At 50.1% G+C, this 222,661-nt stretch overlaps 10 protein-coding genes and 1 non-coding gene across 20 annotated transcripts; 5 read left to right on the forward strand and 6 right to left on the reverse strand.

Annotated features, from left to right (window-relative positions):
* Positions 1 to 862: 862 nt before the first annotated feature.
* On the reverse strand, positions 863 to 11,840 carry MRPL4 (mitochondrial ribosomal protein L4). Of its 2 annotated transcripts, none has more exons than XM_033134043.1 (9): positions 11,700 to 11,840; positions 11,550 to 11,616; positions 11,318 to 11,468; positions 9,607 to 9,658; positions 8,521 to 8,638; positions 7,551 to 7,657; positions 7,336 to 7,445; positions 7,184 to 7,260; positions 863 to 3,106 (listed from the first exon to the last, which is right to left on the reverse strand). In XM_033134043.1, exons 1-9 carry the CDS (start codon positions 11,754 to 11,756, stop codon positions 3,090 to 3,092), a joined length of 756 nt encoding a protein of 251 aa, XP_032989934.1. In that variant the 5' UTR covers positions 11,757 to 11,840; the 3' UTR covers positions 863 to 3,089. The 2 variants fall into 2 exon arrangements, with proteins under 2 accessions (XP_032989934.1, XP_032989933.1); XM_033134042.1 differs by lacking the exon at positions 863 to 3,106 and adding an exon at positions 4,746 to 5,614.
* Positions 11,841 to 11,887: 47 nt separating this feature from the next.
* S1PR2 (sphingosine-1-phosphate receptor 2) lies at positions 11,888 to 29,622 on the forward strand. 3 transcript variants are annotated; one of them, XM_033134040.1, is made up of 4 exons: positions 11,888 to 12,025; positions 17,191 to 17,409; positions 17,960 to 18,038; positions 27,135 to 29,622. In XM_033134040.1, exon 4 carries the CDS (start codon positions 27,177 to 27,179, stop codon positions 28,233 to 28,235), a length of 1,059 nt encoding a protein of 352 aa, XP_032989931.1. In that variant the 5' UTR covers positions 11,888 to 12,025; positions 17,191 to 17,409; positions 17,960 to 18,038; positions 27,135 to 27,176; the 3' UTR covers positions 28,236 to 29,622. The 3 variants fall into 3 exon arrangements, with proteins under 3 accessions (XP_032989931.1, XP_032989929.1, XP_032989932.1); XM_033134038.1 differs by lacking the exons at positions 11,888 to 12,025; positions 17,191 to 17,409; positions 17,960 to 18,038 and adding an exon at positions 20,994 to 22,374; XM_033134041.1 differs by lacking the exons at positions 11,888 to 12,025; positions 17,191 to 17,409; positions 17,960 to 18,038 and adding an exon at positions 22,876 to 22,989.
* A 14,356-nt stretch (positions 29,623 to 43,978) lies between these two features.
* On the forward strand, positions 43,979 to 83,482 carry DNMT1 (DNA methyltransferase 1). The gene is given in 46 exon segments (XM_033134571.1): positions 43,979 to 44,132; positions 50,562 to 50,598; positions 51,144 to 51,251; positions 51,443 to 51,662; positions 52,341 to 52,416; positions 53,513 to 53,591; positions 56,344 to 56,378; positions 56,776 to 56,860; positions 58,560 to 58,591; positions 59,548 to 59,632; positions 61,253 to 61,287; positions 61,761 to 61,842; positions 63,383 to 63,417; positions 63,734 to 63,779; positions 63,873 to 63,953; positions 64,029 to 64,138; positions 66,823 to 66,941; positions 67,223 to 67,315; positions 67,791 to 67,942; positions 68,064 to 68,251; positions 68,337 to 68,520; positions 69,708 to 69,805; positions 70,023 to 70,170; positions 71,233 to 71,348; positions 71,505 to 71,709; positions 71,786 to 71,919; positions 72,929 to 73,102; positions 74,783 to 74,960; positions 74,962 to 75,005; positions 76,022 to 76,214; positions 76,958 to 76,995; positions 76,997 to 77,040; positions 77,239 to 77,367; positions 77,519 to 77,801; positions 78,118 to 78,263; positions 79,302 to 79,387; positions 79,389 to 79,468; positions 79,813 to 79,912; positions 79,914 to 79,991; positions 80,641 to 80,803; positions 80,806 to 80,835; positions 81,187 to 81,350; positions 81,526 to 81,642; positions 82,594 to 82,684; positions 82,939 to 83,037; positions 83,125 to 83,482. Coding segments are annotated over 46 exon segments (4,935 nt in total). The 5' UTR covers positions 43,979 to 44,052; the 3' UTR covers positions 83,160 to 83,482.
* Positions 83,483 to 90,781: 7,299 nt separating this feature from the next.
* On the forward strand, positions 90,782 to 95,117 carry EIF3G (eukaryotic translation initiation factor 3 subunit G). Its single transcript, XM_033133983.1, has 11 exons — positions 90,782 to 90,885; positions 91,034 to 91,080; positions 91,591 to 91,674; positions 91,785 to 91,873; positions 91,975 to 92,034; positions 92,851 to 92,955; positions 93,051 to 93,240; positions 94,124 to 94,231; positions 94,357 to 94,493; positions 94,573 to 94,679; positions 94,987 to 95,117. Exons 1-11 carry the CDS (start codon positions 90,866 to 90,868, stop codon positions 95,000 to 95,002), a joined length of 963 nt encoding a protein of 320 aa, XP_032989874.1. The 5' UTR covers positions 90,782 to 90,865; the 3' UTR covers positions 95,003 to 95,117.
* A 113-nt stretch (positions 95,118 to 95,230) lies between these two features.
* On the reverse strand, positions 95,231 to 102,678 carry P2RY11 (purinergic receptor P2Y11). Of its 2 annotated transcripts, XM_033133982.1 has the most exons (13): positions 102,587 to 102,678; positions 102,330 to 102,500; positions 101,713 to 101,814; positions 101,467 to 101,517; positions 101,178 to 101,348; positions 100,511 to 100,587; positions 100,230 to 100,337; positions 100,005 to 100,128; positions 99,843 to 99,921; positions 99,622 to 99,751; positions 99,388 to 99,548; positions 99,224 to 99,307; positions 95,231 to 96,448 (listed from the first exon to the last, which is right to left on the reverse strand). In XM_033133982.1, the coding sequence occupies exons 1-13, from the start codon at positions 102,602 to 102,604 to the stop codon at positions 95,382 to 95,384; spliced, it is 2,343 nt and encodes a 780-aa protein (XP_032989873.1). In that variant the 5' UTR covers positions 102,605 to 102,678; the 3' UTR covers positions 95,231 to 95,381. The 2 variants fall into 2 exon arrangements, with proteins under 2 accessions (XP_032989873.1, XP_032989872.1); XM_033133981.1 differs by lacking the exons at positions 99,224 to 99,307; positions 99,388 to 99,548; positions 99,622 to 99,751; ... (7 more) ...; positions 102,330 to 102,500; positions 102,587 to 102,678 and adding an exon at positions 97,751 to 98,632 and having other exon boundaries at positions 95,263 to 96,448.
* Positions 101,581 to 101,667, reverse strand: LOC117038611 (small nucleolar RNA SNORD105). The gene has a single exon (XR_004425701.1). It is a non-coding gene; the product is annotated as a small nucleolar RNA SNORD105 (small nucleolar RNA).
* On the forward strand, positions 102,560 to 110,985 carry ANGPTL6 (angiopoietin like 6). Of its 5 annotated transcripts, none has more exons than XM_033133977.1 (8): positions 102,560 to 102,687; positions 103,780 to 103,859; positions 105,006 to 105,111; positions 107,739 to 108,321; positions 109,004 to 109,166; positions 109,718 to 109,905; positions 109,979 to 110,249; positions 110,759 to 110,985. In XM_033133977.1, exons 4-8 carry the CDS (start codon positions 107,746 to 107,748, stop codon positions 110,947 to 110,949), a joined length of 1,389 nt encoding a protein of 462 aa, XP_032989868.1. In that variant the 5' UTR covers positions 102,560 to 102,687; positions 103,780 to 103,859; positions 105,006 to 105,111; positions 107,739 to 107,745; the 3' UTR covers positions 110,950 to 110,985. The 5 variants fall into 5 exon arrangements, with proteins under 5 accessions (XP_032989868.1, XP_032989869.1, XP_032989866.1 ...); XM_033133978.1 differs by lacking the exon at positions 102,560 to 102,687 and adding an exon at positions 102,700 to 103,027; XM_033133975.1 differs by lacking the exon at positions 102,560 to 102,687 and adding an exon at positions 102,700 to 103,003.
* Positions 110,986 to 111,204: 219 nt separating this feature from the next.
* SHFL (shiftless antiviral inhibitor of ribosomal frameshifting) lies at positions 111,205 to 115,698 on the reverse strand. 2 transcript variants are annotated; one of them, XM_033133986.1, is made up of 8 exons: positions 115,380 to 115,698; positions 114,797 to 114,920; positions 114,564 to 114,613; positions 113,107 to 113,145; positions 112,787 to 112,936; positions 112,217 to 112,320; positions 111,960 to 112,114; positions 111,205 to 111,464 (listed from the first exon to the last, which is right to left on the reverse strand). In XM_033133986.1, the coding sequence occupies exons 2-8, from the start codon at positions 114,846 to 114,848 to the stop codon at positions 111,238 to 111,240; spliced, it is 777 nt and encodes a 258-aa protein (XP_032989877.1). In that variant the 5' UTR covers positions 114,849 to 114,920; positions 115,380 to 115,698; the 3' UTR covers positions 111,205 to 111,237. The 2 variants fall into 2 exon arrangements, with proteins under 2 accessions (XP_032989877.1, XP_032989875.1); XM_033133984.1 differs by having other exon boundaries at positions 115,372 to 115,697.
* Positions 115,699 to 128,074: 12,376 nt separating this feature from the next.
* On the reverse strand, positions 128,075 to 153,608 carry LOC117038318 (complement C3-like). Its single transcript, XM_033135216.1, is given in 43 exon segments — positions 128,075 to 128,295; positions 128,720 to 128,855; positions 128,963 to 129,052; positions 129,140 to 129,226; positions 129,504 to 129,593; positions 130,045 to 130,150; positions 130,374 to 130,460; positions 130,761 to 130,848; positions 131,852 to 131,897; positions 133,330 to 133,420; positions 134,338 to 134,397; positions 135,531 to 135,689; positions 135,853 to 136,022; positions 136,852 to 136,968; positions 136,971 to 137,004; positions 137,165 to 137,260; positions 140,145 to 140,313; positions 140,550 to 140,625; positions 141,859 to 142,062; positions 142,231 to 142,317; positions 142,490 to 142,541; positions 143,226 to 143,432; positions 143,838 to 143,977; positions 144,073 to 144,161; positions 144,470 to 144,512; positions 144,515 to 144,580; positions 144,766 to 144,963; positions 146,378 to 146,455; positions 147,519 to 147,648; positions 147,892 to 148,050; positions 148,349 to 148,558; positions 148,764 to 148,973; positions 149,054 to 149,194; positions 149,847 to 149,962; positions 150,232 to 150,352; positions 150,451 to 150,553; positions 151,404 to 151,491; positions 151,724 to 151,806; positions 151,886 to 151,974; positions 152,072 to 152,142; positions 152,308 to 152,482; positions 152,932 to 153,139; positions 153,281 to 153,608. Coding segments are annotated over 43 exon segments (4,974 nt in total). The 5' UTR covers positions 153,352 to 153,608; the 3' UTR covers positions 128,075 to 128,162.
* A 9,657-nt stretch (positions 153,609 to 163,265) lies between these two features.
* RDH8 (retinol dehydrogenase 8) lies at positions 163,266 to 169,127 on the reverse strand. Its single transcript, XM_033134950.1, has 6 exons — positions 169,016 to 169,127; positions 166,498 to 166,659; positions 165,711 to 165,890; positions 164,459 to 164,552; positions 164,045 to 164,228; positions 163,266 to 163,938 (listed from the first exon to the last, which is right to left on the reverse strand). The coding sequence occupies exons 1-6, from the start codon at positions 169,116 to 169,118 to the stop codon at positions 163,717 to 163,719; spliced, it is 945 nt and encodes a 314-aa protein (XP_032990841.1). The 5' UTR covers positions 169,119 to 169,127; the 3' UTR covers positions 163,266 to 163,716.
* A 1,790-nt stretch (positions 169,128 to 170,917) lies between these two features.
* Positions 170,918 to 206,697, forward strand: COL5A3 (collagen type V alpha 3 chain). The gene is made up of 67 exons (XM_033135043.1): positions 170,918 to 170,987; positions 174,817 to 174,975; positions 175,072 to 175,261; positions 175,336 to 175,492; positions 176,220 to 176,324; positions 176,658 to 176,810; positions 178,526 to 178,639; positions 178,746 to 178,889; positions 180,095 to 180,142; positions 180,215 to 180,256; positions 180,573 to 180,635; positions 181,129 to 181,203; positions 181,283 to 181,366; positions 181,539 to 181,595; positions 181,684 to 181,737; positions 181,934 to 181,987; positions 182,545 to 182,598; positions 182,680 to 182,733; positions 182,932 to 182,985; positions 183,353 to 183,397; positions 183,506 to 183,559; positions 183,741 to 183,785; positions 183,927 to 183,980; positions 184,124 to 184,168; positions 185,113 to 185,166; positions 185,269 to 185,313; positions 185,457 to 185,510; positions 186,801 to 186,845; positions 186,960 to 187,013; positions 187,142 to 187,249; positions 187,672 to 187,725; positions 189,908 to 189,961; positions 190,830 to 190,874; positions 191,098 to 191,151; positions 191,279 to 191,323; positions 191,750 to 191,803; positions 191,904 to 191,957; positions 192,042 to 192,095; positions 192,221 to 192,328; positions 192,501 to 192,590; positions 192,858 to 192,911; positions 193,783 to 193,890; positions 194,004 to 194,111; positions 194,196 to 194,249; positions 194,806 to 194,859; positions 195,440 to 195,547; positions 195,623 to 195,676; positions 195,875 to 195,928; positions 196,042 to 196,095; positions 196,233 to 196,286; positions 196,823 to 196,930; positions 197,566 to 197,619; positions 197,800 to 197,853; positions 198,144 to 198,197; positions 198,522 to 198,575; positions 198,769 to 198,876; positions 199,053 to 199,106; positions 199,855 to 199,908; positions 200,086 to 200,193; positions 200,446 to 200,499; positions 200,587 to 200,622; positions 201,052 to 201,105; positions 201,722 to 201,938; positions 202,020 to 202,132; positions 203,690 to 203,758; positions 205,410 to 205,649; positions 205,736 to 206,697. Exons 1-67 carry the CDS (start codon positions 170,918 to 170,920, stop codon positions 205,880 to 205,882), a joined length of 5,226 nt encoding a protein of 1,741 aa, XP_032990934.1. The 3' UTR covers positions 205,883 to 206,697.
* Positions 206,698 to 222,661: the final 15,964 nt, after the last annotated feature.

Below are 222,661 nucleotides of genomic sequence, written 5' to 3' on the forward strand. Positions count from 1 at the left end.
AAATTTGGTGTGCAGGTAGTTTATCTGGGAGGTGATCCCAGGAAACATCTGGGGTGGGGGAAGTCAGGGAATGGAGCCAGCAAAGGTGAGCATTAGTGGGTTTCCCCTTTTGGGGCATCTGGGGTTCATCTCACTGGGAAACTCTTGGAGATGGGTAGACTCTATGCTAATCCTATCCCTCATTGGGTAAAGGCTGCTCCAGGAAGTCAACTCCCCAATACCATATATATATATATATATATATATATATATATATATATATATATATATATATAATTTTTAGTTCACCATGTTGTGCATAACACCCCCAGGATTTGTTTAATATTCCATTTTGTATATATGAACCACATCTTTATCCATTCATCCATCCATGGACACTTAGGTTGGTTCCATATCTTGGTTACTGTGAATAATGCTGTAGGCGACATGAAGGTGAAGATATCTCTTCCAGATAGTGGTATCATTTTCTTCAGATAAATACCCAAAAGTGGAATTGCTGGATCATATGATAGTTCAGTTTTTAATTTTTTGAGGAACCTTCATACTGCTTTCCATGGTGGCTGTACCAATTTCATATATATATGAATATATGTATATATATGAATATATATATGAATAAGAGAAATTCACATAACATTACATTTTTGCCTTTAAAGGGTTATCTAGTATATTCACTATCTTGTACAACTGTCACCGCTATTTTATTCCAGAATATTTCCATCACCCCAAAAAGAAACCTGGTACCTCTCCATACCCTTACTCCCCAGCCCCTGGCAACCAGTAACATACTTTCTTTTTCTATAGATTTGCATATTCTAGATATTTCATATAAATGGAATTGAACAATATGTGGCTTCTTTCACTCAGCGTGATGTTTATAATGTTTAGCATAAAGATTCATCCATGTCAGAGCATGCATCAGTATTTATTTCCTTTTTTTGCTGAGTAATATTCCATTATGAGGATATATGACATTGTGTTTATCCATTTATCTGTAGATGGTTGCTTAGGCTGTCTCCACCTTTGGCTATTGTGATAATGCTGCATTGTTCCTGTTTTCAGTTCTTCTGGGTATACTTCTTTGCTTTTGATAGTTGAATAATATTCCATTGCAAGGATATATCACAGTTTGTCCATTCATCAGTCGATAGACATTTGTGTTGTTCCTACCTTTTGGCTGTCGTGAATCATGCTGCTGTGAGCATTCATGTATGAGTTTTTGTATGAACGTGTTTTCAGTTCTTTTGGGTACATATGTGGAAGTGGAATTGTTGGGTCACATGGTAATTCCACGTTTAACTTTTTGAGGGCCTGCCAGACTGTTTTCCACAGTGACTGCACCATTTTACATTCCCACCAGCAATGGACAAGGGTTCAAGAGCTCCCATTTTCCACATCATTGACAATACTTATTTTCTGTTATTATTATTATTGCTATCCTAATGGGTGGGAAGTGGTATCTCATTGTGGTTCCCCAGTTTCTTTTGGGTAAATATGTGGAAGTGGAATTGTTGGGTCACATGGTAATTCCACGTTTAACTTTTTGAGGGCCTGCCAGACTGTTTTCCACAGTGACTGCACCATTTTACATTCCTACCAGCAATGGAGACAAGGGTTCAAGAGCTCCCATTTTCCACATCATTGACAATACTTATTTTCTGTTGTTATTATTATTATTGCTATCCTAATGGGTGGGAAGTGGTATCTCACTGTGGTTCCCCAGTCCTTCTGACTTGTCCACTGGGCGAGCCCAGCATGGTCCTGCAGTATAGGAAGCTGGGGTATGCCTGGGACAGCGAGTGCTGAGAGGATGTGGCCCGTCGGGGTGCTGACAGCACCTGCCACAAGCTGTGACCTTGAGCAAGCCACTTCCCCTGCTTGCACTGGACCAGCCTCAGTTGTAGAATTGGGATGATAACATATACCTCAAAGGGTGGATGCGAGATTTCAATAAGACTATTGTGTAGCACTTGGCATAGCCAAGTGCGGCATGAGAACAGGCAGTATTTACTATTTGTTTCCTTAGCACTCAGCTATGAGAATCTCCCCCACACTTCCTAGGCAGAAATATATGCTTCCTCTTCTGGGTTTCCACAGATCTTGTTTATTCTGGCATTACAGCTCTCCCTAGAGGCTATAGCATGTAAAGGAAAAATTCGTGGTGTTTGGATGTCATCAAAACACAACTTTGCTTGCTTCTCCCTCCACCACTTTATTCTGTGGTGGAATCTTTCCCTGCTCTGGCTGAGAATTTTGTCGGGGGACTTAGGCCCAGATCAGCCTGACATTCAAATCTTTGGAACTTGACTTGGTGTCATATGGGAGTCCCGAATCAGGCCCCTCCAGACCAGAGGCCTCAGTAGGGAGAAGGTCCCTATGCCATTCACCTTCTTCGTGTCCACCTCGCCCCCTTTCACCAGCTTTGGGTCCCTCCTGCCCAGGTGCTGGGAGGAGGGGACAGGAGAGAGGGAGGCAGTTTCTCCTTGGCTGATGGCTTTACCCTCTTCGGATGACGCAGCAGAGTGTTAAAGTGGTGCCCCTCCGTGGATTTAGTGGCTATGTTTTGGGGGGCTCTTTGGAACTCCTTCTCTGGGGTGGTGCATCTGTAAGCTGGGTTTGGCTCTTTCTTCAGTCCCTGGGGTCTGGGCCTATCCTCTCGTCTCTCCCAGGGGGCCTCCAGGTCGACCACCAATAAGCAGACCTGGCTCCACCATCAGAGTCTCTTGCCTCTCGCCCTCTGGGTTTTCTGGGAGTCAGATCCCAACGCCATCCGCTCACTATACCTTTCCCAGCCTGAATCAGCATGGGTGGCCTTTAAAAAGGGCACTTTTCAAAGGCAGCGAAGTCCCCTCCATCTCTGGGTTAGCCCCTGTCCCAAGAGGGGGACATGGGGACTTGCAGGTAGCAACAACTCCCCCTGAAAAACTGTGTTCACCTATCTCTTAAAAAAAAAAAAAAAGGCTTTTTACTACAGCGAAAGCTCTCAACAGCAAAGAGGGCATATGCTGAAGCCACATGTGACAGCTTCCACAGTTCTCACGGCCAGTCTTGTTCTATCTCTCTCCCCTTACATATATCCTGTCATGGGTTCAACTGTTTCTTCTCCCTGCAAAAAAAGAAGTCTTAACCCTCAGTACTTGTGTATGTACACTTATTTAGAAATAGGGTCTCCACTAGGGTTTCCGGGCAGGAATTCCCACCCGTTCTCGGGAATTTTTTTTCGCTTTTCTGTTCCTGAATCCCGAGAAAAGTTGGTCGGGAAATCGGGAAAATCGGCTCCTTGAACCCAGGTGGTTGGTAGTATCGGCTGTCACTTTGTAGAAACGATTCATCGCGGAGAACAGAAAAGTTTACATCTCGGGATTTGGGAATGAGAAAGTGAAAAAAATTCCTGAGAAAGGGTGAGAATTCCTGCCCGGAAACCTTAACAGATGATCAAGTTAAGATGAGGTCATTAGGGTGGCCTTAACCCTAATGGGTATGTTTAAAGACATCGTGACCAGTGTCCTTATAAAAAGGAGAAATTTGGACAGAGACGTGCACACACAGCACACCGTGTGAAGATGAGGCAGAGTTTGGAGTGAGGCTGCCAGAAGCCAGGGATCACCAAAGATTGCCAGCAAACTGCCAGAAGCTGGGAGAGAGGCCTGGGACAGATTCTCCAACACAGCCTCAGGAGCCAACCCTGATGACAACTTCATCTGGGACTTCTGGCTTCCAGCACTGAGCTGATACATTTCTGTTGGTGAAGCCCCTCCTGCCCTTCTCCCCTCCCCCAACTGTGATACTTTGTTATGGCAGCTTGAGCACATACTCTCCCATCCCCCTATTATTTAAAAGCCCGTTAGGGACATTGGATTTTTTCTTTTTCTTTTTAATGCTTTTCTCCATCCTGATCTGGCTGAGGGAGAACGAGGGTTCTGGTCTATTTTTTGAAAAGCCATATGGGCAAGGGTTGGTCTCAGTTTCTGATGGCTGTGATGTAGACAACTGAGCCATATTACTCCTAGTTACAACTATTTAGACTAGGCTGGGCCTTGTCAGGACAACAGCTGGGTCTTACTTTAGGACTTGATGCCCCATGGGGCTGGCCAGAGGCACAGGAAGAGGCAGGTAACAGTTTGGCTCAAGCATACACAGCATTTCTTGCTCAGCCTCTGCACCCTTTCTCACTGCTGGCTCCAAATGGCTTTTTCTTTTTTACTTAAGTCAAATCTGGTACTTTAAGGATCAAAATTTATTTTCATTGAGGATTTTCAAAGAATGTCTTGGGAGCTCTGAAGCACTCCCAAAAGAGGCATTTCAGATCTTTGCGGCAAGGCACAGCCCAGCTGATAGGTGGTCACTGTGGCCGCCTGGCCTAGCCAGCACATGCAGACGGCAGTTCTGGCCAACTTTAAAGAGATCGACCACATTATTTTATAGTCTGTGTTGTAACTATTAAAAAAATTAACTTGGGAGCAGCTGGATGGCTCAGTTGGTTAGAGCGCAAGCTCTCAACGAAAGGTTGCCGGTTCAATTCCCACATAGGATGGAGGGCTGTGCCCCCTACAACTAAGATTGAAAATGGCAACTGGACTTGGAGCTGAGCTGTGCCCTCCACAACTAGATTGAAGGACAAATACTTGGAGCTGATGGACCCTGGAGAAAACACAGTTCCCCAATATTCCCCAATAGATTTTTTTTTTAAATTAACTTTGGGGGGGGGCAAATGGTATCAGCAGACTCAAGAATTAAGGTACCGGTTGGTGTTTTAAAAAACGTTTCTTCACTCGTTTATTGACCACATTGATTCTGACTGTGCTCAAAGGAAATCACTGTGATGGAAGCTCAGGTCTACATATGGGACCTACTTGTGGAATCAAGCCTGCACGTCGGACTGAAGGACCATAAGAAGTGGGACCACAGAGCCCGTCAGGGATGTGAGTACATGATGACGTGCCCAGGAGCCAGGAGGTGCCAGGAGCAGATTCCTAGGGATGGGCTGCACCCACGCTCCTCTGCGAGCTCCTGGAGCCTGCCTCACCCTGGGGAAGCTGATGCTGGGTCATTTCTATACACAGCGCTAAGGTCGCCCCTTGAGGAGAGGTGCTGGCGGTGCTCATCACTGGGGAGAAAACTCGACTTGCCAGACGGAATTATTCACAACATCGCAAAAAGCTTTTCTATTCCTCCTCTGTGATTAAAAAATAACATTTATCTTAAAAACAGAAAAGAGAATTGGGACAGGAGCTTGGTCAGGCTCTCCGCCAAGTTTCCCCTTTTCAGTCATGACACCTGCCGGGCCACTCTTCGTGGGCTCAGCCTCCTACTGGCAAAGAGGGGGTCTGGGCAGTGCTACTCTTGCAGGGTGGGTGCAAGGCCCCCAAACCACTGGGAGTTTGGCCTGGCTCAAAGCAGGCACCTGGCATGGAGAGCAGTGCAGGAAGGAGGGCAGCTGATGGGCCCTGGGGGTGCAGGGTGGGGGTTCAGGGGAAGTCACAGTAGGGCAGATGGAAGGGGTAGAGGGGTGTATAGCGTGAATCGTGCCAGAGCAGCTTCTCCTCCAGGAAAGCGACAGTCTGCAGGGTTAGGATCAGCGTCTGGTGCTTCAGCATGCTGTGCACATTCAGGCCTGAGGGGCAGGGTGGGGGGTGTAGTCAGCGGGGCTGCACCCCACATCTGCAGCCCCTTTCCCTACTCCGGGAAGCACTCCCCCTTACAGAGACACCATGGGCTGGCGTGGAGTCATGAGCCCCACGGCCTGGGTTCAAACCCTGCCTCAGCCGCTCACCGCCCGGAAGACCCTGGGCAAAGGACTGTCCTCAGCCTGGCAATTTCTGACTGAGAGCCTCCCACGTACGCTCTGCATTCTGCCCTCTGCTCAGCCATGATTCCCACCTCACACTCCAGTGGGGGGACACAGACTATAGACAGAACAGATGAATAAACACAAGGTACTGAGGGTGGCCAGTGTGGCTGCCGTTAGTGAGCAAGGGGCAGAGAGGGAGAAGGGAAGGGTAAGGAGAGAACAGGGAGGTCATCTGGTGGGAGGATCTGGTGGGCCTCAGGGAGGACCTGGGCTTTTCCCCAGTGCAGTGGGAGCCACGGATGGCTGTGGGTAGAGGGATGTGCACCAAGCTGTGTTCATGGGCGCCCTCTGGCTGCCGTGGGGGGAACAGACTATGGGGATGAGGCCAGAGGCATCTGCACTGGTCCAGGCAGGAAGGGGCGGGGGCTGGCCCAGGGTGCTAAGAGGTGGCAGGATTCTGGGTATGTTTAAAGACAGAGTTGATTGGGTGAGACTTGGTGAACTGACCGAGGAGTGGAGGGTGATGGCATGCTATGGGGCCTGAGCCACTGGAAGGAAGGAGATACAGAGATGCCTATGAGACCCCCATGTACAGCTGTCCAGGAGGCAGCTAGACATGCAGTGAGGAGGCCAGGAGAGAGCTCTGGGGATCAGTCAATGCGATGACGGGTGTGACATGTCCAGGACAGGCCTGATCTTATCTTTCCGCCTCTCTGAGTGAGGAGCCAGGCAGGGACAAGCCTATGGGCCCTCACATTCACTCCTGCCCCACACTGGGACCTGAGTGAGCTTGGACAGATGCAATCTCAGAGCATTTAAGAAAGATATCAGGGGCTGGCCCGGTGGCTCAGGTGGTTGGAGCTCCTAACGCCGAGGTCTCCGGTTCAATTCCCACATGGGCCAGTGAGCTGCGCCCTCTACTAAGATTGTGAACGGCTCTCTCTGGAGCTGGGCTGCCATGAGCAGCCAGAGGTTGGCATAAGCTGCCGTGGGATGCTATGGGCTGCTGTGAGCGGCCAGTGCCAGCGTGAGTGGCTGGCAGCCAGCAAGAGCTCGCCCACTGATGACCGGTGACCAACTGCCTCAGCGAGGGAGAGCACAAGGCTCATAACACCAGCATGGGCCAGGGAGCTGTGTCCTATACAACTAGACTAAGAAACAACACTTGAACCGGAGTGGGGTGGGGAGGTGTAAGAAGGGGAGAAAAATGAAAGAAAGATATCATTCTTCTGATGCTGTTTGGGCCAGTTAAGGGTCGGGGGTGGGGGTGGGGTGTGATCATTGCCCAAGGCCAGTGACTGTGGGCGTGACTGAGAGGCAGATACAGGATTTGAACTGGCCCGTGCACTCTCTATCTAGGGACCTGGGGATGGACCGGCGCCCTTCACTCACCGACAGCTGGGATCAGGTTGAAGGTCTTGAGCCTGGAGGTGGCTGCCACGATGTTCTGAGGCATGTCCTCATGTGCTCTGAAACAGAGGCCAGGAGGTGAGCCCTGTAGAGGATGGAGCCCAGCCCCTCCCCCATCTACCCTACACCCTCACAAGTCCACCAGCAGCACGGAATCCCCCCAGCGGCGGTAGCGGGCCAGCTCCGTCAGGTACTGGGGGTCTTCAGTCGGCAGCTGCAGGGAGTCCACAATGTGCAGGTCGTCCTGGTGGGAGGACAGGACAGGTGGTCTGAGACCCTCTCCTCCATCCCCATAGCTCCCAGCCCACACCCCAGGACCCTAGTGGCGACTGGTGGGTCGGGGCTTTACCTGGGCCAGCTTGATGGTCAGGGCCACCTTGAGGCCCTGCACCCGCAATTTCATGGGCAGCATGTAGTAGTAGCTTGTGGGGCCCCGGGGGCCGTGGGCAACGCCTCCTGCAGGGACAGAGGTGTGTGAATAGGTGAGAGCCCCAGCTGGGCTTGGAGGTCAGAAATTTGCCTCAGTGGCTGGTGTGGGGGTGGGGGTAGGGAGGCTGCCAGCAGCCAGGCTGAACTCCATCAAAGAGGGCAGTCTCAGGTAGGGCTGTATAGGGAAGGCTGGATTGAGCATCACCTGGCACAGGTGACTTCACCTCCCTGAGTCTCCATTTCCTCAGCCATCAAACCCTGAGTGACGACTGTCTACTTGTGTGTTCAACCTCTGCTAGGCCCTGGAAGTGCAGCAGGGAACAAGATGGACAAGATCCCTGCCTCATGCTGTTCATATTCAGACAGAGGCTTGCATGCAGAGGGAATCAGAGCTAGGAAGGACAGCACAGGGGTCGTGGGGGGCGGAGGATCCAAAGAAGGTCAGGGAGGGCTTCTTGGAGAAGATGTGGCCCAAACACATCAGAAAGATGACAGGAGTTGGCCAGGCAAATGGGAGTCAGTGCTACTTGGTCACAGAGGGTGTGAAGAGGACCAAGAGGAGGGGTCTGCAACCACCAGTGCCTGGAATGCCAAGGTAAGAAGCTCAGACTTCTTTAAAAAGCTGCAGGAGCTGGGAAGCAGTCTGAGGAGAGAGGCCAAGACCAGAACTGGTGGGGTGGTGGGTGGGGGAAATGGGGAAAAGTGGACGACTCTCAGATCTCCGCCCGCACCTGGGCAGTGAGGTCTATAGCGGCCTAAGTCCTGCTGCCCCTGCCCAGGAAGGCTGATAAGGTGGAGGGAATGGGACCAAAGAGACAACACGCCTCGTGTGTGAAGAAACACCAGATCCTGTGTTTACCCACAGCCCCCTCCCTGCCCTGCTCGCTTACCTCCTCGCCAGATCGGGGAGCGGATACTGCCATGTCTTGCACGCCCACTGCCTTTCTGTGGCCAGGGCTTCCGGCCACCACCCCGCACCTCAGCCCTAGTCTTGGTCTTGGCATAGCTCTGTGGGCGCAAAGTGAGGGTGGGGTCAAGTTCATAAGGCAGATACCATCGCAGCCAAAAGGCACCTGACCCAAGGATATAGCAGCAACCTGGGTGGACTTGGCCTGCTGCTAGGGAGCCCGACAGGAGGCACAGAGATTGGGGTTCCATTGTGACAAGCACAGATCACTTCTGGAGGGCAGGAAGGATAAAGAAATCAAGAGTTCCCTCCTCCACTCCAGAATGTCAGCCTCAGAAAGTGAGCGGCTCTGCTGCCTGGCATATCATAGCTGCTCAGTATTTTGGGAATGATTTTAATGCGGCTGCACCTAAAAGGAAGGTGGGGCATGGGGAAAGACATGGCGAGAATTCGGGAGAGGTGCAGGTGGGGGATCATGAGGGACTTCCAATGCCAGGCTGATGACTTCATTCCCAGAACAACCAGGAGCCAGGGTGTGGGCAGAGGGGAGGGCTCGCTGGACTTCTGAGGTGGGCAGATGGAAGGCAGAGAGACCCTGATTGATAACGGCTTCTTCGATGCTCTTGGCATAAAATCCAAAGTCCTCACCACTGTTCCTGCTGACCTCTATGGTCACACTGGGCTGTTTTTGGTCCTTGCCACGGGGCCTTTGCATGTGCTGTTGCTACTACCTCCACTCCAGCCCCACTACTCCCTTTATCGAGTTAGCTCCTGCTGCACACCTGAGGTTGAATGCCCCTTTCTTTGGGACAACTTCCCTCATTATACTTTTATTTATAGATATGACTACTTGATTCACATTTACCTCTCCAACAAGATAGCTTCATGAGGGCAGGGATCTTGCCTGTCTCGTCCACTAGCACAATGCCCAGTGCACAGAGGATGTGCAGAAAATGCCTGGCAAATGACCCATCAGTGAATGGTTCGGGAGAGAGAAGAGGGCCTGAGCCCAGCACACCAAGCTTCCTCTGCCTCTTTCTCCCCACCTCATCCCTCTCAGGACACTCACAATTCTCCTGAAGTTCTTCTGCCAGATAGCAACCTGGTGCAGGATATCCAACCTGTGGAGGAAGCAGACATGAGAGGTCTGCCTCCACGTAAAACCCTCCGATGGCCTCCACCACGCTAGGTGAAAACCCAGGCTCCTGCCTTCCACGTCCAGGGTCCTGTGTGATGTGCACCTGCCCCTCTCCGAACCCAGCTAACAGCACTCTGGCTCCAATCCATTCCATTCTGTGAAATGGAGTCTGGCCTCCACACCGTTGCACTTGCTGTTCCCTCTGCCTGAAATGCTCTTTCCCTGGCTGGTTCCTTCTCAGCCTACAGGTCTCAGCCCAAACAGTATCTCCCAGAGCAGTGCCCTTGCGAAAGAGAGAGCCGCCCCTTCCTCCTTCTCACCTTACTTTTTTCCTACCATTACTTACTTAATGCCACCTTCTTTACGAAGTAGTTTGCCTCTCTAGCCCTTCACTGCCCCATATGGTAGACACTGGGCACATGTGTAGCTACTTAACACCTAAAATGTGGCCAGTGGTGGCTACCAGAAGAAACTTAAGTTACATATTATGTGGCTACTCACACTATGTGCCTGCCTACATTGGACATGGCTGCCACGGCAGTCTGCCAGGGGTTGGCAAACTATGGGTAGTAGGCCAAATCCGGCCTGCTGCCTCTTTTTGTAAATGTTTTATTGGAACACAGCCATGCTCATTTGTTTACATACTATCTATGGCTGCTTTTGCACTACATTGCCAGAGATGAAGAGTTGCCATGGAGACATTATAGTCTGCAAAGCCTAAAATATTTACTATCTGGTCCTTTACAGAAAAAGTTTGCTGACCCCTGCTCTAGACTGTAAGCGATATCAGTGCTCATTCACTACACCTAGAATGGAATCTGGCACATAGTAAGTGCTTCAGATATTAAAAAAAAAAATATATATATATATATATATATATATATATACACACACACACACACACACATATATATATATATATATAGTGTTTTAATTTTTTTGTCACCCTCTACTACATTGGTGCTCTGTAATGGCAGGGGCAAACCACACAAATAACTGCAATGAATTAATAGCACTTATTATTTGCCAGACACCATGCACATACGAGGCATCATACACATTGGCAAGCAATAACCCAGTCCTGGGAGTTGGCCACAAAGATTGAGATCCTGGCTGTAAAGCTTAGCAGCTGTGTGACCTTGGACAAATTTCTTAACCTGTCTGTGTTCAGTTTCCTTATCTGCAAGATAAGGATAACAGAACCTCTTCTTCCTAGGGTTGCTATGAGACCTAGTTCACCAAAATGCAAATAGGCTGTGTCAGGCACATAGCAATATTTAGGCATTGTTAATGACAGTTTTTGCAAAAACCAATCACAACAACAATAATCAACATTTCTATAGAATTTATTATGTGCCATAATTAACTCATTTAATCATCACAGCAACCTCTCAAAGTTTGACAGAATGGAGATGGTAAACCACAAAGGGAGAAGGCAGGACTGGAACCCAGAAGTTTTGCATCCTTAACCCCGAGAGAATGCTACCTCTCAGCTCTCAACCTCACACAATTCTACAGCAGGAAAACCATCATCCCCTTTGACAGGTAGAGAAACTGAGTCTCAAGCCCAGGTCATCCTGATTCCTAAACCCGCGTTTCTCGTCCCTCTGCCACCCATTTCACCATTTCAACTCCCCTTCACCTGGGCGCCGTGGAGAAAACGTCAGGGTGCAGCTCGGCCAGACCCACACGCTCCTGCTCATAACCCCGCAGGGACTCGACCCAGGCCTGCACTGGACGCCGGTGCACGGGTACCGGGAAGTCGCTCTTATGCAGCACCGGTACCTGGGGACCTGAGCGATTGGGAGGTCAGCGACAAGGGTCAGAACTCCCGGTCGCTGACCCACCTGAGGCGTCGTCCCCGGCAACCTCACCCGCTCTAGCCAACGACTCTGGCTTCTCCAGATGCTGCCCTGCCTCTTCGGCCAGCGCGTTCAGGCCCTGCAATGGTGGACAAGAGTGAGAGACGACCCTGGACCAACCAACCTTTGTCCTCTGACCCTACCCCCAGTTCCCGGCCTCACCCGGCCGCCGGTGGGCCGAAGGCAGGCCCGCGCCCCCGCCCGGAGTAGCTGCAGCATTGGGGCGCAGCTCCGCACGCGGAGAGGTCAAGGCTCCCTCTAGACTCGCTCGGCGCCTCGCGATGACGTCACGCGCGCTATGCTGCCCGCTGCGCTCGGATTCAGGGCCAGACAGGGGAGATTGCAAGAGCGATGACGACGGGACCCGGCCCATCGTGCCCGCACCACCATCCAAAGGCTCACCCCCAGACCTCAATTTCCACTTCTGGCCTAACGGACCCTCGGAGACACCTGGCAATGCGATCCTACAACAAGAAGCCCGCCCTCCGGTAAGTTTTGCCCTATTGGGTCCCAGAGCCTGTGTAGGAATCCAGCCAAGAAGACCTTCCCTGCCCAAAGGGCACGCCCCTCAGTCAGCAACGAGCGTTAAGTCTGGAAAAATGGCCCGCCCATGGCTGGGCGGTTCTGAGGCGGACACCAAGGGAATATGACCAATAAGTGGTACGCTTTTTGTTTCAGCCTCGCCCTCCTGGTCTCGCTCCCATCTAGCCTACAAGACTCTCCAAGGCGGCTTTTCTCTATCCAATAAAGTGGTTTTGTTTGTTGAAGTGCAGGGCCCTATCTCACACAGAACGCTCTCAGGTTTGGGCCTGCCGGACCGTGGCTATCCGCTTAGATCCCCCAGGGCAAGGCTATGTCCCCCTTAATCCCCTCAGATTAGGTCTGTGTCTCCCTCATTCCCCAGGCCAGGATTCTGCCAGGGCTCTCCGAGGACAGAGCACAGTGGAGAGTCCACAGATCCTGGATTGCACTCTTGTTGCCCACCTCCTCAATAGAAATCCAAATGCTAAAAAAAAAAAAAAAAAAAAAAAGAAATCCAAATGCTCATTTTTAGGTCTTTGCCACGTTCACTGCATGACCTCCAGGGGGCGCCACGCGCCCATAGCAGCCTTCCTCGCCTGGTCAGTCTTGATCACCTGGAGGTATGTTCTGTCTGGCCAGAGCTCAGGGGCCAGAGGTTGGTCTGGAGCCAACCTCAGTTTTCATATCTGGAAAATGGGGTGGTTATGAGACTTCGATGAAATACTGAAGACGAAGCGTGCCATGCCTGCACAAGGTTAAAACTTATACCTAACATCATCATCATCATTATTATTATTATTATTATTAAATGTGAGTTTTGTCATCAAAGCGAGTCAAGAGCCAAGGTAGGGATAGGGGTGGCCCCTGGAGGATTTGAATGAAATGCTAAAGATACGGTGTTTGTTTTTTTTTTTTTGCCATCTGATATATAATATATGGATTATTTATAAAAACTGTTACCGAAAATTTACAATGTATTTCATTGTGTATTCTATCCCTGCAAGAATAACTGTGGATGTGTGTTTAAAATTCCACACTCTTTGCAATTTAAAAAGGTCTTTTAATCCTTTATTCTGTAGAATTTTATTTATTCATTTTATGTTTGCATAGATAATTCACACACCTGGTAAAGAAATTTTCAAAAACGACAAAAAGATAACTAGAGTGAAAAACCTGCATTCTCCAACCTCTGTCCCCTACACCCCCCAGTTCCCCCTCTCTGCAACCCCATCCCTGTTCCCCTTCCAGAAGCCACCACTACAACCAGCGGTGTGTCTCCTCTCAAAACCAGTTTATGATTTTATAGGCAGATTTAGAAATCTGTCCTGTGCCAGGGAGTTCATATTTTATGTGGTGAATGAGGGAACAGCATTTTAGTTGCTTAATAACTTATTAGGTACCTACTGTGTACCGCTGGGGTAAATCCAGTAGATACCCTTGAGATACAGTCCAGTGAAGAAGGCTGAGGGATCAGAATAGGGAAGGTCTTCAGGGTCTGTGGGAACCCAGAGGAAGAACTCATAATGGTTGGGGACGAGAGCCTGAGAGTTGGCTTCCCTGAAGCTGTAACCTGAAAGCTAAGGATTGAGGGTCCATCAGGACTTTGTCCAGAGAAGAAAATGTGTTCCAGGCTGAGGGAACAAGTCGCAAAGGCCAGACGTGGGGAGAGTGTAGCGGGGCCCGGGGTGGCTGGACTTTTCTGACGGCCACATGCTTTATTCGTTAACTCATTCATTTATGTTGAACCCACCTCAGAGCCTTTGCAAGAATATCCCTGCAATAATAATTGTGGATGTGTGTTTAAAATTCCATGCTGTTGTTCCTTGAGCCTGGAACATACTTTTCCCAGAGCTCCACATGACTTCATCCCTCTCCTCCTTTAATTCTTTGCTCAAACATCATCTCCTCCAATGATGTTTATATGGGATATGATTTAATATAATTTCCCATTTTTCCCCCATTTAATTTCCCATATAATAATTTCCCATTTTTTAATGCTTTTTGTCTATCTCATTCATTAGAATGTAGAAATTTTGCTCCTGTTTGTTCTCTGCTGTAGTCCCAGCTCCCAGTCTAGTGCTTGTAACACAGTAGGGGCTCAATACATGTTTCTTTTTTTCCTTTTTTTCTTTTTTAAGAGTTTATTGGGGAAGGGGAACAGGACTTTATTGGGGAACAGTGTGTACTTCCAGGACTTTTTCCAAGTCAAGTTGTTGTCCTTTCAATCTTAGTTGTGGAGGGCGCCATTCAGCTCCAGGTCCAGTTGCCAGTTGTTAGTCGCAGGGGGCGCAGCCCACCATCCCTTGGAGGGAATTGAACCTGCAACCTTGTGGTTGAGAGGACACACTCCAACCAACTGAGCCACCTGGGAGCTCAGGGGCAGCTCAGCTCCAGTCGCCGTATCCAATCTTAGTTGCGGGGGATGGAGCCCACTATCCCTTGCAGGATTTGAGGAGTCCAACCAGCAAACCTTGTGGTTGAGAACCTGCGCTCCAACCAACTGAGCCACCTTGCCGGCTCCAATACATGTTTCTTGAGTCATTTCATTCACTCATCGCTCTGTTGCAGTAGTATTACCAGAAGCAGAGAAAGCCCTCCTTTTGTCTTCTGGGTCTTAAAGTCTCTATCACCCAGAAGTCATGGGCACATAAGGTACCCAAGAAACGATTATTTATCCAATGGTGCTGGAGTCACATAGAAGCAGGTTCAAATCCAGACGATGCTGTTAATTGGCTGTGTGTCTGTGGGCAAGTGGTTAGCTCTCAGAATTTGGTCTATGAACTGTTAAACGGGACACACACAAACCCTCCCCTACTGAGCTGTGTAGTAGATCAGAGTTCTCTTTCCTTTCGTCCTCACTCCCTACTGTCCTTTTCCTCCCACAGAGGGAGCTTATAAACAGGAGTTAGATAACATCCCTTATCTGCTCAGAACTCTCCATACCTCCCATTTCATTTAGCGCAAAAGCCAGAGTCTTCACTACAGCCCACAAGTCCTGCAGCCCACCTGCCCTCACCTCCTCCCACCTGTCATTCTGTGGTTTCTGCCACAGTAGACTTCTCACCAGGCCTGTCAATCCCATGCCAGCCTCAGGGCCTTTGCACGTGTCATTCCTTCTGCCTGGACCACTCCCTGACCTCTTTCAGGTCTTTGCTCAAATGTGACCTCTGGTGACCCTGGGTCTAAAATCACTGTTCTCTTGGTACCCCCACTTTCCTCATCTGCCTTCCTGGTGTCATTAGTTTCCAGAACTTTCACCACCTTCTAACAGATGACATTATGTTCTTATTTTCCTGATGCTTGTCTGTCTCCCTCAATAGAACATCAGTTCCTGGATGACAGTGTTCTTTGTTTCTTTCACTGCTGGCCCCCCTTGCTAAGGGTCCCAATAGGTTCTCATACACAGTAATTGAACACATGGAATGTAGAGAAAGTACTTTGCACAGAGTTCCCCCTCTCCCAGCATATCGATTATGAGCTTTAATGAAAGAGAGGTGATGACCTCAAGATCTGCACACTGCAAGGCTCAAAGTTTGACCATTTTGGCCCATGCCTAGGTGAAGGTCAAAGGTTGATGTGTCCAGCCTACTCCTTAGATCAACTGCAGGTGACCTCTGTCCCCGGTGGCATAGGGCCAGCATCAGCTTTTGGGCCCACAGAGGATCTCTGCTGGCCACAGGCATGATAGCAATTTAGGGCACACACTTTAGAAGCTGGAAGCCCCCAGCATCTAACCTTTCCTAGTCCCTCATCACTGTGCAAATGTTTTCACAAAGGCCAGAGGTCAGGGTTGGAATATTCGGGGCAGCCCTCAGATAGGAGGAGCCAAGTGTGAGTGCAGGCTTAATGGGGGGTCTCTGACCTGTCTGAAGTGCTCCTATCAACTGCCAAAACATCTGCTGTGTGTTTGCAGCTCAGTTTGTGGGCAATTGCCAAGCAGGGGAGGAAAAAGAGTCTTCCATTGAGGCATCCCTCCCCCTAGCCCCTGGGGATGGGCCTAATTTGCATAGCCGTTTCCATTCCCTTTTAGTTCCCTTTGGTTCAGCTGCATTGGGGGCTTGGAGCAAAAAAAGGCACAGAATCAGCCCTCCAGCCAGATCTTGGCAGAGATTCAGACCTTCTTCCTCAGGGCTTGAACCCCTGGGCAAGGCACATGGGTTTGCTGGGCCTCAGTTTCCTCCTCTGTAAAATGGGGTAAAATTGCCCCTACCTCACGTCGTTTGTACTGGCTTAAGTCTTTGTGTCCTTAGATCACCCATTCCCTGCCCTGCCCCTGCCTCATGGATACAGGCTGACCCCTGCACAAAATATTTCCATTGTCCACTGGCTTCTGCCCACACTTCACCAATGGTAGGCCAAGGGTAGATTGGAAGGCAGGAGGATAAGAGAAGCCAGGATATTTCTTCCCAACTGCTCCTGGTGGCATCTCCCATTGGACACAGACTCCCTATGTGCTAATAATTTCTAAATTATTAAATCCCCTCCATTTGAGGTACTTCTATTTTCCTGATGTAAGACAGTTGTGAGGGATTTTGTTTGTTTTTGTTTCAAGATACAATAAAGTCTTCTCTTTTCAGTGTATAGTTCTACAAGTTTGTACAAACATATGTAGTTGCATAACCACCACCACGATCAAGATATAAAATGGTTCCATTACCCAAAAATTCCCCCATGCTCTTCTGTAGTCAAATCCTTCCCCAACCCAAGGCCCTGCCAACCACTGGTCTGTTCACCATCCCTATAGTTTGGCCTTTTCTAGAACGTCATAGAAATGGAATCATACACCATGTAGCCCTTTGTGTCTGGCTTCTTTCCCTCGTTATAATGCATTTGATATTCATCCGTGTTGTTATATCTGACTAGTCCTTTCCTTTTGGAACTAGTGGTTCCAAATAGATTCCTGAGTGGTCTTCTGTGTAAGAATAGACTGCAGTTTGTCTATTCATTCCCTGGTTGAGGCAACCACTATGAGCTTTTCATGAGTTGATATTTGCAAAGCTTTTAGACAGTAACTGGCACGGTGTATATGTGTCAGCTGTTTCTATTATGCTGGGTTGGGAAGCTTGCTGAGAACTGGGCCTCTGGTCTTCCCCTCTTCTCTAACTGTGCGTATCTCTCTTGTCTGGAACAGAGAGCCTACCCTTCCCAGGATGGAAGGGCCAAGACCGCATCTGGTGCAGACGTGGCAGGGGATGGTCTCCACTGGGGGCCTCCCCAGCCCATCTTTGAAGCTGAAAGTGGGCCCCGAGCCCATGGACGGAGGAGACAAGGCGGCTGCAGCTCCACCGCCTGCCAAGATCAGCATCTGGAAAGCTTCTCTGCAGCTGGGGCCCCTTCCCCCAGTGCCGGGGTGATGATCAGAAAGTTGGGACCTGTCTCAGACACTTCTTTTTATGCAGTTTCTCCTGCCAAAAGCCAAGAGCTGTGGGGTGGGAGGAAAGTGGAGGCCCAGGGAGAATGAAGGATAGGCCTGGGCCTCATTGATTTGGGGGAGTTCACAAAATTTGGGGTGGGGTAAGATCAGAGATCAGAGAGCAGAGGGTTCCCCTCACCTGGATTATAGAGAATGTTCCACGTCTCACCAATGACCCATGTGGTCCTGAGTTGTAACCATCACCCTTCTATCCTGACCTGCTGGAGTAGGGAAGGGGGTCACTGCATCTGGACTGGGTTGAGGATGGGATGAACAAGTTCAAATCCCACACTACTGTGTGTCTCAGTTTCTTCATCTTCAACATAGATTGGTGAGAAAAGGCAGAACTGTGGAGATGGTAACAAGATCAGGGGTTGCCAGGTATTCAGGGTGAGGGAGGGATGAATAGGTGGAGCACAGAGAATTTTTAGGGCAGTGAAACTACTCTGTTATGAGACTATAATGGTGGATACATGTCATTCTACAGTTGTCCAAACCTGCAGAATGTACAACACCAAGAATGACCTGCTATGACTCTGGACTTGGGGTGACGGTGATCTGTCAATGTAAGTTCATCAAGTATAACAAATGCACGTCTCTGATGCTATGTTGATAGTGGGGGAAGGCTGTGCTTGTGTGAGGGCAGAGGGGATATGGGAGGGAAATCACTGTACTTTCTGCTTAGTTTTGCTGTGAACCTAAAGTTGTCCTAAAAATAAAATCTATTTAAAACAATGGGATGATGATGATAATATTCCCCACCTCCTAGGGCTGTGAGGATTCGGAGAGCCGCACCCCGTGCAGTGAGTCGCGTGAGCGTTAGCCATTATTGTCAGTAGCCCTATAATTAGTGAAGGCTAGTCCGAGCCTCTTCTGTCATCTCTCTTTCCTCTTCCTGGGAGCTCCCCAAGAGAAGGGCCCTGTTTCCTTCTTCTTCCACTGTTTTCTCACTCAGGGGTCCCCCTAGAGCAGGGCCCAGCTTTCCCCTTAACGCCCCCAGACTATCAGGAAGTCGAGGCCTCTAGTATTTTCCAGTTCTCCAGCCCATTCCCTCAGCTGACCTGGCAGAGACTTCAGTTTGCCCCAGAAGTAGGGGGGAGGGGAGAAGAGGGGGGCGGAAGTTGCTTGTGGGTGTATCTGTGTGTCCCTGAGGACATCACCAGGCCTAGGAGCCAGGGTCCCCCTAACAGACGCCGGATATGTCTGTGGCCTTGACATCACCCCCACCCCCAGGTCCCTGGGGGGATGGCAAACTGCTGAGCCAGCCCAGGCAAGTTGGGGGGGGCACTTCCTCCCCAGGCTTCAGGTCTCTACGGAAGGCTGAGATTTCCGCTCGATAGCAAGGAGAAGACCCAGTTTTTTCTGTGCCTTGTCCCCTGTGGGTTGAACACCTGGTTTCTAGAGGCTGCACAGGCAACACAGTTCACTTGGCAGAAGATTCAGTGCGATTTTGCCAAGGTCCGAGTGGACCCCAAGAGCTGGCCTGGAACTGAATGGACACTGAAATCTGGCTCTGGAAAAGGAGCAAAGTGGCTGTCTGACATTTCTTTTATCTCTGCATCAAAGCCCTACTGCCCTCTGTTAGAACTCTCTGGTTTCTTCACTGTCTCCTTTATCAGACTGTCAGCTTTGCATGGCTGAAACCAACGAGGCGTCACGAGAGCCAGCACTGAGCATTATACGTTGTGCATTAGATGAATATATATGCTGCATACATAAGTGTAGCATTAATCTATTGATTTTAATATACATTTCTTTATTAATAATGTAAAGGTATTTATTCTTAATATAAATTTGTTAATATTGGTATGTTGAATAATAATATTGATATCTTTATTAACAATGTTATTGTTTTTTATATTATTGATATTACTGACTACTATTATTACAGAAATGATTTTACAACTAGAAGTCTAGTGATTTATTACCTTTTATTTCATTTTTCATGTCTTTGCAAATTTTTTTTTTTTTTAAAGATTTTATTGGGGAAGGGGAACAGGACTTTATTGGGGAACAGTGTGTATTTCCAGGCCTGTTTTCCAAGTCAAGTTGTTGTCCTTTCAATCTTAGTTGTGGAGGGTGCCATTCAGCTTCAAGTTGTTGTCCTTTCAGTCTTAGTTGTGGAGGGCGCAGCTCAGCTCCAGGTCCAGTTGCCATTGCTAGTTGCAGGGGGCGCAGCCCACCATCCCTTGCGGGAGTTGAACCGGCAACCTTGTGGTTGAGAGGATGCACTCCAACCAACTGAGCCATCCGGGAGCTCAGCGGCAGCTCAGCTCAAGGTGCTGTGTTCAATCTTATTGCAGGGGGCGGAGCCCACCATCCCTTGCGGGACTTGAGGCATTGAACTGGCAACCTTGTGGTTGAGAGCCCACTGGCCCATCTGGGAATCGAACCGGCAGCCTTCGGAGTTAGGAGCATGGAGCTCTAACCGCCTGAGCCACCGGGCCGGCCCTGCAAATTTTTTGAATTGGTAATGTGAGCTAAAAATTTCAAAGTCCCCACCACGGTAACCCATGAAAAGTCTGGTGACTTCTCACCTGTTCCCCTGCCCCCCCAGTTCCCCTTCCTGAGGGTAACCACTGTGACTGGTGTCTCATGCCATCTCCCAGAGATGGCCTGTAAGCCCCCAGGCAAATGTGTGTGTATTTATACAGCCCTTATAAATACACCCAGAAGTGCAGGCAAACAATGCAAACTGGTCTGTATTGTGCTTTTTTTCAATTTAAAAAAATGTTGAAGACAGTTTCACATTCGTACATACAAGACTACTCCATTTTAATTTTTTAATAGGCATAATGGGATCCATTTTAATTCCCTTTTTCATCATTTTGCTTTTCAACACTATGAAGTGTAATATATATTCAGAAGAGTATACCTACCTTCTCTCTTCTTTTTATTGGTTGCATTGTCTGGGTATCAAGCAGCCTTAAATTTTTGTTTGTTTAATTTCAGCTTTATTGAGGTATCATTAACATATAAAATTGTGTTATTTAAAGTGCACTTTGTGATGATTCGATATACATATACATTCTAAAAGATTCCTCCCATTGAGTTCATTAACACATCCATCACCTCACATATTTATCTGTGGGGGTTTGTGTGTGAGAACATTTAAGTTCTACTCTCAGCAAATTTCAATTATATCATACAGTATTATAAACCATAGTCACCATGTTTCACATTAGATTCTCAGACCTTATCCATCTGATTGCTGAAAGCTTGTACCATTTTACCACCCTCTCCCTGTTTCCCCCACCTCAGCCTCTGGCAAACACTTTCCTGCTCTGTTTCTGTGAGTTTGATTTTCTTTTTTAGATTGCACATACAAGTGACACTATGCATTATTTGTCTTTCTCTGTGGCTTATTTCACTTAGCATAATGCCCTCAAGGTCCACCCATGTTTTCACAAATGACAGGATTGCCTTCTTTTTTAAGGCTGACTGGTATTCCATTATTATATTTTTTGGATATATGGAAAAATATACATATATATCACATCTTCTTTATCCATTCATCCATTAAGGAATACTTAGGTTGTTTCCATATCTTGTCTGTTATGAATAATGCCGCAGTGAACATGGGGGGTACAGGTACCATTTTTCATCGGTTTGCTTTTTTGAAGTATAGTAAACATACAGAAGAGTGCACCTACCCTCTCCCTCCTTTTTATTGCACTGTCTGGGCATGGAGCAGGCCTAATTTTAAATTTAATTTATTGTTGGAATATGGCACGTACGCACATGTTACAAAAGTCAAAAGGTACAAAGGATTCATAGAGTGAAAGCGGCCTCCGTCCCATGCCTTTTCCCCTATCTATCTTTCAGTTCCTCTCCCAGGAAATTTACCAATTTCTTCTTCCTGCAATATTCTGGATATTCTGTGCACATCCAGTAGAACATTAGCTCTACAGCAGACAAGGTATTTTACCTGTTTTCTTCCCTGATGTGTCTCCAGCCTTTAGAACAGTGTCTGGCACATAGCAGATACTTCATGTATTTGGTAAATAAACATATAAGCGGATTATGTATGTGTTTTCACAAATAGTTCCCTCCTCAAAGGCTGAATGAGGGAAAGAGGGGGAAACTGAAGAACCCCATAGCAAATTGGTCCCACCTAGGAAGGCAGGGTGCAACCTGGGCCTGCAGGGCCACCGCAGAGTGGGCGGGACAGCCACTGGCAATGGCAGGATAGGATGTTGGGTGCGCCCAATCTTCTAGAAGAGAGGAGGCAGCCCTTGAATTCTGGGATACTATCGAAGCAAAAACCAGTTCTGTCTTTGGGGCAGGGCCTGGCACATGGTTGGTACTTTGTTTTTTAAACGAACACAACAGTAGATAGTTAATGCCTATTTGCTGCGTTGACACATAGTAGATGCTTCATGGCTCCTTGTTGAGTAAATAAAGGGGATCCCGTGCTCTCCTCCAATTCTAGGGTCTCAGGGATGGGCCAGGACGATATCTGTACTTGGAGACAGCTGTTTCAGGTTCAGGCCACCTGGTCAGGAGCGACGTAAAGTCACGGGGCTGCGTGATGTCATGCGCCAGCCGGTTCTCACGGGAGGCGGCTGGGAGGGGCAGGGCGGAAGGTGGGGGGGGTGGACAAAGGGACCCGAGAACCTCCCCCGCCGGCCCCCAAGCACGCCGGGGCAAGCAGGCCACATCTGGAATTCATTGCCTCTGCAGCCGGAAAGGGGAGGAGAGGAGGGCGGGGCGAGTGGGGGGCCGAGGCGGCGCCTCTCTCCACCCCCCCGCCCCCCCCCCCCCCCCCCCCGCGTACCGGGTCCTGAGCCCCGGGACGCTGCCGAGCCCGGCGGGCAGCCCCAGCCCTAGCCGCGGCCGTCCCGGGGGCGCAGACGCCAAAGCCCCTCTGGTCAGGGCAGGGACCCGGGCCAGCCAAACCAGGTGAGCGTGCGTGGCGAGTGGGAGACAGAAAGGGCGGGCCAGGTCCTCCGAGGTCCCCGTGTCGGAGCTGGGGGGGGCCCTGGCTGAGGGTCCGGGCACACCCGGGCGCGCAAGCGCTGCCGTGCTCCTGCTGCACTGAGGGAGTGGTCACCGTGCGCCCTCTCCACGACTCCAGGCGATCTTCACTTCCTCGGCCGGCCGCGAACCCCCAGACTGCGCTCCCCGCCTTCCCCAGCGGCAGGAAGTTGGCGCCGAGGAGAAGGCGGAATCCGAGCGTTTTCGGCCGGAGACTGGGAGGCCGGACGGCGTGCCTGGGGTCCCGGGTTTGGAGAGTGTGGGGAGGGGGTAGGGCGCCCCTCCTAGCTGACTCCAGTTGGACGTGGGCAAAAGGTGCCGCGCGCCGCGGAGCCTCCAAGCCAAGGGGCGGGGCCCCGAGAAGGGCAATCGCCCACTACCTGCCTGTCTGGGCCTCTGCCTCAGTTTCCTCGAGTAGTTCGTCTTCTTCAGTCCCCCCATGGGGGCGTGGCTTTGTTCTGGAAGGAAAGGGAATAGGACTGCGTGGCTGCGGCGCCTCCTCTTTACTCTGGGGCCCGGGGATGCGGCGTGGGTGCCGACGTGCGTGGCACGGACCCCGTTGGGTCACGGACTCAGCAGAGCGTTGGGACCTCGCCCCCATCTCCGGCACGAGTTGACTCACCCGGGGATTTCCACCCCTTCCCCCCGACTTTACCCTAGTCAGGTGCTCCTGGGTACCCTGCTTGGCGCGCGGGGCATTCGCGTTGTGGCTGCGGCTGGAATCTCCCCCACCACACTCCTCAAATCCTCTGGGAATATCCAGGCGGTGTCCTGGGTGGGACAGAGAGGAATCCCCCAACCCCGCTTGGAGATGTGGAGGTTCCTAGCTTACGGCTGTCGCGGGAGAGAGGAGGCCCGGGCTCAACTCTTTGGAGTGTGGATACGGGCCCAGCGGCCTGGAGTGTGGATACCGCGCATTCCACGGCCAGATAAGGAGACCGAGACTGTGCCCCGAGGGTGGGGGCGGGTTCTGTCTCCAGGATGTGTTGGGCTCCCCCTGGTAGGGGGGCCTGCCATCAGACCAAAGGTGCCTCCAGCCTCCTTCAGGTTGATTGGGGCTGGGCTAAGTTTAGAAGCCGCCCCCTTCGGAGGCCCACTGAGGCCTCATTCATTCATATATGCATGCATTCATTCATTCATTCATCCGTCCGTCCATCCATCCATCCATCCATACATCCATCCATACATACATCCATCCATTCATCCATCCCACATGTTTTCTGAGCATCTTCTGTATGCTAGGCATCATTCCAAAGGGGCTGAAAATGGAGTTGGTTGCTGGCCTCCAACACTTACATTCTACTGTGGAAGCCAGACAGAAAACTAGAAATATTGTACAATGTAATTTTCAAAATTGCCAAGCGCTGTGAAGGTAACAAATCAAGATGCTGTGATAGAAAGGGCATGGAGAAGGCAGCTATGGTAGACTGGTGATCAGAGCAAGTGACCTTAAAACTGAAGCTTGAAAGATGAGGAGGCAGTCATTTAAGGATTTGGGGGAAGGGCATGCTAGGTAGAGGAACAACAGGGGCAAAGACTGAGGTGTCCAGTGTGTTTGGAGTGGAGTGACCCTTGGGGAGAGCTGGAGGAGGCTAAATGGGTAGGGCTGGGCCATTTGGGGCAGTGGGGAGCCATGGAAGAATTTAGAGCTGAAGAGTGACACATTGGAGCTTTAAAAAAGCACCCCCCCTGGCTGCTGTGTGGAGAATGGCAGTGTACAGGGGGGCCTGAAGGGAAACCAAAAGAAAGGGTGGGGGGCTGCCTTAGGCCAAGTAGCATGGGATCAGTGTGTGACTAGTGGGAACCCTAGCCACAGCTCAGTGGAGCTTGGGGGTGGAGCTCTTGGAAGCCACTGAGCTTCCTCCTGTCTTCCTCTCTCCTAATCTCCCCCTAAACAGTCTTGATCCGTCTCTCTTCCCTTCCCTCAAAACCCTGTCACTTGACCCTCTCTCTCCATTTCAGGCCTGACAATTCCTGGTTCTGAGTCCAGTGACCTCTCCTAAGCCTTTGGGGAGGAGTCAGGACTGCCTTGGTGAAGGTGAACAGGAGACAGGCTCTGTGTGTAGCCAGGCCTGGGAGCCTGACACAGGGAGGGGAAGCAAGCAAGGCCTGCATTTGCCTGGGGGTGACTCTGCCAGCCCCAACCTTTAGGCCGGCTTCCTCTTTCTGGGAAGTACCAACCTGCCTCAAGCTCCCACTTTAGCAATGTCCTAGTGGAGAAGATGAGAGTGTGGGCCTGTTTTTCCTTCTCCAACTAGTAGAGCCACCCCTCCTTCTGAGGATGCCTTGACAGCCTCCTGGGCTGCAGAAAGTGAGGGTGCTTTGCCCCAGTCTTACTCCCCCAGGGAAGAAGACAGACTTTTTGGTCCGTCCCTGGGGTTTGAAGGCTGAATCCACTTCTTATTTCTCCAGGAAGCAGCCATAAATCTTTTTCTTGGCCGCCAGACTGGAGAGGGTGGTGGCCCCTCGTCAGAGAGGGAGGTGGTGGCGGCGGCCATGGTACACGCCCTGGGCTTCTTGCTCCACTAACAAGGGTGCTTTCCAGGCCTGTGATGGTCCTTGATTCTCAATTTTAAACCCCAGGAGGGGCCCAGTAGGCCAGGGCAGCATGGGGGTGTTTGGTCCGGTGTGAGGTCAGGCCGTGGTTCAAATTCTCCTCTGGGACATCTGCACAGTCTTAATTCTCCAGAAGCGAGCTCCAGAAGCCTAGACAGGGCCAGATTAGCAGTACTAGCGTTAGAGCACCCCCAAATGGGTCAATCAAACACCAAAAATTGAAAGGTCAGCCCAATAGGCGAATTGCTCGATGCTCTGGGATTGAAAATGAGCCAATCAGGGTACGGACTGTTTCTGGCCGGAGGCCTTTCTGGTACGGCCACGCCTGGGCCAAGCCAGCTCCCGGTGGCTGCAGCAGGCAGAGGGCATCAGGGCGCCCGAGGCCCTGTCTGTCCAGCAGGGGAACAAAAGGGGCCTCTGTGTGGTGATTTGGGCGGGGCGGCAGCCCTTGGGGATGCGCACAAGCCCTTCTCTGTTCCTTAACTAGGACGGATGCCCCTTCATCCAGGGGGAGCAGCTGCCTCGATTAGGCCAGGGGACAGAGATGGCTGAGCGAGCCCGGAAGCCCCCCATCACTTCGGGGCTCACTAGGAACCGGCCTAACCAGCCTTGTCTGGAAAGCGGCTCATGGTGCACAGTGCACACATGGTCCTTGCAAGGCTGGTTTCCAGGAGCCTGGGGAAGTCTCTTCCCGTGGCTCCCCTCCCCCATTTAGCTAATGGCTGGAACTTCCACCTAGCTCCCCTCCTGAAAAGCAGATACTGCACTAGTTCTTCTGAGAACACCCCCTCCAAGCTGGAGGGAGGCCATGATGTCGGCCTCTCATCCTCTCTGCCCACGCGCCTCTTCCCGCCCCCTCCCCCCACGGCTCAATTTTCCTTGGGGGGGGGTGACTCAGGCTTAGTGGAAACAAATACCGGCCCTCCCCCCTGCGGGGCTGCACACCCCCTCATAGCTCACATGATTTCAGCGCAGCTGCCCCTTCCTCCCAGCCAGGACCTCCCAGACCTCCCAGACGGGTCTCCTGTGGCTCCCCCATCCCATCACCCCCTCCTAGCCTTCCCCACACCGGATGTGACTAGGGAGCAAGGACTCCACCCTGTTTGTTCCAGGGGCCTCACATCTGGATTTCATCCTGGTTGGGGAGGGGGTGCCAGCGCCTGCCCATCCCGCTGGGACCCTCTGTCCAAGGGCAGGCCTAGATGGTGCTGATGAGAACAGGCTGTTGGGAATCTTGCCTGGCTCAGTCAACATCGCCTCCCAAAAGACTGGGTGGAGGTCACTAGTCCCAAGCAGTGTGTGGCAGTAAGAGGGGAGGTAATAATATTTATTGAGAGCTTGCTATGTGCTAAGGGTACCTCATCCATCATTCAACAGGATTCTCCATCACGCCTAGGAAGTGGGCTTTCTTCTCCCCATTGCACAGATGAGGACGTTAAGCCTGCATGTCAAATGACTTGACCAAGGTCCCACAGCATGTCAGAGGTAGAGTGAGGTTGAATCCTGGATTGCCTTCAAGGTCTAGGCCCTTGAAGATGATATGACCTCTAGGATGCTCAAACCTTAGGGCCACCCTGGTGTCTCCCCAAGACCTTATCTTGGGAGCACCCATGTCTTCAAGGCTTAGATCCAGCCTGATATCTAGGACAGTGGGTGTTAATGAGCCGGAGATGGTGCTATCAGCAATGAGCACCTTGCTGACCCAGGTTGGCAGGCAGCTTGCTGCCCAAGGCTCCAGTGTATTCAAGAAGAGGCAAGCCCACCAGTTTCTGCCCACAGCTCGCTCTCTGGGTAGGTGGGCAAGGTTTCTAAAGTCCACTTTGTATCCTTCATGCTATTTGGGGGAGCTTCTGAGAGATAGTGTAGCCTGGAGGTTATAGAGACTTTGGAGTGGATCTCTTTGGCTCTGCCACTTATTAGCTTTGAGATTTTGGGAAAGTGAATTGACTTCCCTGGGTTTCCCATCTGTAAAGCAGAGATCATGCTAATTCTGACTTCCTGTGGCCATTCGGTGAGGAGTGATGGAGCTGGGACTTGAAACACAGCTGTCCATAGTCAGAGCCCAGGCAGCAGCCACAGCACTGACTTATCTGTCTGTCTGTCTATCTGTCTGTCTTTTCTCCCTGCAGATCTGACAGCCCCATGGCCCCGGCCGGCCACTGAGCCCCACCATGGGCAGCCTGTACTCGGAGTACCTAAACCCCAACAAGGTTCAAGAGCACTATAATTACACCAAGGAGGTGCTGAGCACAGAGGACCCACCCTCCCGCCAGGTGGCCTCGGCCCTCATCATCATCCTGTGCTGTGCCATCGTGGTGGAGAACCTGCTGGTGCTTATCGCAGTGGCCCGCAACAGCAAGTTCCACTCGGCCATGTACCTGTTCCTGGGCAATCTGGCTGCTTCGGACCTGCTGGCGGGTGTGGCTTTCATAGCCAATACCTCGCTCTCAGGCTCTATCACATTAACACTGACCCCTGTGCAGTGGTTCGCCCGTGAGGGCTCAGCCTTCATCACGCTCTCTGCCTCTGTCTTCAGCCTCCTGGCCATTGCCATTGAGCGGCATGTGGCCATTGCCAAGGTCAAGCTCTACGGCAGCGACAAGAGCTGCCGCATGCTGTTGCTCATCGCGGCCTCATGGCTCATCTCACTGACTCTCGGTGGCCTGCCCATCCTTGGCTGGAACTGCCTGGGCAACCTCGAGGCCTGCTCCACTGTTTTGCCCCTCTATGCCAAGCACTACGTGCTCTGTGTGGTAACCATCTTCTCCGTCATCCTGTTGGCCATCGTAGCTCTGTATGTCCGCATTTACTGTGTGGTCCGCTCCAGTCAAGCCGATGTGACTGGCCCGCAGACACTGGCCCTGCTCAAGACGGTCACCATTGTGTTAGGTGTCTTTATTGTCTGCTGGCTGCCCGCCTTTAGCATCCTCCTCCTGGACTATGCCTGTCCCGTGCGCTCCTGCCCTATCCTCTATAAGGCCCAGTACTTCTTTGCCTTCGCCACCCTCAATTCGCTGCTCAACCCTGTCATCTACACGTGGCGTAGCCGGGACCTGCGGCGCGAGGTACTGAGGCCACTGCAGTGCTGGCGGCGGGCAGCAGGGGTGCAAGGACGGCGGGGCGGGACCCCGGGCCGCCGCCTCCTGCCCCTACGCAGCTCTAGCTCACTGGAGAGGGGCACCCACATGCCCACGTCACCCACAATTCTGGAGGGCAACACAATGGTTTGAAGGACAAGTGGGCTGACAACCAGGCCACGGCAGAGGGCTCCGTGGAGAGGCGCCGGGTGACCTTGGACAGAGATGTGAGGCTCCCAAGCAAGAGGACCCACTCCACAGACCTGGGTGATACTGAAAATATTTCACACCTGGGATGGCCGGCTGAGGCACCGACCAGTCGGATGGCAGAACTGCAGCAGGGTCCTGGAGGCCAGTGCAGTGACGTGTGTGACTCCTTCAGAACTGGATCACGGAAGGTCTGGGGGACCTGGAAAGGGCCCGGGTGACAGCAGGCAGGCACTCAAGAGGAGCTCAGGGCAGGAGCAATTTACAACCTGGTACAAAGAATTTCATTTCACAACTGTCCACTCTGTGCCAAACTCCCCTCTTTGAATTTAACCTCCTTGCCACCTTTTCCCGCCAACCTCAGTCCACTTCCCTAGACCCACTGTCCTCAGGGGCTGGAGGCCTCCTCCCTGACCATCTGGGCAGTCCCAGCTAATGGTTCCCTGGGCCCAAATCCACAGCTTCCCCAAATTTTACCAGCTGCCACTTTGGTTATTTCTTCCCTTTCCTCTTACTCCACAAGATACCAGGAAACCACGAGGTGGATGTGGGGTGGGGTGGGGCTGAATCCGTTCTCAGACCTCATTGGCCAATTGCATTATTTGGGGTGCAGAGGAATCACCAAGGGCTAGAAAAACCAGTCTGGGGCGCTGAGGAGGCCTCTGGGTGTCTCAGTGGCACAGGGTAGAACTTGAGAAAGTTCTGGGGGAACTGTTAGTCCAGGAAGCTCTCACCCACCAAAAACAACCACCCCCAAGTTATACTCACCTCCAGCCCGAGCCGAGGTACCAGATCTCCTAAGGCAGGGCAGCCTTGAGCCCACCGTGCCTCATTTCACGTTGAATTGAATGGAGCAGGTAGTGGGGGTGCCGAGGACATTTGTAGGGGTCTCTCCCTTAACTTGCCCCAGAAGGACTTGGCTAAATCCTGTGGATACGTGGAAGGGTCATTGCGGTACAAATGTATATTTATGTGTGTCTGTCAGTGTCCATGTGTGTCTGAGTGTGCACATGTGTGGTGTCTGTGACCCCCTGCTCTTACCACTTTTCCCCAGAATGGATGTTATTTTGTCTCATGTCTGTGTTGAAGCTGCCAAAGAGGGGTCCGGTCCCTTAGTAATCTCTAGCTCATCTCCTCACTTGAGAGCTGGGCTGCAGCTCACCTCGTGGAAAGAAACCTCATGTGTCAAAATGATTTCTTGTGAATGCAAAGGCTGGGGGTACTATCTGGGGGGCAAGTAGCCAGTTGGGGGCTTGTCTCCCCTCATTTGGCTCCCCAGATAACCCCCCTCCCATGACAGACCAGGCCCAGGCCAATAAATTGTTCAATTCTCTGTCTGATTTCTCTTTTTGTTTTGTTTTTTCAGGCTTAAGGTGGCAGTTCCCCCATTAGTGCCTTATGACTGAGGGCAGATGGGACAGGGGGGGTGGCCACTGCCCAGGCAACTCACCTTTTGTCAGCGTTCCCATTCTGTACCCCCCAGCTGTGCCCAGGCCAAGACTGCAGTGGCTTCTGAGAAAATGGGGTCAACGCTGGCCTTTCCCCAGGGCAGTTGTGCCAGGCCTCCCTGCTTTCCTTCAAAGAGAGCTGGCGGGTGGTGGGGGCCTCCTCCTCCATCCCAAGTACATGTCCCTCCCCAGGAGCTGGAGAGATCTTGGGGAACATGGGTCCAGATGGCCCTCCAAAGCTCAGTATTCCCCAAAGGAATGGCTGACCTTCATCAAGCACTTTCTAGGCATGAAGATGTGAATCCTCAGGAGGTGAGAGTTACTATTACTCTCATGGAGATGTGGGTTCAGAGAAGTTAAGTGAGCTGCTCAGAGTCACACAGCCCTTTAGGGCAGCACCTGTTTGGATTTGAACTCAGGTGGGCTGACTCAGGAACCTGCCAGCTGCACCACTGGGCCAGAGAAAGGATCCTCAACCCCCCTTTTTGCCATGGAAGTGTGGGCTGCCAGCCCCACCCAGAACCAGGAGAAGCCCAGATGGGATGAAGCTGGGGGGTGGGTCCAGGGTAACACCCCACTCCTTTTCCCAGAGGCACAGGGCCCAGTGGCTCCTTTGAAGACCTGGAACCCAGGTCTTCCTTTGGGAACCCAGGGCCCCAAGCTGAAGTCTCACCCAGCAAGACCAGCACAAATATGAGGGCAGCCAATGTAAGAGGAGTGAGGGAGACAGGCCACAACCATGAGGCTGAGAAGCCTGCACCCCCATTGGAATTCCCCTTCCTTCAGCAGTTCAGAGACAAACTCTGTTTGGAAACCTGAGCCCTAGCTGAGATTGGGAGGAGGAAGAGGCATAGGCCAGGCCAGAGTTGGTAAATTTCCCCCAAATACCTTCGTGCTTCCTCTGTCCTCCTTTAGGCCTCTGCTCAAATGCCAGCTTCTCAGAGAAGCCTGTCATGACCACTTTCTTCCGTCTCTATCTAGCCCCATTCCTGCTTATCACCTGGCGGTGTATCATATATCAGTTTTTCCGTCTCTCCCTATTATAATATGAGCACCTTGAAGATAGTACTGCATCCATCTTATTCACCACTGGGTGTCTAGCATCTTAAACAGCACTTGGCACATTCCCACCGCAGGGCCTTTGCACCTGCTGTTTCCTCTGCCTGGAATGATCTTTCCCCAGACATCTTTGTGACTCCTCTCCTCCTTCAGGTCTATATTCAAATATCACACCGTGGGTGAGGCTTCTGGCCACGCCATGCACGTGTTCCTTATTCTATTTACCTCCCTTGCTACTCTAACATGCAACACACTTTTTTTCATCCCATTTATTTTCTATCTCCCCCTTTTAGAGTGCCAGTTCCACAACAGCAGGGGTTGGTGTCTATTTTCACTGCTGGGCCCCAGAACAGTGTCTAGCACACAGTAGGTGTTCAATAAATGTTTGTCGAAAGAAAGCAAAAGCAAATAATGATCATTTCAGTGAAAGTTAAATGCTGTGAAGAAAATAGAATAGGGGAAGCAACAGTTTTGGGATACTCTACTCCGTAGAATAGGCACTACTGTCAGCACTCTGACAGTAAGGAAATTGATGCACAAAGGTCTCTGGCCAAGGTCATACAGCATGTGAATGGAGGGATTGGGATTTGAACCCAGGCAGTTATGACTGAAGATCACAGTCACATCTGATCTTCCTCAATATCCTGAAGATCGACTTTGCTGATATCTCTCAAATCTTGGAGCCTAGACCAGAAGAAACCAACCCGCAGGGATGCAAGATGACTTTCCCCTCCTTTTCCCCTACTAGCTGTTGTTGGATATTAGGAAGCATCAGAATCACCTGGAAGAACCTTTTTAAAATGCAGGTTCTTAGGCTCTGCAGTGAGAGATGCTGATTGAGTAGGTCTGAAGTGACCTACTCAATGCACATTTTCCATCAAGCACTGCCAGGCATTGACTTGGGACCATATTCTGAGAAAGTTCTAGACTCCAGAATCTCAGTAGAATTTTTTGCACTGATGGAACTATGCCATATCTGCCCTGCCCACTTGTGGGCTATGTAGCACTTGAAATGTGGCTAGAGTGAAGCAGGAACTAAATATTAACTTTAATTAATTTAAATGCAAATAGCCACGTGTGGCTGTTAACAATTCTACCTTGTGCATCTCTGCTTTCTGCAGCCTCTGGGCAGCTGAACTCTCTTGGCATTATGCTGCCAATACAACAAAAAATCCTGTCTCACCATCATGATGATGATGATGACGTGGTAGCTTCCACATGTCACTTCATGATTTTGGGAACATTTAATAATGATACCAGCTGCAAATGACAGCACAAAATATTAGTAACTTAAGAAAGAGAAATGGATTTCACATATAAAAGGGTTTCAGAGGAAATTGGTCCTGGGTAAGAAGGACAGATGCCTATTGACTAGGAGTCCAGGCTCCTGTCCGTCTGTCCGTCCATCCATCCACCCATCCATCCATCCACCTACCTAAATACTTTCTGTGTTTCCTAAGAACAAGGCATCCTCCTGTATAACTTCAGTAAAATTATCAAAATCAGGAAATCTATAAACTTGAATCAGATTTCACCAATTATTCCATTACTGACCTTCACAGCAGAAGAAAATCCCAGACCACGTGTTGCATTCAGTTATCTTTTCAGTCACCTTCACTCAGAAAAATTTCTGAAACTTTATCTTTCATGACCTTGATATTTTTGAAAAATATTGATCAGTTACTTGGTAGAATGTCTTTCAATTTGGATTTGTCTGATGTTTCATCATGATTACATTCAGGCTATGCATTTTTGGGCAGAAATACTACGAAGTGATGTTTTTGTCAGTCCCATCACTAGCCATGTTAACTTTGATCACTTGGTGGTATCTGTCAAGTTTTTCCACTTTAAGTAGTTCCCCTTTTGTAATTATTAAGTACCTTGTGGGGTGGTACTTTGAGATACTGTAAATATCCTATTACGAATCAAACTTTTACTCTTTTAGCATCCATTCTTGTCCGAATCAATTATTACTCATTGGATGTCTTTAAGAAAATTGGAGGACATCACATTTCATTTGTAGATATGCCACTTTTTATCTTTAAAACTACAGTATCATGATTATACTTATCAAAAGTAACAGTGTTAAGTTTTCCCCATCTGTTTCAGTTTTAACATTTCATTTATTTGAATCAGAATTCAAACAAGGTCCCCATTTAGTAAATGGATTTCTGAAGCATTGTTTCAAAGTGGCAATTGTGGTATAAGTATTGAGTGCATTCTTTAAAGTAAAGAAAAACATGAAACGGGTTAATACTGTCACCACTTTGGTGGAGAACAAGAATGCTCACCTGGTTTCATCGCCTGTAAAATATCCGGATGTGTTAATAATCCCAACCTGGAATGCAAAACAGTACTACCACTTTGGAAAACTGTTTGGCATTTTCTTACAAAGGCAAACACAAACTTACTATATGACCCAGAAATTTGACTCCAGGTATCTACCCAAGAGAAACGAACATGTATGTCCACAATAAAAATTTTATGCAAATGCTCAGAGCAGCATTTTCCATAATAGCCCCAAAGTGGAAACAACTCAAATGTCCATCAACTGTGAATGGATAAACAAATGTGGTTCATCCATACAGTGGAATAAGACTCAGTAATGAAAAGGAACACAATATTGATACACCCAATAACATGGATGAAACTTAATTATGCTGGGTGAAAGCAGACAGACACAAAAGATCACATATGGTTCCATTACGTGAAATGTCCATAAGAGGCAAATCTGTAGAGACAGAAAGTAGATTAGTGGTTGCCTGGGGCTGGAGGTAGGAACAGGGATTAACTATAAACAGGCATGAGGGCTTTTGGGGTGATGAAAATATTCTAACACTGAATTGTGGCGATAGTTGCACAACCTAGCAAATTTACTAAAAACTTAATTTCTACACTTAAAAGGGGTGAAATTTTTGTGGTATGTAAACTTTACTTCAATAAGCTTGTTAAAAAAGAATTAGGACCTCTCAAAATACATACATATTGAATGGTCTATTTTATTCCTACCCTCAGAGATCTCACATTCTAGCAGGAGAGACAGTCTGTAAAAATAAATATATAATACAATGTTAGAAAGTTTCCATTATGGAAAACAGTATGGAGGTTCCTCAAAAGATTAAAAATAGAGTGCTTGCTTCGGCAGCACATATACTAAAACAGATTAAAAATAGAACTACCATATGATCCAGCAATCCCACTTCTGAGTATATATCCAAAGGAAATGAAAACAATGTCTTTAAGAGATATCTGCACCCCCATGTTCATTGCAGCATTATTCATAGTAGCCAAGATATGGAAACAACCTAAGTATCTGTCAATAAGTAAATAAATAAAGAAAATGTGATACACACACACACAACGGAATATTATTCAGCCACAACAATCCTGCCATTTGCAACCATATGGATGAACTTGGGGGACAATAAGTGAAATAAGCCAGACACAGAAAGGCAAATACTGTATGAGCTCATTTATATGTGGAATCTGAAAAAATCGAACTCAGCAAATCAGAGAGTAGAATGGTGGTTGCCAGGGGCTGGGGGATGGAGGGATTGGAGAGATGTTAGTCAGAAGGCACTCCCAGTCATAAGATGCATAAGTTCTGAGGATCTAATGTATAGCATGGTGATTATAGTTAATAATACTGTATTGCATAATTGGAATTTGCTAAGACAGAAGTGTTCTCACTACACACAGAAAATAGTAACTAAGTGAGGTGATGGATGTGTTAATTACAGGGATCGTGGTAAACATTTCACAATGTATACATATAACAAATCGTCATTTGGTATACCTTAAATATATGCAAGTTTTATTTGTCCATTATACCTCAGTAAAGCTGGGGGAAAATGCTTCTTAAATTTTCACAAGTGGGGAGCTTGTGAGAAAATGCAGCTTCCTGGGTCCTACCACCCCAGAGAATCTGATTCCAGCGCCCAGGACTCTGCATTTTTACTCTGCGCCACTTCTGATGCGAACCATCCATGACTTACAGCTTTTTTGTTTGTTTGTTTTTAATTTTTATTAGGGAATATTGGGGAACTGTGTGTTTTTCCAGGACCCATCAGCTCCAAGTCAAGTCGTTGTTTTCAATCTAGTTGTGGAGGGCGTAGCTCACCGGCCCATGTGGGAATCGAATTGGCGACCTTGGTGTTATGAGCACTGTGCTCTAACCAACTGAGCCAACTGGCTGCCCATGACTTACAGTTTTTAAAATACTGGTTTGAGGCTGTCTTAGGGCTGTAAGATATTGCCTAGAGGAAATAAAAGACAAGGTCATTGCTTTGTCATTTCCTTTTGGCTAAATCAGTCATTCTTATCCAGGGTGATTCCACACCCCCAAGGGGAACATCTGGCAGTGTCTGGGGACATTTTTGGTTGTCCCACCTGAGGGTGGGGGTGCTACTGGCATCTAGTGTATAGAGGTCAGGAATGTTGCTAAGCTCCGCAATGTCCAGTAAGGACAGTCTCCCCTGACAATGCATTATTCGGCCCCAAATGTCAGTAGTGCTCAGATGGAGGAACAGCGTGTGCCCTTCTGGCTCCTTCCACCTGGTCAGCTGGTTCAGGACTGCTAGGCCACAGCTGGGAGACTGAGGAAACTTCTAGAGATGTCCTGAGTGCACTGGTTGGAGACACTCTCTGTCCACGTCTGTTTGCCAGGTAGCTTTAATAACTTGGTGATTGTTTTTGGAGAGGCAGTTGTGGTTAATTTGTGGTTATTTCCCGAGAAAAGATGTTTCACGTGAAGTCCCTCAGATTTAAAGGCTGGGGCAGGCCCAGTTCTCATCCCTGCTCAGTGTGGCGTGGACGATTTTCTTTGCAGCTCAGGAGCGGATGCGGTTGTGTTTTTCACTTCTTGTTCCAGGAGGTGGGTGACTCACCCAGGTCTCCCTACTGATTTTTGTCTAGGGCCTGGTGACTATAACAGGCTATGCCATGGGACTCAGGGAGGCTGATGAGGGCTGGCTAGGCTGAGGGAGGCAAAGTGGGATATACATAAATGTCTTGGAAGGAAGAGAGAAAGGAAGCCCCAGCTTGAAGTGGGTGAGAGAAGTGGGGTGAATTTACATAAACAAAATCAGGCAGTATGTACTTTTTTATGCCTGGTTTCTTTCACGCAGTGTAATGTTTTTGAGATTTGTTTGTAGTTTTGCATGGAGTTGTAGAGTGTTCATTCTTGATGCTAAATAGCAGGATTCTGCAAACTACGGTCTGTGGGCCTAATTCACCCCACAGCCTGTCTTTGTATGGACTGAGGTAAAAATAGTTTTCACATTTTTAAGTGGTTGGGAAAAAAATTAAAAGAAAACTATATTTTGTGACATGTGGAAATAGCATGAAATTCTAATTTCAGTGTCAAAGTTTTATTGGAGCACAGCTATGCCCACTCATTTACAAAATTATCTGTGGCTGCTTTCACACTACCATAGCAGCGATGAGTTGTGACAGAGAGTATGGCCCACAAAGCCTAAAATATTTACTATCTGACCTTTTACAGAAAAGGTGTATGGCCCCAGTGTGTCGTATTCCACTGTATGAAATAGTTAACTGCTTATTGCTCTATTGGTATTGGATGTTTACGTGGTCTTCAGTTTTTGGCTACTGTGAATAAAGCTGCTATGAACATTTTTGTACGTGTCATTTGGTGGATATGAGCACTTATTCCAGAAGTGGTGCTGGGTCAGAGGGCAGGTATGTGTTTACCTTTAGTAGATGAGCCCAAATTGTTTTCCAAAGTGACGATACAATTTTGGATTCCCCCGCAATACAGGAGAGTTCTGGTATTGCTAACATTTGCCAATTTTTCTTTTCTTGTTTAAGCCATCATGGTGTGGGTGGAAACTGACATTGCATTGAGGTTTCATTTTGCATTTTCCTGATGACTAATGCAGTTAAGCAGCTTTCTGTGTGGGTCTTGGACATTTGGATTATTCTCTTTGGTGACATGCCTGTTCAACTTTTGTCTACTTAATAAAAAGGGGATTGTCTGTCTTTTTCTTATTAATTTGAAGGAGTTCTATGTGTATTGTAGATACGAGTCCTTGGTTGATAACAGATATCTGTGGCTTGTCTTTGAGTAGTATCTTTTGATGAACAAATTCATTTTAATACAGCCTACTATATTTTCCTTGATGCTTAATGTGCTTTGTGTCCTGTTAAAGAAACACTTGCTTACCCCAAACTCACAAAGGTGTTTTATGTCTTATTTAAAAAGCTGTCTTGACTTTGCTTTCCCATTAAGATCTACAAGACATTTGTAATTAAGTTTTGTATATGGTGTGAGGTAAGGATCAAGGTTCACTTTCTTCCATATGAGCATCCAACAGACCCAGCATCATTTATTGAAAAGAGCATCCTTTCCCCACTGCTCTGCCAGTTGTTTTTGTTTGACATAAATAACACAGCCATATGGTCCGGCATTCCAAAAGGGCAAAAAGATATTCAGAAAAATTCTTCCTGCCCACAGCTCTCACCCTGCTAGTTAACATTCCTTATCTCCAGGAAGTTATCCATTTCTGGTTTCTTTCCCAAGGTTTTATGTATAGAGGAGTAAATACACATAATCCCCCCCTTTTTTATATATAAACAGTAGCACACTATGCATTCTGTTCTACATCTTGCATTTTATTTTCATTTACAGATAGGAAACAATTTCTAATATTATATGGATAAATATCCTTTTGGGTTTTTTTGTTGTTGTTGTTGTGGCATCTATCACTATGCAAATGGACCACAATTTCTTTAGCTTATCACTGGAGAACTAGGTTCTTTCCTCTTTTGCTATAGTCAAGTCTCAGTGAATAGCTGTGTCGACTTCTCATTTTGCACATGTGGGTGAGTGAACCTTAGCAGAGATTCTTGGAAGTAGAATAGCTGAATAAAAGGATATGTGCATTGGTTTTTTGATGGATATTTGCAGACTGAGCATTTAATGTGGGGGAACAGGCATTGCATCCTCATCCTTGAATGCTCCCTAAGTCTTTATTACATGCCAACTATATCCTGGGCAGTTTGCTGGGCATAGGTGGGGGTATGACTGACATAAACCATCTCCCTAAAATATGTGATTGTCAGTTGGAGTAAAGACTCTGGAAGAAAGAGCTGTGGAGGAGGAAAGGGAAGGCTCCTTGGAGGAGGTGATGGTTGAGCCACAATAGGAAGAATGGTTAGATTCTCCAAGCAGGGGAAGTGGGCACGTGGAGCAGCCGGGCTTTCCAGGCTAAGGGTACAGCAAGTACAGAAGTCTTGCAAAACTTATCTAGGGCTGCATAACAAAAAGCCCCAAAGTCTAGTGGCTTAGAACAACACCCGTGTATTATCCCTCAGGGTTTCTGTGGGTGGGAATGTGGGAGTGGCAGAACTGAGTAGCTCCAGGTTGAGGCCTCTCATGAAGGTAGAGTCAGATATTAGCTGCGGCTGAGTAATTGAAAGCTTGACTGGGGCTGGAGGAATCACTTCCAAAGTGGTTCACTCACCTGGCAGACAAATTGGTTCCTCTTCCCGTGGGCTTCCCTGCAGGGCTGCTTGAGCATCCTTATAACGTGGTGGCTGTATTCCCCCATGAGAACAAGCTGGTGTTGTAATGGCTTTTATGACCTAGTCTCAAGTACCTTTGCTTCTACCATATGCTCTTGGCCGCACAGACTGGCCTTGGTTCTGTAGGAGAGGGACTCCACAAAGGCATGAATCCCGGAGGTGGGGAGTGTTAGGGGTCCACTTGGAGGCTGGCTACCACAAGTCTTAGGCAGGAAGAGGCTGGGAGTATCCAGGACGGCGTTCAGCTGGGGTGAGCAAAGGAGTGAGTGGCAAAAGCTGATGAGGACAGGGCTAGGAGCGTAGGGGTGAAGTTTATCCTGAGAGCACTGAGAAGCCATTCAGATGTGTGCGATAAGGTGTGGAGGAGGTCAGAGGATCAGATTTGGATTCCAAGAAGATCCTTCCCACTGCTGTGTAGAGAATAGGAGGGGAGAGGGCTGAGTGGCAGCCCAGGAAGGGGGCTGGGCAGCTGTCCAGGAGAGAGGTGGAGGTGACCTGCCCAGAGCAGATCAGCTAACTGAATTAAGGGTTGTTTGAGGGAAAAACCCACCAAGCTTGGCATCATGCCCTCTGTGACCTCAAACAGAAAGCCATCAGCTTGCTCAAGGGCCTCGCAAGTTGCTGGCAGGTCTACCCATCACACTCCAGTGTTGGTTTCCCCAGATCAATTCCTGGTCCCTCAAGCCCAGAGAGAGAGTTTGCAAGGCCTGTGCTTGTGTTCTTCCGGGCTGGACTCCGGTCTGGGGTAAGAGTGGCAAAGTATCTCCATTAAACCCTCGAGTGCTGCTGCTACCGCTGGGGGCCTCTGCTGGGCCTGGCCCCAGGAGAGCTGGGTGGCCGTGACTAATTCCCCAGCATGTGGTGTGACTCAGCACTGGCCCTCTGACTGACCATAGCTCAGGACACGTGGCCACCCCTCCACTAGCCCTGGTGCTTTGAGCTGCCTGGACCTTGGTTAGGCTGACACTGGCCTCTCCTGGACTCTGGAGTAGGGCTCTCCAGCCTCTGTGAAGTGTTCCCTCTCCTGGCCTCTGGCCTCTGTGTTCTCTCTCCTGGCCTGTGGAGTGTGGCCCTCCAGCTGGAGGGGGGAATGTGGCCTGGGAAGCAGGGAACTCGAGCCTACCAAATCTTTTCTCGTGAGAGGTTTGTGAACACTGCACTCTAGACTAAAGAGGTAAGGTGGAGTGAATGCCCACAAGAGCTGAACCTGGTTTTCTGGAAGTTCCAGTCCCTTTGATCAAGGAATGAGTCTATTTCTAGGTAGGGGAGGGCTTCTCTGGTGGTCCAGCCAGTCACTGTGGAGGTTCCCAAAGCTGTAAGTATCCTTTCCCCCATTGATTTGGCTGACATTTGTCATGGTCACCTGACCACTAAAAAACCACCAAAAGCTCTCTGGAATGAAGCAGGTGACTCAGGGACTACAGACAAACCTGGCTTTGCAAACTGAGCTGGTTTGGGCCTCAGTTTCCCTGTTTGTAAAATGGAAATTACATTGTTGTGGGGACAAAACAGCTTTATACCTACCAACATTTGTCTTCACTTTGTATTAGGCATCTCCCATGTGCCACCTCCTACATCCTACATATTAATTGAACCGATATTTGGATTCCCACAGAGTGAGCCCTTGGAACATCAGCTGTGAAAGAGGCAGACCAGGTACTTGCCCTCTGGGACTCATAGCCTTTGCAGAGATCAGCACTCTTAAGGCTCACGGGCTAAATATGGCCCGCTCTCTGTTTTTGGTAAATAAAGTTTTATTGGAACACAGCCATACCTATTCTACAGCTGTTTTGTCTACAGCTGTTTTCAAGCTGTAATGGCAGTGTTGAGTAGCAGCAACAGAGACATAGGGCCCACAAAACCTGAAATATTTACTCCCTGATCCTTTACAGAAAAATGTGCTGATCTCTGCTCAGTTCTAGTAGAACAGACAGACTACAATATAGAGGTAAATAAGAGAATCTCAGACAGTGGTAAATGCTACAAAGGAACAAGGTAATAGGATACAATGACGGGGGCTTCCAGGTGGTCAGGGAAAGCTTCTGGGTAACAGCAAACTTTGAGCTGTGTGAATCTCCCGGAAGAGGGGCTGGTCAGAAGTAGCAGAAAAAGCAAAGGTCCTGGGGCATGGAAGAGCTTGAAAGACTAAAAGTGGGTCAAAAAAGCTAGAGCACAGTGAGGGGGAATGAGACGCATCCAGGCAGGGCCCTGTAAATGGAGTAAAATGCTTAGATGTTTAGTTCAAGGGCAATGGGAAGTTTTAGTGCGGAAGAGGAAAATGGCATGTTCTGATTTTTTGTTTTCTTTTCCCTTTCCTTTCTCTTTCTCTCTTCCTCCCTCCCTCCTTCCCTTCCTTCCTTTCTTCTCTCTGGATGCAGTGGTCTGGGCGGTTAGAGAGGAGGCTGCTAGAATAGTCCAGGTGAGTGATGATGGCAGTCTGGGTTGGAATGGTGGCAGAGTGGATAAGCAGAAAGTCCTGGGTTGTATTTCGGAAGAACCAGTGGAGATTCCTCATGTTTTGCATGTGAGGAGAGGAGAGGAATTAGAGATGGTACCTGGCTTTTTCGTCCTGAGCAATTTGAGAGCAGATCCAGCTGTGCTGGAAGGCCTGTTTTGGCACCAACTTGCTGGGGGCCCTTGGGCAAATCTTTATGTCCCTGAGCCCTTGCTCCACCTGTAAAATGGGTCTATCATCCCTTGGCAAAGGGGTTATAAAGATAATTCACCTGCTGGAGAACCTCCAATAAACACAATGCTCTCCCATGAGCTGAAGCCTCTGAACAGCAGGTCTGCCCCTCTGTCTCTCCACCCTCCACTGTCCTATGAGCACCCCTTTTCCTAAGGTGGGTTAGGGGCCCACATGCTGGCTTCTGACAGGTCTATGGGACTGGAGTCAGACTATCTTCTATCTGCCACCCCTTTTCTGCCACCATAGCCCTCAGTCCAGTTCCTCCAATGCTGTCTTTGGCTTCCTGGGGCCTTGACAGCTCACCCACCTGGAGTCACTGTTTTGCATTCAGGCTCTGGAGCTAAAGACACCTGGATTAATGGTCCCTGCTGCTTCTGAGTCTGTGATCTTGGGTAAGAAGTCTCTGAGTAAGGCTCCTTTGTAACAAATATTCTAGGCCACAGGAAATGGGGATATCTCCCTTCATGCTTGTTAAGGATTAAATTAAGTAATTCCTCTAAAGAGCCTGGTAAGTACATAAGTGCTGATTAAATATTAAATTAATAGCTATTAACTTTAATCCTATTAATATTTCAGTCCTTCTGGATCTTGCAATGTGTATGTAACCCATAGCAACCAGAGGGTCTGAGGTCCAATTCTGGCCAGGCCAACCCCTCCCCACCAGCTACTGGGGAACCGAGTTTATACAGGTGTTTACAAACACATTCACTTGTAAATTTCATAATATAAAAATGTAAAAATATACCATAAATTGTAACTATGTTCTGGTTTTTTTGTTTTTGTGACAAACTCTTTTTTTTCTTTTTCTAAACTCAGCTCTACCTTGTTAATGGTTTATTTTTTATTGTGGTAAAGAATACCCAGCATTTACCATCTTAGCCATTTTGAGGTGGACACGAACAGTAGTGTTAACTACATGTACTTTGTTGTGCAACAGATCTCTGGCAACTTTTCATCCTGTAAAACTGAAACTCTATTTCAATTAAACAACTTCCCTTTCCCCACTTTTCTCCCCTTCCGCTAGCCCAATAACCACCATCGTTCTTTCTAAGAGACTGACTACCTTAGCTACCTCAGAGAAGTGGAATCATGAAATACTTGTACTTTTGTGACTGGCTTATTTCATTTACCATAATGACCTCATGGTTCACTAGGTTGTTGCAAAGGTAGGATTTCCTTTTTTTTTTTTAAAGATGTTTATTTATTTATTTATTTTTATCGGGGAACCGTCATGTGTTTTTCCCAGGACTCATCAGCTCCATCAAGTTGTTGTCCTTTCGATCTTAGTTGTGGAGGGCACAGCTCCAGGTCCAGTCGCCGTTGTTAGTTGCAGGGGGCGCAGCCCACCATCCCTTGCGGGAGTTGAATTGGCAACCTTATGGTTGAGAGTCCGTGCTCCAACCAACTGAGCCATCTGGCCACCCTGGAGCTCAGCGGCAGCTCATTGACTTCATTCTGGTTGCAGAGGGCACAGCTTGCTGGTCCATGTGGGAATGGAACTGGCAGGCTTGTTGCCCAGAGCTCATGCTCTAACGAACTGAGCCACCCGTCCGCCCCAGGATTTCCTTTTTTTAAGGCTGACTAATATTCCATTGTGCATTTGCCACATTTTCTTTACTCATCCATCAAAGGACATTTGGGTTGCTTTCACCTGTTGGCTATTACAAGTAATGCTTCAATGAAACTGGGTGCGCAAACATTTCTTTGAGATCCTGTTTTCAACTCTTCTGACTGTATACCCAGAAGTGGGATTGCTGGATCATATGGTAGTTCTATTTTTATTTTTTTGAGGAACCTCCACACTTTTCTAAAACAGCTGCAACATTTTACATCGCTACCAACAGTGCACATGGGTTGCAATCTTCACATCTCTGCCAAACTTCGTATTGTTTTTGGGCTAATGGCCATCCTAATGGATGTGAGATGATAGCTCATTGTGGTTTTGATTTGCATTTCACTGATGTTCAGCATATTTCCATATGCTTGTTGGCCATTTGTGTATCTTTGGGGAAACTTGTATTCAAATCCTTTGCCCATTTTTTAATCGGGTTATCTGAATAGTAGGTCTTTATATATTCTGGATGTTAACTCCTTATCGCTTATATGGCTTGCAAATATTTTTTCCCACCATATTGGTTGCCTTTCCACTTTATCGATTGATTCCTTTGTTGTGCATAAGTTAAGTTTGATGTATTCTCATTTATCTATCTTAGCCTTTGTTGTGCTTTTGGTGTTATATCCAAGAAGTCATTGCCAAGTCCAATGTTGTGAAGCTTACCCCCACGTTTTCTTCTAGTTCTATAATTTTGGGCCTTATGTTTAGGTCTTTAATCCATCTTGAGTTAATTTTTATATATGATGTAAGAAAAGGGTCCAACTTCTTTTTTTTTTCGCATGTGGATATCCAGTTTTCCCAACACTATCTGAAGACTATATCCTTTCCCCAATTTCTAGTGTTTTTATAAAAACACAGGCTGTGGAAGTGGCCTGGGCATCCCTACACTGAGGTTCTTGGTGCTAGCTGTATATTTTGTGCATCCTGAAATTTTTCTGGAGTAGGAGCTATTAGCCTCTTTTTACAGATGAGGAAACTGAGGCTGGGTCCAAATGACCTGCCCAAGGTCGTTATAATGAGCAAATGGGTGGAGGTGGGCTTGGCACTGAGAACTTGAACTCAAGAGCTCACAGGCGTAAACCACCTGGGAGATGTTCCCTGTTTTATCCCCAGCATGCTAAAAGAAAGAATGAATGACTGTTTCAGGCAAGGCTCCCAGCAACCGGTGGAGCTTGGGTAAGCCCACTGCTCTGCATGGGGGTGTACGCCCGCTTTGCGCATGCACACCCCCGGCGTATGGCCAGCTCTACTCCTTTTAGTACGGGCTCTCTCAGTATGGTACGTCCCGCCTTCCCCCATAAACGGGACAGGATGGTACGGCCCACCTCTGCTCACCGCCCCTCCCCATCGGTTTCCGCGCGAAAAGCCAGAGCTGCCTGTGCTGCCGACGCCTCTGCTGCAGCTTCGGAGATGCCTGCCCGTACAGCCCCGGCCCGGGTGCCCACGCTGGCCTCCCGGGCCATCTCACTGCCCGACGATGTCCGCAGGCGGTAGGTGCCGCAGGGGACGGTGAACTCGGTGGAGTGGCATGGTGTTGAGGGTGGGGGGGTTGTTTCCCCTCTGGGTAGCCCTTGGCGGCCGCTGACAGACGGGCGCGCATGCGTGCAATGGTACGGTGGCAGTTGGCGCGGGCGGGATGGGACTTCCGGTCGCGCGCCCCGGGCCGTTTGGCGCCAAAATGGGCCCAAGCCCCTCACAGCTCCTTCATGACTAGAAACTTGGGGTCTTCTCTTCTCTCAAAGTAGAGCAAGTTCATAGTTCGTTTCAGGGATCCCTTTCCCAGAACAGCTGCGGGCCCGGCTCCTGCCGCCAGCCTGGTCGCACAGGAAGTGGGCAGCCCGTTGCCTTAGGACACCTCTCGGCCTGGCACTTCGGCCTCCACTTCCGGTGCCCGGCTCGCTGAGGGGCCTGATTCACAGGGGTGTTTCGGGAGACCCCCTTGGCGTCCCTGTGCCAACATCCCGATGGCGGCAACCAGAGATGAATGTCGCCAGTCAGGGCCCAGGCACTGCCGGTTCAGGTTTGCGAGCCCTGTCTTCCTTGGGGGGCTCCTTCCGTCATCAATGCTGGGGAAGTCACATTCTGGAAGAAACCTACCATGCAGCGAGGCCGAGAGCTCGGGCAGTGTGAAGGCTGAATGGGCTTTGCTAGTAAATGTGTGCCTTTGATTGAGGCTTGGGCATCAATCAAGGAAGCCTTGCTAGGAAGAATTGGCTGCAGTTTCCAGCATGTGTGTCTATGGCAGAGTGAGGTGTGGTGGCTAGTATTGGGGACCCGCTATAGCAATTCTGTGTGCACGGGTGGGTGGCAAGATCATTGGGCCCCCGCTTCTTGTTCGTGAAGGGCACCAATTTCACTCCTGAAAACCTGAACAGGAGTCACAGGACCCTTGACCTGGCCTGAACACTTCCAATCAGAAGTGACCCTGACTTTGCCATTTTCCTGTGCTTGTTTCCTATGGTTGTGCCAGGCCAGTTCTGATTTGGGCCTCTGGGGGTGGAGAGTGTGTTTTGGGGGTACTTCGGTCTCCTTATCAGGTGTTTAAGATTCCAGCCACTTTTAAGCAGTTGAAGGGGGTGTGTTTTTGAAGAATCTAACTCTGTTGCCCCAAGATATAACTTGACTTAAAATGGAATTATGAAAGTCTCTGGTTTCAGGGTGTTAGACCCAATACAGAGACATTGGGGCCCAGCCTTCTTTACTCTGATGGTGAGAACTCTACCTCCACTGGCTTGTTTATGATTTGGGGCAAGTGTCATAAGCAAGCTGTAGACTAGGATTATTAACATGCATTATAAAGTGGTATTGGAGTAAATGAGAATATGTCTGAAACATAAAGACCCAAATATTAGCATCGTATTGGCTAATCTACCTTGCTTTTTTCAGTCTTGCTAATCAATCACTAATTGTATAAAATACTTTTCATTTAATCCTCAAGAATTCTTAAGAGGGTGCCGCAGGAGTTCACCTGGAAGGAGCAAGAATTCCTGCTGAGGTCCACTTCTTGCCAGAACCTTTCCCTTCAGCTAGGGGTTTCAGACAGGCCACTGACTCAGGGGTTTTATTGGGCCAGACCAAGTGATTTGTTTGGTTGAATTTGAATGTTAGGTGAGTGTTAACAATTCGCCAGTTACTCTAGGTTCCATATTTGTTTGAATTCGAATTGCCTACCGTAGGTATAGAGTTTTGGATTTCTGCCTGAGACCAAGTGGTAGACATTGAAATTGTCAGCTTATGAGACCCTCTTAACAGCTTTTCTTACATTTTGAATTTCAGTGTACAAAGTATACACATAAGCATGGCATTCAACACTCCCTTAAACTTAGATTTGTAAATGGAGATGTAATTCTTGGTTTACAAAAATTGGAAACGTGTAATCTATAATGTAGCAGATACTTAAGTCCATTAGAATACTCTAGGAACAAAATTTAGGCCTGGTCCTTAGGCATATCTATCACACTTCTGCTAACTTGTGTTTATGTGACATCTTCTTTTAAAACTCATGTGTAGTTCCACTAGCTATATATAATGATACTAGAAAGTATTTTCTGTTTTTTTATTGGGTGCAGCTCAGCTCCAAATCTAGTCGCCGTTTTCAATCTTAGTTGCAGAGGGCGCAGCCCACCATCCCATGTGAGAATTGAACTGGCAACCTTGTTGTTGAGAGCTTGCGCTCTAACCAACTGAGCCATCCGGCCGCCCACTAGAATATTTTCAATATTTGGGTTTTTAAGTCTTTAACTTCTTTTTGGAAGTAGCATTATTTTCCCTAAGTCTTTTGAAAAGTGTGCCTTTCAGGATAAGCCGTATTTTCTACTTGATTTTTCTTTCTCTGCCCAAACCGCCATCATTTGTACAGCAAGAGTGGTAGTGTCCCACTTTTCTTCCTGTTACCACTCAGGTCTGTTTTCTATAAGTGGAAACTGTGATCCTCTTACAACTTAAGTCGGTTTCAATGGTTTTCCTGCCCCCAACACTGCCTGGGTACAGTTGGCCTGAAATCCAGAAGCCCTATCCACTTGACTGAGTCCTCTTATGCTATTCTCACAATCTATGCAGGCCTTCTTTTAGGTTCTCAGGACCTGAGACCATGTAGAGTGACCAGTGTAAGGCTGTTCCACCTACCCTCTCCCCAAGGGGGTTTCTGTCCCTTCGTCCTTAAGCTTTCACTCAGAAAGACAGCCCCCTTCCCCCACATTGAGAAGGGTGTTGAATTCAGTTAGTGCCTCCTGCATGTTGCCTTGCACTCCTGGGGTTGATGATTTGTTGTCCGAGCATGTTTCTCTCATTCATTGTATCCACGGCTTGGTGTATAGTAGACTCTCAAATGTTTGCATGCCAGACTTTCTCCTTTGATGAAGCCTGGGTTTACACACTGATTCTAGCAACCTCCTTTGCGCAACTAATGAGTTTTTGTAATTATGGCAGCTTTCTTATCTGCTAGTCATTCTATGATTATATTAAGATGGATCTTGAATTTCTTAACTAGTTTCATGGCTCCTACTGAATAGATACTGAATAGGGCAAAACTGACTTACCTTTTCTAGTTCTCTCCTGCAGTGGGATTCTAGAGGTGCAGACCATTGGGATTCAGAGCCCACCTGCCACTTGCCAGCTGTTTGGCTAAGTTGTCTAACATCTTGGTGCTTTATCTGTAAAATTGGATGAAGGTGCCCATTCCACCAAAGCGTTATGAAGACTACCTGAGCTGATCGGTGTAAATATGGTAGAGCAGCACCTGCACAGAAACCTATGTGGTCGGCTGGATATTTCACTTCCATAAGGGAAGCATAGTTTTAAGTACTGGCACGCAGATCTTATCCTGAGGCAGGTATTAATGTAGCCTTGTATCTCGTGTTGAGATGAGGTATATGCTGGCTGATTCCAGCCTTCCTCTTTGCCTGGCTTCTTGTAGGACGTACTCTTTCTGCTGCCACCTTAGCTTCTGTGCCAGCTGTGCACTCCTACTCTTGATTAGGCATTCCTCTCTGAAGGGTTGAGGTGGCTTTCTATCTTCTTTCAACTCTCAGTATCTTGTTTCTTAATTCTTTAGATCCTTGGCTTTTGTGATGCTCTACTACCATGGAGCTTCTTTCTTCCTTGTTCCCCCCCCCCACTCCATCCCCTTTCTTTTATTCTTTGACCCTTATCTCTTCTAGTTATGGGACTTCTATTTTCAGCAATTGGGTTGCCCACTGCAGATAGAAACCTCCAGTTATTTTTTCTTTTAAAAAGATTTTATTAAAACATAGCTAACATACAATATTATGTTAGTTTCAGGGGTACACCGTAGTTATTCAACATTTATATACCTGAAGAAATGATCACCATAAGCCTAGTAACCATCTGACACTGCACAATGTTATTATAATATTAATGACTATATTCCCTGTGCTGTACATTATATCCCCATGACTTATTTATTTTATAACCGGAAATCTGAACCTCTTATTCCCCTTCACCTTTGCCCCCCTTTTAAAAAACTTTTCAATTACGGTTGACGTTCAATATTATTTTATATTAGTGTCAAGTGTACAGCATAGTAGTTAGACATCTATATACTTTGTGAAGTGATCCCACTGACTAGTACCTACCTGGCGTTATATAGATATTACAATATTATTGACTATATCATCTATCCTGTACTTGACATCCCCGTGACTATTTTGTAACTACCAATTGTGTTTCTTAATCTCTTCACCTTTTTTTCACCCAGTCCCCCAATCCCCGTTCTGTCAACCATCAATTTGTTCCCTGTATCTGTGAATCTGTTTCTGTCTCGTTTATTTTGTTCTTTAGAGTCCACATCTAAGTGAGATCATAGTGATAATTTGTCTTTCTCTGTCTGACTTATTTCACTGAGCATAATACCTTCCAGTTCCATCAATGTTGTCGCATAGATACCTCCAGTTTTAACGTCTCTCTGGAGAGCCAGTTCTGATTTCTAACTGCCGAATAGCCATCTGGACAGCTGCTGTTCACTGAAACATCACTCCTAAAACTCATGGCCTGGTTATTCTCCTTTCTTCCACCAAAAAGTTCTGAATTTCTAATACTGGACTCATTTTTAATTGCTGCCATAACAAATTACTACAATTTTAGTGGCTTAAATAAAACCACATAAATTTATTATCTTATAGTTCTGTAGTCAGAAATTTGGTATGGGTCTTACTGGATTAAAATCAAAGTGTCAGCAGGCTGTATTCCTTTCTGGAGGCCTTAGGGGAGACCCTGCCGCCTACTCTTTCGGGTTGTTGGCTGCACTCAGTTCCTTGTGGTAAGACTGAGGTCCCTCTTTTGCTGGCTGTAAGCTGAGGGCCTTTCCCAGCTCCTGGACGTGATGTATACAGTTGATCCTTAAACAAGGTGGGAGTTAGGGGCGCTAACCCCTGCACTGTCGAAATTCAGGTGTAACTTTTGACTCCCCCAAAGTTAAGCGCTGATAGCCTACTGTTGACTGGAAGCTATATGGATAACAGTCGATTGACGCATATTTTGTATGTTATGTACTGTATTATGAGAAAGTCAACTAGAGAAAAGAAAATGTTACTAAGAAAATCATAAGGAAGAGAAAATATATTTACAGTACTTATTGAAAACAATCCACGTGTAAGTGGACCCACGTAGTTGAAACCCACGTCGTTCAGGGGTCAGCTCTACTACCACGCTATGTGCAGTCTGCTGAATGTCTTTTCTACAGAAAAACCTTTCCTGACCACCCAAGTTGGGAAGTACCCGCCTGGCAATGCCTGTGTCCAGTCACCCAGCGCATTGCCTGGAACAAGGCCTGGCATGCAGTAGGTACCCACAGATGTGAGTGGCGAGCGAAGCTAGAAGCAGGTCCAGCAGCCACTGTCCAGCAAAGCCCGCCACTCACATTCCTGACTTTGCTGCTAAGGCCTGCCCTCTGGAAAAGCTCTGGTCCTGCCCTTCGGGCAAGTGATAACTGAGTACCTAGGCTGTGTGGGTGCTGGGGGGGAGGATCCACTCCCTGCCCGCTGTGCTCCCCTCCACTGACACTCACCTGACTGGTTAGACCTGTTCTCACCCCGCAGTCAGCCCCCAGGCTAGGAACAGCCTCTCCACTCACTTCCCTTTCCTCGGTGCTTTCTATTCTCGTTCCTTTATTTTTTCCTCCCTTCTCCAAAAGAGGCAAGACACTAATCTTCAATAATGAAGCCAGAGCATGATTTTTCCAGCCAAACTCATAACAGTTCTGCACTTCTGAATGATCAGGTGCAAACATTCCAAAGAAAAAAATAAAATAAATAAAAAACAAAACAAACAAACAAACAGACAAAAAAACATTCCAAAGGATAAGCCCTTGGGTGAGGCGCCGGCCAACTCTTCTAGCTCCTCCATCTTCCCTGCCACCCAGATGCCTTTTTTCCCCCATCTCATACATGGCTCATTAGAATGCTGCCAGCCCGACCTCCCCAAGCCCTGCCCTGGCCTTTGGGGAATGTTAGCGGCCTGTTCCCCACAGCATCCCCTGGCCCTGCTCCACTCATTCGAACACCAACCGTGCTATGCTCTACCTTCTTATGGGCTCTTCTCAGATCCAACTGGGGGAACACTACCTGTGGGTCACTTACAGAAGGGCACCAACTCTGACCTGCTTCCTTTCCCAGTCCCTTTGAAAATAATAGATATTGTTATAGAACACTCCTCTGTTATCTCTCACCATCATCAGAAAAACTACCCTTCACCCCCCCAAAAAAGGGACCTCATTTCGATCACAAATGACTTCTAGGCATTACAGTTGGCATTCTAGACATGGGTGGAGGGGAAACTACTGTATTTTTTTCTAACACTCATATATGTAAAATTTACTTCCAAAGTTCTTTAAAACTGGTACAATTTTTTTTAGGTAAACAAAGTTGCTTAACAAGTGTTTCTCCCTTATTTTCTTCCCCCAGGCTCAAAGATTTGGAAAGAGATAGTTTAACAGAAAAGGTAATTCCACCTTAAAAATTTTTTATTACCAAATGTGACTGTTAGATATTTCATGGCTTGTAAAAAGTTCAAGTGGAAACAGCTTTTTTATAATGCCGTTTTATAATGCTGTTTTGAGGACAACTTGGAAATATTGCTTAATGTGCTGCATTAATATGCAGCTAATATTAGTTGACTTTTGGTAACTCCTTGATGAGTTTCCCAATCTAGGTTGTAAACCATCAATTTTGAATTGTAACTTTTCCTGGTCACACTGTTTTAAAAAGCATAGTTTTGTTCTAATACACTATGGTGTGTCTTCATCCCACCTCTGATTTTTTTCCATTTTTTTACTACTCGGGAGATGGTGTAATGTGACCTTAATGGAAACATGAACGTGTCTTGTGAATACTGGTTTTTTTGGCCAAGTCAGCATTGCCTGCTATTCGTTCATCCCGTGACCAGTTATGTGACCAGGCAGTGTAATTATTTGTGTATTAGTCCATTAGTTAGAAGCATGCGAGTTTGCTTATAGGTATAGTTCTAAACCTATATCCTTTCCTTAGGAGTGTGTGAAGGAGAAATTGAATCTCTTGCATGAATTTCTGCAAACAGAAATAAAGAATCAGTTATGTGACTTGGAAACAAAATTACATAAAGAAGAATTATCAGAGGTAAGTCATTTCTCAGCATCCTGGCATCTAGAAAACTTCTCTTGTGTAGCTTGTCTGTGACCAGCGAGGCAGAATAATCCCTAGCTCTCCTTGTTACCTGATAGTTATAAAGGAAATGTGTGTGGGTCCTTATTCTCTTACTTCCACTTGTTTACATTCACTGCTACTTAAATTATCCTTTCCTGCTGTAGGAGGGCTACCTGGCTAAAGTCAAATCCCTTCTAAATAAAGATTTGTCCTTGGAGAACGGAGCTCATGCTTTCAGTCGGGAAGTGAATGGATGTCTAGAAAACGGGAGCCATTCACGTGGTAAGGACCGCAGAGTGGGAATGGCAGAGGAAAACAAGTCCTCCAAACCTGTGTCCAAACCTTGCATGCCCAGGAGAAGCAAGTCCGATGGAGAAACGAAGTGTAAGAACCCTTGACTTGTTTAACCTTGATGGAGACTGGTACCACATAAAGAGACAGTCAGATTTGGAGCCATAGGTCCCTCCAGGCAGTAGGTCCTGCTTTGTTTTCTTGTGTATACGTCTAACTAGTAAGAACTGCATACTTCCTAATTAGCTTAGGTGTATACTACTCTAAATTTTGTCTTTGACCAAGTCTAGAGCGTTAGATCTCAAAACATGGCTAAGTTTATGAGGTTGAAGATAACAGGAGCTACTAATACTTATTATTTCTAAGTTATATGCCTATTTAAGCTAAACATTTATTCTTAGACTCTTTCCCAGTTTGTAGTCAAAGTAACTCTTTTGGAATCTTTACAAACAAAAGAGCATGGACTTGAGCCCAGATCTGGTTCTTGGCCACTTCACCTTTTGACGATAGAAGGGGAGGTTCTGTTTCCTTGTCTGATTCGGGGTTGGCCCCTCAAATATTAGCTTGTGTAAAATGGCTCAGCATACTGGCAGGTGCTAACTGCAGACTTCATCAAGACAGTTGTTGATCAGAATAAGAGGGGACAGACACTTAAATCCTCAGAACCTGGTTCTCTGCACGAGCTTAGTGATGCTGAAGAACTGCTCCTTCGCTGTGAACTTTTTTATTTATAGTGGCTTTTTTTTCTTGTTTCTTTTTTTCTTTAAACAGCTGATGTCTCACCTAGCCCCAGGATTACAAGGCAAACTACCAGGCAGACTACTATCACCTCTCATTTTGCAAGGGGGTCAGTATATAATGAATTGACAGCCGCCTTTTCCAGGGGCCAATTGTTTTTGGTAAAACATGTATGGAATTAGCAATTCTGACTTCCACATTGCATAGGTTTTCATTTTGCAGTTTTGTTCATTAGACATTCATGAATGGCATTTCTGACGATCTCATCTATTTTTAACCTTACTGTAGGAAACTTCAAATATGTACAGAATAGGCGAGGATAGTAAAACGAACCCCCAAGTTCATTTCATCTACACCTCCATACACTCTAACTGGATTACTCCCAAGTATATAGCGACTCCATATATCCTCATGTCCCCCCAACTGGATTACTTTGACACAAATCTCAGACATGGTATCTTATCCATAAATATTTCAGTAGATTTCTAGACGATGAGTTGTCTTTTTCTCTGATGAATTTTTTATTCATGTTTTGCTATAATTGCTAATATTTAGTAAACAGTCTTTTTTAAAAAAAGACAAAACATAATGACTTGTAAAGTGTAATAATTGTAAAGTTAATAATTCTTTACTATCAAACATATAGCCACTGTTCACATTTCCCCATGTGTAGCAAGCAAACTGCGTTTGGTTGATTTATTCCTTAAGCCTTTCAAGTTATAGATTCCTTTTCTTATTTTCTTGCCATTTATTTGAAAAAACTAGGTCATTTGTCCAATAGAGTTTCTAGACCTTGCTGGCTGCGTCCTTATGGTGGTCAGTGTGTGCCCATGTCTCCATTTTCTGTAAACTGGTAGTTAGGTCTGATGCCTTGATTAGATTCCAGCTTTATTTTTTTGAGACTTCATAGATGGCTCTGTGGCCTTCCATCAGTCATGCAGTGTCTCTTCTGTGATACTAGCAGCCACGGATCAACGTCTAGATCCACGATTTCTTAGGGTTTGCAAAATGGTGATATTCTAAACTTGTCACTCAGGGAAACATTAGACTCGAAGCTTCTTTCAGTCCGCTAGCAGTGCGGGCTTCTTGGCGTCCGTGCCCTGAGTCTGCCCTAAGCGGGTGGGAGACGTGTAGGTAGGTCATTCCACACCCGCCGGAGGTCTGCGGTCTGCTGAGCTAATGGTCGGCTTGACTGTGTTCGACAGCCCTGCCAAACGGAAACCCGACGAAGACCCTGAAAGAGCCAAAGTGGACGACTCCGCTCATGAAGAAGAGAAAGACCAGGTGGGTCTGGCTCTTTCAAATTTCTTCACTTTGCCTTTTTTGATCCATTTGCTGATAATTGTGACTTTATACTTGCTCTGTCCAAGTGGACTGAAAGCGACTGAGGAGGTGTTAGAACGTGTCCCTGGACCCAGGGCAGTACGAGTTTATCACATTAAACCTGAGGGCTCAGCAGGCCCTGCCACTCGGGGCAGCTTCGCAGTGTCAGAGTCTGTGCCCTCCTCTGTCTTCCCACCTCTCTAGCTGGTAGAGTTACGACAATCAACCCAGCAGATGTGACATATTTAAAGCATTTGCTTCTGATGTCAGATAAGCACCTTTCCCACATCTAATTTCTACCTTTGGTAGGGAAAATGTCGATCTCTGGTTCTGTCCCCTGTGACTTAAGGAGGTCCAAACCTATACAATAAGCAGATGATCACATGCTATCAATTTTCATTTCAATTTTGCCACAGGGTTAGCTATGGAAGTTGAAGGGAAGTCTATATAGGTTTACGTGTGAGTGGTAATGCCTAACTGCTACCTAGTAAAGATGAATCTCCATGGTTTGCTCTAAGGCAGGGTTTCTCAACCATGGCATTATTGATTTGGGGGGCTGGGTAATCCTTTGTTGTGGGGAGTGGTCCTATGTGCTGTACAGTTTAGCATCATCCTAGACCTCTACCAACTAGATACCGGTAGCATTCCCCCTCTCCCCTCCCAGTTGTCACAATCAAAATCATCTTCAGATTTTGCCAGATGTCCCCTGGGGGGCAAAATTGCCCTGGGTGAGAAGCACTGGACTTAAGGGGTCACTGGGATGGATACCAGTATTATTGATAGACTTTGACATCTTTTTGTGGCACACGCTAATTCTTATGTCACTTTATTCTTGAAAATTAGATGTCACTATTCATGATCTTTATTCAGATATCTGTAGTCAGATTTAGTCAGACTACCTACTCAAGTGGAAAACTGAGGCACAGAGGGAAACAGCTTGTCCAAGTCGTGTGGCCATGTCTCTTGCCTCCTAGAAAGAGTTATTACAGGTGAAAGCAAGCTGGTTCCTGTAATACTGGTAACTCTTTTTACGAAGGCACCAACTTTAGAGTTTCTTGCACTCTGACCTTTTGGAGGGCTTACATAGTCTGTTCATCCGGCTTCTCAAACACACCAGAGGCCAGTTTATTGGCAGTATTTGGGAGGCTTTCGCGGCTTCATGGATGAACGCTTGTGAGAACTATCTATTCCAATATGCTAAAGTCCTAGTATACTAAACCGGTGTTATCAGACGGCATTAGTCAAATAAATGGTAATACAGAGAATCTTACTTAAAGTCTTGAGAATTTATGTTTTAAAAACAGGTATTACATATATCTGGTAAAACTTGAACAGTACAAAAGGACGTGCAGCATACAGATCTCCCCGTTGCCCTTTCCTCTTGAACCTTTAGTTTGCCTTTCTTAAAGGCAAGCATTTATCAATTTCTTTTATGTTGTTTCAGGTTACATATGTGCATATATATATTAGTACAGTATATTGGTATAAAATCTATATTAGGATTCTACAGAGAAATGGAACCAATAGGATGAAAGAATGTGTGTGTATATATATATATATATATAATTGGTTTTAAGTAATTGGTTTACATCATTATGAGGCTAGCAAGTCTGAAATACGCAGACAGGAAGGACTACAGGCTGGAGACCCAGAAAAGAGTTGATGTTGCAGCTGGAGTCTGGAGGCAGAATTTTATATACCGGGGCTGCCCAAAAATGTCTACAAGAGGACACTTTGGTCAACGTTGCTCGCTTAAGCAGTAGTTCACCGTAGTCAGAAGTGTCTTCTGGACACTGATGATAACCCCCCCGCCTTTCTTTTTTATGGTAACCACTTTGAGCACCTCTTGTAATTGCAGAAGTCAAACGTGACTTGTATTCATCTTTTGTTATCAGTATATATTGAGTATTACAATTTTTTACAGTTTTCCTTTCTTAAAATGTATATACATTTTTTTGGCACTCTGTGTGTGTGTGTGTGTTCAGATTTTTAAAAATATCTGTTCTGTGTAGTACAGAGAAGTCCCGTGTGGCTTACCCAAGTTTCCCCAGTGATAACATGTCACATAACTGCAATAACAATAGTCAAACCAAAAAACTGACATTGGTACAATCTGCAGACTTGATTCAGACTTCATCGGTTTTCATATGTATGTGTGTATAGTCACTTGTATCCGTGTATGAAATTTTGTAATTTCCACCTCAAATAAGATACAGATTTGTTTCATTACCACAATATTTTTATCCCTTTTAAATATGTAAATACAGCTGTCCTGCAGATGGCAAATATTGTTGATTTAGGGAATTAGTGTACTAGGATATTCATCTGAGAAGAAGAGCTTGTGTCCAGTTTCGGTTGTCATCGTCACTTCCTGATGTGAATCCCAAATTATCATTTTGTTTTTTTTCTAATATTAAAGAATTCCTGACACAGGGTAGAAGATCTCTGATCTTTTATGCAACCACACTAGGCGATCTGTAGCACGCAGACATGTGCTGGGCTGCCCCCTGGGCCTGTTTTGTTGTGAGGGGTGGTGGGACATCATACCAGACTGATAGTTGCCCAGATCATCACCCCAAACCCAGACCCCGCCCCCCTTTACCACCCTCTTTTTAATCATATCAAATGTTTTAATACTTGGACTTAATGTTTTTGGTTTTGATCTTCTCTTGAAATATTCTTCTTTTTTTTTTCTTGCTTTCTCTCCACATAGGAGGAAAAGAGACGTCGAGTTATATCCAGAGACCCGTAAGAATAATTAATATACCTTTTTGTTCTGTGCAATGTATAATCTTGATTACGGTAGTGACTTTTCAGAAATGTTTTGAAAAGGACTTTATAGTACTAGTATAGTGAGTTGCCATGGTGACCATACATGAGTTAAGGATGCTGAGTTTGAGGTCAGATTATAACCTTTGATTCTGGTAGAATTTTCATTACAGAGAATGAAGTGAGGACAACTGGCAGTTGTTATCAGAACCAGATCTAAAGGTCATTTACATATTAAATGTTAAAGTAGCATGTGCCTTTCAGGGTTCTTGAGATGATGAGCACTTGTGGGGACAGGAAGGAGGACCTTATGAAAACTGCTTCCAGGGGAGGAGTCTGTGAAAGTCATTCTTAGGTGTGTTATTTTGCTTGACAGAGTTGCTAGACCGCTCCCTGCAGAAGAACCGGAAAGAGTGAAACCGGGAACACACACGGAAGAGGAAGAAGAAAGAGATGAAAAAGTAAAATCTGGTCACCTCCAAGTTTGTCACTTCTACATTAATCTCAGTCCCCATTTAGTTCTAGAAAAGGGGTGTAGGGGTGGGGAGTGTATAGGAGCAGAATGACTTTCACTAATGATCAAAATGACCCGACTTTGACTAAAACGCTTTTCGAACTCATTTTTCTGGTGTTTCTCTCCTTTTCTGGTGGGTTATACAGCTGTGATGATAGTAAATACGTCAGTGTAGGCCTGGGGTCAGCTGGACCTTTGCTGTCTCATCAGTCAGTCATAGAGCTTCCGTCTGCGCCTCTTCCCGCCTGCCTGTCTTGCTCACAGGGTCTTTGTGAAGATTGCATTTTCCAACATGTGAGGTGCTAAGATTCTGTAGCATCATCCAGATGTAAAGTTCTATTCTTTTTTTTTTTTCAACTTTTGTCCTCAATTTAGTTGTATTGTAATTATATGTTATAATTTTAATGTCATCAACACAAGTTATTTTTTTCTCTTTGTTATGCAAGTGTCACAAAATGTCTTCAATTTTGCCCCTTGGCCCACAAAACCTAAAATGTTTATCATCTGCCCTTTACAGAAAAAGTTGCCCACACACGATTTATTAGATGGTATAAAGTTGTATTCTTAACTGAGATCAGACGAATAGACCCCCAGCTCCTTTGTCAAATCAGTGTTCACGGTTCTCTGAAACACAGATGTACCACCTGAACTCCCTTGGAGAGGGGGTGGGAGAGGAAATGAGGGTCTAACACTGGAAGCTTTACCATTAGACAGCACTGTCTCATACGACAAAGGGCTGACATGGAGGTCACAGGTGATGAAGCAATATCGGGTCCCATTTTAGTTTTCATGTTAAGACATGGATTAGAAGTTTCTTACAATTCTTCTAATGGGTGGTTAGTACCTGTGTTGGGAGGCTTTTGAAGGATGGGTGTCTGTTATTTTGCTGTAATGGAGGATCAACTAAGATGTATACTAATTCTTGAACCATTTGGTACATGAAGCTAGTCTTTAGTTACCTCTCCTTCCCTGATACTGGTTAAAATTAGACAGCAGTCACAGTTGGGACACACGTCAAGTTTCTTTTAGAGTAGGCAGTTCTAGTGGGCTTGCTGGACCACCCTCCAAAGAAGGAGCTTTGGGCAAGACTACAGTCACTTACTGGGGGGTCAGACTCCCAGGATCTCTTGCAGTAGGAAGATCTGCAGCGTGTTTCTTCTCTTAATACCACTGACCTGTGTGGTCTTTTTACAAAATGTGTGGAATTTTTGGGGCCAAATTTGACTTGAGCAGTTTTCTGGAGAGGTGTGTTTAGCTCTTTAAACGTGGGCTCAAAGCAATGTATTGTCCATGTTTGAGAAGGAGCTCTTGTCCAGATTGTGTCATCCTACTTCATTCCTTCATTATAGATTCCTAGTTGGGATATAAAGTTATTATCTGTGAAGTTGTCAACACTTACTCATGACAGGTGATGGGGGTGTTGAGGATAAATACTTCAACTGCAAGATCAGTCCTCTAAGAGTTTAATTTCCTGCCTACTTATCCCACCAAAAAAAATTTGCTGTCTTGAAGATAGACAATTTTTACTCTCACCAACTAGACTGTTGGATGAGTTTAGATATTTTATTTCCATAGAACCCTCTAATAGAAAGAGCAGGACCAAATGGGGAAAAATTAACTAGTCTTTTTTTTTCCTCTGCACTTAGGAAAAGAGACTCAGAAGTCAAACCAAAGAACCGTAAGTATAGTTAACATGCCTTTGTAGTTTATATTGTGAAACTTAGTTGTTAAAATAAGTGTTCCGGTAAAAATAAGGGATTGGACAGACTAGGTAGTATGTGGGTGAGTTCAGACTACCATAGTGAAGGCTGAGGTCAGCTGAAGATTCAGCTGACCTTGACCCCAGGCCTTTCCTCAGTGGTTGTCATGTAGCAAGCAGTTGTCTAGTGGTGGTTAAAGGGCACTGAATGTCCATTACTCATAGCTGTGGAGACACTGGAACAAATAGCCCCAAAGTTCAGTGGCTTAAGACAGTAAGCGTTTATTGAGCTTACGTGTCTACAGCTCGGTGGCTGTCGGCTGATCTTAGCCAGGCTTGATGAGGACGAGCTGCTTCTGCCGTATGATTTGGCCAACCTGAGTGTGATCCATGGCAGTGACAGAGCATGAGAAGTGAAAAGCAGCACTTTTTTAAGCCTCTTGACATCCAGTTGGCTGAAACATGTTGAGACTGAGCCTAAGTCTGGGGGTGGGCAGAACCTGGAACCAAGTGGCAGGGCCCTGGCAGAGGGAGAAGTGAAGATGCCATGTGTGCAGACTGCTTATCAGACTGGCTCTTGCTGACCTCCACAGTGTCGGCCTCGGGGGCAGGGGAGGGCCAGACACTTGCCGTGCAGGTAGGATTCCCATCAGGTCACAAGAAATCAGTGGAGTCTCGTTATCTGTTTTTGTTTTAAACTGCTGGCATCTCATCAACATTTGTAAGAAGTGTTGATGGCATTTCTGATATCATAAGTTCTGAGGTGATAAATGCCTTTCGGGTTTCTTACAGCAAAGGCTTGCCCTTCAGATGGGAAAGGCGATTCATGCTTTAACTCGGGGAAGAGACCATGTAAAGGTCCTCACTGGGCTGTTTGCAATGGCGTCTGGCTCCCTGAGCTGACTGGGGTGTGTGTGTCTATTGGTTTGTGACAGAACACCTAAACAGAAATCTAAGGAGGAGCCGGACAGAGAAGCAAGACCAGGACTTCAGGCTGAAGTGGATGAAGGAGACGAGAAAGTAATAACTAAATCATTGTTACTGAATTTCATTCTTATGTTCCCGTTTGGTTGGGAGAAATGGTGTGGGCAGGGCCCTGGGTTCAAATCCAGCCCCACCTACCTGTGGGGTGACTCTGGGCAAATTCCCTCATCACCTTCTTGGGGACTGGTTATCACTGCAGGTCAGTGCCTGCTACGTAGTGAGTGTTCAGTTGTCTGTTTACCCATAACGGTGAAGAGGCCCTGAGTGCGGCATGACTAAGATGTATTTGGAGCCAGCTTCTCTTAAGATCCTCTCAACTGAGAAGGCCTAACATGTGTCACCCCAGACACGTGTGTCAGCCATGCCAGTGCTGCTTTGCCCTGCTGAGTCTAGCTCCCTCCATTCCCACCAGCCTCCTCACCTCCAGTTCAGCTAAGTAAGCATGTTTTGAGGGTTTAAACATTATACATTGAGACAGGGTTGGGCCTATGTAAAAGTACAAGGATACATCTGCTGGGGGCTGCAGCACGGGAACGCAAGCTCTTTATGCAGTTTCATCCTGTCTGACTAAGGGGCCGAACTAGGACAATCCCAGGACTGGATTGTCTCTGTGGTCTTCTTTCTGTTGAGATCTAGAGCGTGGAGCCCAAGGTCACAGACTTACTGCGTTGTGAACATCCTCATGTGCAGCCTGGTTGGTGATGGGTGTCCCTTCTCATCCTATAGCACATGACTCTTGGTGTCCCCTCCAACTTGCTCGAACATCTTGCCTCTCACCTCCTCTGTGCAGATGTTGGGTGCCTTCCTGTCTGCACTTGCCCTTCCGGTCTAGAGAGACCTTAGCGGTGTCGGCAGGCCACCCATTCTCCTCAGACTGGCAGATGCTTTATATCACACAGCCAGCACTTTTGCCTTTTAGATATGGACTCTTCTAGTTTAATAGATATTTGTTGCTTTATGAAGATGAGCTGTGTTATCAGAAAGGTATTTTTTGTCTGCAGGTTCAGAAGATACTAGATTGTCCATATAAAAAGTAATTGTAACAGAGTTGGGAATTCTTATTTTTATTTTTTAATTTTCCATTTTGGATTCTAAGTCGTGTCATTGTTTCCCCGCTTCATTAGCCCAATGTCTGTCTGTGAAGTCTTCACCTCGGACCAGATAACACATGGAGCTATAAGGCATTTTGCCCATTTTGCCAAAAGTGCTATAATAATTCACTTGTACACTGAGCTTTCCTGGGACAGGGGTTGGCAGAGTATGACCCACAGGCCAAATCCAGCCCTCTGCCTATCATAAAGTTTTATTGGAACACAGCTGTCTTTTCATTTACATATTGTCTCTGGTTGCTTTTCTGCTGCAGTGGCAGATTTGAGTAGTTATGACACAAACCATGTGGTTTGCAAATCTGTAAGTGTTTGTTTTCTGGCCCTTTACAGAAATTTTGCCAACTCCTGGTCAAGTCTTGTTTGTAGGGGGTAGGGAGCTGAGTTAACAATTTGGAGCCTCGTCTCTACCCTGTGAATCTGCCCAGATTTTCCTGTTCTCTAGTTCCACAATGTTGCGATCACTAACTGATGCTTTGCGTTTGGTCTAGCTCTTTCTCAGAGGCTAATTTTCCCCCTTTATGTCTCCACCCCTGCTCCCCCATCTCAGGATGAAAAGAGGCACAGAAGTCAACCCAAAGATCTGTAAGTAGTTAAAATGCTTGCACATTTGGGCTGTGCTTTGTGTGACTGCAATGACGGAAATAAGTGTGCTCGAGACCTGTGATGACGTGGGGCTTTACAGGGAGTGGCTGCTGTTACTGGAAGATGGGCTCAGTGGGGGCCCCTGACCTTCCCTTCTACCCGCTGCCACATAGCAGCGCCACCATCACTACAGGCCACGTGTGTCCCTTAGCATCTAGCACTTCTCATCAGGCCGCCCCACGTCTGAGGGGTCACGTGGGCCTTCTGAAAGCCTTGTTTCGGGATTTTGAGTTAGCAACATGCCTTTAGAGCCACCTTGACAAGGGGACTCTTTTGGATGAAAGAATCTGTTCCCCAGATGTATTCTGAATATTTTGCTTTTTGGTAGGTTTTAGTTGTTGTTTTTGATGCAAGGTGGTGATAACGGTTAGTTTTCTGAGCTAATATTTGGTGTATATTTGTTTACCCATCAGAGCTGCCAAACGGAGACCCGAAGAAAAAGAGCCTGAAAGAGTAAAACCACAAGTTTCTGATGAAAAAGATGAGGATGAAAAGGTAAGGCCTTGTTTTTTCAATTTTACTGTATTTCATACATCCCACTGGCTGGAATGTTAAAGTAACTTTTTAAAAATTAACCTTTTGTTTTGGAAATATTCAAACATACTCAAAAGTAGGCAGAATAGGGTAGCAAACTGTCACATTCTTATCAACCTTCAACAATGATCAACTTGTGACCAAACATGTTTTAGCCAAGCCCCGCTCATTCTCCTTACCCTCCCTTCACCCCTGATAATGAATAAATCCTAGGCTTATTACTAAAATATTTACCAAAGAACTGCTTATAAAAGGAAAGGGCTCTTTAAACAGTACTGCAATCCCATCAACCTAACACACTAATATTGAGATCTAGTCTGTTCAAACTTCCCTGATTGTCTCCCTCCATTGTGTTCTGATAGTTTATTTGTTTGTTTGAATCAGAACCCTGACAAGGTCTATAGAGTATATTTGCTTGATATTTGTCCTAAATGTCTCACTGCAGTTTCAACCTTGTCTTATTTGCAATGTGTGGAAAGAACCAGTTTATCTGTAGAGTTTGCGGATTCTGCCATTTGCACTCCTGTTGTGTTTAGCATCCCCCTCCAGCCCTGTCTTCTGCAGACTTAGGTCCAGAGCCTTAACCAGATGCAGGCCTTCTGTTGTTTTCCAGAGGACTTGGGAGGTAGTGCCATATGCTGCCCGTTGCATCACACCAGAAGGCTCAATTGTCTTTCTGTGGTGTTAAGATTGATCACTGGGCTCAGGTGCTGTCCGCCCGCTGCATCCATTAGAAAGTCTCCCTCAGTTTTTCAACTAATGTTTGTAACAGTCTTTGCTTAATTCCATTATTTCACCAGGAGTTACAAAGTGGTGATCGTCTAGTTCTATCATTCCTTCATTTATCCAAAACCGTTCTAGAAATAAGTTCCCCTTATATTAGTCTGCTCCGGCTGCTGTAACCAAAGACGACAGTCTGGTTGGTTTAAACAACAGACATTTATTTTTTTCCATAATTCTGGAGATTGGAAGTCCAAGATCCAAGTGCCAGCAGGGTTAGTTTCTGGTGAGGGCTTCCTTCCTGGCTTGCCAACCACCACCTTCTCACGGGGTCCTCGTGGGCCTTTCTCTTGTGAGCTCTGGTGTCACTAGTCCTATTGGATTAGGGTGCCACCCTTATGACCTCATTACCTTAGTCACCTCCTTGAAAGCTCCATTTCCAAATACAGTCACATTTGTGGTTAGAGCTTCAACATAGGAATGGCGGGGGGGCACAATTCAGCCCTTGGCACCCCTCATCGGTTATGTACTTGAGGTACCACTTGGAAAGCCAAGGGGATTTTTTTGCTGTCTCTTGTGAGTCTTCTAAGGAGGTTTTTGGTTATAAGAATTTTGATTTAAGACTTTACACACAGGAGGTGGCTCAGGTCTCACTGGTCTTTTGCCTTCTTCCCTACCTCTGACTAGGTTTTGTGATAAGCACATACATTAAATTCTTAATTCTGAAGCATTGTCCAGAAATACATTTTCACTCTTCACTCTTTTTGGTTTCTACATTTAGGAGGAGAAGAGGCGCAAAACTACATCCAAAGAACCGTAAGAACTTATTTTTATCTTTCTACATAGCAGATAATAAGGTAATTGTTCTTGAAAGGAAAAAGGGTTTGTCGTGAATTGCCAGACAGCCTTAGCTTTGAATCTGGTCAGGTCCATGAGCGCAGGACCAAGGCGCTCCAGTTCTGCCATGTGAGGCAGGATCCCTCGTGTGGTGAAGAGACACCCTTGACCTAGCACCTTGCCCCTTCTGCAGCACCTGGTGCTCATCTGGGTCGAGGGGTTTAGGTATAACTTGGACAGTGGATTCTGATATGTTCTGAAATGATTAAAAAGCTATCTTGTGCTTTGTTCCCAGAACGGAGAAAAAAATGGCTCGAACCAAAACAGTAATGTCTTCCAAGGTAAATGTGGATCTGGGGGTGAAGCTGGTGGTATGACACTAATGGCATTGCTTGGAGCCGGCTCTGAGCGCCCTTTGTGTCACGTCCCTACAGACTCATCCTCCGAGGTGCATTCAGTGTGGACAGTACCTGGATGACCCCGAACTAAAGTATGAACATCACCCCCCTGATGCAGTAAGTTCCAGCTCTGTCTTCAGCCTTTTGTTTCCTGTCTCTTGTGCCTTGGCTTAACAGTCCGATGTGTCTCAGGTAGATGAGCCACAGTTGTTGACAAACGAGAGACTGTCCATCTTCGATGCCAATGAATCTGGCTTTGAGAGTTACGAGGCTCTTCCCCAGCACAAACTGACATGTTTCAGGTACTGATACGCTTCTTCCTGTGACAGGGCACTTCCCCTAAGACCCCTATGTTCTTCACATCTGTAGCTCCTAATGTAGCATTTCTTGTACTGCTAACACTTGATGGATGAAAGCCACACAGCTGGTGGAAGCTTAGTAGGTCTTTGCTGGATTTTGTTTTTCCTTCTGTTGTTAATACTATACATGTTAAACCTTCAGTCTGTATACACACCTAGAAGGTCATTCATTCAAATGAGCGCCAGCTTTGTGCTAGGTCCTGCACTAGGTGTTATGGACATAGCACCTCAGGTCCCTGCTTTGACAGAGGCAGAACCAAAGTTGTGTTTGTCAGGTAGTAATGACTATGACAGATGTAGAAAGTACGGAAAGCAGAGAGTGGTAGGAGAAAGAAGTTGTGGTTAGAGTGGCAGGAAAGTGACTTGAGCAAAGACCTTGGTGGCGTAAGGGAACAAGCTGAGGCGTTAGCTAGGGAAAGACATCCCAGGAGCAGGAAGTAGCGTGTACAAAGGCTGAGAGGTGGGCCCACGTTGGCTGTGGACGACTCAGTGATGGGGCTGGGGTCGCTGGCAGGGCTAGGGAAGAGGAACGGGGTACATTCAGGGAGGGGGCTAGATCCTGCAGGGCTTTGCAGGCCGCGGCAATCACTCCAGAATTTTCTGAGTGAAGGTCCGTGCATCTGAACTGTCCCTTTGGCAAGGCCTCACCCTTGAGTGAGCAGCGTCGCCACGCTCTTCAGTGCCTTCCGTGTAGTCCGCTCCCTGTCCTGGAGGTGGAGTTACTCTCAGAGGCTCCGCTTTGTTTCTTTGTGGGAAATGGCTTGACTCTGTAGGACCAGCCCATGTCTCCTTTCAGGCCCAGGCTCATGCTGTTTCTTTCCCCAGAGAAGGAGTCATGGGGGCAGGTGCATCACGTCAGTAACCCCTGTTGTAAGCCTCAGGCGGGCATCACTTCTAGGCAGCCCTTTCTGACACCCGTGCCTCACAGCAGGTTGGGGGTTCTTGTGCCCTGGGACAAGACCCCAGGGGATTTCTTCTGCTAGCACTCTTCACACTCCCTGTGTTTGGGTTGGTTGTGTTTCCCTGTCCAACACAATCAGGATTCTGATCTGTTCATCTACCAGTGACCCCAGGGCCTGGCCCTAACCTCTGCCTGATGACACAAGCGAAACATGCTGTGTTGAGGTAGTTGTGGTTCATGCCCTCATGCCTCTCTGTGGCTTTCCTCAGGACAGAGGCTCGGCAGAGGACCGGAGCTGGAGCCAGGGCTGCTGTGGGCAGGAATGTCAGGGCTGGAGTCCCTCAGCTTCTTCCCCACGATGGGGTCTGCTGTCGACTCATTCCTGTAGGGTGGGAAGATCGTAGTAAGGACACACTACAGTAATAATATGCCTTTTAGCATCAGGCCATGGGAGCAGACTGCCTGGGTTATTTAGGGACTCTATTTACCTCTAATTCTTGGGCTGAATGTGGCCGGTGGAAACAAGTCTCAGGTGCGGTCCATCCTGTGAACGAGTCGAGTGGGTCCTGTCCCTGCCTGGGACTTAGAACTTCTCCTTGTCACCTCCACTGAGGTAGCTTGGCCCCTGGATCCTCATCTTCTGTGGGTTTGCGGTGTCCTACTCTCCTGTGGTATGTGTCCATCTTTGGTCCCTGGACTTTAAGTCCCAAGGGCAGGGCTGTGACCTATGTCCTGTTTACCATGCCTGGCACATAGTAGGGCAGCTCAACTCAAGGAGCTCATTTTCATTTTTTAAAAAGCTTCGTAAGATAAGATGAGGATTGCTGGCTTCCAGGGCCCTTGGCCAAGTGAGTGTGGTGGGAGATGCTCTCAGGAGACCTGCCCAGATCCCACGTGGCCCACGTGGTCTCTGAGGCATGGCACGGGGTCTCCGGTGCAGGAGGATAGTCCTGGAGGCCAGCACAAGCAGGTCTGTAAGCAGAACCCCCAATTCACGTTGTTCTTAAGTTTGGCATCCTGCGTAACGAGGAACAACCTCCCAGGGTCCGTGTCGAGGCGGTGGGACCGAGGACGTTCTCAAACCTGAGCTGTTCCCCTAGAGGGAGGCCAAAGTCGTTCCTTCCCATATCCCCGATGTACCTCACATTTTATGCTGTTCTACAATATGCTTTATTTTTTTAAGTTTTTAATTGAGGTGAAACTCACATAACAAAACTTAACCATATGAGAAATGTTATGAAGAGGTAAATCCATAGAAACAGAGCAGATGAGTGGTTGCCGGGGATGGGGAGGGAATGAGGAGAGACTGCTTAGTGGGTACGAGTTTTTATTTTGGGCGATGGAAAGGTTTTGGAGCTAGATAGAGATGAGGATTGCACACCTGAGTAGAATGTGTTTAAGAGCCGGCATTTCTCCATTAGCAACATGCCGAGGGAGGATGTAGCGAGTCAGTCGCTCGTGAGATTTCCCCTCATCCCGCTGTAAGTCTCACTGATCTGTTGGTGTTGCCTTTGCAGACACTTGTACTCTTGATGTGCAGGTGGGAGGATCAGGTAGAAGCTGTTTGAGTGAGGAAACACTGTATGATCTAGTGTTCTGGCAACCAGAGAGGTAACAGAGTCTAGGAACAGCAGGTAGTTCTGTCACCTCGTGTCTGGACTTGACTCTGTGCTGCAACTTGCCTTTACTGACCAGCTGGTGACCACACTCTTTGTTGCCTGTCCAGCGTGTACTGTAAACGTGGTCACCTGTGCCCAATCGACACCGGCCTCATTGAGAAGAACGTTGAACTCTTCTTTTCTGGTTCGGCAAAACCAATATATGATGATGACCCATCTCTTGAAGGTAAGTGGAATGTTCCAGGTTGTATTTGGGACAGATATTTCAAAAACCAACAACTTGCCTGCAAAGCAATATTCAGCAGGAACTACTGCCTCTTTAAGTGAGGTCGTGAGACTTTGTGCTGCGAACAGCTCTGAGCAAGCAGAGTCTGCGCTCTGATAAGGAGTGCCTGGTTCAGCTGATAAGACATGTCAGCCCAGGTGGGCACTTCGTTTTTGATGTGCGTCATAACTCTGAGTCCATTTCCTTTCAAGAAAATGTTTTTCTTCTTTTCCCTCTCTTAGGTGGTGTTAATGGCAAAAATCTCGGCCCCATAAATGAATGGTGGATCACTGGCTTTGATGGAGGTGAAAAGGCTCTCATTGGCTTCAGCACCTGTAAGTATGTGGCCAACTGTGGACTGTTCTGGGATCTGAAAGGAGCCTTTGCTCCTGTCCTTCCTGGGGCTTGCTCGGGCTCTGGGGAGTCTCAGCAGGCTCACGTGAACACCACTGACTGTGGGAACCATGTGAGCTTCGATTGGGATGGCCTCCTATTAGTTACAAGTGGCCTTGGAACTGACCCTCCAGTTAGACAAGTAGCTCATATTCTTGCAACTCAAACCCAGACCAAATTCCACAAACCAGAGATGAACCAAATGAAAGTCCCTCAGCCGGTTTCCATTCTCTAGTCGACTCAGACAGGGCACTTCTGAATTTGGTAACTGATCGTACTTTATTTACGTTTCTGACATTTGGGTGTGGGGTAACTTTTAGACTCTCCGTAAGCTTCCCAGACTCATCTCTGGCCTTTGGCCACCACAGCTGCCTTCAGGTTCCAACTGCTTTTTAAAAACTCTTCTGTTTACTCCAGCCTTTGCCGAATACATCCTGATGGATCCCAACCCGGAGTACGCGCCAATGTTCAGCGTGATGCAGGAGAAGATCTACATAAGTAAGATCGTCGTCGAGTTCCTGCAGAACAACCCAGACTCGACCTATGAAGACTTGATCAATAAGATCGAGGTACAGGGGTTGGGTTCTTTGTAATCTGGGATCCACACGTGTTTGCATGCGATAGAGTTATTGCTGGAAAACTCACGTTCTTCAGTTAGGCCTAAGAAAGTTCTGATCTTTTTTCTTAAAGACCACTGTTCCTCCTTCGGTGCTCAACCTGAATCGATTCACCGAGGATTCTCTCCTGCGACATGCGCAGTTCGTGGTGGAACAGGTGGAGAGTTATGATGAGGCTGGGGACAGCGACGAGCAGCCCATCTTCCTGACCCCCTGCATGCGAGACCTGATCAAATTGGCGGGGGTCACCCTGGGAAAAAGGTGAGGCCGCAGCGGTAGGAAAACTGAACACCTGAGAGCCGCGCGCTCTTCCAGGCCACTCACACAGCGGGGACCTGTCTCCCAGGCGCGCCGAAAGACGTCAGACCATCAGTCATTCCGCCAAGGAGAAGGACCGAGGCCCCACGAAAGCCACCACCACCAAGCTGGTCTACCAGATCTTCGACACGTTCTTCGCAGAGCAAATCGAAAAGGATGACCGAGAAGACAAGGAGAATGCCTTCAAACGCCGGCGCTGTGGCGTCTGCGAGGTGACCTCCCGGCCAGGCGCCTCACGTCACCTGAGCAACTTCTTTCCCTTGCTGGCTTGAGACACTCACTGTTCAGATGTGACCCCTAAAACGAAAGCTGGGAGAAAGTTGGTGATGTGGGGGGAAGTGCGTGCCCCGTGGGACACATTGGGAGGACAGCTGTTGAAATAGGCGTCCTTGGGCACTTCGCTGTGAATGCCACTGTCACAAAGGAGCCTGGCCTTCTGGGTGGCATTTGATCTGCCTGCATCTCATTGTATAAAGGCTGAGGGAGTGACTACCCCACAGAGACACTGTGTCCTCCAAGGGGAGGACACCCTCTCAGGAGCCCACCTGTCTTATGCTGTCTTTCCTGGGAAAGCGGGGACTCTGTCCAATTTAGATTTGAGGCCTTTCTGTGGATTTTTAATACATTTTTACTTCACTCTGGAGGACTTAATCCCCTAATCCTATGACCCAGAGACCGGATATATTTTGGTGTCTATTATTTGGCTTATTTTGAATGAGAACTTAAATGCAAAAATACCGCAGCTGCTTTCAGAACCGCCCTGTCCACTGTCCACTGGATTCAGAGCTTTTCCTTTTGTCTTCAGTGGTAACCCTTAATAGGAATTTGTATGTCCTCACCATTCTTGTTTTGGTTTTACTTTTTTTTTTAATCTAGCACATGTGTATCCAAGCTTAAAAAACAATGTTTGTAAACATACATAACTGATATCTTTCATAATCGGATTATGTGTTGACATAGGTAGATCTAGTTCATTCACTTTGACTGTTCCATAGTACTTCGTTATACGACAGTCCCAGCTTAACTCTCGGTGATGGGCGACTTCCAACCTTATGAGGCATGCTGCGGCAGCATCCTTGAATGAGGCTTCTGTGACTGCCTCTACTTAGAAGTGCAGTTGTCGGGGTGTGGGTTATATACTTTAATTTAGAAAACTGCTCTCCAAAGTGGTTCACCCACCGAAACCCTTTGGGCAGTGCGAGTTTCCCACATCACATGTCCAACTTTTTAACCTTTGCCAATCGGGAGGGTATGAGTGGTATCTATATATTCCTGACTCTCATTTCCTATACTTCTAATGGGGCTAAATATACAATTTCTAAAAATTGTAATTTGCCAAAAAACTGGTTACCGACTGTTACTAATGGCCATTTGATTTTCCTTTTTGAATATCCTTCAGGTTTGCCAGCAGCCCGAGTGTGGAAAGTGTAAAGCCTGTAAGGATATGGTTAAATTTGGTGGTAGCGGACGGAGCAAACAGGCTTGCCAAGAGAGGAGGTAGGCTTGGCTGACACTTCTTCTGGTAGCACGGGACAATGCCAGGCGATGGCTGGTACGCTCTGTGTGGGACGGCTGGTTTGAAATGTGCAGAGCAGGCAGGATTGCTTTGTCTTTATCTAGCGTAGTCACCAGGCCTGTCCCTGTTATCTTACTCCAACAACCCCATTCAGTTTTACTTACAAAAGGTGACTCGCTTATGTAAGTGACTTTGTAGGTGTCCCAATATGGCCATGAAGGAGGCAGATGACGACGAAGAAGTGGATGACAATATCCCAGAGGTGCCATCACCCAAAAAAATGCATCAGGGAAAGAAAAAGAAACAGAACAAGAACCGGATCTCTTGGATTGGAGAAGCCGTTAAGGTAATCTGGAGCGGGCTCCGTCACTTCTGCTGCCCTCCTGAGAAGCGAGTTGTCTCCTGCTCTCGCCACCCAGCCTCTTTAGCAGCCTGAATCCCGCTCGCTTGTCTCTTGAAAGGAGCAGGGTTGGCTGTGAGGCCAAGGCTCGTGGCCACACACCAGAAATGTGTTTTTGCTTGTGTGCTGAAAGACTCGGTTTCTCTAAGGTTCCAAGATAGGTATTTGACACAGTTCTAAGGGTGTCAGGCTGCTTCCTCTCCAAGCTTGTTTGAAGAGAGTTGTCGACATCCCCTCTGGCCTGGGAGTGGGTGTCTTTGAGGCACTAGCAGATTGCCTCCTGGTCATTCTGTCTAAGAATGACCTCCCCGCCTAAGGCTCAGTTCCTTTCCTAAAGCTGGAGAGGGAATGTCCTCAGCGCTGCTTCCTTGACGTCCAGAGCCAAGGGCATGGTCAGTTCATTGAGCAAGTGTGAGGCCTCCCTGCCCTGCCGTTTGCTGCTCCAGGCCTGGGCATGACTCAGCCCCTGCCCTGTGCTGCTGATGGTAGGGGCAGGAGGGCAGGCCTCCCACTTCTGAGCAGGCAGGGGGCGAGCTGCAGGGGCGCTGGGGCTGCGGAGGCTTTCCCGAGGAGGCGACGTCTAAGCCGAGGCCCAGAAGGCAGGAGAGGAGCTACCCCACGAAGATCTGGTGCAGAAGCAGGGCAGAAGGCCTGGGGTGGGAGAAGAGAGGCCTGTGGCTGCGGGAGGAGCCGGGGGTGGGATGCAGCTTTAGGACCACGGTGAAGAGCTAGCAGCGGTGCTGGAACCTCAAATGCTGGAAGCGGATTCGCTGCGGACACGTAAGGGTGCAGCTGACAGGAGAGGAACATGCGTGTCCTTTGCTACAGGCTTCCAGCCTGGGGAGGTGGATGTTCTCTGTAGGAGCCAGGCTGGAATGGCTCGTGACTTCTTCACGAAATCATTATGGCTTATACCTTTGTATAAAGTAACAAGGACACCATGCAGGTCAAGCCTAGTGTGCACCCTCAGACCCATCCCCACCTGAAATCCACTGTCTTTGTTTTCAGACTGATGGCAAGAAGACTTTCTATAAGAAGGTATGCATTGACTCGGAAACCCTGGAAGTGGGGGACTGTGTCTCTGTTATTCCAGATGACTCCTCAAAACCACTGTACTTGGCAAGGTTTGTATCTTTCCCTTTGCTGGACTTCAGCACACACTTCCTCTTGAACAGCAGCAGCAACTCTGTCCTAGACGGAAATGAAAAAAAAAAAAGTCCCTAAGTAGACGTGGAGCAGATCAAGTTGGAACTTTCTTCCTCCTGCTCTTTTGATTCCAGGGTCACGGCGTTGTGGGAAGATAACAGCCAAGGGCAAATGTTTCATGCCCATTGGTTCTGTGCCGGCACAGACACTGTTCTTGGGGCCACATCAGACCCCCTGGAGCTGTTCCTGGTAGACGAATGTGAGGACATGCAGCTGTCATACATTCATAGCAAGGTGACGGTCGTCTATAAAGCTCCATCGGAAAACTGGGCCTTGGAGGTGAGTGCCCAGCGCCTGTCGCGTGCCGCTCTCTCAGTGGGTGGGCTCATGCCTGATAGCGTCCCTGTCCCCAAAGGGAGGCATGGACCCCGAGGCCCTGATGGCGGAGGACGATGGGAAGACCTATTTCTACCAGCTGTGGTACGACCAAGACTACGCAAGATTTGAGTCCCCTCCAAACACCCAGCCGACAGAGGACAACAAGTACAAGTGAGTGTAGGGGCTGGGCCCTGGCGCTGTCCCTTCTCGGGGAGGACAACGTGCTTTTGTGTGAGTCCCTCTAGCTTTTTACAAACTTCTGTCTGCTGGGTTTGTTTCCCTGGTACCGTCTGGTTGTTTCTTTGCTAACTGCAGACCAGTCTGGCTGTGTGGCGATGGTTTTAGGTGTATGGACAGCCTGGTGCTGAGTTACCTTGACGAGAAGCTCTTGTGTCCAGGAGCAGGGTTTATGATTCCATTTCCAACCCTTTTGAATGTTCCTCAGCGTCTGGACCACAGATTTCACATGTTTTCTTTCATTTCTTAGGTATCTTCTCTCATAAGTGAGATCTTTGGTTCCATTTTATTCTAACTGGTAGGTGACTACCCTTAGGGAGTCTTGGCTTTTTTTTTTTTTAAATGTTAAGTGCCTACACCTTCCTTTCTAACCTCTGTGCCTCCCTTGTTTTGACTGAAAGTGGCGCTGGTGCCTCCATAGCAACGGTGGGATAAAGCCTGGGAGGGCTCTCTAGATGCTTCTGGTGTTTTCCAATCGGCCTGCTCTGCCTTTTGACTTGATCTCCATGTTGAAAGTGGTCTCCAATCCTCCTTTAAGGAATAATACTGAACTTTACCTAATACCTCTTTAGCCTTTATAGAGATAATAGTATGCGCCTCCTCTGATATTTTGAGTTCCTACCTGAACCACTGACTGTACTCTTGCTCCTGGCACATTCCTCACCATACTCTAGATTCTGTTTGTTGATGTCTTAGGTTTTTACAGCGAATACTCAAAAGTGGGATTGGCTTGGCATTTTCTTGTGTTGTATATATCTCTGGGCTTTGGTCCCAAATAAGAGTTTTCAAAGTGTGAACATAAAGTACAGGAAAGCCAGTTCCTTTAAACATCTGCAGATGTTTTTTCTTGGTCATCAGAGTCTCTGGGTTAAGCCAGCAACTGCTGCTGCAGTCACCACCTGCCACCTCAGGGCCTTTGGTTGTTTGTCCCTTTCCCCTTCAGGTTCTGCGCATGCTGTGCCCGTCTGGCTGAAATAAGGCAAAAGGAATTTCCCAGGGTCATGGAGCAGCTCGAGGACCTGGACGGCCGGGTTCTGTACAGCTCGGCCACCAAGGATGGCAGCCAGTATCGAGTGGGTGACGGCGTGTACCTCCTTCCCGAGGCCTTCACATTCAAGTGAGTGCCCCCGTGGCTCAGTACAGGGTTGGCTTTGGAATGTCCCCGACCCTGCACTCCAGTACCAGCTGCTGCCTGAGCCAGCACACTGGCTGGCATCTGTGGTGATCAGACAGTATCCAGCTGTCCAGTGCAGAGCGACTGCAGTTCCGTTGCAGAGTGAAGCTGTGAGTCTGTGAAAGAAGTCAGAGAGAGCACCAGAGTCAGTGGTAAGCCCACCCAGCTCGGCCTCTGACCAGCTTGTGAGGCTTGGGCCGGAGACCCCCTCCTCTCAGTCCCCACTGGTCTGATGGGGACAGAGAGGAGGGTCTCGCCTGCCAGGCCCGTAGGATTGAGTGAGTTGAAAGAGGTGCTTAGCGTGTTTCCCTGAAAAGAAGACCGGGTCTTATATTAATTTTTGCTCCAAAAGATGCATTCGGGCTTATGTTCAGGGGATGTATCCTGAAAAATCACGCTAGGGCTTGTTTTCCAGTTAGGTCTTGTTTTTGGGGAAACACGGTAGCACAGTGCCTGGCTTAGAGTAAAGACTGAATGAATGTGACCTAATTCCTGATAACGGGAAATGCATCAAAAGACTTCTTTGCGTATCAGAGGGCTGAGGCTCTTCAGAGAAAAATCAAAGCCACAGATATTTTCCACACTTTATCCATTCTAAGAACTGGTACATGGTTGGCGTAACAACCAACATTTTCCCAATTTAGTTCGGTTTCTCGGCTTGCAATTCCGTTTTCCTGGAGTCCCAGTTGGAACCCAGCCCCCAACCGCAGTTCAGTTATGATGAATTACAAACACGGAGAGCAGGGTCCTTTCAGCCTGGCTGTCTGTACGTCACCCCCCCTAGCACTGATTGTCCTTGGCATGAAGTGGGGGCTGCCTGGAATGCTGTTTCCCAGGTGCTCCCGGTGTAGCAGGAGCGTCAGCACAGGTGCTCAGTCGCCTTATGAGCCCGTCAGACCCTGAAGGGGGGGCCTGGTGGGAAGGAAGTGCGGCTGCCGCCTTCCTAGTGGCAGTCGTCAGAGAATGCAGCCCAGCCACCTTGGCAGCTAATCAGATGACTGACTTCATCACAGTGGGGCCAAATTCGGCTCGCCCAGACTGCCAGTCTCTTGTCCCTGCCTTCTCCAGTATCACCTCTAGGTCAGGAGACTGTGGGTTATACCATGGTAATAACCCCAACTGCAGAAGTTCGCTTCTTTCCTGTACTGTGTCCGTCACGGTTCAGTAGGGAACTTGGCCTGTTATGTCACTCAGGAACCTGGGCTGGCAGAGTTGCCACCTTCTCAAAAGCTGTCAGTCTCTGAGGCAAGGGAAAGCACGCTAGAGGCTCTCCTGGCAGTAACCCGCTCCCCCCCCCCCCAGAAGTCCTGTGGGTCACTTCTCTCACTCAGTGAGCAGAACGAGTCATATCCTAGGAAGCTCACTCCTGCCATGTAGCGGGGAGCTGGGAGTATTCGAACAACCCAGCACCTACCATGGCCAGCAGTGCACAGACGGGACAATGCTCGTTTTAAACAGTGGGCGAGATTTAATCTTTGTCTAAATCTTTTCTAAGGGTACTTAGCTGCACTAATTTGTGAGGTGTTTGAATTTAAATGGCATTGTCACTGGTTGGTCGTGCTGAACTACCCACCTATTTTAAGGTTTAATGTTGAGTTACATGTAACGTATGCTTCTGTGCAGCATCAAGCTGTCTAGTCCTGTGAAACGCCCACGGAAGGAGCCTGTGGATGAAGATCTGTACCCGGAACACTACCGGAAATACTCTGACTACATCAAAGGCAGCAACCTGGACGCCCCTGAGCCATACCGAATTGGCCGCATCAAAGAGATCTTCTGTGTCAAGAAGTGCAACGGCAGGCCCCAATGAGACGGACATCAAGATCAGAGTGAACAAGTTCTACAGGTCAGTGAGGGCTCTGCTCCTCCCGGAGACTGCAGACTCTTCCTGAAGGCTCTGCCTCAAAGGGGGTTGTAACATAGCACACCCAGTGATGTTTAAGAGTTAGGTAGAGGTAGCTGTTTTTCGAGTTTCTGATTACCTGGTGAGTGCTGACAGTGAGTCAGATATTTCATAGGCTTGCTTTTAAAGCGACTGAGTTCTCTCTCGCATAGAAATCTTTCAGCTGTGACAAAGGGCAGTGTGACAAAGGCGGGGGGAGTGTCCTGGGCTCTTTGTGAGGCACCCACAGAGAACCTCGAGTTCTATTTATGACTGTCTGCGTTCGCCCTTCCCCCTCAGCCCTCCCTGCTTTCATCTTCCTGTTTCTCCCAGCCCTGCCTTGTGTCCTGGGGTTTCTCTCTGTCTACACTTCTCCCCAGGTCTTGGCTGTACCTAGTCTTTTTTTGGGACCCTAGTCACTGGTAGTGGTTAGGAGCTAACCTGAAACTAAGCCATACAGATAGTTATGACATTGCTTCACTTCTTGACTAATGTGTATCAGAGAATTTCTTGAAGTTTCGTAATAATCAGTTGTAACAATGGGAAAGAAAGGAGAAGTCTGGCTGGCATAGGCGAGAGAAGGAAGGTCTAGACATGCTTCCTCACAGGAGGCAGGCAGCTGCTGTCTGGACACAGGGCCGGTTTGTTTGGGCTGCAGTGGGGGCACAAAGAGCAAGCAAACCATTTAACAAACTATAAGGTCTCATGTTCAGTTATGTGTGACGTTTTGCTTCTCTGCGGCATCAAGCTGTCTAGTCCTGTGAGATGCCCACAGAAGGAGCATTTGTTGCAAAGAACCCTACTCAGTTATAGTGTGTAGTGCCAGCTAAGGGGGGGGACAGTAATGAAGCTGAGCTAATTGAGGGGGGGGTCAAGGTCTTTACCCACGGATTCTGAGCACCTCCAGGAATGCGGTGCCCTTGAATCCTTGCCTGCTTATGGCAAGAGAGAAATGCTAACACAGACACCTCTGCGCACAGGCCAGAGAACACGCACAAGTCCACGCCGGCCAGTTACCACGCAGACATCAACCTGCTGTACTGGAGCGACGAGGAGGCCGTGGTGGACTTCAAGGCTGTGCAGGGCCGCTGCACCGTGGAGTACGGGGAGGACCTGCCCGGGTGCCTGCAGGACTTCTCAGCCGGAGGCCCGGACCGCTTCTACTTCCTCGAGGTGGTGCTCTGGGCTCCCTGGAGGGTGGGGCTCGGTCCACTCGCAGCCCCTGAAAAAGCAGAGTGTCATTATCTAGAGTACAAATCTATGACATTCAAGTCTGGAACTTAATCCTTTTGCTTTTTAAAAAGCACAGATAAGAAGTGTAATAGTTGAGTGTCCGAAGGTAACTAAAATTTATTAAAGACTAGACCGACTGGTGCCTTAGTTAGGGAGAGGGGCTCCTTCCCCAGGGAAACAGCCCTGCCTCTCGGTCCCGCCAGCCCAGGTTGTCTGCGTCCAGGCGGGGCCACACACCATGCAGGGGCCCTGGTTATCAAGAGAAGATCTAACACTCTGTTGACTAAGCTAATAATTGCTTTCACATTGTCTGCTTGTGGCCTTTCTGATTGGTTTGTCTCTTAGAATGAGACGTGCCTGTGTTTCCCTGGTTCTCGTGTGGAGAGCCTCATCAGACCGTGTGGTCTGTCGGTGTAACACTTTGCCTATTTTTAGAATGAGTAGTTCAGGCACTTATAATAGCAGGAATCTCAATGTCAGTCACATAAAATATTTGTATTAATAGAATGCTTTTTGCTTTTTATTTTTCGTTTGAAGTATAGTAAAATCCAAGTACTTTTATTGGTGGCTAATTGCTTATGACCATAATCAGGGAGAAATGAAGTGGATCTTATCAAATTAACTTGTTAGAGAGGGGGCCAGTGTATTTCTCTGCCAGACTGTTGTGGTTCTTCCCTTCTCAGGCCTATAATGCCAAGAGTAAAAGCTTGAAGATCCTCCCACCATGCCCGTAGCCCTGGAAATAAAGGGAAAGGGAAGGGAAAAGGTATGTCATTACTCCATGGGGTTCTTTTCAAGTCCATCTTCTATAACTCGGGATACTTAAGATCAGTATAAAGAACAGCCTCTAATGTTACTTCATTCTCTGTGTTAACAACTCAAAAGGAGGCCGTCTCTGAATCAGTAAGGTATTTGAAGAAAGCAAGTCATGGCTGTGATTTGATTTGTGGCCTGTCTCCTCCAGGGAAAGGCAGGGCAAAGTCTCAGACACGTGAGCAAGCGAAACCTGAGGCGGAAATTCCGCTCCCGAAACTGCGGACCCTGGATGTGTTTTCTGGCTGCGGGGGGTTGTCGGAAGGATTCCACCAAGCAGGTAAAGGCCAGGAGGTTTTCTGTCTGCCCAGCTAGTAAAACCAGACCAGGCCCGTTCTGTCTGGAAGGGCTTTCTGGTTCTGGTCACTTTTCTGACTCGGAAGTCTCATTCCACAAGGTTCAAAGCCCGTCTTTGTCTCTGTATCCTCCAGGCATCTCAGAAACGCTGTGGGCCATTGAGATGTGGGACCCCGCAGCCCAGGCATTTCGGCTGAACAATCCTGGGTCCACGGTGTTCACAGAGGACTGCAACGTCCTGCTGAAGCTGGTCATGGCCGGGGAGGTGACCAACTCCCGTGGCCAGAAGCTGCCTCAAAAAGGAGATGTGGAGATGCTGTGCGGCGGGCCGCCCTGCCAAGGCTTCAGCGGCATGAACCGCTTCAATTCTCGTACCTACTCCAAGTTCAAGAACTCTCTGGTGGTCTCCTTCCTCAGGTGAATGGAGCAGAGGCCCCTCTGTGTTCAGTGCTGCCTGTGGGTGACTGGACAGCCATCCCTGGGGCTGCTGCACTAGCCGTGCTGGGGAGCAGTAAGTGCTTAGCTTCGCTGCTGCTGGAGGCCATCTGCTGAGGTGAGACCCGGCCTTTGCCTTCAGGAAGTTCGCGGCTCACTTTCCACTGGGGAGAAACCTCAAGAGTTGGGAGGTGCAACTTCTCCACAGCCAAACGTCAAGCATTCAGGAATGGCTTTTGGTAGAGTAGGTCTTCTCTTACCGCACGCTTATTCTTATGGTCTCTTCCACCTCCCACAGCTACTGTGACTACTACCGGCCGCGGTACTTCCTCCTGGAGAATGTCAGAAACTTTGTCTCCTTCAAGCGTTCCATGGTCCTGAAGCTCACGCTCCGCTGCCTGGTCCGCATGGGCTATCAGTGCACCTTTGGCGTGTTGCAGGTGGGTCCCCCAGGGAACGGGGCGGAGCTGGGAGGATGGACATGGACCAGAGGGGTCAGTGGTGCCCTGCAGTGCTGGTGAGGGTGGGGAGACGGCCTCTGTGAAGCTCTCTGCATTTAGATCTGAAAGCTCAGAGCCGGTGTTCCAGCAAGTCCACCTTCTACAGAGCTGTACCTCGTGTGCCTGAGGAAGGGCCAAGTGCAAGGGGGTTCTTGGCCACATTGTTTCCCTCGACAGGAATGGTGGTGGCCAAGTAGATGCTCTAGGCAGAGGTTAGATCTCCACGGAGGGGTGAGTGAGGCCCGGTTGGCAGAACGACACATAGACCAAACTGTTACAGGATAAAAAGCAAGTGTGTCCTCTGTGTGAATGTACGTGCATACAGACACCTAGAGAAGGTAGGGGCGGGGGGGGGGGTGTCGCACTGCAGGTGGCTACCAGGGTCTTTATCTGCAGGGACAGCTATTTGGGGTGGCCCCAGGGTAGTCGGCCTTACCTGTAAACAGCCACACTGTGTGTGCCCATTCAGGAATTGCTGGCATAACTAACACTGAAACAACTATTAAATGGGAGGGGAGGTTGGCTGCAAAGCCGTCTGTGAGTGAGCGAGCGCTGAGCCGCATGGCTCCCCAGTTCAGCCTCTGCTATCTCAGGCTCACTGCTCAAGCCTGCTTGGCTGCTGTGTTCTCTGTCCCTGTGAACACGGGCTGCCAGCTCAGCGCTGGGCTCCCTGGCGTCTCCTCTGGCCTCCTCCCCGTGCATGCTGAGACACAGGGCCCCTTGCAGTGCTCTCTAAAGAGCTGGCTGGATCCCCAGTAGGGTTCACTCCATTTTCTCCACTGGCTGCCACATGGAATCTGTGTTCTTCCATCTGGTCCCACTTGGTCTCGTCAGGAGTAAACCTGCTGGGTTAATTAAGGGCTCTCCAGGTGAGCTCTACACCAGCCAGCCCCTCCATAAAGTGGGGTGCCACTTACCCTGGTCCTTGATTCCTCAGTCGGAGGTGCCCGTTGACCCGTGTGTGTGACTCTTCCTTGCACAGGTGGTCAGTATGGCGTGGCCCAGACACGGCGGCGGGCCATTATCCTGGCCGCGGCCCCTGGGGAGAAGCTGCCCCTGTTCCCAGAGGCCACTGCATGTATTTGCGCCCCGGGCCTGCCAGCTGAGTGTCGTCGTGGATGACAAGAAGTTTGTCAGCAACATCACCAGGTAGGAGCCCCTGCTCACCCTGCTGTTCACGGGCTTGTGAGCGTTACCCTGGGAGGTTTGGCATTGGCCACTGCCACCTCCGGCCTTGAGTTGTGACCGCCGAGTAAGCACTGCATACAGAGTAGTGGCCGGATGCTTGCTGTATCACGAGCAAAACCCACACAGGCCCATCCCCTTCCCTGACGGAGTCTCAGAAGAACGCTGCCCGTGTGGCCTCAGATGGCCCTTTGACCTCTGATTTGTGTGGTCCTCTGGAGAGGACAGTACAGCAGTCAGGAGATGGCAGCTATGACTCAAGAACAGTATGCGTTCCCCGAGGTGTGACTGTGCCATGCTCCATGCAGGCTGAGCTCAGGCCCGTTCCGAACCATCACTGTGCGTGACACCATGTCCGACCTCCCTGAGATCCGGAATGGAGCTTCAGCGCTGGAGATCTCGTACAACGGGGGAGCCTCAGTCCTGGTTCCAGAGGCAGCTCCGGGGCTCGCAGTACCAGCCCATCCTCAGGGACCACATCTGTAAGGTAACACTCGCCGTCGGAGGGGCCTCCTTCCAGCTGCCTCATGGGAACACGGACCTACAGAAAGCCCAGCTGGGCTCAGGGTGGGAAGCAGGATCTGCCCCAGCCTCCCTCCAGCTCTTCTGCTCTTGGCCCCTGACCGAAACCACTGTCATCTTGACTGGCTCCCAGCCTTGCCCCCTCACTGCCTCCTGCTTCTCTTCTTGCCCCAATACCCATGCCCTCCACAGTGGTCTGCAGTCGTGTAAAGCATCGATCAGAGTGTCTGCTCTTCCTGGAATAGGCCTGGAGTGGTGTGTGTGCTCACTGCCCCCTCGGCCTGACCTCTGTCGCCACTCCTGTTTTCTGCGTGTTGTCCCAAATATGCCAAACCTGGCCCTTTGTACCCCCAGCTCCCCACTCCTCACACTGCAGGCTCAGCTCAGATGTCCTCCCACGCTGGCCCTGAGCCATCCTTCACCTGTTCCCCCCACATTATTCTGCATCCCTACTCTGTCTTCATGGCACCTGTTTAACCCCTGAGTTGTCCATTTGGGTGATTGTCAGCCCCAATGGGAGTCAGCCCCTTGGGGGTTCTTGGTCGTTGTCCCACAGCAGATGCTCAGATGTTCCCTGAGTTTGGTGACAGCTGGGCCCTGCTGCCCTCTTTCAGGACATGAGCGCGTTGGTGGCTGCCCGCATGCGGCACATCCCCCTGGCGCCGGGCTCAGACTGGCGCGACCTGCCCAACATTGAGGTGCGGCTGTCCGATGGCACCATGACCAGAAAGCTGCGGTACACCTACCACGACAAGAAGAACGGCTGCAGTAGCACTGGGGCCTCCGTGGGGTCTGCTCCTGTGTGGAAGGTGGGACCCGTTTGTGCCCTCGGTGTGGCTTCCCTCCAGTTTATGGGAAGCGCCTGCCCCCTCAGGTTCTAATCCTCCCATAGCTGTCCAGGGGGCTCAGGGACGGGGCACTGCTTCTTGGGGTCTCCCACCAGGAGCTACTGGGTGCTGCCACTCAGGACCCAGAAGCCCTGGGCAGGGCACACATGCCGAGCCTGGGTGACTGCAGTAAATAGTGTGAAAGCACGAGTGGTAAAAGTGGTGCCTGCAGACTGTCAGCTGCTGTCGCTGGGTGGGCTCCGCACGCTGTGGGTACCTTCCCGGGCTGCCCTGTTCTGTGACGGCGGCCTCACTGCAGCCCTCTCCCAGCAGGCAAAGCCTGTGACTCCACAGCCAGACAGTTCAACACACTCATCCCCTGGTGCTTGCCCCACACCGGGAACAGGCACAACCACTGGGCTGGCCTCTACGGACGGCTCGAGTGGGACGGCTTCTTCAGCACGACCGTCACCAACCCTGAGCCCATGGGCAAGCAGGTAGGTCAGAGGACCGGGGGCAGGCCTAGGAGGGGGCGAAGGCACGGCTGCCCCTGCTCACCTCCTGCCTCAGTGCTGATGGACACAGGCCCACAGAACGGCTGAGTCCTAAGGCCAGACCTGCCCACGGCGCAGTTTTCATCCCTGCCCCACCCATCTTGCCTCTTGCCCACAGGGTCGCGTGCTCCACCCTGAGCAGCACCGTGTGGTGAGCGTGCGGGAGTGCGCCCGCTCCCAGGGCTTCCCGGACACCTACAGGCTGTTCGGCAACATCCTGGACAAGCACCGGCAGGTCAGTGGAGTGGAGCCGGCCTGGTTCTCCTCTGGCCTTGAGGAGGGGCTGGTGGAGGGAGGCTCCTCTGCCCTTGACCTGGGTGGAGCGTCGTTCAGCAGGGAGCACAGCTCATATGGTCACTTCTGAGGGGATCTGATTGGCTTCAGCACTACCCCAGAGGGACGGCCAGGAAGGAGGGTCCCTGTCTCTCGGCCCAGAGTGCGTAAGGGTCAGGATGAGTCACTAAGCCTGTTGGCTGCCAGTTACAGCGCTGAGGCAGATTTATCCCTCAGAGGGATAAAGCTTCCAACGCAGTGCATTTCAGAGAGGGAGCAGACTACCATGTTTCCCCGAAAATAAGACCTAACCGGAAAATAAGCCCTAGCATGATTTTTCAGGATGACATCTGATCATAAGCCCTAATGCGTATTTTGGAGCAAAAATTAATATAAGACCCGGTGTTATTTTCGGGGAAACATGGTAAATACACAGTGGTGAAAATTCACTGTTGCTGAGGATAGAGGTGAATCGACAATTCCTCACTGATTCTCAGGGTGTTGCGTTGGCTTCTTAAATGAATGTATTTCTATCCCAGCAATGCACGCATATGGCTTAAAACGCCCACAGTGCCTGGGGTTGTATCAGCAGCCTCGTGTTTCACGCTTTCCCCCCAATCCTGTTCTCTAGAAGCAGCCTCTCTCAGCTGGAAGAGAAGCATGGTGGCTTCTGGATCTTAGAGTTTTTCTAAAGCCCTGAAAGGCCCCTTCTCTGTGGGTGGTTCTTGACACCGTGGTGTTTGGAGTGGGAGGATAGCCCAATTGGCAGGTCCGAGGCCATCGTGCTGGAAGGGCTTCCAGGACCCGTGTGAGCGTGAGGCCAGGGACCCAGTGTCCCATCCTTGTGCTGGCGGGAGGGGGGCGTTGACCCCGGCTGGGCCAAACCAGGCATCGGCCTCCTTCACTTCTGCAGGTGGGTAACGCCGTGCCGCCGCCCCTGGCCAAGGCCATTGGCTTGGAGATCAAGCGCTGTATGTTGGCCAAAGCTCGAGAGAGTGCCTCAGGTATGGCGAGGGTGGTGGGCCGGGGCCAGCCAGGGTATAACTGTAGGCTCTGGGACTCCACGTCACGCACCCTCCCTGGTGTCCTCCCTCTCTCTGTGGGCTGCTGTGAGATGGGGGGAGTCACACGTGTGGAGTGCTTAGAATAGCCGGGTGCGTGGCACACAGTGGGCGTGCGGTCGAGTCCCCGCTCTTTCCCCTGTCCTGCCGAGCGAGCCTGCCTCAGCCTCTAATCTAGGCAGTCTGGAAATTTCTAGGGGACACCTTTGAGCAGCACTCAGTCTCCCTGAATGTTCATTCAGAGCTGCTGCAGGTTCTTTTACGGTCAGCCGTTAACACCGACGCCTGGCGTGAAGGTAGTTCCTGACCTTGTGTGTGTGAGCCTGTGTGGTGCGCCGTCGTGTGCGCTCCCAGCAATGACGTGCCTTTCTCTTTCTCTTCAGTTAAAACCAAGGAGGAGAAAACTACCAAGGACTAGTTGCGCCCTCCTGTCGCCCTTGTTTCTGGCACCAGGGATCCCCAACATGCACTGATGTTGTATTTTTAACGTTGAAATCTGTCAGTTCTAATGTGTTGTACACGGTGTTTGTGGCCTTGGCTGACATGAAGCTGTTCTGTAAGGTTTGCTTATCAACTAATGACTTAGTGGTCAAATTGTGCAGTACTTTGTGCATTCTGGATTTTAAAAGTTTTTTATTATGCATTGTATCAAATCTACCACTGTATGAGTGGAAATTAAGACTTTATGTAGTTTTTATATGTTGCAATATTTCTTCAAATAAATCTCTCCTATAAATCACCCTGGGTGGTGACTCGTGACTTATGAGGGGCTTCTGGCTGAGGCTGAGTGAGAATGGGCTCCTTGGTGCTAAAGGTGGCTGACCCTACAGAGGCATTTTTGTCTGAAGTCAGATTTTTCCATGTGTCCCGTGTGTGTTTGGGGGTGGGGGTCCACTTGTGTGACTCAGTTCTGACCAATGAGATGCAAGTGGAACTTGCTAGTGTGGCTTCCAGGAAAGCCTTTTAACTACGCCTCTTCGTAGGCCTTCCCCATGGCCTGCAGCCCGTTGGAGTGCTCTGTGATGTCTGGCCGTGCAGCAGCCCTCTTGTGACCATGAGAACAAAAGCCCCTTGCAGTGGATGGTGGGGCAAGGACAGAGGAGTTAGTCGGAGCCCTGGCCTGGACCCCCTGACAAACCCCTTCTTTGCTTAAGACTGTTAGGTGAGTTTTCTGTGCCTTGAGCCTAGTTCAATCCTACTTATATCTAAGACGAAAAGACCTTTGCTTTGGTTTATCTTTGGCAAAGGACTTGCTATAAAATGCCAACAAAGCAGAATCAGACAAAGAAGCATCAGTCACCAACACTCACGACCCAGAGGTTAGTTAAGTAACACCTGCCCTGCCACCTGCACACGTACGTCTATGAGTGGGGCACTCGGGGGCACTTCAACCCTCTTTCCACTTAGTGAGCCCAGGTGTGTTAGTCACAAGACTCAAGGACTAAATATAATTCAAATGCACAACTTACTAAGTTCCTTCCTCTGTGGTTTAGTGTTTGTCTCTTTTTGCCGTGATAAACAGCGTTGCATTGAACATCCTGTACATTCTCTTCATCACCTCCAGGGAAATCTCAAGAGGTCCCGGGATCATCAAGCATAAAAGTTTTCATACTTCCGTTTCAGATCTTGTGGCTGACCCACCCTCTGGAGAGGCTTTAGCGCTGCCATCTCCAACGGCGCAAACTTTCTTGCAGCCTGCCCTAGCTTTTGCTTCTTTAGTCCTTAATGCAATAGTGAAAGTCTTGTTAACATTTTTTAGGAATGACTCGACACTTCCATGTGTCTGGTGACCACTGGAGTTTATTCCTTCTCTCTGTGGTGACACACGACTTAGTCTTCACTGGGAGCTATGTGGGCATTAGATTTCTACCACTGATGTGTTACTTTCACCTTGAGTCATCACATCATTGCCATATTGAGACTTTATTCTTAGGGGTTATATTTGTCTGCTTTTGTTTTTCGGAGCCTATTTAGGAAGGCCTTCCCTGCCCCCAGATCATAAGCTTATGGTTTCTTCCATATTTCTATGACATCTCATTTTAACATGTGGATCACTTTTGGAAGGACGAAAACAGGCACCTCAGTTTATGTAGTTTTTGAACAGGTAACAAGTGCATACAGCGAACATAAATAGCTTGATACGGTATCTGGAAAATTCCCCCATCAGATTTTATTTTTTAGCTTTACCTGCTTTTTTTAAAACTAAAAACTCATTAAAAAGTGTATTGTGAGGGCAGCTGGATGGCTCAGTCGGTTGGAGCGCGAGCTCTCACCAACAAGGTTCAATTCCCGCATGGGATGGTGGGCTGCGCCCTCTGCAACGAAAGATTGAAAGTGGCAACTGGACTTGGAGCTGAGCTGTGCCCTCCACAACCAGATTGAAGGACAACGACTTGCAGCTGATGGGCCCTGGAGAAACACACTGTTCCCCAATATTCCCCAATAAAAAAATTTTTTTAAAACGTGTATTGTGAGTAGAGTTAAAAGTAGACTTTCTTCTGCATCCCAGGCATCTTGAATCCTTGTCTCCTTCCAGAGTTATTCTTTGCCTGAGTACAAGTATGTGTCTGTTTGCTGCTCCAAATGGTGGTATCGATTAAAACTGCTTTGTTCCTTGAAGATTGTTTTACCTAGAATGTCTCACTGGTTCCCCTGGATTTTTTTTTTTTAATTGAGGTTTAATCTGAAATGCATAGGTCCCGAATGTAGAGCTTGAATTTTGATGAGTACAACCCTATAACCCACATCCTTACCAAGCTATAAAACATTTCCATCACCCCAGATAATCTCCCCCTGCCCCCACCAACAGGCAGCCACTGGTCCAAGTCTGTCTTCATAGATAACTTTCACCTGTGGGTTCCTTTGGGCTCTTACGCCTGGCTTCTTTCACTCAACATGTTATGGGGATTTATCCACTTGGCTGATGTGTGTCAGTACTTTGTCTCTTTTTATTATGTAGTAAGTAGAAGCAATGCCCTTAATTTTAAACTGTTTATCAGTCTGTGTTTGGAAACAGTGGTCGCTCAATGGGCTGTTGGTCAAATTGTGGTACGTACATTTGTACACGTGTGTGAATCCACATCCATGAGACATTTCTAATAGTTGAATGGCTGGGTCAAAACTTTAGAATTGCACATCCTCTGAAAATCTAGTGGGTATTTTTGTAGGGATTGCATTAAATTTGCAGACTTCAGGGGGAAATTGACATCTTTCTCTTTTTTTTTTTTTGAAATTGACATCTTAATGACAAGTCTTCCCTTCTAAGAACAGGATTGGTCCTTCTGGTTATTCAGATATTCTTTTATGTCCCTCATAGCATTTTTAAGTTTTAATATATTGTAAATTTCTTGACTTGACTCAGGCATTTAACGCTTTACTAATATAAATGGGATGTTATTTTCCAAACAGTGGTCCTTTGTCCAGAGAAAGATTATTGACTTGTATTAATTATTGACTTTGTATATTGATTATGTATTTTTTTAACCTAGCCAACTTACTGAATCCCCTTATTTTTGGGTACTTTTATAGTTGAGGTCTTCGTTTCAGATATATAATATGCTATCAAGAATAATTTGATGATTCACTTTAGCATAAGGAGTAGAAATTGTGTCTGTTTCCTGCTCTGAATCAGCCATTGAGGCTCAGCGGGGTGATGGGCTGTCCCTCAGGGCTGAAGTTCTAGTGGTGGCCCAAGTGACTGGCTGCTGTGAGCTACACCCACCTCCATGCACCCTGAGACCACTGGCCCAGGCTAGGCTTGTGGACCCAGGAGGGGCACTGCTCTGGTTGGGTGGGGCAAAGGAAGGGGACACAACTTCCAGCAGCTCCTGCTCCTTGGCTGGCTGCAGGGAAGTTCTTCCTTCCATCAGAGTTCAAGTTCAGACTTTTCCTGGGAAGATAAACCTGGTGGAATTGGAGCATTGATAAGAATAGTGATTGTAGTTAACTGACATACATTTAATTAATGAAATCCACTGATGCTGAAAGCCTCGTTACCATTTGAGGTGACTATTAAATGTCACACTTTGAAATCATTAAAGGGAGAAAAGCAAGCCTTTATCCAGAAGGAACTGTATTTGATGATAACCAGATGGTGCCTGCTGATGAGGAGAACGCTCTATTTCCGATAGAATGGCAGTTTATAAATGTAGGAGAAATAGTAGATTTAGGTAATCATTCTGCAACCCCTAATGATCTAATTTATTCAGTCAAGAATCATGGCTGGATTTGGGTGGTTTTTTTAAACCATATAAACCCTTTCAAGTGTACCATTCAGTGACATTCAGTGCACTCACATTATTATACAACCATTACTACTATTTCCAGAACATTTTTATCTTCCCAAACAGAAACTGGAGCCATTAAACACTACCTCCTCATTCCCTCCTCCCTGTACAGCCCCAATAACCTCTATTTCAATTATCTTGAGAGTATACCTAGGAGTGGGATTGCTGGATCATATGGAATTTCTGTGTTTAATTTTTTGAGGAACTGCCAAACTGTTTCCCATCACAGCAGATGGTTTTTTCATAAAATAACTTTCAAGGCACATCTGAAACACTTGTGCACTTCCCAGATCCCTGCCTACTTTTCCCCCAGACGCAGCCACTATGAGAGTGTGGCTATGTCTCCTTCCTGTCCATGGTTTTTGGCACTTACCACATCTGCATGTCCGTACACTTAGTATTCTCCGTGTCTTTGAAAAAGATAAATGTTATTCTACTGCACATATCTATCTGCAACCTGCTTTTCTCCCTCAAGCATGTTTGGAGTTTTTAGAAAAAGGCCAGCTGTAGAAAAAGTACAGTGAATTCCACAACAAACAAAATGGTCAGCGTTTGTTTCTCCTTTCAGTGTCACAAGGAAGCTTCTCTAATACCCTGTCATTGCCCCGGTGACCATTATTGTGCACATGTGTAATGTGCTTGTAGGCTTTATCTACACTCACATGTAGCCATCTGTGACTACTATTATAATAGAAAACGTGGACAGCGTCAGACAACTACTGATCAGCACCACCTCTATTCCAGTCCCAGTTCTCAGACTGGGCGTGTGGCAATACCGTAGACAGACCAATAAATTTCTGTTGTTAAAGCTGCCCAGTCTGTGGTACTTTGTCATGGAAGCTCTAGCGAACCAATTGAAGTTGTTCCTGGTTTTTGGCCATTGTGAATAAAGCTGCTATGAACAATCCGTGTCTATATTCTAACGCATGGCTTTTTGTGGACATGTTTCCATTTCTTATGGAGAACACCAAGAAGTGGAATCCATATTGTGAGTTATAGCAAACCCCCCTGAAGCTGCTGCAGAGTTTCCAGAGGACGGCATATCATGCTCTCGCTCCCCTCCTCAAGCACATTGCAGAGCTGGGTTTGCTCTGTGCTGGCTGCTGTCCTTTGGAGATGCCAGATGTAGGAAGAAAGTTGGTGCCACCAAGAAGAAACTGAGGAGGGGCTCTGGGACTTTCCCCCATCCACCCTTGGATTCAGTCTTCTCCCCACTGCCCCATGCTTCCTCCGGCCTCCTTTTACGTTTCTTTGGGAAGTACTTGACTTTTTATAAAAATGATACATCCTAGATGTTTAAGAAAAAGTATTCCATGCAGAAAAATACCAAAATGGAAGTAAAGATGAGGCCAAATCGAAACACCCAGAAGCATCCATGTTTAGTGGCTAATGTCCTCTGGGCAGTACAGTGTCTCTCCAGGGGTGGTGCTTGTATGGATGAGGCAACATTTAGCTAATTCTTTATTCATGATGGTTGCATAGTTTTCAGTTTTTCAATCCTTTAAGCCACACTGTGCTGGATACTTCCTTACAATTTAATGCACTTGGATGTATATTTCCTCTCCTAGGCTAGTCCTAGGAGAGGGTATGGAAGGTAGTGGATGTACAAAACATAGTAAAATACATTTATATGTTACATCGCGCATATATTACATAAACACTACATATTAATACATAAAGTATATAAAATAAATTTTATATTTATGTATATATTTATATTTAAATCAAGATAATATATGCATACACATGGTAAAAAATTTTAAATACAGCAGAAAAGTCCAAAAACAAGATTTTCTCCCCTGATGCCTTTCTCAGAGCATCCCTCAGCAACAGTTTGATATTTCTTTTCTGAAAATAGTTTGCATATATCTACATATCTATGTACAATTAAAGATTTACACAAATTGGTTCCTATAGCATATGCCACTTTACATCTTGCTTCCTCCTCTTATCGTGATTTTTTAAAACATGAGCACAAATGAATCTACTTCTTTCAAGACTGCATAGCATTCCATAGATAATGGAAAAAACATACTTTAATCTATTTAACCAGCCCTACCAAATGGACAGATAATTGTTTCTGACTTTTGCTATCATGAACAATCCTGCACGGGTATCTTATTTTCACATCTTTGCAAACATTTACAAGTTTTTCTCACAGTTCAAATTACTAGGTGGCTCAAAGGAAAATACATCTGTGCATTTCAAGTTTTAGTATATGTCAAATTTCCCTCCAAAAAGTTTGCATAATTTCACATACCAACAAAAGGTACAAGCCTCTGTTTCTCTACATCTTTGCTACCTTTGGGTAACATCACATTTTTAAAGTTTTGCCCATCTGCTACGTTGTTTGTATTTTGCATTTCTTGGAGTAAATTTGAGTAAGTGCACAAATGTTTATTGGCCCTTCGTACAAACTTTATATTTTCATCCTTATTTCCAGACCACCCTCTTTCTTTCACTCACTTTCCCAGTCTCCTTCCTGGTCTCTTGCTAATTCATTCTTTTCTACTTTACCCTCTATAGGCTTCCAAAATAATCTTTCTCACAAAAAAATCTGGTCATACTGGGTCACCTCTCAAAACATGTCAGTGATCTCTGGGGTGGCTGGATGGCTCAGTTGGTTCGAGTGCAAGCTCTGAACAACAGGGTTGCTGGTTCAATTCCCCTATGGGATGGTGGGCTGTGCCCCTTGCAACTAAGATTGAAAACAGCAACTGGACGTGGAGCTGAGCTGCGCCCTCCACAACTAGATTGAAGGACAATGACTGATGGGTCCTTGAAAAACACACTGTTCCCCAATATTCCCCAATAAGAATTAAAAAACAAAAAACATGTCAGTGATCTCACCCATACCCACTGCCTACAGGATAAAGAGACTACACTCTTCAGTTTGGTTTAAAAAGTCCTTTATGATCTGATTCCCACTCTGCCCCCCTAAATGCCCATTAATTGAGCACTTACTACATGCAGTCACCCTGTGGGTGCTGGGGACCCACAGGTGAACAAAGTAGGCAAATGTCTGCTTTCTGCAGCTGACATTCTACAACAGTGTTTCACATAATGAAACTTTTTTCATTATCACCCTTGTAAAGGAAAAGGATGGAATTGTCTTTAAATTTAATGTAAGTCAATCAATTTCAATTTAATTGCATTTAATTTCTCCCTAATGACAGAAATTAAATACTTAGTAATAAGATTTTGTCTGAGAGGGTTGGTTTTGGAAGGCCACAAGCCATTGTAATTTTTAAGGATTTTTGCCCCCCACCCGAATTAATTTTGGTCCCCTTGGGAGCCATATCGCTCCCATTGAGAATGCATGCTTTAAAGGGAGAGCTGTACAATAAACAAGTAAGTGTTAAAGATTATATCAGAGAGCCAAGAATTTACAAAGGAAAGAAAGGAGAGTGCTTGAGGGCGCCACTTGACATCTTGAGCATCTGAATCAGGAAGTGCTTTGGAGACGAGGAAGACCAGCCTTGCTTTTTTCAGCTGCAAAATGGAAATGATAATTTTCTCCTCACAGTGCCTAGCACACAGCAAGCGCTTAATGAGTTGGCATAATTGTTATTATTAATTATTTTACTTTATTATTTTTTTACTGAGGTATAATTAACAATTAAAAACAAAAAGGTAAAGGGATAAGCCCTGAGATAACGCTTCTGCTCCTACTTGGGTACTAGCGCGTAGCAGCTCACACAACTGGCGCCTCCCCCTCCGTCCGCAAGGGGCGCTGTGGGCCCCGCGGCCGGGCTGTTCTAGGCCGCGGCAACGGAAGTTTCAGTTTTCCCTCACTTCCTGTCTTTGGCCCAGGCTTGGGCTGCGTGGAGGTTTTGCGATGCCGACTGGAGACTTTGAGTGAGTCGAGGGTCGCCAGAAGGTGGGGTGTGGGGGCGGAAGGTGCCTTAAGGGTCCTCGGGGGTTTTCTGGGGCCTGGGTACGCGGAGGCCGCGGGAGCCTCGCCTCGCTGGCTCACCCCTTTGCTCCCACAAACTTGTCCCCGCAGTTCGAAGCCCAGCTGGGCCGACCAGGTGGAGGAGGAAGGAGAGGACGGTGAGTACGCCAGGTCGTCCGGTCACTGCGCCTGCTCTAGCCCTCTACCTTGGCACCGCCGGCCGACCCCGCATCGCCCCCCACGGCCAGCCTCTGCCCCGCGCCATCCCTATCTGCGCCAGCCTGTCGCCAATTCCAGATGTTCACTGGCCAGTCCCTCTTCCTCCCCAGGCCTCACAGCCCAAGCCCTCATAGCCGCTCCCCTACTCAGGAGGAAGTTGTAACAGCCTGCCTTCTGCCTTTGTACCAGCGCCCGGATGCTTTGATGGCCTGCCCCTCCCTGCCTTTATGCCAGGCGGCCCCCTATCCTTGCCATTGCTCTGGGTCACTACAGCCAGCTCAGTGTCCCCGCACAGCTGTCCCTGGGTACTTCCTGGCCAGCCCTCTGCCCCCGGTCCCACCTTCTTCAGGTCCTGGCGTGGGCATCATCCTAAAGGTCCCTGTATTTCATTCAGCTTGGGAGCTCCCGCCCCTTCACCTCACTTCTCCTCCCCACACTCCCTCTCACAGACAAATGTGTCACCAGCGAACTCCTCAAGGGGATACCTCTGGCCACTGGCGACACCAGCCCAGAGCCTGAGCTACTGCCAGGAGGTGAGTGATGACCTCCACTCCATGCCTGGGCTGCCTCTCTCCCCAGCCACATTTCCGCGGGGACCCCATTACCCGTGGCTCAGTTCCTCTCCCCTTCTCCCTTCATCCAGCTCCACTTCCGTCTCCTAAGGAGGTCATCAATGGAAACATCAAGACAGTGACTGAGTACAAGATAGATGAGGATGGCAAAAAGTTCAAGGTGAGGCTGGGAGCAGGGGTGTGTCAGGCGGGTCCTTGGGCCCAGGAGCCTTGAGGACAGGAAGCCCAAATGTCTCCTCTCCTCTCCTCTCCCATCCACAGATTGTCCGCACCTTCAGAATTGAGACCCGGAAGGCTTCAAAGGCTGTTGCAAGGAGGAAGGTGAGACCCTGCTCCCTTGTCTTGGGGGCTTACCCCAGGGCTAACTCAGAGGAATTAAGAATCCTTTTTCCCAGTGCCTTTATTTTCAGAAGTGAGGTCTAAGAGTTTAACCGATTTTATTGGAGGAGAATTGAGGCGAGGAGTGTTTGTACTCTGTTGAGGCCCCAAACAGTCCAAGTTGCAGGAGTGGTTGGGTAGCTTCTTATGCTTCTTGACTTGTCTACCAGGAGGAACAAAGCTAAACGTTCCCCTGAGGTGGTCATAGCAGTGGAAGTGGTAGCAATAAATCCATTTGGCACAGTTATCTGCACACTGTGTGCCAGACCCCATGCCAAATGCCCTGTGGGAAGTGTTTTCTCATTTTGATCCCCATAGCAACCCAGGGAGGTGGGGAGCATTTGTGATCCCCATTTTATAGGAGAGGAAGCTGAGGCCCAGGTTGTTTAGCCCAAGGCCCCCGAAGTTTGGATGACCCCTGCATACTCCTGAGCATTACTCCCTGGTGGCAGCTGGGCCACCACCTGCACAGCCCCCCCAGGAGCTGTTGGCTGTGCAGGTGTTTCCCTGAGCCTCTGTTCTCTCATCTGGAATATGGGGTGAGAACTGCCCCTGCCTCCTGGAGCTGGCGTGAAGCCTGGCACTCACTCAGGAAATAGGAACTGTCATCGTCACTGCTATAGGGGGCATTTGGAGAGGGTGGAGAATGGGGTTTAAGGCTCAGTCACCCTGAAGGGCGCTGTTGCAGGTCTGGGTACCAGGGGGCGGTGGTCCTACCTGCTCTTGCCCTGACCTGTCCCCACCCTGCCCTGAGCCCAGAACTGGAAGAAGTTTGGGAACTCAGAGTTTGACCTACCAGGGCCTAATGTGGCCACCACCACGGTCAGCGATGATGTGTCCATGACTTTCATCACCAGCAAAGAGGTAAATGAGGCAATAGGGCGGGAAGGTGCTGGCCAGGCTCTTGGTGGCAGGGGTGCAGCAGCCCTCCTCTGAGCTGCCCTTGTCCATCCTGTCAGGATCTGAACTGCCAAGAGGAGGAGGACCCGATGAATAAGCTCAAGGGCCAGAAGATCGTGTCCTGCCGCATCTGCAAGGGCGACCACTGGACCACCCGCTGCCCTTACAAGGACACGCTGGGGCCCATGCAGAAGGAGCTGGCCGAGCAGCTGGGCCTGTCTACTGGCGAGAAGGAGAAGCTGCCTGGAGGTGCCGGGGGCTGGGGGTGCGGCTGGCAGGCCGTGCTGCATGGGGACCATGGTGGAGGGGGAGGCTGTGTGCCCTTCTGGAGAGTCCTGGTCTGTCACCTGCTCTCTCTGAACGGGCTGTCCATCGTAGCTGTTGTTCCCACACCACAGTGTCAGCTCCGCAAAGCCTGTGGGCTACAGTCTGTGTTTGTGTGTGTGTGAGAGACCGGCCGGGTGGGTGTTGTGACGGCTGGTGATGTCACCTGTCTCCTTGTCGGGGGCTGTGAGACCTGCTTGTGTGCATGCCTGTGTACCTCACCGGGAGGAGTGGGGAGACGGCGACCCCGTGAGTGAGACATGCCTGCAGTGATTTTGCTGCGGACTGGAGATGGTCTGACGTGAGTGTGCCGTGTCTGTCTGCCATGGTGCGGCGGCTGCCCCGTGTGTGCTTCTGTGCACACACACCTGCGAGCAGACACACAGCTGACTGTCTGCGGTCCTTGTCCTTCAGCGTGATTTGCTGAGGGTAAGTTTGAGTCCAGACAGCTCTACATCTGACTTTTGGGTGCGGCGTGCTTGTCACCTGCCGTGTGTCCCCTGGGGCTTTTCCCTGCCCCATGTTGCTCTGTGGTGAGAGTAGGCTGAGTATTCCTCAGCTCTCAGCCTTGTAGGCACTTCAGACCCAATCAACCCTCATGCCTTTTGCTCTTCCTGCGCTGCTGGCTTCCTAGGTGTGAGCTTTATGTGATCATGGCCACCAGGCCTCTGAGGGACCAACCAGATCCTTGTGGCTTTGACAGCTGGTGCCCAGGCTATGTCAGGCTGGAACTGCTGGCATCGTGGGTGGGTCTGTCCCTCCGCTGTGCCAGGGTGAGTCCTGCCCTGACTGTGCTTTTGGTTTCCAGAGCTGGAGCCTGTGCAGGCTGCTCAGAACAAGACAGGGAAGTACGTGCCACCAAGCCTGCGGGACGGGGCCAGCCGCCGTGGGGAGTCCATGCAGCCCAACCGCAGAGGTGAGGCAGTGAGGGCCCCCTGGCGCCAGGCTGCTAAGCAAGCAGCTCCCAGCACCCAGTGATTATCCCGTGGGTGGGGCCCAGGCAGGCCAGCCCCTCAGAGCTTTCTCTCCTTGCCTGCCCAGCGGACGACAATGCCACCATCCGTGTCACCAACCTGTCAGAGGACACACGTGAGACTGACCTGCAAGAGCTTTTCCGGCCCTTTGGCTCCATCTCCCGCATCTACCTGGCGAAAGACAAGACCACCGGCCAGTCCAAGGTGGGCTGGTGGCCATGAGGGGGTGAGGGGTCACCTGTCCAGCTGTGCCCTAAACACCCTTCTCCTTCCCCACCCCCAGGGCTTTGCCTTCATCAGCTTCCACCGCCGTGAGGACGCCGCACGCGCCATTGCTGGGGTGTCCGGCTTTGGTTACGACCACCTCATCCTCAACGTCGAGTGGGCCAAGTAAGACCGCTCCCCTATCCCATTACCGTGTCACAGCTGACGCTCGGGCTGACTGGGGCCCACACCAGTTGAATAGCCACCAAGTCTTCTGGGGTACAGGTCATTTATTGTCCTTTTCATCTTGAGGTGCCACTGCCATTCGTGGCCGGGCCAGGCTAGTCAACACAGGTCTGGCTCCACGTGTGTCCTTGCCGTGCCTCACCCTGAGACCCCAGTTGTGTGTGTGTGGAGGTGGGCAGGTCTTGGGGTTCCCTCGGGGTCTGAAGACCCCACACTCGCCCTTCTCATCACTCTTCTTCCTCTTTAGGCCATCTACCAACTAAACCAGCTGCCACCACTGCTACTGCTGGGCCTCTGGCCCCAGGACCCTGCGGTGACAGAAAGCAACCTCCAAGAGCAGGGGGCTCCAAGAGCAATAAAAAGGCTCCAATCCCCCTATGCACGTCCTGTTTATATATGGGTGTCACCTACCTTGTGGCAGGTGGGGTCAGCCCCCCCCCTTCCTGTGTGGGTTTGCTCCCTGCTCAGGTTTGGTGCTGTTGGCGGAAATACTTGCTGCTCTGGCCTGGGTGCTCACGGTTCCCACCACAGGCCTTTGGGGGAGGAAGTGGCAGTTTGGCACCTGCTGCGTTCTCACCCGTTCCCCTGCAGGGTCCTTTTGGTGGGGAAGAGGCTCAAAATGTGCCAGGTCATGGACTCAGCTCAGGTGGCTATGACAGTGAGGGGCAGAGCTTGGCCAGAGCTCGCAGTGTTCTCTAGTGCCCGGCCCTCCCTGCAGCCGAGGCAGTGTAGGTGGCAGCAGCCCGGGCTAGGTGCTACCGCCATGTAGAGCAGCGGGTGGATACAGGTGGCCAGGGGCACGAGGCTTCGTGTCACCTGGTGGCCCACGTAGGACCTCAAGTCCAGCGCCGCCTCAGCCTGAGCCACGTCTGCAAATGCCGGGCAGCGGGCTATCCAGCGCTGCCGGGCGGACAAGTTGAGCACCTGTGTGACATAGTAGGGCACATAGGAGCTAGCGTAGAGGACTACACCACTGGCCACCAGCGCTGCCACTTGCATTTTCTCAGCTGCTGTCAAGCCGTGGCTGCGTAGCACACTCCGCCCGAGGGCGCTATAGGCCACCAGGGTGAGCAGCAGGGGCAGGACACAGCCCAGTGTTACCAGCACCAGGCTGTAGACTCTGTAGGCCTTGAGCCGATTGTCACCCGCTGTACCCAAACACTTGATGCAAGCCCCAGGCCTGTCCACAGTGCAGTTGCCTTCCTGGTGTGGCGTCGTCAGGTGGGAGAAACTGAGTGTGGGTGCAGCCAGCAGGGCTGCTAGCGCCCAGCCAGCGGCGCTGATGGCCCAGGCGTGCTTGGGCTGCAGGTGGCTGCGGGAGAAGAAGGGGTGAACGATACCCAGGTAACGGTTGATGCTGATGCATGTAATGAAGATGACGCTGCCCAGCAGGTTGCAGACAAAGAGGAAGCGCTCCAGGCGGCATGTGACTTCCCCGTAGCGCCAGTGTTTGGGTGGGTACAAGTAGGCAGCCAGCGGGGGCAGCGTCAGGGCATAGAGCAGATCGCTGACGGCAAGCTGGGCCGAGAAGACCACAGCTGGGTGCCATGGGCGCTGCTGCTGTGTGCTGAAGCGGTAGAGGGCCAGGCCGTTGCCCGCCACAGCCACCAGGAACTCAACCACCAGCATGGGCCACAGGAAGCCTTCCTGGAAGTTATTCAGGATGCGGTCAGCAGCCGCCAACATGTTGGGTGGGCAGGGTGGAACACCTGTGGGCAGAGGGTGTCACCAAGTGAGCCCTGTTCCTCCTCAACGTGGCTCCCACGACTTTCACCAGTCCTGAGTACCTGCTGTGCACCAGGCCTGCATGAACCCTTTGGATACGGAGTTTCACTTCTGTCCACGCCTATGAGGGGTGTCAACTGCAGCTGGCTTTTACAGAAAGAATGGGGCCCAGGAAGGTCAGGAGCCCAGAGCCTGTCACTCAATTGACGTTCAGTAGGCTCTCTGGGTATGGCACCCTCAAGAATCAACTGGGGCAATAACCAGGGGGTCGCTGCTCTGGCAGGAGCACGTAACCTGGCTGTGATGACTGGGAGCCCTTAGGCCTGGGGTGGAGGAGCAGGAACCCAGAGGGCTCAGACCCCACTGCAATCCTCCAAGTCCCCACCGTCAGAATCAGTCACCCCTGTAATGCCACCAGAGTCCAGCCTCTGTCATCTATCCGGACCAGCAGTTGCTTAGGCCCTGGCGTCCCAGCTCCTCTTAGGTCTTCATCAGCTCTCCCCATAGCTGCCAGAGGGCGCCTGTGAGCACCTGGATCCCGTCGCATCCCTCTCACTGGAAAAGCCAGTTCTCACTGAGGCCCTGCTCTTGCTCCCAACCCACTTGCTCTCATCTGCTCTGCGTGACTCTTACAGTCTCCACGCTGGCTTCCTGGTTGTTCGTTAGACACATCCTGCCTCTGGGTGGCTGCACTGACTGTTCTCTCCCCACCTCCGTCACAGGCTACAGACATCCTTAAGGCTGTCTCCTTCACTTCCTCCTCCTCTGTGGTTCCAAGAGGCCCGTTCTGACCACCATAATATTGCCACTGCACACTTTGGCTCCCTTCCTTGCTTATTTTTTCCTCCACAGCCTGTATCTCCATCGACCACTGTGAGGAAAATCCCCAGGAAAGTATCGGGGCAGGGAGTGCCTGCTTCTGGCTCCCAAGCACCCAGAACAGCACCCAGGACACTGCAGCATGGGGTAATAGCAGAACCCTGGGGTTGATTCCCTCTCACACACCCCTCCCACACTCAGCCTGCTTTTTAATCTTGAGAAATGGCCCGTTACCAGTGGATCTAACAGGCTGGCCACTGTGCTAGGTGCACAGACCCCTCCCGGCTGTTTCTGCGCTCTCACTTCTGCCTCTCCATCCCAGCTTTGGGCTCCAGAGCTCTAGGAGGAAGCCACTGTCCAGACAAGATTCTTAAACCATCTCCCCATCCCCTCCACCCGTCCTGGGCTGCAGGGGCCACGGCCCTGGATGTGCCCAGCTCAATGACCCAGCAGCACTCGCTCCTCACCTGAGGTGGTGGCAGCCATGGCCCAACAACTTGCTTCTGGGTCTGCTGTACTCTGTTGTGTCTTCGTCCCCTCCCTACAGCTCCACGTTCAGGCGGCTGAGCTTACAGTTCAGGCACCAGCCTCCCTTCTGCCTCGTATTTCCTTCCTCATTGTACTTTCTAGATCTGGGTCTGTTGACGGGCCCTGAGTTTGGGGGAGGAGCCCAGGACCTGGGACCCAGAGCCACTGAAGAGTAGAGCCAAATATGCCCACTTCCCTCATTCGTAAAACAAGGTCCTGCACTTCCAGTGCCCACGCTGGGGGTCAGAAACCAGGTCCAACTCCCAGGGGCTGCTGGCATCTGAGACAGAAAACTCGTAGGCAGTCAGGGACATGGCCACGGTGGAAGAAATTAAGGCCGACACCTTAACAAAGCCAGAGGAAATAACTTCGTTCAAACTGCAGGGCCCACCAGACTGAGTAATCAGCTCAGGGGTGTGTGTGGGAGGACCATTTACATTCAAGCTGCAGAGCCCGCCAAGATTAACTGCCCAGGTACGGGGAAAGGGCCAATCAGCTTGCAGTTTTTGTCAATTTCAAACTGCAGAGAACACGTGCAGTCTAAAGAGACCAGGTAATAGCCTTTTGTCAATCTCAGGTGTCAGTCAAGTGGTCCCACACCTGGAGAGGAACAGCCCATCCCAGATAAAACCCACAGGATCCTGCGAGCCACGCCATCTTTGAGCGGTGCTTTTGCTTGGGGGGCCACTCCAAACCCTTTGGAGTGTACTTTTTCTCTTAACAATGCCGCCTTGAGCCTTTGCCCCCTTTTGCCTTACCTTTCCTGGGGGCCACTCTAAACTCTTTGGAGTGTACTGTCCCTTTTAATAATGGCCCTTGAGCTACTGCTTTCTGCCCGGGTCCACTTCTATTTCTTTGAAGTGTACTTTTTCTTCTAATAAATTGCCTCCACTACTTTACCTCGGTATCTCAATTCTTTGCTCTGAATGCCAAGAACCTGGATACCGCGTCAAGGTGGACTCATCCTCCGGTAACCTAATGGCAAAGCTTCCCAGTGTTCCTCCCTGAGGCCCGGGTTTGACCCCCTGGGTGTGGGAGCCAAGCCCAAACTTCTCACCAAGAAGGGCCCACTCTCCGGTAACATCTGGGTCCTGTGGCCCAAGTCCCCCCATTGCAAATACAGCCTCTGACTCATTGGAAATCAGTATTTATTAGAGTAGGAGGTTTGGGAACCAGCTCCTTTATGAAAGGAAACTGAGGGCTGTACCTGGACCCCCATGCAGGAGCCCAGGGAAGCACCTCTCGGGCCCCAATCTGGGGCATTCCATCCTCTGCTCAGGCTTGGCCTTAGGCCACTTTCTTAGATGGCCGTGCTCGGCCTCGCCCAATGTCCCGAGCAGCCTGTCGGGGCCCCAGCTTGGCCTGGGCCCCCCAGGGCTTGCCCTTTGCCTTTGGAGGCCTCCGGTCACTGCCACGGTCCAGCTTCCGCTCCTTTATCTGCCGCTTCTTGCTTGGAGGCCCAGTGGGCCGTCTCCGTCGGGCCTTTGGGAACATATCTGCAAGGAGAGACTGTCAGGGCCATCAGGGCACAGGAACAGGCCCACGGTGCCCAGCTGCAATGACTCCTGCCACGCACCTTCATCAGGCTCCTCGCCCACTGCCTGGCGGAAATACTCTGCTTCATCCTCCTCCTCCTGGCCAGCCCCCTCTGCCTCAGGGGGGGCCCCAGGGTCCTCAGCATCGCTGTCCCCATCAGCCTCTGCCCGTGCCCGCTTCATGCCTGCCAGACTCTTCTTCCTGGAGGAAAAGGGTGTCGGTCAGTGTGGCACCCTGCACCCAGGACCCACCTCATTACCCGCCAGACACACACTTGTGGGCCTCTCGCTGCTCCTGCTTCCGCTGGACATTCTGGGCCTGCTGGTCCTGCCTCTGGGCCTTGAGCCGCAACTTCTCCTCCTTGGCTGCCAGAATGGCTTGCAGCTCCTCCTCCGTTTTGTGCACTGAGAAGAGATGATTCACCAAGATCCAAATGTGCCCACTGCATCTTGTGACCCACCCTGGAGGGCCTCAGACCCCTGGCCCCATCCTCACCGAAACTGTGAAACAGCACATTCCCTTCCCCAACGCCCTCCTGGATCTTGATAAGCTGCAGTGTCATCCGAGGCCCAATCTGGAGGGACATGGGGGTAAAGTCAGTCCTTCCTTGGGGTCTAGGGGCTGCCAGAGGAAGCCACTTCTACCACTGGGCCTCACCTCAGTGAGCCGAATGGCGCTCTGCTGGGCCCGCATGTTGCCGCGCCCTGCTATAGCCTGGGGCAGCTCCGTAATGTTGTGTTCGCCATCGGGTTCTGCCTCGCTCTCGGACAGCCCCGCGCCCCTGTGCAGGGAAGACACACAGCTCAGCAGGGGATCCCAGGCTCCTGGAACAGTTCTGGGTCCCCTTGGACTATGGGAGCCTCCTACCCCACCCCTCCTCACGTGGCCAGCAGCTCACTGATGTCCTGCAGGCGGCTCATGTTGGGGAACTTCTCCTGGAGAAGCTTCTTCATCCCTCGACTTGCACCCACAGGAACAACTTTGATGCTACTGTAGGAGCCAGAGTAAAGAGGACGGTTAGGGATCATGGGGTCAGAGGCCAGCCCTACCCTCTCCCTTTTCCAGTGCAGCAGGGCAGTTTACTTGCAGACTGAACAATCAGGCTAAACAGCAGTGTTGCCATCAGCTGGAGGCAGAGCAGCGCCGCCGGCCCCCATACTCACTAGTGGCGGAAATCCAGCTCCTGGGAATCTGGGTTGTAGTTGATGAGAAGGCAGCGCTTGATGGTGTTCAGGTTCACCTGGAAGAGAGAGGATGAGGGCATGGCACCAGGTCAGCTGCCCCCGAGCCTCACTGCATGCTGGAGCCCAAGCCAAGCCCTGTGGGGACTGATGGGGCTGCAAGTTGTGTCCGTGGACCGCTAGCTAGAAATCCTGGTTCTAGGGCCCTCCGAAGGCCACCCACACCAGACTTTCTGAGGATCACACCTAACAAGCTGAATTTGAGACCCACTAATGCCAGGGATTAGGAGCTGGGACTCAGGAGCCAGACTGAAAAATACAATCCTCCCCCACCGCCTTATATCTAACCTCAGACTAGTTACTTCACCTGTCAGCCTCAGTTTCCCTCTCTGTAACATGAAGTCATGCTACACCACTTAAACCAGCACTCAATAAAGCACCATTGGCATTTTCCACCTGCCAGGGGGGAAGGCAGTTCACAGGGAGCCCCTTGCCTCTTGTCACACAACATAAATGAGATTTGACTTTGGAAGCCAGAGATTTCAACCTCAGTGCTGGGAAGTGAGAACTGAGCCATCAACCCCAGGGCCTGTGTGGTACCTGCTATCTGGCGCATCCACCCACACCTGCCACTCCAGGCCCAGCCCACCTTGTGCACATTGATGGAGGGGAACAGGTTCTGGAACATGGTGGCCATGAGCTTCACATGCATGCCGTGGGGACCAAAGCTATTGAGCACCAGGAGAGGCGGGTGGGTAAACTGCTGCTCGTGCATGCGGTGCCGGCGCAGTGAGGAGACCACGTCACGCACCAGTGTGTACTGTGGGGAGGGGAGGGGCGTAGTGAGGAGTGGGTGACTGCCAACCACTCATGGCTGGCACCATCCTCCAAACCCAGCTTCCACCCCACATGGCCCTCACACCACCTCCAATCCTTACCTTGTTGATCCGGAAGGTCAAGGTGGGGCCTCCTGGGAGGCGCATCAGCTTCTACAGAGAAGAAAGGATCCATGAGGGTGGAAGCTTCCAGCTAGGGAGCAGGGGGAGTGGGAACCTCTGCCCCAGCTCTTCAGAGCGTTTACTTTGAAGCCAGAATCACAGCAGTTCAGAGGCACATGGGTTCATCATGAGAGTTGGGGGAGAAGGAGAGTATGGGGTAAATGAGGGGTGTGGGTGGCCACTCACAAAGTAGATATTGGTCTCCGTTTTGCTCAAGATCAGGAAATGTGTGACCCCAAGGGGCCCAGCCACTGCCACACAATCCTTCAGAGAATTTTTCTTTCGTACCTGAAAATTAGAAAAAAGAGCGATCATAGATCCCTTTTTCAGCAGACTATACACTTAAAACTGCACGCCTTTTCTTGCAACTAATCCTTCCCAAAAGGGAGGTTGGAGTTGGGGTGGAGTGAATGCTCTTGGCCTCTAGAGCCAATCAGACCTGAATTCGAGTACTGCCTCTTGCTTACTGTGAATCGCCCCATTTTGCAGATAAGCCAACTAAAGCACAGCGAGGTTACGTAACTTGTTCCAGGCCTTTCACAGAAGCCAAGTTTCTAGCCCAGTTCTGCTGATTCCAGAGTCCCCTATTATCCACCAGTCCCAGGCACCCACCTAAACCCCAAGCTGAGTGCGTTCATCTGCGCGCCCTCACTGCTGCTCCGGAAAACCCCGAGAGGCAAAGACGATAGTCCCCATACGGGTCTCTTTCTCCACCTAGGGAGGCTGAAGCCCTGAGCGGTTGGAGCCGCGACAACGGGGCCCAGGGTAGGTTGAAGAGGGCTGGGGGAGGGGGGGGTGCAGACCTGAAGGCGGGTGGCGGTGAGCGGCTCCATGACCCGCCGTAGGTCCAGGCTGAGCTGCCGAACGCCGCGACCCGCGCGGCCCCGAGCGAACACGAACGAGTGCGGCTGCGCGGCGTAGGCCTCGAGGCTGCGGAGCTGCGCCTGTGCGCGCGCGCGCTTCTGGTGCCGGGACTACGGAGGCGAGAGGCGAGCGGTGAGCGTGGCGGTCTCCGCCCGCGCCGCCCGTGCCGCCCGCCTCCCCGGCCGCCGCATCTCACCCGCCCTGACTGCCGCATGCCGCCGTCTTCTCCACGAGGGCCCTCCAACAGGCCGCTTCCGGCGCCACACCATCCACTTCCGGCACCGGCGAAGCTATCACGTGAGGCGCCGCTGCGCCATGATGTCACCAGGCAGGTTTATGCACCAGATAGCGAGAGGGGGAAAAAAGAAAAATCATTGGACGTGTTGCTATGGAAACACCTGGTGCCTATTTTTACGGAAACGGGGGTGGGCCACGCGGCACAGGGAGCCGGCGAGAGCGCTGAGAAATGAGTGGCGGGTTCGAATCCTGCCTCTGCCAGTTCTGCCAGCTGTGCGATTTTGAGAACCACTTTCCCCACCCCGAGGCTCCTAAAGGACCCTAACGAGAAGATAATAATAATTTACTCTCTGACCTGCGAATTAAGAGAGACGATGTACGCACAGTGCTTGGCACAATGGTGCGAGGCACTTGGGGAGCAACCAGACAAGCGGGGTAGCTCTGTGGCCGTTACTCCTTTGGGCCCCCAGCTCCTGCGGGCCAGCTGTCCTCCCCCAGGGCCCTGTCTGCGGATGGGCTGAGGATGGAAACTCCACATCACCTTCTGGAAACTTAGGGCAATGTGGGCGAGTGGTGAAAAATTCATCCCCTCCCGATTTCCGCTCAAAGCCCCAGTTTTGGCCTCAGGCCTCTGGCTTCTTCCCCAGAACCTTGGGGTGGGGGGGAGGGACGCCCCCAACATCTCTCTGCCTGTCCCATTCGCTTCCCTTCCTCCATCTGCCTCCCCTCCCCCATCTGCCTCCCCTCATCTGTCTCCCCCTCCCCAATTCTTACCCCACTGTCTCCTCTTCCCATCTCTGTCTCCTCCACATGTCTGTCTTCTTCTCCCCCAACTTTGTCTCTGCCATCAGTTGTCTCTTTAATCACCTCTAAGTTTCCATCCTTCTCCTCTCTTTCTCTGTCCCTATCCCCATTTCTCTCTTATCCTCTCCAGACTCTCCATGTCTCTCCCCTTCTCTGTGTCTCAAACTCTCCCTTCTGTCAGCCCCTCTCTGTGTCTTAGGAGGTTTTTTTTCTCTGTTGCCAATGGGGGAAAGCTGGAGGGGGCTGCGGGTGGGGGGCCGAGGGGCCCAGTATGGGGGGCCTCAGCCCAGGCCTGGAGCCCAGCCTGGCAGCCTCTCTCAGATCTGGGACGACCATTTCCTCTTTCAGGCCCGGAGTCCACTCAGGTTACTAGTTCAGGACTGAGGACCTGGGGAAGGAGGCTGCTGGTCTGCAAGGCCTTCGCACAGGTTAGAAACCTCAGGCCTGTGCTCTCAGGTTGGGGGTCTCTGCGTGAATCTCTTTGTACCCCTGAGAAATGGCTGTCTGGTTTCTTCTGCCTGTTTCTGTCCCTGCATGACTTGACCTGGCTGAAGATGTGACAATGTGTGTGGGAGACAAAGGGACACATGCGTGTGGTAATGGGGGGGGTGAGCTGGTGTTAGGGGCTCGCTGTGTACCTGGTCTGCATCTCTGTGCTTGCTAGTGTGTGACCCCGTGTACCTGGGTGTGTATGTGTCTGATACACAGGTACAGACACACTCAGCCTACAGGTTTTCCGTTCAGTTGTGAGGTTTTGTGTGTGTGTGTGTGTGTGTGAAAGAGATCATATTTTGAACACACAACTGCTGCCTGAATCTGTTGTTTCTGATTGTGTCTTTGGCAAATGGAATCTGTGTGTGCGTGTGCCAGGCAAATCCACGGACACACATGCACACAGATTCCATCTGTCTATCTTTGCTGTTTTGTACAGCGGTTTGCATGTCTCATTGGGTGTGTTGCATGTCTCATGTCTTTGTGCTGCACTGTTATGTGAGCACGGGTGTGTGTGACTGTCACAGCATATGCATGTGAGTTCTGGAGCCAAGCTACCTGGGCCGAATCCCATTGCCAACCTTTTCAGGCTGTGTGACCATGGGCAAGTCACTCACCCTCTCTGAGGCTCCTTTTTCCCTGCTGTTAAATGAGGCTACACACAGAAGGCAGCTCAGGTTGTGAGGATTAAATGAGATAAAAGGTGTAAACAGTTTAGAGTCATGCCTGACACTGCAGGTCCTGCTGATGTTGGCGATTGTCCTTCTCTGTGGTGTGTGTGTGTGTGTGTGTGTGTGTGTGTGTGTGTGTGTGTGTCTGAGGCCCGGATCCCCTGATCCTGGAGCCTGCAGCCTCCCATGCTCTGTGCTCTGCAGTGGGGGGAATGTCCAGGGCACTGACCTGTGTTATCAGGCTCTGGTGGCCTGGCCAGGGGGGTCTGGCAATTCGGCCTCAATTCTCATGTGGGAAATCCTAAATATTTACAGTTGGAGCTCCTGGGCTCAGCATCACAGTTGTAGTCCCAGGCTCTGGAGGGCCAGGAGGGTGCATTACCAAGCCTCCTCCCTCCTGTTCTCCCCCAGACTCTCCCCTTTCCCAGCTCGGAGGCCCCTGCCAGAACCTTGGCTCCTCCTCAGACTTCTGTGCCTGCTGCGAGACTCACTGGATCCAGGGTCTTGGTCGTGAAAGGTGAGAGAACAGGAGGGTGGGAGGGCAAGTGAAGTCTGATTCTGTCTGTTGGGAGACTGGGGCCTCTGCTTGACTGGGGGCTTCGCAGGCCTTCTCCTCACCCCCACTGAGACTCTTGGAAGGCAGCGTGTGTTACACACTCTAGCTCCAGGGGATGTGGTCCATTTTTGTTGTGAGGGGCCTGGTGTCTTCAGGTAGCCAAGGAGATGACCCCACTCACCTGTTGGGAGCTCCTGCTTGATGTGCGAGTTCAGTCATAAATATTCCTTTGTCCAGCTTCCCCCCCAACCCCCCAGTTCGCACATGACTCAGAGTAAAAGCTGAAGTCCTCCTCAAAGCCCTCAGGGCCCTGCACACTTTGCCCCCTCACCTCCCTGCCCTCACCTCCTCCCCCTCTCCCCCTCGCTCACTCTGTTCCAGCCTCACAGGCCTCGTTGCTATTCCTTGGGTACATCAAGCAAGATCCCACCTCAGGGCCTTTGCACTTGCTGTTCCTTCTACCTGAATGCTCTTCCCCTTCTCTCTCTTCCTTCAAGTCTTCACTCAAGTGTCATCTCTTTAAACAGAGGCCTGACTCCTCTATTTAAAATGCCACCCAAGCCCAGGATTCCCACCCCCTTCCCTGCTAGAGTTTTCTCCTAATCACTTAACACCTTCTGACCTATCTACTGTCCATTTTCCCAACCAGGATGTCAGCTCCTCGAGGGCAGGGATTTTGTCTGTGTTGGTTACAGCTGTGTTCCCATTGCCTGGAATAGCTCCTGGCACACAACAGGTGCTGAACGAGTATGTGTTGAGTGTGTGAATGAGGCAGCATGTGTGACAATGGAGAGCACAGGACATGTGCCTGTGTGGCAACCAGGACATGTGGCTTTGGACATAGTGGAACTTGGTACAGGGATGATGAGTGAATACATGAGACATGTTCTGAATGTCCGCAGGTACACATGGGAGGCGTGTGTGTCCCCCATCTGAGAGGCTGTGAACCCCAAGAATGAAGGCAGTGGGGGCCCGTGTGTGGACCCTACAGGGTCAGGGGTAGGTGGCTGCAAGTACACACCCTCGAGGGAGGACACTTGTAGGAGGCCACCTGTGTGAGCTGGGGAATACCTGGGGGCACAACAGACCTGGGGCATGTGTGTGTTGGGGGTGTGTGTGGCACCAGGCACTGTTTTAGGTGCTGGGGACAGAGCAGTGCACAAAACCCAGACTTAGCCTCTGGAGGGTGATATTTTGGTGGGGGAATTCAGATCATAAACAATCACAAGTAAATGAGGCAATTTCAGAGAATGATACATGCTAAAATAAAAAAGATGGACTGTATAGAGAGTGTTCAGGAGGGGCAAATCTAAATGGGGTAGACAGGAAAGGCTTCTGAGGACGGGACAGCTGAGCTGAGATCTGAATAAGGAGAACGAGGGAGCCATGTTAAAATTCAGGGAAGAACGTTCTAAGCTGAAGAAAGAGCACATGCAAAGGCCCTGAGGCTGGAGAATGCCTGGTATGTTTGAGGAACAGCAAGGAAGCCAGGGTGCCTGTTGCCGAGTGAGCGAAGGCCAAGTGGGAGGAAGTGAGGGCAGGGATGGGACGGGAACAGGATGCAGGGCCTTGGGGAGGACTTGGGCTTTTACTCAGAGGGAGGTGAGAGCCATGGAGGTTCTGAGCAGAAGAGGGATGTGACCTGACTTGGGTGTTCACAGGCGTCCTCTGCCTGCTGAGGGAGAGACCAGAAGTTGAGGACAGACGACTGGAGACCTGGGAGGCAGCTGCTGTAAGGGAATCCAGATGTTGTGTTGAGCTGGGATCATGGTGGGGGGTGTCGATAGGGGGATGTGGAGGAATTCAGGGTCTAAGCAAGAACTGGTAGTCCTGGCTGAGGGGTTGGATCTGCCATGAAGAAGGAGAAGGTATGGATGACGCTGGACTTTGGCCTGAGGATGTGGAAGATGGGGTGTCCACTACTAGACTGACTTAGTGAGACTTGCCTCTCACCCTACCGCCCCCTCCCCCACCCCTTCTCCCCGCTTCTGCTGCAGTCTCCAGAGGTTCCTTTAGTACATCAGGCAGGTCCGGAGCCTCAGGGCCTTTGCACTTGCTGTTCCCCCGTCAGGTCTGCTCTTTCTCAGACATCCCCAGGCCTTCCTCCCTCACCTCCTTCAGGTCTTTGTTCAAATGTCACTTCCTCCAGGCTTCCCTCTTCTTAGATCGCCCCTGTACAGATCCCCATGTCTCTCTGCTCTTTATCTTGAGCACTCAGCGCCATCTAATACACTTCATTAATCTTATACTTTACTTTGTTCCTGATGGGCAAGGATTTTGTGTTTTGTTCCCGACTGTATTCCCAGCACCCAGAATTGAGGTCGGCAACAGTAAGCACTCAGTGAATGCTTGTTGAATGAATGCATGAGCTATGCAGTCCCGCAGGGCTTCTGGACCTCAGTGGAGAGGCCAGAGCGGTATCCCATTGGGTAGTTTCCAGCCTCGGGAGTCTGTAGACCCAGAGCCAGGCAGGTGTAGACACGGGCATTCCCGCGTGGGATCAGCTGGGTTTAGCCCGGTCTGAGATTCAGGGCCCGAGTCTGGGTTCCCGGGTCCCTCCCTCCTTCCTGTTTGTCCTCTGCCTGCAGGTCCGCCATGTGGGCGCCCGGGCTGCGCACGCTGCAGCTGCTGCTCCTGCTGGGCGCATCGTGGGCGCGGGCAGGTGCCCCGCGCTGCACCTACACCTTCGTACTACCCCAGCAGAAGTTCACGGGTGCCGTGTGCTGGAGCGGGCCAGCATCCGCGGGCCCGATGCGGGAGGCGGTGAACGCCAGCGAGGTGGCGGCGCTGCGCGTGCGCGTGGGCCGTCACGAGGAGCTGCTGCGCGAACTTCACCGGCTGGCGGCGGCCGACAGCGCCGTGGCCGGCGATGTGCGCGCATTGCGCAAGGACAGCCGCGGCCTGAGCGCGCGCCTGGGCCAGCTGCGCGCGCAGCTGCAGCACGAGGCGGACCCAGAAGCTGGGCCCGGCGCGGGAGCGGAGCCCGCCGCCGCACTGGCGTTACTTGGGGAGCGTGTGCTCAACGCGTCTGCCGAGGCGCAGCGCGCCGCCGCCCGCTTCCACCAGCTGGACGTCAAGTTCCGTGAACTGGCGCAGCTGGTCAGCCAACAGAGTAGCCTTATCGCCCGCCTGGAGCGCCTGTGTCCAGGAACCTCGGGCGGGCAGCAGCAGGTAACCCCGTAGTCCCCCCAGAATCGCAGCCACTTCATGTGCGCATTGTCTGTAAGATGGGTCTCTTGCAACCCCAGAATGTCTTAGCAGCAGTTCCGGAAATCTGGAGTTCCAAAAACTGGATTCCTACCTCTCCTCCCATAACTCATTTGGGTCAAAACGCAACTGTTGGCTACTTAGTGTTTACTGAATCCACTTCATATGACTATTCTTAGGATCCTGTAATCAAGCATATTGTGTGGATCAAGACCAAAGATCCATGATGTGGAGGTGTTATGTAATACTCAATATACATCCTGTGTCAGTTTCTAATTCCTGCCATATTATTATGCATTTTGGAACATGTCTGGCTCTGGGTTTTGAATCAAGAGATTGTTGCTCCGTGACAGCCCCGACCATACAGGGTTGTGGGGAACATTCAGTAAGTTAATACTCGTTGTTGGAAGTACTCATGTTATCCCTACTTTATAGAAAAGAAGTTGGAGGCACAGATTGGTTAAGCTGTGCACACCAGAGCAGGAATTTAGGCCCAACTGTCTGCTCTTAACAGCTAGTTAGGCTTTTGGAGAGGATCAATCCATGCTCCTGATCTCCCACCCATCTGGGTGCTGGGAGATTTAGGAGCTGAGTGGCCTAGGCTGAAGGTTAGTGCAATCACATCTGATTTTCTTGGTCTCCCCAGGTCCTGCCACCGCCCCTGGTACCTGTGGTTCCAGTCAGTCTGGTGGGTGGCACGAATGATACCAGCAGGAGGCTAGACCCAGCCCCAGAGCCCCAGAGCCAGCAGGAGCCCTTGGCTTCTTCCATGCCCACAGGGTACCCTGCTGTTCCCACCAAGCCAGCGGGTAAGATGAGGGCAGGGCTGTTGGAGGTGTGAAGAGCCAGGGGACTTCCAGTGCAGCATGAATATAAGGAAATAGGCGTCAGGATTTTAACAGCAGATTCCTCTCATGGTGAGAGGACTGGAGGAAATAATACTTTTAATCTGGTGATGGAACATGGAGCTATGGCTCCTAGTCTAATAAAGACCAAAATTTTTACTATGGTATGAAAACAGGAGAGGAAGCCCGCTTATATTGATGAAGGGACAGGGAATTTAGGACGGCTACTTTGGTGAGAATTTGAGCTTGGTTCAGCGTGCCATGTTCAGGACTTATATTCTGGTGAGACCATTGAGCCAGGATTTAAAAACCCCAGGCTCCACATGTGCTATAGTGAAGGAAGAGTGACTTAAGGATCTTATTAAGGTAAAGAAATGGGTATTGGGGCTCTTATTTTGGTGAAGGAATGGGAGAGGCAGGACTACTATTCTGATGAGGATACCAGTGAGAAGTAAAACTCTTACTCCAGTAGGGGTTGGTTGGTCCGGGCCTCCCCCATATCTCTGTGCTCACAGGCCCATGGCAGGATTGTGCAGAGGCCCATTGGGCAGGCCATAGGCAGAGTGGAGTGTATGAGCTGCAACTGGGCCGGCATGTGGTGTTGGCATGGTGTGAGCAACAGCTGGAAGGTGGAGGCTGGACTGTGATCCAGAGGCGGCAAGATGGCTCTGTCAACTTCTTTACTACCTGGCAGAACTACAAGGTGGGTGCAGGTAGGCAGGGCTGGGCAGGGGAGGGGACCGGCTCCTGACTTCTTGACTTTCCTGCCCTGCCAGGTGGGTTTTGGGCAGCCTGATGGGGAATATTGGCTGGGCCTTGAACCTGTGCATCAGCTGACCAGCCGTGGAGACCATGAGCTGCTGGTGCTCCTGGAAGATTGGAGGGGCCGTGGTGCACGTGCCCACTACGATGGTTTTTCCCTGGAGCCTGAGAGCGACCACTACCGCCTACGGCTTGGCCAGTACCATGGAGATGCTGGAGACTCTCTTTCCTGGCACAATGACAAGCCTTTCAGCACTGTAGATAGGGACCGAGACTCCTATTCTGGTAAGGAACTCTTATTCTTGTGGCGGCGGAGGGGTGTAGGGGAGGAAGGACTCCTAGAGAGGGAATGAAAGGGTGGGGTAAGACTTCCTCCTGGTAAGAAGCAGGGTATGCGAGAGAACAGAGGATAGGACTTTTATTCTGGTAAGAGAACAGGGAACTCAAGACTCCTTCTCTGATGAGGCAATAAGAGTCAGGACTCCTGTTCTGGTGAAAGGCAGGGCATGCATGTGGGGAGCGTGGGGGTGTTGTGAGAGCTAGGACTTATTCTAGAAAGGAAACAGAAAAGATTTTTTTCCTGGTAAAGGAATGAGGGGTAGAGCTCCTAGTTTGCAGAAAAGAGTGGGGAAAGTATGACTTGTAGTTTAATAAGGGGCTATGGAAGGAATTACGGCCATTGCTCTGAAGAAGAAAGTGGGGGCCAGAGGATGCCTGGCAAAAGCCTTGCACTAGTGAAGTACTGGTAGAGGCTTTTATTCTGGTAGGAGGACATGGACTCTCTCTTCCCTTAGGTAACTGCGCCCTGTACCAGCGGGGAGGCTGGTGGTACCATGCCTGTGCCCACTCCAACCTCAATGGTGTGTGGCACCGTGGTGGCCACTATCGCAGCCGCTACCAGGATGGTGTCTATTGGGCTGAGTTTCGCGGCGGAGCTTACTCTCTCAAGAAGGCTGCCATGCTGATCCGGCCCCTGAGGCTGTGATCATCTGTCTGTCTGTCCCCCAGGTCCCAGGGGATGTTTGTCAGCAGAAGCCGAAGTGGTCGTGGCCACACCTCCTGTGTGGTTCAGTGCGTGCTATGTCCCTCAGACCTTCCTGTTGTCATCGATCTGCTCCCCAGGGCCCTGAAAACAGCACCCAGGAATCCCCCTGCCAACATCTCTTAACCCAGGCGCCTCCCCAAGGGCACTTCGATCTCGGTTTGAGCTCATATTTTATAATAACACAAAATACCACAGACCATGTCTGGTTTGCATCTCCACCTGGCAGGGTCACTCCCTGTGCCCACCACCCTCCTCTTCCTCCTCCTCCTCCTCCTCCTCCTTCAGGTCGTCCAGGATGAGGTTGTCCAGGTCTTCCAGCAGGCCCTCCTGGCTCAGGCAGGTGGCCACCGTGGAGCCGCTGCTGATGTGGGGGTTGCTGGGGTGTAGGACTTTTGGCAGGTGGTTCTGCTTCCGGCTCTTCGGGTGTGCGCAGGACGTCCCAGGCACGTGGGGTTCTGGGGAGGGAGGGGTTCTGAGGTCACATGAGACTGGGCCAAGGAGCCTGAGGCCACAGGCTCAGAACTACAGGGAATTTGGAGGTGCAAGCCATAGGAAATCCAGGGACATGGGTGTCACCGGAGGCTCCAGGAGACAACACAGGGGCTAAGAACACAGACCACAGAGGCAGAGCCCCCGGGACATGGGTGTGGGTCACTGGAGGGAAGTTACGGAGTCTCACAGGCAAGACCATGGGAGGTGGGTGTTAGGAGGAGCCAGGGGTCCAAGATGACCTGGTGTTGGAGGCCATGGAGACTGGGGAGCCATGGAAGACATGGAGGGAGGAGCCGATGCCATGGGAAGTGGCTATGGGGACAGGCCTTGGGAGGCACGTGGAAGAAGCAGGCAGAGACCCTGGTACTTGAGGCCCCAGAGGTGGAGATCCCAGGAGTCAAGGTCAAGTAGACAGCCCACAGTGGGGAGAAGCCACCGGGGATGAGTGGCGTCCTCACCTCGCCGGTTGTAGCAGTCGGCAGCTGAGCAGGAGTGCGTGTTGGTGCTGCGGTGGTCTATGTCCCGGTCCCGGCGCGGAGGGAGGATCCGTGTCGGATACACGGGAAAGCCGCAGCCGTAGCAAGGGGATGAGGACCCCATCTGTGCCCAGCCCCTGGGGGTGGGCAGGGCCATGAGGGTCCAAAGGAGAGGGCAAGGCTGGGCCAGGGCAGGGGTAGGGCAGGGCTGAGTCTAAGGTGGGGAGTCAGGACCTCACCGGAAGTTGTGTCGGCACTTTGGGCAGTGGAATTCAGCCACGCCCCACATCTTGTCACATGGCACAGGCTCATAGCGCTTCCGACATTTCCTGCATCGGGACACCTGGAGGTGTGGAGAAGGTAGCAGGCTCACTATCAGAGGGAACTCTGCTAGCTCGATACTGGCCACAGTGGGAACATTTATACCACAGAAATTGGTAAACACTAGAAATCCGGGGACCCCCAAGCCCCCCTCCTCCCACCCATGAGCAGACTGTTAAAGCATTGACCAGAAGCACAAGCACACCATTGGTTAAGGGGGTTTAGATACCAGAATTGGGGTTGTGGTTTCAGGGTCAGATTTGATTGCTATGGTAGCTGTCAAACTGTGGAGTCAGAGGTCAGGTTCCGGGGTAAGGGCTGAACTCCTCAAGTTGAAGGTCAGAAGTCCAGCTCAGGGTTGGGGGTTGGGGTCTGAGATCGAGGTTGAGCTCTCAGAGGCTGATGTTCTTAGGTCAGAAGGTCAGACATTGAAGATGGGGGTTGGGAGTGGAGTTCAGGACAGAGTCAAGGTTGGACTGGGTTATCACCTCCTTCCGCTGGGGTACACGGCGCCACCAGACATGGTCACAGGAGGAGCAGGCAAACTGCCGGTCCACAGCAGGGATGAGGTCTTCCTGGGCACGTTGGAACATGCGTAGGTTGGCTTCTGTCAGAGGCAGGAGGGAGGTTGCTACTGCCTGTGAAATGAGGCGGGGTGAGCACTAGAGGGTGGTCGGCCTTCCTCCACCAACACAAACAAGTCTCAGCCCTCCTCTCCTAGCAGATGCACCCCCTCCTCCACAATGACCTCACTCTCTCCCATGGATGTCCTCCCTGTTCCACCTCCCCCATTCCCACCTGGACTCACCTGGATATCCTGGTCCTGCTTCATGTCCTCTGGTGGATCCTGGGTGGAGACACCAGGGGCAGAGGCTGGGGATTCAGCTCAGGCCTCTTTTCACCTTGTTTGTTGGCGGCCGGGCTCCTGGATGGGACCCTCCCAGCCCCATATAAGAGTAGGGTGTTCCTAACTCACAAGGAGCTGATTGGCAGCGCTCTTACTGAGACCAGGTACATGACCTCTGTTACCCTTATAACAGTCCTGAGAGGTGGGCACACCTGTTATCCCCATTACTCAGATGGGGAAACTGAGGCCCAGAGCCAGGAGAGGGCTTGCCTGAGATCAGAGCAGGCCTGGACCCCATGCTCCCTTACTGCTGGTTAAATACCACACATTTGTTGGCATTGGGATGAGTTAGTTGCCTCTTTGAGGCCATGCTGCTTTAGGCTAAGTGTTCAGTCTCTGAGTTCAGATAGATGCAGGTTCGATCCCCAACTCTCCATTACTTCTAGCTGTGGCAGTGTGGCCAAGCTACTCCCCCTGGGTCCTTAATGAAGGGCATCTCAGAGCCCAGTCTCTGACTCTGAGTGGCTCGGGTTCAAATCCCAGCTGCCACCTGCATGCTGCATAATCCTGGCCAGTGACTTCATCACTGTCTGTTTCCTCATCCATAAAACCTGGTAATAAATAATAGGACCTGTCTCATGGGGTCGCTTTGGTGATGAAATGAATCAACAGGTAAAATTCCTGGAATCCTGCAGCAAGGAAAGTGCTCAATCAATGCTAAATGCTACTCTTTATTTTTTATCATACTCTTTATAGGTATAAATGTCAATGTATAAATATAAAGAGTATGATACATACTTTATTATACTCTTTAACAACTCTATACTGGTCTTTCAGGCAGGCAAAATCCACAGTGCATCCGCCACCAAAGCCATCTAAAGGGCAAAGTGGCCATGATGTATCTGTGCTTTAAAGCATTCATTCATTCATTCATTCATTCATTCATTCATTCATTCAACAGGAGCCCCCTACCCCCTCTCTCCGGTTCCCCATCTCCTGTTCATCCCAGCCTGTCTGTATGTTCCTTTGCTCACACTATTCCCTCTTCCAAGAAGACTATTTCCGACCCCTCCATTCCCAGGGATCACTCTTTTTCAGCCTTGATCAGTTGACACCACATCCTCCAGAAAGCCTTCCCTGACCTCTAGGGCTCCTATGTGATGACTTAAATCCTGGCTAGCGTCACTAACTAGTTTCATGTCTCTCTCCCCCATTTAATACCATTAGCATGGAATGAACACCTACTGTTTGCAGGCTCCCTGGCAGGACACACAGCCCTTCTGTGAATAAGTAGATGTGGTTGGACCATGAGTTGTAGACTGGCAGTGCACTGAGTGGGGCTCACCAAGGATGGGCAGGGTTCCCTGTGTTCTCCCTCCCCAGTTACCCTGTCCTTTGAGCGTAGGGGGGCAGTTTACCTGGGCATCCAGGTCATTACTCAGTTCCTGTCCATCTTTCTGCTTTACCCCTGGTGGGGAGAGTTAAGTGTAAGTGAAGGGCCCTTGAAGGATCTTGTGGGAGTTTCAGGGTCTCCGGAGCCCCAATACAGACCATCCCCAAGAGATGATCTCAACTCCTCTTCCTACCCTCCGAACAGACCGAGCTCCCCCGCGCGGAACACCCACCAGTCCCGGGAACCCTGCCCGCTCACCGTACACGATGGAGCGGCCCACTCCGGTGTGGTCGCTGTCAAATTTCCTCATCAGAGTCCCCGCCTTCCTGTTGGAGACCTTCCCATAAAACTTCTCCCGGAGGCGCCGGACGCTCTTCTCCAGCTGGGATGGGGACAGCGAGGCTCGGAAAGGGGAAGAAGAGAGATTGCCCCTCCCTATTTCTAGGCATCCTTCTCTGGGCCTGAACTTGACCCTTGGTTTTGGCCTCCGCATCCCCCACCCCCATCCCTCCATGGTATTTCCTGGAAAAGCCAAAGTCCCCACCGGGCATTGGGGGAGGGTGCGGACTGGGGCGAGCGTCCTAGGCTCGGGAGGAGGCCGGCCAGGTAACCCCTGGCCTCTGACCCTTGACCCTGCAGCCCCTGCTTTTCGCCCAGGGGGCCGCATTTCGCTCAAGAGGAGGTGGCGGTCACTCTCCTTTCTGGGGGGGGGCAGACAAGGAGGAAGGTCTGGGCTACGGATGGAGTCCCAAGGAACTGCGAAGCCCCCTCTGCGGCCCCGGCCCTTCCCGGCGTCTCTTGAGGGCCCTGGCCCAGCCGTAGCCATCTCCTACCTCCACACCTTCTTGAGACATGGTGGCAGTCACGCAGGTCCCCGCGAGGGTCCGCACTGCGCGCTCGGAGTCCCCCTACCTGGGCGCGCCCCGCGGTCCAGCCGCGCGCAGGGCAGGGGGCGGGGCTCCGGGCCGGCTCCTCCCTTCCTTCCCGGCCCCCTCTTTCGCTTTCGATTGCAGGGAAGCGCTAGCTCCACCCTGGCTCCGCCTCTGCTCTTGTGCCCCAAACCGAGGAGGGCTCCCGGGGTCCGCACTCTGCGGCTGAGCGCGCAGACCTCCGCCAGGAGAGGCGGCGCGGCCTCTGCAGTCGGTCACATGTCCCCACGCTGCGCGGGGTCCGCGTCTTCACGTCCCTCGTGGGGGCGGGGCCGCATCGGAAGGCCGCTGCGAATCTCGGGCTCCCCCTTCGAATCTGCTACCCCCGCCGCAGCTCGCGCTCCCCTAGTTCATCGCCTTCTCTCCTCACCCAGAAATCAGGCGCTAATTAAGACCTGGGCACCTTCCTGACTCTGAGCCTCTTACCCGGCCACATCCCCTCTCTGAACCTCAGTTTACTCCTCTATAAAATGGGGGTGATAAGTGACTACATTCTGGGGGTGTGTGTACGCGTGCGCGCCAGGATTCCAGACCCCGGATAGAACGCTTAGTAGCTCTTGGCATGCAAACTAGTCGGGCCAGCTACTCGGTGCCCGTCCAAAGGGACAGGCAGTGGGGGGATGGGGGTGCTTGTTAAAAATACAGGTTCCTGGTCCGGCCGTCAGCGGTTCCAGGGAATCTGTATTGTAAATCCAAAGGTTGAGAACCCCGACGTCCACGACGATTCTAACCCACCCAGCACAGGGGGCTGGAGGGGCTCTGGCCCAGCCCGGAGATTTCAGGGATGGTTTCTTGGAGAAAGGAACGGCTCGTATAGTCCTTGGAGTTTGAGGTCTTAGCTAGATGAAGCACAGAGTGGGGAGAAGGAAGCAGCTGGTGAAAAGACCCCAGAAGCAAGAGAGTCTGACGTTTCTCAGCCTCCTCACGGCTGCCATTTCGGGCTGGGGAGTTCTTTGTGGTGGGCTCCGTGCTGTGCATTGTAGGATGTTGAGCAGCTTCCCTCCCTGTCCTCCGCCCACTGGATGCCGGTGGCACCCCACACACACCAGTTGTGACAACTGAAAATGTCTCCAGACATTGCCAGATGTCCTCTGGGGGGCAAAATTGCATTAGGATAATGACTCTAAATTGTTTTCCCAATTATGCACCTCCATCAGTCAGAATGTTGAAGCTCTACCCCCAGATGGATATTTACTTATAAATTATGTAGAAATACAGTTATACCAATGGATTCTGTAGATTATTTTATAATAATATATTATTACATATTCTTTAGCAAACAAAAAATGGAGATAAAAAATAGGTGCGCTGATGTTTTCTACTTGAACCCCAAAGCTTTGTAGGTCTAGAGACTGCTCTCTTAGCGAATGTAAACAGTTCATGGTTCTTTGTGGCTGAATGGTGGAATTTCAGACAGGGATGGGGGCCCGAAGTCTGCACAGACGACCTGGGATTTTGTCCTGAGGGAAGTGGGAAGGCCTGGGGGGCTTTCCCTTTACAGCTGCCAATTACTACTTACCCAGTGGAGGGGAAGGTCACAGCTATGTCCCATCCCCTGGCCAGGGTGGACACCGAGTGGGCAGGAAACAGGTGGGAGACTGATCCAGCTATGACAAGAATCAAGACTGCTAGATTCTTATAATAATGGCCACCATATTGAATGCTTACACTGTGCCAGGCATTGAACAAAACAAAGATCCCCAGAATGTAGAGCTGCCATTATAGTGGGGGAGACAGACAAGAAACAAATATATAATAGGACAGGAAATAATAAGTGCTAGGGTGAAATATGAACTGAGATAGGGGGATAGAGAAAGGGGGATCAGGGAAAGCAGTGGGAAGTGACATCTGAGGGGAAACCTGAAGGAGGTGGGAGAAGAGTTCCAGGCAGAATGAACAGCAAGTGCAAAGGTCCTGAGGTGGGAGCATGGGAGGACTGTTAGTAGTTGTAGTATTTCTCTATTGCTGTGTAACAAATTAGCCCCAAACTTATTATTTCATATAGTTTTTGTGGGTCAGGAATCCAGGAGTGGCTTCGCTGGGGTTTTCTGGCTCAGGGTCTATCTGTTTCTGAGGTGGCTCACTTACATGGCTGGCAGGTGGGTGTTGGCTATTTGTGAAATGCCTCAGCTCCTCCTTAGTGGAGATGTACTCCCAGCTTGGCAGCTGGCCTCCCCAGAGCAAGTGATCCAAGAGAAGGAAAGCCGGGTGGAAGTTGTATCATTTTGTGACCCAGCTTTGGAAGTCACATTGCATCACTTCTGCTGCTACCTCCTGCATGTCACTAGATCCAGCCCAGGTCAGGGACGGGGAATGAAGACTCCACCCTCTCTCTCCTCCCACTCTCCCATCTCCCGCTGGAGTCTCTCATTGGCTGCAACAGAAGGCAAGGAGGGCAAGGGAGCAGGTCTTGTTATCAGCCTCTCAGGGAATAGAGCTGGGGAGAGAAGGGTGAGAATTAATAGGGGAGGACAAACAGAAGATCAAACCGGAGTATTGAATGTTGGCATTGTACATGAACAGAAAAATAAACATTCCCAGCGATCACATGGGGCTGCTCCCTATCCACCAGCAGTTCTGTTTGAGATTTGCAGCCATCTTAGCCTGGCCAGATGTAACTTGTTTGTGCAGTGGTGTGAGCATTCCTGCATTTTATCCTTTGTCTTTATAAAAAGGTGTGGAAAGGGAGACAATGGATGTACTGATAACAGTGATAAGAAATGTAGCCTCTGACACTTTAGTATAATTGAGTCAAAGATGGAGCCCATTTGATCCATCCATTCATTAATTTGACAAACATGCATCAGGTGCCTTTTTGGCAGCAAGCATAGTGCTGGGGACCATTTCTGCCCTTCCAGAGTAATGGTTTTAATGGGAATTTTAAACTACGTATCTCATTTGATCCTCATAGCAACCTATGAAGCAGGTAGTAGTATTATAAATGGGAAAACAGTTTTTTTTCCTGACTGCAAGAATCTCCTCAAGGGGTGAGTTACTTAGGAGTTACTTAGGTGAAGAGATGCAGAGCAGAGGGAGCAGCATGTGCAAAGGCCCTGAGATAGGAAGGCGCTTGGTCCATTGAGAAAGCTAAAGGTCAGTGTGGCTGGGCTTAGTGAGAAGCAGGGAAAGTGGAAGGGGGTGAAGCTTGTGCCAAAAGCAGCAAATATATATATTTTTAATTAAACTTTATTGGGGTGACAATGGTTAGTAAAGTCACATAGGTTTCAGGTGTACAATTCTGTAATACATCATCTATATATCACATTGTGTGTTCACCACCCAGAAAAAAAAAGCAGCAAATCTTGGCTTTCAGCTGGACCCTTTGAAGCTTAAGCTGGTGACCATATGTTTAATTGTGGAGGAAGTGGACACAATTGGAGCATGTGTGTGCTTTGTGCAATCGAGTAAATTTTTCCCTCAGTTTAACCAAATGAAGAACGTTGGCAATGCCCAGAATTGGAGGTGTGGGGAAATGGGAACTCTCCAAACTGTTGGAGAGGGTGTCCCTTGGTAGAATCTTTGGAGAGGGCAATTTGGCAAAACCTTCTAAAGCATTAACAATGCTGAATTAACCATTTCTTTCATTTTGTGTATTCTGACGCTTTGACATCTGGGGCCTCGTGACCCTGGGGGCACTACTCCTCCCTGGGCACACACAAACCATTTGTGGGCATTTCTGCATGTGCATTTCCACACCACCTTTACTTCCCACATTGCTTATTTCTCTAACAATTGCATTTTTTTGGCATTGCTTTTGTAATCAGAACCAAAATATACACAGTAAAACAAATTCAATTACTTTACAAAATAATATGTATGAAACTCTGGAAATATATCTTTGACAATGACACCTAACTGGAGAGACATAATTTGGGATTTCATAATTTGTATAGTCTTCAGTGAATAGAATGTCCTTTACAACACAGAAATCTGTTGTTAGAGTTTTGCGAAATCAGTTTCAAACACATTTCCAGTAATGCATTACGTGCAAAAGTTGGGGTCCTGCTCAAATGAATTCGGTGAGTGGAGAAATCTCAGTGGCTGAAATACTCTGAGTGTGTCCAAGGCTCGCTGGGTGCCAGGCTTTCTGTGGTATGTCCTCTGGGCTTGAGGCTACAAGTCATCCCTCAGCCTTTTGGCTTAGATAACACTGTCCCGTTCTCAGATGAAGAATCTGAGTTTCAGAGAGATTAAGCAGATCATGCAGGACACCCAGCTAATAAGTGGCATAGCATAGCCTGAGCTTGAACCTAGGCCAGCTGTCCACAATGCTCCTTCAAGCCAGAACTGAGGACAAGAAGTACAGAGGTCAAGGGATGCATTTTGGAGCCAGACAGTCTGGGTTTGAGTCAGTTGCTAGCTCTTTGAGCAATTTCTTGACCTTTCTGGGCCTCAGTTTCACCATCTCTGAAATGGGAATAGAATTGTTGTGGGAGTTCCATGAGTTAATATAGATAAACCATTTAGACCTGCACTGTCTGACAGGGTAGTCACTGGCCACATATGGCATTTGAGCCCTTGAAACATCGCAGGTCCTAATCCAGATGTGCTGCCAGTGTCAGATGCACACTGGATTTGGAAGACTTATGTAAAACAACACATCAATGACTTTTTATATTCATTACATGTTGAAGTGATAATAGTTTGGATATATTGGGCTAAATAAAATTATTATAATTAATCTCACCGCTTTTGTTTTGTTTTTACCTTTTTAAGATTTAAAATTACATATGTGGCTTGCATTATATTTTTATGGGATTTTGCTGACTTAGAGGATACCAAGGAAATAGTCCAAAAAACACGTAGCTATTTTTATTACCACACCACCTTGGTTTCTGTTGCTTTTCCAAAGGCGTGGCCTGTGAGAACCAGTCCTCTGCTCCAGCCCTGGACTTGGTGGCCCTGTCTCTGCTCCTGGCAGCAGAAACAGTCACAGTTAATCATTGATTCTACATTGCAGAAAGCTCACAGGGAAAGTATTGGGAAAGTGCATGAGGTGCCCGCACCAAACTCTTAGCTCTGGGAGCTGGGATGGCCAGGTGATTTCATCTCTTTATATTTTAATTTCAAAATATCAAATTTGTGGATAGCTTCCCCCAAAAAACAAAACAAAAGAAAACAAAACAACGCTCTACCCTTTTTCTTTTCTGGTTGCAAAAGTAAAGCATGCTTGTTTGCCTTTTTTCCCCCTAATGCTAAACATTAAGAAATGTTTGATTTAGAAGGAGGAACTCTGTACACACAGGAAAAGAAAACGTTAAGTTATGGTTTTGCCTGTGGCTATCGGGGTGTCTGCAAATGTGGAGGAAAAGGAACATACAAACCAATCACGGATAGCTCTAGTTCCTGGGGAGGGGTAAAGAGTGGGGTTCACAGGGAAGAGCACCACATTTTCTTTCCTATATGTCTGCCTTTTGGGGAATCCTTTTGCTAGAATGTCTTCATGTATCCTTAAATAATGAATAATAATAATAATAACAATAATAATAATAATAGAAGGGGATAACTCCTAATTGCCCTTGCCCCTGGGATAACTCCCATTAAATATGATGTATGTTCTTCCAGGTTTTTCCTTTGAGCTACTTATTTTTCTATCTGATGATATATTCAAAGAAAAACAATAGCTTTAAAATATGTTCAGATTTCTGAACAAACAGTTTTGGGATCAAAAGAGGAACTTTGTTGCTGGGTGCTCCCGGAAGATACACACCATTTCAGCGTCTCTATCTTCTTATTTATAAAATGTGAAGAGTAGCAGCCCCCATTTCATGGATTTGCTGGGAGAAGAAAAGACATTAATGTGGGTGAAGTGCATAGGCCAGAGCTTGCACATAATAGGTAAACAAAAAATGTTTGTTTTGGGGACAGCCAGTTAGCTCAGTTGGTTATAGCATGATGCTTATAACACCAGGGTTGCTGGTTCGATCTCCACATGGGCCACTATGAGCTGTGCCCTCCACAACTAGATTGAAACAACTACTTGACTGGAGCTGATGGGTTCTAGAAAAACACACTTAAAATAAATACAAGGTTTTTTTTTTTTAAGTTTGTTTTGACTCTTGTTACAATATGGGGGTTCAGAACAGAGTCCAAAATGCTTCTCTGCCACTTAAGACCCTGAATCCATGGCTGAACCCACTGAAGTGCTTTGTTTGCTCATACATAAAATGGGATCATAGCACTTGTGCCTGTTATAGGATTAAACTAGAGAATGAGACACACAGGAGGTACTCACTCTTCCTTCAAGGGGTCCCAGGGGCATCAATAAAAAACCACAAGGCTCCACATGGCTGTCCTGGTTGGAGGAGGAGGGAACATCTAGGCAGTATTCTAGGAGGAGATGTTATGTGAGATGCAAGAATCTATAGGTATGGAGTTCGGGTGGGAGAAGGAAAAAGCTGAACCAGGAGTTCTCAAACTTTCCAGAGCAGGGAAAGATCCAAGATGGCGGAGTAGATAAATGCTGTGCTTGCCTCCTTCAGTGATCACATTAAAATTATAACTTAATTGTAGAATAATCAACCTAGAGAACCATCTGAAGTATAGCTGAACAGAAGTTTCACAACTGAGGCTATTAAGAAGAAGCCACATCGAGACTGGTAAAAGGGGCAGAAACGCAGAACAGGCAGGCTCCATACCTGTGTGTGGTGGTTGAGAATAGGGTAGGTTGAGAATCAGGAGGGTTATCTTGACTTCAGAGGTTCCCCCCAGAAAAGTGAGAGGCTCCAGCCCCTGCTGGGATCCCCAGCCTGGAGTATTGGTGCCAGGAAGAGGAGCCCCCACGTCTGGCTATGAAAAACAATGGGATTCCAAATATCCGGGTGAGATGGAAGGCTGTGGGAAACCCAAACATCCTCTTAAAAGGCCTGCACACAGACTTACTCACTTGCAACAACTCACCCTGGGCTCCGGTGGAAAGACAGTGACTTGGGAAATGTCAGAGACACACAGGGAGAGACTGAGTTGTGTGGCTTCAGGGTGAGGACTAGAGGGACAGTTACCATTTTCCCTGTGTAGAATTTTCCTTCCGTAGGCAGATGCCATCTTTGGTCATTTCCTGTGCTGGACCTGGAGTCATGTGGAAGAGGCCACATTGAAAACTGGGTCTGGGGTACCTCTGCAAAAAGCCCAGGACATCCCAAGGCCTGCTGCAAAAAGCCCAGGACACCCCAAGTCCAGATGCCATCTTTCCTGCATTGAGCCCTCCCCCACATGGCCAATTCTGAATCCACATTGATCTGGTGAACTCCATTCACTCCACCTGTTGACTCCCTGAGACCCACCCCACCAAACTCTCGAAATGCTAGAGTGAGCAGAGAGTCCCTCCCACATTGCACATTTTCTTGGACAACACTTGGGGGGTCCATGGGCCCCAGGGGAGCAGTGGCTCTCCTCAGTGTGCTCTGAGACCTGCTGAGTAACTCCAGGCTCAGCTCTGGCACCAAATCAGAATCTACACTAACCTGATGAAGACCACTCATCTCACCCTGGTGACTCCCTGAGACCCCACCTCACCCAACTTGTGTACTAGAAGAGGCTCTATCAGTGGCTGACCTTATAGGAGCTGGCAGGTAGCAACAGGCCTTGGGGTGTCCTGGGCTTTTTGTAGAGGTACCCCAGACCCAGTTTTCTGTGTGACCTCTTCCACATGACCCCAGGTCCAGCACAGGAAATGACCAACAGTGGATCATTTGTAGCTCCTATCAGTTAGTCCCTGGCCAGTCACAGGTAGTGGCTGACCTGGGCCTGTGTTGGAACTCCTCCCGAGAGGCCCCAGAACCAACACACATGGAAGTTGGCTTCAGATTACAGAAGAGCACCACTCAGTTAACCCCACAAGCAGCACACCCAAAGGGCTGTCTCAACAGGCACCAGAACCCACTGGGGTCAATCCTTTGGGTAAGCCACCTGCACAGCAGCCTGTAAGCTGTGGATGTGGCCAAACCCCACATCCAGTCAACCTGCGGGTCAATCCCACTCACTGATGTACCATAGCAATTAAAGCTCAACTGTTAACAAAGGGGCACACACAACCCACACAAAGGACACTTCTGAAGCACCCAGCTCAGGTGACCAGGGAGACTGTGTCACTGGGCCCCACAGGACACCTATGACATAAGGACCCCTGGCCAAGACTGGGAGACATAGCAGATCTACCTAATACATAGAAACAAACACAGAGAGGCAGCCAAAACAAGGAAACAAAGAAATACGTGCCAAATGAAAGAACAGGAGAAAACTCCAGAAAAAGAATTAAAGGAAATAGAGGCAAGCAACCTATCAGATAGAGAGTTCAAAACTGGTTATAAGGATGCTCAAGGAACTTAGTGAGAACTTCAACAAAAAAGATAGTAAGCATAAAAAGGACATAGAACCATACAAAGAACCAGTCCAGTCAGAAATGAAGAATATAATAACTGAAATGAAGAATGCACTATCAGGAATTACCAGCAGACCAGATGAAGAGGATCAAATCAGAGATTTGGAAGACAAGGTAGCAGAAAACACCAAATCAGAATAGCAAAAATAACAAAGAATAATAATAATAATAATAAAATGAGGATAGTTTAAGAGACCTCTGGGACAACACAAAGTATTACAGCACACACATTATAGGGGCACCAGAAGGAGAAGAGAGAAAGCAAGGGATTGAGAAACCATTTGAAGAAATAATTACTAATAACTTTCCTTAACGTGGTGAAGAAAATAGACAAACAAGCCTAAGAAACACAGAGTCCCAAACAGGCCCACACCAAGAAACATCATAATTAAAATGGCAAAAGTTAAAAACAAAGAGAAAATCCTAAAAGCAGCAAGAGAAGGGCAACTAGTTATTTACAAGGGAGCTCCTATAAGATTGTCAGTTGATTTGTCAACAGTATCTTTGCAGGCCAGAGGGATGGTCACAAAATATTCTAAGTGATGAAAAGCAAGGACCTACCACCAAGACTACTCTATCCAGCAAGGTTATCATTTAAAATTGAAGGAGAGGGGCAGACAGGTGGTTCAGTTGGTTAGAGTGTGAGCTCTTAACAACAGGGTTGCTGGCTTGATTCCCACATGGGCAAGTGAGCTGCGCCCTGCACAACTAGATTGAAGACAATGAGCTGCCACTGAGCTTCTGGAGGGGCAGCCGGATGGCTCAGTTGGTTAGAGCGCGAGCTCTCAACAACAAGGTTGCCAGTTCAATTTCCGCATGGGATGGTGGGCTCTGCCCCCTGTAACTAAGATTAAAAATGGTGACTGGACTTGGAGCTGAGCTGCGTCCTCCACAACTAGATTGAAGGACAATGACTTGGAGCTGATGGGTCCTGGAAAAACACACTGTTCCTCAATAAAAAAAAACTTAAACAAAAAAAAAGTAGTGTTTAAAAAAACAAAAAATTGAAGGAGAAATAAGGAGCTTCCCAGACTAGAAAAAGCTAAAGGAATTCATCAGGTAATAATAATAATGTATCAATATTGGTTTACTAATTATAACAAATGTATTATAGTAATGTAATATGTAATGTGTTAATAATAGGGAGAAATATGCAGGAGTATATGAGACCTCTCTGTACTATGTTCTCAAATTTTCTGTAACTCTAAAACTGATATAAAGTCTATTTAAAAAGTGTACGCACCCTTTGCCTGTGTATGGTGGTGAATGCATAGACTCTGGAGCCAGATTGCTTAGGTTCAGATCCCAAGTTCTGTCACTTCCTATGTGTGGTTGGCAGCCTCCAAGATCACCCCAGTGGTCCTTGTCTCCTGGTAGTCATGCCTGCGTAGTCCTTGCCCATACTAAATATAGTGCTGGCTTGTGTGACCAATAGTGTTGTGGAGATGATTTGTGTGATTTCTGAAACTAGGTTGTAAAAAACACCCTGGGTTCCTCCTAATGCTTTCTCTTGGATCACTCACTCTGGTGAAAGAGAGCTGCCATGTTGTGGGGACACTCAAGCAGCACTGTGAAGAGTCCACATGGCAAGGAACTGAGTTCTCCCCCAATAACCACGAACAACTTGCCAGCATGTGACTGAGCTACCTTGGAGGTGGCCCATTTAGTCCCAGTCAAATCTTCAGAGGACAGCAGCCTCAGCTGACCTCTTGATTGTCACCTCATGAGAGACCACTGAGCCCAAACTAGGCAGCTAAGCTGCTCCTTGTGGATTTCTAACCCACAGAAACTGTGAACAATAATAAATATTTATTGCCTTAAGTCTCTAAGTTGTAGGGTAATTTGCTCTATAGCAATAGATAATTAATGCGCTAACTCAGAGATAGGCACTTTTTCCATAAAGGACCAAGTAATAAATACAGAGGATGACAAAAAAAATGTATACACATTTTAAGAAAGGAAAACAGTATTAAAATTATAATACTCAATATATACTGATAACCAAAGATGAATACAAGTCACATTTGACTTCTGCAATTACAAGAGGTGCTCAAAGTGGTTACCATCAGCATGCAGACACTTTTGATTATGGCGAGCTACTGCTTGAACAATGTTGACCAAAGTGTCCACTTGTGTACATTTTTTGGCATCCCCAGTATTTTAGGCTTTTCAGGTCATGTACAGTCTTTATTGCACATTATTTAACCCTTTAAAAATATAGAAAACATTCTTAGTTTGAGGGCTGTGCAAAAACAGGTCATGAGCCTCTTTCCCTTACTCCCTCTCTCCCTCCCCAATCTCTCCCTCTTTCCTTCCTTCCTTCCTACCTTCTTCCCTCTATCCCTCTTTCTTTTTCTTTATCTCCCTCCTTTGATCTCTTCTCCTTTCCTTCTCTCTTTCTCTTTCACGCTTTTATTTATTCAGTCATTCATTCAGCAAAATGAGCACCTACTATATGCCAGGCCCTGAGTGGGCTGCTGCAGTTACATCTGTGATTAAGGCAGACAGCTTCCCTGCTCTCCCAGAACTCCCAGCCCAGTAGGGGAGACAGACAGCAAAAGTGTAGGTAAAGAATCTAGCATATCATTATGCACTGTGACGTTTACTTTGAAGGAAACAAGCAGGTTGCGGGAGAGGTAACTTCAGGGATAGCGTCCAATTTCATCTCGCCAGGGTGGCTGGAGAAGGTCTTTTGAGCAGAAATTTGAAGGATGAGGAGAAAGAAGTCATGGGGAAAGTGTTCTGGGCAGAGAACAGCTTGTGCAAAGGCCCAAGCAAGAAAAAGCTTGGAATTTCTGGGGACCATGGAGGAGGCCAGTGTGGCTGGAGTGGAGAGTGGGGGGAAATGTGGCGAGGGAGGGGATGGGGCTACAGTGCAGGGCCTTGAGGGCTGCATGGTCAGAGCCATGGGAGCCTGGGAGGGTTTTCAGTAGGCTTGCTCTGCCCTGATTTTCTTCGCAGACTATTGTGTGCATTCTAGCAACTGTATTCCCTGCCCATGGCCTTTTTTCTGGCTTACTGATAACAAGGCTAGTGAATGTTTATTGGACACTATGTGCTGGGTGCTCACATCCGCTCTCTGAGAGAAGTAATGTCAGAAAAGAGGAAACCAAAGCACAGAGAGATGAGTAACCAGGCTAAAGTCACACAGCCAGGACGAGGTGGAGGCAGAATTTGAACTCAGGCAACTGCTGCCATGGATTCTGCAGCACCACAGCTCCAGCCTCCTCCTCAGGTTTCTGCCTCAGTTTCCACCCATCTGCCAGCTGGGCCTTCTACCTCAGGGCTGGTCAATTTCTCTTTTGCTCAAACACCTTCCGTGGCTCCCCACTGCCCTTGATAATGACCAAGCCCTTTAGCCTGGTATTCAAAGCGCTTTATGAAGTCAGCCCCCAGGCAGCCTCCTCAGCCCCCCCTTTCTCTTCCTCCCTCTTACGTTCAGTCCCTCCTTCACACCCCGAGTTCAGGCCATCCCGAATGCCTTGCAGCCCCTCCAGTATTCCTGGGAGTGTGTCCCGGGACCCACATGGGCTGCTACCTTGGCTTGGCAGGTCCCCTACTCCCACCCCAGCCCACGTTGTTGGAACTCATTCATCCTCCCCTGCCCCGTCTTCGCTCCCCAGTGGCCTGAGGTTCCCCATTAAAGCATCCACCAGGACCAGGTGCAGTGTGGGTGCCAATGCATTCATCAGTTCATCCATTCATTCACAATCATTTCTTCAGCACCGACTGTACTCCAGCCCCTGCTGTAGGAACTGGGAATACCGCAGAGAGCAAGATACACATAGTGTTCGTCTGCAGCTCACATTGTGGGGCAGGGGGAACTCTCATTTAACAATCAAACCAATAGATATCATACACAATATATTTGTAAGTGTTATTGAGGGAATAACGCAAAGTAAGGGGAGAGTGATGGGAGTAGGTCTATTTTAGATATGTTATTAAAGCAAATATCTTCGAGGAAGTGACACTTAAACACCTTCTCTGAATAACAGAAGGGTTCAAGCCATGCAGATATCTGGAGGAAGGGTGTACCTGGTAGAGAGCACCATGAGTGCAAAGGCCCTGAGGAGGGAGTCCATTTGGATGTTGAAAGGACACAATAGAGGCCAGTGTGATGGGAATGGAGTAGGAGACAGAGGGAGGAGACAGGTGCTGGCAATGCCAGGGCAGGTTGTGCAGGCCCCACTCAACGCTGAACAGGAATAAATGCCCGGAGGTTGGCTATGACATTCCATGTTCTTTATTTGGGGTTAAGGCCAGTGGCCCGGGCCTGCTTAGAGATAACCCTGAGAGCAGCAGAGGTCTCAGAGTCTCAGGACTCGCAGCCATGGGTGCTCATGTATTCCGAAAATCCTTCCAGCTGGCCCAGCAATTCTTTCTTTTCCACATCCCCATTCTCTGGCCAATGCATGAGGAACGTCTCCTTGCCCAGGACGTAGGTGTAACTGTGGAACAGAGATGACAGGAGGGTGAGGAGAGCCTGGTACCCCTATAGTTGTGGAGACCTCCCTGCCTTGCCCCTCTGCCCTGCTTGGCAGCCTTCCAGAGTCTCAGCCTATGTCCTCTCCACAGGGCCATCTTGGGGTCCCCCAGCCTCTAGCCCATTCATCAGGGGATTAGAAAAGTCCCCTTTCCTCTGACTCTACTGCCTACTGCTAGAAAACCAAATCTACATCGACAGCGTCTCTGTGTGAATGGTGTTCCCTGGGCTTGTGCAGTGTACAAGCCTGCACCTCCATTCAGGGCAGCCTTGAAACCCAACACTCCTGCTGACAGGTGCAGTAGAGATTCCGACACCAAGGGCTGGGCCAGGGGGAGGCAAGGGGGCCCAGGCCTGTGTCCCAGGGGCAGCAGGAGGCCCCCACACACTCAGATTTGACTCTCCACAGGTCTGATGTCTGGCCCATGATGAGGTATGTCTCCTGTTCTTGCAGCTCCAGGGAGTCGTGGCAGGTGGCATGGGAGACGAATTTCTTCGTGGTGAGCGGCGTGGCGGAGTCCGTGCCTGGAGGAGAGAAGACCCAGTGTGTGAGTGGGCACACGCCCGGCCCTCCCCCACACTGGCCCCCCCAGGGTAGGGCCCCACCGCCTTCTCTGCCACCTGGGACATACCACTCTTGATGATGGCTTGGAGATGCATGTTGTAGTAGACATAAGGGTTGGAGGCAGAGGCCTCCACAGCGTCCAGCTTGGCCTTGTACACTGGGGAAAGGAGGGCAGGAGGGCATCGTATTGGCATCGGACCAGCGCGCGGGTCTTTTCCTGCCTATCGCCTCACCTGACACTCACCAAAGTCCACACCTGCCTCACAGGCCGCCGCCTGGAGCTCCTCCTGCTTCAGCCGGTTGCTGGCTTTCCTCGGGGTAGGGCACAGTTCTGGAGGGTGAGAGTGGCAGGTGCTCTGGCTGCATTGGGGAGGGGGCTCCTGGCCCTCCGACCTCCATCCAGCCCCAGGTCTCCAACTTCGACTGTGCCTGAGTGTATGTGTGTCAATCTCTACCTCTGGATCTCCTTTTCTCTGTCTCTCTTTGTCTCTGTCTTCTAGCTCGCTGTCTCTCTGCCTAAACTCAGCCCAGACAGCACTCAGGAAGTGACAGAGGGCTCCTGGACCCCCAACCTGGCAGCCCAGGCTCTCGTGTCCCCATGCCCTCACCCTCGGCGCATCTGCAGACGTCTTTGTGACAGATTTTCCGCAGGTCGGATCGCTCTGTGGGCAGGTTGTAGAAGGAGCTGCACCTCCGGGCTGAGAGACGGGGCACATGCCTGGGTTTGGCTAAAGCCAGTGTTCCTGGGGGCTGGGAGCGCGCCTGGCTCTACTCCCAGAATTTTCTGCCGCCCCGCAAGCCACGCCCCGCAGGCTCCTTCCCACCTGGCCCTTCCCAGCCATCCCTCAATAGGTCCTCCCCTTTGAAGACCCCGCCCCTACCCCAGCCCATTCCCAGCAGGCCACACCCTTTTCCCCGCTCCGCCCCACCCCCTTCCAGGCTTCCCCACCACTTTGACCACCCCGTCACCACCCCCATTTAGGTTCCTTCCAGCTCCTTTTTCCCGCCCCCATGCCCAGGCCCCTCTCAACCGCGCTCTATTTCCCCTTCCTGCACCTGCCCCTCATCCCTCCCACCTGGCCCAGTCCTTAGCAGGCCTCTTGCCCTCGAGGCCTCTTCCCTTGACACCCCCAGGCCTCCCCTGCTCACAAGGCTCATAGTAGTCATAGACCGTGACCTGGGCGGCCTGCAAGAACTCCGCCTGCAGCATCCTGTGGACCCGGAAGCCCAGAACCGTGTCTTCCTTGTGGGAGAGCTAGGAGAGGGAGTTCTGTCTGAGGTGACCAGGGCCACTGACCATGGGGCGATTACCCCAGGGCCTTGCTCATAACGACTGTCCATGTGACCTTGACTATTGAGGTTCTGACCTCAGATGGCATGGCTCTCTGGCAACACCACCCAAGAGAACCTCGCAGACCTTGGGTTCTCTGCCCACCGAGCTGCCCACAGGCCCCTGATGGACGTCCGACTTTCCTCACCTTCTCCAGGTAGAGGACAACGGTGCTGTCACTGGAGCTCGTCTTGGTCTCGTACTGGAAAGCGTACATCTCCACGTCGCTTGTGAGCTGGGGTACAGGGTGAGGATGGCAGGTCAGCTGGGGCCCCCCAGGCTCACAGCCCTAGGAGCTCCAGTCAGTGTGAAGTAACTCTCAGAACTCTCAGCCTTTGTCCAATCAGCTCTAGTGCTGGGGACACTGAGGCACAATCAGGGCAAGGATTTGGCGAAGGTCAGGCAGGAAGACAACCAGAAGTGACCATGGGACACTAATAAAGGGTAGATGCTGCGCTCTGCCCACACTGGGAGCATGGGATGTTGCCAGGGCACTTTGCCCTGCTCAGCAGTGGGCGGGTGGGACCTACATTACCTGTTTGAGGTCATCTTGGTTGGGGTAGAAGCCAGTGAGCAGGGAAACCTCCATGATGGTCATTGTGGCCTCTCGATCACCCTGGAATCTGGGGATTTCACAGCTCCAGTCTCTTCCTCTTGCCTCCCCCGCCCCACGCTCCCACTGCCGTCATTTTTTGCTTGGAAGAGTGCAGTGGCCTCCTCCTGGGTCTCCCCATCACTCCTCTGCCCCCAACAGCATACAGCTTTAACAAACAGGAATCTGATATGTCACCTCCTTGCTTAATTATTAAATGCCTCCTTGCTTATTAAATGCCTCTCACCCTTCCACTTCACCTCCTCCCACCCCAGGCTCCATTTGATTGCTCTCAAGTGTCAGTCTCTCTCTTGCCACTGGACCTTTGCACATGCTGTTCTCTCAGCCTGGAATCCTCATTCCTCCCTCTTTGCCCGAAACATCCTTTCATCTTTGCAATCTCAGCTGATGCATCACTCCCTCTGGTAAGCCTTTTCTGGTTCACACACCAGATCATTCTCTAATTTGCCCTCCTGTAGCTCCTTTCCCACATTTAACCACAGTTGTCACTTTACATTGATTCTGGGTGATTATTTGGTTATCGTCTGTCTTCCCTGATAAGGTGTGAGCTCCACCAGGCAGGGAAGGGTGCCCCAACTCCTAGAACAGAGGCTGACACCAAGTCGGCAGATCTGCAGAGATCTGGGAGCAGATCTGGGAGATGGCTTTTGCGAAACAGAGCAGGACTGGGTTGGGGGCTGGGATGTCTGCAGACAATGAGGATGGGAGAGAGCTGCGGGGCTTGGAGCCAGCTCTGGGCATCTGGGGTGTGTTACCGTGGTAGAGCCCGCCATCCCGGGTCATAGCAGAATGGAGGCAGGATGGTCAACAAGCACAAGAGGGCAGGGTAGGGAGCAGAATAGGAGACAGACAGTGGAAGGCAGGATGGGAGGTAGAATGAGGGGGCAGGCATGGAAAGGCAGGCTTAGCTGGTTTCCACCCTCCACACAGCACACAGGGAGAGCTGCGAAGGAGTCTGGATACCAGGAAGTGAGTCCTTCCTCCCGCCTAGCCCAAGATCCTGGTGCCCTGACCTTGTTTCCATCCGGAGTTGGAAGGTCTCTTCCCCGTTTTTATTTTCTGCAGAGAGAAGGCAGTAGTTTAGAGGCCGGGTAACATAGCCTCTGGAGCTAGCTTCCTGTGTTCAAATCCTGACTCTGTGGTGTGACTGAGCAAGTTGCTTTACCTCTCTGTGCTTCGGTTTTGTAATCTGTACATAGGGATCACAATATTCCCACCCAGCAGGGTTGTTATAAGGAGTAAGTGAGTTAATACAAATAAAGCCCTTAACACGGCATCTAACCAGTGCTTTATAACTGTCAGTTATTATTATTACATATTAAGAAATGGGGCCCAAACGAAAGCCTCGGTCACTTTTAGTCCCTAAAAGTCCTGGGACTGGTGAGGCTTGCTTTCCCTACCCCCACAGTGAGCTCCCAATGGCAATGTCCTCTCTCATCCTTCTTGGTCCCCCAGACTGTGAACTCTAAGAATCCCACCATTTCTGACCATGTCCATAGCCCCCACCGTAGTCCAGCCCTCATCATCTCTGGTTGGACCAGTGCAGCCTCCTCCTCCTGGGTCTCCCAGCTCCCGCCCTTGCGCTCTGCAGTGTGTTTGCCCCCCAGCCACCAGAGGGAGCCTGTGCGACGCTGTGCCAGGTCCCATCCCTCCTCTGCTCAGAACTCTCTGTGGTCACACTTCACTCAGAGCAAAACCGAGTCCTCACTGTAGCCCACAAGTCTCTGCACCACCTGTCTCCGTCACCTCTCCAACTCCTTCTCCTGAAACTCTACCCGTTCCCTGGAATGTTTTCCCCTCAGCTCCTTCACGGCTCATTCTCTCACTTCTTTCATGACTCAGCTCAAACGCCGCAATCTCAGAGAGCTTCCCCGGATCTCCTCCAAGTCTGTATGATTTTTTTCCCTACTTTATTTGTATGGTCCTTATCATCACCTGCTATTGTGCTACATATTATTTTTTATAATGTAGAGTCATTTATGTTGTAAATAAATAATAGTAGAGGTATAATACCGGGGGTGCCAAAAAATGTATACAGGTGGACGCTTTGGTCCACGTTGCTCAAGCAGTAGTTCGCCATAATCAGAAGTGTCTGGACGCTGATGGCAACCACTTTGTACACCTCTTATAATTGCAGAAGTCACATGTGACTTGTATTCATCTTTTGTTATCAGTGTATATTGAGTATTACAATTTTAATAGTTTTTTCCTTTCTTAAAATGCGTATACATTTTTGGCACCTTCTGTACATGGTTATGATTGTATTATTGCTTGTCTCTCCCTAATACAATGTAGGCTCCAGGAGAGAGAAGAGAGGATATTTTTCTTGTTTATGTCTCTAAATAAGAGGGTCAGGAAACGGGGCGTGGCACATAGTAAATGCTCAATAAATATTTGTTGAATGGCTAACTGAAGCAACAAATGTGCTTCCTGAATCATAACTAAAATAAAATAATGAAAAAGGCTTGGGCATTGCTGGGTCCAGGCACACCTTCCAGGGCACTGTGGAGAGTAGCATTCAGGCGATACAGGCTGCAGGTGTCCTCCCAGGACTCTAGGGACCTGTGGTACATGGTCAGGATCTGCCAAGGGAGATAAGGCATCAGAGCCCATCCGCACTCACTCTCTTTCCTCCTTGATCCAGTCCTTCCCTACCCAGGTTTCTGCCCCTGTGGAAAATTCATAGCAAAGTCTGCCCCTCCCCCAATCCCTGAGTGCCCTAGTCAGAAAACCCTATAGAGTCTACACCAGCTCTGTGTAATAGAACCTTCCATGATAATGGCAATTGTCTCTATGTGTCCTGTCTGTATTGTAGCCACCAGCCACATGTGGCTGTCAGGCACCTGAAATGTGGGTAGTGTGACTGAGGAACTGAATTGTAAATTTTACTTAATTTCAATGAATTTAAATTTAACTGAGTCTCAAGAAGTGTGACACGCCCAATGTCGCACAACAGCACTAGCAATTTAACCATGACTCCATTGCTAGAAACATGAGAACAGGCTGCCTTAAATTTGGTGAACAACAGGGCTGTCCTGAGCCGCAGGGCCTGGGGCCTGAAGATGTACTGGATTTGCTGGCTCAGATATTGGGGGAAGGGTGAAATTGGCCTCTGGATGTTGGGAGGCACTCTGGAGGGAGAATCTTCCCTTGGGGCCAAGGAAGGAGACACCCTCTCAGGAACTCAGCATGGGAGGGGCAGAGAGGCCCAACAACCTCTGGCCTCTACTTTCTCTGACTCTTAACTCAGCAGGTGAAAACCTTTCTGATCCTCTATTTCCCCACTTGTTGCATGGACTCCATATTTTTACGAACTTCCCAGGGTGAGGGTTGAAGTGTCTTTAGTTTGGCTTATAGCAAACAGTAGTGCTCTAAATGGTAGCTTTTTTTTTTTGCTGATTTCTATCTTGTCTTGGAGTCTAGACTTGCCTCTATTCCCACCAACTAGGGGGACCCTGGGCTCCAGCTAAGGAACACAAGGATGGGACCCCTGACCTACCGAGATGGTGCCTCTCCCACTGCCGCTGGCTGTGATCTCTAGGTCATCTCGAGCAGAAAAACTGAAGGGAAGGGGAAAGAGGATTTGAGGTGGAGAAAGCAGCAAAACATGGCTCAAATGCAGTGGGGGTGGGAGGAAAGATGGTTTACTTTTCCTTCTTGATAGAGCATTTGTGGTGCCTACTTTACTACAAATCAACTACAACTGCTGACTCAGGCTATGTCCTAACATATATCTCTGATCTGTCCACTTGGCAGTGTCTATAAAGTTCCCCATGCGTGGAGCCCCCACAAGACCCTTATCCCAGGCATCTCTATATCTACTCTTGTTCCCCTCACTTATTCTTCCCTCATGAGCCAGAGTAAAATATTACAAATTCACATCCAATCCCACCACCCCTGCTTAAACTTCATTGCTGTTCTTGGAACACTCGTGCCTGAAGGCATTTTGCACAGCTGTTACCTCTGCCTAGATATCCACAAGGCTTACTCCTTTCTTTCCTTAACATCTTTGCTCAAATGTCATCTTGGTAAGACCTTCCCTGCCCATCCTACTATCTAAAATTGCAACTCCTTGATGCCCCTTACCCCACTTCCTGTTAATGTGCCCCCATAGCACTTGCCACCATTTGACACACTACATATTTTACTCATTCACACGTCTTTATTGTCTGTCTTCCCACCAAACTACAAAATTCTACAGGAACAGGGATTTTTTTTGGTCTTCTTCATGGCCATATTCCTAGCACCTAGAACAGTGTCCAGCACACAGTAAGCGTCCAATAAAGATTCATCAGATGATTAAAGGTGAATATCACCTCCTCCATGGAGTAAGGTCATGGAGATTACTTACTCCCCACACCCAGGTTATTTTCCCTCTTTACACACATTTCTTTCCCCTGTGTTCAGAAAGATTAAAATAGAATGTATTTATTGTCGTACTTTCTTTCTAGAGTGTAAGTCTGTGAGAGCAGGGACCACAGATCTTTCATAATGTATCCCCAATGCCCAGGAGAATGCTTAGCACACAGTAGGTGCTCAGGAAATGTTTGTGCAATGAATGAATCAACACAGTGACAGTATAACCAGTGGTGTGAGATGATCTTGAGGAAGGAGATTGGCAGGCACATGATTGTTGGCCTCATCTCCAATGGCACGTCTGTGTGGACTTCCCGTCTACCTTCCACACCTTACCTTTGCTGACCGCCGCTGGTAAGCGTTGTTCTGATCGATGAGCCACTCAATGTTCAAGGCTCTCTTGGGGGCACTGATCTGGACGCGGAGATCCTGGACACTCTCAAAGGGGACAGCTTCGCGGAAGCGGATGAGGGCCTCAATGGCCACCACCGTGGTCTGGGTGTTGGGATGGGGATCTTTGATCAGCACCACAGACAGCGCCCCGGGAGCCCAAGGTAGCGACTCAGCACCACGGACAGCTTCTTCCGGTGGGCCGCCCGCCGCAGCACTTCCGCGTCCCTCCCCCGGCCCAGCCCCCACCTTCCGAGGCCCGGGTCACCTGGGTGGACTTGAAGCCTCCTCCCAGCTCCCGCTTCTCCAGCAGCCACTTGGCGATGGCGTGTGTCTCATTATGCCGACCCAGCTTCAGCTTCTGCATCAGCGCGTAGGCCGTGGCCTCGATGGTGTACAGGGACTTCCTGTCTCTGCGGGTTCGCCAGTGGTCTTTGTCTAGAAGATGCATACCCACCTTGTTGCCCAGATCTGGGCCCGCCTAAACTAAACTTGCCCTCTCCTTATGTCATCTGGATCAATTTTTCTCATCTGCTATTTTATCGAGCACTTGCATTATGTGAACCTCTTTGAGGAGGCATATGGACACTGTTTTTGGGAATCACTCTAAGAGACAGACTATTAAGGATGGGGAAACTGAGTTTCAAAGAAGTTCCTTGGGGTCCCTCCAACCCTACAAAAAGTAAGTTCGTCTAACTCTACGCCTTGACTTGGGAATGGAGAGGATGAAATAGGGCACTCGGGGGTGAGATAGGGCAGGCCGCGGGAGGCACACCCTTCTCAGTTAGCCACGTTTAATGACCTTCTTTCCACCCCTGACTACGCCGAGAACCTTCCCACTTCCGGGTGTTTGCACGTGCCGTTCACTTAGCTTGCAATATCCTTGGCCTTTCACAGAGGTAGGCCTTCTCATCTTTCATTCCAGCTGGGAGGTCCCCTTTTCACAGAGGCTGTCCCAGACCTCCAAGCCATACTCCTCTCCCCTGCTCATCTCTCCCACCCACTTTGTATGTTTCATATCAGCATTTATCTCACTTAGTAATTCTCTATTAATTTGTTTGTCTTCTGTCTGCCTCCCCCAGGGACTTCTAGGGCAGGGACCATATCAGACTTCTCGGGGTCTGAGCTCTAGGGTTGACACACCATAAGTGCTTAACATGCTGGGTGATGAGTCATATATTACTGGATTTGGATCATGCAATCTCCCTCCCCCACCCCCGTGACTGTGGTTAACACACAGTTGCTTAAGAAATGGCCCCACACCCACTAGGGCTGGCAAAGCTGTCAAGGCGGTCGTTGGCTCGGGGGCTCCCGGTGAGGGCCAGAGCATAGGAGACTATGGCTATGGCAAAGGTTGTCTGAATGTCGGGGAGGCGTCTCTCAGGAAGTCACGGCCTCTCTCCATGCTGGCAATCAAATCCTAGACAGTCAGAGAAAGGAGGCTAGAGAGAGGTGATCAGAGGAAAGGGGTCTGGGAGGTAGAAGAGAGGGATCCACTGAGAGGGCCATGAGGGTGGGGCAGATCCCTGAGTGCAGGGGGTGTGGCGCCTGCAGATCCCGCCCTCCTCTTTGGGTCCTACCGGTATCTCCTGGCTGCATAACTCCTTCCCCTCATCCAGGGCGATCAGAACAAGAGCTGTGAGGGATACGTCTGCCTCGGAGCTTCTGTAGCCACCCTGTGGATGCAGAACCACACCCAGGATCCCGTTAGCATTTTGGAGAAACCTTCCCTAACCTCTCCTGTTTGACCTTGGAAAGCTCCAGGTGCTCAGCTCTAAACTGGATGATGCTAAAAGTAGGATGGAGAGAGAGAGCGAAAGAGAGAGAGAGAGAGAGAGAGGAGAGAGAGAGAGAGAGAGAGAGAGAGAGAGGAGAGAGAGAGAAAGAGAGAGAGAGGAGACGCCTTCTTGATATCTGTCTGTGTGGGGTCTGCCTTACTACAAGAGCTAACAGCCATGGAGGGTGCTGTGCTAAGATCTCTATGCCATCTCAGAGCATTCTTGCAGTATCTCCATGTAACTGGAACTAGGGAAACTGAGGGTCAGAGAGGCAAAGTCTTTCCATTGTTAGTAAATGACTGACTTAGGGTTCAAACTCCTCTTTAGTCTCCTAACTTCTACCCTCAACTCCTGTACTGAGTTGAATGGTGTCCTCCCAAAATTCGTGTCCACCCATAACCTTAGAATGTGATTTGATTTGATTTGGAAATAGTCTTTGCAGATGTAATTAGTTAAGAAGAGGTCATACTGAATTAAGGTGGTCCCTATACCTAATGACTAGTGTTCTTATAAGAAGGCCATACAGAGACACACAGAAGGAAAAAGCGCATGTGACGATAGAGACAGAGATGGCGTTACTACACGCCAAGTAACGCCAAGTATTTTCAGGATCCACAAGGTAGAAGAGGTAAGGGAAGATTCTTCTCTAGAGCCGGCCAAAGGCATATGGCCCTGCTGACACCTTGGTTTTGGACTTCTAACCTTTAGAACTATGAGAGAATAAATAAATTTCTATTGTTTTTAAGATACCCAGTTTGTGGTACTTTGTTACAGCAGCCCTAGGAAACGAATACACCCCCCAGTCTTTTCTTCTGACAGTGGCCACTGAAGCCTGTGGACTCTTGAATCAGATTATGTCCCTCTGCTGTTCAGAACCCTCCATGGCTCCCACCTCACTCAGAGGAAAAGCTCCAGTCCTTCCTGCAGCCCACAAGGCCCTGCATGCTCTGTTCCAACACCTCCCTGTCCTCACCTCCTCCCCCTGCTCACTCTGTTCCAGCCACACTGGTATCCTCACTGTTCCTCAAATGTATTGGGCACAGTCCAGTCTCAGGTCCTTTGCACGTGCTGTTCCCTATGCTTGGAAGACTCTTTCCCTAGTTAGTCACATGACTGGCTCCCTCATCTCCTCCTGTCTTTGTACAAAAATCATCTCTTCATGAAGCCTTTCAAAATTATACCCTCATCACATTGATCCCCCTTTTCCTGCATCTTGCTCCATGTCACTTCTAACATGCCACATCAATTATGTCTACATTTTGCTTATTGCTTGTCTACTCCTAAAATGCCCACCCTACAAGGACAGGGATTTTCATCTGTTTTGTTGGTCCGGGATCCTCAGCACTTAGAGTGCCTGGCACAAATGTTTGTTGGTAGAAAGAAACTCAGATCTGTGAGCTTGTGAAACCTGTGTTTGTAACCCCTCTCTGTATCACCTTCCTGTACAGTGTCAGGCTCTCACTCACACGGTCCTCTTGATTCCTTAAATCCTCCCTTTCTCTGAGGGTGCAGTCTATGTTTCCTTCATTCATCTAGAGTTTTATTCAGCAAACACTTGCTAACTACAATGATCTAGACTCGCTTCCTTTCCTGAAGGATTCACAGCGTAGAAAAAGCAAACCCTGAAAAGACTATTTCAAATCCTCACTGAGGCCTCCCAAGGCTCTGTGGTCTTCAGGACCTGACATCTTTCCTCCCTCTCACGCCTTAGGATGGACCACTCTCTCCTCCATCTTTGGGCTCTGGTGACACTGGTCTCTTTCTTCTCAAACACGATAGAGCCTCAGGCCTTTTGCATATGCTGTTCCTTTTGCCTGGAGATCTCTTCCCATTCTTACCCCACCAACTCCTATTCCTCTTCAAGTTGCTGCTTATTGTCACTTCATTTTGCCGGCTTCCCCTGACACCTCCAGGGTCAGGCATGGACCCCTATTACTCTTTCCTGGTATTTATCTCCCACGAAACATCGCCAATTTTGATTTAAACAATCACTATCTCTAATTATTTAGTGAACTTCTGCCTCCCCGCATCCCCAGCTTGTGAGTTCTACAAAGCAGGGGCTGCAAATTTCTTGTTTACTGCTATGTCTCCCCTCTGCCTAGCACAGGCCTGATACACATGTTTGTTGAATGAATAAATGAATAATGTGATAGATGAAATGATACAGACAGACACAGGGCTGGTATTCAGGGGAGACTTCCTGGAGGAGGTGGTGTCTGAGCTAAATCTAAAGAGAAAATATAATTTGGCTGGGTGAAGAAAAAAGGGATGGGGTGTAGGTATTCCATGCAGAGAGAGCAGCACGAGCAAAGACACGGAGGTGAGTTGGAGGGACCTGTGAGCAGGGAGTAGTGAGGGATGAGGCTTGGGAGGAGATACAGAAGAGAGGGATACAATAGAGAGATGTTTTTGTTGGAAACTGTGAGCCATGGAAGGTGTTTGAGCAGGAGAGACCTCCCAGGCCGTTTGAAAGCTGTTTTTGGAGGCTGGCATGTTGGCTGGCAGGTGGGGTGGACGCAGGCCCAGTGAGAGAAGGGACAGGATGCTTGACTGCTCGAAGTGAGGGTGAGGGAGAGATGGGGTTCCAGATGAACCCAGCCTCCCCCACATTGTAACAGAATACAGCCTGATCCAGAGCAGGGGGAGGTGATGCTAGGTACCGAGTCCTGGCTCTTTCCTTTTCTCATTCTACCCGAGAACAGGGCAGGGACCTGCAATCCCCTGATACTGTACCGAGCCCTGGGTTTTGTTTGAACAGCCCAACCAGGGGGGCTGTGGGCACCTGCATGGACGCCATGATCACAGGCCCCTTCTCCAAGAAGTGTCCATCCTCTGCCTGCCGCTCGGTGATGATCCACCGGGCAATGGCACAGAGAGAGTGCAGGTCAATCACACTGACGGTCAGAATCGAGTAGGCCAGACTGAAAACTCGGAACACGTAGCTCGTGAGCCTGTTGGGAGGGCAACGCAGTGGGTGATTTTGGCAGCCAAGGCGGTTCTAAGCTAGGAGCTACACACTACACAGACATCTACCACGGGCCACGGGGCTCCAGACTGACACCTAGTTAGCATGGATGCTGCTGCCTGCTGGCTGGCTGCCCCAACACCCTGCAGCATGGATGCTACGGGGTCATCAAGCCCCAGGCTGGCCCCTGGGCTTCCTCTAGGCCAGTGTCCTTGTTCTTACCAGGTGCTTCCCGGGTTCCCCTTGTGGATATGGTAGGTGCCATCTGTGCTCCGGTGGGTCAGCATCCGGGTGTATCCTGGGGAAACAGGTGGAGGAGGTCTTACAGGGAGAATTGATGTTTGGGTGTAGCTGGGAAGGCAGGGTCAGTTATCAGGTATAACCTCGGGGGGCAGGGTGTGAGTGAGATTTGGGGGTGCATCCCATGTACATGCAACCTGGAGGAGGGGACTTGTCCAGGTGTATAGAGAGGGAGCTGCAGGGCCTAGGAGTAAATGAAGGTTACAGCCAGGTGTGACCGTGGGAGCACAGTTGCATCCGGGAGGAACATGGGAAACCACCCCACCTGGGGCAGGCTGAGACTGGGAATCGCCACGCGGAGAGCTCAAGCAAAGTGAAACCCAGGAAAGTGAGTACCCTAAGGGGCCACTACCTAGGCATTTTCTTGGGGGTCTGTTTTGGCTGCAAACTAGGGTGTCAGCATGTCTGTGTAGCCTCAAGGAGGTTACTCCTGGGTGCTGTCTGGGAGGACACCTTTCAGGGACATTCTGAGCATTGCTGGTTGTGTTATCTGGAGGTTACCTGGAAGTTTAATACTCGGGTGTAACATCAGCAGAGACAGTGTCTGGGTGTTACCTGGGGATTACTGTTGAGAGCACCTGGATGGACAGTTGGTGTCTGGGACTAACCGGGAAGAGGGGTCAGTGGCCTAATTAACTTGAGGGTCTCTGTGTGGGTGTAACCAGAGGCATTCGTCTCTGGTTGTTACATGGAGGTTTGGCTGTTACCTGGGGAGGTGTCAGCGTTCAGGTGTAATCCCAGGCCACCACCTGGGATTATTCTACCTCCTCAGCTTGTTCTGAGGGCTCTGGAGTTTTCTGCTTGGAGGTTCCCTGGGGGTGACCCAGGACCTGGCACTGACTGGGTGTGACCTGGGACAGTGTCTGAATATAACGTAACCTGGGGATTGCTTCTTTGGGGTAAACCAGGTGTCTCTTGTCAGACTGTATCCTGGGACGGGGGTCCAGGTGAAGGAGTAAAGTGGGGGTCACTGTTTGGGGTCACCTGGGGGACTTGCTATCATGTTGTCAACTGGAAGAGGAGTCAGAGTTCAAGAGTCATCAAAGGGTCACCTTGAGATGACTATTTGGGGGTCACTGTTTGGGGATCACATGGGGGTTGGTATCAGGTTGTCACCTGGGACGTGAGTCAGAGTTTGGGTGTTATTGTCTGGGAGGGTTCATGGGGGCCTCCTCTAACGCTGGGGGTGCCTTAGACACCCTCGTTGAGGTCCCGGGGGAATGGCACTCACCACTGACAATGTTCTGCATCACCTGGTCCCTGTGCTCCACCCCCACCTTGCCCCACTGGCCCGTGGTGTCCAAATAGTGGGTCAGGATGATCACGGGTGTCAGACTGCTCAGCGTCTGCTCAGGGCAGCCGGTCGGGAGCCTCAGCAGCTCATGCGTTTCTCTGGGTGTCAGGCTGCCCAGGATTGTCTCCCCAAGGATGTCACCTGTCAGGCAGGCAGGGTCACCTCGGGAATGGCCTAAGCCACCATAGCCGCCGATCACCCCACATGGCACTGCCAGGTCCTGCTGCCACTGTGCCCAGGCAGGTCCCGGAGGAGCCAGCTCCCCCGCCCCCCCTCCGTACCCCCAGGAGCCCATTCTGCCCTAAGCACCTTGGACGCTGACAAACACTTCTGCCTCTGTATCGGGCACCTTGTTCCAAATATACTGTCTTGGCAGCATCTCCACCTGGGTCTGACCTGAGCAGGCACAACCTTCTGTGATGAGCAGGTCGGGGGCTGGGGAGGTCAGAGGGCACAGAGCCTGCAAGGAGCTCGGACTGCCCACCTGGCAAGACCCCCTCATTTTAGCCCCTTCCTCTGCCCTGGCATGTCCCCAGGATCCCACATGCTCCCTTTAGACCTTACAAACCTTGTGGGTTCAGGACGATGCTATGGGACATTTTTTCTATTTGCCCTCCTGCCTGTGAAATGCAATGAGGAAGCAAGTTAAAAATAACAAAACAACAATGGCAATAATGACAATTGTAATGACACCAAGAGGAAGCATTGCTTAGCCAGTAAGATCACAGATTCTCGAGCCCTAATACTCGTATACCTGGGTTCAGATCTCAGCTCCTCTGCTTCCTATCTGTGTGACCTTGGACAAATTACTTTATCTCTCTATGCCTCACTTTTCTCATTGTTTAAAAGAGTAATAGTTCCTACCTCAGGTTGTTCTGAGGGCTCAATGAGTTAATAATTTAAAGCACTACTATATTATAAGAGCTAAGCATGTGTTTGTTAAGAAAATAAAGTCTTATTGATGGGTCACACACAGTTGTGCACAATTTTCACAGCTGTCTGATTATTTGTAGGTATGCTGATTATCCCCACTCTGCAAATGAGGAAATGGAGGCTCAGAGAAGTTAAGTGAGTTGCCCACGTTCACACAGCAGAGACAAGATTTGAACCCAGGCCTGACTCCAAAGTTGCAAAGTGGGAGCTCTGTGATTGAACTTTCAGATCCATTCTCTCACCTCACTTCCATCTGGGAGGCCTGTTTGTTGACCCTGGACCCACCTGCCCCTCCTGTGGTCCCACAGCCTGGGGCCCAGGGGACGCCCCCCTGTCTGCACAGACAGCAAGGCATAGGGGATGTCCATTACCTGGACCAGGAGTGTCTTCTTCACGTGATCCTGCACGCCGTTGCCCACGACCTTGACCTCCACATCCACTTTGCCTACCACAAGTGGGAGAAGCACAAAGGGCACCATCTTGGTTGAGGTGGCAGGCACGACCACCACCTGGCGGGATGGGGCTCCTGGTTTTGATGCGCTGCACAGAGCCTCCTTGTAGGGGAACTCCACACGGACCTGGGGCAGAGTGGGCAGGTGGGGGTCCTGAAGCATTGGGTGGCCTAGGACCCTGGAGTCACAGTCCCCTCTGTCTTGGCCCTGACAACCTGAGCAGGTGGATAGCATAGCATACTGATTGACAGCAAAGACACTGCCTGGGTTCAAACCCCCTCTGCTACTTACGTGCTGTGTGATCTCAGGAAAGCCCTTTAACCTTTCTGTGCCTCACTTTCCTCATCTCTGAAGAACAATAATAGCACTCATCTGCTGAGGTTATTGTGAGGTTTCAATAAGAAAATACCTTAGAAGTTTTTCAAAAGGGCCACCACTTTTCTGGCCTTTTTGAATAATGACACACCCCATCCCCTTTATAAAGCACACTGACAGATGTTTTGGCAGGAAAGGGAGGGCTGGAGGCTTCACCTTGACATGGCGGTTCCTGAAATTGTACAGCACCGCTTGGATCTGGACTTGCTCATTCCTGATCACAGAGAAGGGCAGCTTAAGATCCACAAAGAACGGTTTCCTAACGGTCAGCTCAAAGGAGTCTGAGACACAGAGACCTAGAACCAGGAGACCATGTTGGAGTTCAGCAGAATCCCACTGTCCCAGGGCTGGACATTTTCCTGTCCTCTCAGCATTGGGCTTGTGGGGTCACCTTGTCCAGCCTTGAGACTGACGGCCACAAACTGCCATGTGGTCATGGAATCTGGCAGGTTCACAGGAATGTTGTAGTGTGAGACGCTCCTGGAAGTGGCAGGGCGGGGCAGGGTGTCAGTGAGGTGGTGCTGCCTGGACAGAGCCTCTGTCCAGGGCTCTGATCACTATGGAGGGGTCAGTGGGTCACCTCATAAGAGGCATCGTCACGAGAGGGTCATCATTTTGGGGGAACTGGGATCTGTGTTGCCATCCAGGGAGGTTCCTATCATGGGACTATGCTCAACCGTGGGAAGTAGAGCTCAATGTCCCCACCGAGGGCATTGTCTGTGACGGATGTCCACTGATGCGTGGAAGGCCCAGGGACCAGAGGCTGGCATGGGTGGTGGTGTTCCTACCCCGATTCACTTTTTGGCAGAGTAAATTTCCTCCAGAGCCAACTTCAGGGAACAAGGTCCGGACAGGCAGGTCCTCCAGAAAGATGTCTTCAAAGTCCTCGTCTTCATCCGCTGTAGGGAGGGGGTGTGGGGCAGGGTCTCCTTTGCATCTCTCCCTTGGCTGGCTCAGCAGCCTCCTCAGAGGGGTCCTCTCACCTCGTTCCCCTATGGCCCATATCACCCCTTGACCTGTCCCATGGCTCCCTTCCCAACCTCTCAACCCCCCAATCCCGTGCTTCCTGCCGTGGTCCCCTCACTTGTCCCCAGAAGCAGCTGTTCTTCCCGGGCCTCCCGAGTCAGGGCCTCAGATAGATGGCAGCAGCTCAGGAAAGCAGTGACACAAGTTGGCCCATAGCGGACATGCTGGGTCCTCTCCTCACACGAAAGCCCCACTGGGCTCTCCCGGAGTCCAGCCTCACAGCACTTTCGCTCCAGCTCTGTCTCGAACTTGTTCACTGTGGGCCAAAGTTAGAGGGATGAAGAGGGACTGGGTAAGACCTGAGGAAGTGTAGAGCCGACCACCTCAATACCATGTCTACTTGGCCTCTATTTAGCCATAACTCTGGCAGATGCTGGTCCTAGCACTTGCCTGTATCTTCCTTCTGAAACCTCACATTGGACCATATGGTGCGTTCTGATGAAGAAGTTGAACAACAGAGAGGTCTATTCACTGGCCCAGGGTCACACAGCTTACAAGTGGAAGAAGTGGGACTAGAACCCATGCTAATGTTGCTTCTCCTTCCCTCCCCCACCTCTCCTCATTCTCCTTCTTTTTAAAAGGGATTGGTAATGCCACATTTATTTATAAAAGATGCCATTTTGACTCCCAATTTTCATTATGTATTTTTAAGAAATGAAAACATAAAACTTGTTGCAAAGCATGATGTCAAGCTGAATGCTTCTAAATTAACAAACTGAAAGAATGCACTTAAAGATAAAATGATCACAATTAAAAACCTTATTGTCCACCATTTAACACAGTTGGAACATCTGTAGTTAAATAATGTGACTGATTATTACCATAAACAAAACAACAGTTCATATTATAAACCTCCCCAAGAAGGTTAGCATGATTTTTGATACTGTAATTAGTTAGAGTTTTACCTTGATTTTTATTAGATTTCATTTATTGTCCCTTTATTTAGAATCCACCAAGTCATTAGTGTTGCTCAAGAGACTGGAAATCTAATATTCATAGAAAGCATGCTTCTAACACCACACTCGTTCTCCTAGATCCCCAGGATCAGAGCTAGATATTATCCACTGGCACTCAGCACCCATTTCTCCTTTTGTTTACATTCCCTCCAGTATCACAGAAGCCTGACATCTAAAAACTACATTTCCCAGACTCTTCCTGCTACAGTTCTGGATGCAATTAGATTCTGCCCCCAAGATGCTCTTGTGTGAGATTTGGAAGGTGGAAGAGAAGCAGAGACCATTGTCCCTGCAGCAGTGGTAGCTGATGTGTGAGCCCCAGTCTATGTGTAGGTTTTTAAAAAAATTAGTTTCAGGTATACAAAACAGTATAAGGAATATAGTGAATAATATTGTAATAACTATGTACAGTGTCAGTTGGATACTAGACTCTATGTGTGTTTTTTTAATGGGAAATATTCCATGTTCCACTATCTACCCACTAGCCTCATGAGATTTCATGCATTGCAAGAACAACAGTGGGGAGTTCCACCAAGCCGCCTTCCAACTTCCACTCCTATAGCCCGCCAAATGATTTTGAAAGCACCAAACTCCTATAATTAAATCCCTCCCACCCTGCTTGAAATACCTAGTGATTTCAGTTTTCTGTCCCAAGCCCTGATGAATACAGTAGGTTAGGAAGCCAAGAGGGGTACATCCAGCTTTAGCTCTGACCTGCATTCCTCTTGGTCTCCAGTCTCTTCAGGGAGCGGCGGCGGCGGCTGGGAGGGGGGCTCTGAGGGCAGTGCCAGTCTGGAGGTCAGAGGGAAGAATGAGGACAATTGTCAAGATCACTAGAAGTATCTTTGATGGTATTTATTGGGTGCTTACTGTATGCCCAGTGCTTTGTATGCATCATCTCATTTTTTTTTTTTTTAAGGAGGGTGCAGCTCACAGTGGCCCATGTAGGGATCGAACTGGCAACCTTGGTATTATTAGCACCATGCTCTAACCAACTGTGCTAACCGACCACCCCATGAATCACCTCATTTTTATTCCACCGGTTCCTCATATTCAAAATTCACCATTTAAAAGCTATGAGGTCTTCAGCAAGTCACTAACCTCTCTGGGCATTTACTTTCCCCAGCTGTGTAAAATGAGTATAATCATAGTTTTATCAATGAGATCGTGCATATAGAAGTACTTAGCACAGGGTCTAGCTTGCAGTAAATAGAAACTGTTATTAATATCACTATTTATAGCTGAAAGTTGTCCCCAATATTCAGTCTCCTCCTCTCATCTGTGGCAACTAAACCTCCACCTTTATATATCACTCAGAATGAAGACTACATTTCCCAGCTTCCCTTGCACCTTGGATGGGTCATGCAACTGTGTAATGGCCAAGGGCATGTGAAAAAAGTGTCCTCTCCTTCCCTTCTAGACTTCATCCTGATGCTTGGAATGAGGTCCTGATGAGGTGCCATCTTGGAATACAGCAGAGCAACAAACTAGAAGGAGACTGAGTCCCAGAATGATCTTTGGACTGTTATTGAGAGAGAAATGAACTTTTATCTTACTTAAGCTACTGTTAATTTGTATCTCCAATACACATAACCAAACCTGTTTCTTAACTGACATACAGTTAGTTACTTGTATTATTTGTATTATTATCCCCATTTTATGGACAGAGAAATTGAGACTCAGGGAGGAAATGTGACTGGCTCATGGTAAGTGTCAGGGTCCTGGATTTTAGTCTGTCTGTTTGATGCCAAATCCCATGTTTTTTAACCATTAGACGCCAATGGTTCTTAACCATTATACAGCATTGCTTCTATCCTTGACTGCCACCTGCCCCCCTCCCATCCCCTGCCTGTACCTGAGCTTGCCAGGGTGTCCATCCCCGTGCTCATCTTCAGATCCAATCCAGCATCCTTGAACACAGCAAGATTGTCTTTTCCACTGCCCGCTGTGCAGCCAATGTCATGCTCCTCCACCACATCCCAGACCTGGGGGTCAAGAGAGGAACCTAGATATTGAGCCTATATGGCCCCGTCCAGGAAAAGTGCAATATTGCACTGTAATTGCTGGCTCCCATTTATTGAGCCCTTACTACATGCCAATCTCTATGCTGTGCACTAGCTCCTTGAATCTTTGCAACCATCAATGTTGCCCATTTTACAGCTGAAGAAGGTGAAGCTCCAGCTAGAATGTCTAGGCAACCTTTTGACCCCAAACCCACATGCTCTCACCTTCTTCTGTGTAAGCTTATGTTTGCTGTTCAAGACATAGACAGCCTTGTCCACAGCCACCAGCCCCACCGTGGCCTCTGCATCACCTGTCACCATCACTTCCACCCGGCTGTTGGGCTCCATAGAATCAAAGGGTTCATTCTTTAAGCCAACCTTCAGCTGAGCTAGGAAAAAGAGAGGTGTCAGAAAAGGGGGCTAATAGGCTACCAAGGGGCTTCCCAAAGTCCACTTTCAGGTTCATGTTACTTATTGCTCTAATGAAGCATTAGAGAACTCCACCAGGCCAATCCCAACTTCATACATTTACTTGCATTTTCTCTAACCCCAAGTTTAGCTTTTAAGGCCACATCTCTTCCTCTTATACTCACGGGTCCCTGGACTGGGAGCCCTAGAAGTTGGACAGACATTCACCCAAATTTTATGATGGTGATGTACAACTTGAAGGAGTTTGGCTCACCGTTCCCATGCATTTGTCATTCACATCGATCCATATGGAATCGGCCACCAATTCAGGGTCCTGGCCTGTTCCCCTGGGCAGTAAATAAAAAGCCAGGATGCGGAAAGAGGGCAGCATCTCTGAAGTCACATCAATAGTGGTTGACGTGTAGACACTTCCTTGACTTTTTAACTGATGTTTGGCACACAGGATCTGACCCTTACTCAGGACCTTGAAGACAAGGGAAGCCAAGGATGAGAAAGTTAGGATCATCCCAAAAAGGGAGTTCAGAGTCCCTTTGCTTCAGCCCGTTGGCCTGAGCTCACCCCAGATGGTTCCCACTTTCACACCATTGTTCATAGTTTCTCCAACCCAGCTAGCCAAGATTGTTCCAGAGAAAGGATTCCTTGACTCAAATCTGGTCCTAGTCTCTCACCAGGATGGTGAAGTGAGTGATACGCTCCTTGGTTTCAGGGTTCTGATGCCTTGTGTTGAGGCTCAGATGGATGTTGTTGCCAACTTCTGTGCCTAACGTCTTCACCTCAATGTGTAGGAAGTTCCCTGACCCATTCTGAGTTGAGTAAGGCCAAGCCGTCATCTTGGCTGATGCCTGCTCCTCTGGTTGGAGAGCCTCATCAGTTTCCACCTGGGGAGAGTGAGGGGCAAGTAACTCCCAATCCTTCCAGCTCACACTGCTCCATCATCCCTGCCCTGTCATGTTGGTACCAGGATAGGGAGCTGCTCCATATTTGCCCCTGTGTTGATGGTCAGAGCGGCCGTCCCACTGGGCGAGGTGCGCACTTTGTAGTTTTGGCAGTGGACGAGGACTCCGGAGGCTGGGGACCCATCAGGATTTGAGACAAAGACCTGGGGTGAAATGTGGGGTGAGATAAAGGACAGGCTTGGGAGTGGACTGACATGAAAGGTGGGAACTGGGAATGCAATCTTGATAGCTGTGCAAGTTGTGTACTGGACAACACCAGGGATACCATTCATATTAGAGTCTTTATGAATGGCACCCCCTAGAGTTTTGCAGTGCACAACCATATGTGGTAGCCCTGGGTGGGCGTTGGTGTGCCCAAAGGATGGGGGTGGGGTGGAATTGGCGGTGGAGAAGGTAGTTGAAGGCATGGAGGGCTTGGGTAAAACTCAGAGTAGGATTGGTACTAAAGAATGGCTCTAGCTTTCCTAATGCCCATCAAACATCTCAAAGTCAACCCAAATGAATGTATGACAAAACAGCATGTTTACTGTGCAAATGTAGCCTCAAGATAAAAACCCCTAAGTACCACATTCTAGCCTGACTGTGACTCCTAAGCCCCCATAGAGATATTCTGGAGCCATCAATGTGCTTTGGGGAGACATGGCTTAAGACTTGAGGGAACCTTGGGACTGGTCTGAGGGGCATGATAGATGATTTATCAGGGGCAGATGAGTCCCATATGGGTTTTTATTTCCTGGGCAGTCTTTTTGGGGGTGGGGCCCTGAGTCCCTAAGCAGAATGAACCCAGACCCTGACCCTAAAATGGAAGGGCATCCCTGGCTTGAAATACTGGGGTGTCCTTGTGAACTTGATGTTGTATGGGCTCCGGACGATCTTCACCCCCGAGGTCTCGGCCTGGACCATCTCACCCCCTGTAGAGACAGTGGGACAATGAGGTTTTCAAAGGAGGTTCAATTTCTTGGGAGAGTGGTGGGGCTGCTGGTATGGGAGGCCCATCTTGGTGAAGATAGGGAAAGACAATAACACAACTTCAACTCCTGCCAGCCATACAAGTGTTTTCCTATTTCTCTGATGAGAAAACTGAGGCAGGAGGTGGCCCAAGGTTGCATAGACAGAATGTATGGGCTGGGAAAGAACACAGTGTCCTGACCTCAACCAGGGGTTTGGGTGAAGGTGGCACCTGAGGAGAACACGGTGACATTGACAAAGATTGAGGCCCCAATGAAGTCTTCTTCTGGGCCTTGGAATGCAGCTATCAGTGTGTCCTTCTGAAGGGAGACGTGACCCTGGCCTTTAGACACCTGCTCTTCGGGCAAGAGAAAGGAAAGAATATGGTTTTCTGGGGAAGTGGAAGAGGGTTGGGGGAGGGGAGGCTGGGGAGTAGTCCAGACTTGGTCACCTCCACCCTCTGCAGGGAGCTTTGAATGGGTATCCGACGGGAATCCAGCTTCACTCCAAAGATGGCCAGGGCATGTCCGTCCACTGGCTTGTTGAATATATACCTGGAGGATAAAGGGTCACTCTGCTGTCTCTGAAGCACCCACACAACCTCATGAGGTGGTAGAGGTGGCCTGTATGATCTCATGGGGCTGCACCAATGACTAGAAAACTTTGGGAAGGGCAGAGGTGGCCCCTGGAAACATAGATGATTTCATTGCTGACGAACAAAATCCTGGGAGGTGATAAATATGTCACGTAAAGCCTTGTTGGGTTGTAGGTGGCCTGTGCAACCTCATGAGATGGTAGAAGTAGCTTGTACAACCATAGGAAGCCACATAAAAGTCTGAACAACCTATGGGGTGGCAGAGGTGGCCTGTGCAACCGCATCAGGTGGCCTGTACAGCATCATATAGCTGCAGGAATGATCTGTATAATGTTAAGAAGTGACAGATATGGTCCTCACAACCTTAGATAGACAACATGGCCTGTACAATCTCATAGAGCTGTGGAGACAGTCTGTAAATCCCATAAGGCAGCAAATGTGGTATTTGCAATTCCATTGGACTGTAAAGATGGTCTGAATAACCTCACAAGATGTCAAAGGTGCCTGTGCAACCTTGTGGACCTTCAGAAATGGTCCAAACCATGAGATGTGGTACAATTCCATTCGGTAAACAAGGTGGCCTGTACAACCCCAGAAACCTGAAGGGGTGGTCTGCACAACCTCACCGGTGGCAGACGTGGTCTATACAACCTCATGGGACAATGTAGGTGTCCAAGAATATCTGATGGGTGGCAGACAGTGCCTCTACTATACACTAGGTGCGACAGAAGTGGCCCCCTTCTCTCTACCCTTCAGTTTCTTGGTGTCTTTGGTCCTCTGGCAAGGCTGGGAGGGGGAAGGGGACTCACAAAGCCTGGATGTCCACACCCAGAGCTTCATCGCTGAGGTAGAAGAAAGGCTTGCTTGGGGTCAGCCGGACCTCAAAAGATGGGAGCACTGGGTGGAGTAAAGGCGGTAGACCTCAGCATTTCACCATTCCCCCTCTTCCCCTCACTGTCCCACTTCGTCCCTGGTGATGCTGGCAAACCCCAAGGGCTGGAACACACAGTCCTGTTCACCAGTACCCAGCTCGGGCCCTGGCACACAGGTGTGCCATGAGATCTCCTTTCCATTTTCAGCCCAGTTTCTGGCGTGTTCCTCCTCGCCCTCCCTGCCACACCCTGCTCACCATACTCCTTCACGTCAAAGGATGTCTTGAACTTCTGCTTGGCTGCAGTACGGTAACTGGCTTCGATGCTCCAGGTCCCAAGACTGAGGCACAGAAAGTTAGGAGAGATGGAGACTGAGGAGATCCTCCCGCCCTCCGTCCCTAGGGCTTCCAGCAGGGCACCTGATGAGCTCTGGGAGGTGAAAGGAGTTGGCGAAGAAACCTCCCTGGGCCACCAGATCCTGGCTGATCACAGCGATCCCTTCCGGGTTCTGTGGGGACAGGGGGTGGGTGATTCATACCCACAGGCCTTCAGCACATGCTATCACCCCAGTGTCCAGGATCCACCCTCCCATTAGGAGAGGCCACCTTGATGTCCAAAGTGAATGTCTTGGTCACAGGATCCATCTTGTGGTTCACAGTGAACACCCGGTATTGAACTGGAGGAGGAGGGAAGACTCTGAGCGTTGGATAGAGTTTGGAAAGGGGTATAGTCATGAAGGTCTTGGGCAGTGGGGAGACCCCAGGAGAAACATGTTGGGCATTTGGGAGAGCCTGGGGTGAGAGTCAGGGCCTGCCCCACCCCAAGTGCCCAGAGGCTGTACCCAAGTGCTCAGGGGTATAGATGGTCTTGTCTGTCTGGAGGAAGATGTAGCCCGCGTGGGGAGCCACCAGCACCATCTTCTCCATGGACGAGGAGGCAGAGGTTGGTGTCCAGGTTGCCCGGATGATGACGTACTGCTGTCCCGGTTGTGGGGGGTATACCAGACTTTCAGGTATCTGGGGAGAGATGCGCATGCTCCTCAGGCCCCGCTGGGGTCTCCATGCCTGGAGGCAAAGCCCGGGGCCAGATCTTGGGAGAAGCAACTGGGTCGGGGCCCTCTGGCTCTGCCTTTGGGAGCAAGGTCACCGTGTGAGGCTGTGCAGTTTGCTCTTGCACAAGGACATCCAGCCAAGGCTGGGATGCAATCCAGGCCGTTCTCGGTTTCCCAAGCCACCGGCAGAGGACGCCTTTTATTAATTCGCACAGAGGCATCATATGGGTTAATCATGGCCCTTCTTGGAGCCCAGACTTAGGGGACTTTTGATTTCTAAATGGACAGGACGTAAGAAGCAGCAAATATAGCCAAGCCCTGAGTCTATTCCCGCGTCTCTTGTGGGAAGTCCCTCTCCAGCCTTGCTGCTGGCCCAGAGCCTTCCAGAACCACCCATCCTGGCCTGTCACCTACCACCACAGATGCCTGGTTCATAAAGTGGTTTTCCGATGAGAGAATGAGCTGGTTCTTAGCCACCGCCGTCTTCTTCATGGGAAAGTCCCACACAGTGAGGTTCACTTTGAGGGTTCCGATGAGGGGCTGCTCGGAGTCTGAGTGAGCCTGTATGAGGATGGTCTCAGGGCTGCCAACGCGCAGGACTCGGGGGGTCACCAGGATGTACCTGCCAGTAGACAAATACAGAGGCACACAGGGACTCTCGTGGGGGAGGCAACAGCAGAGACACATGGGGTCTTGTGCCGGGAGTCATCAAGACCACAGATATACAGGCAGCCGGCCAAGTCCCCTCGTTTCCCAGACTCACAATGGCTCAGCCTGGGTGAGGTGGATCCCCAACAGGAGCTGAATCAAGCCCAGGGGCCAGTGCATGTCCATGGCGGTGGGAAGATGACGCAAGGCCACCGGCCACAGATGTCTGTCCCCTTGTCCGCCCCAGCTCTGGTCTGTTTGCCTTGGCCTGTCCTGGCTGAGTTAATATCTAAACGGATGTGGGCAGGGAATCTCCATAAATCCAATGGGGATGGGGGGGCTATTCCCCCCTTCTCAACCAAGCCTCCATTGGGAGGCTGGGGACAGTTGCATTGAGAAGGGTTCCAGCTCCCCTCTTGAGGGCCAGAGTGGTAGAGGGGTTGTCTCTTCCATGAACCACGGAGTCCTAACCTGAAGCCCTCCCCTCACCCAGCAAGGAGCCTAGGTCATGTGGATCGGGGCACTGGACTTTGGGATTGGTGGGGACTGACTGGAAGGGGCTGGAGGAAACAGGATTGTCCCCACCTCTGTCCTTGAGAAATTGGCGAGGTTTCTGGTGGAGCTGCTCAAACGGGAGCGGTGCAGGCATTATGTGTTCGTTTCCCAATCACCGGCCTGAGCAGCCATGTGGCACTTAGCCGGCTGGCCCCAGGATTACTACCATAAAGGAGCCTTCTGAGAAATGTACGGGTCACACCCTCTGGCTCTTGATCTTTCTGTACCCAGCATGCAGAGTTCAGTTTTCTCCTTCCTTGCAGGCGGAAGGAGATGCTTGGTAAACTGTGACCATTGTCCATTGTCTCTAAATCATGCCAAGCTCTCTGGGCTCCGTTTCCAGAAGGCAAATCACATATTAAACCAGGGATGAAAACACATCATGTTCGAAGCATTCCTGGAAGAAAGCTTTCTCTGTCCTGGAATAATTCTCCCTGGCTGTTTAATGTTCCTATTAAAGATGTTGAGACCGCTTTGCAGTGTCTGCCTCTTAGAAGCAGGCGGGGTTGCAGACATGTTTGCCTGGTTTTCCTTCTTTGGTGAAGTCAATACCGCTAGCCTGGGGAATCTTACCTATTGGAGGGCCCCAGATCTCCCAAAGCAATGATGATATACGTTTATCCAACAAAGATTCATCAGCTATTTACTAGGAGCACAGCCCTATTTAGCTTGCTGGGGACACAGGAGTGACCACCAGACAAATGCCTGCTCCTGTGGAGGGTACATTGACTGAGAACTTCCACAGGGTCTAAGGTGCACTTTCTCCTCAAACCTCACGGCATCCCAATGAATTAGGTTCAACGTGTGCCCACTTTCCAGACCATCTTTGTAGAGAGCTGGAAAACCTACTGTGTTAGAAACAGAGGGCACATGGAATCTACTCATGTATTCCTCAGATTTTTATTAAGTACCTACTATGTGCCAGATGCTGTTCTACATGTTCTGTATAGACTCACAGAAGTCTCACAGCCATGCAGAAGTAAGAATTAGCACCCACTGTACAGATGAGGAAACTGAGACTCTAGGAGGGTAAGCCACTTGCCCCGTGTCCGCAAGTGAGCTGTGAGGATAGGCAGTGCTTTAAAATCTACAGTAAACAATCTCTTATGAAGCAAAGAATCAACAGAATCAAATTGAGGCCTGGATTGGCAAGTAGGTGAGACCTAATTTAGACAGTTCTAGAACACTGGCATTCATTTGGGGTGGCATGTTCCACTGCTGTCCCAGGCTCTCAGGGAATCTCCACCGGTTCTGTTCGGCTCTCCTTAGGTGGGAGTGAGTCCTCCCCTTCACACATCCCCACACAGGGTGTCCATGTACCTCCCACACCCCGTCTTGTGTGCTCCCAGGTGTCCAGGACAGGGGTTTGTCCAAAGGCAAGGAAGAGTAGGTGCTCTATCCTCAGTCCCTCCTACCTTTCTCTTTGAGGCAGTGGGTGAAGTGTGGTGTCCCAAATTTTGTAGCTAGGACTGAAGTACAGGAAGGCTAAATGACTTTCCCAGGGTCACGGCAGTTAAGTGATGGAGCTGAGCTCCTGAACCCGGGCTTAACAGGGAATGGGAGGAGGGTAGGTGCTGAAGAGAGCCGCTGAGGGCCCCGCTCCAGCCGTTAATGGTCAAGTTCAGCCACGAGAGGGCGCCAGCGAGCCTCCGACCAGACGCCGAGTAGCGCTCAGCTTCCAGCAGGAATGCTGGTGCCGGAGAGCGTTGGCCACACGCCCCGAGCATCTGCTGCTGCTCAGATTCCGCCTCCCTGGAACCCCGGGTTTGCTGCCAGGAGACCAGGGCCGGAGGAGCGGCCTTACTTGGAGGTGTGGCCTCTGTTTTCTCCTCCAGGGCTTCCAGCCGAGGCTTCCCTGTAAAGGCCAGGCTGGACCTTGGAGGCAAGGAATAATACCCATATCAACATCACATCGAATGACTGTCATTTCTGAAACAGCTACTAAGTTCTGGCACTCAGTAGGGACTTTCTCACCAGAAACACGTCCATTTTACAGATGAGGAAACTGAGGCTCAGAGACATGCTGTTTCTTGCTCAGGTAGGAGGTGACAGGAGCTTCTTAGCTTGGAGAGTGCAGCCGGGAAGTGCCCAGATTGGTCACTTCCAGTCTCAGGTCAGGCTCCTCCGGTCCTTTCTTGGTTCCCAAGGGCTTCTGAACACCCCACTTGTTCTCCCCAAGGCTTCAGGAACTGGCCTTGCTTCCTGATCCCTAAGGGCATCGCATACCTCACTTCCTGGTCCACGGAGGTCTTGGCAGGCCGTGAGAATTTTCAGGAGAAGCTTGTTGCTAAACTGGGAGGAAGAATAATTCAGCAGCCACGGTCAGGGTTGATTACTGGGTCTGAAAGCACTGGGGAATTACAATGTTATCCCCAACACAGCCTGGTCCAGGAGAACTATGTTTGAATAAGCAGCTGTGAGGGCCCAGCCTCGTCACTCAACTAGCCTGGGGAGTCAAAGAAGACTTCCTGAGGGAGGAAGCGGTATTTAGGGTGAGGCCCAAAAGTCTTGGGGAAGTAAGAGTAATCACATGAAGGGTTAGGGATGGGAGAGAAGATGGTTTTATTTCTGGGGAGGTAGGAACAGTCTGTGCAAAGACCTGGAAGAGAGCTGGAACATGGTGGTTTGAGGAGCAGAAAAAGATGTTTAAGTCCTTCTTATTAGGCCAAGGAGAGTCTCATTCTTTTACCTACCCATTCATTCATTTATTAGATATTTGGATGCTTACCCTGTGCCACATATTGTTGTTAGGCGCTGGTGACACAGCCGAGCAAAAAGACAACAGTCTCCTCCCCATGAAGTTGAGGTTCTGTGGGTGGAGAAGGGCAAGAAACAAACTGGAGTGTATAACTGTAGTATATGGCAGTGACGAGAAATAAGGCAGGTTAAAGGGATAGAGTGAAAGGGTGTTATTGTGTGGTGACCAGGGAGGGCCTCTCTGAGAAGCTGACATTTGACCTTCTAAAGGAGGTGAAGGAGGAAGTCTTGTGGATAGCTGGGAAAAGCATTCTAGGCAGAGGGCACAGCCAGTGCAAATGCCCTGAGGTGGAAGTGTGCAGGGCATGTTTAAGACACAGCGAGGAGGTGAGTGTTCCTAGAATGAAGTGGGTGAAAGGGAGAGAGTGGGAGATAATTTGAGACAAATATTCAGGGATGAGATCATGTAGAAGGCTTCATAGTTGTGGATTTGAATCTAAGTAAGAGGGGAAACCGTTGGAGAATTTTGAAGAGGAATGACATTATATTTCTGTTTTAGTAGAATCATTTTGGGAATGTCTTTTGTTATTATGACTGGAAATCCAAAAGCACCCACTCCAAATGAATAATGCTGCAACATAAAAATAAGGACAGATACTACCACAGAAAAGTAAAAACAACAACAAAAAAATGGAACTGAGAAAAAGTGTCGTACTTCATATTACAGACTTCCTATTCTCCATAATACGTAAAGAGTTTCTAGGAATTAATAATAGAAATATAAACAATCCAAAAGAAAAATATTGAACAAAAGATGTGAGAATGTCCCCAATAAATGAAACACAAAAGGTTCCTTAACATATGAAAGGACATTTGGCCTCACTTGTAATAAGAGAGATGATGTTAAAAATAAGACAAATTTTTTTTCCTCTTTACATTGGCAAAAACTTAGAAGACTGATAATGCACAACGTGATGAGTCTGTGGGAAAGTGAACCTGCTAACGTGGTCAACGGTCCTCCCCCCATTTGATAATGTTCATAAAAATTACAAATGCAGTTTCTTTGGCCAAGTACTCCCATGACAAAAACACTTACACATGTATGAAATGATGTATGCACACAAGGTTATTCATCGCAGCCATTTATATAATAGCAAAAAAATTGGAAAGAGACCCAAAATTCATCAGTACAGGACGTCTGTCTACACAATGGAATATATTGTAGCTTTGCATAAGAATGAGGACGCCTGCTGGGGTGGATGTGGAAAAACTTCCAAGACACAGTATTCAAGGAAAGAAGTAAAACCGCACTTACGTGTATAGTATGCTGTTTTTTTGTGAAAAAGTAAATAAAGAAGTATATATTCAGTTTTTCCTACTAAAATACTCTATATTTATTTTTTAAATTGTCGTAAAATATAGACCACATAAAATTTCCCGTTTTAACTGTTCTCGAGTGTACCATTCAGTGGCATTATGTACATTCACACTGTTGTGCCACCATCACCACCATTATCTCCAGAACTTTCTCATCTTCCCTAACTGGACTTCTGTCCCTATTAAACACTCACTCCCTACCTGCCTCCCCCAGCCCTGGGCACCCATCATTCTTCTCTTTGTCTCCAGGATATGACTCTTCTCATATAACTGGAATCACACAGTGTTTGTCCTTCTGTGACTGGCTTATCTCACTGAGCATCTCGTCCTCTGGGTTCATTCATGCTGTAGCAGGTGTCAGAACGTCCTTCCTTGTTAAGGCTGAATGATATTACTTTGCATGTGTGTGTATACCACAGTTTGTCCATTCATCAGTTTTTTCTTTCTTTCTTGTATAATCAGAAAGAAAATCTGGATAGATAACTCAAGCAAGTTATAGCAGGCAGGGGTGGGGGATCAGGAAGTGGGCAGTTGAGAGTAGGAGAATTGTTTTAAAAACATACTTCAATTGTAAAAAAAGACATTTTATCTATTCCAAAGATGTTTTTTAAGGATCCTCTGGGCTGTTATGTGAAGAATGGATTGTTAGGGGCAAATGCAGAAAGTGGGAGGGGAGGAGGCTGGTGCAATACTCCAGGTGAGAAATACTCCTGGTGCAGTATCCTGGTGGCAGGACTGGGGTGGGGAACAGAAGTTGTTGTGAAGTGGCTGGTTCTGAATATATCTTGCAGGTCAAGTGAATAAGATCTCCCGATAGATTGGCTGTGGGGTGTGACAGAGAGGGACTAGAGATGACGCCAAGATTTTTGGCGTAAGCAACTAGAAGAACGACTTACCTATTTTTTTTTTTAATTTTTATTGGGGAATATTGGGGAACAGTGTGTTTCTCCAGGGCCCACCAAGTCATTGTCCTTCAATCTACTTATGGAGGGCACAGCTCAGCTCCAAGTGCAGTGCCGTTTTCAATCTTTAGTTGCAGGGGGTGCAGCCCACCATCCCGTGCGGGAATTGAACCAGCAACCTTGTTGGTGAGAGTGCGCGCTTTAACCGACTGAGCCATCTGGCCACCCCATGGGCAGCTCAGTGGCAACTTGTTGTCTTCAGTCTTGCTGTGGAGGGCGCAGCTCACTGACTCATGTGGGAATCAAACCCGGCAACCCTGTTGTTCAGAGCTTGCGCTCTAACCAACTGAGCCATCCGGTCGCTCCAAGAACAACTTATCTTTGCTAAGATGAGTAAAACAGGGGGCCAGGTATGTGTGTAGAAATCAAGAACCAAAGGTTAGCAGATCTTTGTGGATGAAAAAAGGGCCAAGTACCAAACCTGATGAGCTCAGGGGAGGCCAGCATGGCAGGCCCTACAAACTCGGAGACTGAAAGTAACCCATAGGATGGTCTGAACATAAAAATTCCTAACTAAAAGAGGGTCATGACAGGTAGTCACATCCTAGGCTTGTAGCTTCCTTGACAAAGGTCCATCTTTATCTTAAGTGAGCCTGTCTGTTGTCTTTTTGCATCGGAGATAACATACCTTTTAATTGTGAGAGTAATCTTTTCTGGACCCCTCAGGGCACAACCTACCACACCAGAGCACCGAGACCCCAGAACCCCTCATTGTTATCTTATCCCCCCCAAACAGTTTCTAAGTTCTGTAAATGTTAATTTTTAACTATCCAGTGCCCACCAATGTAGAAGTATGTGTCTCTCCATTTTACTTTTTATCCAATTCCAGTGATTTCCCCACTTTGCTTTCTCCCACCCCCTTAATCTATCTATCACTAATGGATTTTATGTAACCCTCCTTATGTCACTTCCTTCTAATGTATAAAATAAGCTGCAAAACTGCCATTCTCCAGAACATTTTCTCAATCCATTGAGATTTTGCTTCCCGGCCATTGTCATCAGTTTGCCTCAAATAAATGACTAAAAATTCTTTACAGGTTTGGAGGTTTCTTATGTCAACATCTTTAACACCTTTTGAACTTCCGTCAATCTCTGTTGGTCTCCGTGGTAAAAAAATAAAACAGCAATAGCATCCAATAACAGCCGTCCTCCGCCCCCCACCCCCCGCACTGCATTAATTTTATAGTTGCCATCTGGATTGGTGATTATTCTTCCTTAAATGCATCAGAAACTGACTCAGGGTGATTTAAGCTGCAAAGGAATTTGTCGGCTGGACCCTGGGGGCTCATGCAATCACCAGCCTTGGAAGATGAAAAGGAACCAAATGGGAGTTCAGGGCAGCAGCTAAGGCCACAGCTTAAATCATCCCCCCTGAAATCAGGCAGCAGCTGTAGCTATTGCTGCCAACCCTGGCAATGCAACTGTCCTGTCTCTTCTACCACCTCCCCTTGCTGAGCCCGCCTTCTCTGGGAGGCTGGTTCTCAATTTTAAATCCTGTGCATCTGATGAGTGGAACTGGGGTCACATGATCCCCCTCTAGCTGCAAGGGAAGCTGGGAGAGAGGGTCTGTGGTTGTTTTTGCACTGGGAGTCTGTGAGTATGGGGTTTGGAATACTGTATGGCCCTGCAAATAAATATCAAGTGTGGCTTCACTTACGGTGACTGTGATGGCTTTTCCTTCCTGGCAAGGAGAAAAATTTGTCTTTTAAAATAATTTAGTTAAAGGAGTTTTTTTAAAAAGCAAGGGAATTTGGGGCATATAATTCAGGACAGCTGGAGCCTTCTGGCATAAGGCATATCAGTAAGGTTCTCCTGGTGGAGCCGGGTGGTGGTCTAGTGAGTGTGCCTTTTGCTTCTCTGCTATCTAGCGTACGTACATGCCATCAGTCAGGGTCCTGGACGGAAAGAGAGAGCACACTCCAAGTGGGAAAACTGGGGAGTGAGGAAGACAGACACAATTGTGAAGGGAAGGGCAGGGGGTAGGGAGTCCTACGGAGGCCACCACAGTGCCATCCTGCTGGCAACTGTGGGGGTTCCATCACCATCTTTAGTCAAAAGGGGCAAACGGAGAGTGGTTCTCAGAAACTGGAGCTGGGCCTTAGATGGAGAGATTCTGCGAATCCACAGAGACTTCAAATAGAGGGTGCTTGGAGGATAAGTACTCTGGTCTTTCTCCTCCCACCCTGTGTTCTCCACCAATAGTGCCTCCCATTGGTGGAACCCAGCACCACCAGGAGCCAAAGGTGGAGGAAACTTGTTGATATAATCTTTGGGTGAGCCTCCTAGGCAGTCCAGAGACCTCGTGCACATGTGCACTTCATGTATTCTAAAAAATTAATTTAATTTTTAAATTGAGATATAATTCACATACCACAAAATTTACCATTTTAAAGTGCACAATTGAGTTTTGGTACATTCACAAGTTTGTGCAACCATCACCCTGATCTAATTTCATATTCTTTTGCAGACATTCCAACATTGCTTCAAAAATCCAATATGGGGAGGGGAAGGGAGGAGTTGATTTGGCAAAACATACTAAGTAGCCCCCATTTTATCTCAAAGAGACCTCTTCCTACTGCCCTGGACTCAGTTTCCCTTGTCTTAGGTCACCAGAGACCCCGGAAGATCAGCATAGACTGAGTTGGACTCGATTCCTATCCCTTCCCTCTGCTCCTGACAACCTTGGTTTCTCTATTTATGAACTGGAGGGGCTGTGTGGCGCGGCGGGTTCTGAGTGTCCATCTCCTGAGGCTGCAGAGCAAACATTAATAAAACAACTTTGCCTGGAGCCTGACATTCCAAGGAGGCAGCTGAACCTGAACCACAACAAAAACTCCAAGCGAAGCGGAACTGTGGAGGGGAGTTTCCCTGTTGTTTCAGCACTGTGTTGTCAACCCTGCTTTACAGAAGATGAGACCAGGGGAGGCACCTGCCCAGAATCACCCAGTGAACAGGAGGCAGAGTCAGCATTTACACCCAGAGTCCATATGGGGACGGAGCCAGGAGTGCAGTTTCCAGGCTCTTGGCCTCACGTGGAAAGGTGCTGGCTCAGGTAGTAAATGGCCATCAACTGTGATTGGATGGCCATCAGCTGTGGCTAGTTGGCCGTCAGCTGTAACCAGTGAGCCATTGGCCACTAATATAACTGCTGTGGCTACGCTAGCAGGAAAATGGGGGCTAGCAAGGGCGGATTGTGGATTGTGGATTGTGGATTCCAGAGAGGCGGATGCTGCCAGCGAGACTACAGTGGTATGACTCCCCTATCTATGGCTCCGTGGGTGTTCCTTTTTGGCCTCACAATATCCTGCGTTCTTATGTGGGGAGCGGGACTAGAGACCCCGCATGACACCCTGCATGACAGTCCATTTGCTTCTTCTGAATTCTCCAGAGGAGGGGCAAGAAACTTGGGGCCACTGTCTTGGGGACTCAGGTGGGACTGCTATTACTTTTTAAATAATTTTATTTGGGGTAAAAATATACATAACATAAATTTACCACCTTAACCATTTTAAGTGTATAGTTCGTTAGGGTTAAGCATATTCACACTGTCGTGAAATTGTCACCACCATGTATCTCCAGAACTCTTCATCTTGCAAAATTGAAATTCTGTCTCCGTTAAACACTAGCTCTCCATTCCTCCCTCCCACAGTCCCTGTAACCCACCATTTTACTTTTTGTCTCTATGAATTTGCCGGCTTTAGGGAACTCATATAAATAGAATCACACAGTATTTATCTGTGTCTGGTTTATTTCACTGAGCATGATGTGTCAGAACTTTCTTTCTTTTTCTTTTTTTAAACTTTTATTTATTTTAAGTGTGTTTTTCCAGGACCCATCATCTCCAAGTCAAGTAGTTGGTTCAATCTAGTTGTGGAGGGCGCAGCTCACAGTCGCCCATGTGGGGATTGAACTGGCAACCTTGTTGTTAAGGGCACCACGCTCTAACCAACTGAGCTAACCTGCCGCCCCAGAACTTCCTTTCATTTTAAGTCTGAATAACAATTCATTGTATGGAAGGGCCACATTTTGTTTATCTAGTCATTCATTGATGAACACTTGAGTTGCGTCTACCTCTTGGCTATTTTGAATCATGCTGCTATGAACATGGGTGTGCAAATAAATCTCTTCGAGACCCTGTTTTCAATTCTTTTGGATAATAGCCAGAAATGGGATTGCTGGGTCATATCACAATTGTATTTCATTTTTCGAAGAACCGCCATACTGTTGTCCATAGAGGCAAAAGCCTTTTGCATTCCCACTAACAATGCACATGGGTTCCAATTTCTCTACATCCTTGCCAACACTTCTTGTTTTTCTTCCTTTTTTTTGGTAGTAGCGTTCTCATGGGTATGAGGTGGACCCTACTACTTTTTAATTTCTTATTTAGACAAGAGAGATTGAGCTTCAGTAAATAGTTAATATAGCAACTGTTAGTGGATACACATCTATATTTTATGAAAAACATGTGTGCATTGCTGGTGTGTGCACCAACACATTCAACTAATGGAGTGAGTGTGTGACCAGAAAAGTCCAGAGACCCCTAGTCAACCCAGCTCTATGCTTGTGCGGGAGGGGGATGGAGGCGTTTGCATCATACCTGTATTCCCAGGCACAAGATAATGAAGTCCTGAGGTTGAATCAGACAATCTGTCTCACCCTCCAATGTCCATGGACAATGCACCTTCCTCCAGGAAGCCTCCCTTGCTTTCCCAGACACAGCACCGGCAACTTGCTCTGGATTCTCAGCCCAGTGTCCTAGGTTCCCTCTCTCTGCCCCAGCCCTGACTTGGGAGGAGTCTATGCCTGGAGGCTAAGCATCGCTCAGGAACAGAGTAGTTTAGGCAGAGTTTGCTGAATGAATGAATGGATGGATGAATGAATGAATAGTCTGTAGGGCCTCTGAGATGGGTGTGGACTGAAGAGGTCTGGCTGTCCAGGGGTGGGGAGGATTGGGCAAGGCTCACCGGGGCTGTACCCTGGTACAGGTGTGGAGGCAGCCACAGGCCAGACAACGGAGGACTAGATTGAGGAGGCGCGGCCAGCGGAAGAGCAGGCGGTGGGCGCTTCTCACATACAGGTGGCCAGAGGGGTCGGCGGCTTTGAGCGCAGTCAGCAGGTAGTAGCGGGAGTTGGTCTGTTGTCGTAGGGGTGGTCTGGTTGAGCTGATGATCTTGACAATAACCTGTGGGGTGGAGTCCTGAGCTCTGGGACCCAGGGATGGTCATTCTGCTGGGAGGGCTCCCCTACATACCTGAGCCATGTCTTGGGGTTCTGGGCCCCCCACTCACCTGGGCCACATCCTGTGGGCTCTGTCCCACAGAGCGGAAGAGCTCCCTGGAAGTTGGGAGGTAGAGATCCCGGAAGTAGTGCAGGGTGTCAGGGTCAGTGCCTGGGAACTCGGCTGTGGAAACCTGCTCCAGGAGCTTTCCTTCAAAGTCAGTGGCCACTGGGCCGGGTTCCACCAGGGAGATGCTGGGAACAGGGACGAGGTAGGGGTTCTGGTGTCCCAAACCAGTCACAGCCCCATTTTATCCATTACTATCCCTCTTTCCTTTTCACCCCCCCATTTCTCTCATTTTATTTCATCCCTTGCTGTTCTCCCATCCCCTCCATGACCCCCATTTCCTTGTCTGCCCCATCACTGCCTCCATTTCCCCCTGTCTGTCTCCATTTCCCCCTCACTGCCCAAGTGTCTGCCTCACAAGATGTTGAACTGGAGCAGCTGGACGGCCAGACTCTCGAAGAATCCTTCCAGGGCAAACTTGGAGGCTGCATAGACGTCATTGAACACAACACCTAAGAGGATTGGAGGAAGGCAGACCAATTGGGGGGTCTGAGTGATGGGCTTTGGGGCTCCGGATGGATGGGCTTTTTGGGAGGCTGAGCAAAGGAAGGGGTTTGAAGATCGGAATGGGGGGATATATAGGGTCAATGTGATGGGTGTGTGGTATTGTGTGATGGGAGCATAGAGGGTCAGGGTGAGGTTCTCTGGGGTGCCAGGTGCCACCTCTTCCCAGCAGTGCTCCGTCTGCTCTCAGCCCAGGAAACCCCTGTTTTTGCCTATCCTTTAAACCCCTGGGCCACTTGGGCATGGGATCCCCAGGGTCCTAAAGGCAAGTCCGTGTATCTGGGTCTGTATCAGTCCTGCTGAGCAGTGAATGTGGCCCTCGAGGTCAGGGGAGCAGCTGGATGAGGCGCCAAAGGATGGGCTGAGTAAACGCAGCTTCTCCCTGGCAGGAGAATTAATAGGGTGGATTCCTTAGGGGAGCGCTGGGGAGGGGGGCAGATCTGAGGAAACGCTCATGGGGAGGAAGGGAGGCTAGAGGGGTTCAAGAAGGAGAGACCCGTGGCCGCTCAGCTCAGGTGGTTACAGCGTGCTGCTAATAACACCAAGGTAGCCGGTAGCCGATTCAATACCCACATGGGCTACTATGAGCTGCGCCCTCCTTAAAAAAAAAAAAAAAAAGAAAGAAAAGAAGAAGGAGAAGGAGAAGGAGAGCCCCAGGAGCATGGATGGCAAGTTGGTGGTTTCTATAGTAGGCCAATAGCAGACATCACTAGTCAATCACCGCTCTCTTTTCTGTGGAACCTCAGAGTCACAAATCTAGACATCTCTGGGGTCTGGCAGGGGTGTTTGTCAAGGAGGAGTCTCAGGAGGGGTTCTGATGGTTCCTTTGGGTCTTGGGGGATGGTTGGGAGAGATTTTTGTAGGTGTCCAGAAGTGGGGTTGATCTTGGGATGCAGCTGGCCGTTGGCAGCATGTATACCACCACTGCCCACACCTGCACCATGGCAGACATAGTTAACCTATCCCAGAACTTTCCCTTCTGAGCTTCAGAATCCTTCTCAATACAAGCTCATTTGGAATATGAGCTAGAAGCTATTTGCCATCCTTCCAGCCTGGGGAGGGTCAGACACTGGGAGGCTTCCCAGGGGTGGATCCCCAGGACTCACCCTGCAGCCCCATGACACTGCTGACCACCACAATGTGGCCCTGCTGCCTTCTCTTCATTCCAGGAAGCACAGCTTTGACCAGACGGACAGCTCCAAAAAAGTTGGTATCAAAGACGTTCTGCATAGTAGCTAGGTTGAGCCCCTCCAGGGGCCCCACCAGGCCCACTCCAGCATTATTCACTACAGGGGAGATGCTGAGGGTTACTTTGAAGTCTCCCCAACCCTTCTGGTGTCACTCCTTCAGGGATACTCCCTGAATCACCTCACCCACCCTCCCACCGACCCACCCCAAATCCAGGGCCAGTCCAGGATATCTTGGGTGGATAAATGTGGAGTCGTGATGATCTTCACATATAATCCAGCATGTGTTATAGAGGATCCTGATCCCTGGATGGGGGAAGGGCTGCTGGGAACAGCCTGCCCTGTAATGCATGAGCAATTCAGCTCTGACCCCAAATTGCACCAGAACAGCCATATCCACCCTCCTTAGAAGGCCATTAATGGACCATGAGCTGCCTTTTCGTCGTGTTCCCTTTCCCAAATGACTCATCAAAGTAATTTTCCCAACCGCATATCGTTTCCTCCATATGTGAGAAGTTCTCTTCAGTAAAATACACCTGACCCCAGGTCTTAGTTTATTTCTTATATCCCTAATAAACTGTCTAGGGTCAGAGGATACTGGTGAAGCAAGAGAGCTGGTGCCCAGACGTGGGAGGAGCTTGTTTAATGAGGATCTGTACTTAGGCCAGAGATGGGCCGAGTGACTCCAGGGGCTGCTCAGTCTCACCCAGCACATCCACTTCTCCTCCCTGGATACAGCTGAGACATTCAGCCACTGACTCATCGCTGCACACGTCCATCTGGGCCACAGTGAGGGTCTGACCCAGAGCTTTTCCGGCAGCTGCCTCCAGTGTCCCCTTCTTTCCCAGGTCTCTCATGGTGGCCACCACTGGGGACAGAGAGCTGGGTTGGGGCAGGCAGTAGCTCCTTTCCCCTATGTGTGGACTTGCATGTTTCTACGATCTCGTATGAGCAGTCACAGAGGGATAGAAACCCACAGGTTTACATTCACTACACATCCACAAATGCACACTTGTGTACACATCTTTACATGCTTATTCACCCATCCATCCATCCAACACATTTATTGAGCATCTACTACATACCACGTCCTATTCTAGGTGCTGAGGCTATTACATGAAGTAAAATAAAGTCCCTGCCTTTATGGAATTCATAGTCCACTAGGATAAACAATAAAATACATATGGAACAGATTTCCTTGAGAAAAGAAAAGCATATACTCCTAGGGTCAATATATGTGCCTATGTGCACATGCAAGTATGAATAGACACATTTACAACATCAACATAAGTTCCAATTTATTGAACACCTACTATCTGCCAGACACTATGCTAAAACACTGTTATAAGCATTATCATTAATCCTCACAAGAACCCTATGATTAGGTGACTGACTTATTTTCCAAAGATGGCCACAACATTTTTCATCACATATACTCTTCCAGAACTCTTCTCTCCCATCAAGGCATGAAATCTCATTCCCCTCTCCTTGAATTTTGTGACTACCTGGGAACTAACAGAATGTGGTGAAAGTGACGTTGTGTAGTTTCTGAGATGAGGCCAGAAAAGGTGCTATAGTTTCTGCCTTGTTTGTTGGCACACTCTTGAAGCCTTCAGTCACTGTTAGCAGCCCAGCTGTCCTGAGGCCACCACACTGGGAGGAAGCTCAAGGTAGCCCAGATAGAGAAACCATAAAGAGATTACTGGAAGGGAGAGAGATGTCTGCCCATGCTCTGACATGTTCCAGCCTCCTTTGTTCTAGTTGTAGCCTTTGAGCCTGAGTCAGAACCATCCAGCTTAGCCCTTCCAATTCATGACCTTTGTAAACTGTGAGAGATAAATGATTATAGTTGTTTTACACCATAAATTTTAGGGGTTATTTAGCAATAGTAACCACAACAGATAGGTAAAGTTATCCCCATTACACAGATTAACAGACTAAGGCTCAGCAAGTTGATGTTCCCTGCCTGTCCCACCCCTAGTGTTAGAACTGAGATTTGAACCTGGGTTTGTCAGAGTGCTGAGCTCACATACCTGTATACATGTCTGTAAACTCCCCACGTGTGTATCCACAATCACACATGTACACTGCTAGGGGGCATTTGCATATTGTCTGTGGGTCTGTGTGACTCATGGGTGCTGTCCAGATGAACGGGGCCACATGCATCTACACACAGTATAGTGACAAGTGAGGGTGCAGGGGCTAGGCTGCTCGGGTTCAAATCCAGGCTCTGCCACACTTTCCAGCTGGGTGACCTTGGGCAAGAGCCTTTGGCAATCTGTGCCTCAGTTTCCTTTTTTTCTAAGATGGGGAAAATGATAGCGGCCAACCCATAGAGGTTTTGTGGAGATTAAATATCTTATTAGATGCAAAACACAGCAGGGTACATTGTAAGCACTCGACAAACATCATCCTGTAGCAGTTTTATATACTCATCTGCCTACCACGGGACACACACAGCACAATGAATTCCCTGCATACTGGCACTCAGACTGTCATATTCAAAGCTGTGCGTGTCTTTAAGACAAGGCAGGGGGCTGGGAAAAGCAGCTCTGCCAACTGGGACAATGCCCTCACCCCTGCAGCCTCCTCTGAAGTGGCAGAGGAGTCCCTTTGCCCACTGGGACTCCAGCCTGCTCTGAGTCAGAGGTCTCCGTGGGTGGGGTGCAGATTGGGGCAATTGACTCCAGAATTGCAGGAGGCTGTCCCTAGCCTAGAGGCCCCCCTTAAACTGTCAAGGTCAGATTCACTTAAGAGGTTTATCTTGGAGCAGTAATCTGGGAAGGGGTGGGGGAGCAGGTCCTAAGGGAATGCCTAAGTGAAACCCCCTTGACCAGCCTTTCTAAAACTACCACCCACCCCCACCCCTTACCATGTCCCCCCTTGCTTTGTTTTGCTTCTTAGCACTAGATATATTATAACATTTTTAAATCTGTGTATTGTCTGTCTCTCCCCTCCCTCACTACACCACTAATCGGGCCAGAGATTTTGGTCTATTTTGTTCACAGCAGTAATTCCAGCACCTTGAACAGTGCCTGGTACCCAGTAAATGCTCAAGAAATACTCATTCGGTGAGGAGATGATCCATGAGGAGAGGTGGGGAGGGGGTCTCCATGGGTGTCATCCCCCCCGCAGCTGGAAGGGAAGGGCTAGTGGAATGAGGGTGAGGGTCCTGGAGGCCATTCCTACCCCTGCCCCTCTCAGCCCTGCCCTGGACCCCTTACCCTGGTAGCGCTGCCTGGAGTCCTGAGCCAGCTGCACTGCGAGCTCCAGGCCAATTCCTGACGAGCAGCCTGAGATCAGTACAGTCCGGGGACAGTCGGCCATGTTGATCCTTCCCTGGACGCGTGCCCTCTGCTGGCCAGCACCTAACCCCCCCCCCCATCTTCCTAAACACCCTCCAACTGATCCCCTGCATGGTGAAGGGATCCCATGAGCTCCTGATTTGGAACTGACCCTGGACAGGCAGCTGGGGAGAATTCCTTAACCTCAACATACCCCTTTCCTTTATCTCTTAAAAATTCCTTCTCCTCACTGCTACACTTAGGACTGGGGACTCTTTATTATGATTGTACATTATTCAGGGCTGGGGGCAGTTTTAGGGAGCGTGAGGAATTAGCAGGGGCATTCTCTTGCTGTCTCTATTCTGAGCAAAGAATCTCCGGTTAGAGGGAGAGATGGTGACAGAGCATGGTCCCAGAAGGGTCCTTTCAAATGTGCACAGAAATGTCAGAAGATGAAGTTAGATATCGTAGGAACGTCCCAGCAAGGCAGGGCACAAACCCTGTGAGAGTCTTTTAGCTGCAGAAGTCTTCGCCTCAGATGTCTCTGGGGAGGGAGGAGGAGCAGCTTGGGGAGATTCCCTCTGCTCCCCCACCCTGGGGGCCCCCTTCTCCTTCTCAGGCCAGATGGGGCCCCACCCCCTCCTCTCCAGGGACACAGAGACTCTTTGTCTGAGAAGCCAGAGGCTGGGAGGGAGGCACTGCTGGCTTCTCCCTCTTCCCCGGGGGGGGGGGGGGGGGGGGGGGGCAGTTCAGGGCCCAGGATACTCCCCTTGGGTTCCTCCCTGTGGAAGCTTTCTCAGATCCTGCATGTCTTCACACGTTCAATTGCCCAGACAGCTCCACCTGACCCCCTAGGGGCTCTTCACACTGGGGTGTCCCAGTGGGGTGAGGGAGGCTCTGTCTCACCCCAGGAATGGCAGGGATCCACCCATCCCTGCAGCAGTGCCCCGCCTTGGGGTAGGGCCAGACTCTCCCATTTAATGGGGGCATGTGTAAGGAATTGGGATTGGGGCTGGGGCATCCATTTGGAGAACTGAGGTGGGAGAGGAGGGCAAGGGGTGGAGGTGGGACCCTTTATTTAAAGATTACGAGTTTAGGGGAAATCAAGAAAGGTATTTGGGAATCTGTGGTGAGGGTTTGGGGAGGGGGCCAGGATGTTCGATTCTGGAATTTGGGTGGAGAGATGAAAGTTTAGAGCAAATCTGGGAACCCCATTTTGTAACCTGGGGTGAGGTTTGAGGTGGGAAGAGGATTCCTTATTTAGGGACCCGAAGGGAAAGCGTTGGGCTGAGGCTGCTCTCTCTCACATGGGGCGAAACGACTGGGGTAAAGCAGGTGGGGGAGAGTTTGTGTGAGACTGGGACGCCATTTGGGAGCCTTTGGTAACACAGAAAAGATTTGCTAAAGGTGGTACCCCCTAAGTCCAGGGTCTGGATGGAATAAGGTTTGAAGAAGGCTAAGCTCTCCTTGGAGGGGGCTTGTTAGGAGGAAAGGGTTTGGGGGTAAGCCTGGGACCCCGAATTCTAAGGCTGGGTGGGAGTGATTCTCTTCCTCCAGGGTGGGGTGGGGCAAGAAGGGCCCAGCTCCCCGCCCAGGGCTCCACCCCTAGCTGACCAATCAGCGCTCAATACAAACTTTCCCAACTTTCCCCACCAGCTGTCAGCCATCCCCCTTCCCGCGAGTCCCGCCTGGCCAGGCGCTGGCTCGCAGGGCGACGCCAGGGCGGGGTCTCGAGCAGTCTCCTGCTGATCCCGAGTGAAGCCGGCCGCCGAGAGTGCGTACACCGAGCCGGTTGCCGCGCCCCGCAGCCGCCCCTCCGCCTCGCGTGTGGGCCCGGCCGGAATGGGCCAGCCGTGGGCCGGCCTCTGCCTGCTCCTGGCCTCGCTGCAGCTTCTGCCCCGGACAAGGGCCGGTGAGCCGGGAGGGAAGAGATAGGACCCGGAGTGCAGGATCCAACGAGGTCCCCAAATACGGGGTGGAGTCCGGAATGGGGGCATGCGCATTGCGCGTGGCTACCGTGTGCGAGTGTCCGACTCTGGGCAACTTGTGGGTGTGACAGCTGGGAGGCGGGGAAACGTGTAATCGTGTTTACTGGTGGGTGCGTGGGAATGAATGCAATTTATGTGTGTGTGTGTGTGTGTGTGTGTAGCAATGTGTGTCTGACCATTTGGAGTGAAATTGTGTGTATTCTTGAGTGTGAGAGTTGACGATGATTGTATATGTATGGGTGACGGGTGACCCCTGGGTGAGTGTGTGATTGTCAGTTGTGGGTGTGCAAGTGTGTCCGTGTGTGGTGGAGGCGGATTTTGAGAATAATCGTGTGTGTGTTATGCGTTATGACTGTGTGTGTCTGGGTGACCCAGTGAAGGGTGCGATGGTGATTTGGGGGGGTGTAAATAACTGTCTATGAAGACACGAGTGGATGATTCTGAGGGTGATGGTGAGTGGGGGCAAGTATGGGAGGGGGTTAATCGAGGTTTAGGCTTTCCTTTGCGTGTCGCCACGAGGCTTTACCCCACTTTCCCTCTTCCTCCTCTGCCCCAATTGGCGCGCGCACACTTCCTCAGTCCCCACCCTTTCCCCTCCCCCCACCCCTAGCTCCCCAGAGCCGGAATCAGCACCATGGACAGGGCCTCCGGAGGGCCGCGGTGAGGGGCGAAGCGAGGCGGGGCGCAGGGCGGGGCGGGGCGGGGCGCTGGCGGGGGCTGGAGTGGAAGTTGTTCCCCGCAGCTGAGCGAGCTTCGGGTGTTTTTCGGAGGAATTTCTCAGGAACCCCCCCCCCCCCAGGGTCCCAGGGGCCCCTGGATGGGTGAGTCAGCGCTGACGCACGCCCAGCTGCGCGGATCTGGCTGGACGCAGCGCCCCGCCCCGCAGGGTGCCGGGTGCGGGGCACCCAGGGTTTGGGAAGGTCGTGGTCCCTCAAGTAGTGATGGAGAAGGCTTTGGTCTGAAAGACCCCAGGCCAGGCCCTCTCGGAAGTCCCTCCATAAGGTGAACTCAGCCCCCAACACACACACACACACACACACAAAACATTCACACCGTTTTCTCACTGTCTCTGAAGTCCAGGGAGGTGCCTGCTTCCGTGGATAATCCCACATTGGCCTATGCCCCATTCCCACGCTCACACATCCACACAGCCGTGCAATCTCGGGCAATCATTCGGAATACAGGCCCTCTGGGACACCAGGAATGTTAAACACCGGTGCCCACGCCTAGGCAATCCCTTCAACCACCCGCCACACGGTCATGGCTTTTGTCACCCTCCTACGCTTTCAAACTCTCACACATGCTTCCACTGGCATCCACACAACACAGTGACATGCACAAGTCACCCACTCGCCGACTTGGCCACACTCTCACATATAACCACTCCCCCATCTCCAGTCTGAACCATTACAATCGCAGACTTACCTGCGTGACTTCACTGCCAGAACGCTGACTCACGCGAACACACAGCCACAAGTCAAAGAACTGAACCTACTCTTTCCATCATAGGCCAAATACTCACACTTATTGACACACCACAGATCACACATTCAGCCATTTCCTGGTCCAGATAGAGTCACACACATGCACAGTATCACGCATGTGCATAGTAGCACATATACACGTTTACACAGGCACTCACACCTATGTTCTCTTACACTTCTGAAGGGATCCCAGCCATGTTTGCAGCCTGGTCCCTGCCTGCCTGCCTCCACATCCCAGATCTCGCTCGACCTCACAAGGGAGAGACTGGGGGAAAGTCCTTGACAGACTCTCACCCCCTGACTTTTGCAGGCAGGACTCAATGCCTCTTGTGTGTCTCCTTGTCAAGAAGCCAGCCATGAAAAGAAAAGGCAGTCAGTTTCTGAAAGGTCATTGCAGAAGGCACACAAGATTGAAGCAGGAGACATTTGGGTTAGATGCTGGGAAGGACTCTTTAAGTACGAATGAACAATTGCTCAAGGGGAGACCCTTTCCCACTGCGTAGAGACTGGGGTCTGGGAGAGGGGAGAGCCTGGGAGAGCCACGCTGAGTGGGGTCATGAGTCTCAGCCTTCCCCTGGGCCCTAGCCTGGAGAGGGAGCAGCTGGGATGGCCAGTCCATGGGGGCGTGACCCTTGTGGTCAGCAGAGCCTGGGAGCCCAGAGCTTACTCTAGGGGGCTGTAACCCAAATACCGCTTAATGACAGCCCAGCCACAGCACAAGCAACTAGAGATGGGGCTGGTGATGGCAGCAGGGTTGAGGGGGCACCTGGAGAGAGAGAGACTGACATGGGGAGAGTAGTCCACACACAGAGATACAGAGAGATAGGCACTGAGAAAGAGATATGCAGAGAGAGACAGATGGGAGAACAAATGAATACAGAGAGGGAGGGAGGGATGGGAGGGGGAGAGAGAGAGAGAGAGAGAGAGAGAGAGAGAGAGAGAGAGAGAGAGAGAGAAACTGATTCAGAGTTGGACACAGAGACCTGGAAAGATCGAGACAGAAAGTGGGACAGAGAGAGGGTGGGGAGGGGGAGAGAAGAAAGAAAGCAGAATGAGCTTGGGGGCAAGAGAGAGCTGAGGCTGGAATAGGGCTCTGAGGGGTCTGGAGAAGGAGGAGTCTGAGCCAGGAGCTGGGTTGGGGGTCCCTCATCCAAACCTCTATCTCCCCCGAGTCTAGCCCCCTCCCCTGGCTCCCAGCAGTGAGATCAGCAGAGCCACCCCCGGGGTGAGGTCATGGGCAGATTTGACAGAATCTGGCTCCTGCCGAGAAGTTGGGTCAGGGGTCAGTGGGACAGTTTGCTGGGGGGAGGGGCGATCAGGCAGGGGCTGTGGACCCGGGGAAGCCCCACCCATTCCTGCCCAAGCCATGTGGTTCCACTTAGCCCTGGCTGGGCTGCGTGGGGTGGGGCTGGTAGGAGAGCCTGGCTTAGGATCTTGTTGGGCCAGACCACTCCCAGAGGGTCAGAGGGAGGCAGGTAGGAGGTTGTCAGAGAAAGGTGGTCTTCAGGAGGAAGTCAGGGAGGGAGATAAAGAGGAGGTCCAGGTCAGATGGAGGAGACGGGTAGGCAGAGGGAGAAGGGCAGAGGAGGGAATCAGAGAAGTGAGAGGAAGGAGATCAGAGAGTGGCGAGTCAGAGGGAGGAGGTTAGGGTCAGGCCAAGGAAGGGGGTCAGAGGGGTCGGAGGACAGAGAAGTCAGTGGGGCTGTTCAGAGAAAGAGTAGTCAGCAGGAGGAGACCTGAAGTGGCCGTGGTCGAAGGGAAGAGGTTATGGGTGAAGGTGGTCAAGGAGGAAGTCAGAAGGAAGAAGTCAGAGGAGGTGGCGGTCAAAGAAAGGACGTGGGGGAGAATGTCCACGGAGCCCCTCCTCTTCAAGTGGGTTTCCCCTGGCAAGGGGGCTTCAGGCCGGGGGAGCAGCCCCAGGGAGCTGGTGCGGGGGAGTGCAGAGAGGGGGACAGCCTGGCTCTGGGGCTCAGGCCAGGAAGCTTTGATTCATCCCAGAACTAGGTCAGTGTTTTTTTTTCCCTCACCAAAACCAAGAGGGAAAAACAAAAAAACAAAAAAACCCAAAAACCCCCAACAAAACAGGAGTCAACAGGCTGATGAGGCCGGAACAGCTGTGGGGTCATCAAGGGAGGGGGTGCAGGTCCCAGATCTGCTTCTTCACCCTGACCCACAAACACAGTGTGGGGGCTGAGTTCCCAAACCTGAGCCACTCACGTGGAGACGTGGCCTTGTTCTAACTGCCCTGCACCCTGGCTTCTTTCTGCAGATACTGTGGACGTGCTGAAGGCGCTGGGCGTGCGGGGGGGCCAGGCTGGGGTCCCTGAGGGGCCTGGCCTCTGCCCCCAGAGGGTCCCAGAAGGTGACCGGGCATACAGGGTGGGCAAGGCCAGCACGCTAGGCGTCCCCACGTGGAGGCTCTTTCCAGGTGAGTCAGGGCAGGAGTGGCTGGGGCAGTCGTCCCGGGGGCACAGGTCTTTGCCAGGTCATCTGAGCGGCCCCTTTCCCTTTGTCCCCCCATCAGAGGGACTCTTTCCTGAGAACTTCTCCGTGCTCATCACTCTGCGGGGTCAGCCAGCCAATCAGTCTGTCATTTTATCCATTTATGATGAACTTGGTGCCCGGCAGCTGGGCCTGGCGCTGGGGCCAGCTCTGCACCTCCTAGGTGACCCATTCAGTCCCCTCCCCCAGCAGGTCAACCTCACGGATGGCAGGTAAGTATAGGGAGAGGGGGGGTGTAAGGAAGGGTGGGGTGAGAAGCACCCCCACTGAGGCGGTTTCCCTGCAGGTGGCACCGTATGGCAGTCAGTGTGGATGGAGGCATGGTGACCCTGGTGGCAGACTGTGAGCCTCAGCCCCCCACATTGGGCCATGGGCCTCGATTCATCAGTACAGCTGGACTCACTGTGCTGGGGACCCAGGACCTTGGGGAGGAGACTTTTGAGGTAGGGCTTCAGTGATAGGGGAAACTGAGGCAGAAGGCAGGAGCAAGTTTTATCCACAGAAGAGATTGGAGAAGGGAGATGTCCAGCTCCCACCTGGCACCCGGAGAGGAGGGGCCCCACGCACCATCGTGCTTCTTTGCTGTGTGTGACTGTGAGATTATAGAGCCACGAAACGATTTGTGATGGCACGTACTTGTCTTGTGGTAGGAGGAAGAGATTGTGATGCGTGACCTCACCTGTTGTGGTGTGTGATGGGATGCAGGGCGGTTGTGCTGGTGGGTGCCGGCAAGGCATACTGTAGTATGGCTGTGTGACAGGTGTGTTCTTGGTGTGGTGACTGTGGCTGGTGACTGCTGTGTGTGATTGTGGTGCATGTCACCTCCAGGAGGCCAGTGACCTCCTCCATCTTGTTCTGCTCCTTCTTCCCAGTGCCTTGAAGGGCGCCTGGCGCACAGTAGGTGTCACCATGTGCCTGCGAGTGAAGGAACAAATATGCCTCTGATGGAACGGATGTTGTGGGGTGTGGTTTGTGGTTGTGATTTGCTGTGATCCTGATAGAATCTTCTTTCTCTGTTTTGAGGGCCAGAGTGATCGCGGGGGCTGTGGTGGGACCCCCCCTCTCCTTATACTTAGGGTACTCTGGGTGGAGAAACACCAAGCCTCAGTGTTCGGAATGGGGGTCAGAGTCAGCCTGTGCCCCCTTCCCTGACCCCCATTCTCTCTCCAGGGAGATATTCAGGAGCTGATGATAAGCCCAGACCCTCAGGCTGCCTTCCAGGCCTGCGACCAGTATCTTCCTGGCTGTGACCACCTGAACCCTACAGCTGCAGGGGTGAGTGAGACGCTTGTCCTGACGTCACAGGCTGTCATCCCCGGCTCCAGGCCTCAGGAATAAATATACTCTGATCCCCATCCATGGGGCTAAGTGACCCCTGCCCTCGAACAGATCATAGATAGGCATGAGTGACCTTGACCTCAGGTCACATAACTGAATGACCTTTGGCCTCAGATCATATGATTGACCTTGACCCATGCTCACAAGGCTGAGTAAGCCCTGGCTTCAAAATGCAGGACCCATGGATCATGTGCCAGCACGGTCCCAGGTGATCTGAGTGATGGGGCCTCCACTGAGGGCCTCTGGGACTGATTGGGGTACTCATCCCAGGTCCCCCAGGCTGAGCCGGAATCCCCGCCCCCTCGACGGAAGGGGAAAGGAAAAGGGAAGAAAAAAGGGCGAGGTCGTAAGGGGAAGGGCAGGAAGAAGAAGAACAAGGAGACTTTGACGGTGGCTCCATCTCTTGGCTTTCTGGAGAACCAGGTAAGTGACCTGTGGGATCTCACCTCTGCTCTTTGACTGTCTGACTTCTGGTCTCTGATCCCCACTGACCACTGGCGTCTCATCCAAGGTCTCTGCTTCTAGTCTCCAATCCCTGACCTTTGATTTCTCTTAGCTGACTGATGACTGGGGGCAGGCAGCGGGGCTGGTCCTGTCTTCTGAGCTCTTGCATCTCGGACCCCCAACCTCCAGTTCTGGGGCTCCAGCGGGAGGGGACACACCCAGAGGAGTACCTTATTATTAGAGGGCTCCTGATGAGGGTGGCTCTTTAAGGGCAGCTGGGGTGAATGACTAGTTAGTGTGTCATTGCTTGGGGTTGACTGTTTGGGGTCATTGTGGGGTTATTGGGGAGTCATTAATTGGAACTGGAGGGCACGATTTGACCTCCCTGATAGAGATTGCTTGTCGGGGTTGGGAGGGGTCACTGTAGGGAGATATTGATTGACCTCAATGTTTGGGGGTTTCCTACTGGGGTTCATTGTTGCAGGACATTGATAGAGGCCGCTGTTGGTGTTATTGGTATCACTAGTTTAGGGATCATGGGGGGGTCATTGTTGGGGGTCATTACTTGAGCAGGTCATCCATGGGAGATCACTGATTGGAAGGCCTAGTTGGAGGAGTGACTTTCTGGGGTTCATATTGTTTGGGAAGTCACTGATGGGTCATCGGCCATTGGAATCACTGTTTGGTGTTGGGGGTTCATTGTTTGGGGAGCACTATTCGGGCTCACTTATTCATTGTTGGAAAAGCCCTGGTTGGGGGAGTAATTGATTAGGGGTCACTGATGGGGCTTATGAGTTGGGGGGTCACTAGTCAGTGCTTATTGTGGGGGTGTCACCGTTTGGGGTCATTGGTTGTGGAGATCACTGAATGGGAGAATAACTGGTTGGAGTCATTGATCGAGTCACTAATTGGGGGGGGCCACTGACAGGTCACTGGGTATAGGAATAACTGGTGGGGGGCCAAGGATGGGGGTATTCTTTGGGGGTCATTGGGTAGGTCTCTTAGTAAAGATCACGATTCAGGGGTCATAGGTGGGGGTCATTAGTTGGGGAGTCACTGGGTAGGGGTCGCTAGTGAAGGCCATTGGCTGGGTTCCTTGGTTAGGTGGGGTCCCTGGTTGCATTACATTTGTTCTCAGTATCAGTGGGAGAAAGAGGTTTTTATTTCAGGCCCAGAGCAAGGACAGCAGGAGCAGCCTACCCCTCTCCTTTCCCGTCTCAGCCCCTCACCTGGGTCCCCACTTCCTTCTTTGTGCTCTTGACCCCGTTCCTCTGCAGTTGTCCAGGCCAGGAGGAGCTACCACTCCCTCTCTGACTGTGGCCTGGCTGGCTGACCGCTGAGCTCTGCTTTGGGAGAGGACATGTGGGATAGGCTTCTGGGAGCCTGGCCCTCAGTGCTGGACCTTGAACCTGACCACTGGGCTCTGGAGCCAGCCCCACGCTGCCGTCCAGGCCTCCCAGCCCCCCTCCTCCTCCATACAAGAGGGTGCCCTGCTGGTTGTCCTTGTGCAGCCGGCACAGCTTTGCTTGTAGGGGCCAGTCTCCTCCCCACGTCATTCTGCTGTGTTTTGGGAATCCTCCTACGTCCCCTTCCCCAGACAGGGTGCTGGGGTGAAGGGCCTCGCTCCTCTTTTGCCTCCCTTTTGTCTTGATTGGCCTGACCCCAGACCTGATACTCCCTCGTCCTTTCTCCAGACCTCCCTTGACACCCCCAAAACAGAGACACCAGCTCCGACTCTGCCTCCACTTCCCACAGCCTTGGTCATCACCACTACTGTGACTATTGATCGCAATGTCACCGTCCTAGAGGTTGGTGGGAAATGGATGGGGCTGGAAGGGAAGGTCCCTGGGCAGTGGCGCTGGCAGACAGCGAGGAGGTCGGGGGCAAACTGGTCTGTCCCCATGTTCTCGGAAGGGGCTGGACCCAGGCAGTGGAACCGAACTGGGAACCCTGGAGACCGAGTTAGCCATAGAGGATGAGGAAGGAGGTGGCCCCATCATGGGCCCTGACTTCCGAGCAGCAGAACAGTCATCGCGGGCTCAGTTCCAGATCTTTCCTGTGAGTCTGGGTGGCTGAATAACGTGCAGGGGGAGGGCCTCCTGCCTAGAGCCACACATGGCTACATTCTCTCTCTCTCTCTCTCTCTCTCTCTCTCTCTCTCTCTCTCTCTCTCTCTCTCTCCTTCTTTTTATTTTGCCTAGAATGCCTTCCCACCCCCAGTGCAGTTGATAAATATTTATGGATAGACACTGTGCTAATGTGACAGGCATTGTGCTAATAGACGGTTCTGTGGGTAGTATGATTCATTCGACTGGTAGTCTAAGCCCGATGAGAAGCCACACGGAAGATGGAACGGGATCTGGAGTTTAAAAACTCCTCTGGCTGCTGAACAGCATATGGCCTGTAGGGGGAGCCAGAGGGGCAGCAAGGAAACCGGCAGTCTCTGCAACAGAGAGAGGGTGGTGACCCGGATGAGGGCGGTGGGGATGGGGATAGAGAAAAGTGGACAGATTTGGGCCATGCACCATTTTGGTCTTGCTGCTGCAGGTGAAGAAAGATACAAAGCATGACTGGGTCCGTACCTGATGGGACCGTGGAGTAAGATGGGGAAGTCTGAGGGAGGAGGGTGTGGAAAGTGTCAGGCGTCTCATTTGGATGTGCTAACTTGGCCACCCCTGCTTGGCATCCAAATGGAGATGTTAAGTGGGTGATTGGTTAGAATAGTTCAAGGAACATGGTCTAGGCTGGCGATAAAGACTTGGAATTCATCAACACAGAGATGCTATCTTTAGCCAAGGAATCAGGTGAAATTGCTTTGGAAAATAATGCAGATAGAAAACGGAGCCCAGGTTCTCACCTTGGTGTTGGAGCCGGGACGAGGTGAAGAATTCTAACTAACTTACCTGAGTGCCTGTTATGTGCCAAACATTGTTGTAACTTACTCATATTTTCATGGGACAGATACAATCACATGTACGCCCCGACTTTGCAGGGGAGGCCATAGAAGCTGAATAAGTTGCCCAATAGCACCCTAGAGTTGGTGCTCTTCCCCTTGACACAGCATGGCCAGGCTGCAGCTGGAAGCTGAGCTGCTCAAAACTTACCGGTTGAAGAAAGGACAGCAAAGGCAGCTCAAAGGATGGACTTTAAGCGTGTGTGTGTGTGTGTGTGTGTGTGTGTGTGATGAGTGTGAGACCAGTTAACTGGGAGTTCTGTGTCTGAGTCCCGGGCTCATGTCTCTTTTCTCTCCACTGTCATCCCAGGGCGCTGGGGAGAAGGGAGCAAAAGGAGAACCCGCAGTGATTGAACAGGTGAGGGGCCTGGGCTGGGAGGAAGTACTGGGATCTGGGCTAGAATGGGGGTCACACTTAATTCTCCTTCAGGGACAGCAGTTTGAGGGACCTCCAGGAGCCCCAGGAGCCCGAGTGAGTCATGGCTGCATTTCCCGCTTCCTGTTTTTCTTTTCCAGTTGGGGTGTTTAAGCCCCTGGGATGAGGCGTTGAGTTGTAATATTGCCAGGTCATTTGAAGACTATTGGACATTTGAGGCTTAAAGGATGAGTCAAAACAGGAATTGGGGTACAGAGGGGTTTGATGTGGGTCAGCATAGTATTAGGGGACCAGGAATGGCTCAGTGGTGGGGTGGGGAGCTCAGCATGGGACCAGGGTCAAGAGTGGGCCAGAAGCCAGCCTGGTTCAAACTTTGCACTTCTCATGACCTCCATTCCTCTGTCCTCAACAGGGGGTGGTTGGCCCCTCAGGCCCTCCTGGACCCCCAGGATTCCCGGGGGACCCTGGTCTACTGGTAAGAGACTCCCCCAGGGCATACCCTTCTGGGGAGTGAGGGTTTGGGCTGCGGAGCTGAAGTTGGGAGTAAGAATGTCTACACCATCCTGGAGCTGGCACTGACCCATCCTGCTCGTCTTTCTCTCCATCGGTGAATGTCACTCTGGCTCCCCTTCTGTCTCTGGGCGCCTGTCTCCCGCTTTTCTCCCTCTGTCTGTCTCTGTCTCTGAGTGTCTTTCATCTCTGTTTTTCTCCCTATGTATCTGTGTCTCTGTTTCTTTATCTCTCGTCTGTCGGTCTCTCTCTCTGTTTCTGTCTCTGCCACTTTTTATGACACTGTCTCCCTGCCTCCATCTCTGTCTCTGCCTCATCTTTGTCTCCTTGCCTCCCTCACTCCATTTCTCTGTCTCCGCCACTCTCTGTCTCTCTTCCCTCTCCTCCTTCATCTCTCTGAGCTGCCTCTCTCTGTGCCCTCCTGCCTCTCTGTTTCTCTCTCTCTCTCTCTCTCTCAGGGCCCTGCTGGCCTCCCGGGAATCCCTGGCATTGATGGGATCCGGGGCCTCCCAGGCACTGTCATCATGATGCCGGTAAGAAGAAGACAGCGTGGCACAGCCTTGGGTGGGGGGCCTCGCTTTGGGGCTCCCCTCACTACCAGTTGTCTCCTAGTTCCAGTTTGCAAGTGGCTCCTTCAAAGGACCCCCAGTCTCCTTCCAGCAGGCCCAGGCTCAGGCAGTGCTGCAACAGGCTCAGGTTTGTGGAGGACAGTCGGGCCCGGCAGGGGGTTGTGGGAGGACCTCGGGAGACGAGGGATCACCAAGGGCTCGTCAGGACACAGACAAGTATTTGTCTTCTGAAGGTTCCTTTGGGGGGTGTTGGGGGCCTTGTGGGAGCCCTGAGGCTCTGTCGCCTTCTGTCTTTCCAGCTCTCTATGAAAGGCCCCCCTGGCCCGGTGGGGCTCACTGGGCGCCCAGGCCCTGTGGTGAGTAAGGAGGCGGCATGGAGGAGGGAGATCCATCCGTGGAGAGGGGGACCTACTCTCATCTCATTACCCCATCTCTTCTTCCAAGGGTCTTCCTGGATATCCAGGTCTGAAAGGAGAGATGGGAGACATGGGGCCACAGGTGAGACTGGTGGAGGTGGGGACAGGATTGCACGGGAAGGGTCTTCCCCCAGGGCCATGGGGTAAAGTGCTAGTTGAGGAAAATGACAACGGGGCTGGGGATATGCTCGCAATTACTGCCCTTCCTAGGGAATGATTTAAATCAGTCCTTCCTCCTCCTTGTTCTTCTTTACATCCCCTTTTTCTTTTGCTTCTAGGGTCCCCGAGGCCTTCAGGGACCAGTCGGGCCCCCTGGCCGAGAGGGCAAGATGGTGAGTGACTCGTAGGTTCTCAGGTCATGCCTTATCCATCACTTAGTACCGAACAGGAGCCTCGGCTTTGTGCCACAGGGTCTGCTGGTGTCATTGGTGGGATAAGAGCAGAGGACAGAGAATGGAAGCTCCTCTGAGTATGTGACCAAAGAATCTGGCCAGGTCACAGAGTCAGGAAGGACTTGCCAGAGGGAATGGGGCTTGAACTGAGATCTAAGGAAACAGGAAAGGAAATGCGTTCCAAGTAGATGGAGCAGCATGTGCAAAAGAGAAGTCTGGCACATTGGGACCAATGACGAACAAGGTAATTCCAGACAGTTTGCAGTGCTGTGAGAAATGTACAGCAGAGCAGTTCGTGGAGGCTGAAGACGAGGGTTCTGTGATGATGGTGACTTGGGTTAGTGAAAGGGCAATGGCTAAAAAGAATAATGGATGGGTTTGAGATATACGTGGAAGGTTCAATTCATACAGAAAGAAGCCCCCAGCACAAGACTCCGCATGAGGAAGGTGCTCCATAAATGGTGGTCGGTATCTTGATGATGTCACCTCCCCCACAGGGCCGCTCTGGAGCAGATGGGGCTCGGGGCCTCCCAGGGGACACGGGACCTAAGGTAGGTGATGGGACCAGGACTGGACTTGGAGGGACCGTCAGGGTCAAGGATTCAAGGCTCAGCGGGTGTCTCTTTGTGTAGGGTGATCGGGGCTTTGACGGGCTGCCAGGGCTGCCTGGTGAGAAGGGCCACAGGGTGAGTGTGTGAGGCCCCTCCCCATGCCCACGTGCCCTTCCAGTATTCACACTCGCCCCCCACCCCCATTCTCAGAGTCTCTAGCCCTGTGTGTGAGTCCTCTCCCTTCATGCCCCATCTCCTTTCCTGGGGGGGTGCGGGGGGACTAGTCTCCACCTGACCTTTCCATTCTGAGCTCCCTTCTGTTCCTCACTGCAGGGTGACTTTGGCCACGTGGGGCAGCCTGGTCCCCCGGGAGAAGATGGTGCGAAGGTAAGTTTGGAAGAGTTAGGGAATGGTTTGGAAGCTAGAAAGCCAGAATGAGAGTCAGAGAGGAGTAGAGTATCCGGGAGACAGGATGAGGGGGTGACGGACTGCCCTGGACGGCCAGGAGGCCCCCATGAGGCTCAGAGAGACAGACTGAGAGCTGGGGGTGAGCACAGGAGTTAGGAGGTAAGATTTAGGATGGCAGGTCCAGGTGTAGGGTCAGGGATCTGAATCAAACCACATGTACTCAGTCAGCTAGACCCTGCCACATGCTCTGACTCTGGGATCCCCTGGAAAGGGCTGCCCAGATGAGGGAAGGTGGTTCTCTGAGGGTCGTACTCCCTCCTTCCCAAATGATGATGCTTTCCTACAGGGAGCAGAGGGACCTCCGGGACCCACTGGCCAGGCTGGGGAGCCGGTGAGTATCAAGGACCCCTGGACCCCTTGCCTGGCCCAAGGGACAGAAGTCAGGACTCATGTGGCCTCCGAGCAGTGATGCTGGAATAATGTTCCTACTTCTTTGCAGGGCCCCAGAGGACTGATAGGCTCTAGAGGCTCCCCGGGCCCCCTGGGATTCCCGGTGAGAATGTCAACGTCTCTCCACATCTCTGCCTGTCTTCTCGCCGTTCTCCTCTGCATGTCCACACCTGTTGCCTGAGTTCTTCTCTGCTCACTCACCTTTCCACCTGTACCTCACAGTGTCTCAGACACAGGCTCCTGTGTGTGTGTCTGCCCCGGTCTCACAGCCTCTCCTCCCCCAGGGTGTAGTTGGAATTGATGGTGCTCCAGGTGCCAAAGGAAATGTGGTACGTGCTTCTGACGCTCTGACCCCGTGACCACCCATGTCCTTGTCTGCATGTATTTCCATGACCCCCCCATTTCGACTTCACTGACGCTTCAAAACCTTAGCCCCTTCCAGCTTCACAGAATCCCCGCTCTCTCCCCAGGGTCCTCCAGGAGAACCAGGCCCCCCAGGACAGCAGGGAAATCCTGGGTCTCAGGTTTGAGCTATCTTTCCCAATAATGTGGGGTGGTGATGGTCACCCAAGGTCGTAGACCCCCCCCAGCCTCCTCAACCACAGCACTCACCACCCCTTTCTCATGTCTTCCTTTGCTCTCTCTCTCTCTCTCTTTATGTCCCCAGGGTCTCCCTGGCCCCCAGGGACCCATTGGCATTCCTGGGGAGAAGGTGAGTGATAGTTCTATCTGCCTACCCCACAATGTCTTCTTGTTTCAACTCTGTTAGCAGGAAAAGCTTCCCTCAGGGCCCCTTTTGTTAGCCCTGGGTAATGATAAATTGCAACATTCCCTAAGCAAGCCCAGAGTTACAAAGTGTCATTGTTAGGGAAGGGTAGCTTGGGAGAAATTGAAAGCCACCAAAGCTAGATCACATAGAGGGATATTGTCAGGATACAGGGGAACCCTCAGAAGCCAATTATAGAAAATATTACCAAGACTCATGGGTCAGGAAAGCCCTTTCTCCGGTGTTCCATGGTGTCAGCTTTGTTCTGCACATGTTTCCATCTCCCCTGCAGACAGGCTTTTTTCTGCACATATCTTAGTCTGTCCTTACCCCAGCTTTCATTTCTACATGATTTTGTGCTGCTTCGTCACCATTTCAGTCCCCAGATCCTTATCACTTTATAGTTTCTTTACCCAAATCCATCTGATCATAATTTTTATCAGATAAATTTTAGGAGAGAATCTGATTGGCTTAGCTGGGCCAAGGTCCCTGCCTCTGGGCCTGTTAACTGTTTGCAGGACATAGAGGGTCACCTCATACCCGCCAAGGCCCATCCTTCTTCAGATGGACCTATGGGTGGGAGGTACTTCTAAAGAAAGCAGTGTGGCTGGGGAGCCCCCACCCCAACGTGTCCCTCACACTGTTTAAACATTCCTTGTGTACACCCTCCCAGAGGTGGAGGATTTCTGGGGTTCAGAGAGAGGAGGGGGCTTGGCCAGGGTCACACGGAAAGTCTGGGCAGAGCTGGGGATAGATGTCCTGGCCCACGGGATCTGCTTGTTCTGTAACTTTGATGTAGCTGCTAGTCTGAGGAGGGCTCTTCCTGTGGAATACCAGGCTCTGAGACCCTCTGTCTGCTCTTCCTCCTCCTCCTGTTCATTATCTTTCAGGGTCCCCCTGGAAACCCAGGAATTCCAGGCCTCACAGGTTCTGATGGCCCTCCGGTGAGAATTGGGAGCTGGAAGAAGGAGAAAGAAGAAAGGGGAGGCTTGGGAATTTGGATGGTATATGTAGGTCTCTGAAAACTTAGAATGTTTTTTCCCCAGGGACACCCAGGCCATGAGGGCCCCACAGGAGAGAAAGGGGCCCAGGTGAGTGACCAAGAGAGAGGCTGGTTTGGGGATGAGGGTCGGTAGGCGGGGACGGAGTCTGGGGCTAATGAGGAGAGAGCCGAGGGCACTGAAGACATGGAAGGGGGAAGAACAGGTTGGTACTAATCTTATCTTCATCTCAGGGTCCACCAGGGTCGGCAGGCCCTCTGGGCTATCCTGGACCTCGGGGTGTGAAGGTAGGTGATGCCTGGGGCCTACAGGTAGGGACGATTCATCAGCACTGGCAATGGCAAACCAGCTCCATCAGAAACATCTGCATGTGTGATGAGAGGAATCCGTCTGCCAGGCAAGGTGTAGTGGGAGCAGGGTGTGGGTCTGAGAAGCAATATATAGACGTATGTGTGTTACTTGGACCTGAACAGCCTAAGGACAGCATTGCAGTGTAGTCGCCGCCTTGCAGCAAACAGTTCAGCCTATTGGAGGCTGAACCCATTTCACTGTGAGCACATATGCCACCTCCAAGCCCAGGCCAGAACTTTGTACTCAAGCAGAGGACTATTGTAAAGCACCAGCCCAGAGCTGTACAACCTACAAGAACAGCCATGTGGGGGCAAGCCGAGAGCCACACTGTGGCTAAATAAAGATGCACTGTTGATCAAGGGACATCAGAATCCACATCTATATGGTATCTGAGCCCAGTTACATTGTAGCCAAGTACAAGTACACACTACCTGTGGTCTAAGAACAGTTTGGTGGTAGCCAAGAGCCAGCTCTTCACATTTTTGCATTGTAGGCAAGCTCAGTTACCTTATAACCTGGGAGGCCGCTATAGTGTAGGTGACTAAACTCATAGTTACATTGTAGCCAAGCATAGTTACATATATGAAGACTTACAGAGCTGGGTCTAGTTACATTGTAGCCAGAGACTAATTATTGCCAAGGTCAGTTACATTATGGTCAATTGAATTGTCATGCTATTGTCAAAACACATAGATGGTATCCTAGTGTAATTTCATTGTAGCCTCTGAGCTCAGTTACGATGTAGCCAAGTACAGCTTTCCTTGGGACCCAGGCCCAGAGTTTGGTATGAGCAGCATCTGGGCTTGCGCTGAGCCATCTCTCTGTAGCCAAGCACAGACTCGCCTTGTTGCCAGACACAGAGTCACATTGTAGCCAGCACAATGGGGAACATTCCTTTGCCTTTAGAGGAAGGCCGGTGCCTGGAACGTTCATCATCTTTCTCCTGCCAGAGGGAACTGTGGACACAGTGTCTGGGGAGATGGGAATTAATTACTTGGAAATTTGGCCTTCCTTGCACATCCCCACAGATGACCTTGGGAGGCTGCTAGTGAGAAGGAACAGGGAGAGGCAGCTTCTTGCACATCAGGGGAAAGATCATTTTCTCTGAGGCTGCTCCACTCCAGTTGAATATCCTCTGGGGACTGTCCTGGCTGTTTTGAGACAGGGAACTGAGTTTGGGGCCTTTCTTAATCAGGGGAGGAAACTGAGAGCTTTTTTATTTTCAGGGTACCTCTGGCAACCGGGGCCTTCAGGGGGAGAAAGGCGAGAAGGTGAGAAGGGAGGGGATCCCTTGCAGGGGGTGTGGGGAGAGCCCTCATCATGGGGCTCTGCCTGTGTCTCTTCTCTGGAACCCGGAACTTTGGTCTCTGTTCTCTTTCATTCAGGGAGAGGACGGCTTCCCGGGCTTCAAGGGTGACGGGGGGCTTGAAGGCGATCGGGTAAGATAAGGAGGCTGGTGGGTCTGGGGGACCTGAGGAAGACAGGGGGAGCTGGGGATAAGACAGGGGGCTGGAGGGAGTGCGAGTGACAGAGGGACTGATATCAGGGCCTCTCCTTTCTATTCCAGGGCCATCCCGGACCTCCAGGGGCCCGGGGAGAGGATGGTCCTGAAGGGCTGAAAGGGCAGGAGGGGCTGGCTGGCGAGGAAGGGCCCCCAGGCTCAGCTGGAGAGAAGGTGAATGGATCTTGGTCACCCCCTCCAGCTTCTCATCCTATGGTCACGGTGTTCCCCCACGCTTTGCCTTCTGTTCTCTTCCCTTTTATGTCCAACTCCAGGAGGCTGCTAGCCTGCGTATCATCTCCTTTAATTCCCCAGCTCAGTGTTACAGAGCAACTCTCTGCACATTATCTGATTTTTATCTACATAACCACCACATGCAACAGGCATTTAACCCCCATTTTACAGACAAGGACACTGAGATTTGGAACGATTGAGTGAGCTGCCCAAGGATAGGCCCCCAGCAGGCAGGAGTCATATTTGCCTGAATCTCACCCTGCTGCCCCTTCCACCATGCCCCAGCCATACTGCCCTTTCCCCTCTGACCTCCAGGTTGCAATTTCTGAGCTTCTGACTTTTGTTCCATCACCTTTCTGCAGGGCAAGCTTGGGATGCCAGGTCTCCCAGGTTACCCAGGACGTCCGGGCCCTAAGGTGAGAAGCTAGGGGGCTGGATTAGGGCAAAGGCAGTGTTCAGAGACTGAGGAACATCTGGGGATTGGGGCTGTGGTCTGGGGAGGTGAGCTATCCACCTCATGGATCATTGATAAACAGCGTGAGATACAGGCTTTGGCAACAGACAAACTTGGGCTCAAATACCCACCCCTTACCTGCTAAGTGATCCAGGCAAGTCTCTTGAGCCCATTTTTTTTCAGTTGCACAATGGTGATACCGGTAATACCTATTTCATAATCAAATGTGATTATAATAATGATTTTTTTATGATGATAAAACTGTAGGATCCTTCTGATTTGGTGTGATCGAAATTGGTTCAAAGTCAGTAAGGGGGAGAATCATAAAAATACATATCTTACATATCTTGAATTGTTATTACTTACAATAAAATGTACTTATATAAAAATGTACCTTGTTTACCAATGTTCTGATGGATGCAGCTACTGATTAGACATGTCTTTCTGCCAAAGCTACACCCACATTACATCACTTCTGATTTATAGTTTTTGTTTATATAAAGTGGGGCAGAAACTTAAAGACGCTTGCAAATAAATCTTGTAGAATCCTTGCAGAGTCCCACACTTTTGCTCTCTCAATCTGGCGCACTCAGATTTGACGGACATTTTTCTTTTTCTTCCTACATTTCATCAGTTTTTGTAAACTTTCATTAAGTCACATGACTCCATGAGCAAGGACAACTGACAGAAATAAATAGGTTTGGGAATAAACTCAGGGCACCATCCCAAGAATAGAACTCAGCCTGCAGGAGAAGTTTCTGGAAGTTAGAGCAAGGCCACATAGCCAAGGCCAGTCAATGTGTCTTGGGCATCGAGCAATACATTAGAGGAGGCGTGGGATGTCAGGTCAGTGTCTTAGTTTGAGCAACGATAACAAAAATGCCTTAGATCGGGTAGCTGAAACAACAGACATTTATTTCTCACAGTTCTGGATGGTGAATGTCTGCCGTAACAATGGCAGCCTGGTTGGGTCCTGGTGAGGGCTGTCTTCCTGGTTTGTAGATGACTGTCTTCTCTCTGTGTTTTCACAAAGTGGAGTGAGAGAGAGAGAGGGAGGGAGAGAGAGGGAGAGGGAGAGGGGGAGGGAGAGGGGGAGGGAGAGGGAGAGGGAGAGATCTAGTCTCCTCTTTTTAAGGGCAGTGATCTCATTCGTGAGGGCGCCACCCTCCTGACTTACTTATCTCCCAAACGCCTCACCTCCAAATACCATCACACCGGGGGTTAGGGCTTCAGCATGTGAGTGTGTGGGGGGCACATTCAGTCTGTAGCAGGTAGTAATAATCATCAATAACAACGACAGCTGATATTTCTTGAGCACTTACTGTGTACCAAGCACCACGTGAAACACTTTGTGCATTGTCCTATTTGAGCCTCACCAAAACCTTTGGTGTCCCCAAGATACAGACAAGGAGCCTGATGCTCGGAAGGGTTCAGCCATTTGTTCAGGGCCACACGGCTAGTGCAATGGTGGATAAGATTGAAAACACAGTGAGGGGTGGGAGGGGACATCAGAGCCTGTGCTGGTGGAGAAAGGCTGCCGTGCAGATGGGCGGGACAGGCGGGATGAGAGTGAGTCAGTCAGCAAACACTGAGGAAGCACCTACTATGTGCCAGGCAGGGGGAATAAGACCAGAGCGCTATGTCCCTAGTGGGGAAAACAGACGTTGAATAAGTAAGCAGGTGAATACAAATATTGTGGCAAAACAAAGTAGGACGATGGGTTAGACGGAGAATGACTTGGAGGATGTGGTGGTCAGGAGGGGGCAGGAAGCCAGCCGGTGACATCTGAGTGAGATCTACATGATGAGGAGTCGCTGGCTCTGTGGGGACCCGAGAGAAGAGCATTTTCGGCAGAGGGAGCAGCCAGTGCAAAGGCCTTGGGGGGCAGGAGGGTATTGGTGTCCCCTGAATAGCATTGAGGAGGCCAGTGTGGCTGGAGTGGAGTGAATAAGGGGGAGGTTGGGAGGAGAGGAGGGCAGAGCGCTGCCCTGGAGGACGCTGGGGCTGGAGGGACCAAAGAAGCTTCTGAAATCGGTGGTCTGGAAAGGTCTGAAAGAATGGGGTAGGCAAATGGGGTGAGGGGCCAGCCTTGCCCACCACCCGTGCCTCACCCCCGCTTCTTCTCTCTCGTTCTCTCTACTCAGGGATCTGTTGGCCTTCCTGGTCCCCAGGGACCACTAGGAGAGAAAGGGAAGCGGGTGAGTCGTGATTCGAGGGGGACAGACAGGGAAGGGTTTCCCTGGGGGAACAGCATGTGTGGCTGTGCACGACGGTGGGTGGCCTCTGGGTGTCTGTGTCTATGCCTGGAAGCACCTGTGTGCACACGTCTTCCCACGTGCAATGCAGTGCACGTGTAGGTGACCCCAGCTGGCATTATGACACAGGTGCCGTGCGTACGTGTGCGTGTGTGTCCCATGTGCCTCTCAGTGCAGAATAGATGGTGTCTGGGTGCTGTAGTCTGTGAGCTGTGACTGGGTGAACACGGCGTGTGCCTGCATGTACATTGTGTGACTGTGGACATAAATGAGTGTGAGGGGCATGGACGTGTTTGTGGAAGGGTATGGTACACACGCAGGTGTGCTTTCCTGTGCACACTGAGTGTGAATACACGCACGCATTACTTTGCTGTGGGTGTATTGTCGCTGTGTAATGGACACTGTGTTACGCACCTGAGTGTAGGGAAGTGTTGTGTTTATCAGGACTATGTCCTCACAGGACCCATGCGTGTGTGTGTTCACACTGAGTGTACACATGTGCAAGGGATATGCTGCGTGACGAGCTCCGCGATCGCCCAGTGCATGGCACAATGGCAGGCACACATGGGTGCACACCGTGCAGCTGTGATAACGACCTGTCCACGTGGAAGAAAACACTTGTATGTGTGCGCCCTATGGTGCAGTCACACGGGTCACTGGTTGTGTGTGTCCGTATGAGTGTGTATAAAAGGCCGTGAATAAATGGTGGCAGACCTCTTTCTAGGTGTGTGGCTGGGTGCGTTTGTGTTTGTGTCATGTGTCTGCACCATGACTCTCTTCTGTTTCTCCCCTCACTCGATTTATTTTCCAGGGGAAGGCAGGGCAGCCAGGACTGGAAGGAGAGCGGGGACCACCAGTAAGAAAAGAGAGAGCTCTCCCCACCCCGCTGGGCTTTGGGAGGCAGGGCTGAAGGAGGGGCTGCGAGAGGAGAGATGGTGGGGAGGTCATGAGTGGGTTATGTTGGTGTCCCCGGTGGGGCACGAGGGGGACTCACGGAGGGCGGGAACCCAGAGGACTTGATCTCAAATCCTGGGCTCCCTTCCCCTCTCACTTCTAAAATTTGCTTTTTTCCTATTCAGGGCTCCCGTGGAGAGAGGGGGCAACCAGGTGCCACAGGGCAACCAGGCCCCAAGGTATGGGTGGGTGGGTGATCAGCCCCCCGTTCCAAGGCAGGCCTTCTGCCACAGGCTCATCAAGTCCCCCCCAGGCACTCCCAGTTAACTTTGTTCTGTGGCCTGAATCTCATTCACTCTGTTCTAGGGCGATGTGGGCCAAGATGGGGCCCCTGGGATCCCTGGAGAAAAGGTGAGAGAGAGAGAGAGAGAGAGAGAGAGAGAGTGTGTGTGTGTGTGTGTGTGTGTGCATGCATATGTGTTTCTGGGCAGGAGTCAAACCCAGGAGGTAGGGAGACATAATGCAGTGGAAAGAACACAGGCTCTGAAGTTAGAGAGCCATGAGTTCAAGTCCTACCTCAACCACTTGCCTGCTGTGTGTTCTTGGGCAAGTCACTTAACCTCTCTGGGCCTGTTTCCCCATCTATAAGACTGGAATAACCACAGTCTCCATCCCAAGGGCTGCAGTGGTGAATGAAATGACTTACAGTGTGTATAGTGTGTGGCCCTGTGCCTAGCATACAGAAGGTGCTCAATGTGTGTTAGTTCTTGTTGTCATTGTGTGGGGTTCAGGGGTGTCAGGTAGGAGGGATGAGTAATGATTTCTGTTCCATTTCAGGGCCTCCCAGGCCTGCAAGGCCCCCCTGGATTCTCTGGGCCAAAAGGTCCCCCTGTAAGAGAGCTCACCCTGATTGGGGGGCAGGTGGGCGGGGAGCTGGGGAGTGGAGAGGTTCCTTATTTGTTCTTCAACTCTCTCCCATCTTGTCTCCCAGGGCCCCCAGGGGAAAGATGGACGATCTGGGCACCCAGGACAGAGAGGAGAATTGGTGAGTGACCACTTGACCTCTGACCCCATTAAGCTCTCCATTTCTTCCCCCCATGTGATGCTCCCTTTTAAATTTTCTCCCCAGGGATTTCAAGGTCAGACAGGCCCACCTGGACCAGTTGGTGTCGTGGGTCCTCAGGTCAGAGTGGACCCCACAAGTCCCTCCAATTTTTCACTAGTTGGGGAGATATTAGAGGGGGAAGTGGATCTCAGACCTCCCACCCCAGACCACCTCTGTTCAAGATGAGTCTTCTTCCTCTCCAGGGAAAGATAGGAGAAGCAGGACCTCTCGGGGAGAGGGGGCCCCCTGGCCCCCCTGGACCTCCTGGTGAACAAGGTCTTCCAGGTCTGGAGGGCAGAGAGGGGGCCAAGGTGAGACTCTGCCCTGTGGGGGATCTCAGTGGAGTGGCCCTGAAGGTCCCTAAGTGGCCCCATGCCACCTGAAGGCTCAGAATCAGCCCCACAAGGGAGGGGGCCCAGACTCACAGACTGGGGGAGACACTGCTTCTCTGGAGCCTGACCTTCCAATTCTGCACTCCTGCAGGGGGACCTGGGGCCACTGGGACCCCTTGGCAAGGAAGGGCCACCTGGACCCAGGGGCTTCCCTGGCCCGCAAGGAGCCCCCGGGGACCCTGTGAGTATCCTTTGGAACCCCTCCTGTGTGTGTCTGGCCAGGCTGTGAAGTAGAAGGAAATGGGGAGCTCAGGGCAGGGACATGGTGGTGGTGTCCTGGGTGGGGACAACTGTGAAAGTAAAGAAATGATGGCTGGAAGGGCATGGAGGAGACTGACCCCAAACCTCAGTGCCCAGAAGGGGGTGAGAACTGTGAGTCCCTAAAGTGAAGGCAGCACCTGGGGACACTCCTGGGGCTCTCTTGACTGTGAACCATCTCCTCCTTCAGGGACCTACTGGTTTGAAGGGTGACAAGGGACCCCCAGGCCCTGTCGGGGCCAACGTAAGTGCAACCCCATTTGCTGGGTGGGAGGCAGGGTGAAGGGAAACTGGGCATGGTCATGGTTAAGTCCACTATTTTGGGGGTGAAACAGGCCTGGGTCGCATCCAGCTCTGCCACTCACTGGCCAGGCCGTCGTGTCGCTCTGTGAGCCTCAGTTGCCTCATCCATGACCAAGCCCATCTCATAGGTTTTTATATATCTCGATGAAATGATCCATCTGACATATGCTTACCTGTGTGCCAGACATCGACATACAAAAACCTTTCTCCTGGAGGTTACGTTCCAGTCGGGGACACAAGGAATCAGTGGTGATAGATGCCCTGAAACAAGTGGCACAGAAAGTGGGGAACAGGGGCAGAGCAGTTGAAGTAGGCTGGTCAGGGAAGGCCTCCTGAGAAGGTGACATTGGAGCTGACACCTGAGGAGGTGAGGGAGAAGCCATGTGGATGCCTGGGAGAACAGCATTCCAGGCAGAGGGAACAGCATGTGCAAAGGCCCTGAGGCTGGACCATGCCTGGTGTGTTAGAGGAAACAGTGAGGAGACCGTGTGGCTGGAGGGCAGTGAGCAAGAGTGAGAGTGGGAGGAGGTGAGGGCAGGGACGGGTCGGGAGCAGGCCACGCAGGGCCTGGTAGGCTCCAGGAGACCTCTTTGTATCTCAGTGAGGAGGGAGCCCCCGGAGGGCTGTGGGCAGAGGAGGCAGGTGCCCTGGCTCAGGTGTTCACAGCTCTCTCTGTCTGCCGTGTGGGGAACAGATTGGATATGTCCTGGTAATCAATCACCTAAACTCAGTGACTTGAGGCTTGAAAATCCTCCAGATACGAGAACTACTACTATTGCTATTTTTCCTGACCCCCTCACCCCTGTTTTCAGGGCTCCCCTGGGGAGCGCGGTCCTGTGGGCCCAGCAGGAGGCATTGGGCTTCCTGGCCAAAGTGGAGGCCAAGGCCCTGTTGGCCCTGCAGGAGAGAAGGGGTCCCCGGTAAGTGCTGTGCCCACCCCATTCCTCAGGCATCCTGAGGACCCAGCCCTCCACATACCAGGACCCCACTCCAGCCCTGGCCCCTGATATTTCGCCTTTCACTCCCCCATCAGGGCGAACGTGGCGCCTCTGGCCCCACTGGCAAAGATGGGATTCCAGGACCCCTGGGGCTGCCAGGGCCCCCTGGGGCCGTTGGGCCTTCTGGCGAGGAAGGGGACAAGGTGAGAGTTCCTGGAGAGAGAAGGGCTGGGGAAGTGGGGGGTCGCGGGGAGCCTGGCTCTTTTCTCATCTAATTTCTTTTGCAGGGGGAAGTGGGGGCTCCTGGTCACAAGGGAAGCAAGGGTGATAAGGGGGATGCGGTGAGTGGGGGCCCCCGTGAGGGGTGGTCGTCAGGGAGGGGAGAGGCATGGGTGGGAGAGGCCATGGAACTCCTTACCTTCCTGAGCCCATCTTGACACCTGCCAGTAACAGAAGCCATTCAAGCTGCCTGGAAGGAAGGGGCCAACAGACAGAGTCGCTGGGGCCCCAGGAACCTGGGGAGGCCACTGAGGCACTTACTCTCTCCTCTCCCTTTCCTGGGCGGCACGTCGTTCTCTCTGGCTTTGACTCTGCATGGCTCTGAGGCATCCATCGCGTCCCGGCTTCCCTGCGGGGCTTCAGCCACAGCTTGTAGCATCAGCAAGCCAGCTGGGTCCCTGGGTGCTGGGGTACTGGTGGGGGGAAGTCCTGAAGGGCCCAGCTTAGGACAGATGTGTGTGTCTGATCCCAGCCGTTGGTGACTAGGAAGAGAGGGTTGGGATGTGTGCGCAGCTGTCGCTTCCTGGTGGGGGGACGGGGCAGTGACTGACATATCTAGTGCCATGCACCCCCCCAACCTTGAACTTGAGGGGTTTTCCAACTCTGTTTCCTCCTCAGGGCCCACCTGGACCAACAGGGATACGCGGTCCCGTGGGACACCCAGGCTCCCCGGTAGGTGCTCCCAGCTTTGTGACCGTCCCCTGGGTCCCCGATGGGAAGGGAGAGTGTCCTGCACCTGGACTCAGTTCCAACCCCGATCCTCCCCTCCTCGCTGATACCCAGTGTGACCTCACCCCAGAATCTGACTCAATCCCCCCCTCAGCCCCAACCCTGAAGCCCCCTCAGCCCTAATCTCAACCCTGCCTGTGACCTTAACATCAATCCCAACGCAGATTTTATCTTCAAATCCCACATAACTGAACACTGACCCAGTTCTACACTTTACCCCAACGCTGAGCCGCCCTCCAGCGCTGACTCCAAACCGAAGCTCAAACTCTCAGTCTGACCTTGGCCCCAACCTCCAACCCAACCCCAAATTCCCTTTCAGCCCCGTCTAAACCCTGCTCATGACCTTGACCTCAAGCTGGACGTGACTCATCACCCAATGCCCATCTCAAAACTATGACTCAACCCTTGACTTAATTCCCAAACTCGAACCCTTAACCTGCACCCCCAACTCCAAACCCAACCCTGAGCCTATTTCCAACTATTGACCTGGACCCTACTTGCACCTGCCCTCTCCTTCTCCCAGGGAGCAGACGGGGCTCAGGGACGCCGAGGGCCCCCGGGCCTCTTTGGGCAGAAAGGAGATGATGGGGTGAGAGGCTTCATGGGGGTGATTGGCCCCCCTGGGCTGCAGGTAGGTGTTTGAGTTTGGGGTATGGCTTCTGGTTCCCCCAACCCTATGCTCCAATCTTGCTTCTTTGTTCCACAGGGACTTCCAGGCCCTCCTGGAGAAAAGGGAGAAGTTGGAGACGTGGGGTCCATGGTATGGACAATGGGGGGCAAAGTGGGAGGGGAAAGGGTGTGGCAAGCTGGGGGTGGCTGTTGGATCAATGGGGGGGGTCACAGGGACGTGATATTTTAAGGATCATGCGGGTCACCAGCATCAAGGGTGGTGTTTGTGGTTGCTGGAGACTTTTGGGGGACCATGGGGTCACTGGATGCTATTCTGACTGTCCCACAGGGTCCCCATGGAGCTCCGGGTCCTCGGGGTCCCCATGGGCCTAGCGGATCAGAGGTGAGGACTCTGGGAAGGGCACCCAGGATGCCTCAGAAATGGGGACGTATATTTCCCAAGAAGGGGAGGTTGGGATCCCACAGTCTCACCTGTGCCCCTGGCTGTCTCTCCAGGGCCTTCCGGGGCTGCCTGGAGGAGTCGGTCAGCCAGGTGCTGTCGGCGAGAAGGTGAGAGAGGGAGGGCAGGGAACTGTACAGGGTGGGGGAGGTACAACAAGTCCTGGTTCGGGGAGGGGCTGTGCTGGGGAGCCTCTCTCTGTCGGCCAGAATGGGACCCCTCCATACTCTCACTTTGCCTCCTGCAGGGTGAGCCAGGGGAGGCTGGAGACACAGGACCCCCAGGAACCCCAGGCATCCCTGTGAGTGACTGTGTCCTGTGCACCTGCACCCATCCCAGGGAACCCCTGGCCCCTGGCTACCTCAGGCCACCTTGACCCCTGGGCAGTCCTAGATCACCCACTGCCCAGAACCTATGGGCTTCCCGGGTTATCTTGATGACAGAGCCTTGGAAGGTGGCAGGGCTGATACGTATTGTCCATGTAGTACACGGCACAAGAGTGTGGGACCGAGGGGGTCGACGGGGGCTCAGAACCAACACTCGCCCTGGCCTGGGGATGAGTTGCCCACAGGGGGGCCTTTTTCTAATTTACTCAAGGGTGCCACATGGACTAGACCAGCCTTGCCCATGGCCTCTAGGCAACTGGCCCACCCTGACCTCTGGCTCCTGTAATTCCTAAATCCCATTGACTTCTGATCATTGGGCAGGCGAGGCTACTCTGACCCCTGACTCCAGGGAAGTCCCAGATTCCTCCCCCCAGCCCTAAGTCCAGGTATGCTAACCTTGACCCCTGGAGAGTCCAGGCGCTTCTGAATTCTGACCTCTGTTCCTGCAAAGGGGCCCAAGGGAGAAGTTGGTGAAAAGGGGGACACAGGCCCATCTGGGGCTGCTGGGCCCCCAGGCAAGAAGGGCCCTCCTGGAGAAGATGGAGCCAAAGGGAACGTGGTGAGTCCTGGGGGAGGTGGAGGCAGAGATGAGGGCGGACACTCATGTCTGCTCGAACCTGCTCCCCGACTTCCAGCCTGGGGTCCGGTCCTCCAGGATGCTGATTCTATGAACAACCCAGAACAGAGCTAATGAATGATTGATTAAATGAATGAATGAATCAATCAGTCATTGTAGAGGGTGAAACTTGCTTCCACATGGAATCACTAACAATGTTGGGAAGGCCAAGGTCAAGATTGGAGCTGACGTAGGATTTGCCGTCAGGCGGAGGTTGAGACCTTTCTGCCCCAGCAGCAGGGCTTGGGGTGGGGTGGGAGGGCAGTGGGCAACTTCAGCGTCTGTGGGACTTCACCATCCCATTTTCTGTGTCTGTCTCTGAGGGTCAGTTTATCTGTGAGCCCTGAGCTGGGTGGCTGCTGGAAGGATGAAGTGAGATGATGCATGGAACGTTCTTAGCTCAGCACCTGCACACATTCAACACTAGAATGTTCTCTCTACCAGGGTGGAGATTTTGTGTTTTGTTCACCATGTATCCTCAGCAACCAGAACTGTGCCTGGGCACCATTTGTCTGTGAAATGAATTAGTGGATGCTCAATAATTCCGAGATGTGATTATTCGTCATTCTGTGTTCCAGGGCCCCACAGGGCTCCCAGGAGATCTAGGACCCCCTGGAGACCCTGGAGTTTCGGTGGGTGTAAACCCTCCTTTCCCCACCAAGCCCAGCATATTCCCTAATTTTGTCCCCATCTCCCTACCCCCCATAGACCTGGGCAAGATTCCTGGAGCAAATAACTTTCATTATCCTCCAAGCCTCACCCCCAAATTCTCATGTGACCCCACAACCCCTCCCAACTCTGTCCACCTGCAGGGTCTGGACGGTTACCCAGGGGGGAAAGGAGACCCTGGTGATGTTGGGGGACCGGTGAGTGGGGAGCAGAGGATGTGGTGCTGGGAGAGGGGTTGGGGCTGGTGAGTGGGAGGATTGGGGGGCCAGAAGAAGGGTTAATGACGTACTCAAGGCCCCCATTGGTGTGCCTGCTTTGCCTCCCTGGGGCCTCATCAGGAACAGGAGAAGCTCGAGGGAGGAGGCAGGAGGTGGCTGGTGCTGAGCTGATGTTTGGGGAAGGCTGTCTTTGGGTCAAAGGCATCTGGAAACAGTTACGCTCAGTCAATGTTAGCTAATTCTATCCTGGTGCTGCCATCACTCCACAGGGTCCGCCTGGCGCTTCTGGGGAACCTGGCCCTCCTGGGCCTCCTGGCAAGAGGGTGAGTGATGACCTGCCTCCTGGCTGTCCTGGCTCCCGCCTTGTCCCACTCACCCCCACAGGCCCCCCCTCACCCCCACGGGCCCCCACCCACCCCCATGGGCCCGCACCCACCCGCACAGGCCCCCACCCACCCCCACAGGCCCGCACTCACCCTCACAGGTCCCCACCCACCCTCACAGGCCCCCACCCACCCTCATAGGCCCGCACTCATCCCCACTCAGCCCTGTAGGCCCCACTTCACCTCCACAGGTCCTCCCTCACCCCTACAGATCCCCCACTCACCCCCACAAGGCCCCTCTGACTGTCTCTACTACCTTTTCAGGGTCCTTCTGGACACATGGGACAAGAAGGCAAAGAAGGGGAGAAAGGTGCCAAGGTGAGTGCCCCCTGCCCAGGGAGGGGTCCCTGCCCTGACCCCTCAGCCAACAGTTGGGCCATCAGAATGGGGAGGGGGCCTGTGACCACCACAGGTGCCCCAATTCCCTCCCCCTACCTGATAGCTCTTGGCTGGGGGTCAGGAGGCAGGTACCTCCTGACTCTGTCCCCTCCCTTGCCCCTGTCTGTTTTAGGGGGAGCCAGGTCCTGATGGGTCCCCAGGGAGGAAAGGCCCAGTGGGGGCTCAAGGCCCCCCTGGGCGTGTTGGGCCTGAGGGTCTTCGAGGGATCCCCGGCCCGGTGGTGAGTGGGGCAGGAACAGGGATGGGGCGGGGTGGGGGTGGGGTCAGGCCCTCCACGTGTGCTTCTACCTTACAGTTTCTCATCATGGTTGGGAGGGACTAAGCCTGGTGGATGGCAGGGGCATCCACACTGTGTTCTGGCAGGGTGCAATCTCTCCATGTTCTGTTTCATCCCAGGGTGAGCCAGGCCTCCTGGGATCTCCTGGACAGATGGGCCCTCCTGGCCCCTTGGTAAGAGACTTCTTTGTCCTTGAGGTCCTGGCACTAAGAACCACACTGGGCACCCAGTAGCCATCTAGTGACCATGGGTGCTGATGGTCAGGCCGACCCTTCACTGACTATCTGGTGGTCCACCCTGACCACGTATACTAACCATCTATTCTGATCACTCATCTTATTGGTCCTACACTGACCCTTCACCTTGGTCTATACTGACCACCCACACTGACCCTCCATCTTGGTCTATACTGACCACCCACACTGACCCTCCATCTTGGTCTATACTGACCACCCACACTGACCCTCCATCTTGGTCTATACTGGCCACCCACACTGACCCTCCATCTTGGTCTATACTGACCACCCACACTGACCCTCCATCTTGGTCTATACTGACCACCCACACTGACCCTCCTCCATCTTGGTCTATACTGACCAGCCACACTGACCCTCCATCTTGATGGTCTACATTAACCAGTGACCCTCAATCTTGACAGGCCAAACTGACCATCGATCTTGATGGTCTACACTGATCACTCATACTGATCTTGACCACTGACCATTCAGATTGGTCCTCCTCCAGCCAACCCCTTCATTCTCTCTTGTCATCCCTCCTCTCTCCTGACCATCCCCATGATCACATGTCTGGTAATTCCCCTTTGAAATCTGGGTAATTTCCCATTTGACCACCCCCAATCACCCACATGAACCTTGAGATTTCATGTTTACATTCACTGACTGACCCGCCCTCTCCTTCCAGGGGCCCTCTGGCCTCCCGGGGCTCAAGGGAGACGCTGGCCTCAAGGGGGAAAAGGTAAGGATACCTCCATCCTTTACTTCCCTCCCACATTTACCCCTATCTCCTCCCTGGCCAGAGGGCTGGGAGAGTGGGGTGTCCTCTGCTCCCAAACTCATTACCCCAAGGCTCTAGGAGAAAAACCTCCCAGCACCCCCTTTTTTTATTCCCCCACATGCTGCTTTTGTCCTCCAGGGCCACATTGGATTAATTGGCCTCATTGGCCCCCCTGGGGAAGCCGGTGAGAAGGGGGATCGGGGGTTGCCAGGCGTACAGGGCCCTCCTGGCCCCAAGGGAGAACCCGTGAGTGTGTGTCCTGCCCCAAGTGGGAAGAATGTGTTCAAAGGAGGGGGTGGGTGGGGAGGTAGAGATGGGGCTTGTTTGGAGACTGGGGGGTTTAGGGAAACCTGGGTCTGGAATGATAGGGGTTGTATCTGGGGAAAAACAGGGGCTCTATCTGGGGACTTGCGGATTGGAGGCTATGTTTGGAGTTTGGGGTCTTGAGGGGACCATAGGGTTGAACCCCATCAATGATACCTGATGTCCTTTCTCCAGGGTCCCCCGGGTCCCATTGGCTCTCTGGGCCACCCTGGACCCCCAGGTGTAGCAGTGAGTATGAGGGGTCTGTGCGATGGGGGTGGGGGTCACCATGGCGGGCCAGCCAGGCCTCCAAACCTCTTTGTCTCTACCCCACAGGGCCCTCTGGGAGAAAAAGGCTCAAAGGGGTCCCCAGTGAGTATTCCCTGCTCCCTTGGGCTCCCACATTTCAGCCCCCACACCCTTCCACTCCACCAGAACCTTCAATGCCTTTGCATTCATTGGTTTATTTAGTCACTCAATCATGTAGTCAACAAATATTTATTGAACACCTACCACTGCATTTCATCAAATCTAAGATGCCATCAATTGTAGGATGCACCATTATTTTATAAACTGCTCTGAAAGAAAACAATTCTGCCAAGTAAATTACCACTCGCCAAAGATGTTAAGATGATGATTTCAGAGATGTTAAAACATGGAAAGAAAATGTGTTTTTATGCTTGGTGCTGAAAATTGCATGTGCCTTCCCCAGGGCTCTGTGTGTGTGTGCACGTATACGTGTGTTGGCAGGAAGGGGTCTTCCATAGACAGAGTTCACCCCCAAGTGACTTCTCCCTACAGGGATCCCTCGGGCCCCGTGGAGACACTGGCCCCCCAGGCCCACCAGGTCCCCCGGTAAGTTCCCCAGGGACTGGGTTGGACTGTCCCCACTCGGTCCCCCAGTGTCCAGAACCAGGTGGGGCCCACGGCAGGTGTCAGGGGATGCAAGTGGGGAGGGAGGTGCCTTGAAAGCCAAAGCGGGGTCTGGGCTGTGTGTGTGTTGGGGTGGGGGTTAGAAGGACAGCCGTGGGGGCACTGACCCGGTTTTGTTTGCACCCTGTCTCTCCTACCCCATCTCTTCCTCTCTGACTCTCTATCCACCTCTTCCATGGCTCCTGGCTTTTCCCTGCCTCAAATATTTGTTGCACGATTTTATCTGTTCTCTCTTTTCCTGCTTGGTGGCTGCCTCCTCCCCTACCCCCTGCGCTTTCTTTGCCTGAACTTGTGGTTCTCTCTCTCTTTTATTATATTTCTACTTCTATCTCTCCCGTCTCTGAGTTTTCCTGCCCCTCTCCTTCCTGTGTGTCTCTCTGTCTCTGTCTCCCCCATCCCTGTCCCTGTCCCTGCTTGTATCTCTCCCGCACCTTTCTCATCAACCCCACCCCTATCTTCTGCCTCCCGTGTCTCCCTCTCTCACCGCTGCTTGTCTCTCTGTCCCTGGTCTGTGTTCTCCGTCTCCCCCTCTGCTCAGGGACCCCGGGCGGAGCTGCCTTGGCTGCGCCGACGCCGGCGCTGGGTCCCGGGCCCGGGGGCGCTGGAGGCCCCGGAGGGCGGTCTGGAGGAGGTACTGGCCTCTCTCACGTCTCTGAGCTTCGAGCTGGAGCAGCTGCGGCGCCCTCCCGGCACCGCCCAGCGCCCGGGCCTCGTGTGCAGCGAGCTCCACCGCAACCACCCGCACCTGCCGGATGGTGAGGTCCGGCCCCTGGCTGGGCGGGCTGGGAGCCGTCGGGTCCCGCCCCGGCTCACCCGCCCCTCCTGGTCTGCGGCAGGGGAATACTGGATTGACCCCAACCAGGGCTGCGCGCGGGACGCGCTCAAGGTTTTCTGCAATTTTACGGCGGGAGGAGAGACGTGCCTCTACCCTGACAAGAAGTTTGAGACTGTGAGTGCCTCCGGGGGAGCGGCGGGGAGAGGGGGGAGGGGGTGAGTGGGGGGGAGGAGGGGGTTGGGAGGAGGAGGAAGGGGGCTGTGGACGCCATCCCATCCTCTCCGCCTCCCAGGGAGGGCTGTCCTCGCCTCCCCTGCCCCCAACAACGAGTACCAGACTTTGGTGAAGACCTTATCTTTCCAACATTTATCGAGCACCTACTGTATGCCAAGTGCTGGAGTTACAACAGGGAATTAAAAAAAAAAAATCTCTGCTTTTGTGGAGCTTGCCTTTTAGGAGGAAGACAGACAAGAAAAGCAAGTGAAGAAATTAGGAATGGTGGCGAACCTTTAAGTAGTGCTTACGTGAGCCAGGCCTGTTTTAAGCACTTAGATGCATTAACTTACTGAGCCCTCATCACCCAGTGTGGCAGTTCTGTCATCAACCCCCAGATAGGGAAATTGAGGCACAGAGGTGAAGAGAGGACCCATCAAGGTCTGGCTGCAGCGTCCCAGCCCTGGCTACCCTGCCTCCTGACCTGCTACCTTATAGGCTCTGTGGGCTCACTGCCTTCCAGGCTTTGGGCTGGGAGGGGAGATCACCTGGTTCCCCCAGAAATCCTGGGGTTCTCCATCAGGGAGCTCTGAGCCTAATAGCCTCTTAGCAAGAACCAGCCTTAGCAGTGGAGGGCAGTGAGCGAGCACTGGACCAGGTGGTACCAGCTCTGGACCACCTGGGTTGGAATCCGGGTCTGTCACCTCAATGTTTTCATCTGTAAAGTGGGATTCAAGCAAGTATCTACCCCTTAGGGTGGTTGTGCAGTTGTGGTACCAATGCACATATCAGGGAATGCTGAGTAGATACTGACTATGTGCCAATACCTCTAGAGCAGATAAAACACACAGCCAGCAGAGGGCCTGCAAAAGTGGACAATAATGTTCTTCTTCTTATGTATTGTTGTTTTGATTGATCAGAGCCCTGGTTTACTGGGTGCTCAGAGCCCCCCATATGTGGGGGCTGGAGTGCAGAACTTGATCTCTGAACAACAGTTGCTGATATGTGAGACCTCATCTCTCACCAGCTCCCCTTTCTCCTGCTCAGAGAGAAGCTGGGGAGGGGAGTGAGGAACGTTCTAGGTTTGGGTTCCCCAGACACAGACTCTGAGACAAGGATTTGAGGGCAAGTCATTTATTTAGGTGATCCCAGGAGGCACCGGGGTGGGGGGGGTGAGATATGAGAAGGTTCAGCAGAGGCAGCCAGTGTTGTTAAAATGTCACCACTGGGCACCCAAGGCTCGGTTCCACTGAGGACTTCTGGGAGACAGCTGGAAGTTGTCCAACCTGGCAGAGAGGGAGCTGGGGCATTTACATAACTCTTGTCAGTCATCTGTTGAGGGCTGCTTCAGAGGGCCGGGCACCCTCCCCTTGGGCCTGCTCTATGCACTGGCCAAGTCCACTCCCTTAGCCAGACAACAGCCGGAGAGCCCCAGATATTTACAGTCTGGGGAGGTAAATGCGGAGGACGTGGTGGGCATCCAGGCCACCTGCTGCTGACCCTCCCTCCTTCCCCCAGGTGAAACTGGCCTCCTGGTCCAAGGAAAAGCCAGGAAGCTGGTATAGCACATTCCGTCGAGGGAAGAAGGTGAGTTACCAAAGGCTGAAGTGTCAGGTAGTATGAAAAGTTATGGAAGCAAAAGTTATGGGGAGTTGGGAGAGGGGCTCTGAGGGATGAGGGGAACAGGACAGACTTGCCTCTGCCTTCCTGGTGATTGCAGGTTAAGGAAGGGGGAGTAAGTGGGGCAGCATTGATGTGTGAGGGGGGAATCACAGGGCCTGGTGGAAATCCAAAGGCAGCACTAGAAGGACCTGAAGGTTTCCTGCTAGAAGTCACACCTCAGCTGAGGCCTAAAGAATGAGATGGGTTAGCATGTTTGGGAGGACAAGGAAAAGTGTTTCAGGCAGAGGGAACAGCATGTGCAAAAGCCCAGAGGTAAGAGACGATCTGGTGAATTTAAAGAAGAAAAAGCCACTTGCTCTCCTTTAGAGGGGGAATGTAGTTGGAGAAGAGGCTGGGGAGGTTGGTGAGAGCGAGGCCCGTATCCCCAGAAAGACGTAGGCGGTAGGGAGCCACGGATTGTGTTTAAGTGAGAGAGGGATTCAGCCCAAATCTCTGTGTTAGAAAAATGCCTCTGGGGCTGGGGTGATGGTGGTGAGACTGGAGGCTGGGAGATAAGGAAGAGACAGATGTGTTGATCTATGAGAGTGAGGAGGGTGTTCAGGCTGGAGCTGGTGCCATGGGGATGGAGAGGAGAGCATGACTCGGGACAATATCAAAGAGGGCAAATCAATAGGACCTAATAATTGATGAGATAAAAGGGAGGGAGGAGACGGGGATGATATTCAGGTTGCTGGCCTGGGGGACTGGTGTCTGGGGAGTTTCTGAGATATGTAAGTGAAATGAAGAGCAGGCTTAAGGGGCAGGGAATCTTGGATTTCGGGACTCATTTATGTAACATATATGTATATGCTGAGCACTGGGAACATAACAGCAAATTAAACACAGTCCCTGACTTCATGAAGTTGACATTCTACTGGGAATATAACCAAGGAAATAGGCAGACCATAGAAACAAATAAAGCTATAATATAATATTAGGGAATATCATGGTTTGGATTCCCCCCAAACAGACCCTGAGACAAAGATCCAATTGCAAGTAGTTTATCTGGGAGGTGATTCCAGAAAATATCAGTCGAGGGATGTAGAAATGAGACAAGGAAGAGAAGGAAGCCAAAAGGATACATTACCAAGTGTGTTATCTCAAGTCAGTGATATGTTAATAATATGTTTTATTTAACCCAACATATCCAAAACATTGGCATATCAGTATACAGATTATGAAGGCATTTTACTTTTTTCCGAGTCTGGTATATATTTCGCATTTATAGGACATCGTAATCTGGATGCTAAATTTCATTGGAAATACTTGATGCATACTTAGATTTCATAAAACCTGCAGTTGGAAGAGTAGATTCACAAACTCACTGTGTTCCAAACCTAAGTTTTCTGATAACTGGATGGGGGCTAAGTTATGAGTTATGAATTAAAGTGAAAAATTTAAATTAAATAAATAAAAAGTTAAAATCAAACAAAGTTTTAAAAACGTTTCTCAGTCTCATCAGCCACATTTTAAGTGTTCAGTAGCCACACGTGCTTAAGGGCTCACAAGAGAACGATGGCTGGTGGGATGGCTGGGTGAATGGGTACCCTCCCCTCCTGCTTTGTCCCACCCCCAGTTCTCCTACGTGGACGCTGATGGGTCCCCCGTGAACGTGGTACAGCTGACCTTCCTGAAGTTGCTGAGTGCCACCGCTCACCAGAGCTTCACCTACTTCTGCCAGAACTCAGCCGCCTGGCTGGATGAAGCTGCGGGCAACTACGGCCGCTCCCTTCGCTTCCTCGGGGCTGATGGGGAGGAGCTGTCCTTCAACCAGACAGCAGCAGCCACCATCACTGTCCCCTACGATGGCTGCCGGGTAAGGGAGAGGGCCAGGGGCTGAGCAGAGCCGGCCAGGGAGGCTGCCCTCCCCCTAACTCACCATCTGTGTCTTCCCATGCTCAGCTCCGGAAGGGACAGACGAAGACCGTCTTGGAGTTCAGCTCTTCCCGAGTAGGGTTTCTGCCCCTCTGGGACGTGGCAGCCACTGACTTTGGCCAGATGAACCAGAAGTTTGGGTTTGAACTGGGCCCTGTATGCTTTAACAGCTGAGAGTCTCTGGGGTGGGAGGGACCATGAGGGAGCCCCAGACGGGGCACATTTGGTGCTGAGGCTTTGAAGCCACTGTATTTATCATCTCGTGTGATTGTGGAGCCAGGGGAGAGTCTGCTCATCACGGTCAAACAATATTTCTTCTTCAGTCCAGGGACTGAGGGGTTGGACTCCGTTGGCCCAAGAGTCCAGCCTCCCCCCACCAAACCCCTGTGGGAATAACTCATCTGGCTCTTTCTCCCCTCCATGCCCACTCAGCCCTCAACTCCCCCCCCCGACCCCCCATGCGATGAACTTCTAACTCAGAGCTGACGAATGCCCCCCACGCCTGCCTTCCCCTCCTCAGTCAGTGCCCAACACCCTTTGGTGCTACCCTTCCCAATAGTTAAGCACTGGACGTCTCCTGATCCCAGGCTGGGACCCCTTCACTCATTCCTATTTCAAGTGGGTTCAGAGTGAAGGAACTGAAGTCAGATTACAGAGGGAAGTGGGGCTTCCCTGGACAGAGCTGTGTGCTCCTTTTGCTGCCTCAGCCCAACTCTGAATACCGGCCCCCTCCTGTCTCCCCAAATGCACCTTGCCATGCCAGATGGTTTGGGGACCAAGATGTCTGGTAAATCAGGATCCTAATGGTGCTGCCCTATTTATATCTGGGTCTGTATTAAAAGGGAAAATCCCCTCTGTTGTATATTTAATCTGCTTCCTCCTGAGGGAAGGCTGGGACATGATGAGAGAGATTCTTGCACGATTCCCCCCCACCCCAGGGCCATAGGGCATAATTGGCATGTCAAATCTGAATAAACCAGTGAACTGTGTCCTTATCTGTGTCCTTCATTTGGTGCTGGCTGTATCTTTCTTAGGTTCTAGCTCTTGTCTCACCTGAGGTATCTGCCACCACCTGTCTTAATTAAGTGTGTCTTTTGGTGGAGGTAGCTTTGATGGGGTGGAGGAACTCAATTATAATGGGATTCCCTGGAGGAGATGGGCGTGTTTATTAACTTAGGCCCCTCGCGGAAAAGCGGAAAATAGCCGTATCTCTAAGAAAGTAGGTCTTAACTGTTCTCACCACAAAAAATAAATGATAAATACATGACATGGTGCAGGTGTTAGCGAATCATTTTGTGATATACAAGTGGATCAAATCAACATGTTGTACACTTAGACTTACATATTATATGTTACGTATTTTGCCATATATAATGCGCTCCTGTGTATAATGCGCACCCACATTTTGGGCCCAAACTTTCAGGGAAAAAAAATCTTTCTTTTTAATTTTTTAATTCAAATTTTTATTTGTTTACATTTAGGTACTTGTTTTTTGTATTATAAAGGAATTGTAGCATTTATTTTTTTAACATATTACAGTACAAGAAATTTTATGTGACAAATAATTACAAAACACAGGAACAGACACAAGGTACAAGAAATTTTATGTACTGGTAACAAATTTACAATATTTACTCTTCATAGAAGGCCAAGAACTCTTTGTCGTTGCAACTTCATCGTAAGTTCAATAAAACCGATTATCGTATTCCAGAGTATTATTTTGCATAAAGATATCATTATTGATTTCTAGAGTTACCCTCTTAACTCATGAATATAAATAAAAGAATTAAAAACATTTACATAGATAAAGAATTAGTACTACCCATTTATAATGAGCATCCTTATTTTCCCTTCACAAATTTAGGCAAAAAAGGGTGCATTATACATGACAAAATATGGTGTACATGAAGTCTGACAATTAAGTTCACAAACTCATCCTAGAAAAAGCGCTACATACCTCATTACTGAATATCACTATGGTCACCTTCAAAGTACTCCCCTTGGGAAGCTATGCACTGACGCCAGCACCTAGTCCACCCTTCAAAGCAATTTTGGAACTTTTTTTCTGGAATGGCCATCAGAGCTGTCGTATTATTACCCTTGATGTCCTGAATGGCATCAAAATGTCTTCCTTTCAATATTTCCTTTGTTCTCGGGTAAAGAAAGAAGTCATTGGGGGCCAGATCAGGTGAGCAGGGAGAGTGTTGCAATACAGTTGGTTGTTTACTGGCTAAAAACTCCCTCACAGACAGTCGTGTGAGCTGGTGTATTGTCGTGACGCAAGAGCCATTAATTGTTGACGAAAAGTTAGGTTGTCTAACTTTTCAGCACTTCCAAATAGTAAACTTGGTTAACTGCTTGTCCAGTTGGTAAAAATTCATAATGAATAATCCCACTGATATCAAAAAAGGTTACCAACATCGTTACAACAAGTTCATGATCTTAATTGTCAGAACTTTGTGGGGGGTGTGTGTGTGTGTGTGTGTGTGTGTGTGTGTGTGTGTGTGTATGTCAATTATATTTCAGTAAAGCTGGAAAAAAATGTGAACCCATTAAAAAATATATGAACATATTTTTAAAAAGAGAGGAAGGAAGGAAAAAAAGGAAAGAAGGAAGGGAGGGAGGTGCGTTGAGGGTAGAGAAAAAGAACATCCAGATTTCCATTTTGATTTTGATTAGTCCTGGAGCCACTTGGCTGAGCTGAGGGGACGCATCAAGAGATGACATGGGATGTGGTTTTGGTTTGAGATGAAATGACTAGATGTCAAAAGTCTGGGTAGCAAGTTAGGGGATGAGTTGGGGTAAAAAGAACTGGATTAGGATTTGAGCCTTGAAGTGAGTTGGGGACTGGGGGTTAGGGGTTGGGTGAGTTTCATGGAAAATGGATTGAAGATGAGTTGAATTGGAGGTAGGTTTGGAGTGAGTAAAATGAGCTTGGGGTTGTGAATTAATGATGGGATCTGTTGAGTTGGTGGTTGGGCAATGAGTGGATTGAGTTAGGGGTTTGGAATTGGATGTTGGGGTGAGTTGAATTAGGGTTGATTTGGGACACAGGATGAACGGAGCAGAGGTGAGTAAGCAGTCGTTGCTATGAATAGGAGGTGGGAATTGGCAGCTCGGTAAGTCAAGAGGGGGTCAGTTAAGAGGAGAGTTGGGTTTGAGGTGGCTTGATTTGAGGGTTACATGTTGGGTTGAGGTGTTTTTTTATTTTTTACTTTTTAAGTGTGTTTTTCCAGAACCCATCAGCTCCAAGTCAAGTAGTTGTTTCAATCTAGTTGTGGAGGGCGCAGCTCACAGTGGCCCATGTGGGGATTGAACTGGCAACCTTGCTGTTAAGAGCACTGCGCTCTAACCAACTAAGCTAACCGGCCCACCTGAGCTTTGTTTTTTTATTAAAAAAAAACATATTTATTGAGATGTAATTCATATACTGCTATATAATTAATTCACCCATTTAAAGTATCCAATTAAATAGTTTTTAGTACAGTCAGAGACTTGTACAACCATTACCATAATCAATTTTATAGCATTTTCATCACCTCAAAAAGAAATCCCAGATCCATTAGTAGTCACTCTCCATTGCCTTCAAACCTCTCAGCAGTAGGCAACCACTAATCTTTCTGTCTGTATGGATTTGCCTGTTCTAGACATTTCATAAACATGGAGTCATATGTGTCTCTGTGTGTCTGGCTTCTTTCATTTAGCATAATGGTTTCAAGTTTCATGTTGCAGCATGCATCAATACTTCATTGCTTTTATTACTGAATAAAATTTCATTGTTTGGATATACCACATTTTGTTTACCCAGCCATCAATTGGTGGGCATTGTTGAGTTGAATTGAGTTAGGAGTGATGGAGGGCTTGTGTGAGTCAGGTAGTGTTGGGTGGGTAGAGCTTGTGGGTTGGGGCAACCCAAGTGTTTCCGCCAAATCCAGAACTTACTCTACTATACCTGCCACCAGAATACTTGTCTTGGATTCTCTTAATCAATAAACATTACCAAGAGTCTTAACTCCATGAAGAATGTTGGTGCCCAGAGGTTGGTTGATGAGTTCACTCATTCATTCACTTGTTCATTGCTTTCATTACTCAGTGCCAGGTACTGTCCTAGATGCTGGGGGTAGAAGAAAGATGTGGTGACCTCAGAATCTTACTCCTGAGGGAGATGATAAGACAACATAAATGTGATTTCAGGTAGTAGTGATTGTTGTGAAGGAAAATCAAACAAGTTACATGGATACAGAGTGATGGAGTGGTCAGGAGAGGCTTCGCTGAGGAAGTGCTGTTTGAGCAGAGACTTGAAGGATGGGAGGGAAGAGCCTCGTGGAGTCTTGAGGAAGTATTCCACACACAGCGAAGAACCCAGAAACCCTCAATTACCAAGGAGAGCTCTTGAGGGGATGGTGTTTCTCTTGGCTGCTGCTTCTCCTGGTTTGTTGCTTTTGCTGATTTTTTTAACCCTGCGTTCTCTTTTATCAACCCAAATATAGACCTGGGCCTGCTTTCCTTTTAGTTGCTCTCCCAAATATCTTTAACGCAGGACACCACTGCTGTATGTTATCTTCCCCTTCGTGGACACACCTATTTGAGAACACATTTCCCAGCTTCCCTTGCAGTTAGGTTGGGGCCATATGAGTGGGTCTTGGCTAGTGGGACGTGGGTATCCATAAAACCTCCTATGTAGTTCTCCACAGTGATCTGAGAGGCCACGTGTGTAAGATGGAGGTGTCATATACGGAACTAGACAGAGGCTTGGTTCCCCAAGTTACTAATTCTGCTCGGAGGAATGCTACCTAGGAGATTTCCATCAAATCTAAGTAAGACATAACTTGACTGTTTCAAGCCCTTGAGATCTTTTAAGGGTTGCTTGTTACAGCAGCCTGACTAATACATTGAATAAATCTAACTTTTACTGAGGGTCGGTATGTAAGTGTGTGTGTGAACCAGGAGGTCTCATTGCAGGAAAATCAACAAGCTAAAATTTAATACTGAATATTTTTGCCCTCAGAAGTGCCCAGTGCTGTGAATTTGTCTTTGGAGGTGTGCTGTCTGCAAGTCCAGATTTCCTACCCTTCCGCTGCCCTCTCCCATGTCTCCCTCCCTGACATCTCTCCTTGCCTACCCTCCTCACACCCTTCCTCTGAGGCTATCTACACTCAGATCAAATTTATGTCAATTTCTTATGAAGGATTCACTCAGTCCTTCTTATAGATCATATACGTAACCCCTGTATAACACGGTTATTCGGTTCCTAACAATGCCATGTTATGCGAATCCGTGTTATATGAAACAAAGAACTAGTACAAAACAGGGGGTTAGGTTCCAAAAATTTTAAAAAAAACATACTATTGGGACCGGCCGGGTGGCTCAGGCAGCTGGAGCTCTGTACTCCTGCCTCCGAAGGCTGTCGGTTCGATTCCCACATGGGCCAGTGGGCTCTCAACCACAAGGTTGCCAGTTCGACTCCTCGACTCCTGCAAAGGATGGTGGGCTCCACCCCCTGCAACTAACAACGGCAATTGGACCTGGAGCTGAGCTGTGCCCTCCACAACTAAGATTGAAAGGACAACAACTTGACTTGGAAAAAGTCCTGGAAGTACACACTGTTCCCCAATAAAGTCCCGTTCCCCTTCCCCAATAAAAAATCTTTAAAAACAACAACAACAAAACCATACTATTATATTTGTATAATTAAGAGAAATATCTTTATTGAAGTAATTTTCACCAAAAGTATAACATATTGATATGTATTAAATAATGTTTTCTTCGTCATCACTACTAAGCACCATTACCCGAGGGCGTTTTCTTTTAACAAGATATCTCCATCTCTTGCTCCATGATGTCTTGCTCCACGATATCTTCGTCTAATACTCCACGAACAAAATGGATTTAAAATTCTAATAAATTTTAAAATTCTGCAGTCAGCTCTGATACGACATCTACTTTCAAATAAAAACTTTCAAGAGACATCTTTTGCTCGTAAAAGCTCTTATTACACTCCGTGTTGTTCAGGGATTTCTCTGATTCTCAAACCGTGTTAGAGCGAAACCGTGTTATAGAAGTGCCGTGTTATACGGGGATTACCTGTACTCATTTAGTTCAACTAACACTATTACTAATGATAATAACGACCATTGACTGAGCGTCTACGTGCCAAACACTGTTTATCAAATGTTTTCCCCGGATGAATTTATTTATTCCTAATCACAACTGTTGAGGAAGGCTCTGTTACTATCCCCATTTTGTAGAGAAGGGAACGGAGGAACAGAGAGGTGGAGTAACTTGCCCAGAGTTTAGAGCTAGAAATTTTGCTAAATAAAAAGCCGTCGTCTCCTTTAGGGGAATTTTTTTCCATTGTTTTTAAAAATTGCATCCAATACACAGCCCAGGGTTTGAATGCAGGTCAGCTGGCATCAGCTTTTGCAACTCGAATCCCACACTGGTGCAGGTATTTTGGAGGGAAGGAACAATTAATAGTGTAATGAGGACTCTTTAATGAGCTGAAAGCTCATTAAAGAATTAGAAACTGGTCCCTGCTAAATTAAAGGGTAACTGACAAAGGTGTAAGGAGGGAATTCTGGGTCTCGCAGGCTCAGCTCTATGTATTTACTCAGCATCATTGCCAGCACCCAGGCGGCTGCTGGGGAAGCCCCCAGCTGATTTGCATATTCAGTGGCCATAGTTAATCACCACTTGTGCTTCTTGAGCAATTACACCCACAGCTCTGAGGGGGCGGGGGAGGCCCTGGGCAGAGTGGCCAATGTGGGGGCATCTGTTGGCTTTATACAGACACAGTTGGGGTGGGTGGAATAGGATATTTTACACACACACACACACACACACACACACACACACAGTCAGAGATACTCACAAACAGTGACATACACGTGTAGACCAAGGGCTCACAGAATCAGACACTCATGTTGTCACTCCATTCCCACCCACCACAGCTGGTCACAACCTGGACCCTCAGGCGGACTCCCAGGGGGCAAACCCATGTTATACACACCCCTACACCCTCGGCCAGATCCAGAAATGTTGGCACGAATAGCAGGCCACACACACAGTTGCCCATACCCATTTGTGCCTGGATACACACCCAGAGTGCCCCCGCCCAACACACACACAACTGTGTTCACAAAGCCCGCACTCAGAGATGGAGCCACATCTGCAGGGAGACTCCCATTGTCACACACAGAGATTACTGCATTCTGGGGACTCATACATGCTAGGCACACAGGGACATGCCACCAACACATAAACAACATACATAGACCCAGTAAACTCCATCACGGACGTCTCAGAGATCCCCTCCTTCTCCTCACTCATTCATTCATTCAAAAACTGTTTATTGAACACTTACTATGTGCCAGGTGCTGTTCTAGGGTCTGGGGATCCAGCAGTGAACAAAACAAAGATCTCTGTTCTTGTGGAGTTGACATTCCAGTGGGCTGGACAGGCAGTAAGCAAATACATATATATGTCAGGTGGTGCTATGGAAAAATAAAGGCACTGAGGAAGATGAAAAGGGATGTTCTTTGAGACAGGGTGCTCAGGGAAAGCTTCCTGGAGGAGGCAGCTGCTCATACAGAGAGAGGGAGGGAGCTGTGTGATGTCTCACTCAGCCATGCCCAGGCACATGCCGTGCAGATTCATGAGGGTCCCGTCCCCACAAGGGCAGACATGTGGCTTTGTGTTCTGAGTGCCCCAGACACTAGAACTTCCTTTTGGGCCTGGACCCTGAAGGTGACAGCGAAGGCACTGGGGAGACAGGGGAAGCTGAGCAGGTGGAAAACCAGATTGACCTTTAGAGGCTGTCCTGTCCTTCCTTGATGCTTCTCTCATCTCCTTTATACATGCTTCCCCTGCCTTGGTATAGTTCGTATTTTATTTTATTTTTGTGGTTAAAAAAACACATAACATAGCATAAAATTTACCATCTTAACCATTTTTAAGAGTCCAGTTCAGTAGTACTAAGTATATTCACACTGCTGTGCAACAGCTCTCTAGAACTTTTCTTCTTTTTCTCTAGTACGTTTGTACCTTGCAAAATGGAAACTCTGTCCATTAACTCACTCCCCATCCCATGCCCCAGCCCTGGCTCCCACTATCTACTTCCTGTCCCTATGGGTTCGACTCCTCTAGGGACCTCCTGTGAGTGGGATCATACAGTGCTTGTCCTCTGTGCCTGGTTTATTTCACTTAGCGTAATGTCCTCAAAGGTCAACCACTTTGTAGCAGGTGTCAAAATTCCCCTCCCTTTTATACAGAACTACCTTTTATATAGAACTACCACATTTGTTTATCCATCCATCCATCCATGGACACTTGGGTTGCTTCCAACTGTGGCTGCTCTGACCAATGCCGCTATGAAAATAAGTGTGCAAAGAGCTCTTCAAGACTCCACTTCCAATTCTTTTGGATATATACTCAGCAGTGGAATTGCTGGCTTGGGCATATTTCTTTTTAAAAGTTTGTTTTCATTGAGGCTTACAATATACAATAAAATACACTGACTGTAACTATTCTGTTGGATGAGTTCTGACAACTGACTACACACCCTAAACAAGAAGTAGACTGTTCCCAGCACTTCATAAAACTTCTCATGGCCCTTTTTACACCCCTTCCAAGACACAAGCTCTCTTGGATATATTCCTAGTGTGACAAAACCAATGAATGAAATAAGGAAGGTGTATGGAAGCAATGTGGTGTAATGGTTAGAGCCAAGCCACCTGGTCCAAGTTTCAGCCCTCCACTATGACAGGTATAACCTTCAACTCTCTGAGCCTCAGTCTCCACAGCTGTAAAGTGGGGTGAATAATAGCACCTACAGCATCCGATTGTGTGAGGGTTAAATTAGTTAAAATAGATCAAACATTTAGAACAATGTCTGCCATGTGGTAAATGCTATCAAAATGTTGCTATTATTAAAAGAAACACAGGGAGAGAGCTTTATAAGGAACACTCATGTGCCTACCACCCAGTGTAAGAAGTAAAGGATCATACACACAGTTGATACCCTCTGTATACATTTCTGCCATTGCATCCCTCTCCTTTCCCTACCAAGGGTAGATGAATGTAGATCATTAAAAAAATTTTTTTTTAATTGTGGTAAAATATACATCAGATAAAATATACCATTTAATTATTTTTAAGTGTCCAGTTCAGAGACATTAAGTACAGTCACATGGTTGTGCAGCCGTCCCCCGCAAACAGCTCCAGAACTTTTTCGTCTTTCCCAACTGAAACTCTGTCCCCATTAACACTCACTCTCTATTTTTTTCCCTTCTCTCAAGTGTGGGAACTTTTACTCTCAGAAGATTTCTCCATGTTTACGGCATACAAGGGCCTGTATCCATGGATGACACACAACATGATTTGGCAAGTTTTTTAACTATAACTGGTACAATATTGAGTGTGTTCTTTTGCAAGTTGCTTTGTCACTCAATGGGCCAGGGGGTAGGGGGGGTGGGGAAGGAAGGGGCCGATGGGGACAGGGGACGGTTTGTATCTTCATGTAGACACAGTATTTCTAGTCCTGTCTTTTTAAATGCTTACTTCTGCATAGCTATCCATTCTCTCACTCCCGTTTTCCTCCTGGTAACGCACCCCAGCATATCTTTTGTGCACGTGGGTGAATGTGTGTGAGGTGTATAATATATAAGAATGAAAACTCTGGGTTACGGGAAGCTGCATCTTCCGCTGTCCTGAGTACGATCTTCATGCTGGTTGCCCAAACCTCAGTGTGTCCCTTTCCTCTCATCACTCTCCCAAGGTTCCCTTTTGACTCCAGGATAGAGTCCAGTTCTTGTACCTGGAAGCTCTGGCCTCACTTGTCACCATACTTCGCCAGGATGCCTATTCTCCTGCACCTTGTGGTCTTGGGGACTTTGCCTCTGCTCTTCTGTCTACCATGTCCTACCAGCTCTTACTCATCCCTTAGGTTTCTGCTCTGCTGTCACTCCCTGACCCTGACCCCCCCAGACTAGATCAGGGCCCCCCAACCATGCTCAGAGAACCCTGCCCATTTGTGCATGTGCCACACTCTTAACTTTCAATGACTTGAGGACAGAAGCTGCCTTGTTCATAGCCACAAATGCAGTGCAGGCCAGGCCTGGATTGCTACCTGGTCTCTATTTGTGGATGAATGGAGGAGTCCTTGCATCAACCTGGAGGCTGGGGCAGAGGCTGCACAGAGACCTGGGCTCCCATCCCAGCCCACTACTTCCTGGCTGTGTGACCTTAGGCAAGTGGCTTAACTTCTCTGAGCCCCTCACTTTCCTCTCCTGTGAAACCCTTCCCAGGGCTGTTGCAGGGTTTAAAATGAGTCCCAACCAGGCCTGGCTCAGGGTAGACCACTCAGGGTAGGAGCTGCTGTGGTCCTGATCCAAGTTCCGGCCCTGTAACCTCGGACTAGGGCCTTGTTCCTTCCTGGCTTGGCAGGGCTGGAAGCAGTGCTAGGTCTCCTTGTCCCGCCAGCTTATCCCACAATTCCCAGGCCTAGCTAATGGGAACCACATGTGCTGGACATCTGCCCAGACCCCTCCTTTTCCCCTCCTCCTCCCCCAGAGAGGCTCCCTGAGTCATCCTGTTCACCGCCGGCCACCCCCCGCCAATCTCACAGACTCATTCCCATGCCGCCTGGGCCTGGGGTTCACGTGTCAGAGGGTGTCTGTGTCTGTGTTGTGTCATGCGTTCCTGTGGGTCTCTATGTGTATGTGAACTGTCTTTACTGTGTGTTTATGTGTGTGATTGTGTCTGAATTGTGTGTCTATGGGTGTGTTTTGCACAAAGTATGTGCCTCTGTTGTGTGTCTGTGTGTGTTTGCATATAAACTGCCTGTTTTGTGTGACTATCTCTGGGTCTGTGCATGTGGTAATGTGTTAACTACGTGTTTATTTATGACTCTCCATGTACAAGGTCTGACAATTAAGTTCGTGAACTTGTTGCAACCATGTTGTTAACCTTTTTGATATCAGAGGGAGTATTCATTATGAATTTTTACCAACTGGACAAACAGTTAACCAAGTTTACTACTTGGAAGTGCTGAAAAGGCAGCGTGAAAAAGTTAGATGACCTGAACTTTCTGCCAACAATTCATGGCTCTTGCTTCAGGACAATGCACCAGCTCACAGGGCACTGTCTGTGAGGGAGTTTTTAGCCAGGAAATAAATAACCGTATTGGAACACTCTTTCTACTCACCTGATCTGGCCCCCAATGACTTCTTTCTTTACCAGAAGATAACTGAAATATTGAAAGGAAGACATTTTGATGACATTCAGGACATCAAGGGTAATAATACAATGACAGCTCTGATGGCCATTCCAGAAAAAGAGTTCCAAAATTGCTTTCAAAGGTGGACTAGGCGCTGGCATCAGTGCATAGCTTCCCAAGGGTAGTACTTCAAAGGTGACTGTAGTGATATTCAGCAATGAGGTATGTAACACTTTTTCTAGGATGAGTTCGCGAACTTAATTGTCAGATCTCATATATGAACTGCATGCTTGTGTTGTGTGTGTAACTATATTGTGGATTTATGGGTGTGTTGATGTGTGAACTCCATGTTTATACTGGAGATCTCTGTGTGTGAGCTGTGTGCCTAGATTGTGGCGTTTGTGTGTTTTTTGTGTTGGGGGTGGTTTGTGTGTTTGTTGGGTCACTGTATTTGTGAGTGCTGGTTCTTGCGTGACTGTGGCTGGTTCACGTCTGATACTCTTCTACGGTCTGATGGTGGGCGTATGTTTCTGTGGGTCCCCTGTGCCTGGGCTGTGTTTCTGGCTGTGTGTTGCATGTTGTTGTGTGTGCTGGTTCTGGGTGGGCGTGACATTGTGCCTGGACCATGTGTCCAGGATGGCGTCCCTGGGTGACTGTGCCCACATCCTTGCGTGACTGTCAATTCACAGTTTGCCTAGGCAACTGGGGGACACATTCTCATCCTCACAGCTGGATCATTCAGTGCGTGTGTGTGTGTGCGCGCGTGTGTGTGTGTGTGTGTGTGTTTGAGAGAGAGATGTCTGGAAGGGAGGAAGTCCCAGTGGTGGCAGCAGTTCCACAGTGAGTGAGAAATGCCCAAGAGAAGGAAAGAATGGGGCCGAATGGTGCAGACAGTATGTGGGGAGCTCTAAGATTTGAGGGTTGAACCGAGGCTTCCCTCAGGAGCCTGTTCCTGGACATGGAAAGGGGACTGCGCTCCATTCTGTGTGAGCACCTGGAAGGCCCTGGAATGAATGATGTCGGGGGCTGTGGAGGGGTGAAGGTGGTGCTCAGCTCCCCTGGCCAGCCCTTCTCGATGCCTCGGGAACACCAGAGGGTCTGGCCCAGGTATTCCCCTGCAACCACAGCACAAAGAGCCTTGCATCTGGAGTCAGACATGAACCGAATTATGGTCTTAGCTCTGCTGTACACCATCTCTGTGGTCTTGGGTAAGTGTCTTAAGTTCTCTGAACCTCGATTTTTCCATCTGAAAAAATGGAGCAGGCAGATGATGTTGGTGCCGTGCCTGTATCCACTCAGCCGTCATGTGTTCCTGTGCGTTTTTTCCAGCCTCAGGCCACCTCAGCTCCCACGCTGGCCAGGCTAGAAATGCCAGGGAGCTGACCGCTCTGGGAGAAGCCCTCCCCCAATGACACATATGACCTGGAGACTAAACACCCACCTTCCTCACCCTCAGGTGGGACAACTCTGAGGTATAGGTTCTCTCTCCCAGCAGGACTGACCCTCTGTTGCCTAAATGGATTTGATGGGAAAGGAAAAATGCACAGCACATAACCCAGTATAATACTATGGAAGTCAATATGTTAGCTTTGAGTCAGTCAGAGCTGGGTTTGAATCCCATGTCTGTTGCTTATGGCTGGATGGCCTTGGTCAAGTTACTTAACCTCTCTGAGCCTCGAACTTTCTGTTCTTAAATTCGGGATAATAATTCCTACTTTACAGGGTCATTGTAATAATTTAAGGAACTAATGCATGGAGAGGACTTAGCCTGGTGTTGAGTTCTTAATGGAAGCTTGATGAGTGGGGTTGGTTGTCATTAAAGACATGTAGCGCTAAGTAGGTCAGCACCCATAGCTTGGGGGATTAGAGCTTCGTGAATGATGAAGTTCTCTCCAGACAGGTAAGCGGAATGAACATTCCAAGCACCTGCCAATCAGGAAACAAGCACCTAAACCAGCGAAATTGGTGTTTAGAAAACTGTTAGAAGGCTGGCAGATGGGCTCTAGGCTAAGCCTGTAGGATGACTTGCTACAGAAGATCACTTCTGGATTGGCCCCCCACCAGGACCTTCTGCCTCTATTTTCACAGGAAAGTGGGGAATCACCCAATGGGAACCACGAACTTCAAGAATACATCATCATGGATAAGCAAAATGTGGTCCATCCACACAATGGAATATTATGCAGCCATGAAAAGGAAGGACATTCTGACACCTGCTACATCATGGATGAACCTCGAAAGCATTATGCTCAGTAAAAGAAGTCAGACACAAAAAGTTGTATGATTCCACTTATACGAGGTATCTAGAATAGGCAAATTCTTAGAGACAGAACGTATATTAGAGGTTCCAGGGGCTGGGGGTGGGAAGAATGGGGAGTTACTGCTTAATAATTATGGAGTTTCTGTTCGGGGAAGTGAGAAAGTCTGGAAATAAACAGTGTTGATCATTGCATAACACTGCAGAAGTAATTAATACCACTGAACTGTACACTTAAAATGATTAAAATGGCAAATTTTATATTATATATATATATTACTACAACTTAAAAAATGAATAACATAATATACCAAAAACTATGGAACCATTTTAAAAGGTTAATTGTATGGTATGTGAATTATATCTCAATAAAACTATATGTATACATATATATATGTATACATATAGTTTTTTTGAAAGAATTCAAGAGCGGGACAGATGCAGGAAAGCGAAAATGAAAAGTTCACACGAGAGGAAAGTGTGGGCAAACTCAAAGAACAAGTTGCCTCAATAAAACCATTTTCAAAAAACACAATATATCACCATAGTTGCAATTTAGAGATTTAGAAGTCAACGTCATTGTCACTTGCAACTGCCTCTCAACAAAAGCTGGTGACACTGGTGACTGGAAACAGTGACATCTGTGCAGGAAAACCTATTGTTTCCACAATGTGCTTGCCAGATGCCACTGCAGTGCAGCAGAAAGATGACCTCCACCCACATCTCAAGCTGCCATTTGATAGAAACTAATTAGCATATAGAAGTTTAGCTGCAAGAGAATCTGGAAAACATAGTTTTTAGGTTTGCAGCCTCTGCAATATAAGATTACACACTAGGAGGTTGGAATGATGCTTCAACACCTATCATCTTTTGGTTTTGCTTCCACAGCATTCTTTTCCTTTTTCAATGGTAAAAGTTCCATATCTGCCTCTCTCCCCTTTATTTTCTAGCCAATGTACGTTGGATGAAGCTAACTCCACTCTCTGATCCCAACGGGATGATCTACAAGCAAGGTCTGGCCAAACCATTGCTCTGAACCCACGGTTGGCTCAGGCATGGGCACATGACTTGGGATGAACCCATGAGAATCATTATTCATTATTATGCAAACTCTCTCTTTTTGCTGAAGTTGTTGAGCTTGGAAGATATGTTTCTAGGAACCATCTTTGTCACCTCTTGGCTAAAAGAGAATGCCTTGTAGAGAAGAGCAGAGATGAGAAATGGAGAGAGACAGAATCCTGATGACATAACACAACCCCTGGATCCAGCCTTGCTTGAATTCCATTAACCCTGGATTTTTTTTTTTTTATGTGAGATATTCTTTTTTGCTTAAGATAGTTCAAGGTGCTTTTCTGCCACTTTCTACCAAAGGAGCCCTGAATAAAATATAGAGGCATCAGCAAGAGCAAAGGCATGTGCAGACATGCATGGTGTAGATTTATTCACTTCTTACACTTTTCTTGATCATCTTTTCTGTGTCAGGCCCTCTGCAGGGTATGGGAAAACAAAGGCCTAGACTGTGTCCTCCTCTGGCTGCACACATGAAGGGTCACAGAAGAGTAGAGGCCATGGCTGCCCAAGCACCAATTAGGAAAAGCTAATAGGCAGGTGGAGAGAGCTGGTGAGGACGCAGCACCCTTTACCCTGTACAGTGTGGAGAGCAGACATTGCCCAGTGCCAGACCCTGAGCCACCAGGACTATCCGTTTTGCTGCACAAGGTCCTTGAGAAACTGGTCTCTCTTCAACGATGGTTCACAATTCTGACCACTACACTAAGCACAGAGGAAGGAGACAGCATGCTCATCGTAGCATTGACCGTGGTGCTGACCCTGAAGTGGACAACAGTACACCCAGGACACTGAGTCTGACCAACTATGACCTGATCATAATTTTGACCATAGCATGGCCAGGTCCCTGGTCCCAAGCAAGGTCAGAACAATGACCACAGTATAACTGGAACAGTGATTGTGACTCTGAGCACGACACAGCCAGGAAACTGATCACCACACTGACCCCGACACAACCATCAGTGACCAGTGGAGACCACAACGCTGGAGAACGAGTATGCTGATGGCAGCACAGAGCGTAGTTCCATAGGATACTGACTGCAGCATGATCAGAACCCTGAGGTTGCCACTCACCACAGCTGTGGTCCTGACCATAGCACGGAATGTATTGGCCGGGGTCCAGTCAGAGGAACAAAGCCCACACCGGATAGTTCAACGGCAAAAATTTAGTAGGAGGGTTTAATCACAGAGGTGTCAGTTAAACTTTAAGAGCAAATGGGAGAAGATGAATCTGCTTGGAGTAGTAAGCTCCAATTTCCCAAGGGCTGAAGCAGCAAAGGGAGGAGGTGGTTACAAGAGTCCAGGGGCTGCAGCCACCTGTCAGGGGCTGAACCATGTTGGAGACTTCCCCGTGGGGTTGAGAGCACAGAGGAGGTACAATAGCCACTGCCAGGGACACCCAAAGTGGAGAAAGAGAGAGAAATACTCTGGCTTCTTTCCTCCCGCCTGCTTATTTTCCTCCAGGCCTCCCACTGGCTGGGCCTAGCTAGATTCAAGGGAGCCTGGGAAATATAGTTTGTAGGGGGTCAAGGGAACCTGGGAAATGTAGTTTTTGGGAAACATCTCCCCTGATACAGAGAAAGCAGGTTGGGAATGGACCAAGGGCATGTTGACCAATGCTAACCATACAACATGGGCCATAGCTTGACCATGACAATGACCAGAGCCCAAGGAGGACACTGTTCACAGTCCTGAAACATGGCACTAACAAGGACACTACTCTGCAGGAAAGGAACAAGCAGGGCCTTCGCCTACCCCGGTGTTGCCACAGCCCACTCTTGGTCAAGAGCTTACTGGTTACACCAACCAACATCCCTCTCCTACCCCACACCTCCTGCAGGCTTGGCCTGAGGAGTCAGCAAAGACTGGATTCTAATTAGGAAGAGGAGATAGAGGGACACATGAGATGCCTTCCCTGGCTCTGGTTCTGTTTTGCGTCCTCCGTCTCATGGCCAGTGTTCTCAACCCCTTCATTGTAGTAATGCCCTCTGAGGACTGAGTACTGACTAGGTACTCTATTTACTGGTAAGTCATAGATGTCCCCAACATTTCTGAGGAAACAGGTCTCCTGAGAGAAAGCTCTTTGCCTAAGGTCACATGGCTAAAAAGTGACAGAACCAGGGTTGAACCCAGATTCTACTGGACACCAAGGTTTTTCTCCTTGCTTTGGCAAAACCATCCAGAACGTGTTATCTGCCTGGCACACAGTAGGGTCAAAAAAGTTCCAGGCCTCCCCCATATTTTATGGCTGATTCCTCTACAACCTGATTTGCTTGCTGCTCCCTAAAAAAATACATCGAAGGGCTTGGGAAGGGAAATTGCCTGGGGTGACCGATGAGGATGGGGGAGATGCAGAGAAAGGCTGGAGGCAGAAGGACGCCCTTCACATGCATTTGCGTGAAGACAGTGTTAA

Source organism: Rhinolophus ferrumequinum, chromosome 18 (genome assembly GCF_004115265.2).
Source record: "Rhinolophus ferrumequinum isolate MPI-CBG mRhiFer1 chromosome 18, mRhiFer1_v1.p, whole genome shotgun sequence".
In the NCBI taxonomy this organism is placed as follows: domain Eukaryota; kingdom Metazoa; phylum Chordata; class Mammalia; order Chiroptera; family Rhinolophidae; genus Rhinolophus; species Rhinolophus ferrumequinum.

What these genes read in the sequence shown, in the direction of transcription:
- EIF3G (XM_033133983.1), top strand. Translation starts at nt 90,866, where the DNA reads ATGCCGACTGGAGACTTTGA. An exon ending in AGGATGGCAAAAAGTTCAAG is followed by an intron (nt 91,874 to 91,974) that starts GTGAGGCTGGGA and finishes TCCCATCCACAG; the next exon opens with ATTGTCCGCACCTTCAGAAT. An exon ending in AGGCTGTTGCAAGGAGGAAG is followed by an intron (nt 92,035 to 92,850) that starts GTGAGACCCTGC and finishes CCCTGAGCCCAG; the next exon opens with AACTGGAAGAAGTTTGGGAA.
- SHFL (XM_033133984.1), bottom strand. Translation starts at nt 115,392, where the DNA reads ATGTCTCAAGAAGGTGTGGAG. An exon ending in GTAATGACCTGGATGCCCAG is followed by an intron (nt 113,146 to 114,563) that starts GTAAACTGCCCC and finishes GTCTCCACCCAG; the next exon opens with GATCCACCAGAGGACATGAA. An exon ending in AAGTGCCGACACAACTTCCG is followed by an intron (nt 112,115 to 112,216) that starts GTGAGGTCCTGA and finishes GCCCACCCCCAG; the next exon opens with GGGCTGGGCACAGATGGGGT.
- MRPL4 (XM_033134042.1), bottom strand. Translation starts at nt 11,756, where the DNA reads ATGCTGCAGCTACTCCGGGCGGGGGCGCGGGCCTGCCTTCGGCCCACC. An exon ending in AGAAGAACTTCAGGAGAATT is followed by an intron (nt 8,639 to 9,606) that starts GTGAGTGTCCTG and finishes TTGCGCCCACAG; the next exon opens with AGCTATGCCAAGACCAAGAC. An exon ending in CTCCCCGATCTGGCGAGGAG is followed by an intron (nt 7,658 to 8,520) that starts GTAAGCGAGCAG and finishes CTGTCCCTGCAG; the next exon opens with GAGGCGTTGCCCACGGCCCC.
- COL5A3 (XM_033135043.1), top strand. Translation starts at nt 170,918, where the DNA reads ATGGGCCAGCCGTGGGCCGGCCTCTGCCTGCTCCTGGCCTCGCTGCAG. An exon ending in TAGGAGAGAAAGGGAAGCGG is followed by an intron (nt 189,962 to 190,829) that starts GTGAGTCGTGAT and finishes TTTATTTTCCAG; the next exon opens with GGGAAGGCAGGGCAGCCAGG. An exon ending in CAGGCCCACCAGGTCCCCCG is followed by an intron (nt 201,106 to 201,721) that starts GTAAGTTCCCCA and finishes CCCTCTGCTCAG; the next exon opens with GGACCCCGGGCGGAGCTGCC.
- ANGPTL6 (XM_033133977.1), top strand. Translation starts at nt 107,746, where the DNA reads ATGTGGGCGCCCGGGCTGCGCACGCTGCAGCTGCTGCTCCTGCTGGGC. An exon ending in TGTTCCCACCAAGCCAGCGG is followed by an intron (nt 109,167 to 109,717) that starts GTAAGATGAGGG and finishes CTGTGCTCACAG; the next exon opens with GCCCATGGCAGGATTGTGCA. An exon ending in GGACCGAGACTCCTATTCTG is followed by an intron (nt 110,250 to 110,758) that starts GTAAGGAACTCT and finishes CTCTTCCCTTAG; the next exon opens with GTAACTGCGCCCTGTACCAG.
- RDH8 (XM_033134950.1), bottom strand. Translation starts at nt 169,118, where the DNA reads ATGGCCGACTGTCCCCGGACTGTACTGATCTCAGGCTGCTCGTCAGGA. An exon ending in AGGAGAAGTGGATGTGCTGG is followed by an intron (nt 165,891 to 166,497) that starts GTGAGACTGAGC and finishes TCTCCCCTGTAG; the next exon opens with TGAATAATGCTGGAGTGGGC. An exon ending in CAGTGTCATGGGGCTGCAGG is followed by an intron (nt 164,553 to 165,710) that starts GTGAGTCCTGGG and finishes CAATCCTCTTAG; the next exon opens with GTGTTGTGTTCAATGACGTC.
- P2RY11 (XM_033133982.1), bottom strand. An exon ending in TCACCGCCACCCGCCTTCAG is followed by an intron (nt 101,815 to 102,329) that starts GTCTGCACCCCC and finishes TCTAATTTTCAG; the next exon opens with GTACGAAAGAAAAATTCTCT. An exon ending in GGGCGAGGAGCCTGATGAAG is followed by an intron (nt 99,308 to 99,387) that starts GTGCGTGGCAGG and finishes CTCTCCTTGCAG; the next exon opens with ATATGTTCCCAAAGGCCCGA.
- S1PR2 (XM_033134040.1), top strand. Translation starts at nt 27,177, where the DNA reads ATGGGCAGCCTGTACTCGGAGTACCTAAACCCCAACAAGGTTCAAGAG.